Raw genomic sequence first — 232,100 nt, 5'->3', positions numbered from 1 at the left:
TGTATTCATATACATATTAACAATATTTGGGCCTTAACATGAACATGGTAGTGATCTACAATGTGATGGCCAGTCGTAACAGACGTGCGCTGTTTGCTGCAATATTTCTCTTCTGGTGCTGTCTTTGAAGCTTTGTATGCTTAAAAATCTCATTTGTAATTTGCGCAATGCAGAAATTGCAGCGCGGGTCACCTCCGCCGAAATAATCGTTGAAAAATCCCTTTAACATATATCGAGTGCATTAGGAATAGTGGATAGTTTGTAGTTACAAGCAACGACAGTTATTTCCAGAGTATGAGACTAGACCGTTTAATATGCAAGATTTAAGCAAGTAAAAACATATCATGCAGATGTGGGTTCACCCATTTCTTTTTTAAAGGAAGGGATCATACTCCGTAGCGTTTCAAGTAAATGCCGGCATCCGGTTTCCTCCTTCTGCAGAATTCGTATGATTTAGTTTTCATTATAATTTAAACGTTTAGTAAGGTCAAACGTTTTGCATGTAAACGCTCTAGCTAGTGCTTCATAACTATCATAAAATAACAATTTAACGAATGAAATTATCACAAAGAGTAAAAAATTGACACGTAATCAAAGCACTGAAGGTAACTATGAAATAAGTTGGAATGGAAGATATGTTCGCACATATAACGCAATTCCAATGTAAACACAGCCTATGAAAGAAGACAGACGTAAGAGCAAACAATATATATATATATATTACATGAAAGAAAAAAATACATTAAAATATAAAACAGCATAGTAATTTCTTAAATAAGAAAAGTATAGTTCCAAGTTATAGCAAACTTCACGACAAGTAAATTTAAACGTATATTCAACAAAAACAATAACAACCTCGTTATATAATGTACGAGGGCTGTCCCAAAATAATGTACAATTTATTTTAGGTTGTTGTTTTTTCAAACAGACGAAACCAAAACAATGAAACATTTCTTATATTAACATTCATCACGAGTCTTTTTCTTTTTTCCAGTCCCAGTCGCCTCCTTTCTGATGTTCAAGGTGATAGGGGGAGCTGTGCTTGTTAAAATCTATAGGTCATCTTGCATCGGGGAAACGCTTGATCTCTTTGGGCTTCCTGTCATTGGATCTGTCTGAAAACTTCCATTTTTATTTCCCTTAGTTGATAATTCAGTGTCTTCCATTGCTTTGTTAGTATGACCATTTGATAAGCTCGCTTTTGATGCATTTGCTTCTGTAAGTCTCCCTGGCCCTAGCCATGATTAAATCACCGGAAGTAGTAATAGGGCATGCGCGATACCAAAGAGGAGGACAAAAGACATTACAGCTGCAAATGTTTTGAATATGTAGGACTTGGCACCGAAAAGTACAACAACACCTATTAGCGACGACATTACACCATGAAATATGGGCGCACCTGTGTGGTCAAAAGCTAGCTTAACCCTTTCGTCCATGCATGCTCCCGTTGATATCATATACCCGTGACAAATGTGTGGTGTGAAATCTATGGAGAAACCTATACTCATGATTAAATGAATCATAGTTATGGCGCTTAACGCAACGTCAGTGTATAGCATATAGCCAAAGACGCCAACCATAATCATTGTAACGGCAAGAGTAACAAACACTATCAATACAGGGCGTGGCATAAAGATACATGTTACAACAAAAACAGCGGCGAGGGCAATCCCAACTGATTGCAACGTTTGTCCTAGAATGCGCATATACTGCTCAAATGCGATAAAACCTGGCGACGACGCCATGCATTGTAATTGAGCGTCGTCAATATATATATATATATATATATATATATATATATATATATATATATATATATATATATATATTACATGAAAGAAAAAAATACATTAAAATATAAAACAGCAAAGTAATTTCTTAATTAAGAAAAGTAAAGTACAAGTTAAAGCAAACTTCACAACAAGTAAATGAAAACGTATATTTAACAAAACCAATAACAACCTCGTTATATAATGTACGAGGGCTGTCCCAAAATAGTGTACAATTTATTTTAGGTTGTTGTTTTTTTTCAAACAGACGAAACCAAAACAATGAAACATTTCTTATATTAACATTCATCACGAGTCTTTTTCTTTCTTCCAGTCCCAGTCGCCTCCTTTCTGATGTTCAAGGTGATAGGGGGAGCTGTGCTTGTTAAAATCTAGTAGGTCATCTTGCATCGGGGAAACGCTTGATCTCTTTGGGCTTCCTGTCATTGGATCTGTCTGAAAACTTCCATTTTTATTTCCCTTAGTTGATAATTCAGTGTCTTCCATTGCTTTGTTAGTATGACCATTTGATAAGCTCGCTTTTGATGCATTTGCTTCTGTAAGTCTCCCTGGCCCTAGCCATGATAAAATCACCGGAAGTAGTAATAGGGCATGCGCGATACCAAAGAGGAGGACAAAAGACATTACAGCTGCAAATGTTTTGAATATGTAGGACTTGGCACCGAAAAGTACAACAACACCTATTAGCGACGACATTGCACCATGAAATATGGGCGCACCTGTGTGGTCAAAAGCCAGCTTAACCCTTTCGTCCCTGCTTGCTCCCGTTGATATCATATACCCGTGGCAAATGTGGGCTGTGAAATCTATGGAGAAACCTATACTCATGATTAAATGAATCATAGTTATGGCGCTTAACGCAACGTCAATGTATAGCATATAGCCAAAGACGCCAACCATAATCATTGTAACGGCAAGAGTAACAAACACTATCAATACAGGGTGTGGCATAAAGATACACGTTACAACAAAAACAGCGGCGAGGGCAATCCCAACTGATTGCAACGTTTGTCCTAGAATGCGCACATACTGCTCAAATGCGACAAAACCTGGCGACGACGCAATGCATTGAAATTGAGCGTTGTCTGCAATTTCGCGAGCCTTGAGCATCATTTTGCCCTCCTCTTGGCTGTCTGACAAGTCACTACTTAACACATAGAACTTGGACGCTGTAATTTTCGTCTCGCTAGAATCAATCACCACATCGTTTTCAAATCTAGCATAACTGCTGTTACTTATGAAACTTTTGAAGCCAACAATGAAGTTTGATTCACTAGATCCATCGTAGTATGTACTTGCCATGTAGGTATTCAGCCAGTTATGTTCAAAAGTGTCGTCAAAATACTCGTTGTCTTGAGCTGTCTTTATAACATCATCGATTTGGTTCTTCGTCTTTTGATCACTGTAAGTATAGTCATTGGTCGTAGCAAAAGCTACTGGAGATTGTCTACTGAAATGTGTTTCAAACCAAATTGAATACTTGTAAAAATAGGAGTCGTCTTGAACCAATTGGGATAGATCAAGTCCTTGTTTCAAATAAACACAACCGTAAATACCAGCTGCCAAATAGCCAAGAAATAATACGATTATAATTATTTTGAATGGGAGCTTAAGAACTATTTTTGGAAACAACCAACGGGGAAATTTGTCTAAAATACTTTCTGCATCTTTCCTATTTTTAGGAGGGGTACCGCCACAACAGAAGGCGAAGAACTTGGATTTTCCTTCTATTTTTAGAACTTCTTTTGGTTTCACGCGCCTGCACGTGATGAAATGTCTGTTCTGTTCCACTCGATGTTCATTGATTGTCAAGCAGGCAGCAAAGAGAGTGATGTTGTTAATGTAGCAGAATACTACGGCAACACCTGTAGGTAGACACATGTATTGTTAAGTAATAAGCAAGACCCTGATTTTACTTCTCATTGTAGAAGAAATGATAAAATGATTAACCGACTTATATATAAAACGATATTGTTTTCATCAAGTAAAATTTTGATGTGTACCCAAAGAGGCGACGATAGGCACACATGGGCTACGACAATTTTCATATTTATCAACCATATTCGGGTATAAGGTATTATGTAACCACTAAACAACAATGATACGAATAGGTCATACTTAAGTTCTCTTCAGTTAAAACGTAGAATATCATTATTAAAACGTGTTTAACAAAGGAAAGATTATACATGTTTATATTTTTTACAACTATTCATTAATTGTTACCGAATAAAATTTACTGAGAGAATTGTATTATTTAACTAAATTGTCTTCAAACCTGTATATATACAGAAGTTTCTGACAGCTATGAAGTTGGATCCGGCCCCGGCCATGAAGGCTAAAAGGTCAGTGATTGATGTAATTGTGATCCCAACCCCCGAGGACCTCAGGGTTTCCGCTATCTTGTTCTCAACAGTGTTCTCCCCCTGTGCACCCGAAAGTCCAGAGAGCAGGATGAACATGTCGTCTATACCGATCCCTGGGATAGCAATATTTTGTAATGATTTTAAAAGTAGTAAACATTATAACTGTATTTTAAGCTACATTTCTTCATTGTTTACTTGTTAATCCTATGAAACTTAAAACTTGAACTTTATTATCTAAGTGAATCCTATGAAATTTAAAAAAAATATTATTATTATTATTATTATTATTATTATTATTATGTTTATTATTATTATTATTATTATCAATCAATGAGTGTTACTTCGTTTTTGTTTGGTATGAATATATTTCTGAAGTTCATTGATATATTGATATATTTTTACAGATATATTTTGTATTCAAATTCACCAAGTTTGCAGCTTATGTGATTATAATTTGATATTGTTTACGAATGAACTATCGAATATGAAATTAATTCACATATGTGTACACCATTAAAAACAGAAAGAAAATGTCATTTGTGTAATGAGCTCGAAGATGAGTATCATTTGTATCTAGTTATCTCCCCTTAACCTGTTATCTTTCTATGATGGGTTTTTGTCCATGTCTAAGAATGTACTTGATGGATTCAAATAAAACTTGATATATAATAGAAGGCATTGACAGGAAGTGTTGTACCAAAAAATAACTATCCTAACTTGAATGTAAACTCTATACAAGTATAGGTATTTTTATAAACAACCAAATTTGATTAAATTTGTAAAAAAAAAATACCCCTCAAAATATTTATGCAAATTGAAAACTAGCGATGTATGTATTTAAGGCTATAGACTTAAGAAAAACATATTAAAATTATTTAGAATAAATTCGAGTAATTAAACTATAGTTATAATCTCCTCATGCTTATTTCGATATATGTTATTGTATTTTTACTTAAACAATTTAAAATGTGTATAAGTACAATTTGATAATTATATAATCTGACGGATATTTAAACCTTTATTGAATAAATTGGTAGAACCACGTTGTAATCACGCAAAACGTTTTGAGAGCAAATAAATTTAAACAATTTGTTTAATCTTGAATGACGCGGTAGAAGAGATATTCGTTACCAAAACGCACTTACCAATAACAAGAAAAGGTACAACGCCAACAATACTGACGAAGTCCACTCCGATGGCAGAGCAGAGTCCAAAACTTGCGATAATAGCAAGTCCAGCAGCTAGAATGCCGGCAAATCCTAGCATTGATCGCTGGCTAACGGAGTCTCTTTTGGAAGAAAAACATATAGAATAATTGTTTGTTTCAGTGTAAGCTATATTTCACGAGTGGGGAAGCCACGAGTGAAATATGTACCTTGGGTGTTCACGAGGACAATCTTACACTGAAACCAACATTTTTTATGATATGCCTTAAAGTACATAAAATGATCAGTTGTTGTATTTTTTTCAGACAAGAGCGCCAAATAGTATCCAAACGCAACGTCATTAAGGAAATTTGAGACCAGCCATGAGTGCGCTGACGTTTAATTATGAATTGAAAGATGGCTAAAATTTCAAAATAGCGAAAACTGTCAAAATGTCCTTCACTGTTTCAAACAGCGAATATCATTTTTACTTCACTGTTAAAATTTTAATGCACGACCATAGTTGTTATCAAATAATTGAAAACTCGACAGTAGGTTCGTATGAAAAAGACTCTTTTACTTGTAAAAACATGGCAAATACCTAAGGAATATTGCGTTTCAATAATAATGATAATGATCTGAACAGTATTTTGATTTCGAGAGAACACTACCGACATTGAAAAACAATTGTTATTTCCATAAGTTAACATGGTTCTGAAGAAAGATCGATTCAGAAAATGTAGTTTACATAATGTGTTACAGATAGTTAAACACATGCGATGCACTATTACCTGAATGAAAACGTAGCAATACATGCATAAGTGATCATGAAAGTGATTGTTAACGAAAAGAGGGCAATGTCTCCGTTGACGGCTTTGTCCAGTTCCTCGTCTAAGGACAAAAAATGACCGTATGCAATCTCAAGCTTGTCGTTGCTAAAACTAGACAACTTTCTTGCAAATGCATCCATCTGAAATAAGAGAGAATTTCAACTGAATTGTGCGTACTTTAAACTCCAGCAATGTGCTTGTCTAAATTAGTACTGTAAATGTATATTGTAGATTACATATCCAATACATTCGACATTTGTACCGATTCGCTCAATAAATATCGAAATAAAGTTTAATAAACATTATCTTGAAATCTGTAAAGGTTTGGTTTGTTTGATAGTTAAAACTTAAGCATTACAATATTAAAGGCTTAGCAGTATACTAGCAAATATATCATGTGTTTTATCTTAAGCATCTTCATCGGATTTGAACATTATAAGTTTATTGAACTAAATAACTTTTAGGAAAGGAATTTATATTTTAGTAACTTGTTTTCCAATGCTTATTCTTTGTTTTGTTGTTAAAACTGTGTGTAAATGATAATTTAAAATAAAGAATGTTTAAACTGAAAATAAAGGCTTACCCATTTCTTAACAATTTCTTTTTGCCCCGTGTCTGTTCGAAATGCATAGTTCAGGCGAATGTATTCCATCTTTGTGAGGTGTCCGCTCGAATCAAAGGACGTCGCCCCTAGTAAAACATATATACCGTTTGAACAGTATGCATTATATCCTCTTTCAAATACATGACTGAAAGGGAAATGGTCGATGCGATTCATAGCATAATAAATACCTACTCCGAAGTAATTTAAAGCAAACAATACCAACAATAATTAAGTGCATTCAGGTGTAACAAAACACATGAATAAACCAGAAAGGGTTAAACATATGTAACATGTATATCTTTTTTATTAGATGCAGATTTTCTATTTTTAATGCAAACCCATGTTCTTGCTTACCACCGATTTGCGAAGCATAATTAATAGAGCCAACAGTTGCGGATGTAAAAGCTGGGTATGATACTGTTCCAGCATCAACTGCCGACAAGAATTCTGCATCCCAAAATATTGACCCATCAACTGCGCATGCGCCGTATGCTCTTGCACATAGATCTGAAAACTAAACAAAAACGGGAAAATCATTTCTAAATACTATGTTTGAGGAGAATATTTAATTTAAAACAGTTGAGTTGACTAAACCTAACTATCATATCCCTATTTCGAATCTTGATCTTTTTCGCTATTTCTAAATATGTTTAAAACCAAAGCCAATACATTTCAACAAAAATAAAATTGAAACTATGTGACATGCCAATACAATGTTATCAGTGATAATGATAGAATCAAATAGAAACAAATAACCGCTACATGGATGATTTGTGTCAATGAAAACCTTAATATCTGAAAGCAGCTGCCAGAGTGTTTTTGTCCCTAACATACATATTTCAGGCATAACATAAACATTTCAAAATGATTATGAGTATCATGGGATGCCCATTACTGTTGCTAATGAGGCTTTATATCAAAGCCAAAACTAACCGTGAAAATATTTCCATCGCCATCCGTAACGGAGACAGCTTGTACCAGTGTGTTTAGGCCGCTAACCTCCTCCAACGATGTCCGGGACAACAGGTTACCGGTAGTGCCTCTAACTATGACTCGAGCCCAGTATTGATCGAGCAAAGGAAAAAAGTCTTGGAGACTGTGGTAGTTTCGGCCACCCAGATCGGGAAATGTATCTTCCATCACTGCCTGGTCTTCACGAGACCGCGTGCCTGCACACAGTTAACGATTTTGTCCTCATTTTATTATAGTTAATAACCTATAGTAACTTGCAGATTTATCCCAATATAGTTTGACACTTGTTCGGCTGTTTGGATAGAGCATTTTACCCTCGTTCCATTGCAATGGCGAATCCTGGACGTAAGATGGGGATTATGTTGGGGGCATAATTACGGACGCGTTCCCCTCCCCAAGGAATCGAAAAATAGGGTATAAATGAGGTATTTGGAGTTTGGAAAACTCCTCCATTAATGTTTGATCATTTGTATTCTAAAATGGTGCATTCTGGTGTATTATATATATATATATATATATATATATATATATATATATATATATATATATATATATATATATATATATATATATATATATATATAGACATTTTAAGCATTGATATCGGACTTTCCTGAGACAAAACGAATGGCCAAGTGTTTAACTAAACGCAAATATAGGACGCGATGGCATTACCTTGTGGTTGATTAGCTTTTAGCTTTGATACCGGAATGGCAAGGTGTTTAATTAGGCGCCAATATATGACTCAATGACATTACCTTGTGAAATATAGACATTTTGAGCATTAATAAACGAATGGCTAAGTGTTTAACTAAACGCCAATATAGGACGCGATGACATTACCTTGTGGTAGATAGACATTTTGTGCGTTGATATCCGACTGCAACTTGAGCATCCCAATTCCAAGACCACCGTTCACAAGAAGGGTTACAATGATTACTTGCCAGGGATAGCGAGCGACAAATCGACCATAGCGGGCAAACACTGATCCAATCTTCCGTTCCACATACTCATACAGACGATTCAGGCGTGACATCCTTGGATGAATGGATATGGTCGTCCACTCGTGTTTCAGCCTTATCCGTTTTTTAAAATAACCTTTTTTTCTTAGGAAGGATACTTATGAAATTCGTTTTATCTTTCCCTTAATTCACGTCAACGCTGAAAATGGAGAATTAATTTTATAAAGACGAGTTTCTAATGGTTAGTTTTCAGTATAATTACAGTTGATCAAGACGTCTTTAGTAGTAGTAGTAGTAGTAGTAGTAGTAGTAGTAGTAGTAGTAGTAGTCGTCGTCGTCGTCGTCGTCGTCGTAGTCGTAGTAGTAGTAGTAGTAGTAGTAGTAGTAGTAGTAGTAGTAGTAGTAGTAGTAGTAGTAGTAGTAGTAGTAGTAGTAGTAGTAGTAATGTAGTAATGAAGTAGTAGTAGTAGTAGTAGTAGTAGTAGTAGTAGTAGTAGTAGTAGTAGTAGTAGTAGTAGTAGTAGTAGTAGTAGTAGTAGTAGTAGTAGTAGTAGTAGTAGTAGTAGTAGTAGTAGTAGTAGTAGTAGTAGTAGTAGTAGTAGTCGTCGTCGTCGTCGTCGTCGTCGTCGTCGTCGTAGTAGTAGTAGTAGTAGTAGTAGTAGTAGTAGTAGTAGTAGTAGTAGTAGTAGTAGTAGTAGTAGTAGTAGTAGTAGTAGTAGTAGTAGTAGTAGTAGTAGTAGTAGTAGTAGTAGTAGTAGTAGTAGTAGTATAGGATAATACATATGTATTATGTATGTTTCTATCTAAAAAATCATCCCTGACCCTGCCACATGGTAATATTTACACCTCAACTTCCACTCCTTAAATGAACTGCCTTTAGGCAATATTGCGTTCTTCAATCGATGAACGCAACATCTTCTGATATGTTCGGATCGTAATTCATAGCATAACAATATACATGTATTCCGAAATGTTCACAGTGTTTTATGATAGTGTTACTGATACTGAACATACATGTACATGAAAGCTATTGATCTTGTTATTGGTTGTATTGTGCCAGCAGGTCCCGTAAAATATAGATCAACATTTTAGAAAGTGTTACTTTATTATATTTTAAATAAATTGGTGCCAGAAGTGTTTTTACTTCTTAAAGTGATTTCAAGTGGTTGATCTTTTCCCGCGTTATTGTGACGTCATTTGAAAAAAATGTTTCCGGTTATAGTCGGGTCGTTCTATTTACAGAATGGGAAAGAACGAATTACTGAAAGGTTTTCTTAAATGAAATGAAGTAGATTTTTAACAATTCTTGAATGAAATAATGACTTATTGGTGTAAATATAAGGAATGAATTGCGGGGTTGATGTCATTATCGGGGATATGAACGCAATTGGGTTGGTCAAAGTACGCGTGGAGTCCTTCGGACTCCACACACATTGACCAACCCAATTGCGTTCATACCCCGATAATGACATCAACCCCGCAATTCATTCCTTAGATGGTTACAGGACAGAACAGAAGAGAACACTCTTTATATATTAAGTAAGTAGACATAATGTGAGAATATAAATTAACATGTTTAGTAGTTAAACAATTCCTTTCAATCTTACTATGATAAATATTTAAGTTGATTTTTGATATAGCTAGTAACAAAATTATTGTATTGTATCTTTTACACAGTTACACTATGTAAAAACAAAGTATACAATTGTTACATATATTTATGTTTTTATTAAGTACACAGTTTATAAAGTTGTTATAGTTTATGTACTTTTATAAAAAAACACACACACACACAAATTATGAACTTATATCAAATCGCTACAATATTACGATCTTAAACATATATTAACTTAGTATCATTTTTGCAGTTCAGTGATTCAAATAATATGAGGATGGTTATGAACATCATAAATGATTTTATTTACCTTACTCGTAGCTCCTATTTTGAAGTATAAAGTCACAATTTCTGACACATAGTCTACTCTATAATTTGTATTTTTGCATTCATATGAGTAATGGATAATCGAAAATATATTAATTGAGATAGATGATTAAGTTAATATTCGATGGCGATGTTGGTTAAGCAAATATACATGTGAGATAGATGATTAAGTTAATATTCGATGGCGATGTTGGTTAAGCAAATATACATGTGAGATAGATGATTAAGTTAATATTCGATGGCGATGTTGGTTAAGCAAATATACATGTGAGATAGATGATTAAGTTAATATTCGATGGCGATGTTGGTTAAGCAAATATACATGTGAGATAGATGATTAAGTTAATATTCGATGGCGATGTTGGTTAAGCAAATATACATGTGAGATAGATGATTAAGTTAATATTCGATGGCGATGTTGGTTAAGCAAATATACATGTGCCACGACCCGTTTCGATTTCAAAACGTCCCATTATATTCACTTCTAGTTCGGTTATATTACATTATTACAGAAACATCTAAAGTTTTAATTGTATCTTTACCACTGGTAGATGTTAAGTGTATATTATGTCATTAAAATATGGAAACTCGAGATTTTAAATATGAAAACACAATTTCTGACATTGGCCCTTTATATGTTAATGTAGTCATGTATGTACAAAAATGTATGACATGAATGAAAATAAAGATGTTATATTGTATTATATTGTATGTTGGGTGCTTCTATTGACCACAATTAAAATCGAAATTGTAAAATAAATAAAATAAAATAAAACGTTTCACATACCTTTAGCAAGTATAATATCCACATCATGTCTCCGATTAATGATGATTGAGCAGTTGTAATGTGCATTATTTGTTTATGTTAAATGGTGTTATTTTAACGTGCACTTCATTTACTCAATCATTCTTACACCACACGAGAAGATCGATACCAGCTCAGGTAAACGATTGTTGTTACTATTTCCGAGTGTTTAAGTCACGCCATTTCCTTTTCAATATTGAGAATCACTTATATAATGATAAATTGAAATCTTCATACGCAATGTATTCCAAAAACATTTTCACCACAAAGAAATAGAACAGGATATATATTTGAAATGTATTCGCTTCATTAAATTTTATGCGTTCTTTTTTTCTTGATAAAACACTGTGCCTCCTTTCTATCACCGACCCTATCCTAATAAACACACTATTTATACCATCTATTATTTCAGAACATGCGATGTCAGAGTTCCATTACATAAAGTGTAAATGTTCTTAAAATGTTAAGTTATATACGGAGCGGAAGTTATGTAAATGAAGTGTAGAATTACACACTATAAAACAATGCGCAAAATAGTCTCGCGGTATTGATATCAATGTTTTCATAGTATTGATTTGCAATAGGACCAATAATTGCTGTTCCATTATGTCTTAATACTCATTACATTATGTGAAGCAGACTACAACTATTCTTGTATATATCAGCCGGCAAGGTCTGAGCAGGCAGTTCTTTCTTGATAGTTGCACAACATAGCTAGTATGCCTATATTAAATATAGAACCTCATATTTATGTTGTTATCTGATAGTCACTTGACTATATGACTTCGCAGTCATCATTACAATTGCTGTAGCATGCATGGTCCATATGAAAGGCAGTATATAATTAAAACTAGTCTTACGTGATCTATAGAACGTGTCCTGCCATACGTTTAGTAAAAGTTATTGCGACTTACGTTTTGTGATTTGGTTCCCTGATTGTAATATACGCTTCCATGAAACAGGTATACAAAAATGCTTACGGAATTTAACGTGATCAACTGTCAGCCTTAACCGAACTTGGGTTATAAGATTTCCGGAAGGGAAAACGAGTAGGGAGAGCAACAAGTGGGTGTATACCACGTGATAAATTGCTACGTCGGAAGTCAACATTTTGCTTCGAATGAAGACTTTAATCAAAGATAACTTCACTATTTCTTCAATATTTTAAATGAAACATAGTCAGACAGTCTACGCCGCTAACGGAGCCCCGCCTTCGGTCTTATACCAAAGTTTGATTGAGAGTTTAGTTTCTTAAAACTCCTCGACAAACCTTTTCACCAAATGGCCGTCTGACGGAGCACTGTCAAAACTTTATTTTGGAAACAGGTTTGTCGAAGTGTTTGATGAAGCTTATCATCATTTAAACAAACTACGGTCATAAATCGAAATTAAGCGACATAGACTGCCCTTTGATTCTTTTAAAATGTAGTAGTAAAAGAAAAAAAATAATTATGGATAAAAACCTAGCAATTAATTTATAGTCGCATTAGAAGAGAGGTTGCAAACTGAAATAAAGCATGAGCAACAGTTAAATTCATATTGCACAAGAAGTTAAGTACTGGCTATGTCTAAAATTGAAATATCTACATTAAGTTCAGAAATTAGGTACGAGGCCTGCAACATTGACTTTAGTTTAGCGGATGGAATAAGAGTTCTACCACCTACGCCATCCAAGAAGTTTTGTTTCTTGGAACATATTCATGATTTATGATTCGAAACATGCCTTGATAACAGGCTGATTGCAGACGTTTCGTGAAAAGACGGACGGACAATGACATCTTAGAGTAGAAGATGCCTCGAGGCTATCTATTATTTTTCGAATCAATCATAGGAAATTACGCAGTGAAACTGAATGTATGTCACCGCATCGGAATGATTCTTTGTGAAATATAAGAAATCGTTCAGTTACGAGTTAAAATATTGATTACATATGAGAGAAGAAGGTTAAAGAAAAAAGAGTTTACTCTTAACCCGAAAATTTACGTCCGAGTGCACAATATTGAAAAATCAACAACACAATGCTGCTTGGAAATATTTTGCGTTGGCTTGGAAATTCCAATCACCAATACTGCGTAAATTCCAGTGAAAGGTTATGTTATACTAAACTATTTTAAAGGAATAAATGCGCCACAGAGTTCAGCCTTGAAAATATTGAAATACTTAAGTGCTTATTTAATATAAAAAATATATAATTCCTTCGTCTAATGAATAGTGTTTTTCTCTTCTAATTGTTTTTCCTTTTCACTGGTCAATTGTTTTATAAATTAACAGCTCTATCTTTTGAAAAAGGTTATATACACATCCGATAGAAACATGCTGTAGAATATGATGTCTAAAATCTGTTACTGATCACTGAATAGTAAGCAGCATAGCTGCATAAGGGCTAGCTGCCAGCAGCAAAAGCTGCTAGCTGTTACACTGCTGGCTGATATCTTCCTGAATGTGTGCAATAACCTAATATTATAATGAGGATAATTGTAATCAGTGTAAGATCGTTATATATTTCACCTCGTTAGCACCAAGAGCTATTTTTCACGAGTGGCAATGAAATATGTTTGGTGTTCACGAGGTGTTTTTTTAGATCTTTCACTAGAACAATGAATTTGCTTTTTTATTATAATATGCTTAAAAGGATATAATGGCATAGCTGTAGTTTTTTTTTAGAAAACGCGCCAAAACGATTCAAACAGAAATTAAAATTTTTACTTCATTGATAAATCTCTATTAATCACCGGAAAGCAAACAAAACAATACTATAAGCAAGTTTTGTTTAGTAACATGAATGTCTTGGGGGAGTGGGAATGGTTACAGTTTTGAAATTTATCAAAATGGCAGGCACACAGAGAATATAGACGCTTGGCCATCTTCGTTGACTTCGTTATCGTACTGTCGCGTTTTCATCATCGTACTGTCGCGTTTTCACCATCGTAGTTTCGTGATTTCGCGTTTTCACCAGCGTTCTATAGAGTATCGCGTTTCAGATCAACACATTCATAGGCGATGGCCCTAACGGCATTCCGTAATTTTCCTTGCGGGAGTATCAACAAATGTCGTCTGCTCACATCCCACTTGATAAATACATGCTTACATTGATTGGCATTTTATGTGCATACCAGTCCATGCATATTTATAAAGGCACATTGAAAGAATTGAAATATTATACTCCGTCACTGTAAGCATTGGTATGCATATATATAGTAATGAATGGATACTGCACGGTTACTGAACATTCAACATTTAAAGTATTGGATAACTTCATTACGAGGATACGTGCATTTGCTTTCTTGTTTACTCAAAGGGGAAAACAGGAAGTACCTGTATCGGGTATGTGTCTGTTACTTTGCTCTATTAGTATACGTTAAATGGAAAACAATAATGTAATATAAACAGGTAGGTTAGGCGGTAAAATACGCATTAAAGAAGATAATTTCCTTGATATTAACATATTCCTTTATAAGCTTGTCTTGTGGATTCGTGTAAACACATATAAAGGATATATCTCAAAAGGTAAGTGTTTTCGTTCTATTATTTCTACAATTTGTGAACATGAAACGCGATGAAAAGCAGTCAAAAAAGAAAAAGTGATCTACGTACATGTATATAGTTGCATGGACACGTTGTTTCAGAATATTTCCATCATGATACATATTAATAAGCTGACATATAAAATATACTCGAGTGGATATAATTTCAATAAACACACAGTCAAATCTTCGTTGGTGCATATATTAAATAGTATGAATGTATTAGGACTATCTTATGTGAAAAGAAAAACAGTTTATTTATTTATAAAACGAAATCTAAAAAAATGTTCCTGACTGACAATAAAATATCTTGTTTATTTCTATTTTCTAAAATTCAATATTGGTAATAAATTGCTCATTTTCAGAAAATGTCATTAGTTTTCCTGTTGCTTCATTCTAACGCAAACTATGATTTGTATGAACAACATACCTAATTAAATGCTATACAAATGTTTTACAGGGTGGGCGAATAAATTGGTAAGGGCGAAAACGTACGGAATTCCGTTAGGACCATCGCCTGTGATTTTGTTGTTCTGAAACGCGATACTCGATAGTACAATGATGAAAACGCGAAATCACGAAACTACAGTAACGAAATCGCGACGTTACGATGATAATAACGCGACAGTACGATAACGAAAACGCGATAATACGACAGTACGATGATGATAATGCGGTATACTGTCGGGTTTTCGCCATCGTACTGTCGCGTTATCATCATCGTAGTACATGTCATGTGTATGTTATTCAACGATTCGAGAAAAAAATATAAGCAAGTTCAATTTTACTTTAAATAACAATCAAAGCCCATAACTAAAGACGAATTAGAATTTGTAAACGAGCATTGCCAAAAACACATGGCACTTGTTTTCTATAAATTATCATTGATTTAATTAACAAGATTTCTGTATGTTTACGACATTGCTCCTAATGAATAGGCAATTATTTTAAGATAAACATGCATGCTAGTTTATCTCTATTATCATAAATTGATTACAGTTTGTAAGGAAATAATTGTTTCATTTACATATCACTTGAATAGTACATTTTCCTGCGCAACAAATATGTTCATATATATTGATGACGTGTTTAAAACATGTTATATATATATATATATATATTGTTGTTATTATTGTTTGTGCAACTCATTGATATATATATAATAGCGTGCATTCAATGGTGATTAGATATGATCACTAACATTTCTTCTATTATTTTACATAATGATCTTCACAGAGATGAAATTGATTTTGTACAGAGCAGCGATTTGCTCCGTTTCTATGGTTGCCTTCTAAAGAAGAAAGGGCGTGGTTCTACAAGACGTATCTAGATGGTTCACTCTTTAATCAGGTTAGTTGGACATGTTTTTAGATTCTTAAGCAATATTTAATTATGTATTGAATGAAGATTAATTATAATCTAGCGGGACTTTTATTTTATGCTTCAAAATATTTGTTATGTAGAGAAACATAATATTATTCATATAACCAGAGTTTAAGGCGTGGTCATAATACTTAGAATTTAATTTTGGGCAGATGAGTTTTACCTGTTTCATTTTCATAAATGTGCAATACATTTAAAGAAAACAAATAATGATTAAGACGGAGTATATTTCAGCAACACCCCCCACATCAAAAAGAGCATGGATGAAATTTATTCGGAATTTCCATTTGTATTTTGTACTTTTAATGGCGGAATTTTCTTTGTGTAATGGCATGCAAATTACAAATAACTTCCACGTGAATTCAGTTTCAAAAGATCATATTTGAGTTTTATTACGAAAGTTTAAAGTTTCCTATTTGCATGTGAATTCAGTTTAGAAACGATTAAATGAATGCTGTTTAAAGAAACAATATAGTTTGTGTGTTAATGCATTAGCTTGCGCACCATTGATTATTACAATAATTTATACAGAAATGTTAACATGATTTTCAAAGACCAGTCAGTATAACGTACGAAAACACCTGCGTTCATTACTTCATCTACATTTTAGGTGTGATGTTATCTATTTGAATGTGAAGGATCAGTCTTTATATATTCCAATAAAAAACAGATACAGTTATAAAAAACAGATACAGTTAAGGTCAAACGTTGCCTTACGAGCTATTGTTAACATGCTAAAGCTAAACATTAAATTGTACTCAACTAGATGGAAAGTTACTGATAACTTATAAAACAACGTATTTCTGTTCCATGTTTGGCATCTAACCTAAACTAATTGTATCAATTTTAGGTCCCCAATAAGATGAGACGTTGGCTTCGTTAAGGACATATTCGAAATGCGCAAATCAGGAGGAGTTTTTGCAGCGACGACGTTTTCAAATGTTAAAAGTTATCAAACCAAAAGATGCCACAAGTAAACTTCCTATACGAGTTTGTTGAGAAAAAGATCGGCTCGGTGTTTGCCCGGTATGGCCGTTTTGTTGCCGGCCACCCTTGGAAAGTCCTTATTATTGCTGTTGCGGTAAACCTCGCGCTTGGAATAGGCATGGTCAGATTTCAAATCGACATCGACGCAGAACATGTCTATCTACCCCAAGGTAACGCAAACCTTTGCTTTATGGTGTTGTTTCATCTAACCTGATTATGCTCCTGCCGAGCTATCGTGATCGTCTGTTGTCTGCCTTCCGTCTTCTATAAGTGCTTTAAACGACTTTTCCAGTTTTTAATTACATTTGCATGCTAGATCAATATATAAAAACTGATTTCGAAGCTTTCTGGCCTGAAATCACAAGACCTTGGCCTTTTGTATCATCTTGACGCAACATTTTGGCTCGCGGGTCTTTACCGACTTTGTCCAAATCATGACCAAGCCCCGATTTCTGTAAAAGAAAAACAAACTTGAGCGTACAGGATTCTAATGTCAGACCATTGTACAGTTGTAAAGATTGTTGTTTTATCGGTCATTTGCATAGAAAACCGTGGGAAGTAGTCAAAGGGTCTAAACCTGCTTTTGGTATGAATCCTTCTTACATAAACAAACCGTTTTTCATGATTCACAATTAAGATGGCTCTTTCGATCTTTTTCAATGAATATATGATTACCATAGAAAAGATACTTTTGATTGAACATTTGCATTAGTAATTTAAGTAACTTTTACTTAATAAATCATACTGAAGGTGGTGTGTAGTTTTACAAACTAGTGTCGGCTCAAGCTATCTGTGGAAATAAAACAGAGGAAAATGTAAATAATACTCGATCTCCGTTATTCCACTTACTCTAAATGCACACCCTGTACAAGGAAATAAATGTAAGAATGATTTTTTTTTCAATAAACCATTCAGATTCTCAGTCAAAGAAGGACCAGATTTTAATTGAGAACACATTTCCCGATCTAACTGGGAGCAACTACCACCCACTATATGACGTGCATTTCGACAACCGCTGGGCTCGCGTAATTGTTCGGGCAAAATCGGGGAACCTTCTTACTAGAACGTCTCTTGAAGCAGTCAAAGACTTTAACACCTTTTTGCAAACAATGACTGCTACAGCCGACGATGGAACCATTGTCACGGTATTTGTATTATTCCTTTTTTAACATTTGTAAGCGTGTTAGCACTAAAGTATGGTGGACATCTTAGCAAAACACATACAATACGACAATTTTTCATATTAGTTTTTCTGAGTAGTTACAATATCTGTTTTGAAACTAGGAGCTTTATTGGTCAGTTTGCGCAAAGTTGATTTTATTTTGATTTTATATTGAAATTGATTGTGACACTTACTAACTATTGCTACTCGCTAGCTGTTGACACTCGTTAACTATTGGCACTTGCTAAATACTTAACTGAAAATTAGATAATTGATCGTAAGCTTATTGATAATATTATTGTATCCATTTAATATTTTAAAGCTATATCTTTCCAATATACTGATGAAAGTTCATTAATCGCAATGCATTAACAGCAAATTACGTAAGATACTGTGCATTAATATATTTTGAGGGAAGACACATTTCATCATAATATGGTTGGAACTCATCATCGGAGCTGGAACAAAGAAAACATGGTAGTATTTTTTCACATAAAAAGCGAGAATTTTCCATATATATTGTTTGTTTTCTTTCAAAGGTTCAAATACGACTTATTTCAGTGTATTGTTCTTTTCAGTACAATGACATATGTGCCCGTGCGTATGGTATCTGTGCCGTGGATGGCTCCATTTTCTGGAATAACGAATTCCTCGCTGCCGTCGATGCTGGCAATGTGACATTTCCGGTCTTTGTTTCATCCATAGTCGGAAACGTGTATTACAATTTGAATGTAGACAGTAAGTCTTCATATACGTTATCACGTTGCGACGTTATAATGGCATGCTCTTGAATGACAGTTTCATCATGATAACCATTTTTTTTATATTATACTTATGATTTACATCGTTTTTTTTTCAGAGTCTGCAACCACGGATGCCAATGGATTCTTGACGCAAATGGAGTACATACATCTTAACTATGAGCTTCGTAAAGATGCCTCTGACGATAACGTTATGAAATGGGTAAGTATAAGATCTGTGAACATTGAACAAGTTCTCCATTCACCTGAAATGTTAAAAAATAGAATGTCTTAGCAATTGTAATAGTTTTGCACACGAGTAAGTTTAGGAGAAAGGTCCTTCGATTCTCAAAATGCATTTCGAGGGTTGAATGCGAAAAGGTTCTAAGTGACATTAAATAAAGAAGAAGATGGAACCTTTTCGCTTTCACCCCTCGATTTGAGGTAATGGAATAATAGTTTCGGTTTTATTAAGACTTTAATGGTGCATTCCATCACTCATTAGCACATGTGAAAGCCACTAAAGATGGCAGTAAATTGTCGAAGAATTTTTAATGCCACATTTAAGGTTTTATACCAGTGTATTGTTTCATATTTTCCTGCGCTTGAAAATTATAATAGCTTTGGATTGGATAGAATCCTGTCTGATTTTTACAAAATATACTAGTTCCGATATAGGACAATAATTGTAAGTCTTCAAAGTTTGATTGTGTTCCGGACTTTTGAGGACAAAGTATAAAGTGTTATGTTTACAAATCTGGACCTACTATTGAACCAGGAAATTACCGAGGGATATATATAAATACTATTCGAGTTTAATTCATAAAAATACTTTATAGTTGGGCTGACGACTGCAAATCGCTTAATGTCAAGCTTGAATTCGTTGTAGCAAATCGACATTCGGTTACTACTAGTATATGGTTTGTCTACAAGCCATGGTACAGAAATATCTTTTCATAAAGAGGGCAACTTTTTACCGTGTATACGTAGATTTTGGTTAGGCTTTTGACAAATTTAACCAAAGTTGAATTTTTAATCAAAATCATGTGTTAAGACACCAGATGGTGTAACTTATACATTAACTATAGGTGCAAGACAGGGGATAAGTCAAGATACACAAATGGTGTTCCCTTTATTAAACAGTAATCTTTCCGTTTAAGGACGAACTGTGCGTATGTGATCTTCATAAACAATGCAATACCATATGTTCGATGTTTGCAGATGTAATACCTTATATTGCAGAAACAGCTTTATTTATAGTAGAGAACTTCTGATTAAATAGAGGTATGGAGGTCAACCATCATAATACCGAAATAATTGTATATAGAAACGGTGAACCGTCTGTTTATAAAGACATGTGGCTTCTGTTTAGTCCACGAATGTCGTTGACACAAGATAAAGATTACTTGGCAGCTCAAGCTCAATAAGTGTTTTACCATTAAACATTATCAAAAACCTTTTGTTCCTCCAACAATAGAATTGTTCAAAATATTTGACACTAAAATTAAACGAATATTTTGTTATGAGTCCTAGATCTTGGGTTATGAATTTAGTCCTAATATTAAATATATACAAAAATATTTTTGTAGAACGCATCTTTTTGTAAGTAAAGCTACTTTTACATGTATAGGTTTTGGAGACTGTGAAAGATTGCAATTATCTCTTTTTTTCTTATTGTATGCGATAGTTTTGCAAACTGTTACGACTCCCCAATACTAGGTTTCCTTACTTTTAATAATGCTTAAGGCTTAAGATGAAGTCGGACAAAATACTTGGGTTATAAATATTAGGAAAATACTTTTTAAACAAATTTATTAACAATTCAAGTCGATGTTTTCTTTACAGACATGTCTAACTTTCTTAAATGTTGATCGTAATCGTCTACTATAAACACTTTTTAAACGTAAGATAGCATGTTGTTAATGTTCATGTTCATATAATAAATAAGCTGATTTGAAAATAATAATAATACCACGAAATAAAACCATTCCGAAACATTTAACAAATTAATTCATTACGCAAACCATCTTTCTTCTGAACATATATATATATATATAGTTAAAGGGACGTAATTTACTTAATACATATATATGATATGCTTGTATGAATGCATTCCCCTAACCCAACTTCTCATATCTGTATGGTGTATGCTATGTATTCTGGGCCGCTGGTCTTTATAACCTACTTCACAATTGATTTAACGTTAATAACTCAGCATCCTCAAGGTCATTGTTAATTGATTTTAGATTCCGAAATTTAAGGACAAATTTCAAAATGGAGGCCTGCGTTCAATATGCAACCTCAAACAATATTATGCCATCATTGACTTCATTCAATGTATATGTCCGTAAATTATATCGAGCAATCCGATAAGCTACAAAGATTCATTTGTCCGAAAGTATAAAAAGGTATTATTTTTACAAAGATTGAATTCCATTCAACATTCTTTTAAAACATCACACATCTTCAGATGGATGCTTTTGTTGATCGCATGGAGGCGTACAACTCCGATAAGCTGGACATTGCCTACGGTCACCACACGTCAATTGATGAAGAATTACACAAAAATGTTCTTGGTGATATCAAATGGTTTGCTATCACCATCCTTCGTATGGTCATCTATGCCTGTCTGGCAACGTTATCTATAAGGTACACATTTATATTATATACTTCATGGGTCCAAGAGCCATGCTTACGAACAGTCTAAAACTGAGACGCATGTGGCAAAACAGCAAATCTTCATATACTTCATTGTTACATTCCTTCTAGTTGAAAATTGATAATAAAATATTCTATTTAATATTGTACATATTTTGTGAAAGGAATGGAAAAAGTATATTTGTTTAAATTGTATAAAGATTATTTTCTGAGTCTGATTCTATACTCCCATTTGAGACTGATCGTAATAATGGGTCCAGAAGTCTTGAATTTCATTCAAGCCATGCTGAAGGCATTTTTACACGGATATTCGGAACATTCAATTACCCTGTTTACTTGGATGTCAATAAGTATTTTCTAATGAATTATTGTTAATGTAGTAATAGTATGCAAACTACTAAACACCCATTATTAAAGGGTGATTGTAAACTTATTCGAAAGGAGCTTCAGAAGCAGCCACCTTTTGAGTTTTCTTCCCTTCCAAAAATATGTTTACTGTGTGATAACAGACCCATAATCATACATCTAAGATGTTGATATTTAATTAAGGAATGAATTGCGCGCTTGATGTCATTATCGAGATATGACGCAATTGCGCTGGTCAAAGTGTGTGGAGTCCGAAGTTCATTCAAGAACACAATATAATCGGAGACAAAATACTTCAGACTTTGATAATCTATAACATTTAGTTATTGTATTTATATTTAAGGGACGTAGTGAGTCAACGAGCTATGCTGGGGTTGGCTGGTATATCCGCAGCGGCTCTTGCTATTCTTGCCAGTTTTGGACTCTGTTCGGCCATCGGATTGGAGTTTGTCAGTATTGTCGGGACAGTCCCTTTTCTTATTATCGGTGAGAATTATAATAAATAATGCATTTTAAACTAGAGGAATAAGCTAATCTGCTGTTATCTTATTTAATGCCAGTCTCTCTATAATTGAGACTGTTTATTGAAATTAAAAGGTGCAATAACAGTCCCACGCCCCCATGCATATCGAGGGTCGTAACGAAAAAAACTCTTAGTGGCATTACATACATAAGCATAAAGAACCCCTTAGTTTACATTCCTCAGTATGAAACTGCTTAAGCGGTATTTTTTTTTTCACAGAATATAACATATGCATTGGCGTAGCTGAACGTAGGTATAATAGGCCCTGGCCTGAACATGCTTTCAAAAATGGTATTTTTTAAGTCCAAAAATGACTTTTCACATTCCATGTTTCCTCTTTTTATTTTCACCAAAGATATAGTGCGGAAAGAACACTGACCTAAGCGCATCTTGCAATAACACAGTCGCTACGGAGCATGTTCTCTCATCAATTCTGGTGCTACTCCCATGCTTTGAAATTCGCTACTTAATTGTTTTACTGCTGGACTCGATCCTGTAGTTTCCAGTGTTTCCATTGTACTATGTAGTTTATAACATTCTGCAACTTTGCTTCTAGGCATTGGTATTGACGACATGTTTTTGTTGTTATCGGCTCTGGCGGGAGCGGAAGGGAAAGACACTGTTGAAGACAAAATGGCGGCAACACTGCAGACCTCGTGTGTCAGCATCACAATTTCATCCCTCACTGACCTTATTGCCTTTATGTCTGGTGTAGGGTCTAGCTTTATAGCTGTCAGGAATTTCTGTGCCTATACTGGTACGTTATACATGGGAAATACATTTGAAAATCGGTTGATCTGTAGTGTTTGTATTACTTCGAGTTGATTGTGGAAAGTCCATACAGCCCGAAACTGCAGGTCGGGTGCGATGTTTATGCAAGGAAAGAGAAGTGATACAATTCAACAGCTGTTAAACAGGAATCATATCTCTAAAGTGTATTTTTAAATAACTATATTTTAATTATTGAAACAAAGCCGCATTAGTTCGTTTTCTGTTAATTAGTAGATATGCCGTTTGCACTATCATAGCAATACGCTTCATTGACGAACTAATTTTTCACAACTTCATAAGTTGACTTCCTTCACGAATGTTGTCATAGTTTCCCTTGGTATTTCCAGGCGTCGCGGTTGTATTCTGCTACTTAAACAACATCACCATTGTCGCCGCGGCTCTTTCACTCAATGAACGACGCGTGGCAGCAAGCCGGCATTTCTTGACGTGTAGGCGCGTTGAAACAAAACCGAGATTAGAGGGCAAAGGAAAATCAAGGCCCTACATCATTTGCTGTAGTGGTTCCCCACCCAGTAATAGAGAAGAGGCAGAAAGTCTTCTTGACAAATTTCCGAGGTGGTTGTTTCCAAAGATTGTGCTAAAGTTACCGTTTAAAATCTTAATAATTTTGCTATTTCTTGGATATCTGGCAGCAGGAATTTACGGATGTGTCTATCTAAAACAGGGACTGGAATTTACCCAATTGGTTCAGGAGGATTCATATTTCTTTAAATATTCGGATTTACTCCAAACAAAGTTTAAACGTCAATATCCAATATCGTTTTTGACAACTCAAACTTATACATACACTGATCCGAATACAAAGGCATTAATAGATGATGTTTTAAGCACAGCCAAAGCGAATGACTATTTTGACGACTCCTTTGAATCCAACTGGCTTACAGTTTACATGGCAAGTGCGTATTATGATGGAACAAGCGAAACAAACTTTATAAACGGTTTCAGAAGCTTTATTACTGACCCTAAGTTTGTTCGGTACGAAAACGACGTTGTTATTGATTCAAGTGGAACGAAAATAACTGCGTCAAGATATTTCGTTTTATCAAGGGTTCTTGTGGACAGCCAAGAAGAAGGCAAAATGATGCTTAAAGCGCGAGAAATAGCCAAAAATGCTGAGATAAACTGTCTAGCATTCTCACCATACTTTGATGTTTTTGAACAGTATGTAAGTGTTCTTGGCCAGACCCTACAGTCCGTGGGTATAGCATTAGCTGCAGTGTTTATTGTGACATGTTTACTTATGCCTCATCCAGTTCTGATTATATTTGTAACCGTTGCTGTAACAATGATAATGGTTGGGGTGTTTGGCTATATGCTTTATGTTGATATAGCACTTAGTGCCATCACTATGGTACAACTAATCATGTGTATTGGTTTCTCTATAGACTTCACAGCACATATATGTCACGGTTATATAGTAGCTCCAGGAGTTGACAAAAATCTTAGAGTGGAACAAGCTATAGACGAAGTCGGTGCTCCAATATTCCATGGGGCGGTTTCATCATTATGTGGAGTAGTTATACTTTTTGCCGCCACATCCTATATATTTAAAACGTTTGCAACAATCATGTGTTTCGTTCTCCTTTTTGGAATCGCGCATGCTCTTTTATTACTTCCGGTAGTATTAACTTGGGTGGGGCCTGGTCATCTAAAGATGAAACGTGAGTTAACGCCGCAAAATTCTCACCGGAACTTGGGAACGTCTGGGCACAGTGTTGTAAGCAACGGAGACGCTTTCATGAATAACCAAGCATCGCATAACGAGGCATTAAGAAGCCCAAAGAAGTCAAGCGTCGCACCAATGAATGAAGACGTGATGGGATTTAAAGAGCACAGTGCGAACTATGATCTGGATTGTAAGGCAGATGGAGAATGCAGCTGGAAAAAGTCAAAAGCATCTTGACGAAACTCTTGTTTGCTTATATGTTGGGCTTTCATGCATTGTTTGAATACTGTGAGGGTTACAAGTGTAAACGTACAAAGTTGGACATTTGACAAGTATGTGCGAATAGTGTTTTGCATTGCATTATTGTTAGAAGTGCGAACACTATGACGTGTTTTGCGCACGCACAAATTGTATTGTTTCGATGAAATATGTGCATCCCCTTTCTGTATCACAATAAGTCCTTGTATGTATATAATACTTGTAAGTACAATGTGTATTCCTATAGAGGGCTGTTTCAAGTTGAGAGTTGTTTTTCAACGAACTCGTTCGCGTTTTATAGGGTTAAACTAAAACAAACCATGTGCTATGTATGATAAATTCATGTTACCATGATAATATCGGCAACAGTTAAAAACAGAGCTCTTTTATAAACATTTATCAAAAAATGAGACTGAAAATGTTAGTTAGGCTATAGAACATTGAAATATTTTAAGCTAATTGGATTTAAAAAAAAAACTCTTCTAATGAGTATCAGCCAGTTCTAGATTTGTATGTGTTCATAAAAGTATAAAAAGCACACTTATATTTAACAAAGTAAAATCAAGACAATGAACGCGGTGATTGCGAAGGGGTTTTCAAACTTATATAGACTGTCAAGCCACTACAAGTCCTTCCTGCTGCACCCTTCTTTTTAACCTGGCTTAAAGTGACAGGTGGTGTACATTTAATTGAAAACTTGAAGTGAAACAAGCACAGAAGCCAAAAGTTTAAACATAAACACCGTTTAATGGCACAGGATAAACGCCAAGGACATAGAACACAAAAACAAAATATCAAAAACAAGAAACTTGGAAGAACAACACAAAACTCCACAAACAAGACAAGGCATATATACTATATAAACAACTATGTATGTTCGTTTTGATAGGGGTCAGTGTTGCTCCAATAGTTTCTTTCTGTGAAAGCCAAAAATAATCTGCTTTTTGTTTAAGCTATTTTCAATAATTTCGTAAAACTGTATTATCGAAACTTTTTTCTTCGAACCCTTTACAAAGCGGATATGATTTCGGGAACGACATGTACACACTGTTTTAGTGTTTAGTTCACGATAACCCACCGTCTTTAAGGGCTTCATCAGGACTAATTGAGCGGGGAATAGGGGAAAAGCAAGGCTCATAACTCGACAACTAAAGACGTTTAATGTCTGAGATTGTGCATGAGTTATAAACCTATACATTGTGTATGTCACTACATGTTTATTCAAATATGTAACATCAAATTAATTAGAAATTAATATGTGCTACAATTTATTTCCAATTTTACAAATATCATTACGGTATGTGTCTGACACGAAGGCATGATATATACGATTTTCTTAACAATTGATGTACATCAGAGAACAGACCGTCTTTGGTGAAATGGCTTTCCGTATTAACAAGCAATGTTTGTACATCAGAGCATTGAACGGCGAGCAATCTATTTTAATGCCCAATATTAAATATAATAAAATACAAAGTGATACACATCTGGTACTGTACAGTTGATAACTAAACGTGTGCCAAAGTTAAAAGAAAATAACAAAATAAAGCGACAAATAAAACACATTTTGAATAATTACTCAATATATATTTAGAATAAAAATACTATATTAACCCTAGTACCAAAACCTCCTGTATGTGCGCTATGACCCACAACAAGAGCAAAACACTTACTGAATCTATAATCAACATTTTCACACGGTAATTACTGTCTTACATCGTCGTATGATTGTCCCTATTCGGAGGTACGGCAGGTCCATAAGAAATCATTTTGGAAATATTTCACTGCGACTCTCTCAAAAAAAAAATTGAATTCAAGTGTATTTATTTATAATGGCATTTAATGGTACGTATCGACGATAGCCCAATGCTAATATCAGGGACCATCTTTCTAAATTTTCTTATTTATTTACACTGTGAAAAACAAAACATAATGTCTGTGAGTAGGAAGAAGTCCCAAAGACTACAGGCGTCTCCACGAGCTGAAATACATTAATTTTCAATTGCGTTAATAACGCTTTCCAATTAAAAAAGATATTTTCCTGAGAACTTGATCTCTAGTATAAAAAAATATAATCGGTAACAATCACTGCACACAGAAATTGTTACTAATAAGACTACTAGACAAATAGTCTTTTTTAATATCAGTGTGAATAACTGTGCGAATTAACACAGTCTAATTAGCCAGCTTTAACGAAACATTATATAGAAATTATTGCCAGAACAAAGTAAAATGTCTTTATGAATTGTAAAAAATGTTTTACGGTGCCGGGAATCGAACCCTGGCCGTTTGGGTGAAAACCAGAAATCCTAACCACTGGACCACACCAGAGACACTGACAGGCATATAGAACCATTTTAGATGCTGTAGTCCCACGTACGTCTTTTATCAACCTTTTTCACGCGGTATCAACGGTCCTGCATCAACTTATGATGGCTACGGAACTATGTAAACTCCATAATAGAAATCGTTTTTGACATATTTTACTGCGACTCTCTCAAACAATCCTATTGAATTTGCGATTGAGAACTTGATTTTAACGTAAAGTTATAATAGGTCACAATTATTGTATACACAATTTGAGACTTAAAAGACTCCCATACAAAATTTGCATTTTAGATATCAATATAAATTACTGTGCGGACTCAACACAGCCTAAGTAGCCGATTGGAACCAAATACAGTATGGAAAGAATTGTCAGAACATAGTAAAATGTTTAAATAAGTTGATGATAATAAGTTCCGGTGCCGTGAACCGAATACGGGCCGTCTGGGTGAAAACCAGATATCCTACCCACTAGGCCACACAGGAGACACTATAAAAGTATAGAACCATGATAGATATTGCACGTACGACTTTCATCAACCTTTTCGAGCGATATTAACGGTCCTACATCGCCCTTTGATTGTCGCCGTTAAGAAGGTCAGCAGGTGCATAATAGAAAGCGGTTTGGAAATATTTTGCTACGACTTTTCCAAACAATTCTATTGAAGTGTATTAATTTATAATGGCATTTTATTGTATTTAACGCGAAAGAGCAATTTTAATATCTGGGACCATATAGTGAACACCCGTTTCCAAGAGCCGCAAAATTTATATTTAAATTGCGTTATTAACGCTTTCCATTAAAATGGGGCATTTCCTGCCACATGTTCATTTACGAACGAGAACATGATCTTTACTGTAAAATTGTAATAGGTAACAATTACTGTACACAAAATTTGGGACTAAATAGACCCCGAGATAAAATCAACATTTTGAATATCAATGTGAAATACTATGCGGGCTAAACACTGTCTAAGTAGCAAACTTGAACAAAAAAAAAATAGGAAAGAATTGCCAGAACAAAGTAAATTGTTCTCAATGTAAGGAAAAATTATTCCGGTGCCGGGAATCGAACTCGGGCCGTCTGGGTGAAAACCAAAAATCCTAACCACTAGACCACACCGGAGACACTGAAATGATTAAAGAACCATTACAGATATTGGATTAACACGTACGACTTTTATCAACATTTTCGCGCGGTATTAACGGTCCTACATCGTCTTATGGTGGTCACTTATTCGGAGCTACGGCAGGTCCTTAATAGAAAGCATTTTGGAAATATTTTACTGCGACTCTCCCAAACAATTCTATTGAATGCATGTGTACTGATTTATAATGGCATTCTATTGTATTTAACACGAATGAGCAATATCAGTATCAGGGACCATCTTTCTATTTCGTGCTCATTTTACGATCGAGGACATGATCTTAAATGATAAGTTATAATAGGTAACAATTACTGAACACAAAATTTGGGACTAAAAAACCACCGAGACAAAATTAACATTTTGAATATCAGTGTGAATTACTATTCGGACTGAACACTGCTGAATTTGACTATTGGAATGAAATAAAATAAAGAAAGTATTGCCAGAACGAAGTTAAAGAACTTAAAATGAATTCAGAACAAAAATGTTCCGGTGCCGGGAATCGAACCCGGGCCGTCTGGGTGAAAACCAGAAATCCTAACCACTAGACCACACCGGAGACATTGAAAAGTGTATAGAACCATTATCGATATTGTAGTAACACGTACGACGTTTATCAACCTGTCCACATGGTATTTACTGGCCTGCATTGTATTATGATGGTCCCTGTTCGGAACTACGGCAGATCCAAAATAAAAATCGTTTTGGACATATTTTACTGCGACTCTCTAAAGCAACTCTATTAAATGCAAGTGTATTAATTTATACTGGCACTTATGTTATGTAACACGAACATGCAATGTTATCATCTGGGACCATATTTCTAAACGTTTTAAAGATAACATACAATGAGGGAAAAAGTTAAAATGTCTGAGGAAAAAGTCTCGGATACTGAACGCGCGTTTTCAAGAGCCGCAAAATTCTATTTTTCAATTGCGTTATTAACGCTTTCCATTTAAATAAGACATTTTCCTTTCACCTATTTATTTACGAACAGAACATGATCTTAAATGAGAAGTTATAATAGGTAACAACCACTGTACACAAAATTTGCGACTATAAAAAAACCGGAGACAAAACTAACATTTTGAACATCAGTGGGAATTACTGTTCAGACTAAACACAGCTGAATAAGCCTATTGGAATGAAATATAATAAAGTAAGTATTGCCAGGACGAAGTTAAAGAGCGTAATGAATTCAGAACAAAAAAAGTTCCGGTGCCGGGAATCGAACCCGGGCCGTCTGGGTGAAAACCAGAAATCCTAACCACTAGACCACACCGGAGACATTGAAAAATGCATAGAACCATTATCGATATTGTAGTAACACGTACGACTTTATCTGAACCTTTTCAAGCGGTATTAACGGTCCTACTCATTCGGAGTTACAGCAGACTCATTATAGAAAGCATTTGGAAATATTTTACTGCGACTCTTTAAAGCAACTCTATTAAATGCACGTGTATTATTTTAAAATGGCATTTTATGCTATGTTACACGAAAGAGCAATGCTTATTTATATATGTCCCATCTTTCTAACCTTTCATAGTTTCTTTACAATGAGGAAAAATGAACAATATATCTGGGAGAAGGAAAAAGTCCCAGTTTCTGTGCGATCATTGTCACAAGCAATGTTTTAATTTTTACTTGTGTTATTAACACTTTTAAGCAAAATGAGGCATTTTCCTATCATCAGGCACCAATTTCTCGAAACTTCTTAAGTCCCTTATAACAGGATTAAGCTAATCTCTCTTTTTTATTGTCTTATAAAATGATGTTTTATTTACTTCTTCAAGAATTTTTAGAAATTATGTAGGAATAATCTGTATGATTATCAGAATAAACCACATTTCATTTATCAAAATCCATTTTCAGTATGTATTTTGGCTAATTGAAATAAGCGAGTTCAGCCTGTTAAGCTTAAGAAGTTTCGAGAAATTGGGGCCTGTTCATTATGTACGAACGAGAACTTGATATCTAATTGTAAGTTCTAATAAGTTAACGATTACTGTACACACAATGTGGTACTTATAAGATTGCAGACAAAATTAACATTTTGAATATCAGTGTTAAATGCTGAGCGGTCTAAACACAGTCAAAGTGATTGAAACGAAATATGATATCGAAATTATTGCCAGAACTAAGTTAAATGTAGTAATGAATTCGGAAAGAAAAAAGTTCCGGTGCCGGGAATCGAACCCGGGCCGTCTGGGTGAAAACCAGAAATCCTAACCACTAGACCACACCGGAGACATTGAAATGATTGTAGAACCATTATACATATTGTACGATTTTTATCAACCTTTTCATGCGGTATGAACGGTCCTACATCGTCTTAAAATGGTCCCTGTTCGGAGCTACGCCAGATCCATAATAGCAATCATTTTGGACATATTTTACTGCGACTCTCTCAAGCTATTCAATTTAAGTGTATTGATTTATAATAACACTTATGTAACACGAATATGCAATGTTATCATCATGGACCATATTTCTAAACTTTTTAAAGTTAACTGAAAATGTGGATTTTTTTTTCCATTTCTGTGTGAAGGAAAACGTCCCGGATTCTGAACGCGTGTTTCCAAGAGCCGCAAAATTCTAATTTTTAATTGCGTTATTAACTCTTTCCATTAAAATGACGCATTTTTCTTTTACATATTTATTTACGAACAGAACATGATTTAAGATGCAATGTTATAATAGGTAACACTTACTGTACACACAATTTGCGACTATAAAACACAAGACAATATTAACATTTTGAATATCAGTGGGAATTATTATTTGGACTAAATACAGCTGAATTAACCTATTAGAATAAAATATAATAAAGAAAGTATTATCAGAACGAAGTTAAAGAACTTAATGAATTCAGAACAAAAATGTTCCGGTGCCGGGAATCGAACCCGGGCCGTCTGGGTGAAAACCAGAAATCCTAACCACTAGACCACACCGGAGACATTGAAATGTGCATAGAACCATTATAGATATTGTAGTAACACGTACGACGTTTATCAACCTGTCCACATGGTATTTACTGGCCTGCATTGTCTTATGATGGTCCCTGTTCGGAACTACGGCAGATCCAAAATAAAAATCGTTTTGGACATATTTTACTGCGACTCTCTAAAGCAACTCTATTAAATGCAAGTGTATTAATTTATACTGGCACTTATGTTATGTAACACGAACATGCAATGTTATCATCTGGGACCATATTTCTAAACGTTTTAAAGATAACATACAATGAGGAAAAAAGTTAAAATGTCTGAGGAAAAAGTCTCGGATACTGAACGCGCGTTTTCAAGAGCCGCAAAATTCTATTTTTCAATTGCGTTATTAACGCTTTCCATTTAAATAAGACATTTTCCTTTCACCTATTTATTTACGAACAGAACATGATCTTAAATGAGAAGTTATAATAGGTAACAACCACTGTACACAAAATTTACGACTATAAAAAAACCGGAGACAAAATTAACATTTTGAACATCAGTGGGAATTACTGTTCAGACTAAACACAGCTGAATAAGCCTATTGGAATGAAATATAATAAAGTAAGTATTGCCAGGACGAAGTTAAAGAGCGTAATGAATTCAGAACAAAAAAGTTCCGGTGCCGGGAATCGAACCCGGGCCGTCTGGGTGAAAACCAGAAATCCTAACCACTAGACCACACCGGAGACATTGAAAAATGCATAGAACCATTATCGATATTGTAGTAACACGTACGACTCTATCTGAACCTTTTCAAGCGGTATTAACGGTCCTACTCATTCGGAGTTACAGCAGACTCATTATAGAAAGCATTTGGAAATATTTTACTGCGACTCTTTAAAGCAACTCTATTAAATGCACGTGTATTATTTTAAAATGGCATTTTATGCTATGTTACACGAAAGAGCAATGCTTATTTATATATGTCCCATCTTTCTAACCTTTCATAGTTTCTTTACAATGAGGAAAAATGAACAATATATCTGGGAGAAGGAAAAGGTCCCAGTTTCTGTGCGATCATTGTCACAAGCAATGTTTTAATTTTTACTTGTGTTATTAACACTTTTAAGCAAAATGAGGCACTTTCCTATTATCAGGCACCAATTTCTCGAAACTTCTTAAGTCCCTTATAACAGGATTAAGCTAATCTCTCTTTTTTATTGTCCTATAAAATTATGTTATATTTTTTTCTTCAAGAATTTTTAGAAATTATGTAGGAATAATCTGTATGATTATCAGAATAAACCACATTTCATTTATCAAAATCCATTTTCAGTATGTATTTTGGCTAATTGAAATATGCGACTTCAGCCTGTTAAGCTTAAGAAGTTTCGAGAAATTGGGGCCTGTTCATTATGTACGAACGAGAACTTGATATCTAATTGTAAGTTCTAATAAGTTAACGATTACTGTACACACAATGTGGTACTTATAAGATTGCAGACAAAATTAACATTTTGAATATCAGTGTTAAATGCTGAGCGGTCTAAACACAGTCAAAGTGATTGAAACGAAACATGATATCGAAATCATTGCCAGAATTAAGTTAAATGTAGTAATGAATTCGGAAAGAAAAAAGTTCCGGTGCCGGGAATCGAACCCGGGCCGTCTGGGTGAAAACCAGAAATCCTAACCACTAGACCACACCGGAGACATTGAAATGATTGTAGAACCATTATACATATTGTACGATTTTTATCAACCTTTTCATGCGGTATGAACGGTCCTACATCGTCTTATAATGGTCCCTGTTCGGAGCTACGCCAGATCCATAATAGCAATCATTTTGGACATATTTTACTGCGACTCTCAAGCTATTCAATTTAAGTGTATTAATTTATAATAACACTTATGTAACACGAATATGCAATGTTATCATCATGGACCATATTTCTAAACTTGTTAAAGTTAACTGAAAATGTGGATTTTTTTTCCATTTCTGTGTGAAGGAAAACGTCCCGGATTCTGAACGCGTGTTTTCAAGAGCCGCAAAATTCTAATTTTTAATTGCGTTATTAACTCTTTTCATTAAAATGACGCATTTTTCTTTTACATATTTATTTACGAACAGAACATGATTTAAGATGCAATGTTATAATAGGGAACACTTACTGTACACAAAATTTGCGACTATAAAACACAAGACAATATTAACATTTTGAATATCAGTGGGAATTATTATTTGGACTAAACACAGCTGAATTAGCCTATTAGAATAAAATATAATAAAGAAAGTATTGTCAGAACGAAGTTAAAGAACTTAATGAATTCAGAACAAAAAAGTTCCGGTGCCGGGAATAGAACCCGGGCCGTCTGGGTGAAAACCAGAAATCCTAACCACTAGACCACACCGGAGACATTGAAAAGTGCATAGAACCATTATAGATATTGTAGTAACACGTACGACTTTATCTGAACCTTTTCGTGCGGTATTAACGGTCCTACTCATTCGGAGTTACAGCAGACTCATTATAGAAAGCATTTGGAAATATTTTACTGCGACTCTTTAAAGCAACTCTATTAAATACAAGTGTATTATTTTAAAATGGCATTTTATGCTATGTTACACGAAAGAGCAATGCTTATTTATATATGTCCCATCTTTCTAACCTTTCATAGTTTCTTTACAATGAGGAAAAATGAACAATATATCTGGGAGAAGGAAAAGGTCCCAGTTTCTGTGCGATCATTGTCACAAGCAATGTTTTAATTTTTACTTGTGTTATTAACACTTTTAAGCAAAATGAGGCACTTTCCTATTATCAGGCACCAATTTCTCGAAACTTCTTAAGTCCCTTATAACAGGATTAAGCTAATCTCTCTTTTTTATTGTCCTATAAAATTATGTTATATTTTTTTCTTCAAGAATTTTTAGAAATTATGTAGGAATAATCTGTATGATTATCAGAATAAACCACATTTCATTTATCAAAATCCATTTTCAGTATGTATTTTGGCTAATTGAAATATGCGACTTCAGCCTGTTAAGCTTAAGAAGTTTCGAGAAATTGGGGCCTGTTCATTATGTACGAACGAGAACTTGATATCTAATTGTAAGTTCTAATAAGTTAATGATTACTGTACACACAATGTGGTACTTATAAGATTGCAGACAAAATTAACATTTTGAATATCAGTGTGAAATACTGAGCGGTCTAAACACAGTCAAAGTGATTGAAACGAAATATGATATCGATTTTTTTGCCAGAACTAAGTTAAATGTAGTAATGAATTCGGAAAGAAAAAAAGTTCCGGTGCCGGGAATCGAACCCGGGCCGTCTGGGTGAAAACCAGAAATCCTAACCACTAGACCACACCGGAGACATTGAAATGATTGTAGAACCATTATACATATTGTACGATTTTTATCAACCTTTTCATGCGGTATGAACGGTCCTACATCGTCTTATAATGGTCCCTGTTCGGAGCTACGCCAGATCCATAATAGCAATCATTTTGGACATATTTTACTGCGACTCTCTCAAGCTATTCAATTTAAGTGTATTAATTTATAATAACACTTATGTAACACGAATATGCAATGTTATCATCATGGACCATATTTCTAAACTTTTTAAAGTTAACTGAAAATGTGGATTTTTTTTTCCATTTCTGTGTGAAGGAAAACGTCCCGGATTCTGAACGCGTGTTTTCAAGAGCCGCAAAATTCTAATTTTTAATTGCGTTATTAACTCTTTCCATTAAAATGACGCATTTTTCTTTTACATATTTATTTACGAACAGAACATGATTTAAGATGCAATGTTATAATAGGTAACACTTACTGTACACACAATTTGCGACTATAAAACACAAGACAATATTAACATTTTGAATATCAGTGGGAATTATTATTTGGACTAAACACAGCTGAATTAACCTATTAGAATAAAATATAATAAAGAAAGTATTATCAGAACGAAGTTAAAGAACTTAAAATGAATTCAGAACAAAAATGTTCCGGTGCCGGGAATCGAACCCGGGCCGTCTGGGTGAAAACCAGAAATCCTAACCACTAGACCACACCGGAGACATTGAAAAGCGCAGAGAACCATTATACATGTTGTAGTACAGGTACGACTTTATCTGAACTTTTTCAAGCGGTATTAACCATTATTAACATTATAGTATAAACACGTACGACTTTTTATCACCCTTTTCGGCACGCGGCATTTCACCGTGACAGTTCCGAATCCAAACCTTGCTCTTATTGAAAGCAAATGTATTGTTTTATAATGGCATTTGATGTTATGTAACACGCAAGATCAATGTTTATACATGAGACCATCTTTCTTTATTGTTAATAGTTTACAATAGTTGAACAAAAAACAGTACTGTATGTCTGTGAGAAGGCAAAGATCCCAGATACTCATGATTATATATATATATATATATATATATATATATATATATATATATATATATAATCATGAGTATCTGGGATCTTTGCCTTCTCACAGACATACAGTACTGTTTTTTGTTCAACTATTGTAAACTATTAACAATAAAGAAAGATGGTCTATATATATATACACTGTAAGCGTTTTCAAGAGCCGCTTTCCATTTGAATGAGGCATTTTCCTTTCATCTATTCCTTTACGAACAGAACATGATTTTAGATGCAAAGTTATAATACTTAACAATTACTGTACACAAAATTTGGGACTATACAAACCCCGAGACAAAACAAACATTTTGAATTTTGAATTACTGTTCGGACGAAACACAGCTTAAATTGCCTGTTAGAACGAAATATTATAAAGAAAGTATTGCCATAACCTGGGACCAATGAAAAGGGTAATCCTTCTCATAGACAGAACAAAGTAATGTGTTTATATTAATTTAAAAAAAAAGGTGTTCCGGCGCCGGGAATCGAACCCGGGCCGTCTGGGTGAAAACCAGAAATCCTAACCACTAGACCACGCCGGAGACACATTTGTATTGCTGAAAAGAAATGCCTTATTATTAAGAATATTGTCATTGATAAACGAATTACGTTGCGCATGCGCAGTATATACACGCTAGCTTAAAGAAAGGCTCTGAATAACAGGTATTTGTCGATTTTTCTTTATTTAGGCTAAAAATCTTGTGAAAAAGTAAGAACTATACACATACAAGTACACTATTTTATTAGTTATGGAGTATTTTGCAATTTCATTTAAGCTGAATACGATTTGATAATGTAAATGTTTGAAACGCGTTCCCCACCCACTTCTAGCCCATAACCAATATAGTCCAAATAATTGTACGTTGACGGATTTTTTTTAGATTTTTGATATGGCAAATCCTTCACGTACAAATTGTTTAGTATCAAAAGTGGGTAGTTGTTCCGATCAGGATTCCGGGTTAAAGCATATAGCGTCTATAAAATATCATAAAAACAAGAAATATTACCAGATAATGTTATTTTATATTAGTTCCGTACGCACACAAAAACATATCCAACTTATAATTATGAGTTTGACGGCTTTTCTTCATTTCATTCTGTCAAAACATAACGATATATACATGAAGGGCACCTGCAAGGCTTCAGGGCACAGTTTTAAATCGCTCGGAACATTTCGGACATGGCCGAGTTGTTACGAGTGTATAACAAGGTCTATCTCGAAGCTTTGTCGGAGGAGGCCGAGTTATTACGATTGTATCGAGTTGTTCCCCTTCGCATAATTGTTATTTGTGTCAGTCAACTTTCGTTTTATTGGAAAGGTAAACAACTTGTTTTAATGCATTAAATGCTTGTTTAGTGCAAAATAACATTTCACTTACATGGTAAAATATGAATTTAACTCTTTATGTTCAATTTCAACCATAAAATACTTCACTTAAAACAATTTCAATATTTTTAAAACACCCCCGTTTTTTGCACATTCCCGTTTAGACGTTAGGGATTGGAAGAATCCCGTATAACACGTCTATTATTTTAGACTAATAACCAATAATGAGCGTTTTATTATTTTAACATCTGTTGTGTTTTCCTGTCTGCCTGAACGAGTCTGCTATGTACAAAAATCTTAAGACTCTATCACGTGGAATTCAACATCTTCATGTATATTATGCAAGACATATTTAGGGCTTCCATTTATTTAAAGCACAGGCATCTGGATCATTGTTTGTCACTTAAATGTTGTTTAAAACAATTTTGGGTATATACAATGAGATAAACAACACATCTGAAGATATTCAGTGTCTTTGATTAGTCCACCTAAATGGCCGCCAACGAGTCTTTTGATGATTTTTTTAATATGGCCAGCAAAAAGTAGCAAGTGGTCCTTGCGCAGAGAATCCTCGCGGCCACAATTTTGAAAAATATCTCCGTTATAAATTCAAATTTCTACGAAAATATTATTGCCTACTATTAAACACATATTAAGTTATGTCAGTATGCCCAAAAAACATGTTAAGTTATCATTAAACACTTACAAGTGTCGATTGTTTATCAAGTATCCCGATATCGGTAAATCTGGGACAAATCTGACTGATGGTGTACATGCTTAATGGTATTCGTGACCCATAATATATTAATGTGAAAATAACAACTCTAATGACAAATTAAATCCAGTTCAGATCACTGTCGGATAAAAATTTAACAACTTTGTCATTATTATTCAACATCAATGCATATTATTTCAGTATATCATTTCGCCCGTTGTTAAATGGTAGAGAGTTGTAGCATTACAGGGATACATAAGAAATGTCAAAATAATAATAAAAGTATCCCTGATTGCTCATTATTGTAGCTATGTCTTTGATATACAAAAAAGAAACAAGGTATGTAACTCAAACTTACCCGATTTCATGGTAGAGTCCAGTTTTATGCAAATTTCTCAACCAACATAAAAACTAATTTATCATTAAATTATGTGTAACTCTTTCATTCTAGATACATGATGCCACTGGAAGACAGACCTGGGAAGATTTTTGTGGGTGGCTTGGACTTTGATATTGATGAAGATGAGTTCGAAAAAATGTTTGGGAAATTTGGAAAAATAACAGAAGGTAAATTTATATTAAGTTTTAATAGAAATGTAAATAATGAACACGAAATGATTAAAGGAGATCAGGATTATTATTTGAGTTAAATACTTGCAACAAGCAACACCAGGTAGCTGATCCTATACCTGTATGAAATTAAAACAAACCGCTCAAAAATGTGAACTCTGAAGTAATACAACAAGTGGAGTAGATGACATTGGGTCAATAATGAATTGTTCCGAACTTTGTTTAAGTTACCAACATGGTAAACGTCATGGTTGTTAATTTTTAAAACTGTTCTGGAATTAAAAGGAAGCACTGATGATCTGCTGTATTTCTAATAAGATTTCAGACAACTGTTTCAGCTGTACTTGTTAATTTTTAAGTATGTGAACACTTCATGAAAAATTTTATGTTTAAAAGTTAACAAAGATGTTGTTAATCACTTTATTAACTTGATCAAAGTCACATGCAAACTTAAAATATCTTCTATACTTGTTATGGACTTGATATGTTCAATACGTTCAATACTCAATACATAAATCTTCTTTCAGTGCTGTTAAAGAGAGACCAGCAGACAAACAAATCGAGGGGGTTTGGTTTTATCACATACGAGAACCCATCAGATGCTGATGAAGCAGTGAAAGTGCTTGACAAAAAGGTATGCAAAACATTGAAATGTTTAAATACATCCTTATGAACACTGGTGCATGTACTTTTATACCTGGACCAGTATTCATAAAACATCTCAAGTCATTTCCTATCTAATGTCATTTTTTTAAGTTCTGTATCTCACTAATCATATGATATAATAACTAAATAATATCTGAATTACTTTATAGTCATTAATTTTATTGAATAAACATAATTTTTATTTTTTTTTAAACTCTTAAATACTTTCTTTTAATTTGACTATGTAAAGAAATGACTTAAGAAGTTTTATGAATACCGCCCCAGATCAAACAAGAAGTTTATGAATACCGCCCCAGATCAGTTTGTGTTTTACTCAATAATAGAAGAGAGAATGCAACCACTCCTGATTTAATGGAAAGTTTTGCGGGCAAACCTGGATTTTGGATGCAAACAAATACTACTTATTCTCACGCAATATTGAGAATAAATGTATCATTGCGCCATATAAATATAGAGAGTCAAAGTCATATTTAACTACAGCCGATTTACTAAATGTTGATAAGTTGATCTTTTGGTAAGTTTTCACATTAAAATGCTAACTTTGACCAAATTAAAAAATACCAGTTTCTTAAAATTGGCTCTGCTGCAGGATTCTAGTTGAAGTGTCTTGCAGAAGAATTATCTTGACATTTTTTTTCATCATATGTCGGTTAGTATTTCATAAACAAGAAAATCTGGAAAAGTGGGTGCAAAATTGATAGAAAGACCACTCTGTAAAGCCTAGTAATTAAACAGTATTGGTGTTTCTATCCAGTGTAAGTAGCCACAAAAAGTTACACTGGCTATTGACTTAGCCTGAAAACTTATAATTTATGTGAGTCGAAGGCCTATAACTCTAGATCCCCCTCTTCTGTCTATTTTAACAGATAATTTTCGAGATTCTTATTTTAGTTGTACCATATTCAAACATGATTACATGTATTTTCATTGGGTAAGCAAACAGTATCTTTGTTTCATCAGCCATGTATTTGTAATGAACAAATAATATTTTAGCAGGACATCAAAGGAAAGACAATTCATGTTGACCATGCTGTGAAACCCGGGGGCATAGGAGGACCCATGGACAGGGGAGGGCGTGGGGGATTCAGGGGCCGAGGCGGATGTAAGTATTTAGCTGAAGTTGTAGATGAAATGAATTAAAATCTTAATGATGATGAATGGGTCGAGTGAGCGTAGTGAAGCAGCCAAAGTAATTTTTTTAGGGATAACTGATATTTTGTTGAAAAGAAAATTAATAGCATTATAATTAAATATCAAACTCTTCAAAGAGTTTTAACTAAAGAGTAATGGAAGGGTGCTGCACCTGTTTCATTTTATTAGCAGCCTTCTGTCTTCATGGAGTCCAGCATGTGCACCCTTCTGCTTTCATATAATTAAATGCTTCAGATAATCGAATATTTCTTATGTTTTGATAACAAATATAGTGTGTTTATAAAAACATAGAAATAAAACATATTTGGTAGTTGAAATTTTATGTTACTTTATTTAAAAATATACTTTGTTCAAATCAATATTCTCAAAAAAAATTAATAGCCCGATTTCATGTGCGCTTTCCTCCTGTATCATTTTCACTTTTCTGCAGCAGCCCTGCCCTTTGTTAAAACCATGTTAAAACCATATCTATGAACAAAATGCTTCTAGAATCTAAATGCTTGTCCAAAGTGCTTAATATCTAATCTTCCAGTCCGTGGTGGAAGAGGAAGTTACCGTGATGACCATGGAGGGTATAGCAGTCGTGGAGGAGGGTTCAGGGGTCGAGGAAGTGATCGTGGGAGCCGTGGATTCAGCAGGGGCCGGGGGGACAGAGGGAGCCGAGGATTCAGTAGGGGCAGCAGCAGCTACAGCCGCGGAGGATTTGATGACAGGTAGCTTTAACCTAAATATTCTTGAAGTTTATAGCATTGGGAGGTGGTCTTTGACAATTCAAAAGGGGACTTTTTCTTTCATTTTTTTTTTTGTGAAAATTGTTCTTAAACATGTAAAGGAAATATAATTCCTAAGGTAATTTTTAACATTGTTTTGAAAACTGTTATAGTCTGTGTTACACTATGACAGAACAACTGTATTGACCAGTGAACAAGATTTAGCTTTAATAGCTTATATAAAATAGGTCATCCGTTCAATTTATGCTAGTTCCATTCTGAACAGGAAGAAACACTTTATTTATAATTAACTTTTATCTGTTATTGGATATGTATGCATCAATACTATTTTTATTCAGACGAGCTCCTATAAGGAAAAGTTCATTTGACAGAAGTTACAGTGACAGACCTATGAGACGAGGTAAGTTCTTAACATGAGTTGAATAATAAATAAATGTAATAGTGATTTATCAGGCAATTGCAATTTTCTCAAATCTTAAGTTCATATCATCGTCATGAATATAAATAAAAAGGCCATTTTGTTTTAATACAATTAGAATTGAGTTATGTATTGTTGTACTTAAAATTGTTCAGACTTTGAAAATGTTATTATCATGGCGTAAGCATACATTTTTGAAGTTTATCATATGATGTGAAACAAAGGATTCCTAATGCATTCCTTTATGTAACTAACTAAAAATTCATAATTTCTGACAATAAGAGAAAATAAGAAGTAACCTGCTGTTTGAGAGTTTGGATTTTTATTCGGTCAAAATATGTAACTGTCTGGATGCTGAGAAAAAACCCTCTGAAGTGATTACATTACTTCTTTCAGAGGAGGATCGTGACCGTTATGGTGGGGGACTTGATCGTGACAGGTACAGCAGTATGTCTGACCGACGTCTTCGGGACCTTTCCCCACCACCCAGAGGACTCGATAGAGCACTCGACAGGTAGCATACTTTTTTGTGATTTATTGTTTCCTGCTCATCTGTTTTTGAAAGCTGTACTCTCACAGACTGCATGTTTCAACAAGTTTTTGTATTTTTTGCCCTTTAATTAGCCAACTTTTGAGTAATTTGTCCAGAAAGCAGTGATATAAGCTGTTTTTCGTCAGTTTTAGAAACAAACGAGATCTGTTCTATTGTGAGTTATCTCAAAGGACTTAATTGAAGGCATTGATGCCAAAATCAGCTGATTCTGAAACAAAAACTTCAAAAAAAAAATGTCAAAACTGTCGATCTCTGAGAAGGCAGCTTTAAAGATTTTAGAATCTGAATGTAATTGTTGTGTTTACAACAAGAAATAACAACAGTTTTACGGTAGTACTAGAGAAAAATCATTGAAAACAAAACTACTGTCAGAGTATGTAGTAGAACAGAGGTGTGGCTTATCAGCAAGAGGTGTTACTATTGGCTTAACTTGATTACACAACAGTAATTATTGCCATAGTGTTAATGTTATTTTCTGTTTCTGTCAGAGAAGTAATTAAAATCAATTCATTAATAACTTTTATGCCTGAAGTATTCTGTTTTACAATAAGATTGTAAGTAATTGCCAGAGAGCTGTTAACTTTTCTTCCTTTGTGGCTTATCAGTATACAGAAAACTATATTGAATGAATGGATGCATTAGTTAAATTACATGTTTCATGTTTTGTAGGGATTTGGGCTCGTACCGTGACTATCTGACCCGTGACCTCTCACCTCCGCCCAGGGATTACCTGACCTCCAGAGAGAGACTGTCATCCAGGTAAATATTTAGTCTCCCATATAATATTAATAAGAATGATGATAATCATGAAATTTATGGGTTTTTTCATGTAAAAGGTTTTTTTTATTTACGAAATGCTGCTGAAATTAAAGATTTTTTAAATGCTAAACAATTTCATTTATACATTTATGTTAAAATCTGAGACTTAAAATTTCACAATTTTAGGCATTTTGTTGCTTTTTTCACAGTTCTTGGGGCCATGGTCCCATTTACAAAATTTGGGAAAAACCAATGACTATGAAATCAACTGTGTCCAAATAGCAATTTGTTACTTTGGAATCATCATACTCTATAGGAAAACAATGTGAAATAACTTTTTCATACATAGAGAATTTTTTTAAAGGTTATGTTTCTTGTTTTACACTGATTACCTAAAAAAGGAAAGAAACTAACTCAATTTCAACATGCTTAAAAAATGGCCAAAATTACACAAAATCTGGGATTTACCCGTTAACGCAATTAATTTTTATTCTTCAGAGACCTGGGTCTATCATCGCGCAGTTTTGATCTGGGTCGAGACCCTTTGTCATCCAGAGAATACCGCAGTAGCCGGGACGACTTCATGCCATCATCATCCAGAGATTTTCTCACCAGAGACTCGCCACCTAGGTTTAGGTAAGGGGGGGGGGGGGCATTTGGATCTTTTTTAGTGTCAATAGGGATAGTGTGTTTTGGCTTGCATGTCAATAGAAAAATGAATCTATTTCTGTTGTCAAAGCTGGTATTGGTCACTGCAGGTATCAAAAAACAAAAATAAAAAGAAACTGCTGTCTCTAGATGGAGCAAATCAAGTTATAAGCTTTAAATATGTATCTAATAATATACTGTTACTGTATGGTTGATAGTGACTAGTTTTTACTGGAAAACTTTTAGAAGCGAGTAGTAAATATCTTCCTATTCTATAGAAAGTGATCTTACACCTTACACTTAACAGTCATTGAAATAAGCACAAGCAATCACACCTGAAGCATGCCCAGGCTTGCAATAAATCTGACTTTTGTCATCTGTTTATATATTTGGACTTGTGGATTATAATAATCTTGTTATTATAGGAGTTGATAGTATTAAGTCTTATTCAATAGTCATAATTTCGATGACTGCACAACCGTGTCCATGATTTAGGAATTCATCATACATTTGAAATGTAAACATCTACCACTCGGCATTGTTTGTATCGTGACATTATATCCAAACATCAAATTAGCATTGTTTGTATTGTGACATTATATCCAAACATCAAATTAGCATTGTTTGTATTGTGACATTATATCCAAACATCAAATTAGCATTGTTTGTATTGTGACATTATATCCAAACATCAAATTAGCATTGTTTGTATTGTGACATTATATCCAAACATCAAATTAGCATTGTTTGTATTGTGACATTATATCCAAACATCAAATTCACCATGTTTGTGTTATGTGTTACAGGGACAGTGGACGGAGTCTGAGCCGGGACTATGACCGAATCACCCGTGACCTTGACCTTCACAGAGGTGAGTACATGCACATACTCGAAATTGTGTTAACCCTTGCATGAAATTATGCACTTACTATTGTCACGCCCCAAGAATTACAAGGCCTTGTGCGAATAATTGAATCTGTTGAATGATAGTCTTTATGACATTGTTTGACAGTCTTTCTGTTTTATTCATAGTTATAAAGAGGAGAATATTTTGTATAGGTTCCTTGGCTCTGTTTTGATAAGATATCTTAGTCATTGTTAACCTTTCACTGCTTTATTGGTACACCAAAAAAGTATGGGCAGAATATATGCCATAAATGTCTGTACAATGTTTTTATTGAAAGAAAATTTATGACCGGGTATCCATGATCAGGGAAAAGAAAGGGAAATTTAGAACCTGAGATGAAGGGCCACGGAACCAATTTGTGAAATAAGGAAATAATTTTGAAATTAAAACAAAAACAAAAACGATGTGTTAAAAAGTATATATATATATATATATATATAAGAAGAGACAGTTAGGCTTGGATAGGGAGAGGCCAACATTATTAATAATGCTAATAGATAACCAATTAATCTCCTATAACACCAATAGTTTGCTTTAATAGGGAAAATTGGGATTTGTCAGGGAATTTTACTTTCTTTGATGTGTGAGAACCCTGTACAATCTTAAGCGTTATGAAATCTGTTGAAACAAGATTGAGTTGTACAAGTGTGAGTGTTCTAATGTAAAAATCTTGTGTAACATGTGATTGCATGGTTGTTCACACTGGTACATCTTATGTTACAGATCGATTGACATCAGGGCTTACCCGTGGTTACGGAGGTAAGTGTGTGTGAGAGTTGTTTTTTCAGGGAAGAGAATGGTGTCAGTGAAGAAGAAAGCTTGAAATTGAAAGGCAGTTTGCTCCTCATCAGTTGATTAGAAAAACATGGTTATTGGAGACCTACGTAACAGATAAAGATAACATAGAATCAAAACTTGAAATTGATTATATTGCATAAGCAATGCAGTATAAAATATTGTATGTCCAGATGAAAAAAATGTTGAAAAATGTCAACAGTTAAGTTTGGATAGTGATAGAGTTTACAATCGAACATTTAAGATTATTCTGAACTTGCAAAGAATTCAATTGATTTTTGAAAGCTGACTTCAAAATCTGTTAAGAATGCTCAAGAAAATATGACATTGGTAGTGAAAATGCTTTTGTTTGCATACTTCTGTTTTCTGCTGCTCATTTTTATGATAGCGGACTGAAGTAGCCTCCTGCTAGTGTCATTCTGACATTTCAATTGCCAATACATGTACCATCAAATGTTGAGATCGAAACCATCATTATATGGAACTGTCGGTGTGAAGCAATACAGCTAATGTAGGGGTTAATTTGAGAATAATTCTGATTTTTGGAGAGAAAAACAACTGCATGCGTTTGATGTAATTAATTATAGAAATGTATACATGCAAACATCGACAGGATTATTGCAGAATTAGGCAATGTACATTTTATATTTGATAGACAAAAAAATGAAGGGAATTTGAGATAATGCAATGAAACGAAAAAACTACAACATGAAATTTAAATGATAATTCCTTAGATGCAAACCATATTGCCTCCATGTAATAAAATATATTTTAATATTTGAACGATATGAAAGGAAAAGTCAATAAATTTAGGCATAGATATTTTATATGGGAAGTGGGGAGATGAATTATAAAACGGTATGTTAGAGGGGATTGTTCAAGAATATTCAAATTAAATTTTAAAAAATACACTGGAAAATATCTAAACATAAAAGGAAGGCAATTCTCCTAAAAGGGAAAAAGAATGTATGTACATAGTATATAAAAAGCAATGCATTTCTAGAAAGGCCCTAGAGAAATTGGATTACTAAAAGAAAAGTTAAAAAAATGGCGATATATGATAATTTTAAAGAGAATAAGAGTGAAATAGAATAATATTTAGGAGGGAGGCAAAAAACATCACATTCTCCACATGTTTAAGCTGACTAATAGTATTAAGGAAATTGAAGCTTGTGAGGAAAGATGTCAAAATACTATGAAAAAAATCACAAAAATAGATACCTTACAAGAAATTGCTGGGGTGGCCATCTTTTTTGAAAAGATGGTCAGAAAAGTGCCTTGTTGGTTACAAACTTCCATAAGATGAAAATCCAAGATGTATAGAGGCCTGTGGTTAAGTATTACATATGTATTTGTTATAAACATGAACACCATTTCTAGACAACAAGTTGCCTTGTAGGTGCATCCCCGCCCCCTCGTAGCAGATCTCCTCTCAGGTCTACATACAGCCCCCCTCGTGGGGCCCCCCTAGATCGAGAAAGGATCAGAGACTACAGCCCTGGATCAAGAAGACCAAACCCTTATGAAACGTCCCGTGGGGCGCCCCCAATAAAAAGGTCACGACCTGATGATGGCCCCATTGGCAGGGGACCACCTCGTGAAGGGCCCCCGAGAGGGATTGTGAGAGATGGGCCTCCTAGGGACTCAGTGAGAGGCCCCCCAAGGGAAAGTGGAAGAGGAGGACCTTTCAGGCGTTGAAAATGCTATAAATAGAAAATGAGAGTGTTGGATATAAATAGAAAATGAGAGTGTTGGATATTAATAGAAAATGACAGTGTTGGATGTAAATAGAAAATGACATCATTGGAAAACCACCAATTTGAAATGTTGTAATTGTGAACCTCAGTGCATTTCTGAAAGGAATTAACAACATGCTAAGAAAGAAAAACTGTTTAGTTTAGAAATGGGAGAACTTTACAGAAAATTGTCATTGAATGGAAATAAGAAGAAAGTTGATACCTGGTCTCACATTATTTTGATATTATACTATGAGTGTCTCCATTCACTATTATGAATTGGCATTAAAACATACCAGTAAAATCATGGTAAACTTGAAAAAGTGGAAACTTGAATGTTACGATTTTGTTGTTTTCATGTCTTTTAAAGTAACTGTTTTACATTACGATTGTAAAAAAAGATATAATTGCTACACATTTGAACATCATGAGTGATTTTGCTTATCAAATAATGATGGTATCACGAAATTTCACTGAAGGACAAGTTGAAATTAAGTGTATGTTTTAATACTGTTGCAGGAAAAGTGTTCATTTTGAAACAAACATTTTAACAATTATGACTACATTGCAATTTACCGCTCCTTTATTATTTTTTGCCCTTTCATTTTGTGCTTTCATTTGTACATGTACATAACATCATGTTTTTAACTGCCATAGGAAATAAACAAGAGAACCTTTGTAAAATGTCTTAGGAAATTGGTATTCATATTGAAATTGATTACAGCTTGGATTGTGGCGTATCAAAATACCCTTTGCGTACAGTTTGCTACATTGCATGAGACTAAGAACTAGATCTGCAAAACATGAAGCTGTAGCTTAAGATGTAAACAGTTATTTCTACAAAGACTTGATATATAGTTAGGGAATACTATTATATTATATTCTGTGAAAAGGTATACTTTTTTGTTAAAGCTGCACTCTCACAATTGATTGTTTAAAAAAAAAAATGTTTTAGAATGAGCCAATTTTTGCGCATATGTCTGGAAGCCAGTGATATTAGACAGCTGACAAAATATCAGATTGGAGTCTTCATAATTATGTTCGAAAATTGATGTTTCATGGCTAAGAGTGTTACATATGCTTTAAGGAAGATGAAATTTTGGCAGTTTACCAAACAATTCAGATTTTTTGGATTGTGAGTTATCTTAAATGACTGAATTGAAGTCATTGGTGCCAATATTAGCTGCTTTAAGACTTGTTAAAAATTCTAGGACTTATAAATGTTGTAAGTGTTTCCAAGTATTGATTAAACATGTATGCAATATTATGATTACATACAGGAAGAACAAAGAAAGAATAACAAATGGAAAAGAAATATTAAATTTAATCTGGGGCTGAAACCATGCGGTGATGTAATTAATAAACCCATTTGCTATTTAAAAATGGAGCATTGGAAGACGCAACAAAGCACCATATTTGAAAATCAAAAGCTATTGGTTTTATTAGGTAGGTATATCAGAGTAATTTAAGCTAAACAATAACTTCTTTTCATACTTGAATAAAACAGGTTGTGTTATTATTACACCAAAGATGCAGATTATGTGATTTTGAGGAATATGCTTGAATACATCTTCGACAGCTGTCGGTATTCTGAAAAGTCTGCACAGGAACAGACAGAAGGATATGGATCAGTGAAGGTATAATCAGCCACTTCAGCGTCCAGACAAAATTGAAGGTAAATCGGGCAAAACAATTTTGAAAATATTGCTTAGGTATACTTGGAAATGAATGGCAGTTTGTAAATACATGCTAAATCATTTTGAATTCATCGTCTTGATGGCAGGAGTTGACTTAGAATGGTAGATGTAAGGTGGACTACGGATGCTGAGGAAATAATAGCATTAGCTATGGTCTGGCTTTGTGTAAGACATCTTTTTCTTGGGTTTCATTCATCAGCATTGAAAGGACTAGGAAATGATAAGTTCATTGGGGAATTATTCTGGACAATTGTTGTTCTTAAAATTCTCAATTCAAGTGTCTGACAAAACAAAGATGGAATAAAAAAAATTATAAGCTCAAAACAATTTTCTACAAATGAGATGCTAAATGGAACAGCCAATCAGAAAAATTAAATGGAACAGCCAATCAGAAAAATTAAATGAAACAGCATATCAGAATTCATCAAATATTTATCTTAATTGGAAGTAAAACATGTTAAAAGCAATGCTGGTGAATAATTGGCTATTTATGAATAAAATAAATCAATTTAGCATTAATTAAGGTATTGGTAGTTAATAAAAGTACCATATAAAAAGCAATGTGATAGTTGCCCCATAATGACTGAAATTTAACATGGACAAATGTTAAACAGTTGGTAATACCCAAAGGAACAATCGGCAGATCTGCAAACAAATTGTACACAGAAATTAAAGAAAAAAAGAAATGTTAAATGCAAGAATTGTAATACTATGCAAGCTGCTATCTCTAGGAAGGAAATTCTACTGAAAGAAAGTCCCAAGATATCTGCAAAGAGATTTAATTTTTTGAATTATTGATAGCAGAAAAACATCTTTACATCTGGATGGTACAAATTTAGATAGTTTTTGCATATTATTACTTGTATTTTTGTTAGAAAGCTTTATTATAGCTCAGTTAGAGAGCAGACAAGTCTTCAATGAAATGTCGGAAACATGGCTACACTCGATGGAAAAATGAGACGGGAAAATCCATACTGTGTCTCTAGGTACAATAAGCAAGAAATGAAGAATGGTTCAAGGTAAAGATGAATGTATATATGAGTGTAATGAGCATGTATGAATGTGAAATGTTGATGGCAGCATTGAAAGTAACAACATCTACATGTGTAAAGATGTCTGTTGGAATGGAAATGCTAGGAAACTTCTTCAAAACCATTTCCAAAAAATTTCTCATGGGTGAAAAAATCATTCTCTTTAATGTTCTGAATCTGAACAGCGTTATTTTGAAAGGATTGTTATTTCAGCTAAGATGTTGAAATATTTGGAAGATAAACATTTAAAGGATTAATATCATTTTTTTTTTTTAATTTAATGATCATAAAGCATACTTATGCATCGATACTAGATGCTTTGACTTCATGTATTACAGGTTGATATATGGTCATGATGTGTCCAGATGACTAGGCTACTATCTAGATGAAAGACAACATGTGCTGTGACGTTTATCCAAAGCGACCATACAGCTATCAGAGGCTATGAGAGATTAATGGTACCAATCTTTTTATATCTTTCTTTCATATTTCATCCACTGCGTTCAGGCTGACAGCGTCCAGTATGTTGTCCGATGAATATCTTTAGAAGGATTTGTACAATCATTAACAAATTTGGTCAGAATGTTTATGGCCATATATTGGATAAGTTTGATAACAAGCTATATCACTCCAGTCATAGAGTATCACCCTTTAATTATAGAAATTCCTAAAATCTGTTTAGTCCAATCAAAAGCTTTGTCAAATCACCAAATACGGTCAGAATGGGCCAAGGCATAGTATCTGGGACATGTTCGATAACCACTGGTTAACCAGCCATATCTCTCGAGTTGATCAAGAAAAGATAAGAATAATGTTATTGTATTTTTTGGAAAATAGGTGAGGTAAATTAGTTAAAGAAACGTTGGTCTGTTGTGACCGAAGTGAAACACAACTTTGTGATCATGCATTACACATTTTGAAACAATTAATATTGCAGTTAGCCGGTTTCCGTTCGCTGATACTGGTTCCCAGTCCAAAGCGGAGTGGTATACTTTCCGTCAACTCTCTTGATGATGGTTTTGGTCAGGAGCAGGGTGCCATATTTACAGAATCAATGGAGTGGAGGCAAGAGGTAACATGCTATGCTGTTATATTATACCTTACATGAATGTGTCCCTCCTTTGTGTATATAAAGTTGATCGGTCCGTATATCAATGTATTTTAATAAAAATCCAGTTTTTATGACGTCACGATCCATATCATGTTTTTGGCCGGTCCGGACCTAGTCAAAAATATAATATGGACCGCTGACGTCATATAATATGGACCGCTGACGTCATAAAACTGGTTAGTGCTGCTTGCAATTTTCACAACGACATTTTTTCCCAAGTAATTATTATTAGATTGTTTAATAAAACACATCAAAGACGCTTTAAAATTATTAAGTGGTAAAAAAGCGTTCGGTATATTATAAGAAATATAACACACCACTTCGGGCCATATGGCATTATAAGGACCGGCCAGTCTGTCCCCGAAGGAGAATGGACCTTGGCTAACGCCTCTGTCCGCCTCTGTCCATATACACCTTCGGGGGCTGCCTGGCCGGTCCTTATAATGTCATATGACTCTCAGTGGTATGCAATATTTGTTAAATGTTGTAAATTGAGTTAATATACTGAAATTACTTGTGTATCTTGTGATTTTTGGACAAGGATGTCTTTGCTTTAATATTTTTTCATATCCAACTGAATATTTTAATAATTAAGTGCACAAAACCATTGATGATTGATTGATTGAATCTTTTTATGACTGAATCTTTCATTGTTTGAGTTTAAACTTGGTTTTAAGCTCTTTTCAAATGTTTTTGTTTTGTAAAAATAAGAACTGTAATACCTGTTGTTGGTCTGTGCTGTTAACAATTTGTCTCGAAATTTTGGCATTTTTTTAACTTAACTTTACCTCAGATTAATAAGCAGACATTTTCAAATGATTTATTATGAAATACTATGCATGTATTCTGTACTGTACCTTAAGTAACAATGAATTAATCCAACAAATTAAAACAGATTTGGCGTTCTTATTGCCAGACTGATCCATTGTTATAGAATCTATTTAATGTGCCAGGTATTCATGTCTATTTCAGACTAGAGGGAGCCATTGCACTTTTCCTTGATCACATTAGCAGATCAGCTGTCAAGTTGAATGGAATAAAGGAATGACAAATAAAATTTATCAACTCTAAAGCGTCAAACTGTTGTGCAAAAAACAAGGACCTCTTGTTATGTTAAACTAGTAGGAATAGTAACTGTTCCAAATCCTGCATTCTGTATTTCCAAGTTTCATGAATTGGCTTTTGAATTGCCCTATTTAAAGTAATAATAGTTAGCCATGACTGCAAAATTCCAACAACACCTTCCAAAGTCTCTGCCCATGTTGAACAATGGAGTCTAGAAAAGTTGCGTGCCATTTAGTTTGCTTGTATTTATGAATATGATGCAAAAGAATGTTGGCACGCTGCTAAGAGCTGCACTAAATCACTCAGTAGAAACCAGTTATAGGACAGCAATTTTAAAGGCCTTGAGTTTTATTTCTGTTCTCTGGTTCAACACCATTTCGAGAGGCCTTGATATTTATAGTCCAAACTCTTGACTAGTTCAACAAGTCTAGTGTCTGTTTTCATCAAGCAACTTCAAGCTTTTTTTTACCAATGGTTGTACAATGTTCATTAAAAATATTAAATAAAGTAAAATGCGTACGGGTAATTTTTATAAATGAAGAAGTTGATAAAAATATTAGCAAGAAAAATACAAAATCTTAGTTGTTTAATGAATACAGCTAAAGATCACTAAACCAGCATGGTAATAAAAACTCTATTGGCTGATTTTGCCATTTCGTATTTTTTACCCTAAATGGTGGGAAGAAAATATGCAGTGGCAGTAATTATTCATTGTATTTTGCCCCAGCTACATTGCTTTACTAATGGATGCTTTATCATTTGCCTATGCCTACTGGAAGGTGAAAATACGCCAATTGGCGAAGGAAAATGTTACAATACCAAATGGCAGAAATCGGCCACCATAGTAATCAGCAAGATGGTTGAACATTTGAAAATTACTACAAATCCTTCCTTCTGTTAAAAAGTTGAGTGTACACATCGGGAGTTTGAAAACAAACAAAACAACAACTACTTGTGTATGCCTTTTTAAGAGCATAAAAAAATGGTGGAGCCATCTTGATCTCTGTTGATCAGGAGCGGTATTCATAAAGCTCCGTAGTGAAAAAAATCAACTTTGTGGAAATTTCCTACTTTTCAACAATAATTATATTAAATACCCTGTACTATTGATCAAATTTTAATATATGAATTTATTATTTAAAATGTTTACATTCTTATTTTCATAATTTGGCTGCCAAAAAATATTAGTTCTCTTTAAATCCAGTTTAAAAAAATGCATCTTTCCACTAAGTTGATTTGTTACCAAGATGTTTTATCAAATGCACCCCGATATTATCCACTACAAGAAATTGCCTGAGACACTCAAATGAAGCAGGATGGGCAGAAATTCTAAAAACCTAACTGTTCATAGATTAACTAGAAGACCTGTTTCTGCTCATCTCCGTGACAACTTTACCAGCTGCTAATGAATATGAGGTGACGGGACAAGAAAAGTACATAGTTGTCAGAAATTTACTGGTTTATTTACAATCACATATTTATCTATTATATACACTTCAAAAATAAAATCTCAATAAACTTAAGAATTATGAGCATAATTGAGACAAATTTTCATCTTTCAAAAACAACAGAATGGAAATTGATCTTTGGTGAAAATGATCATGCTTTTGACACTTTTATCTTTCAAAAATAATCAGTAATACAACAAATCAACAGTATATTTTAAATGTATATTTTATATATCAGAAACTTTTTAATTAACCTACAACCTTAAAGGATAAAAAGATTGCACAAACCGGTAATGTCCTTATTACCACATATAATAATATAACAACTTGTCCAGCTCGATTTCTTCTCATTTATATTTGCAAAATATGTAAAATGCAAAAATCATCAGAAAACAAACAGCAAAAACAAACAAACAGCAATTAAACGTGTTAAATCAATCGTTTTCAATTTGTCATTATCACTTTTCAAAATAAATACAAATATCTCTCAATTCTTTTTACAAATTTTGTTCATGAACGTTTTTAATTTGATTTAAATATCACAAGAAAAAAGTACCACAAATTATACAGTGTTCCCTTGAAACCCAACAACAAATATAATGTCAACAATTTATTATATGCTTTCTGGTGGTTTATAGAGATTTATCAGTGATATCAATTTGATATTTTTCACTGTTTGAAATTTAAGCCCCTTTTCACGTCCAGATAAAACATCACATGCACACAGGGCTGGGACAAAATTCAAATGACATTCATTTTCCATAGCAATCAGCACATTTTTCTGAAAAACTACAATAAAATGTCAATTTATATCCCTTTAAGCATATTATACTAAAAAGAAAAATTGTTTCAGTGTATGATTGAAATATATTTCATCGTGTGAACACCAAAGTAAATATTCCCTCGTTGAACTTGTGAAATAAAAAGCTTTGGTGTACACTCTGTGGAATATATTGCGATCGCACACTGTAACAAAGAATTATCGTATGTACATTTTATACATATTTATAAAAAAAAATCGAGCTGCAATGAATACACTGTACTGTTCATAAAAGTACATGTGAAAAGCATTTAACGTCAAACTTCATACAGATATTTTAATTGCATTGTAAACTATAATGCGACAGAATAACACTAAATGAGAACCAGTTAAAAACTCTAATAAATATTTTGGTATAAAGTTTTTAAACAATCAATTTTTAGGATCAGAAGAAATTGCATTGACATTTATATGGTATGAAATGTGTTATTGATTATTCAAAATAATTAAAGTTGATGGGCAATTATTTTTGGATCAAAATGAATTACATTGTCATGTTATTTTAACAAGCAAGAGTGAACAACAACGCTCATCTTTTTTTTCCTAAAAAGGGGGCATAACTCTTACTCAATATTGTTTTAAACATTGTGTGTATGCACACCGCCAACCAACAACACCACAGCTATGTCAATATCTCTAAACATTTTCTTCTGAAAAACATACGAGCTAATACTGGAATAATCATGCATTGTACAGGTCTAAATAATCATTCAACTACAATCATATAAACAAGGTTCAGAGAAGCATGTTATTTATTTTGTTAATTCTTCACATGAATCAAAATGTTAAAACCATGTGTGATTGCCCCTTACAATTTCAAAAATTGATTGTCCTATGTTACATTGCGAGTGGTGAAAGCGAAAAGGTTCTATCTGCTTCTTTATTTTATGTCACTTATAACCTTTTCGCATTCAGCCCTCGATTGATTTCAAACAAACAAACAAATCTTGCCGCAGCATCTTCAGCCACAAAGATATCCTTGTTTACATGTTTTGTCATCATCTGAAAAGAATCCGAAGTAATAAACTACTTTTCTCACTAATATCTGAAAACTAATTTACACAAGTATGTACACAGCAAAATATGACTTGGAATCTAAACAAAAGGGCTGCAAAGCAAATGACTCTTGTCTGTTATTTTCTCAGCCTAAAAAGGGCATAACTCAACAATGATTAAGGCCAGAGTTATGGTCCTTAGTTAATACTAGTTTCTTTTCAAGCTCAAATGTGAGGAATGAATATAGAATCACTCTCGTATCTGTTTCCTGGGTAGACACCAGTACTGGTGTCCATTTTGAGAGGCAGCCAGAAAGTACCCCTGGTGGGGACACCTCTACCACTCTCCCCTGTCACCCGTAGTGGTCCTTGCTATGCATGTGCTCCTTGTCTCTGGCAACATGTGTACCAAGTTTCATTTGAATATCTTAAACAGCTTGTGAGTTGTGGCCAAGGTTAAAAAATTGGCACAAAGTCATAGGCGACAAACAATTACAACACCAAGGTTATGTCAATAATTAAAAAATAATAATTCTGAAAAATAGAGGAGGCAACAATTTCAAGTGAGAAAACAGACAAATGTTTGATACAGGTCAACAAACTCTGGTTTAACATAGTAAAAAATGTCATGAATTCAATACGTCCGGGTTTTCAAACTGATTATGGTTGATCAAAGACATTTAAACATTACACAATTGTATGAATGAAGATATCTAAGATTAGAAAATAAACAAGTATTTCGATAGAATATCTCTGAAAAAAATTTAATACATGCATAAAAACATCAGTGACACTTTCTGATATCATAATTATAAGTTAATCTCTAATCAGATGCAACCTAAACAATTCCATAAAATGCTAACTTTGCTCCCATAACCAACACGTTTCCAGAAGTCCATTGGTGTGAAAACGTGTTAACTGTGATCATATGGCGCAAATAACCCATCTTTCATCTAACAGAGTAAAAACACAAAAGTCATGCTAACAACTGGTTAGAATCTGGTGCAAGAATGAATAATCTGTCACTGTCGGTGCAAGAACTTTCTATCTGCCATCTGTTGCTGTAAGAAGGTGCTAACTCCTGGTGGTTTGTTGGTAAAGATAGGTCAGTTTTTTGGTGCATAGGTTTAAGGTTACAGTAGTGCAAAAACTCGCTATCTGACGATTACACTGACTTCAGGTGGTTGACTGGTTGAGCTAGGAGGGTTTTCGTGAGTAGGTCTAAGGTAAGTGCAAGACGGCGCTACACAGCTGTGCTTGGGTGCTATACAGTGGTGACAAAGTTGTTGCTGAAATATAGACACAAAAGATAATTATTCAAAGGCATGAAATTATTTTCCATAACACAAAGATAATTCAGCTGAGGTTTATTTATCAACAACTATTTAATTATGTAATGTTTACTACAAATCCATACTTGGGTCTCAGCACTGCTCTCTTAATTGAAATGGAAATACTTCCTTACAGCACTCTCACAGATCAACCATTTTGACAACTTTATTATTCGTCTTGGAATGAGCCAATTTTAGCATAAATGTCCGGGAACCAGGTATAAAAGACTGCTGACAAAAGATGAGACCACAGGTTTTCATATTTGAAAACTCATATTTCTTAAAGCGTTAGTAACGCTTTTAGAAATAAAACATTAAATTTTGAACATACATGAAAACTGTGATTTGATCTTTTGTCGGCAGCCTTAAATCACTGGTTTCCAGACAATTATGCAAATGGCTGATTAAAAGACAAAAATAAGCAAGTTGTCAAAACAGTTGATCTGTGAGAGGGCAGCTTTAACACTCAACATTAGAATCTTGGACATCAACCCAGCACAAGAAAGTCTTATGAATAAGCAAAATACTCTAGTCTACGATTATTTATCGTAAGTTAATTCTTAGTTTTACCGTTTTAATGCATTTTCAAATGATACCTTTGCAGTAATTTTAATAAGTTTCACAAATATTATAGGATTAAGAGAAATATCTGGCTATTCGGGAGGAAAGTAAAAGGTTTCATGGCATCTAGATGGAATTAAGCAAACTGACTACATGTTTGGTAATATGACATGTGCATGTTTAAAGCACAGACACTGGGTGTCCGCTACGACGGAAAAGATGCCCTGTTTGTATTGAAGGCTAGAAAACAAACTTTACACTTTACAGTCACAATGGATGACAAAAGAGAGGAAATCGATAATATAAAAACATTCTTCTAAAATACGAGAGACAAAAACAATAATATATAGGTTGAAATTAGAAAAAAACAAACTATATAGGCTTTAGAGATTTAGTGAACTGAAAACCAAATAAAAATGTGTTGGAAAATAAAACAAGACTGCTATGTCGTTATTCAGTCAAGAAGAGGAATAACTCTACAAGTATTATAGCCAATGTTATGGGCCTTGCTGATCATTTGCATATTGCCTCTGGTAACATGTGTACCAAGTTCCATTTGAATATCTTGACTGATTATTAGGTTGTGGTCAAAGTTAAAGAATGTGCATGCTGCCATCTACGCCATCACCACAGACAAGGCCATAGCTAATACAATACCTGAAACTGTTTCCTCGAAAAACATACCAACTAATCAATACATCTAGAATCAGTGCGTGTATACCACGTGACAAATTACGTCATATATACTACGTCAGAAGGCTTAAATCAAAAATAACTTTTCTTTTACTAGACAATTTTAAATCAAACAAAAGGCACTGAGAATATTGAAAGCACATCTATAAAGAAGTTATATCTAAAAGCAAGAAACTTTTTTTTAAGTGCAGATAAATACAACACCAAGGGACAATAAGTGTACTACAGTAAGTTGAAACCAGGCTCAAATTTCTTGAAAATTATTGAGAGTAGCTTGTTTTATTAAGTATCTTAAAGCTGCACTCCCACAGATTGACAGTTTTAACCTTTTCAAACAAAATGTCTCTAAGTCTGCTGATTTTAGCATCAATGTGAAACCTTCAATTCAGTCATAAAAGATAACTCACGATAGAACAGATCTCAATTGTTTGCAAAGCTGCTGTAAAAAAATAATTTCTTAAAGCTTTATTTATGCTTTTAGCCATAAAATTACAAATTTTTAGAACGTAACTTTGAAAACTGCGATCCGTTCTATTGTCAGTAGTCTTGTATATCACTGGTTTTCAGACACTGACGCAAAAATTGGCTCATTCTAAGACCAAAAAATAAAAGAGTTGTCAATCAATCTGAGAGCCTGCACCTTAAAGCCTTAATTACTTATACCGGTACTTGATTTTTTACAAAAAATCTAACTTCTTTGTAATCATCAAAAATATAACCAAAGGAGAAAATACATAAATTATACTGAAACAAAAAAAAAGTGGTGAGCTTTATTCCGTTATAAGGGACTTATTTTATTTTCAAGAAATCTGTGCCTGGTGACAAAGCATGTTCCCACACTCCAGAGAAGTTATACCTCGCTCCATTCTATATATCAGTTTCTGGGGAATGGGATAAGCCATTGGGAGTGACGCTAAAATATGGAAATATAGGACTGGTGTTATTGTGAGTTATCAGAATATATTAAGTGTATCTGACAATGCAATGCAGTTATTGTGAGTTAAAAGAATATATAAACTGTATCTAAAAGATGCAGAATATTATAGGCTGCTTGACTGAATGATTCAGAATAAAAAAAAACAATTAAAAAGTCCAAATTATCTTTTGTATTTCATGATGATGTCTTTACTTATAGAAAACCTGGGGTCTGGGTTCCATTTCAATAAAAGATTTCAGTCATAACTTCAATAATCTTAAATCTGTATTAACATCACAAATGACAACACAATAAAAAAAATCTCAACTTTGTGTTTATTCTAATACTTATAGGGTTTAATTCATTAAAATATGTCGCTGCTTGATGATTAATATGTCACTAAGGTCATTTCAATTTATCACTAAAAACTTTACCAGAACAGGCCCATGTTCCATTTAATGTAATCCATTTTAACAATTAAAGCTTTCCAAAAAAGACTTCATTTTATATCATTATATGTCCCCTTGATGATGAAAGGGAATTTATGATACTGCATTATCATTCTTACAGGTAATGGATGGAGTATTCCAGCTGTGTATTTGTACCCTGGCCTATTAAATTAACTTATCGGTCCAATCTTTAACTCATAACCAGTAATATGTATGCACTATGTCTTAAAGTTAAACCTAAAAGTTTTAGTGTCACAATATATTCCAAGATTCCTTACACCAGCTGTAGGATACCATAATTCTGACAGGTTTGTTATTAAACAAGAACACATACTTAAGACCAAATCAAACTTATGGTGTGGTTACTGCTACACCGCCGACCCTATTTGAAAAGGTACAAGGTCTAAGGTAAAATAGTTATAATATAAGTGTTTTCAGATGCATTCACTTGAAAAATATAATCAGGTAAAAAAAATATGAGAAAGTCCATTTAAGTCCTGATCCTAATAATGTTTTCCTCATCTACCTAGCCTGCGGTTTTTCAGCATGTAGGAGAAACATATTTTTTTTAACTGGCCTAACTACCAAGTTATATAGAATACTTACACCACAATTTTTTCCTCATCCACTAATGTAATTCTGACTGGTTCATCACCGTCATCCAGAAGAGGGGCTTTCTTGGGGCCACATGTCTGGTCAGCTGATGGAATGGGCCCACACCGCTTAAACTTGAACAGCAGCAGGATGACATTGCTCCATATTAGGGAAGCTCCTATGTAAAAAAAAGTAAGTTTACTATAGGCTGATATAAAACATATCTTTAATTTTGATGCATTATTTTAACTAATTTGCAAGAATACTTTTTTCAACAATTTTGATACCAACTCACACCAATATCATTCTCTTAAACTTTCAAAAACAAATCAATACTAAATCTATTTCAGCATCATCGGTTTCAAGAAATCTTAAATGTTTACAGTTATACAACAGCAAATTTTAGTAGGAAATGTTATGCTTGTATGAATCAAATCAATCAAATCAATCATAGCACTAGCTTAAGCACTACTTTTTTAAGGTAAGTACGACATATTCCAAGGACAAAATTTAAAATGAATTCAAAATGAAACAAGAGGCCCAAAAGGGCCTATGCTCTACTGGCATGGCTTTTGTGGTCATATCAATCCAGAGCATGTATGTATGGGCAAAAGGCAACAGACATATACTTTATGTTTTGTGTTTGGGTTACCAGAAAACGTAGCACGTTCAACATCTGAGCCCAGAAAGTATTGTAAGCAGATTAGTTGCATGAACTATTTTAATATGTGCCAAGTAAAAGTCATCTGACAAAAAAAAAATGCTTTCAAAACTGTACTCATAGTAAAAATTTCTGTAGTTTTAGAAGTTAAAAAAGGTGGTCAAAAGGTCAAAGTCAAGGGCATCCTAGGACAACATTGATCAATTTGAACAAACATTCACAATCAATTGTGCTGAGATGGATGCACGAACACACAAAAAGATTTTCAAACCTTTCCAGATTTATGTTTACCAAACCTGTGAACCCTGGGTGTGGCCAGTAATAACACCAGGTGCATAACTTAAACATTCACAACCAATTTTGTTAAGATGAATGTGCAAACTACAGAACTTAAAGCTAAAAAATGGCCTTTGGGCTTTCAACAAGAACAAGGCAGAGTAATTCACAAAATCAGCTGCAGAAGCAAAAAGCAAATTGTCTCTCAAAATCCTAGACTTGCAAATTGTCTCCCTTAACTCTAGACTTGAATTTACATGTACATGTAAACTTGGCTAAAAATAGAATTCGCTCATGCAGACCTGGCTAAAAATAGAAAGCATTTCTTTAAAACTTTCATGGCCTATAATCTAGGCATTTATGGACGGATCTGGCTGGTTTTCGAAAGGAACCGAGCTCTAATGGATATCTATATACTGTACAAGTTTCATCGAGATACTGTATCGTGTTCACAAGCAATTGTTTACAGACGCACGGACGCACGACCGCACTGACGCACGGATGCACATACTACGTACACATTACCATCGCATAAGCTCTTCTGGCCTTTGGCCAGTAGAGCTAAAAACAACAAACCTGCCATGTAGAATGCATTCTTGAAGCCACTCTCCATCTGGATCAGAATAGCTGGAAAAGGGAATAGAAATGATAGTGGAGAACTTGTAAGACATGGGGCTTTTGTAATTTTAAGTATCATATTAAGTACAAGAGGGCCAAATGGCCCTGAATCGCTCACCTGTCATATATTGCACATTCTTCCATTATATACAAATATTGAAAACCTAAGCCTATGAACACGGGGCGTGGCCAATTTTGACCCCAGGGCTAAAGTTTGAACAATCTTAATAGTGGTCCGATAAACGATGCTTCATACCAAATATCTAAGGCCTTCGCCTTTTGGTTTCGGAGAAGAAGATTACTTAAGTTTTCATCATATACATATATAAGGAAACCCATGACCGCCCGGGTGGGGCCATTTTTTGACCCCAGAGCCAAAGATTGAACAATATTGGTACAAGTCAACTAGATGGTATATCATGCCAAATATCTAAGCTCTTGTCACTACTTGATTTTACGTGTGTATCTATATATGTATATTTGTAATTAATTGTTGTATGTGGCCCATATTGAAAATTGGTATGTGTACTAAATATGTTATCCAGTTTAAATTAAGACGTTATTTGTCTTTGTGAGTTCGGAGAAAATTTTTTAAGTTTTCACTATAACCCATATAGAGAAAAACCATCAGCCCCGGGGTGTGGCCAATGTTGACCCCAGGGCCATAATTTGAACAAACTTTGTAGAGGTCCACTAGACGATGAATCATGCCAAATATCTAAGCTCTAAGCCACATAAGTTCAGAGGAGATGATTTTTGAAGTTTTCACTATAAACATATAGAGAAAACCCATGACCCCCCAAGGGGGCGGGGCCAATTTTGACCCCAAGGCCATAATTTGAACAATCTTTGTAGAGGTCCACTAGATGATGAATCATGCCAAATATCTAAGCTCTAGTCCAAGTAAGTTCAGAGGAGAAGATTTTTGAAGTTTTAACTATAAACATATAGAGAAAACCCATGACCCCCCGGGGCGGGGCCAATTTTGAACAATCTTTGTAGAGGTCCACTAGACGATGAATCATGCCAAATATCTAAGCTCTAAGCAACGTAAGTTCAGAAGAGATTTTTGATTTTATTTACTATAAACATATAGAGAAAACCCATGACCCCCCGGGGCGGGGCCAATTTTGACCCAAAGGCCATAATTTGAACAATCTTTGTAGAGGTCCACTAGACGATGAATCATGCCAAATATCTAAGCTCTAGTCCAAGTAAGTTAAGAGGAGAAGATTTTTGAAGTTTTAACTATAAACATATCAAGTATACCCATGACCCCCCAGGGCGGGGTCAATTTTGACCCCAAGGCCATAATTTGAACAATCTTTGTAGAGGTCAACTAGACGATGAACCATGCCAAATATCTAAGCTCTAGTCCAAGTAAGTTCAAAGGAGAAGATTTTTGAAGTTTTCACTATAAACATATAGAGAAAACCCATTACCCCCGGGGCGGGGCCAATTTTGAATCCAAGGCCATAATTTGAACAATCTTTGTAAAGGTCCACTAGACGATGAACCATGCCAAATATCTAAGCTCTAGTCCAAGTAAGTTCAGAGGAGAAGATTTTTTAAGTTTTAACTATAAACATATAGAAAATACCCATGACCCCCCGGGGCGGGGCCAATTTTGACCCCAGGGCCATAATTTGAACAAACTTTGTAGAGGTCCACTAGACGATGAATCATGCCAAATATCTAAGCTCTAGGCCAAGTAAGTTCAGAGGAGAAGATTTTTTAAGTTTTCACTATAAACATATAGAGAAAATCCATGACCCCCGGGGCGGGGCCAATTTTGACCCAAGGGCCATAATTTGAACAAACTTTGTAGAGGTCCACTAGACGATGAACCATGCCAAATATCTAAGCTCTAGGCCAAGTATGTTCAGAGGAGAAGATTTTTTAAGGTTTTCACTATAAACATATAGAGAAAACCCATGACCCCTCGGGGCAGCGCCAATTTTGACCCAAAGGCCAAAATTTGAACAAACTTTGTAGAGGTCCACTAGACGATGAATCATGCCAAATATCTAAGCTCTAGTCCAAGTAAGTTAAGAGGAGAAGATTTTTGAAGTTTTAACTATAAACATATCAAGTATACCCATGACCCCCGGGGCGGGGCCAATTTTGACCCCAAGGCCATAATTTGAACAATCTTTGTAAAGGTCCACTAGACAATGAATCATGCCAAATATCTAAGCTCTAGTCCAAGTAAGTTCAGAGGAGAAGATTTTTGAAGTTTTAACTATAAACTTATAGAGAATACCCATGACCCCCCGGGGCGGGGCCAATTTTGACCCCAGGGCCATAATTTGAACAAACTTTGTAGAGGTCCACTAGACGATGAATCATGCCAAATATCTAAGCTCTAGGCCAAGTAAGTTCAGAGGAGAAGATTTTTGAAGTTTTCACTATAAACATATAGAGAAAACCCATGACCCCCCGGGACGGGGCCAACTTTGACCCCAGGGCCATAATTTGAACAAACTTTGTAGAGGTCCACTAGACGATGAACCATGCCAAATATCTAAGCTCTAGGCCAAGTAAGTTCAGAGGAGAAGATTTTTTAAGGTTTTCACTATAAACATATAGTGAAAACCCATGACCCCCCGGGTCGGGGCCAATTTTGACCCCAGGGCCATAATTTGAACAAACTTTGTAGAGGTCCACTAGACGATGAACCATGCCAAATATCTAAGCTCTAGGCCAAGTAAGTTCAGAGGAGAAGATTTTATAAGTTTTCACTATAAACATATAGAGAAAACCCATGACCCCCCGGGGCGGGGCCAATTTTGACCCCAGGGCCATAATTTGAACAAACTTTGTAGAGGTCCACCAGACGATGAATCATGCCAAATATCTAAGCTCTAGGCCAAGTAAGTTCAGAGGAGAAGATTTTTTAAGTTTTCACTATAAACATATAGAGAAAACCCATGACCCCCGGGACGTGGCCAATTTTGACCCCAGGGCCATAATTTGAACAATCTTGGTAGAGGACCATTTGGTGATCCTACCTACCATATATCAACGGCCTAAGCCTTGTGGTTTGGGAGAAGAAGATTTTTAAAGTTTTTCCTTTTGGTTGCCATGGCAACCAGAGTTCTGTATGGAATTGAATTCTTTGAACAACTTTGATAGAAGACAACCCAAGGAACCTATGAAGTTTTATTAATATTGGCCTAGCGGTTAAGGAGGAGATGTCTTTTAAGTAAATTGTTGACGGACGACGCACACCGCACGACGGACAAAAGGCGATCACAAAAGCTCACCATGTCACAAAGTGACAGGTGAGCTAAAAAGGCAATTTCATAAAAAAAAATCTAAAAAGATATTATTATAAATTGGAAATAAAATTTAGTAGAATTACGTATGGTTATGTAAATCAATAATATATCTAAAAAATATTTATATAATGTGATTGTAAGTCTTAATAAGAACAATTAATATCTGCCATAAATAGAATGATACAAGAAAATCCAAATAGACATTATTTAAGAGTCGGTAGTTGCACTTGCAAAATGATAATCATATTTATCAGATATATGAAACAGCTGAAAGTTCTCAAACATAGACATTTATGTTCAAATATCACCGGTAAATAAAAATAATTGACCTAGTGACCTAGTTTTTGACCTGGGTTGACCCAATATGGAACTCGGTAAATAAAAATAATTGACCTAGTGACCTAGTTTTTGACCTGGGTTGACCCAATATGGAACTTGACCTAGCTTATGTTAAGATGATCATTCTGACCAAGTTTCATTAAGATAAGGCTAAAATTGTGACCCCTATTTTGTTCACAAGGTTTTTCTAATAATTGACCTAGTGACCTAGTTATTGACTGCGTATGACCCAATATCGAACTTGACCCAGATTTTATAGAGATGATCATTCTGACCAAGTTGCATTAAGATTAGCCTAAAATTGTGACCTCTATTGTGTTCACAAGGTTTTTGTACTAATTGACCTAGTGACCTAGTTATTGACCGCAGATGACCCAATATCGAACTTGACCTAGATTTTATAGAGATGATCATTCTGACCAAGTTGCATTGAGATTAGGCTAAAATTGTGACCTCTATTGTGTTCACAAGGTTTTTCTACTAATTGACCTAGTGACCTAGTTATTGACCGTGAATGACCCAATATCAAACTTGACCTACATTTTATAGCGATGATCATTCTGACCAAGTTGCATTGAGATTAGGCTAAAATTGTGACCTCTATTGTGTTCACAAGGTTTTTCTACTAATTGACCTAGTGACCTAGTTATTGACCGCGGATGACCCAATATCGAACTTGACCTAAATTTTATAGAGATGATCATTCTGACCAAGTTGCATTGAGATTAGGCTAAAATTGTGACCTCTAATGTGTTCACAAGGTATTTCTACTAATTGACCTACTGACCTAGTTTTTGACCCCAGATGACCCAATATCGAACTTGACCTAGATTTCATAAAGATGATCAGTCCGACCAAGTTTCATAAAGATTAGGTCAAAATTGTGACCTCTGTTGTGTTCACAAGGTTTTTCTAATAATTGACCTAGTGACCTAGTTATTGACTGCGGATGACCCAATATCGAACTTGGTCTAGATTTTATAGAGATGATTATTCTGACCAACTTGCATTGAGATTAGGCTAAAATTGTGACCTCTATTGTGTTCACAAGGTTTTTGTACTAATTGACCTAGTGACCTAGTTGTTGACCGCGGATGACCCAATATCGAACTTGACCTACATTTTATAGAGATGATCATTCTGACCAAGTTGCATTGAGATTAGGCTTAAATTGTGACCTCTATTGTGTTCACAAGGTTTTTCTACTAATTGACCTAGTGACCTAGTTTTTGACCTGGGTTGACCCAATATGGAACTTGACCTAGCTTATGTTAAGATGATCATTCTGACCAAGTTGCATTGAGATTAGGCTAAAATTGTGACCCCTATTTTGTTCACAAGGTTTTTCTAATAATTGACCTAGTGACCTAGTTATTGACTGCGTATGACCCAATATCGAACTTGACCCAGATTTTATAGAGATGATCATTCTGACCAAGTTGCATTAAGATTAACCTAAAATTGTGACCTCTATTGTGTTCACAAGGTTTTTGTACTAATTGACCTAGTGACCTAGTTATTGACCGCGGATGACCCAATATCAAACTTGACCTAGATTTTATAGAGATGATCATTCTGACCAAGTTGCATTGAGATTAGGCTAAAATTGTGACCTCTATTGTGTTCACAAGGTTTTTGTACTAATTGACCTAGTGACCTAGTTATTGACCGTGAATGACCCAATATCAAACTTGACCTACATTTTACAGCGATGATCATTCTGACCAATTTGCATTGAGATTAGGCTAAAATTGTGACCTCTATTGTGTTCACAAGGTTTTTGTACTAATTGACCTAGTGACCTAGTTATTGACCGTGAATGACCCAATATCAAACTTGACCTACATTTTACAGCGATGATCATTCTGACCAATTTGCATTGAGATTAGGCTAAAATTGTGACCTCTATTGTGTTCACAAGGTTTTTCTACTAATTGACCTAGTGACCTAGTTATTGACCGCGGATGACCCAATATCGAACTTGACCTAGATTTTATAGAGATGATCATTCTGACCAAGTTGCATTGAGATTAGGCTAAAATTGTGACCTCTAATGTGTTCACAAGGTATTTCTACTAATTGACCTACTGACCTAGTTTTTGACCCCAGATGACCCAATATCGAACTTGACCTAGATTTCATAGAGATGATCAGTCTGACCAAGTTTCATAAAGATTAGGTCAAAATTGTGACCTCTGTTGTGTTCACAAGGTTTTTCTAATAATTGACCTAGTGACCTAGTTATTGACTGCGGATGACCCAATATCGAACTTGACCTAGATTTTATAGAGATGATTATTCTGACCAACTTGCATTGAGATTAGGCTAAAATTGTGACCTCTATTGTGTTCACAAGGTTTTTGTACTAATTGACCTAGTGACCTAGTTATTGACCGCAGATGACCCAATATCGAACTTGACCTACATTTTATAGAGATGATCATTCTGACCAAGTTGCATTGAGATTAGGCTAAAATTGTGACCTCTATTGTGTTCACAAGGTTTTTCTACTAATTGACCTAGTGACCTAGTTTTTGACCTGGGTTGACCCAATATGGAACTTGACCTAGCTTATGTTAAGATGATCATTCTGACCAAGTTGCATTGATATTAGGCTAAAATTGTGACCCCTATTTTGTTCACAAGGTTTTTCTAATAATTGACCTAGTGACCTAGTTATTGACTGCGTATGACCCAATATCGAACTTGACCCAGATTTTATAGAGATGATCATTCTGACCAAGTTGCATTAAGATTAGCCTAAAATTGTGACCTCTATTGTGTTCACAAGGTTTTTGTACTAATTGACCTAGTGACCTAGTTATTGACCGCGGATGACCCAATATCAAACTTGACCTAGATTTTATAGAGATGATCATTCTGACCAAGTTGCATTGAGATTAGGCTAAAATTGTGACCTCTATTGTGTTCACAAGGTTTTTGTACTAATTGACCTAGTGACCTAGTTATTGACCGTGAATGAACCAATATCAAACTTGACCTACATTTTACAGCGATGATCATTCTGACCAATTTGCATTGAGATTAGGCTAAAATTGTGACCTCTATTGTGTTCACAAGGTTTTTCTACTAATTGACCTAGTGACCTAGTTATTGACCGCGGATGACCCAATATCGAACTTGACCTAGATTTTATAGAGATGATCATTCTGACCAAGTTGCATTGAGATTAGGCTAAAATTGTGACCTCTAATGTGTTCACAAGGTATTTCTACTAATTGACCTACTGACCTAGTTTTTGACCCCAGATGACCCAATATCGAACTTGACCTAGATTTCATAGAGATGATCAGTCTGACCAAGTTTCATAAAGATTAGGTCAAAATTGTGACCTCTGTTGTGTTCACAAGGTTTTTCTAATAATTGACCTAGTGACCTAGTTATTGACTGCGGATGACCCAATATCGAACTTGACCTAGATTTTATAGAGATGATTATTCTGACCAAGTTGCATTGAGATTAGGCTAAAATTGTGACCTCTATTGTGTTCACAAGGTTTTTGTACTAATTGACCTAGTGACCTAGTTATTGACCGCAGATGACCCAATATCGAACTTGACGTACATTTTATAGAGATGATCATTCTGACCAAGTTGCATTGAGATTAGGCTAAAATTGTGACCTCTATTGTGTTCACAAGGTTTTTCTACTAATTGACCTAGTGACCTAATTATTGACCGCGGATGACCCAATATCGAACTTGACCTAGATTTTATAGAGATGACCATTCTGACCAAGTTGCATTGAGATTAGGCTAAAATTGTGACCTCTATTGTGTTCACAAGGTTTTTCTACTAATTGACCTAGTGACCTAGTTTTTGACCCCAGATGACCCAATATCGAACTTGACCTAGATTTTATAAAGATGATCAGTCTGACCAAGTTTCATAAAGATTAGGTCAAAATTGTGACCTCTATTGTGTTCACAAGCAATTGTGAACGGACGGACGGACGGACGGACGGACGGACGACGGACGAAGAGTGATCACAAAAGCTCACCTTGTCACTACGTGACAGGTGAGCTAAAAATATGGGGTTTTAGCTACACAGTAATTGTAGGGTGCTGCATTCCTTTTCAGTAGCACCCTTCTGGCCTCATGGAGACCAGCATGGGCACCCTTCTGCCCTCATACAATAAGCTAAAGATAATGCTAAAGGCTGTCAATTTTTTCCTTAAATTTTTAGTAAAGTTTACAATTTGACATAAATACATACAAACTTAACATATTTGGCAGTATAAAACAAGCTGGGAAAAATAATCAGAAGTTATCTTCCCTACCTGCACAGGGCCCGGCCAGTAGACCTCCAAGGGCGATCATGAAACTGAGGTAACCGTTGCCCATGGCGATGTATTCAGGCCCCAGGAGCTCCCGTGAGGCCTGGGAGAGGAATGTTGTCCAGTATCCACCATAGAAACCGTATATCAATGTAAACCCAATCTGCCCTGCATAGTTCTTGAATAATAATTTTGATATACCCATCAATACTACTCCTAGTGTCACTGAGCACAGCACAGCTGTCACATCATCAAGAGCGCTCTTACGGCCCATGAAAGCAAAGATTGTCCTCGATGTGAAGCTCGCAACTCCGATATATGCCACAAGCTGAAACGCACTCACTAAGTTTGTTTTCATGTGGATGGCGTAGGCTGGAACATACATGTACACCATGGTGGAGCCGAAACTCCAGAAGAAGTTGCTAATACACATCCCGAGGAATATCGGGTTGCGTAACGGTTCACATGAGAGCAAGGGTAGAAGTCTTAGCTTCTTGGATTTCTGTGGCGGAAACATCAAGACTCCACATACACACAGGTTAAATGCAAACCCTGACAGAACAAGGAATGTCCCGCGCCAGGCGTAATACTCTAGCAGGTGCTTGATGATGAACGGGAAGGTGATTATTCCAATGCCGATGCCGCCCACAGCCATGCTGATAGCCTGGAAACGGTCCTTGTGGAAATGTTGCTCTATGATCATGATGGAGGGCGTGCAAGCCAGGCCAAATCCAACACCTACAAGATATGATAAACGTATTATAACAAATTGTCTTTGCTGAACTTACAGTTAAAACCCATTGGCTGGATATCACTTTGCTTGATTTCTTCATGGGTCAAACTGGATGTTAAGCACCGATTTGTTCTACTCTTTGTTAGCATTTACCTCTTGGCTCGATATCTACGAGGCTCATAGAATTAAGGTTGGTCCCTGGGATATCGAACAGGTTCCAACTGTATTATTAAATTATTCTCAATGGCGACTTCATTTACTGTTGATTCCAATTTTTCTCTGAGCCCTGATTTGTAAGTGCACTTGTGATGCAGAAAAAAATGTTTTCCCAAAGACTTAAGAACAGATGAACCGCAAGAAGCATAACTAGGTCTTAAATATAAATTTTTACATCATAAGAAAATTTGACATCATCAGGAAATTTGACATAATTGGGAAATATGACGTCATTGGGAAATATGACGTCCTTTTTATAGTGACTTAAAATAGAATGGCTACGCCCATGTCGCGAAAAATGTTGAATGTACATGTACATGGAATATTTAAGGTTGTTGGCCCTTTTTTTGAGGTTTTACAAAATGTATAATCTCTTGCTATGACTATGAGATTACCTGGGATTGAACAACATGAATACTACTGAGCTATTACACTTGAATCTGTTACTGTTAATCTGTAACAGTTACCGGTACACTTCCAAACATGGGGCCACAGCCTTCAGATGGGAAAATTTCCAGTCAATCTTGGTAACAGTGAACTTTAAACTAAATTCAATTTATTGTGCTTATTCGCATTCATAAACAGTAAATGTATCAATTTCTCTAATCATTGGTTGAACATTGCTTGTGAGCTCTTTTTTGGGTTCTTATCCAAGGAGTGGAGTGTACTTTGACTATCACTAAGGATCCAAGGAGTGGAGTGTACTTTGACTATCACTAAGGATCCAAGGAGTGGAGTGTACTTTGACTATCACTAAGGATCCAAGGAGTGGAGTGTACTTTGACTATCACTAAGGATCCAAGGAGTGGAGTGTACTTTGACTATCACTAAGGATCCAAGGAGTGGAGTGTACTTTGACTATCACTAAGGATCCAAGGAGTGGAGTGTACTTTGACTATCACTAAGGATTTGATGGGTGAATATACAGCCAGCTTTTATTTTGTGGGATTGTTCAAAATTTTACATTTGACAATGCTTCTTTCAACTTTCAATGCCAATCAGTAATGTCATAATTGCGGTTTAAAGTAGAACTGAATCATATTCGGCACCTAACAATGTAAAAGGATTTATAATTAACAAGTTTAATACAAGATATTATAAAGTATAAATCATGTTCATAGGCTGCCACATAGAAACGAAATTTGTGCTTTGTATATAAATAATACAACTTGAAAGCATTTAGTAGAAAAAAGGATAAATTAAGAACTAGAAATTATGCTTCAGTTCTCCTTTAATTTAATGTTATCAGTTAAGTTCTTACAACTGAGTTCATGTACATTTTGTTATTAATGATAATTATTATGCAGTCATTATCTTTGATTTTTGGACTTCATCAAAATACGTTGTATATATCATGTACGTCATCCTAACATTTTATAATATGTTCAAAGATAACTTTTAACTTTTTCCCCAATGCATTGCAACTTAATAGCCTACTTATATACAACAATAATTTCAACACTCAGCTCTTGAAGATAATCATTCATAAAAGCTGGCCAAGAGTCAAGAATGAATACAAACAGAACTGATACAAGAGATTTAACACTTCATACATATCAGGATATCTACATGGTATCAGTTTTGCTGAAATCATATCATGAGATATCCTCATAATTATACAGTATTTGTCCTAATAAACGTATGTGTCATTTTTCACCTAAAATTTGGTCCATTTTTTAAAATTTACTTGGTGATGTGTAACCTAAGAGGGGTTCATTAGGGAACTAGGTCGGTAGTCATAAAACATCTTAGGTCATTTTTAAACTTCAATTTCTTAACCTTTTTTCTGAACAGTCCATATTTTGAAATATCCTGAAAATATCTGAAATGCTTTCGTTTCATTTATTCTATTTAATATGCAAACTTTAAGCTCAAAAACACACACTTTTTTCATATGGCTTCAAAATTCTTTGAAATTGACTTCAGTTAAGATTTTTTTTTAATACAGCCCCAGGTTTAAAGTTATGGTGTCAGCAGGTGCGCTGTTAACAAAGGCTAAAGATACATTGTTTGCTAAAGATACATTGTTTACAGTGAAAAAGTTCTATTTTTTATCCTTTGAATAAGGGTAAGCCTTATTTAAGTTTAGTATCTGTGAAGATACTCAGGAATAGACCCCTTGGCAGGGCTTCCATTAAGAATTTGAATCTGGAAGTATGAACTTCCTGTCCTTCAAATTTGGCAGTTTTTCACTGAAATGTGGAAGTTTAGGTCTCCTGAATAAGATATCTTTTTCCACTATTTTTCAATTAGTATTAAAAATCAAATAATTTGCAACTTTAACTTGCCAAATTCATACTATGAATACTATAATGATTCATCTTTCTTAAAGATGATTTTCTTGATTGAAATTGTGACCTTAAAATTAATATTGACACCAGGTTTTGATATTTTGAACTTCCAAGCTTTCAACTGTGGAAGTTTGCTTAAAAATTATGGAAGTTTTTGTACTTCCAAGGAATCAATTTTGGAAGTTTTAACCCATTTCTAGGGAGTAATTTACTTCCAAACTTCCTTTAACGGAAGCCCTGCCCTTGGAGGCTTTTATAACAACCAATACGGTGTTTACATAAAAAATTACACTCCCTTCACAACACCTAAATGGAGTATGTACCACAACAGACAATATTCAATTTTTTTATGATAACAGGGCAGTATCTTATCAAGTTATTTTACTTTCAATCAAGTTAAGATAAAGCAATGATGATATGTAAGGCACATGAAATACTGGGTAATCAACTGCATACTTAGCTTACAAATTTCAATTTATAATCGGTATCTTTGTAAAACCTTTACACTTGCAGAAACAATAATTGCAAATGAAGAGATCTAATAAATAATTGAGCAATCAGACTGTAGAATTTTGTCCATAAGAAGGGCTTTAGCTATAGTTATGGAAGGGTGCTGCACCCTGGCCATTTTTGGGTAGCACACTTCTGCCCTCATAAAGACCAGCATGAGCTCAAAATAATCAACAATTTCTTTGAGTTTGATTAAAACTTAAACTTATATTATAAATACATACAAACTTAAAAAAAATCCATTAAACACAGTTCCACATTTAATATCAAATTCATAATTATTGTATCTAAATTCTACTCAGCCTGAAACAACTGACCTTTTCTTTCTTAGCACCCTGTACATCTTTTGAAACACGGTCCTTTTTAAAACCAATCTAACACCCTAAAATGCTTCCAATAACTATTCATTATATACACTTTACTCTGTATAAAATGGGATCTCACGTGAAGTAACATACCAATTATAATCAAATTATATAAAGCTTTTGAAAGAGCAAAGGCTTGCTCTCATTTTAAATCAATAAAAGGGTGAAAGACATGCATTTTGGCAAATGTGTGACGATTGTTTAGAATGTTGTTAAAGTTAGCAACATTGTTTAAGGGTCATCATTGTTAATTTTAAAAGGTAAAATATTTAGAAAAGATTTTAAAGATTAACAATGATCATGTTCACAACGCGTTCACTTCAACAAAATTCTGAACAATGGGCCCTCAGTATAAAATAGCTGGCTTATTACACTGCAAAACAATATTAATTTAGCATTGAACGTTACCTGTCATGAGACCAAAGGTGAGGTAGAGTTGGTAGAGATCGTTCACAAACACAGAGAGGGCAAGGCCACCAGCTGCAATCAACCCACCCAACATGACACAAAACCGGCTGCCAAACCTTGACATCACACATCGGAACACAACACCTGCAGGATAACATTGTGGGTAAGGGTTTCTGGTCAAGGGCTAGTTCAGAAACTTATTTCTACTCGATTGATTGTGACAAAGGCTGAAAGCTTACAGAATCATGATCAAGTATGTAAACTGGGTAGAAACCAGGGCTAATATTCACTAATGTCTTGAGTCTGGGTTTCAGATTTAGACTCGGAAATATTACAAAGTATCTTTAATCATTTTTACAAAATATGTAATTTTAAACATATGCAGCAAATTTTATAATTAATGCTCTTCATATATAAATTTTACCATTGAAATAAGGATTTGTTTAGCATACATTTTCAAATGAATTGCTTTCTTTTCTAACCTTGTTTAAAGTTTCAGACTTGTTCCAACTTTAGTCTAGCAACATATGCAATAAATACCGTATGTTCCACCATTTTTATTTGTTAACTTTTACTCACTTGTAAGTGCTGTGGTGTAGAGCAGTATGGATCCCACCCAGGAAGTGTCAAAGTGGTCTTTACCAAACACATCCTGAAACACTATCTGGAAGATCCCGATACTGTAAGTGATGCCGCAGACAATAAACTGGACAAAGAAAGAGCCGAGGACGACAATCCAGCGTCCTGCAGCATCTTCCCCGGACATTTCTCCCACACCACAAGTGCTTGCCACGTGGTCATACATCAAGACCCTGGAAATATGGCAGAATTTGTAAAATATTAAACTTTAACACTTGTACAGGAGTAGAGGGGTCTTTTAAATATTTGCCAGCTAACCTGTTGTATACCTTAGACATAAAAAAATACTTTGTTTTACGGTTCATGCACAAAAACAACAGGGTAGGTAGGTCGGAAAATATTTATTTTTTCATTTAATTTTTTATTAACTACTGTAACCAAAAACTATCAATTAAATGCTTAAGAACACCTATACCGCCAGTATAAACATCACTGGTATTGTTAAAAGCCAACACACATTACTTTAAGTTTTAAAAGAAAAAAATCAAACAAATGATAAGAAGTGTTTAAAGGCAAAAAAAAAGGTTTATGGTCAGGGCAAAAAAATAGTGAAGGCCTGTTGGGAAACCAGAATCTAACAAAAAAATATTCACACCTTATGCTGGTGTTTTTTTCCCAACTATCATTCCTGAGTAGGAAACATTAGTGTTTCGAGAAGTGCATTTTCATTACAGTTACCCCTACAATTTGGTAAAATTTAAAAATAACAAATGAGTTAACCTTATTACTGTTTAAATTTCAGGGACCATGTACATTCTACCTTTACGGGTTGGTAAACAAATAATTATTCAAATCAGGATATATTTTAGGGTGATACAAAATATACACTAGATTGCTTTGAGAAGGAGGACAATATTCAGCCCCTTCAAAAGTGAAAAAACAGCCACTTCAAACACTTCAGGATTATAAGGAACTCTCGGCCGGACTGTTTCTCTGTTTCTCTTACAGGAGATATAGCTTTAGTCTTATAACATTTATTTCAAATTAAAAATATGTGAAATATACACTTGTTTCACACCATTTTGCGCTTAAAGCACCATTGTTGTCATGTTTACTCAGCACATACTAAGCATCTGTGAAACCCTCTTCCTATGTAATACTTCCTATGTAATGTTTATGTGGTATGAATTCACTTAGTTCTGGCTTCCATAACTTTAATGTTGATATTTATTTTTTTGATGTTTACAACACATTAAAGTTATGGCGTAACCCCCATAGTAAAGTCAACCAGAATCAATTGAGTGTGATGATGCAATGCAATCACATGACCATGATGACGTCGATGGATTCTATTTATAGCATCGGATTCACATTGTTCATTTAGTTGAATCCAATTGCAGTAAGGCTGTAAATACCTTTTGATAAGTAAAAACAATTTATTTATTCCAAATGTGTTATTAGTTATTTATTAATTATTCGAAATAGAAAAAATAACAGCAAAATAAACACAAGGTCACATGGGTATTTTCTGAAAATCTTGGTGTCACGTGATTAAATTTGAACACAACTATGACCTAGATAAGGAATGCTTGTAATAGGATTTATTAAAATGCTAAATCAACTATCTTTAAAGCGTTTTTTGGTTTTGAAAATGAGTTTGTCAACTACATTTTACTTCATTTACCTAAGGATACAACTATTTTGTCTGTACAATGCATGCAAGTGAAATAACAGCGTGACATAAAAATATCACGAATTCTGGTAGGGTTTGGATATGGCATTCTCTTCAGCGAACACATCCAAAAAGGTAATATATAACGTGTTCGCTGAAGTTCTTTAGCTAGAATTCACTGAGAATGATACAATATTCAATATATATTGTAGTGCTCTGAAGTCTCCAACATCAAATTGTGTCAGATTAAATAATTCTTGCTCCAATGTGAAATCAGTGTATCAAATCAATATTACTAAAACGTTGCGTTATTCATGCATTTAAGTTTGTTAAGTGTAAGTTTTTTTAATGAGAAATGAACTTGTCCGAAATATTTATCCGAATACATGTAGTGATCCTTCCTCGTCAAATAATAATTCAGATGCATTTATAGCACGGCTCATTGTTGTTAATAGTTTCTTTACACAACCAATTACACTAAAACAACACACAGTACCTTACATAAGTAAGATAGGCAAACAAAATCACGGTTATTATGTTCTACGTAGTTGTCCTTTCAGCGGTGCTTTTATTTTTTTACCTTCGACTAATTATCCCCTTTTGGCTACATACAACTATTTCTTTCTGTAAAAAATAAAAATGGGTTTGATTCTCACTTTAAATACCTGGTGGTGACCCTAACCAGGTGAACGCCTTCCGTAAACTTTTGAGCACTAAGCCGACCCGGCGGACCGTTGTGTCTTAAGAAAATTATACGCACAGATTGCACACTCACATGAGTTCAGATGAAGTGTTGAAGACTTCGATTAACGTTTTTTTTTCTTTATTTTTTCATTAATTTATAAAGTAAATCAAGTTTGAAACAGACAATGATTTCGGTGCCTCATGAGCTACATGTCCAAATAACACCAAACCTTGATCCACCAGGAACCCCTGACTTGCACATGTTACAAATAAAGTATGAAGTAATATTAATTGGCAAATTAAGTGTCGCTTTTAAAAGTTAACAGTATTAAATAGTAAATATAAAAGCAATTTCATTATGTCAAAAGAAATTAACGTTTCTAATGACAAACGGCGTTGATTTTAAACACTGTACCTTGCCCATATTTACAAATCCACAGACACAACACTTTGTTATTTTGAATGACCTAGTTTAGGTTGCCGTAAATTTTAAGCTTATCATACAGTTTTTTTAATTCTTTTCTCCAATTATGCAGGATACTCCGGTCATGTGCGAAGCATTAAATTGCACTTTTATCTGTTGTATATGTCCGTTATCAGCTAACTACGAAGTCCATTAACTGGAGCATCTGTATTTATCAACGTTTGTTCATGGGTTATATACATGTTCAGTGGTACGACATGTATAACGACATATATAGTTCAAACATGTGTGTCAGTAGATCAGCTGATGTTTATGCACAAGATGTGCGGACGAGGCTAAAAATAGTAATTTATTATTTACTTCTCGTTGATCCGCTTTCTGCACACGACGTTCACCGAACGTAATAAAACTACTATCCATACACGTCGATCCCTAAACGGATGGGAAATGTATTTATTAAATATATGAATGCACAGTCGCAAAGAAACACATAATTCAACAGTTTTATATTTAATTTGTTTGAAGCGACCTTGGATGCCGACAGACATAACATTGTTAAATAAATATATTATAAACGCAATGTTAGTAGTTCGTTCAACTTAAAAAACATCCCGAACTATTTACAATTTATTTTATGGAAATAAATCCATTAACACCATTATGACCAAAAATAGGTCCATTCACGTTTCAAAAATGTAATTTGGCGCTGATGTAGGTATTGGGAAATCATTATATTGATAAAAAAGTAAAATTATCGTCGGCCATAACCTGTCCAAGCGCTGAATGACCACGCGGTAGAGGAACCCGAAAATCCCGTGCGAAAATATCGCCACCTACGAATCCATTGGAAATAGAAAGGGGGCGGGGGTAATTTTATTCTAATTTCTGCGTTCAAACGCAGAAAATTATATAAACCTCGTTAAAATTTTAATGTAATTGTCTTTAAAACATGCGCTGCAGCGGAAGGAGCGTTTCCGGTTGATGACTGCTATTCCCTTTCCCATTCATAGCATACTTATTAAATACCATTCGATGGGTGGTTCCGTAGCTATACTGATGTTGTTAATAACAGTTGCCCAACCCTTTTGCAAAATTATATTTTTAGCAAGATCCGGAATTTACAATCCATAATTATTTTTCGGTGTAAATTAGGGATGCCCACGAATAGCAAATCTGTTATATAATGCTTATCGTGATCTATATAAGTGTTCAAGCGTTTAAACACAATAAAAGTATCATTCGAATTAAAAATAATCATGTGTTTGTCTGTTGTTGTCGATACTTTACTGTTGTCCTGTGTTTGTATGTATCTGACATATAGTTCACGCAATAATTTCTGTTCTGCACATAATTAAATCGTCCTTAACCATAGTGGCGCTCGTGCAGCGCGTGGTCATTTTGCTGTTGCGATTCCTAGTAGTATCAACAGTAGCGAAAGGCCGGTATTCCATTTGCTCACTGGCTGTGCCCCTCGCCTGCATCTGTCGTCTGCGTCTGCATTTTTTAACGGAGACCGCAGTCCATATGTCCACAAAATAATATAGGAAATCGTATTTCCAATTAAAAAATATTATCTGATAATTAAACAGTTATTTCATTTCAATAGTTGCAATTGTTTTTCACATTTACGGATATAAAATGTTCGTTGGATGCAATACTAAAAATGGCTTTTTATTAAAATGTTTCATTTTCATATAGAAAAACGTTCAAATTAAACAAAGATAATTTTGTGCATTTTTCCTATGGTTAAAGTATGCTCTATGGCAGTGCTGTTATAACTGTGGCCCAAATACTGTAGCCTGTATGTTTTAGAGGTGCAAACGAATGGCAGAATTGCATGCGGTATGGAAATCGAGACACTAACGTAGTTGTTTTCTAAGTGTTTTTTTAACATTATGGACCGATTGTTCAGAACTTTGTTAAAGTTAACAACGTCATTAATGACGGCATCAATATCGGTTTTACAGGGGGGTGCACCCGGCGCGCCCCCCTCAAAAATCTTCCAAATTTAACTTTTGTTTTAATATGGGAGTTAAAAAGTAATAATATACGCTTAAAATGCACCATTTCTGAATGCAAATTGTTAAAATTTGCTTCAGGGAGTAACCCTCAACCCCTTTGTAAACAGTTTATGTCACATTCATTCAGTTCTGAGGGAGAGGCGCATGTCAAAGGGTAGCAACCATCCCCACCCCCCGAGTAACGCCCCGTCTTACGCCAATTCCTGGTTTATCCAACCCGACGCATTGCTTAAATCCGTATCCATTACACTTCCAGCATTCGGAACTCCTCGGCCATTTTTTCAAAAACAACCTCGGGTGTATGCCGGTACATCTGTTGAAGTAGTCCGTATTTTTTGAATAAAATCATCAATTAAATGTAGTGTTTAAGAGTTGTATTCATTGCTCTCAGTTTAAATTGATTGCCAGTGAAGTGTATTATTGCAAAAATAATTACGATTCCCAAGAATTAAGTCATAAATTTTAACTACTAAATAAGATTACTACGCGATCTATTTGCAGCGGACTTAAACGTACCACTTTTTAAGTGTGTAAACCGTCCATATACATCCGAGGTTGTTTTTGAAAAAATGGCCGAGGAGTTCCGAATGCACTTCCAGACCAGTAACAATATAAAAGTTAACAACGTTGACATTAACAGTTATGAACAATCGGCGAGAATAAAATCCCCCAAAGAAAACGATCCGGCAATGGCATGAAATACCATTTATTCTTCTTATTCAACTAAGGGGGCTGTTTTTGAAAGCTCGAAGACTTCTTTAAATAACGAGTAAAGTGACGAAACTTCATTTATCACAACAGTTTGGGCACTAGGTAAACTTTATAACTACCAGCGGTTGTGATAAAAAGGATATTTCATTGGTTATGGTTTTCTACTATTTGGGAGATTAATGTCTATCGCATTTGTGAGCCAGTTGCTTTGATGATAATTTGCAAAACGAGTAATTTTGAGCATGAATTGGTCATTTGTTCACAATCTGCATTATTCAAAGTTTCATCACTTGACACATATCCCAGTTTCAGGTAATTTTGGACTCAATCAAACTAAATGTTTTGTTAAATGCTATACATATCTGTATCTAATTAAAGATTCAGAGTATATATGTCTTAAGGTTTTCCCAAGAGTACCATTTAGGCCCTAAATCGCCCACCTGTCCTCAAACCACTGTGTTATTAACTATATTGAAGTATTTATACATGTAAGATAGTGACACAAATGTGTGTTGTTGTTTTTTCAGCTAACGTATGCGAAATTCTAAAATCAGAAGAATCTTTTGAAGGGAATGCAATCATTTGAAGCCATGTAATGACACGGCGGCGCACACCATGTGCAATTAGCATTATACGTACATAATAATTGTATACAAGGTACATGTATATGGATTATTTTTTGTCTTTAATATTTTGTGGCCTTTTATCCAGTTATTAAATGTCAAAAGAATATTAAAAATAACCAAAGCTTAAGATATGGTTTGATGGTGGGAGACAAATGACGTCAAAATAAAATGAAAAAAAAAATATGTTATACGAATCTTCATATCCATTTATTGAATAATTTATCAATTTGTAGTGGTACAATAAATAGGTACAGCTGAGCGGAAAACGAAAACATATATTGGCATTACGACATAGAACGTTCAAAATAGTAATGGTTTCAAGGCTATATTTATTCATAGTTGTGTTGTGTAAGTTTCAATTAAGCAATAGCCAATGATTTATTTAAAAAATAGAACCTTAACTAGTATTATTCAGATCTTAAAGTAGAATTTACGTGTTTGTTATACATATCTTTATCTGATTTAAGTTCTATAATATAATGGAAATAAGTTGGATAACTTCAATAGGTTATCCTGTATATATCTCACATAGTTGAGCTCTAAAGTAAGGTATTAAGTATAAAAGCAATTTTGTTGTTTTTGTAATTTAGTATAGATATTATCCCTTATTCTTTGTTAAATATTCTGTGATATATCTAGATATGATATTTTGAATGTAACTATGACATATATATGCACGAATAAATATATTTACTTTGGTGGAATTAACATCATCTGTCCTCATTTGGGATGCCTCGCCTAATTTCACCTCTTGTTATTGAACAACTAATTGTTTTATGTAAGTCAATGTACCAAAGTTACATGCTACGTATTCAGAGCAGAGACTATGGCAGCTGCAATGCTATAAGATTGTGTTTACACATTTCTCTAAATGACACAGTTTTGTAAACAGCCTATGAACTTCCTGAACAGCTCTGGAATATAAAAATCACGATCAGATCTACTTTATTTGAAGAGAGCATTTTTATTAGAATTTATTGGTTATATTTTTAAATATATACATATAACATGATATATAATTGTAAAGAAACTAAAACTTCGCCATGTGCGCCAGGGGATGTAACCTCTGCATGGAGTTTGTACCAGTATGCTGTACCGGCAGCCGGAATTTTGACTGGCATTTAATTTTGCAATTATCACGCTGAATTATTTTTTGTCTGCACGTGTTTCAAAATGGATGGTGAGCGCACTTGTATTATGAATTTCTTATTAATTTAACAAGTATTTCAGTACTTTTTAGCTTCTGTCTGTTGCATCTAAAGTCGTTTATATATAATATACTTCGCCGAATAACTGTCATTTGTATATGCGGTTTGTTTTCCTTGCATTTCTATGCGACGCAGTGTAACTTAACCACGTGGGTCCGCGACCGCATGGCTTTGCATTTGTTTTCCATTTTCTTCTTCTTACAGGTCATAAAAAGAAGAAGAATAAAGAAGTTGATGTTGCAGTAAGTCGTTTTATAATAAGCGCCCGTTGTGCTCTCTTCACTGTAAAAGTGTTAATTCATAAATAACAGTTGTTCACTTCTCCATTATTTGTTCAAATAATGAAGATAGGGATGTGTTTTTTTCGCGATATTCAGTGCATCAGGTGGCTCTGGGGACAATAGAATATAAATTAATTAATATAATTATTAAGCTGCCAGGTCAATCACATCCCTCACGTACTGTTACCGCTCTTTGTCCATGTTTTGCCCTTCACACCCTAACCCCTATCTTGTCTTTTATTTAACTTGATCAAATTTGAACTTTTACTATTTGTAGAATTATCAAAATATTTTTTAAACAACAAAAAAACTGCAAATGGTTGATTGCAAAGACATTCCAAGTGCAAATATAAAAAAGGAAGAAAAAGGTATCAATCTTTCTCCACTGTTATAGAAAATTAATGTCCTTACTTTTCTTTCAGGAGACACAGCACAATGCTGACTTTCTCATCAAACCCTCCTCAGAAGTCCAGAAACTAGAAACATCAGAATGGCCCCTGCTTCTTAAAGTAAGTTCTTATTATCATAAGATTAATCATTGAATAGTCATTTAATATTAAGATTGAATTGATAAATTCTTCATTATTATGCACTAAAGACAAATCAAAATTCTGCAATAAAGACAATTTTAAACAAAACAGTTCAAGTTAAAACAGTTTAACAAGTTTAAAGACTTACTTCAAATGATAAATGGAGTATGCAAGATCATATATTTGATCTTCAAAAAACATGTCAAAGATTTTATATCAGCTTTTATTTCTTTCCAGAATTTTGACAAGTTGAACATAAAGACAGGAAAATACACACCTATCCCATCTGGTTGTTCACCTCTGAAAAGACCGATACTAGAATATGTCAAGTAAGTCTAATCAAGTTTGACAACTTATGATCGGGAGAGGGAGTGAAACATGATGACTGACTTGTGCTTAATTGGAAGACAAAACAAAATCCCAAAGTGCAATGTGCACACGATTCAAATGAATTAATTATAAATGTTTTGTTTTATTTGTAAATTTGTTCAGAAGTTATTAGATATTTATTATAGCCGAAAATGTGAAAATGTTTGTAAAACTGAATAAAATACTTTTGAACATTTTCGTTATAGGTAATGACAATATCCACTGACTTAGAATTTCTAGCCCAAACCTGTCAAATAGATTATTTTTTTCTAGCCCAAACCTGTCAAATAGATTTTTTTAGTATTTATAAATAAAGAAGTGTCAAGATACGTTAAACTAAAATTGTGCTTGTTTGAAGTTTGAAATGATTCTATCTCAGGAGTGGTTTTATAAACCTGGACAAAGCTGCCAACCCATCCTCGCACGAAGTTGTCGCCTGGGTGAAGCGAATCCTACGAGTGGAGAAAACTGGGCACAGCGGTACTCTCGACCCAAAGGTATCTGATGTCACTGTATCAAATTACCGCAAGGGTTTTACGAAGGACTAAATAATTCATTTTAACTAATTTATGTTACCTGTTACTTTGGTAACTTCAATAATCCCCACTCTTAAGCTCTGTCAATGATTTACCACCAAGGAGTGGAAATTGTTTTTTGTGCACATGTATGTAGCAGATATCAAATAAGTGTGTTTTGCCGACCTTCAATGTTATTCATTGCAATAAAAATAAAAACAACCTTTACCTAGTCCTAAATAAGTGTGCTCTTTTCAGGTCACAGGATGTCTGATAGTGTGTATCGAGAGGGCGACAAGGCTCGTCAAGTCACAACAGGGAGCAGGGAAAGAGTATGTGTGTATTTTCCGACTGCACAGCATTGTGGAAGATGAAAAGAAAGTTCTTCAAGTGAGTTTGTATTTGTAGTAGGAAATTTGTGATGAAATTGTAACTTAAGATTCCTAGATCTTTTACGAAGAAAAATGTCTGTAAATGATATGTAACATTAAAGCTTTATAGGGTTTGGATTAATTTTAAATGGGTTTATACAACAAAATGGTAATAGTTTTTATTGTAAAGATTTAAAGGCTGATTAGACAATATCAATTCAAAGAGTCCTTGTGGTATAGTAAAGGTATAGTTGTTAACCCTAGGTACTGGACTTGTCTTTTAAGTCATATTAGCTCATCCCATCACTTTGCCTTATAGTTCTGTGAACTATTTAGGTCATTCAACTGGGAAATAGTAATTGTAACTTCTCCATGTTGTCTCTAATCTCCATGATACAGACAATTTCCAGGAAGTCGAACAGCAATTATAAAATGGTCTGATTTCTGAAGAAAAAGGTTTGTAGGGTATTGTCGTAGCCTTGTGCAATGGTTTAGTTGTCAGGGTCATTGATATCATTTGAAAAACTTGAATGTTGTTGTTCTTGTGGGTTTGTTGGGGAATGTTTGGTAAGATAGGCTTACATTAATATGTACAAAACTTTATTGTTTAATTGTATAAAGACATCCCATCACTTTGCCTCATAGTTCTGCTGTGAGCTATTTAGGTCATTCAACTGGGAAACAGTAATCGTAACTTCTCCATGTTGTCTCCAATCTCCATTATAGAAACAATTTCCAGGAAGTTAGACAGAATTTCTTCGAGTACAATTAGTCCTTGGGCCTGTTTTAGTGAGTGATTTTAGGTGTACAATGTAACTCCAAATAACCCTAGTTTGTAAAATATGTACAGTGTTTTTTCAGCCCTTTTTGTGGCCAATATTAGGTCAAATTCTCCTGTAAAAGTAAGTTTTTTTTCCCTGCTTGGGTAAAAAATCTCTTAAAAGTACAAATCAACTTTATAGGACCATGTTTGTAAAAAAAAACACTGATATAACTAATGACAGTTCAGTTTTATTTGATATTCCCAATTAATATTGTTTTTGTTAGTCCTCTACCGGTTTCACCGGAGGGGACTTAAAGTTTACCCTCCGTCCGTCCACAAAAATCTCGGTCCTGCAATAACTCAAAAAGTATCAAAGCTAGTTAGACTATTTACACTTGATGAATCTTATTGATAAACAATTTCCCCCCAAAATACATTTGAAACCAAGATAAATATAAGTTGCTACTAAGATATGTAGATATCAGCATCAGATGATGGCAATGGGGTTTCTCTAGAGACTTGATTAGACATAATATTAGGTCGGATTAGATTACCCTTCCATACTGGTTTAGTCATTAACTCCCATCACTTTGCCATATAGTTCTGCTGTGAACTATTCAGGTCATTCAACTGGGAAATAGTAATAGTAACTTCTCCATGTTGTCTCTTATCTACTCGATAGAGACAATTTCCAGGAAGCTAGACATCAAATGTTTGCAAATCTAATGTTAAAATATTTTGTCCTCCATAGTTCATTCATCATTAGAGTTTAGGATGAACAAGCGTCAATTCTTTCAATGTGCTTGGCACCAAAAATCAGCATACCTTCTTTAATAAAATTCAGAATATGAGCAAGCCATTATTTTCGAGCACCGATATAAAGGAGTTTTATGTATGGACCCTGTTATTAAGTAGAATCAGATGTTTCCCAAAACTTTGCCCTTGTGCTAATTAGCATTGTGGGTTATACATTGGGATATATTTATGTAGATATCACCCGAAGTTTCCATCGTTTTTATGGATGGAAATTTCCAATAGATATCGAACACTTTTAACCTAATGAGTAATTTATTATGAAACCAAAAGTAATGTTTCCCAAAACTTTGCCCTTATGCTAATTAGCATTGTGGGTTATACATTGGGACATATTAATGTAGATTTTACCCGAAGTTTTCATTGTTTTCATGGATGAAAATTTCCAATAGATATCGTACATTATGAGAATAAATTATTGTTAATCCAAAAATGATGTTTCCCAAAACTTTGCCCTTATGCTAATTAGCATTGTGGGTTATACATTGGGACATATTAACATAGATATCACCCGAAGTTTTCATTGTTTCCATAGATGGAAGTTTCCAATAGATATCGAACATTGCCTAAAGTTTTTAAATCATATATAGTATATTTAAATTTGAAATTAAACACTACACTGTATGTATTTTTTACCTAAACTATTATGCATAGATAATTAAGACCTGCTATTTATCACACACATGTACTTATTTTGCCGTTTTATCGTACAGAAACTGGAGATGCTTCAAGGTGCTCTGTTCCAAAGACCTCCCCTCATATCGGCCGTCAAACGTCAGCTTAGAATACGTACGGTGTATGAGACAAAAATGCTTGAGTATGATAAGAACGAAGCGATGGGTGAGATTCATGTTCATTTGTTTATTAGTTCTTCCTGTCAGTGATATATACTGATGACTTTTATCATGAATGATAAAAATATGTTTTAAAATTTTGACTTCAAATAGTTGTAAAAATTATTCATTTATCTTTTGTTCTTCTGTGATTGGCAGATGTAGAGGTTGTGATATAGCTGGGTGCTCATCAATTCATTTCTGGTTATTGATTCATCGTTTAAATGCATTACATTTCATAAGTAGATCTGTTTTGTGACAATAATCAATCAGTAATTGATAAAAAAATATCAGCTATTTAAATCTGCACGCATCTCAGCATTTTTTTTCGCTGCATTCGGTCACCCCATTTTCTCTTGCCTCACAAAGGGCCGATTGTTCAGAACGTTGTTTACATCATCGTTAACTTTCAAATCTCAACTACTCTGAAAGTTTAATGGATTCAGTTGTGATTAGTAATATTTTAAGAAGATTTGAGATAACTGTTGAAGCTGTTCTTTTTTTTTATCATGTATCAGCACTTCATAAAATAGTTATTTTAAATTTAAAGTAAACAACATTATCAATAATCATGTAAACTTAAACAAAGTTCTGAACAAGTGGCCCAATAACTGAAATCACCCCTGCTGACTGCTGTCAGCTATATTAATCCTCGATTGCCCTGGTGACGCATGTCTCATCCCCACACAGGTGTGTTCTGGGTGAGCTGCGAGGCAGGCACATACATTCGGACAATGTGCGTCCACCTGGGTCTACTTCTTGGGGTCGGAGGACAGATGCAGGAGCTTCGACGGGTTCGCTCCGGTATACAGAATGAAAAGGTTTGTGTGTGTTTTGTATAATTGTGTGTGAGCAGTCATTGAAATTAAACTTTCTGATAAACAAGCTTGAATAAACAAGATTATGGCATCAATTTTTTAACAAGCCCTGCTTTAGAAAATCTAGAATTTGAGCAGGCCTAGGTTAGCATTTTACCAGTGCAGCTCTTGCCGGCTTGGGCTAGTTTTGACTACTGAGCAAATGGAATTCCCAGTGGTCGAAATAAGCACAAGCCAACAAGACATGCTCTGGTTAAATATTTGTACAGCTTATTGAAAATCAAGTTTACATAGGAGTGCTTCATAAGTTGTTCAATCCAAGTATTAATGTAAGAATTTGGGACTTCTGAATCAAACGTTTTTATTTAGATGAAGGCTCCAGCATATAATATTTACACAATAATAGTAATATGGAATTCTATGGCCACCTTTAACCCTTTCCCTCATGTCAAATCAGCCATATTAGGCCTGCCATTGCATGGCTTATCAGTACATTGATAACCAGTAGCCAATAGATAATAAGCCCCTATAAGTACCCCTACTGCATAGGAGAATATTGGAAAATTGACCCATATGCATTTCAAACTTATTTTTCTAGTATTTCTTTTGGTTTTATCAATTACTGATCAATACAAAGTTGTTAGCTAATTAAATTTCCAATCCAGTGGTATAATTTTTATTCTCTTGTCTAATTTATTTTGATTAAAAAATAAGCAACAGATATATTAATAAATGACCGTAAAAAAGCATGGCGCAATCATGCGGGAACAATAGAGGAGCATTTTGGAGCAATCATGCGGTAATCGATAAAGGGGCAATTTAGAGCAATCATGCGGTAATCGATAAAGGGGCAATTTAGAGCAATCATGCGGTAATTGATAAAGGGGCAATTTAGAGCAATCATGCGGGAATAGATAAAGGGGCAATTTGGCGTAATCATGCGGGAAAGGGTTAAAAAAACAATTAGTGCTATCACCCTAATAAACTTACCACTAAATATGGTCCACTTTCTTTTGTCCTATGGGTAGAAAATTTAATAAATGCTTTTGTTGTTGAATGTTGCTCCTCTATCTGTGATAAATTAAGTCTTGAGTTGGCACACTACAAATACACAGATTGGTTCATAATTGTCCTTTATTCCTACTAGTAAATCCTCAAAAGGTGAACTATATGATAACATAGGGAATTGGTTACATTTTGTAAGAAAAAAAGCTGGAATGCTGAAAGTAGGCAGGGATTTGGTGGACCTTCCATATCAGGTTTCAGAGGGACAAAAATTAGACCGTTGGGTCAAGACTAATTGCCTTTTTTTGCCGGCTACCATCTCAATTTGAAAGCTATTCCTGATCTGTCCACTTAAAAATTTGTGTATGGTCAGTTAAAGTCCCCATGCACTGTCTATTCAACAGTGTTCAGTTAATGGACACATGTTTGGGAAAACAGTGCTATAGAACCGCCCCAACACCGGATATCTGTCTTTCCACAACCTTGTGTTAGGCAGTCAACTGTGTTGGGGGACATTACTGTGTAAAACAAGGCATATGTGTGAAATTAGAATCTCTAGTATAAAGGATCTTTTTTGGTCATGAGCATTCATTTAATTGGGAAATTGTTTACTCCAACAGTTTGTCGTTTATGATAAAATCTAGATTTCAACTGAGTTAAAAGAGATTCCCATGTAAAGCACGTACTGTATGGACAAGAACCTTAGCTTTAGTGTAAAGGATCCTGTTTGGACGTGGAGCATTCCTTTAATTGGGAAATTGTTAACACTAAATAGGAGTTGTCAATGTTTCAATGATAATACTTAGATTTAGACATTTGTAATGTTATTCAATTTGAACAGCCAATGCACTGTCTATTCAACAGTGTTCAGTTAATGGACACATGTTTGGGAAAACAGTGCTATAGAACCGCCCCAACACCGGATATCTGTCTTTCCACAACCTTGTGTTAGGCAGTCAACTGTGTTGGGGGACATTACTATGTAAAACAAGGCAAGTGGTGAAATTAGAACCTCTATAGCATAAAGGATCATCTTTGGGCATGATCATTCATTTTACTGGGAAATTAACTCTTTCAACAGCTGTCAATGTTTTAGTGGTAAAACTGAGATTTCAACTGAGTTGAAAGAGATTCCAATGTAAAACAAGTACTGTATGGACAAGAACCTTAGCTTTAGTGTAAAGGATCCTTTTTGAACATGGAGCATTCCTTTAATTGGGTAAATTGTTAACACTAAATAGGAGTTGTCAATGTTTCAATGATAATACTTAGATTTAGACATTTGTAATGTCATTAAATTTGAACAGCCAATGCACTGTCTATTCAACAGTGTTCAGTTAATGGACACATGTTTGGGAAAACAGTGCTATAGAACCGCCCCAACACCGGATATCTGTCTTTCCACAACCTTGTGTTAGGCAGTCAACTGTGTTGGGGGACATTCCTGTGTAAAACAAGGCATGTGTGAAATTAGAATCTCTAGTATAAAGGATCTTTTTTGGTCATAAGCATTCATTTTATTGGGAAATTATTAACTCTTTCAGTGATTTTTTTTCGTGAAATTAACCGCCGAATAACGGCTGTTTCCCCTCGCCGAAAATCGTCCAATTTTCCCAAAAAAATAGTCATATTTTCCCCCAAAAAAGGTAATCAATTCCCCCCGGAAATGAATAAAAAATACAAATATGAATTGTACCTTTTTGTTTTTATTTCGTAAAACAATGCATTTTAAACACGATGCAAACGTGCAACAATAGCAGGAACCGGTTCGATCCGGGATAAGGCCCATGAAATACACCGTTTCTGATCATCATCACCGAGACGCAAGTAATTCATCTAATGACACTGATCAATTTGTTTACAATTTACGACGTTTTGACTTCAACTTTCCGGCAAATAATAACATATAATAAGTGATAGCATTACCTTATAGCAAAATGTAACATTCAACTTAAAAGTTTAATCATAAATATGTCACATAATAGCAAATACTACGTTAAAAGACTCAACAAAAGTGTTTTTTTTGTTACTTATGTATGATTTCAGTGTAACTTTGTTTATTGTGTTTTTTTAAGATCTTGCATTTAATTAACATATCACAAGACCAGAAAGCTGAAATTGCAATTTGTTTGGTGAGAAAGTGATAATGCTTAATAGGGATCATTTAGCACAACAATAATGTTTTACATGTTTTGATGATAGTAACTGTCATTAAAGAGAGTTGAAACAGTTTTAATAGGTGTCTTTGTTACTGCATGGTTATTTTAAATGACCATTTTAATGTTCATTGTATTTTCCCAATTTTGGGAATTAACGCGCTTATTTTCCCAATTGTAAAGCCACAGGTGGTTTTGAAAATTTAAATGAAAATCACTGTCTTTCAACAGTTTGTCTTTTTAATGATAAACCTAGATTTGAACTGAGTTGAGGGACATTCCCATGTAAAGCACGTACTGTATGTACAAGAACCTCAGCTTTGGTGTAAAGGATCCTTTTTGGACATGGAGGATTCATTTAATTGAGAAATTAACACTTATAACAGTTGTCAATGTTTCAATGATAATTCCTATATTTAGACATTTGTAATGTCAGTAAAAGTGAACATCCCATGCACTGTCTATTCAACAGTGTTCAGTTAATGGACACATGTTTGGGAAAACAGTGCTATAGAACCGCCCCAACACCGGATATCTGTCTTTCCACAACCTTGTGTTAGGCAGTCAACTGAGTTGGGGGACATTCCTGTGTAAAACAAGGCATAGGTTTGTGTAAGAACCTCGAGTGTAGTGTTGACGGTCGCTGTTTTAATTTAATTAGGAAATTTAAATCAATTGTCATTAGTAATGATGAGAACAAGGGTGAAGTAGAGGATGCTGAAATGGTGGTGGTGGTGATGGTGATGATGGTGGTAGTGAAGATGGTGGTGGTGGTGATGGTGATGATGATACACTGACTGTCCAGAATGCGTCACCTTTGACACACATGTTTGGAAAACCAGTGCTATATAAATACCCGAGTCCGGATAACTGTGGCGAGACTTGGGCTCTTGGGGAATCTTGTTGGGCCAAAGAATTTGTTTTTGTATATTTGTAGCCCTTTTTAAGAAAAATGGGTGTCTATGTTACAGTTTTTGTGCTGTTGTTTTTCTCACTCATTTTCGACAACTTCTGTATATAAACTAGGGATGCAAACGAATATTCGAATATTCGATCAAACGTTTGGTATTCGAATGTCAAAATCATTATTCGATTATTCGAAGAAAAAAAATCAATAAAGAGAATAAAACACAATTTGCTTTCATCACTGATGTTGTTTATAAAGTTTGTTTATCTTGTTTTTACAACGATTGGCCTCTAATGCCAGAGGTGTGAATATGCTGACTAGGCACGCGTCATGTGTCATTTAGGGACATATTGTCGGGTAATATAAAATGTCCCCCTACTTTTACAATAACTGGCTAGGAATCGGCTTAACACTAATGTGTTGTCTTGGCTGCAAATTATGCTGTGCAACATAACGCAAATCGAGGTGATGATGGGAATGCAGCAATAATGTAATATTGTGCCACAATAATGTTGTTGCATATATATATGTGCTTTAAACTGTTTCCATCTTTCGATACAATTTTCTCGCTTTAAAATGGATTTAAGGATATTTTTCCTCTATCGTTGTACAATAGATGAGTCCAATCCACTTATGTTTTCGTTTTACTGTTTAACTAGTTCCCGAGTTGGTTTGGGTTTTCCATAGTTATATTTAGTCAATTTAGAGGTCAATCTCAGAACGAGGCTGATCATCCTACGGAAAGACCCTCCATTGGCGCAAAACACTGTTTGACTAGGAATCCATCTGATTTCACATTGTACACAAAAGGCAGCAGAATTGAATTATTCGATTTTGTTATTTGTCTGTTTATAATGTATTGCTGTTTTCTTCCTGAAAATGGAGAATTTCAAAGGCTCATTTGGGGAAAATCAGGGTCCGCCGTGGCTACGACAAAATAGGGTTAAAATGCCCCGGCTATTTCTTTAGCGAATAATAATAGCAGTTTACTACATATTCTAAAATATGTATTTCGGTAATCAAATATTCGAATATTCGTTCGAAAGAATTACCGAATATTCGAATATCTATTTTGCCATTCGTTTGCATCCCTAATATAAACAAATGCATTTCTGTCGAACATCTTCGATTAAATTTGAAAAGAAATCTACACGTGTCCAATTAGAATACTATCAGTGCCTTAAAGAATGTATTAATGTGCTTCAAATATATACATATATATATATATATAAAAATGCTCCAAATGAATAGTCATAATTTTTTTATGATGATAAATGGATTTGCATTAGTGACAGTATTCAATATAATTCTTATGCTTTACATTAGTTATGCCTTAGTATTCCATTCAGTATATAAAAAAAACTAGCTTTGAGTTCAAATTTATTGATCATTCTTTTCAGAATCAAACACTTCAATAGTGCACTGACTGTTCAGCATGGCGTCATCTTTGACCCGCATGTTTGGAAAACCAGTGCTATATAAATACCCGAGTCCGGATAACTGTGGCGAGACTTGGGCTCGTCACAGCACTGTTTCTGGGGGATATGTGTAAACATAGATAGTGGTTAATTCAACTCTTAAAATAGTGCACTGACTGTTCAGCATGGCGTCATCTTTGACCCGCATGTTTGGAAAACCAGTGCTATATAAATACCCGAGTCCGGATAACTGTGGCGAGACTTGGGCTCGTCACAGCACTGTTTCTGGGGGATATGTGTAAACATAGATAGTGGTTAATTCAACTCTTAAAATAGTGCACTGACTGTTCAGCATGGCGTCATCTTTGACCCGCATGTTTGGAAAACCAGTGCTATATAAATACCCGAGTCCGGATAACTGTGGCGAGACTTGGGCTCGTCACAGCACTGTTTCTGGGGGATATGTGTAAACATAGATAGTGGTTAATTCAACTCTTAAAATAGTGCACTGACTGTTCAGCATGGAGTCAACTTTGACCTGCATGTTTGGAAAACCAGTGCTATATAAATACCCGAGTCCGGATAACTGTGGCGAGACTTGGGCTCGTCACAGCACTGTTTCTGGGGGATATGTGTAAACATAGATAGTGGTTAATTCAACTCTTAAAATAGTGCACTGACTGTTCAGCATGGAGTCAACTTTGACCTGCATGTTTGGAAAACCAGTGCTATATAAATACCCGAGTCCGGATAACTGTGGCGAGACTTGGGCTCGTCACAGCACTGGTTCTGGGGGATATGTGTAAACATAGATATTGGTCTAAATTAACACAAGCTTGCAAGTCCTTAATGTTTTCAGAGCTTGTTGAAAATCTCAAATCCATACAGCAGCACTTTTTACAATATGCATTCCAAGTATCATTTACAATTGTTAGATTTCGGGCTTGTTGATCTAAAGGAATAATTTTGATGACTGCATTAGTGGGAGTTTAGTTTGTAGGTATAATGTTTTAGATTCTTTGACCCTGAACATCCTGTATGTTGTATGTTTAATTTGTTTTAATTGCAGTTTTTAAGTTTTACTCAAAAGTATAAATTTATCAATAACATTTTCAGGAGGGTATGGTAACTCTACACGATGTTATGGATGCTCAATGGGTTTATGATAACCAGCGTGACGAGTCTTACCTCCGACGTGTGATCAAACCCCTGGAGGCCCTGCTGACTGGACACAAACGGGTCGTCATCAAGGACTCTGCTGTAAGTTCTTGTTTTAAGTGTATGTAAGTAAATCATATAAATGATTATCCATCCTGCTGTTTTTTATTAAACTCTTGAAATCGCTTGAAGCCTTGATAACGAGATGGAAAAAAGTGGTTGACAGTGTTGTCAACAAGAACCTAATGCCGGGTAAATGGTCAATATGATTGGGGGGAAATCGAATATTTTAATTTCAAACCTCAGAGGATGGATTGTGCTCAACAGATTATGAGCAATTGTTATGGTCAATCTTAGTTTACACTAAAACTACACTACTAAGCTCTACAAACAGATTAATGACTCATCATTGGTTGTTGATTTGGTAGCTGGTGCGAGAGTAACCTCCCTTTAACGTTCCGTCAGCCGTCTGGCTGGATGTAACATGTCGGGGGAGAACAGTTGATACAATATAAATAAGTGGTCGTGCTTTCAAAGAAGCGGGAGAGTAATCAAACTAGTCATTGCCTTGGTGATAGTTGTTGTGTCAGCGATGGCAATAACTGGAAGGGAATATATCTTGAGTAATGCCATGAGGGCTCACAACAAAAACAAAAAGTGTTTAATGTATTTCTTGATTAAGCACTACAAACAGATTAATGACTCATCATTGGTTGTTGATTTGGTAGCTGGTGCGAGAGTAACCTCCCTTTAACGTTTCGTCGGCCATCTGGCTGTTTGTAACATGTCGGGGGAGAACAGTTGATACTATATTTTTAGCTGGAGCCTTATTGATAAAGCATCTTCGTGAAAACTTCGTGAACACATTGTAATTTTTCACAAGATTATTTTAAAAACACTCTACTTTTCAAAGCACTCTACTTTTCATCACATTTATTCATATGCATATATTGTTTATTCCATAAATTTTCTCGCCTATTTTCATATTTTTGGTGTACAAACATTGTTAGCTTTCTTAAAATTCAACTTAAAAAAGGCAGTTGAAAACTGTCACTAAGATACTCTAGGCCCCTGGTCTTATTTCAAAGAAAAGTGTTAAGGGAATCTAACTAGGCATGACCTTAGTAATTATGTCAGCGATGGCACTAACTAGTAGTTTTTGATGTAACTTTGGAAACGTTTCTTATGCATGAAAGTGCACACCTGCCAGAACTTGACTCACAAATAAAAGCAACTCCTTAATTTTTTGCTGAAATATTTATGCCTAAAGATCTACCAAGTAAGGTATAATGAGTGTTTTGTGGTGCCCTTCCTTTGACGAATGTTTTGAAAAATAGAGCAGCGATGAAATAAATACCTTTATAAGCTCTACAAACAGATTCACGACCTGTCTTTGGTTGTGGATTTGGTAGCTGGTGCGAGAGTAACCTCCCTTTAATGTTCTGTCAGGATTATATCCTGATGGAATTTGTCGGGGGAGAACAGTTGATTTCACTTTTGCAATGGTGTTACGTTGAACTTGTCGTTTTGAAAAAATATTTTCTCCTGGCCTTGGTGATGTATTTTAGGTTTGAGTAAGGTTTTAGGTTTAGTTTTTATCGATGGTAAGAAATTTACCAGGGATGAAATACATTCCTTTTTAAGCACTACAAACAGATTAATAGCCTGTCGTTGGCTGTTGATTTGGTAGCTGGTGCGAGAGTAACCTCCCTTTAACATTCTGTCGGGATAATGCCCTGATGGAATTTGTCGGGGGAGAACAATTGAATCAACAGGCTATTTTGATGCATCAAATTGAAATGTGCTAGATTTTTCAACCCAAAATTATGATGCCTAGAATAATGGCCCAGGCCAGTGGCCAGTATTCAATATAATTCTTATCTACATATCTTTTGACATGCCTCAGTGATTCCATTTAGTCGATTGGCCGAGTAATATAGTATATTCCAATCAAAAGACTTGCGACTACATTCTTTAAGTTCATTGAAATCTAAGTTTTTCAATGTGGCCCCTGATGAGTGTTTGTGCCTGTAAACAAATTCAATAATATTGTAGTTTAGATGAAAATGTTAACATTTCCAGGTGAATGCAGTGTGTTACGGTGCTAAGATCATGTTGCCTGGGGTGTTGAGGTATGAGAATGGCATTGAGATCAACGAGGAGATTGTCATTATAACCACCAAGGGCGAGGCTGTGGCTTTGGGTAGGTTGGAAATATTTGAATTGAAAAGATAGCTTGACGGTATAATTTAATTATAAAAATCTTAAATGAAGACATACTTCCATTCTTAAATTGAGTTGGTAGTTTATGTTGTAAATATATTTCTCTATTATATATTGCAGCGATAGCCCAGATGACGTCAGCAGTTATGGCGACTACAGATCACAACATTGTAGCCAAGATTAAGCGTGTAATTATGGAGAGGGATGTTTATCCAAGAAAGTGGGGACTTGGTCCAAGGGTAGGTTATTTCTGCAACAATGAAAACATTTAAATTTGGGCCAGTATTTAAAGACTGAAGAAGTATATGATGTTTTTAAATGGCTTAATTCTTCATATGTATTTGCATCTAATTAACATGACATTTATTTTGAATATACTTTTATGCTGATCAGAAATATTTCTATAGATATTTATTACCTCAAAACATGAAAGTTCAAAAGATTTTGTCATATTACAGGCCATGATTAAAAAGCAGATGGTCAAGGATGGCAAACTGGACAAATATGGCAAACCTAATGAGAAGACCCCCGGTCAGTGGATGGACATGTATGTATCTTGTTTATCCAGTCTTTGAAAACCATTTTAGACTGTTTGATAAGAAAACCTTTATGGAATGGGAAAAATCCATTGGGAAAAAGGCATTGAATTTAATTAAGTTCAACAGTTGGTAGAAAGTTGGTCGAGTGTTCAGAAATTTGTTGAAGTTAACATGATAAACAATGAACGACATTGTTGTTAACTGAACATGAAATAGTTGATGGTGTTCTCATATATTTAAATATAGCAAGTATTGCTGAAACAGCTGTCTCAAAGCTTGTTACAAATACTGCAGATTACAATTTAATCAATTAGACTTTCAGGACAATCAAAGGCGTGAACAACTTTCTTAACTTGAACAAAAATCTGAACAATCTGCCCACTTTATTAGAATGAAAAAATCTGTATGAGGATTGTTTATAAAGTGCTTCTTAGTCTCTATGTGACTTTCAACTTGATTGTCTGATTAACCAATTTCCACCGTGTAGGTTGCGGAAGGCGGGAGACCTGAATGGTGATGTGAAGCCGAACATCGGTGAAATGGCCACTCCAGGAAAGGTGAGCAGATTCTTCCATAAAACTTGCGGCAATCAAACACTTCAACACACATTACACCCCAGAGACCATATTCCATATAATTTGTATCCTTTACCTTTACCACACATGCTTATTTATAGTCTATTGGCCAATTGATACTACTGTCCAGTAAAAACACATAAGATTAAGTTGGTTATTTAATATTGTTCCTCAAAGGGGTTTTCAAATACAAGGCCTCTCTCACACAAAGATAGTTGACATGGCTCTTCCTTCTGAATTAGAAAATAGTTGACCCCTTGTTAAAATGTTCCAATATTAAAACATTAATTTTATTTTTCAAAAACACCAGCTGATTTTGGATTTTGTGAGGAAGAGTTGATGTATTAAAAAAGGTGGCATTCAGGCACATAAAAAGACCTACTGCAAAGTATTGTCCATTAGTGAAAGTCTATCTCCTTTTTCAGAGAAAGCATGAGGGCAGCAGTGGCTCGGAGGCAGACACGTCGATGATGTCACCGACCACTCCGGGATCTGAGGGTGACGCCAGTGGGGAGAAGAAGAAGAAAAAGAAGAAGAAGGTTAAGGAAGAGCCTACAAGTGAAGGGGACACTTCCATGGTACGTGTAGGAGAAGTCACATTTTCCAATAGCCCAGATTCTCGATAACGCTCTACTTCATGTCTTGCGGAACAATTGACTAGCCAATTCTTGATTTTTCCACAAGCAAAATCATGGTTTAGGGGATTTGGCTATATATATTTTAGCAGACTTTTCATGAGAAGTATTGTAGTCCTCAATATTTTAGTTGACAACACTTCTGACTGCAAAGTGCACAGCTTGTTTCGTCATTGGTTAAAATCTCAGCCAAACCTTAAACTTTCGTTGATTCAATTTCTTAACTTAAAAAAATCATTAAACTGAATCAATCATTAAACTGAATCTTGTCAATTATCCCCAAGTACTTGTGTAGAGTTAAAGGAATTCACACTTTGTGGATGTTGATGATGAGGAGGCTCTAAAGGGTTATATTTGACATAGAATAAATATGTTGTATGATAACCTTATTAATTTTATGAAGTTAAGCAATGTGTAAATCATTAAAAATATATTTAAGATACAGGCCATGTATAAAGATAAAATCAGTACTTTTATAGATAGGTTTAACTTGTATAAATGATTACCGGTAGTAATTATTTTGTCACACGAGAAGTCGGCATCAGTACTGAAAAAATGAATTCAGTATATATCTATAGCAGATTTAAACACCTGTTTGCTTTTGAACCTGTTAAGTTGATGCAAGAACTTGATCTGTTAAAAGTTGGAAGAAAACACTTTATAGATGTCTTTATTTACAGGTTCAGCAGACTGAGGAGGGTAATGGCTCACCAGACAAGAAGAAGAAAAAGAAGAAGAAGCATAAGAAAGAGACAGCCGATTCTGACTGAGTGGGTGGGGAATGTGTAAATAGGGGTTTAAAGTGACATTGAGGGGCATTAGCTCTGCACTCTGGAGATACTGTGTATTCTCACTGTAGGACTCCAGATAGATTGTTAACACCTGTAGGAATCGTTCTGTGGACTGTTTACACACAGGGGCTTAAATGTGTGGACCACTGTTTAAGACTTTAGAAAACGGTGTAGGAAAACAGTACAGATCTATTGGACATTGTTGGCACATTTTACTAGTGTTTGAATGTGCATATACTTACAGCTTAAGCGTTCAAGCATCGTTTGTGTATTATATCCATTATCATCTCTATGTAGAATTGATATTAACAATCTAGAATGAGGTGGTACAGTTTTGTATTACTTGAAAAAAATCATATGGTAGTTCGGTGTCAGTATATTTTTTATGCTTCAGGTTTCATACAAATGTGTATATTATGGATGTGGAGTCAATTAAATCAACTTTTTATATGGCATGCTAATTAATTTGTTTACCAAAGCCACTTGAAACTCCACTTCAATAAGTCATTTGAGTAATAATAAACTGTAAAATCTCATTTTGGTTGATTAGCTACAATTCTTAATATTTTCATTAATGTGCAAATTCTTTATTGACATTAATGAAATACATGTTACAGTGTTGATGTGTTCATTTTATTCTTTTTTATCAATTTTATGAATTGTTTTTTGTTCATCAGATACACTATTGACATTGATACTATATAAATATGTGCAAAAGTGTATATTGTACTTCATATGAAATGCTGTTGCACATGTACCTTGAAATTTACTGATGATAAAAAATAAATGGTTCTGAGTAAGAATCGTATAAAACATCTTGAAATTAACCTATTCCTTGAATAAATCTTTATTAAAGGACACCAGATGATTATTTGAGATTGAAGTTGGAGGTCTTGCTTATGCTTGGAGAGTTGCATGTTGGGCTTGATTTTACATAGCACAGTTGATCACATCTAAAATAAAACAATTTGAATATTAAACAATTTGTACCTTACAAAGTTAATGTATTTATCTTGATCCTGTTGTTAGGGGTTTGATATCCTGGCACGGCCCTGTTGCTGTCAATAAAGAATTTCAGTTGTAGCGACAAAAACCTTATGTCTTTAGGAAGGTCAGTTTGCTACTAGTTAGTAGTTGATCCTACAGTACCAAAGTTGTTTCCCCACTTCGATGCTGGCTAATGTTCAGTTTGATTAACAAAATGATGCAAAGATGATTTCAATAAACAAGAATGATTGTAATTGAAACGAGAGGTAAGAGCTACTTTGAGGTTGAACTTGTTAACTGCATACAGCATAGCGGTGTTCACATTGTCTGTAAAAAGTTGCCAACAGAAAGCAGGTCTGGAGCACAATAATGGAGAGTAACACTGCCCGACAAAATACAGTACTGTACCACACTAATTCACATGGAGAGTAACACTGCCAGACAAAATACAGTACTGTACCACACTAATTCACATGGAGAGTAACACTGCCAGACAAAATACAGTACTGTACCACACTAATTCACATGGAGAGTAACACTGCCAGACAAAATACAGTACTGTACCACACTAATTCACAGAGTAACACTGCCAGACAAAATACAGTACTGTACCACACTAATTCACATGGAGAGTAACACTGCCAGACCAAATACAGTACTGTACCACACTAATTCACATGGAGAGTAACACTGCCAGACCAAATACACTACTGTACCACAATAAATCACATAGGGAGTTAAACTGCCTGACGGAATACAGTACTGTACCACACTAAATCACATAGGGAGTTAAACTGCCTGACGGAATACAGTACTGTACCACACTAAATCACATAGAGAGTTGAACTGCCTGACGGAATACAGTACTGTACCACACTAAATCACATAGGGAGTTGAACTGCCTGACGGAATACAGTACTGTACCACACTAAATCACATAGAGAGTTGAACTGCCTGACGGAATACAGTACTGTACCACAAGTATTCACATATAGAGAGTTAAACTGCCTGACGGAATACAGTACTGTACCACAATAATTCACATTGAGAGTTACAACTGCCTGACAGAATACAGTACTGCACCGCAATACTTCACATAGAGAGTTACAACTGCCTGACAGAATACAGTTCAATACCGCAATAATTCACATAGGGAGTTAAACTGCCTGACGGAATACAGTACTGTACCGCTATAATTCACATAGAGAGTTGAACTGCCTGACAGAATACAGTACTGTACCACACTAAATCACATAGAGAGTTGAACTGCCTGACGGAATACAGTACTGTACCACACTAATTCACATGGAGAGTTAAACTGCCTGACAGAATACAGTACTGAACCACAATAATTCCCATAGTTAACTTGCCTGACGGAATACAGTACTGTACCACAATAATTCACATAGAGAGTTGAACTGCCTGACGGAATACAGTACTGTACCGCAAAAATTCACATAGAGAGTTGAACTGCCTGACGGAATACAGTACTGTACCACAATAATTCACATAGAGAGTTGAACTGCCTGACGGAATACAGTACTGTACCACAATAATTCACATAGAGAGTTGAACTGCCTGACGGAATACAGTACTGTACCACAAGTATTCACATAGAGAGTTACAACTGCCTGACAGAATACAGTACTGTTCCACAATAATTCACATAGAGAGTTACAACTGCCTGACAGAATACAGTACTGTACCACAATAATTCACATAGAGAGTTAAACTGCATATGTAAGAAACGCTAGCTCCGATGCCAACATGCAATATACCCCGTGTTCAGAATATAACTGGCATTTTGAAATGAATGCCTAACTTCACCACACTAAGAAGAGGTCCCATATCCGAATATAATCTTAACTAATTGCAACATCGAACACAATCGCTCGTTCAAAGTAAATGTCACACTTGGAGGTCACCATGAAGCATGTTTGGTATAGGTACTGTCGAGTGGAAGTATTTTTCCCATTTATGTAGGTTTAAACTGTTGACTCAAAGTCAATATAATACAACAGTAACATGGTCTACTCCTGCAGTTGAGAGCACCTGCTATAATGAGTGGGCTTTATAGTTTGGTTAAACGACCAAATATAATTGCTAGATTTTCATTCCCGCCGCCCCCTCTTTTTTTACCTCCGCCCCTTAAATTGTATTGAAAAAAAATGAAAATATATAACTCTTGTCTGTATTTGCGTATCGGTCCGGTGTTGTTCGGAAATGGCAATTATTCATACCAGTCAGTCGATTTCAGTCACATGTGAAAAGGGAGAATTGTTACGGCCATGTTCGTGTTATCTAGAAACACATGTATATGGTCCCTTATGTAATATTTAAGAAAGAGCATGGACACACAATCATCTGAGAAAAAGTAATGTTAATACCGCCCCCATTAATTTTGTTTAAGTGGATGAAAATCTAGCAATTGATTTTATTGGCCTTACGAGCCCCGTTTCAATCATATATCTTTGACATAAACGCTACGTCCGCGCTGCTTTAGGGAGCTTGGGTAAAGTTACGGGCAGAAGGTATGCAATAAATGTCCTGGTGATTTGTTTTTATTTAAAAAAATCTTCACACCAAAAAGGGGGTCATGCCAAAAAAATAAGATCTCCAGTGTAACTAAATAATGGTTGTTTCCAGTTTTATGCTAACCCCCCTCTTCCCTGGAAAATAAGGTAGGTAGGTATTTTTTATAAGGTAAATTGTTTATAGAGATTTTTAGAAGCCGAACAGACTTCATTGGTAACTTTTAAAATAAAAATAATCAAGTGTTTCTCAGGGCAATTGGAAAGGTCTACGGTCGGGGTAAAAAGGGTAGGTCGGGAAACCGGATTTTTTAGGATTTTTTACGCCTTATGATCTTGATTGGAAGGGATCAAGACAAATCGGCCCCTTACCAAATCGGCCTACTACCAAATCGGCCCCTAAGACGTTTCGGCCCTGCCATTTCGTCCCCTTAATTAAAATGACTCGAGACGTTTCGGCCCCTTAGTGATTTTTAACAGAGACATTTCGGCCCCTTAATTTTATTTTATTTTTTATCTTGAGTATAAAGTAAAACATTGTAGGTCGTCTTATAAATGTAAATGAGATCTGTAAATAAGTTGTAAATAACATATTTAAATTTACAAATAGACAAATATGCATGAAAAACAATGATATGACTGATATAAAAAATATAATTAAAAACTAAATAACGATTTTTAATGATTTTTAATATAAAATTATAGAAAATCTAAGGAAGTTTATTTGTTATAATTGTTAATTATTAATTGATCATTAAAGACATCAAAGAACAATTGTCTTTGAACCATGCGTTCTTTGCAAGGCAAACTGTAAGTGTTGTGGGTGTGAAAAAGACATTCAAAAACGTGTGAATGAATAATTGTCTTTAATTTGTTAATGTTATTAAAGAAGATTTGAGTAATATAAACAACGTAAGTATATATATTAAATTGTTTCTAAAAGTGGGTACCATTTGTTTTAAACGTGTTGCTGTGTTACTGTTAAATTTTCGTGCATTGGATATTATAAACGCGTTGTTGTGCTACTTTTACTTTATTGTGTAATGAAATGGATTTTTATTGAAAATTATAATGTCTGATTCTGTTTTGTGTATTGAGTGTGATAAGGTTGTGAGGCCACTGCAACATGCCATCACCTGCGATGTATGTGACCGTTGGCAGCATCGAGTCTGCGATACAGGTAGGTGCAAGTAATATGTTTTAAAGACACAAAAAATGTATAGAAATGTATAACACTTTCCCATAACTCATGTAATTTAGATTAAAATGCACGTACCGCCAAAGGTATATCAAAGCTGTTGTCATTGACACTGGTCTGACTTGTGATTCCCTAGTATAAAAGTTTTGCTATGTTTCTTTGTTATGTTAATTGTATCATTAACGGTAGTGTTTAAACATAATTCTGTATATCCATAGGACATACGCGATGTACATACTCTTGTTCCTTTTGTGTTGTATGTACCACGCATCATGAACCTTGCGGTATATAACACTGATATCATTACCTTTTCATATTATACCTGAATAATGGATATGAATTGCAAACAAGTGACAACTTGATAGTTCTACATATATTATACAACAAATATGCATTTTAAAAAGAGTAAAACAATATATCCGTAATAAGAGTGAAATAATATTCTGTTTGAGGTGCGAAGAGATAATCGGTATTATTCGGTAAGTGTGAGAATTAGCGGTTGGGAAAGTCGGAACAAACCTTGTAGACGCTTGTAAACACAAAGTGTCACAATTCCAACGCCTGATACCTCTGTGGAATGTGACAATTCGCCATAATACCGTCTGTCTAAAAACACCTATTAAGCCAGTATGGTTTTGCATACGTATTCAGTATAAGATTAATAATAGTTTTTTCATCCTTACCTAATTTGAATATAAATTACTGAATTTCATAAAAAATAAAATGTAACTTTCTTTCCATGTGCCTGTTTATTTATTATTAAATTGTAGTTATAAGAAGATGTATTGTATACTAGTTCTTATAAAATATCTGTTCTCTTCTGTTCGTAAATCATTATCCATCAATATCCATCTTAAAAGGCTTTATACCATGGAACGTTTTTGACGTACATTTCAATAATACAATTTAATAATGATGTTTGATAACTGCAGGTGTTGCAGAAACTGATAGAAATAATGGAAGAGGCGCCGAAAGTCGAAGGTTTTGTGATGGATTTTGAAGCAGGTAAGGATATAGCAAAATGAAAAAAATAACAATTCATCATGGTAAAATTGAATATCACATATATATTATATATATATATATATCATACAATGTTTCCTTTCAGGTCTATGGCAGGCCCTCCGCTCCGTTTTCCCGGGTACCCAGCTGAAGGGATGCGCATTTCATTGGTGCCAGGCTGTTCTGCGCCACGTCCAGCACCTGGGGCTAAAGGCAACTTATGAGCGGAGAGAGGGAGCCCACCAGCTCATCAGGAAGCTGTTAGTCCTTCCATTTCTTCCGGGACAACACATAGAGCGCGCCTTCATTAAGCTTAAAGACCGGGCAGAGGGGAGTTCGGACCAGATGAAGGAACTCTTCACGTACGTTGAAGATCAGTGGATGGAGAGCTCCCTCTGGAGCACCACTGAGTGGTCTGTGTACCGACAGACGATACGAACCAACAATTACACCGAAGGTAAATACAACTGTTTTTATATTTATTTATTATATTCCCCGTATCATTTCCGGTAATAGCATTCACTAAAAATAGAAAATCATGTATGTTTTAATTTTAATTGTGTTATGACTGTAATTTCAGGATGGCATCGCCGGTTGAACTTTTCTGCCGGTCGGTCAACCCTGCAGTTTTACGTTTTGCTGAGTTTGCTGCTGAGGGAATCCAAAATGGTGAATGTAACACATCAACTGGTGTCGGAGGCAGCCCTTGGCCGTCAGCGTCGAGAGCGCTACAGAGACATCGACGCCAGGATCATGGATGAGTGGGACTCATACGATTCCCATGAGGTCACCTGCGAAGAGTTCCTCAAAAATGTTGGTGCCATCTACGGCGGCCGATAGGTGTCAAGACTGATGTTAGACAATGGACATGTCATATTATTAGCAACATAGTTGTGTATAATATTTAAAGAATATTTTTAAAAAAAGGTTTAAACATTCCTTCTTCAATTCTATTTCGTTTTATAAAAATATCTCGTGAATAAATCTTTACATGTTTTCAAGTGTACAGATATTTTCTTTAAATCTATTTTTATCTATACCTTTGTATGCATGTATACATTATATTTAGTCAATTAAAATAAAAAAATAAAAATAACATGTTGTTTACTTATATTTAGAAATAAAAAAATAAAATAAAATTAAGGGCCGAAACGTCTCGGTAATCAGGGGCCGAAACGTCTACGTGCTGGGGACGATTTGGTAAGGGGCCGAAAAGGTAACCGTTTGAGCTAGGGGCCGATTTGGTAAGGGGCCGATTTGTCTGGTAGCCATTGAAACGGGGCCCAGAGATAATATGAAACAAGAAAGCAGTTGCTGCCCTGCCTGTGCAAAACCCAGAAAACGAACGTCAAAACTTGAAAGTGTATGTTTTACATCTATGGGACAACTTGACCAACAAGATAATTGGCCAATAAAGCATAAAACTCTGGTTTCCCAGGTTTTGTATGCAATTTTTTTAGACGATATACCATCGATGCCATGGTCTCCCTTGCCTGGTGTTTAGCATTTATGTGGTTCTGAATTAATAAATGTTAAGAACATATTTGGTCAAGAAATGACAGAAGAGTGACGAACCTATGTGTCATCTCTTCCTTTGCTCTGTCCTTTGGGTTAACAAACAGATCAATATACTGATATTTACCATTGTACTTTCATTTTTTATGATACAGACTAGATGACTAGGTGAAGAAGATTTGACTACGAGGATAATAATGACATTTATTAATATTGCAAACAAAACATGTCCGGTAAAATATCAAATGTTGGCATTTTAATAATATGAATATCATTTTTCAATAGAAGGCTTCTTGTTAATAACATATTATTTTTGTTACCGGTTTTATAAAACAAATAGTTCGGGAAACAGGCTTTTGGCTTACAAATTGCCAAATCTACAAAACAAGTATCTTCCATACACCGTTTTATAAAAAGTAGCTTCCGGTCAAAAATTGTGTGCATAATTTTCTATATTTCCGACGATTGGAGGCGTATTTGGACAGGGAATACTATTTGAATCCCGTTTTATTGTGCGAAATATCATATAAAAGGTAAAGAGAGTCAGAAAAATAGCTGGTGTTGTTAGGCTGGTTGACCCATAAAATTGAAATTTCCATATTTCATTTTGAAGCCAGTTTTGTTTTCATTAAAACGCTGCAAATGTTGTCATTTATCAAATTACATTATACAATATGACATGATTGTTCAGGGAAAAAAACGTTTTCCCTTCATCAAAGGCCATGCTACAGTTTGTCAATGAATCCAGTAGGGTGCTCTTCTTAGATCCATGATCAGTCAGTCCTTTTGTTAACAAGGTCTAGACGACATAATTGCCTGGCCCTGTTGTATACCCTATGTAAATGAAAGATGAAATTTGCAGCTGAAAGAAAGCAATATACTACTTAAGAGGAGTCTGCCATTAAGATGTTATTTCAAAGCAAAATGCCGGTAAATCTGTGATAGATGACATGTTGATGGTTTCCCAGCGCTGACATTTGGTGGAGAGAGAGGTGCCCGCTTTACAGCCACCAGTCCTCTCTGTTAGCTGCCCACAAACAGTTTGTAAATTATCCAGGGATTTCTGTGCTCTCTCTTCATGACACACCGACGTACGGAGAAGTGATGTTGACCCCACAAAGCTTCATTTTATACATGGTTTTAACATTGTATGCTGTTGCCTTTTTGTTGGCCGAGGAGAAAAAGTTTGACAACTGGTGTCCTCTTGCAGGGACACTAACTTGTACTGTTACTACATAGTTAATGTAACAATCAAGAGAGCAGCATGTTGGATTGCTACAACATTCGCTGTAATCTGCAGTGGTCAAATTAGCACAAGCCTCTCTTTTTGTCATTCATATCTGTCAATGACAGCACACCCATTTATTAGTTTGGATAATTTTAATTTTAGCATTCTAGAAGTGAATATTTCATAATAGTTTATGCCCCATATTCAACTAGTGCAAGCTTCTAACACTCCCCTTACAATGCTCCCACAGAGTCTTAAGACATGTCAATATCAAAATTCAACAACCTAATAGCTGAAATTGAGCCATGCTTGTATTATTAAACATTAGAATTATTACTTTATAAAAAAAATCTTCACTGTGTTATACCAAGGCTTTATTTGCTAAAATGATATGTTTAAATAACTGTCAAAATAATATTTACGCCAAAGTTTTCAAATGGTTTCAACTAGGTGCATGTATTAAAATCTGCCGTATTGTATTAATTTTAAGTTTTCATAGGACAATAACCCATGACCAGGCATAGCCCGCCAAATATCAAATCATCAAAAGACTACGACATAGTCATGGAGCCATCACTATCATTCAAACTCTTTGATGAGCAAGCTCTTATTTATACACTGCCATGCTATATCATATGGAATCCTGAATTTGAGCATGAATTGAAAGCATTTGAGTAGTTTAGGGCTTGCGGGTTTTTGCTCATTTTGACCACTGGGCACATGATACTATTACTGCCATTGCTGATGCTTTATATGTACGCCAAATTTTAACTTGCACTTGATTAATTCAGGGCTTGTGTAAGAGTATATATTGCAACCATTCAATGCTTCAAAACCTTGAAATGCTCGATATAATTGCAAACAATAGAAAGTACTTCTTTCATTGGAATTTTATTATTATGAAATTATGGTTTTTTTTATCGACTTGGGATTTTTTCATTACTTTCATGAGTTTCATCAAGGATTTGAAAGTTTTTCTATCAAAAAGGATAAATAGCATTAATGTTCAATATATATGTGTATTTTTCTAAGTATTTCAATCAAACTTTCAAAACCAAAATAACAACATTACTGCTTTTGTGGAGGGAAATTACACTGTCATGATTGATTGCAAATGGCATGCTTAATTTCACTTTGAAATAAATACATGTACATGTATGAGTGTGAGTATAATTAATTCAACACTGTATTTAGAGGGACTAGTGTAACTGTTAATTAAGCAAGTGAATGAATACATTTTTTTATTAAAAAAAGGCAAAATAAAAAATGCTAGCATTATTGTTTGATTTAAGTGATTTTGTTTAAATTGATTTGTAGATCATTCTAGATGGCCTTATTGAAATTAAAATGACCACAATATCTGTATCAAATTTGTTTGTGCAGACAAAATATGAAGTAAAACCGCATAAAATCTTCAGATCATGTTCAAGTGGTGCGACTCAGTAGGAGACATTCAAGTTAGATGTAGTCTGTTTTTGAGAGAGAATAAGTCGAACTATTGTCATAGCCATGATATAGTTGTAAAATCTTTAACCTTGGTGTTCAAGACAAAGTTATACAAATGAAACCACTAAACATGTTGCCAAAGACAATACTTATATGTACAGCAAGGCACATAACTCTTGCTTAAATTAATGCTGAGTTATGCCCCTATTTGCTTAAAAATCAGACAAGTGTGGCTTTTACTCTGCAGCACTTTTGTAAAAGATGCAAACTTTATTTAATCGATGTAAATTTCCTGAAAATTTCGAAAAATAAATCAAAGTAATAAGTGAAACATGAACTTTTTAAGAAAATGAAATGTCAAAAAGGTAAATAAGAGAATTAAACTAAAATATCTTCGGCAGCATAATTGAACCATGGTACGCTTGGTCTGCAATTGGGCACCATTATCCTTTGCACCAATTGACATACACATATACCCTGTGAATGTTTTACATGATAAATAACATAAAATGAAAATCGTCCACATTAAAACATTTGAATGTGTATTGTTGTTTTTGAAAACCGCCATGGGGTGTAACAAAGTTTGGGGGAACTCTTACAAGCATTGTGGTGGATATGTGGACTAGTGGTAGCTTGACTGTCAATCCAGGGGTCACAGGGTCGATTCCCCACCTCATCACTAAAATAAATATTAATCAGCAACATTGAGGGACGTTAAATGGGAGTCCCATGTGACAGTGCTATACACTGGTGCACCTTAAAGAACCAGGGTAGCTCTAACCAGGGTAACATTCTGTCTTTGCACTTTGCTCCACTAAACCTAATATGACTAGCATTCTTATCATAGTACTCACCGAATGGGCATTGCCCAATTAAGAGTATAAATCAACTTGCACACCATTGTACAGGCATTTGAAATGCCTATCTTTGGATCTATTCAGACACATAATATATGATTGTTTGGTACATTTTATTATGTTTTTCATTGAACTTAATAAATATGTTTAAACTAAAGATTAAGGTAATAATTTTTGTTGGCATCAGTGACCTTTTGCTATAAGATAGCTGGGTACGGAGAAGCTTTCAAGAGGCCTATTTATTATATATAAGTAAGTTTTTTATTCCTAAATATAAACAAATGAACTCTCCAAAGTTGAGAATGCCTCTTAAATCTAAGATATGGATTATCTTCTCAAAATGTCCAGAATGGAATGCTGAATTAAAATTATAATTACAAACTGAATTTTAACTATAGCTGAGGCAGATCCAGGATTTGACGTAAGGGTAGGCTAGCAGTGGTCGAAATTAGCACAAGCCCTGCACTGGTAAAATGTCTTCTGGGCTTGCTCAAATTCTGAATTTTATATAGCAGGGCTTGTTCAAAAATATGACTCCATGCAATAGTATAAGAATTCGGGCTTGTTCATCCGAAAGTCTAATTTCAATGACTGGGCTAGTGTTAGGGTTTAAGTAACCTTTTGACTTGCGCCCCTCTGTCAGTAATGGAATTTATTTGGTTTGAAGTGTTTGTAGGGGGATCTGAGGGTACTCCCTCCTAGAAAATATTAACAATTTCTAGTCTGAAATGGTGCATTTAGGGCATAAATATTACTTCCCCCCTCCCCTTCCCCCTCTCCAGCCACCCCTCCCCCTCAGATCCACTAGTGTACATCGAACATGAAGAAAATAATATGTAAAAAATCACAAAACATATTGTTCAAAACAAATAAATTAATATTTTTTACTGGATACATAGTTTATCTGCCAGACAAAGTTTAATTACTAAAGCACCTGCCAGAAGTAATGTTGTATGGGTGTATCGTAAAAACACACATGGCCTCTTCAACACTAGGTCGCTGGGTTAACTGCACCTGACATCTAATTATTATCCCCTATGTGTTACTACATGTATATACTGTTTGTTTTTATGAGGTTAAAACAGTTACTTAGAAGTTAGAGTGTTTATCCACCTTGCCATTTTGCTAGTAGTTCTTGTGGCTATGGCTATGTGGCTGAGTTATTGGTGAAGTGATTTTGTTCTCTTCCTCTCTCAGACCCTAAAGAACCAATTCTTTGCTTTTTAAAGTGATACTCGTATTTAAAATCAATACATGTATATACACATATATAACAAACAAAAGTTTTGAGTGATAAACATTTAACTGCTTACTACAATATATAATGCTTTTATGGAAAATATTAATTACTGATAACAAGATTGTAACAGTGTATTTTATAGTAGCTGAAAATGCACAAATATTAAATGACTGGTGGGTGACCTAAAAGGTTTACAAAGTGATTAACTATCGGCTCATAAGGCAGAAATACCAGTATGGTGTGTTCTGCACCTTATATTTCAAATTAAACACATCTTTTTCAGTAAATCTAAACAATTGAATTAATTGTGGTACTACTAATTTGGGAGTAAGAGTATATCTTCATATTTAAAAAAAAATCAAACTAGATGAAAGAATTGTCATTCCTTTGTGGTCTAAACGCTGCAAATTATGCAGTCTGATAACGATATTTTTCAGGGTTTTGAGATTTATAGAACAAGACATTAATTTAACAAAATCAAATTTCAAAGCGATGACTGGTTTCCCATTGATGATAACATATGGAAAAAACTTTCATTTTAATCTTGATCAAAAAGTTTTCCCCTGAACGACCATTTTGTTTGCTTAATTTTAATGCAGCAGAACTAAGAAGGATTGATTGACCTGCGTTACTGTAATGTACACTTTCTTACATATTATTTCCAAAAAAATAAATTGATCTAGACTTCCAAGTAATGTAGCATTAAAATAGACATTTTAAGTGTGGCTATATTTAGTTATTACCAAATGAAAAAAAACAGACGCTTTTGTGACTATTAATAAATCAGTTTAATTTCGTTAGATATAGCTCCCAAGGTCAGTCATATAGTCTTTGATCATAAAAGCTAGCCTTTGAGACTCTGACAGGTTAACTTAATATTAACAGCCTCTGCCTTCTGTTGCAAATGATTCTGTACCATGCTCCTCAATGCACTTCGTAATTAGATAGATTTATATCATTGCTGGGTCTACATTACGGCAGGTTATTTAATAGCACAGTTTAAGTATTGACTAAAAGTTGTTTTGTGTTAATTAGTATGTTAGTCTTGCAACAAAATATGTAAACATGTATCGTACACGTAGGAACAGTAGTAATAATACTTCTTAAGTTATTGCTTATCTTAAGTTTATTTCATAACATATTCATGGTCATATATAAAGATAGTGTTATTTAACATATATAAGTATAAATATTACATGAAGTTAATGAAAATAAAGTTTTTTTTATACATTATCAAGTTATCATATCATATGAACAGTGAGGTACTCAAGAAAATTACTTCAGTAAGGAAATGACTTTAGCTATTTTATGAATACTGTCCCAAAGGATTTTCACTGACGCAGGAAAACCTGAGTCCTTCAGGCAATTTCCTGGCCAGGGTTCCCCATTTCCAACCTTCTCTGAATACCGGGGATTCTGAAAATAAACTTTTTCATAGAGAACAAATAGTTATATTGGGACCAACACAATTACCAGGGAAATATTAGGGTTTCAGGTAATAAACTGGGGCTTGAATAATGGACAAAGCATTCTGTTTTGACAGATGCACGGTAGACTTAATTAATTTTGACAACAGTGACTGACAAGGGGTTTGTTTTGTTTTTAGAGGCAAATTACTTCAATTGCAACAGTTATATTGGGACCCTATAAAATTACCAGGGAACCATGAGGCCCCCCCCCCCCCCTTGTTCTGTACACATGATGTAAACGACAATGTACTGGTTTCTAAATTGGTTCCAAAAATTCCCTAAATTGGAGTATAATAATTTTTATCTTGTCCAAATGGGAGAGGAATTATGAATAAATTACACCAAAATGTATCATTTTGGAATATTAATAGCCAGCTTTTATGGGAGAGGACTCCTACCCACCCCCACACCCTCTTTGATATGTTTAGAGCCTATTTTGGGGGTGTCCTGGGATAAAGGGACGCAGGTGCCTTAAATTGTGCCCTCTAACATAAAATCCTATATCTGACCTATTTAACCAATATTGTCTGTATCACTTTGCCAGATGGAAGGAAAAGATTTGCTGTTGACCTATTTGTTATTTCAAGCTAGAGATGTGTTTGCATTTAAAGGGAGTCGCTCATGGTTTGTAAGAATATTTTTTTAATGAAAAAGAAATTGCATTAAAAAATAAAGCGTGGCAAATCATAAGGAGTGCAAATACTAAGATAAGATACTGACAGCTGTAACCCTTCAACCCTGACATTATCTTGTAATGTTATCAATGTATTCCTAAAAGGTCTAAATATCCATATACTTATGTATTTGTCATTGTGGACTAGTGGTTAAAGCGTCGTTTTTTGTTGTATATTTTTATACTTTCATTGGAGTTTTTTCTGCAATTTGGTATTTCATGTAAAATAATGATAAAATAAGTGTTTTTTCAGATGCACTACTGTGGAAAAAAAGTTTTTGTCCAAAAACATGAGCGAGTCCCTTAAAATGAAAACAAGTTAAACCCACTTGACTCTTGGACTTCATTTAAATGCCAAAACACATCCGTGCAAATAGAAGTGTTATGGTCTTAATTTTCATCCTGATACTTAAAACAATACTGGAGTTTTTCCAAATCAGATTTCGGTTAGGGTTTTGGGTATAATGTGTGTGGATATGTTTGTACACTGTCTTTATATTATCTTTCCAGGATTTTTTTTTTATGAAGGGCACAAAGGCGCTGAACTTGACCATTCCAATTTCACAAAATGGTACTTTAAGATTTATTGAAAAACTGACAATTGATGTAACATTGACACCAGAATTTGGTATTTTGAACTTCTGAGCCTTCATCTTTGGAGCTTTTCTTTAAAATAAGTTATTACTTCCAAGGACTCAATTTTTTTAGCCCATTGTTAGGGAGTGATATTATACTTCTAAACTTCTTTTACAGAAGCCATTACAACGCAGATTGCACAAGGTACTGTAGTAGCATCGTCAGATACCCCCGATACACACTACGCTATGCTTTGTTGTGTACTGTGGGCAATTTGGCTAGGAAAATCTCGTAATCATGAATAATTAATGAGGCAGTTTCATTGGTTCTGCCAAGTACCAGATGCTTTATGGTTGAAAAATGTTCTGGCGATTGCCGGAGTTGAACCGGGTCCGCCTTCTCAGTACAATAATATTTGGCAGTAGTCAAGACCACACGGCCACGGAGGTTACTGACACTGTAAAGTTATTGAACAATATTTGAGTGTAACATGTGATTCATTTATAGGAAGAAGAGTTGTCACTCCTGCCTCATGCATATTCATTAAAATCAGATTTTGTCATTCCAGGCAGTGAAAGCTGACCTACTCTGAGTGTGCCATTGAGGAGATTTCCGGGTGACCTTGACCTTCATCATCATCATCCCAAACTGACCTTCACGAACAGTCCTAACAAGTGTTACATTCAGTAAGTAAAAAGACATTCTTTAGCAATGGTGATCGATTATAATTGAAAATTGATTGGTTGGGTCTGAAACCAGCGACAATCAATTTTATTTGGTCATAAAATAATTATTTTAGAAAACGTACATTTGTATTTTACAAACAATTATTTTTTATCTCTTGTCTTGTCAGTTTCTTTACAAAATGGTCATTGTGATGTTTTAACTTTGGTTTGTAATAAAACCTGGACTTAAATCGTGGACGAAGTGTCTGTTCTGACAGATGCAGGATAGACTAATTAATTTTGACAACACCAGTTTTGACAACTCTAGCTAACAACGGGCTTGTCAAGGCTTTGTGTAAATTCCCTTAAAAGGCAAACCTTCTTTTGACCATTTTATGAACAATATTATTTACTGTTTCATTTCTAAATCATATCCAAGTCTTTATAAAATAACACTTTGAGAATAGGATATAAATTTAAATATGTATGATGGTTTTAAAACACAAGTGTACCTATAATTAAACATAAAAACATTCTGTGGTTACTATTCTTTTGTGAACTGTAAATAATTAAAGATGCACTCTTACTCCCAAATTAGATACACCACTATAATACAATTGTTTAAAATTTACCAAACAGGACGAATAAATATCGAAAACAGTGGTTCTTATGAAGGATAGCGTGTTTAATTTGAAAGAAAGGTGCAGAAAACACAGTATTTTTACCTCATGAGACGATAGTTGATCACTATAAATCTTTTAGCATAATCACAAGTCATTAATATTTGTGTGTATTCAGCTATTAAATACTCTGTCACAATCTTGTTATCAGTAATTAATATTTTCCATAAATGCATTATTTAGTGAGTAGTTTAAAGGGGCTGTTTCACGTTTGATAAAATAGCTAAAAAAAGAAAATTGTTGAAAACTGACATAAACTTGGCATCGATGTGTACAATGCATTGAAACTTACTAATTGAAGTACCACATAGTTTATAATTTATTTAAGTTTAGCAGTTATTTCGTATTTTTCCATTCGAAAAGATTACTTGGTATGTCTACCAGGTAGAATTCATTCCTTATGCGTGATTGGCTAGTCGGTGTTATCACGTGACATTACCGAGGTAAATGTATAGCTTAATAATGTCACCCGAGTAAGCCTTTGTAGCTCAGTGAGTACGACGCTGAACTGCAATTTTGGCGACAAGGGTTCGAACCCGGTCTCCGACACAATTTTTTTTTTACATTTTGGTACTTTTTTTTACAATTATGATATCAAAGCGTAACACATTCTATTAGATAATTGTCCTGAGATTCGTTACAGAAAAAACTTTTTTTGGTGCCAATACGTGAAACAGCCCCTTTATCACTCAAAATTGATGTTTGTTATTAATGTGTGTATTGATTTCAAATGCGAGTGTCACTTTAAAATAATATTTTAATTTTAATATATGTATGACGGTTTTAAAACAGGAGTGTACCTATAATCTATAAGGTACATAAACAAAATCTGTGGTTAGCTATTTCTTTGTAAACTGTAGGATTTTAGCGAATTTGAGCCATGTCATTACATAATTACATTTTTGTAGCTTAAAACTTGAAAAACCACTGCCTACACAAACAGTTGCAATGTTCTTACAATATTAAACTGCACACCTACAAAAAAATTACTCACCGTGATCAAATCTTGAGCATTTTAATTGGAACATTATCTGTCATTAAATTGTGGTTTGCTACATCTTTGCTGTGAAAACAATTTTCTGAACATTAAATAGATCCGAATGCAGCGTTGTAACGTCGCATTCTTATTTTAATTCATCCCTTTCCAGTGAAAGTTTTTTATAAAATAATTATTATTATTTGTTCATGTTTATTGAATTGTACATACTCTTTTATAAAGCATTGTTTTTGCTGGAAAATAGTTACATTTCTTTTGTGTCAAAACTTTCTCCTATTTATATGACAACATTGCCAATAGCATATTCTTAGCTGTTCATCCGAATTTCAAATGAAATGTCTGCGACTATGCCCTACGGGGACTTGTCTCTGTTGCTCAAATAAGCGTGATGTAATCGCTATGGAAATGGAAAAAATGTTGCTGAGAGACTTTCTTCAACCAACGAGGAGACATCAATTCTGACAACGACTTCGTGGGGAGAAGATATTGTGAATAATTTTGCCATTTTCGATGACCTTTTTTTTTGGCCATGCCTACGAGATGGTTGATAGCTAAGCTTCAAGTGACTCGGATCAATAGATTCTAGAGGCTTGCAATACTTCTGAGTGATTTGAATTAAGACACACTGCTCTTTTGATACTTGGGAAAATGGAATGATATACATGCATGCACGTGTCATGTGGATTTAAAAACGGTATTATTTATAGTGTTGCAAGATTTATGTGAAACAGTGATCTGATTTATATGTGATTTCTGCAGACTTACAAGTAAAACTGTGATCTGATTTATATATGGGATTTCTGTACAGTGTATTTTTTGATAATTTAATTGCTAGAACTTTATCGTAACCTCATAATTCATATTATAAACAGCACATCAAGGGGGTGTGGAAGCAGAAAGGTCATTTTATCTTGTTTAAATTATGTCATTTTAAATTAAAACCTTTGCACTCTCTGCCCATGATAAAGGTTTATATACTATTATGTGACTGGATTTTTTTATGGAATTTCATACTGTACGAAGTAAGAAATATATGGTATATGATTTTGATTTTTTTTTTATTGGTAATGGCATGTAACTTGTGCAGTAAGGTTCAGATCAATTTTGTGATTTTTACAAATTTTAATGTCTCAATATTTTTTACCGTTCCACAGCTGTTGCCTTAAATCAATGTTATGAAAAGAGATGGAGATGGACTAGCTACTTAATAATTTACTGATTATACCAGAGCCGCTTAATGACAATATTATTTTTCCTGGAAAATAGGTCTTCATGTGAAACTGTCTTTTATTTTGATTAAAATTCCAGAAAAGAAATAGGCTTCTATGAGAAACTTAGTGATTGAAAACCGTATTTGTCCCAAGGGGCACATAGGGTGCATGTCAAATTTAACTTCCTTTGCGTTATTTATGTACCAAATATTTGTTGCACATCAATAAGCCAGTCTATAATGACAAATGTTGTTATGATAAAAAAAATTAACCCATAGGGATCACTTTGATGCATTCTTCATAATGTTTTGTTGACTTTTATATGGGTTTTCATTCGATAACCATATTTTGAATGTAAACAAGAAGAACTGAAAACGATGATAATATCAGACTGAAAATACAGTTTTAATTTTTAATGAATAAGTCGTAACCGGATGACTCAGAATATCTGTGAGATGTGGAGCGAAATACAGTTATGAATATGGAATCAATTTTCTGAATAAGTTAGTTCTCGGAGATAAATGTGTTTCGGAGAAAGTGAAATTCACATTAGTGTGAGGATATGAGTGTGTGGCTTTGATGGATATCTCGATCCTTTATCGGTTATAATGGAAAAGAAGGTAAAATATTTGCTTTGAACAATATAAAAGATGTTATGTAGAAATTGTTACATGTTGATGGAAAATATATTCATATATAGATTTTGGCACCTATTTCTCAAAACTTTGTAAGTTCCTTATATCAGGACTATCATTATTTTTATAAGGTATAATTTGTGCAATATTCACATTCATAACAGTTTTTGGACTTCAAAAGGAAATTTTCTTCATGCTAACCTCCATAAGCTATAATTTATTTAGTACAATCATTGACTAAGTATGAAATTTGACTTAATGAAATAAGCTACTAAAGTTTGTTAGGCTAAAGGAGTTTCAAGGAATTGGGGCCAGGGTTTTGGCTAAACAGTGAAGGGTGCTACACATTGTCTGTTTTTACAACACCCCTCGGCCCTTATGGAGACCAGGATGGACACCTCTATGCTTTCAAAGAATAACATTCATAAGATAATCAAATATCGGGGCCATTTTACCCTTATTGCTGTAATAAGCCAGACCCTTTATTTTCCCCAAAAATAGCCTCCTAAATTCCCCCATCTTTAAAAAAAATATAATAAGAATCTCATGATCAACTAAATGATGTTTCTGTGTGATATTTTAAATTGGCTTGAACCCGGATTATTTTAACAGACATACTTTTTTATTTAGATTTCTTTAATTGAATTGAAAATGTGGTTAAATGTTTAATTATATAAAGCAAAAGCTTTGTGTTTTTATTTTTTTTGAAAAGCCACATGTTTTATTACTGAAATCTGTTGATATTAGTTTCAATCTATCTTCATACTCCTTTAAAAGAAGCTACAATGCATATTTACATATATAAGTACCATATTTGTTCTTTAAAAGACTTATACTTGCCATATTTTTCTTGACTTTTTCACAGATTCTAATTCAATTCTAATTCAGAAGTTTTAATCATGAGCGATTCAGCTTCAAAACCTTAGTCTATAATACAGAAAGAAAGTTACCAATGTCTGATAGGGTATAACTTATACGGTAATGCTTTGATTCACAGTCATGTGTTAATGAAAAGAAAAAGCACATGTAACACTCAGTAGGCATTTTCAAGTTGGTGTAATTTGCCTTCAATACTGATTAGGCCTAAAAAACAACAACATTTGGTTCAGGTTACCCGACCCTACCTACGGAATAGGCGCCGACCCTACCGATTTAATAGTCAGTTTGAAAAAAAATGAATAACTTAAAAAAATAATTGCTTTTCACTTTGTAGTTGAAAACCTTAAATGCTTATACAGAAGATAACTTAAACACCATTATCCAATGATGAAAATGACTCTTATATGAAGCCTAATACAACAACAACAACAACAACAAAAGCCTACCTTCCCTACCTATTTTTGAAAAAGATGTACCCTAACCAAACAATTTTTTTAGGCCTTATTTTAAATTTACGATGCCATCTATAAGCCTGTTCTCTTAGTATCCTTCTTGAAGGTTACACACCACCAGTTTTTACTGACAAATTTTGGGAGAGTTTTTTTTGTTGAAGAGGATCTGAAAAATGACACGCGCAGACAATGCGAATGTCCGTCGGACAGTCGGACATGTCCGGTATATTTCAATTTTGACCGACGAAACTTTTGTTTTGGTCGGTCACAATGTCCGGTGAAAAATTAAAGTCTGCACCGTTTAATTTTCGGAAAATTTACTTTCAGTTTCTAAATAAATGTTATTTTTATATCATAATTATTCAGCGTGTTAATCCGTGTTTCACTATTTGTCAACCCCGTTTCGACATGTTTCCGTAAAAGCCGATAAAACGCGTAAGGTTCCGATTTCAGCTGGTACTCTAATACTTTTATTTTACGGAAATGTTCGGAAATTACAAAATTCCGTATGTAGTGGTTCCCGGCAATCGTGTTAATTTAAATATGATGATTAATATACCGAGCTGACTTTCTTTCTGCTCTGTTTAACATTGCCAATAACAAGAACTCTACTTTCGTTTTTGCATAAATGTTGTGCTTGAGTTTGACTTGTAGTACAATTCGTTACATTTTATAACCCTATTGTATCTTTAATTTAAAGATGAATTAAAAGAGTAAGATCTAGCTGTTTCATGGGTAGACGAACCAGATATGAGTTTTTTTTTGGGAGGCAAGGGAAGAAAAATATTATGACATTTATAAGATCCGAATATTGATTTTTTTACATTATGTTTGGCTTTTTTTTTTGTAATTTATTATAGTACTGTAGGACAAATCTAACCAAAAAGATCTAAACCTGTAATAATGGGGAATTACAAAACTTATTTAAAAAAGAGGCTTAAAATCAAGGTTTAGGCTGATGTTACTGAATACTGTTTGTAACATTGCGACAGGTAAAAATTTGGTGCGACAGGTAAACTTTCAGTGTTTACCTGTCGCAATGTCCTGTGAAGAAGGAAAAGTTTTCGCGTTGTCTGCACGCGTAGGGGTTGGGGCGCCTGTTAGGAAAAATATGGTAATCATGTTTTTTGTTTAAATTTTCAGATGTCTGTTTAACATTTACCTTAATTACTCCCATGTATCTTTTTGCTCACAAAGGCTCTCTGTGATCAGAATCTGCATGAGATCCTCTAGATACCCTTTGTGATATGATGTCTGCATGCTAAGGCCATACATAGTGGATTCTATGTTAAGTTTATCTGGCTCACAGTCAGGTTTTGTGTTTTAAGACCAAAAAATGATAGCTTCCAAGAACCAAAATTTAACATTTTCTGGAGTGTCATGTCATAGAAAGTTTCTCGCTGGGATATATTTAGTTTTTCACATATTTACTCAACTTTTTGTATTATTCATGACTTTGCTGTTAGCCACAATGTGTTGTTCATGTTATATGGCTTTAATATGAATGTGGTAACATTTAATGTTGAATAAACTATATCAATTATGTTAATGTTTTTAAAGATAACTGCATTAAAAAGGTGAAAATACTAATGTATTAAGTTAAGAAGATTTAGTATTTAACAGTTAATTTACTATAAACAATTTAATTATTTATGAGCCTCTGAATAGTTTTTTTGTTGTTGTTTTTTTCTGTGCTAGATAGCTTTTCTGGGCTACTGTTGAACTTTACTCAAAAAGTTGATTTAAGGATGACAATTAAATGCTTGTGTTTTTTTTCCTGACTTGTAGGTATAGTTTTAGAAATGAAACCTGCCGCTAAATGCAGAATCAATTTGGAGTGGCCTAATGATTTTACCAGGTTTGATGCCATACAATCTTAACTTTGGTAAAAAGCGTCCCCTCAAGGACTTCAAAGGAAACATTGATTAAACGGTTTGGTTTCTCTGGAAAATAAACAATTCTGAGCAAAGTGATTAGTTCCTTATTTAGTTCTCTAACAAATACAGGGTTGAGGGAAGAAACTTTATGTTCCATGCTGATAATTCTTGTGGCGGAGGTCGGGAGGTCGTAATAAAAATAATTGGTAAATTATCGTTCCAAGCTACTTGTTTCTTTTGTTTACCCTGAGGGATAATCAGCGAGTTTTCAACAGGTTGTTTTATTGGTTGTATAACTTATGTTTTCCTGTTTTAAGCTTGTCTGTTTTTCAAAGAAAAAAAGCTTTTTTGGCACCAACATCGTCAGCGCTGTTGTTAAAAAGCTCTTAAAACACTTCAAAGATGTTGAAATTAAACTTGGTACACAGTTTACAATATACACGTGTATAGCTTAAAGCTGCACTCCCACAGATTATCCGATTTGGAAACTCAGAATCAATTTTGGCATCAATGCTTTCAATTCAGTCATAAAAGATAACTCACAATAGAACAACTCCCAATTGTTTGGAAAACTGCCGAAAAGTTCATTTTTCTTAAAGTTTTAGTAACGCTTTCTAAGTCATAAAACATTAACTTCCAAACCTAATGTTAAAAAATGCGAACTTATCTTTTTATCAGCAGTCTTATACCACCAGTTTTTAGACATTTATTAAAAATTTGGCTCATTGTAAGACAAAAATAAATCAAAAGTAGTCAAAATGGTCAGTCGTTAAGTGTGCAGCTCTAAGGACAAGAACTTGGTCTTGAATAATTGTCAATCTATGCCCCTTTTTTAATGGAAAAGATAACAGATGAGTGTTTGCATTCGCTCCGCAATGCTCTAGTTCGGTTTGTTATTACCTTTTTAATCAGACATCTATTTAACCACCAATTTAACTACATCCTTGTGGAATTTTATTTGAGGATCGAAGCAGCATAAAATGCCGTTGGGGAAATCTGTTCTAATCAAAAACAATTACATGTGATTCTTCGATAAAAATGCTGGGAAATTCATACTGATAATGATTCAAAGTCTGATTTAAAAAAAAATAATTCTTCACAAAATCCTCGCCTTGAAATTAGATTCTTAACACCTAGCCTTCATGTTGTTTCTACTATCTTTGCAAAATCTTATGATTCACACAAATGATATCTATTCAATGACAATTAAAATGACACCCTTATTCAAAATCAATGCATACACATGTATAACGAACATAAATTTTGAGTGATGAACCTTTGACTACTTAATCAATAATGCATTAATGAAAAATATTAATTACTGATAACAAGATTGTAACCATGCATTTAATAGCAGAAAGCTCAAACATATTAAATGATGGGTGAGTGCTAAAAGATTTACTGTGGTTTACTATCCTCTCATAAAGTGGAAATACCGTGTTTTGTGCTCATTTTTTTCAAATTAAACTTGGTATCCTTCATAAGAAACATTGTTTTCGATATTTATTCATCTTTTTCAGTTAATCAAAACAATTAAGTAAGAGTGCATCTTTTTAAAAAAAAATCAACCTAGATGTAAGAATTGTCATTTTTTTGTGGTCGCAAAAGCTGCAAATTATGCAGTCTGATAACGATATTTTTCAGGATTTTGAGATTTATAGAAAGTCTTATTTGGGAGTAAGAGTGCATCTTAAAATGAAATCTATGCACATTTCATCATCCTATGAAATTTTATACCAAAAAGGACAGAAATAAAATCAATTGTGTCACCAGTTTCAGCGATGTCTGATCTGTCTACCACTTAGACGTCTGAGAGAGGCAGACATGGTTATTTTAGAATCAGCCTTTCTTTGAAACCTATTTGCCATATAGTAGTTCCATTGCCGACATTCTTAACAAGACAAAAGCACCGCAGTGCTTTTGTGCACAAATAGATTGATTCTGAATAATTACCAGCCAGAAAATAAGTTGAGGTATTGTCTAGCCTTGGTGTCATTTTCGGCGGCGTCTTGTTGCATGAGACAATGATCACAAGTGAAGCATGGTCCATCATTTTGGTTTAATTGTGTCCACAAGCATTGGTATTCATTCTGTGACTCTTAGTAGTGAGGTTTAGTTGGGGTGTTGCATGGTGGGGTCGCAGTGGTTTGCAACATCTTTATGTTGAATTATGGTCAAACTAAATAATACACAAGTGAAATATATGTCTCCCCCATTCATGCGCTTCTATTTAGGAGTTTTATACATGGTATGCATGTTAGTCGCATGACCAGTAGATGACCCGTATTGAATTTGAGGTCAGTAAGTCAAAGGTCAAGGCTGTGGTGAGGTAAAAAAAACTGTTTCTGCTCAATTACTATAGATCCTTTGGGTCCAGGAACTTCATACTTGCTTTGAGAGTTGGTCACGACTAGAAGATGATCCTTATTGATTTTAAGATCAGTAGGTCAAAGGTCAAGGTCGTGGTGACCTTAAGCTTAAAAATGGTTTCCACTCAATAACTAAAGATTGCCTGCACCCAGAGACTACATACCTGGCATGCCAGTTGGTCATGACCAGTAGACAACTACTTATGATTTTGGGATTGGCCAAACTAAATGGTAGCCCTTATAAATCCATCTATCACAGTAATTCTCAATATTTGTAGGATGACTGATGTTTTCATTTGAATATGGGTGAATAGGCCAAACTTCAAGGTCACTGTATGATCGTCTCTAGTCCAAAATTACAAAATGCATGTCCATCAGTGTTTTTTTCTGAGCTACAATCACGCAATGGGGAGACAAGCACATTTTATTAAAAAAACAATCTCTAGTTACTTTTGGTGTTAACAAGGTGAAATAATTGCAACTTTACATAAAAAGAATAACATGCCAACGTTAGGATATAAATGACTTTTAATTGTTGCTTATCAGAAAAGCGCATTAATTTATATGTGAAAGTAACTTCATTTCTGGAAAATGCAATATTGGTATTTAAATCCAACCCAATCCCAAGGTTCAGCAATTCAAATTGATTTGTTTGCGACGCGTAATTTAAAGCTACAATTTAATTACTCGGTTAGAGTGAAATTAATGCAAACTGTACATGTTTGGATTTTTTGTGAGGGAGTTAATAATAATGAGCTAGCATTTTTCGGAGTTAGTGCTTGGTGATGCATTAAAATATATGCCAAATTGCTGATGAATGCAGTTCGTTTTTCTGATGTGGGAAGTTGATCATCAGGCTTATAGATGTTGCACCTGATTTGAAATTCATTGACTGGTTTTCTACTGACTTAGAACCACAATCATTCAATGCATGCATTAAAGACTTGAAATTCCAATTTCATTTAAGTAACATATATGTAATACATGGGGCGAAAAATAGTTAGAAAAAGTCAGGTGAAATCTGTTAGAGGGACTGTACACCAGATTGGCACCAAAAAAGTTTTTTCTGTAACGAATCTCAGGACAATTATTTAATAAAATGTTTAAGTCTTTGATATCATTATTGTAAAAAAAATTACAAAATGCAAAAAAAAATCGAGTCGGAGACCGGGTTCGAACCGGTGTCGCCAAAATTGCAGTCCAGTGTTGTATCCACTGTGCTACGAAGGCTTACCCTAAACAGTTGGAATATTTAAGCTGTATACCTAACTTGGTAATATCGCATGATAACATTGACTAGCCAATCACACATAAGGAATAAATTCTACTAGGTTGACATACCCAGTAAAACAAATTAATGGAAAAATACGAAAACAATGCGAAAAATAAATGAATTGTATACTATGTGGTACTTCAGTTAGTAAGTTTCAATGCATTGTACACATCGATACCAAGTTTATGGCAGTTTTCAACAATTTTCTTTTTTTTCGCTATTTCATCATACGGAGTACAGCCCCTTTAATATATGTGAAGTTATAACTCAGGGAAAACCATAAAAACAGACAACATTTGCTTCAAGTCCATATTTGATCTATATATATATATATATATATATATATATATATATATATATATATATATATATAGTACACAATTTGAATAGTATACCAGAGAGGATAAATATTGACTATGTTAAATGTGAAATTTGATTCTTGTCAAAATATTAAATGAATTTTTTTCTAGATTTAAAGTTAGCTACATTTTATTTTCCTATTCCAATGAAATTTCATGTAAATTTAATGAGGCTCTGAGGCTTTTAACAATTAATAATTTAATTTTCCAGACAGATTAATTCCAATTCCTGATTTGGTTTCAAATTTTAATCGATGTTAACCATTTGTATTGTGCTGGTAAACAATTTTTATTAATCATATAAAACAGCGTTTATTTGTTCTTTTAGAGTGCATCTCCATTAAATTAAAAGCGGTTTCGATGCTATAGACTAGGGCTCATTTGAATCAATACCATTAACGCTTTTGTTTTCAATGAAGCATGAAAATACATGGGAAAGCGTTAAGCAATGTATTATTCAGTGCAGCATTTAGTTAACCGACCCCTCAGACACTTCAGAGACTGTCCCAATGAATTAATCCATTATTTTTCTGGAGGCTGTGAATCAGCTCCATAGGGCAAAGAATATGGTTTGGTTAGGGTTAAATCCTTTTCAAAACTAAAATATGTGTTTTCTAATGTAACCCAACAGTCTCATTTTGGAATAATTATATGGTGTTTGTTTAGTAAAAGAAATAGACACCTTCAATCACTATTTAAGCAGACACTCAATCTTGTGGCTTAAACAAGAAGGAGACTGTTCTTACTCCAAACTTGATGCAATTTTCTTGGAAACTCTTTCTTTTGTGACGTGTCAGTTTCTATATCTGCAAGTTCTTCTATTTTTGTGGCGTATCAGTTTCCATATCTGCGATTTCTTCTACTTTTGGCGTTTTCAGTTTCCATATCTGCAATTTTTTTCTATTTTTGTGGCGTTTCAGTTTCCATATCTGCAAGTGTTTCAATTTTGGTGGCGGTTCCGTTTCCATATCTGCGGGTCATTCAGTAAAAGGCAACTGTTAATTGGTGGTCATCCCTCGGGAAGACTTAATTACTGATTGGAAACTGAATGTGCGAAACTTGCATACAGTTTTGCATGTAGGAGAAAACTGGATCCATTTATTGGGTTGTATTTCCCATTATATATTAGCAGAACAAGTCATTAGTATTTTGTACTGTGATGTCCTAATTGCAGTAGCCTAGCCTATTCATTGTGCATCACATTTGTTGTATCAATTTGTTTGACCAATTCATCAGTCGCTGATGCCAGTCTTTTTTTACTAAGCCATATTTTGGATTTATCTTCATACAGCTAAATGGAGTTTCGATTCTAAGTGTACCATATTGAGTTTTAAATATTGATGGGGGTAAGGAAGAGTTATATATAGATAATTTTCAGCTTGTATTTTTTAGAAGAAAAATATAAATGGTACTGTAGTTGTGTTTCTTTTTGTAGTGGTGGTGGCAGAGGACATATTATTGCGCAAAAATTGTAACATCACTAATGATAATATTAAAACATTGTGCACCTCTCACCCAAGAGGTTGTTGGTCTAATCCCCACCAGGGAAATTGTCTCATAGCCACTCAAAGTTTACACAAGCACGAGCTCCTAACAAGGAAATGGACTCAAGGGTGATTCTTTAAGCCAGCGTCTTTTGTCACAATCAAGCTTAATGGCAATAGTATAAATTGCAATATTTAATAATGATGTTCCAAACATCTTTTCCAGGTATTGATATGAAGTGACGTTGAGCTTAAGCAATTGTGGCCAGCGAGCCAAGCGGTGACGATGGAACGAAAAGGCAAGCATGTGAGCATACGCGTCATCTTTCTTGATGACCAGGTCCACGCTTTCCAGATACATGTGAGTATGAGATGGGATATTCTGCCATTAACTGCGAAAAGTTTGTCTAACTCATCATCAGCCCTCTTTTGACTTAATTCCGCTTTTAAGACAATGGGTTTAACAGTGTGTGTATACTACGTGATAAATGACGTCATACATGCTACGTCGGAAGGCAAAAATTTGCTTAAAATGAAGATTTAAATCAAAGATAACTTTTCATTTACAACACTATTTTAAATGAAACAAAGGGCAGTCTATGCCGCTTAAAGAGGCACGCATTTGTTTTATCACCAAAATTTGATGAGGTCATTAGTTTCATCAAACACTTCGACAAACCTGTTTCGAAAATAATGTTTTGACAGTGCTCCGTCAGACAGCTGTATTGTGAAAAGGTTTGTCGAAGTGTCTTAAGAAACTAAACTCTCGATCAAATAGTGAAGTTATCTTTGTTTAAAGTTTTTTTTCAAATCAAAATATTGCCTTCCGACGTAGCATTTATGCCGCAATTTATCACGTTGTATACACACACTGTTTAAGACAGGGTTTTTCGCTGAAGCTTAAGGTTATTTAAGGATGTTGCACTCTGTCCTTTTTATACCCCTCCGAATCAAAGGTTTCGGGAGGGGGATTTTGATTTTGCGTCTGTCCTTTCGTCCAGAACCATATCTTGGTATGCATTGATCAGAAAATGTCCTAACTTGGTCAGAATGTTCCCCTTGATCATATCTCGTTTATATTTATTTTGTTTTGATTAAAACATGTAATGTGATAATGAATACAACAAACAAAAGCACTATTTCTAACAGTATATGACATTGAAGTAACTTCCTGTTTATATTGTTTGTTTATATCTACTGATGAAAGCGTTACGCCGAAACGTTTAAGATAATAAACTTTACGTGTTTGTGTGGTTTATTTTATTCATATAGCATTTTCTTTGAAATTTATAATGCTTTAATTATACAATGTCTGATACAATGTGCCTTTTTGTCCCTGAGACAGCACCCTGTCCCTTAACTTCGGTGCCCTGTCCTTTTTAAAACTTGGCTTAAACCCTACATACGCTGGCGGAAACATAATTCTACACAATTATGTTGCAGTACTTCTTGCGTATGTATACACAGCAATTAGAAAAACTGACTATATTTGTCGAATCTGAAAGCTGGCCAACAATCATATGTGACGTGAAATTTCAGAGGGATTTGGCAGTTGCTGTGTATAGCAAAATTAGTTGCTCTGAATTTGATAAAAATTGCCACATTCATGTCAATTCTTTCGATACTGGTCCGCAGTTCACGTCAAGCTTGGTATAGATTTCTGAAGAGTCAACATCCAGGAATAAATGAATTGTTTGAATAAGGACAAGAATCTTATTTGCCGACCGAAACTTGAGAAGATTATGGCTGTCACTGTGATGCAAGAGAAGGAGCTCATTTCGTGCAATTGTAACAATTGGATCACTTCCTATATTTGCCGAAAGAGGAAAAATAAGCCTAACTAGGTTATCTGCGTTGTTTTAACATACATATGTTTAAGTAATTGAGAAATGCAGCATTGTAGGGTTTAAGCTTGGTTTTTAAAAAGACAGGGTGCTGCAGAAAAGGGACAGGGTGCGCCTAAGGGAGGAAAGGGCACAATCTATCCGGCTGTGAAGAACTTAAACATTATGCATTTCACAGAAAATGTAAGGAATTGTGCTTAGTTGAAGTAATATGTTAGGTATCAACTGCCAAATATGTGAAGTTTGTATGAATTTATGATCATATTTTAATAAAGTTTAAATAAAAACAAAAGAAATATTTGAATAGTTTAATTATATTTAATTCTACAAAGGCAAGAGGGTGCCCATGCTGTATGAGGACAGAAGGGTGCTACTAAAAATGGACAGGCTGCAGCACCCTACAATTACACTTCAGCTAAAACCGTAGCATTGCTTTATGTTTAATTGAAAGTAGACTCAGATTCATTAAAGGAGCCTGGGTCCAGTTAGGACATGACTTATACAGTTTTATGATTGATGTGATTTGTCTACAGCTTTACGCAGTTCCAGGATCCAAAAAAAAAAGAAGAAAAAAAAAAGAAATTTAAAAAAAGATATAAAAAATATTTTTAACTGGTATCTTTTCGTTGTTACTATATTAATATTTTGTTTTTTGAAGTCCGGAGGGACCTGAAAAGGGCTTTTAAAAAGCCATTCTTGCTTCTGCCACAGGGTGCTTCACTCCCTTTGACCCCAATTTTGGACCTTAGGTACCCCCAAGAACCCATCACTGACATGGTTTCAGCCCTTCAGCTGCCACGTGGATCACATCCCTTTTCACGAACAGAGGCTCTAATATCTAAATTAGGAAAATGACTTAAGTTAGAAATTGACTCAAGATGTTTTTTGTATACCGGCCCAGATCTTGGAAAAAATCAAAGCGCTGAAAGCGCTGCAAGACTGTCGGTGACGTAACTGAAGAAGGCAAACACTACCCCAAAGTTCTTTCAAATGAAATGTGATCAAATGATTTCATACAACTGATGAACACTCTTTAAGGTAGATGAAGAAGGATAAATGTGATTATAATAAGCACAAATATATTGGCCCTACTTAATCATGTATCCAATGACCTACCAGATTCTTAATTCAAATTTCCTAATTTTGAACCGCTTTAAAGTAGTTAAATGCATATTCATTATGTTAAAATTGCTTCAATTTATGATGTCGCTTATAACAGTTTCAGTAAGCAATTACATTCCTTCATTTCATTAGGGTCTGTAGAAGCCAATGTCTTTAAAATGCAAATACAATACAAGCTATACCCAAGATTCAAGGGACATAATAAAAATATAACTTTAAAATGATGCTCTTTCAAGCCTAAAAATGCCTCCCAGAACTTCTATCAACAGAGTCCACATATCTACAAAATTTGTGCTCGAGTTACTTTCTTTGATATAAAAGTGAAAACAAATCTGCATGGTGCTGTGGCATCATACCATGAAAAAAACTAATATCTTTAAAATTTGTTTTCTAGTTTGTTTTTATTATAAAAGTGTTAATAAATCTGCATGGTGCTGAAAAAAAAACAACTAATGTATTAAATTTCAAACCTGCAGCATTAATTAGCGCCATGTTGTCAAGAATATCTGGACAATTGAATGAAATATGCATGGACCGAAGTGACAGCTGGTTTTTCATTGACAAAAGATGCCTTTGAGGCAGTTTTAAGATTATGCTATTCAAAGTATGAGGGTAGTTGGTACAGTTTTAATTCATATTCAGATGATGGCTGATAATTGTTAATAAACATGTATCCACTTAGCAGCAGGGAATAAGTAAATGACATAGTTTTAATGACCAATATTGGAGATGTGACCTTGACCTCCAAATCCAAAGGGGTCATCTGCTGGTCACCCCAAACATAAATTTCAAGTTTGAAGGCCATGGGTGCAGACTTTGTCGAGTTGTCACACAGGCAAGCTTTTTGCATTCAATGGTCTGTGACAAATCAATAGGGCTCACCTACTGGTCAGGCCCAACCCCAAAGTCAAGTTGTTCAAGGGCCATGGGTGCAGGCTTTGTCCAGTCATTATTAGTACAACCTTTTAGCATTCAAGGTCACTGTGATCTTGACATTTGACCCAATGACCCCTTAAATCAATAGGATCTTCTAATAGTCAGACTTAGCCTCCATGTTGAGTTTGAGGGCCAAAGGTGCAGGCATTGTCAACTTATCAGTCAGAAGTATGGTTTGACACCTTTCTGTTCAAGGTCACTGTGACCTTTGACCATATTACCCCTAAAATCAAAAGGGGTCCTTTACTGGTTAAACCAAACTTTCATGTCAAGTTTGACAATAGGTCTAGGAATTGTAGAGTTATCACCCGGAAAAGCTTTGGTCTACTGTCAGACAGACGGACGTAGCGGCCAACATGTCCAAAGCAATATACTCCTCTTCTTTGAAAGGGGCATAATAAATTGAAATTGATTAAATATTTTTGTTTATTATGTTAATTAACTTACATTACATACAACAAGTACCATTTTGATATTTTCGAATGCTCATTTGGGCATGTACATGGGTTTTGATCTGACTATGAACATGAAACTACATAGTGATGTTCCCTCCTATCAATTCTAAATTTAAATAACCATGAGAAAAAAGAATGTTTTCACTGCACCATGAATAAATATGTCAAACAAAATAAATGTCAAGTTATTAAAGATTAATTTAACACTGTTCTTTTGATGATTTCCGTGCATTCCTGACTGCAGGTTTTGCCCATTTTCCCACACAGTTATTTCATATTGGCCTTACAAGGTCAGATCTTGAGTTGGGTCTTCATTGCTGGACACTATCTCTTTATCTCTACAGAAAACACACTGGTGCCAGTTTCACTGCAACAACTGCAAAAAAAGTTATATTCTAACTGAACTCTGCATCAATATTCAATTATTTTTTATTGGATTTAGGAAATGTCTTTGTTTTAAAGGGTTCATATAAATTAATGCATTTTTTTCAATTTAATGCATTATCATGCTGGACTATTTGACATTGATGGTTAAAACAAAGAAGGCATATGATTTGTGTACAGATTAAACATTATTAATTATAAATGTGTTCTTTAATTAATAGACAAGTGGCAACAATTTCCCCAGTTAAAAAAGCTTACATTTGTATATCTGCAGATTAATCATTTGCATTTCTTTTGCTTTGATCATTTAAGTCAAATGAGTTAGACATGATAATGCATTAAAATAAGAAATATATTTTTGGCATCAAATTATAGTGTGTGCCTTCAATCTAGAAATAAATTTCTTCTCAACAGATGCTAAATTATAAAAAAAAATATATAAACCAAGATTTTGATTATGACATACCTGCATAGTTAGTGGTCTCCATAACTGCTCAGAAATGCTCCCTATGACAAACTAAGTGCTGGTGTATGGCTGGGTAATAGTGTTGCTCCAACCAATAGCGCAATTCTTCCTACAGGTGGACCAGCTCCTCAATATGGTTTCTGTCATGGCAGTGATAACAGTATGTAATAACATGCCCTTTTCTACTTTCCAGAGAATGAATCTTCCAATCTAAATTACAAATTTAAGAACAAATATATACATATGCACATGTAATGTTGTTAAAAACAAACCATTTAGATGCCACAAAACTGTAAGATTTTAGGTGAAAATTAAGCCAAATAAAAACATTTAGTCATTTAAAGCTGCACTCTCACAGATTTACTGTTTTTACAACTTTTGTATTTTTGTCTTGGAATGACCTATTTTTTAGCTAAAATATCTGCAAACCAGTGATATAAGACTACTGACAAAATATTAGATTGCAGACTTCCATATTTCAGGTCGAAAACAAAGGTTTTATGGCTTAAAGCGTTACTAACGGTTTAAGAAAAATGCATAAAACATTTTGAACTTAAATATAAACATTTTCTGACAAATTTATTGTCAGCAATCTAATATGAATGGTTAACATGCATTATCACATAAATTGGCCCGTTCCAAGACAAAAAATAAATAAAGTAGTCAAAACGTTCAATCTGTAAGAGTGCTACACTCTCAGTCACAGATTGAAGGTTTTGACAACTTCGTTTACTTTTTGGCTTGGAATAAGCTAATGAAAAGCAGTATGAAAACTGATGAAATAAGACTGCTGACAAAAGATAAGATCATGTTTTTTATATTTACATTTGGAACTATTGGTTTTATGGTTAAAAGCTAACGCTTTACTAAAAATGAGATTTTTGGCACAGAACATCATCTTTTGACCGTATTAAAATAAGAAAACAGCGTTCCAATATTTTCAGTTGTCTTTTTTGACTGAATTAATATAAGAAAGCAGCGATCCCCTTTTTCCAGTTGTCTGTTATGTCCAGTGTTCAGAAATTCGCATAAAATAATTCATTACAAGACCAAGAAATAAAAAAAGAGTTGGTAAAACAGACAATCTGTGAGAGTGCAGCTTAAACATATGATATGCATTATCAGCCAAGTGCAGACCTACTCACATCCTGGCTACACAACCAGTACATTCATCAGCTTTTCTGATTCGAACCAGGCACATTTATATTGGTAGACTAGCATTTTACCATTCTGTGCTGGCCAGTAAAGTTCTCATTTGAATTAGAATTCAAAATGTATATACCTTTGTTCATTTTATTTGCCAACTCTGTTTCAACTGAACTTCCTAAATGAAGAGAAGTTTCAAAAAATAATTACAATATCTCAGTAAATACCTGCATTTATGTGTTTCTTGTGCAATCTGTCAGCTTTGGTAGGCTCAGGTTTCATTTTGTCCACCTCAATACTTGTAATCTTCTAGTCTGATGTACTGCCATCCAATTTTTAAGTCAGGTCAGGCAGCCATTTCAGCTTTGTTCCAGTTGATTGTATCAGATGATGTTAACAATACTAGCCTTGTATCCAGGCACTTCTCAATCTGAAAGTTTACAAAAGAACATGGCCTGTAATATTTAATAAAAAAATCATAATTGTTTACTCATGGATGATGGGTTCTAAAGTAAACCTTTGAGAAAAGATGCTACTGGTATGGTGCTTGAACCCACGACCATGTGAACACTTGCATGGAGATCTGTCAAACTGAGCTAACTGGGTAACTGATTTTTAGGCAGCTCCCAGCTTGGCTCTACAATTGACAGGTGCATTATACATTATAGAGACAATAAATCAAACACTTGAAGCACTAGTCCAAATAATAGTAACTTAACTGATCTTTTTACAAATTTTGAAATGGCATATCCTTCACATACAATTTTTTTGTACCAAAAGTGGGTAGCTATTCCGATTGGGATTCCGGGTCAGATAATTAAATATATCTAATATATGAGTTATGTACACAAAAAATAAAAGCTGACGAATTATTATGAGTTTGATGAGTGTTTTTCTTCATTTCATACTGTCAAAACATAATGATATAAACTGTTATACATGAAGATCACCTGCAAGGCTGCAGTGCATAGATTTACATAGATGTAAAATGGTTGTGTTTAAATGCATTAAATGCTTGTTTTGTGAAAAAAATCTTTGCACTTACATGGTAATAAGTAAAATACGAAAATAAACCTTTAATATCTATTTCAAACATATAATACTTATCTAACTACGATTTCAATATTTTTCAACCCCCACCCTGTTTTGCAACCCGATTAGACGTAAGGGATTGGAAGAATCCCATATAACACGTCTATTTTTTTAGACTATTGAAGCATATATGTTCTTTTTTGATGGTTGAGACGTTTCAGGTTAAACAACAATTAAAAATGCGAAATAATTTTAGTAAATAATCAACTCTGAATTAAAAGTAACATGAAGATGTTGTAGTGAAGGATTTGCCATATATATATATATATATCTATATTTTTTTTTTAATCGTAAAAAGAGTCCGTCAACGTACAAATATTTAGACTAAGAGATGTAGATCAGCTAGATGTACCTTCTTGTCCAAAAAATTGTACGTTGACAGATTTTTTTACGATTTTTGATACAGCAAATCCTTCACGTACAAATTGTTTTGTACGAAAAGTGGGTAGTTATTCCGATCGGGATTCCGGGTTAAGGCATATTGCATCTATAACATATCATAAAAACAAGAAATATTACCAGATAATGTTATTTTATATAAATTCCGTAACCAAAAAGTAATATCAAGCAAATAATTATGAGTTTGATGGTTTTTTCTTCATTTCATTCTGTCAAAACATAACAATATATACATGAAGGGCACCTGCAAGGCTGCAGTTCACAATTTTACAACAATTGGAACATTTCGGCCATCAATTGTAACAACTCGCCATCTTCGGTAAGCTTCGAGATAGTCAATCCCTGTTGGATACTGGCTGAGGTGTTCAGATTGTTCGGCCAAGGCCGAGTTGTTACAATGTATTATCTCGAAGCTTGTCGGAGGTGGCCAAATTATTACGATTGGGTCAAAATAGCTTTGCACTTCCATGGTAAAATATGAATATAAATCTTTACTTTATTATCCATTTTAACCATAAAATACTTCACTTAATACAATTCCAATATTTTTCAAACACCCCCACTTTTTGCACAAAACCGTTTAGACTGTAGGGATTGGAAGAATCCCGTATAACACGTCTATTATGTACATGTACTGTACCTTCGTGTCCGAAATCGATCACTTCCTTGGAGCTCATTTCTGGATTGTCTCCATCTAAATTTAACATTTTTAGACGCATACATTGATGCCATTTTTGCTTCGATTGATGTTAAAGCAATAGCACTAAATACAGGTGGGTTATTTTGTAGAAGAACGTGTTCGAAGTAACATTCAATTTCATTTCCGCATAATCGCCGCCATATTGTGTATGACTTAAAAACTACACCCTATAGTCCAAAATAACAATAGACATAACGTTGACACACTGTGATAGGTATAATCCAAATAATTTACTCAAACAAACGCAATAGTTCGATTGCTGCTGAAAAAAATCATTTGAAACATAAAAGCTATTTCACAAAATATTACATGACATGAACTCTTTAACCGCGTATGATTTATTTCTTAATAGCTTTCATTCATAAAATAAGTTCTTTGCCGGGGTTTGCCGGGTCAGTCTTGAATGCTGGGATATGTGTGACGTCACACGGGGTGCAAACATGTGGTGTAGCTTACTATTGGATGTAGGGTAAAATGACTTCGTATGTAAATGCTATACTTTCAATATTTTTCATTATATTGTTCAATAAAACTCAACAAATTGTAACGGTACAACTATACTAAGAGTAACACGCAATATTTGTCATAAAAAAGGCAATAACGCGTTAAATACACATAAGCAGGTACTTGACGCCCCACATTCACGTAAGTAGTTCTGTTGCTACGCAGGTGGTGTGTATTAATATATTCATGTTCAATATGTCGTGTCAGGCGACTAGTCGCGTTTCTGAAATACCGCTCTCTAAAGACTGTCGGCTTGCAGCCGACAGTCTAAAAACAGTGCTTTGTTTTAGTTAGAGCAATTGATGGCAGTCCATCTATCTGAGGAAAGGCAGAATTATTAGTCATATATCTGGTCTCAGTATGGCAGTCCCACTGGTACCCTGCTATGTGCCAAATAAAACACTTCCCAGAATAGGGTTAATTGATGGGTGGATTGGCTGGTAATTAATTGGTAATTGTCTTTTGACAACATGGTTGAAGTCATCAAGTTCAAGATGGTGTCATTCCAAGTATAAATAAAGAACTTGCCTACTGGCACTGTTTTTTTTCAAGATTGGGGCCAGTATACATAATACATCTTGAGTCAATTTTTAACTTAAGTCATCGTCATATTCCTTATTTAGGTATCTCTCTGTTCAAATGATTTACAGTTTATTGAATATTTCTGAAAGACTTAAAATATTTCATTGACTTTATTTAATTTACTCACAATCTCACTGAAATTAAAATTCTCAATATTTCACATATGGGAGCAATTCTCATTGAAAATCTGACATAGAATTTACCCTGTTGTTGTTGAGAATGGCATCTTTAGATCCTGAATGTCGAAAGAAGTGCTGTGATATTGACAATCCGGAAGAGTGCAGTTCATAATCAGACAGTCAAGAAACTTTCGAAGTTCAGGAGCTAATGACACGCTTTGAGATATTAATTTAAAGGGTTTGATAATGCGCCTTTCCAAGAACAGGATATTTGTTATAATAATAAAGGAGTATCTTTTAAAATACACATTTTACTCCATTTTGAACCCACATGCTCATTTATATTCGTGAATACAGCGGCTTGATTCTCCACTGTGGATAAGGCCAATACAAATTAATTGCTAGATTTTCATCCAAATGTGGGCGGGGGATGACATTTTATTATTTTGAACTTATCTTAGATGACTGTTTCACTGTTGAATACGTATGTGTTCATGTTCTTTCTCATTGCATAATAAAGGGACCTTATACATGTGTTTCAAGAGGAACCACGAATATGATTGCTCCTTTTTTACATGTGAATGTTATACATTGACACCGTAGATATGAATTAAAGCCTTTTCCGGACAGTACCGAACCAATACACAAAAACAGACCCTAGTGCAACAGTTTTATTTGAGTCATATAAAAAAATAGGGGCTATGAAACAAAGAGGAGGCGGGCGGGCGGGAATGAAAATATAGCAATTAATTTATAGTCGCCTAATACCTTTAAGGTTAGCAGAGTCCTTGTATTGTTTGACACTAAAGACAAAAATAGCATCTTCCCTGTTGAATAAGCTTGATTTAGTGCTGCACTCTTTGGTGGAAAAACTCCTGCTGACAAAAATGAAATGATTTCCCAGAAGTGTGTGTTGTTCTGTGATTTCCAAGGAATCGTTTCCATGGGGAAGAGCTACAAGTATTGATTGGATCTTTTATTTGAAGACTGGCAGGTCTTCCACATATAGGTCATGCACTGTCCAACATCACTGACAAATGATACTGACCAGTGCACACCGCTTTTAAGGCTTAAAAAAGCAAACATTTGGTTTGGGTTACATGACCATAACTACGAAATAGGCACCGATCCTACCATTTTTCAGTGTGTGTTCCAAATTATAGTTTAACACCTTTTAAGCTTTATACAGAATATCACTTGACCACAATTCTCCAATGATGACAATAATGTTCTTACATAGCCTTATTAAAAAAAAGAAGTCCTACCTAACCTTCTTGTTTTTAAAAAGGATGTAAACTTAACCAAAGAAAATGTTACAGGGTAAAACTGGAACTGGAGTATTTATGTCCTTTGTTAATTAGTTGGTGTGGGTTTTTTATGTACACATGTACGTACAGTATTTTTTTTGCTTGTCCTTTAGGGGACTAAATTCACCCCCATTCCCTTCTTTAACCCTTAGGCTGCTGATGGCGATTTTAAAGGCTTTGCAAACAGCTTGGAACCAGACCAGACACCGAGTAACTCGGCGCCTGGTCAGGTTCCAAGCTGTTTGCCACTCAGTCAATATATCCCCAAAGTTTTAAGTAAATTGAAAGAAATTTAGAACAAACCAGATGACATTTTTGAGCAGACGACAATTTACCCAGCATGCAAAGGGTTAAAAAATAATACATTGTAAAATAAATTCCTTTTGGCCTTTTTTTATTCTATGTTTTACAATACCCACTGCTGAAAAAAACAACTCATTTTTGAAATAAAAATAAAATTGTGATTTTGTTTTTGTTTTATTTTTTGCCGATAAAACTAATATCGCGGCATATAAATAAAAGTAGCGGACATTGCAATAGCTGTGAAAATGTACATGACAATATCTCTGATAAACTTTAAACCAATGAAAACCTTCATCAGATTTGCATCGTCATTGAGAAAATGGCTGCCCCCATTTGTTCTTGGTGGAAAAAAAAAAATGTATCCCAAGTTACGTATTACCGGTGGTTAACGATTACCTGTGTAATCGTTATATCTAGTTCTTGTAGAGTATTTCTGGTATCCTTTGTTTACAATATTTCTTGGCTTTTGTCAATGTGAAACTTTCAATAGATATGGTGTTCCTAAGGTTAAATATTAAATTATTAAATATTACAATTATAACATCAGAATTCATCAGAAATATATTTTTTAAACTTTTTCTAATCATTTCTGTTACAATCAATGAATAAATCTTGAAACAAATTTTGATAGTAGGCGTCATATCATGATGATTACATCACCTATGCCCATGCCCTTTTAAGCAACAACGCTATGCAACTACACTTCTGACTTGTCACTGTTTAAAAGACACCAATTTTGAATTGCAGTGTTTTTTCCACTTTTAAGAAGAGAATGGTTGTAGGGCCCTTTGATAGCGAAAAAAATAGTGTCGTTTTGGTAAAAAGAGAAAAATATAATCATGATTCATATGATTCTTATTTTCAATCTTTTTATCAACAAACATCTTCTGTTCAATAAGGAAATACATTTAAGAAAGTAAGTATTATAACATGCATTTACAAAGTTTAAAGAGGAAATAATGAAAATATGAAGTGAACTTGTCAGATCAAACAAATATGAATGTGCACACACTTACATATTGACTTGACATTCAAAAAACAAAATCATAAAGGATACTTAATAGTTTTTGCTTAAATGTGATATTTTTGAAGACCAAAAAATAAAATTCTAGAAATGTAACTTTATTCCATTTTAATTTCCTCAACCTCAGACACTTTTTGTCTCTGACTGTTCTTAAAACATATAATTAAAAAAAAAAGGCCTTAAAAGTTTTGTTTTTTTAGGAGCATTGATCTCTACACAAGAAATTGTAGCTATAAAGTGCCATTAACGAATATGTCCATATGTTTGTTGAAAAAAAGGTTTGGAAACAAGTTGAACATTATATGAATAATGTTAGTATTATTCCCTTTTAGCCTACAAAGGGCCCAACCACCGTACGTGGACGAAAACACTGATATAGCTTAAATGGATTGCTCGATCTATGGCGCTCTTGTTAACCCATATTTTTTCGATTTCTCTTTCAGGTAAAGGCTTTAGGTCAGGCGTTATGGGATGCGGTGGCGCGCTATCTTAACCTTCTGGAGGCGGACTACTTTGACCTGGAGTACCTGGATCTCCGCAGCATTTTGGTATGTGTAACAAGAAAGGGTCATAAACTAGTTTTGGGGTTGGTCAAATTTTACCAAACTGTTTATTGATTGGTCAATATTAATGCAATCATTTATATTAATCCAATGAAATTACTGAAGTGTGCATTCTAGCCAATGGATGGCCTGTATACTTTGTTGGCAACCATGGTACTTTCTTTCAATACTCATCAAAAGTACCACGGAAAATTGACTGACAAAATCATGTTTATATAAATGCACATGAGAAGAGGAGACCACTCTTCTTCCATTGAAATCGCACGTTACAATTAAATACTCTTCAATAACCCTGTAATGTCAGTTGTCTCGGTAGCCAGTGGTCTAAGGTGCCGTTTTTTTAAATTTGTATAATCTGTTGAACTGAGCTTAAATGAAGCTTTTGCTAGAACATTTCTTCAGGAAAACATTTGTTTGAGAATATCGGCATAGTTTTTTGCATTGCCTACTTGTGGTACCTTTTAAACTGCCTTATTAATCATTCATGATATGATATGATCGTAGCCAATTCACCCTTGGTGCACAATGAAGCATGGCCTTTTAGTGTATCAAGGGGATCCGACAATGACTACTTCTCAAGATTTTATACAAGTTCCTGCAGATGTATTTCCTAAAAATGGACAAATTAGCATTGTAGGCTATTTTCAGAGTCAAATATGGAATGTGGCATTTAAATGTCTGCTTTTAAATGCGTAGATGCAGATAATAGAAGAAGTCCTTTTCAAGGTTATGTTTCTTGTTTGCGTCTTTCATCCAGAGTAGCCATAAAAATGTTGATGTTTCGACAGTATGCAAGGGGTGACGTATGCCTTCTTTGATGAAAATTGATGTTTATCCTCCATTGTTTAAATTTTTGAAACTAAACTTCATGACAAAAAGTTAATGTGCATTGGTATGTTAAAGGGGCTGTACACTGTATGATAAAATAGCGGGAAAAAAGAAAATTGTCGAAAACAGACATATACTTTGTATCAATGTATACAACGCATTGAAACTTACTAACTGAAGTATAAAATAGTTCACAATTAATTTAGTTTTCGCAGTTTTTATGTATTTTTCCAAGATTTCTAGGTATGTCTACCTAGTGGAATTCATTCCTTATTGGAGATTGGCTAGTCGATGTTATCATGTAATAATACCGAGTTAGGTATATAGCTTAAATATTCCAGCCATCTAGGGTAAGCCTTCGTAGCACAGTTGATAAAACACTGGACTGCAATTTTGGCAACACTGGTTCGAACCCGGTCTCCGACTCAATTTTTTTTTTTTTTTAAATTACAATATCAAAGAGTATTATTGTCCTTAGATTTGTTACAGAATTTTTTTTTGGTGCCAATCTGGTGTACAGTCCCTTTAAAGGTATTGTTTGACTTACAGACGTGGTTGGACCGAGAGAAGCAGGTCCTAAAGCAGCTACCATCAGCAGACACCCCGCTATATTTCCTTGTCAAGTTTTACACTCCTGACCCTGCACTTTTGGAAGATGAACTCACAAGGTAACAGATTAGTTATGGTATTGTTCAGGATTGTTTTTGTTAACAGAATCATTTGATTCAGTTTTTTTCCACTTTTAAGGGATTGGTGGCAGAGCCCTTTGGTAGGGGAAAAGAATGGGGCCGGAAACTCGACCCTTAGTAGGGCCTAAAAAACACACTGTAATTGAATATGATTTTGTTGAACTCGAAAGGTTACAAATTAGACAAGTTTTGTATGAAAAAATTGGTGTATTCTTGAAAACATTAACTTGATCCTGTTCTATAATTTTTCCTGTCTATTGTTTTAAAGCTTTTTTGATCATTTCTAGTAAAAAATGGAATTCCAAACTTTTGTCAAAACGATGCATTTTTCCCCCATCAGAAAGGCCCCGGCGTCGGTCCCTAAATGGTGAAAAAAAACCCACTGAATTAGATTCTTTGAAAGGTTTACAAATTGAATGAAGTAGGTAATTTACCAATTATAGGCTAATCGACAAAAACATGACAGAAAGTTCTGTGTATCGCATTGAATGAATAAAAAGATACAGTACTATAAAAGGTTTGCAAAATTGAATGAAATGGGAAATTTATCAATTACAAGCAAGCTAGTTGACCAAAATCATGACAGAAAGTTCCATGTATCGCATTGCATGATTAATAATATACAGTACTAAAAACATTAGCAAAATTGAATAAAATGTAAAATTCACTAATTTTAGGCCGGTCAACCAAAAAAATGTCTGAATGTTCCGTGTTTTGCATTAAATGAATAAAATGATTCAATACCTTAAAAGGTTTGCAAAATTGATTGAAATGGGTAATTTACTATTTATAGTCCAATATTCAGCCAAAAACATGACCACAAAGTTCTGTATATGGCTTTATGCGTAAAGATAAAAGATGTTGGTACATTGAAGACCGGCCTGGAACAATTCCCTTGTTATATTCAGTTGAAGTAACAGTATTTGATATTTTTCTAGACACCATTATTCTTCTACGGCTTTTTAGGAGATAAAGTTACGTTTTCCATTTCTCATCTGTTCATTTATGCTAGAAGCTTGATGAGATTTATGTTCACAATTACTTATTCCTGGATTGTGTCTGGCTTTTACATTAGTCCACTGTTCTTAGACTTTTATTCATGCGTAACGACAAAGGCTCTTTGCGATTCTAGGCTGATTATATGCTACTCTTTTTAGAGTTTGACCTACATTTCAACCCAATCAAAATGCATATCAACCTTAACTGTTTACCATGCTCAATTGTTAATATTTTAGAACTTAACATATATGATGTCATAATTTTCTTCCCTGTCTTGTGAAAACAGTTTACGATTAAAGACATTTAGAACATATTAGGTAAAATCTTTATGATGAAGAAGGGCTCGCATGCCTTCCTTGCTCCGGCCTTCTTAATCATAAAGATTTACCTTATATGTTGTTCTAATGTACTAAGCTAAATACAATCCTGTCCTAATATTGGACATGCTGATATTTCAGTTTGCGGTATATTTTGCATTAAAAGCACCTTTACTGAAATAATAGATATTTACTGGAGACATGTTGTGCTAAAGACTTTTCATTAATGTAAAATTTAACACCTGGGGGAGGTTTCATGCAATATTATAGCCGTCATATTTTCATTTCTTTGCTAAATACTTTTGTGAATCAAACTTGAGCCAGTAGTATTTAAGTTTTAAACAAAGTTGAGGAAATAAAAAAAAATCATTATGTCATTGAAATATATATGTTAAAAAAAAAATGAAATTATGACTTAAATGTTTTGATGAAACCGGGCTTCTGTTTTAAAAGAGACTTTTTACACACTGCAACTCTTTATAACTGTTGCACGTGTAGGTTATTATGATGGATTACAGCATATGGTCTTTGCTAAACAGTTATGGATAGATGCAGCACCCGTTTGCCCTTATGAAATCAAGCATGGGTACTCTCTGCCTTCATAGAATTAAATGCTGAAAACCTCAAATAAATCTTTTGATTATAAATGCATACAAATTTTTACACATTTAACAGTTAAAACCGAATATTAAAGTCTTCCTGAAATTGTACAATTTCTGCCTGTCCAGCAGACATGCAAGTTTGAAGTTTTAGCTTGTCCGAAAAAACATTTGCCTGTTAGAGCATTTTGACACCATATCCGTAGCAATTGAGTGTTGACAATTTTGATTTGGTCTTGTTGCAAACCAACAAACAATCAAGACAGTTGTAATAAAATGATGTCATGGATCGACAAACTACCGCAAAGGAAAAAAAAAAAACAACGAAAAGTTTTCACATACATGCAGTTGACCCACTGGACCCAAGCTGCCCTGCTTAACTTGACCTTCTCAACCCCCAGTGTAAAGTTCATAAAATTTTATTTTCAGCCATTCTCACCAATTAAATATTTCTTCTGCTAGTCAATTCCAGACATTGAATTAAACCCTGGGAAAATGAAATCCCCGAGAACAAAAATAATAATGGCCATATGAGTTTCCCTTCAAGGGTCATTAATTGTAAAAAAAAATAATCTCATAATTGATTAACAGAAAAGAGAAAAATAAATCAAATATGAGCATATTTATGACCAAGTATTCTTGATCATTTTATTGAGAAGGGAAAATTATCAAAGTTGATTAACTGAAAAGAGAAAAATAAATAAAAGTAGGAGCATATTTATGGCCAAGAATACTTGATCTATTGAACATGCTGCTAACTCTGCTCAGCTTTCTGATAAGGTAAAGTTGGAGCATTGAGTGAAATATGACAACTGGAGGGGCTATATGATTTCATTACTGGCCGCAGAGCTATTTTCATAACAAAGTGTGTTTGCTGTCCTGTCTAGAATGTTTGCTTGGTGATTCAGCAGACAGCACGATCATTTGTAGCACTTCACACTTGGAAAATGTGTCCAGATTTCTTGATTACTTTGATTTTCAAGACAGAAATATTGGAATATTTTATTATTGTTTAAAAGCAATCTTTGGTTGATCATTGTGAATTAGATTTTTTGATGTGGGATTTCTTAGTCTAGACCATTTTACTTGATTTTTAACTGTTGTCCCAGTCACTTTAGAGTTATGGCCCTTGAAATGCTTAAATTACAGAAATTTGATTTTGGCCAAGCGTTAACTTGAGAAACCCCCAAACTTGGACAATATGTTTATAGGCAGAAAGTCTCATCAAGGTTTGATAAGCAACCATGTCATCCTAGTCACTATTTTATTACTGTTTTCCCAGTCACTTTAGAGTTATGGCCCTTGAATTGCTTAAATTACACAAATTTTATTCATGCTCTAACTCAAGAAGCTCTGGTCTGATCACCACCAAACTTGACAATATCTGTAGGGCAGAATATATTGTCTTAAATTACAAAAAAATTATAATCTGTGCTTGAAAATGAGAAATATTTGTCCCAACGTTACCGAAAATGGACAATATATTTATGGGTAGAATATCTCATCCAATTTTTTTAATCAGCCATGCCAGTTTCCTTAGAGTTATGGCCCTTTGAGTTTCTTAACTTACTCAAATTTCAAAAATAAATCAAGGCGTATCTTATGACAGTTTAACACTCTTGTTGTGTAAAGATTATGAACGAAAAAGAATATAATTATAGCTGTTGAAATCCAATCTTAGTGCTTAAAAACTGGTTCTGCAGAGCCCTCCATGTGCCCTTGTTGAAAGTTTCCCATATGGGTGGAAAATCTTGCCGTTGGGTTATGTTTCTCTTTTTGGGCATCACAAACTCCTGATAGGTTATGACCTGTAGTCTTTTAAATGGAGCTGAATAAACTACAGTAGAATTGCAAAGACATTTTTCACGGTTAATGTCCCAAAGGCTAAAATTTGGCACATCAAACATTGTCAATTTTTGCTATGTTTTAAATTCGCGATCTGATAGCATGCAAAACATTGTGAAAAAAATATGTCTTGGAATTAAAACAATTTTCAGCCACCTTTATTCCATGACACAGTTCTATCAAAACCTCCGATGAGGAAGAATGCAATTTGTCTTAGAAAATAGATTAATGGCCTAAAGAGAAAAAAATGACCCGACCACATGCAAAACAAGGATCATAATTGCTGTGTTGCCTCCTGTTGTTTTTTACTTTATTGTTGCTTCTCACGCAGGCAGTAACAATAGATTGGTCTGCTTTATGAAATCTCTAATAAGTGTTTTGTGATCAGATTTTTTGGCCTGTCTGTATTTGTGATAGACTTGGTATTGTTTTCTGTGGGTTAAAAACATAAATCTTGGCTCTTAAACTTTAAATGTTCAAGATATTCATATGAAACTTGGTACACATGTTGTCAGAGACTATACGCACATGTATTGCAGTGCTCATAATTCTGACTGTTATAATTGTTGAGTTATGCCCCTTATTCAATTTGGAATAAAACATTAGACGAGTGTTGGAGTTTGCTCCGAGGACTTTTGCTTCTCTCGGAGTTTGCTGGTATTGAAATAAAGTTGATTGGGGAAAAAAAACTGATGTTGTTATGTTTGTTATACTTTTTTTTATTATTATTAAATATTCCACATTACACAATACAAATGATCATATACATACGTAATGTATAACATATGGTGTTTATTATGTAATGCTTATTTAAGAAGCGAGGGTGGTGTCGATACAGAAAAGAATAGACATTTTTATATTGTTAAACAAACTGATAAAAAAAAAGAAAATAAAGGACAAAAAAGCAGAGATCAATTTTAAAATAGAAAAAAAAAAAAATATGTTTGTTATACTTGGTATTCTATAATAAGGGGTTGTTATTGGTTCAGGAATAATCCTGAAAAAAGCTTTAGACCAGTGTGCACTTGTAACGATTGTTTATTTGTGTTTACATTTACATCAAAAACAGTTAGAAGTACCTTGAAATGAGGACAATTTCAAGAGGGATTGCAAACTCTTTTACCCTGCTTTTGGCAAGAATACCTCTACTTGTTTTTATTTCAAGATTGACAATTATCAGCTGTTGGAACCCAAGTCTTATATTTTGACAGGAAGAATGAAAATGAAGTGTTTTTTCCACTTATACTTTTACAGGAGGCGAATGGGGCAAAAATTTCAGCCCCAAAAGGGACTGAAAAATACTGAAATGTATAATGTGCATTCATGTATGAAATATCATGCCCTTATGGAAAATCTTCGTTGACACATAATCTTAGTTATATAACATTGACATTTATTATAATTTAGAGGTAAGACTGTTGCCCGATTCCAAAGACTTGCTTGGTTCAATCATTTATCCAAGGCGAGATTTTGTTCGTAGGAAAGTTATTCAAAAGTGCCGTACATAATTCTGTTGACAGTCTATCGTAGGAACTAAATCGATCCTAAGGGTTCTTAATAAAACAGCATTCTGTTTTATAAATAAAAGCAACATTATCTAGGATGATATCAGAATTGCCCACAAATGGTCAGTTGAAGAATAATAACGATACATAAGGGGATTTTAAGACCTGGGTAATTATAGACAATATAGCTACAACTGTAGGAAGATTTTCCCCCAGCCTGATTACAATGTGAAGTGATAGCAGGCTTTTTAGACCTGTCTCCTTGTACGAGATTGATGGAACTCTGTTCCGCAATTTGTCTAGAATTGTTTAAAGACATTTGCTGCGTTGTTTAAGGACATTTGTTGCTGTAATTTGTATTGGAAATGTTCTCATGGTTTTATTCCAGTGGCTGTTAAGGGAAATGGAAAGGCTGGCCTAATTTTTTAGACCTTGTGGAACGAAAAATCTATTGGCAGTAGGGGAATTCCATCTGAAAGTTTAAGACATTTTTCTCCGTTAAATATATTGCATTAAAAGGGATATTGTAAAAAATTTGGAGGACTGATATTTTTAGGTCAGGCCACACCAAATTGGTTCAATGTTTGGTGCCAGGGGCGGTATTCAATAAGCAACTTAGATTGAACTTAAATATGGCACCGCGCACCCCAGTTTAGTCGTGCAGCGTCGCCAACGGGCCAGTATATACACTCCGGTATAGTAGGGGTGGTCACCGAGCCCGAGCCACACTGTCTAAGGGGCACGTGCAGTTGGCCATTAATTTGGGGAATTAGCTGGCACAACTGCGAGTTACCGTTTAAGTTCAGATCACGTTTAATGGTTCACTTTGATTAACAACTCAAGTCCAATTAAGATGTTTAAAAGTTGGTTCTTTATTAATTCCACATTTAAGTTGAATAATTAACAAAGATATATCCAAAGACTTAATTATTTAACAAGAAACATTCAATAGTCCATGTGATATATTAAGTTATGAAAGTAAGTGAATTAATTATATAGTCACAAAAAAAGTAGTTCAAAGATATTTCCTTAGTAAAAGAAGAAGTACAAAGTTCCTAGTCTATATGTTTCTCTAATGTATATATTTCTCCTCCCTAAATGAAAAATGTACATACTTATATACTAACTTAAAGAGTAGATTAGTTACCAATCAGAATTAAGTGATAAAAATAAAATTTACAATTAGATTAAGTCTGAGATAATTGAGAAGTGTCAAAGTCTCAAAGAGTAAGGTTTATGATTATGATCTGAGATAATTAACTGATAATAATTAAGAAGAGGAAGCAGTAAAATCTTATCAGAAATGTCAAAACACTCAATTGCAATTAGAATGACTGACAAAAGTCTCTAGGAAATTATGAAAGTAAATATCATAGAAAAATAAGATGTAACCAAAAAAAGAACAATAAATTTTCTAACAGAATTTGAAAGAGAAAGTCACACGGTGACAAATATATGATTAGAAACTAAGTGTTTTGATTGGCCTGTATATTTAGCCGGCCAATAGGCAGAATGGAATCACTGAGGCATGTTTAAGGATAAGATAAATATTGAATACAATCCCAGGTTGCGATTTTAAAACGTACCTACGAGGCAGGAAAAAAATAAACAAAGTTAATGTTTAGAAAGAACACTCCCTTTGACAATACCTTGACAGTTTTCCTTCTCGATAGCATTCTCTCTTGACATTAAGATTGCTTGTTTTATTCAGCCTAGTAGGTATGTTTTGAAATTGAAACCTGACACTTAAACATTGATCTTATTTGCTATTTTCAACTTCCTGGAGTATGTACAAAACAGGCGCTTGGAAAGCTATTAAGACATGAATAACTTTAAGAAAATGGTACCGTAAATGTCCTATTAAACGAGCATGCCGTCTTTCTATGGGTCTTCTGATTCTGCCACATGAACAAAACTAAAACAATAATCTTAAACTCCTAAAAGTGTGAAAACCCCTGAAGAAAAGCATTCTTATGGCCGCCATTTAAGAATTGATGGCTAGCAATGAACGTTGGTGTTTAGGTAGCTATATGTGGAGAGCTAGGTTGGGATTGCTTTTGAGCGGGATGGGATCGAAGTTTAGGTCACTGTTACTAAAAATAGAATAAAAGTTTCCTTTCAAGAGCTTTAGTTAGCATTGATGGAAACTAAAACATACGGTAAGTAACTCGAGTAATTGTCAGTTGGTCTCTTATTGATAAACGTAAAGATAAAGGCTGCTGCTTTCTTCTAGCACGTACAGAAAATTAATTGGAATAATTTCTGTTTGCTCATATTAAAAACATGGTTTCGCCGCATTTCTGCATTTTTATTTTTGTTTTGTTTTTAGATACTTCGTTTTTTGGTTGGCCAGATGACGTTATACATAGACACATTTTGGAATGGCCTCATTATGAAAGAAAAAATACTTTTTCGAAGAGAATATCCATGTTATTCAAATTATTTTGCCTATCTCTTAAGGATTTATCGCATTTGTTCGCAGTTTCATGCTGAATAAATGGAAGAGGGAATGCAAGTTAATTCCATGCAAACGCTAGCACACTTCTTGGAAATTTGCAAACATGCCCTCCTGTGTTTATACAGCATGAATACGATGTGATCAATCCTCATATTTATATTTTAAATACTTTTTCATCATGATTAAAAATAAGCATAATCTTCTGCAGCTGCGTATTTATAATACCCCTGCAAACAAAAATTGTACTCTGGGGATTATATTGGAGTCACCATATGGTCGGTTGTTTTGTTGTTTAAACGGTTAATCGATCAGCAAAAGTTTGTGAAGCAAAAAACTCCTGCAGTTTGAGTGGTATCACTCTGATTAATAGTACACAGATTGCAACGACAATGGGTATTAATGCATGACGGTTTTTTGTGGCATACAGCTATTTCATCCTAAAGAGAGTCATGTGCTCTTCTGTATGATTTTACAAATTCAGTTACGGGGGGTATATTGGGGTTTGTGGAGCAAACTTAGCCCACTGTTTGAGGGGTATCACTCTGATTATCGGTACACAGATTACATCGCTTGGCGTATTTCATGAACAATGGTTTTTCTTCTTCAAGAGTTATGTGCCTTTGTATATGAATTTAGGACTTTCAGTTATATTTGGGGTTGTAGGGTGAACTTTGCCCACAGTTTTGTGACAAACAGCTATTTTGTCTGATAGAGGTATTTGCCCTCCAATAAGATTTTACACTTTTAATTATATTGGGGTTTGTGGAGCGTTTTGCGCCCACAGTTAAGAGGTATGACTCTAATGATCAGTACACAGGTAACAATGACAATGGGTATAAGTGCTTGGCATTTTTTTTACGTGACAAACAGCTATACCTGTGCCAAAAAAGGTTCGCTAAAGCACAGCTAAACTAAAAGCTTAGCTTATACATCTTATAGAGTTATGTGCTCTTGAATATGATTTTGCACTTTCAGTTATATTAGGGTTTGTGGAGCGAACTACGCCCACAGTTTAAGAAGTATTATTATGATTATCAGTACATAAATTACAACAACAATGGGTGTTAGTGCTTTGCATATATTCGGTGACAAATGGCTATTTCGTCTTATAGAGTTATGTGCTCTTGAATATGATTTTACACTTTTAGTTATATTTGGGTTTGAAGAGCCAACTATGCCCACAGTTTAAGCTGTATCACTTTGATTATCTGTACACAGATTACAACAACAATGGATATTAGTGCTTGGCATATTTTCATGAACAAATGGCTATTTCTTCTTAAAGATTTATGGGACTTTGAATGTGAATTTAACAAAATTATATTGGTACAGGATTATATAGACAATGGGTATTAGTTTTTGGTGTATTTTTTGTGTGAAAAAACTGCTATTTCGTCTTATAGAGTAATGTGCCCTTGAATATGATTTTACACTTTCAGTTATATATGGGTTTTTTGAGCAAATAGTTTACTGTTTGCCCACAGTTTCATAGATTTCACTATTGCTTGATGCGCATGACTACCATGGTGTTTGCATATTGTTTCTATTATTGCCATTTAAATTTAGAGTTATGTGTTTTAGTCGTTAAATAAAGACTATTGACAATAAAGAATAGCAGGTAGTTGTCAAATCATATCTCATTAGTTAAATGATGTCACACAAATCCAATTAGAGCGTACTATCCAAAATGACATCATAACCAGAATATGAACGTCAAATTTTTCATTGTTAGAATGATGTTGCGCTAATCCAATGGAAGCGCACCCATATTGAAATAAACAATAACCCATATTGAAATAAACAATAACGTCATAATCCCTTGTGGGTTAATCAATTTGAACTTCCAAGTTTTATCTATACAAAGAACTAGACAAATGTGGATGTTGTTATATATCTATTTTCATCTACCAGACGTTCCCCATGGAATAAAACATTATTAAAAACTTGTTTTAAAATATTAAATGTCAAGTTATATTGACAATGAGAATATTTCTCTTTCCGAAGTTTGTACTTCTAAGAAAACAATTGTTTAAAACAGGGTGACAGACTTTAACCTTTCCTTTAAAGTCAAAGTTGAACTTTTATGAAAATTTATGAATGTATATATGGCATTCTTAAACAAATGTGAACTTCAGGATGTATGTCGGCATTTTATTTTTTTTCATCAAATCAATGTGCAAGGAAAGTCATACATGGAAGGATTCTATTTTTACTCTGCATACTTTGATATAATTATATGCACTCTGGTTTACTGACTTGATATTTAATTAGTATTAAAATTACTTTAGAGCTTTTAAAATAGTTTCTAACAAGCTGTTTCATGTACTTATTCTGTTTTAAGCTACCTGTACTTAAGCATCCATTGTAAATTCAAAAGAAGTTTTAAGGAAGTTTGAAGGATCCCCCCCCTTCAAGGAAGTTTTTCTCTCTTCTCTAGGTACCTTTATGCCTTGCAGTTAAAAGGGACCTTGCCTATGGTGTTCTAACATGCAGCGACAATACAGTGGCACTGCTGGCTTCTGTTGTACTTCCAAGGAGGTTTTTAAGAAGTTTCTAGGATTTTTTTACCTGTATTTTTGGTTCCTATATCCCAGTGAAAAAGGACCTGGCCACAGTTGTTTTAACATGCAACTACAATACCATGGCACTGCTTACTTTCAATTATCTTCAAAGGAAGTTTTGTTCTTCTATTTCAGATGTATACCTCTTTGCCCTGCAGGTACAAAAGAACGTGGTGAGAGGTGTCCTAACATTCAGTGACAATACCATGGCACTGCTGTCTTTCATTGTACTTCTAAGGAAGTTTTAAGGAAGTTTCTAGGTATTTTTTCTCTTTTAGATACATATATGCCCTGCAGGTGACAAAGGACCTGGTTGCAGGTGTTTTAACATGCAGCTACAACACCATGTCACTGCTATCATCAAATATATCAGTTTTATTCTTCTATTTCAGATATCTATATGCCCTGCAGGTGAAAAAAGATCTGGCGAAAGGTGTTCTTACATGTAGTGACAATACCATGGCATTGCTGGCCTCTTACATTGCTCAAGGTTAGCACATTAATAACAGGGATTTCTAAGACATATTTCTTTGCTGTAATCGGAGAACTAATGAAATTTAATAAGTTATTGAACTACAAGTTCTGAGGTGACTAACCTATTGTAACATGAAGTAAAAATGAAATTTAAGACACTAATGGTTGAATATTCTTCAAGATGGAGAAACCCCTGGAAAACATGATAACATTTCTTGAAAGTTATTTTTCAAATATAGTTGTAAACAGTAATGTATTGCATTTTAAACCTTATCTACCAGAACAAATGTTTATTAAACTTTGTCATCATCGGGAGACATATAGTTTTCGCTCTGTCTGTCAGTCCGTCCTTTTGTACATCACACTTCGTTTCTGCTCAATAACTATAGACCGCTTGGACCCGTAAACTTAATACTTGGTATTCAGGTTGGGTATGACCAGTAGATGACCTCTAGAAGGTCAAAGGCCAAGGTCAAGGTGACGTTGAGAAGATCCTTTGGGTCCAGGAACTTCATTTGGTCATGGTCACTGTTAGTTTTTCACCAGTCCAGAAGTACGAAGTTCATGTCCATTATTAATTATTTTTCAGCGACGACTACACAATTGTGGAGACGAGCACATTTACAATAAAAACGATCTCTACTTTTATGTATTGTTTCTCTTTAGCTGAGGTTGGCGATTTCCCAATAGAAGAATATGTGGACCACACATATCTCCGTGATAACGAACTACATTACCTGCCTAGACAGACTGAAGAACTTGAACGTAAAATCATGGAGTACCACAAACAACATGTGTATGTACAGTGGTTTACTTTAAGGCTAGGGAGTAGTTAGCCTGTTAAACTGTCTAGGTAGTGTCATAGGTAGTATTCTATGGATTAGTTACCGCAGGGCTTCTAATCTGACTATTTGTTGGTTTTGACCTATTTTGAACACACCGGACCGATTTCATCAACAGAAAATGGCTAAGTAATTGGTTCAAATTTTTCGTTCAAATTTTTTTTTTGGTTAAAAATGGCTTAGTCAGTAGAGAGTGTAATACACAAACCATGTTTGTCCATTACACATTGTTACATACCCCATTAAACATGTCAAGATAACGAAAAAACCCGACTGAACCAGTGCTAATCTGTTACGATGATCAATGATCAATTTATGATAATAACTTCCAGGAAAAATGTTAAGTTTGACATTAATCGATTCAGCATCAATCAATTAAGTTTACTTCCCTGGATCGCATTTCTTAGTTCTATAAATTAAGTTACAATTCAATTTTATTACATACACTTTACAATAATACTGAATTGTCTTCACAGAGGTGAGACCCCATCAGAGGCTGATATAAACCTGCTGGACACAGCCAGGAAAGTCGAGCTTTACGGAATCCGCATGGTCCCAGCTAAAGTAAGTGCGATAAAAACGATATTAGTCGATTTAATAATTAATTATAATTTCCATGGTAATGTGTTTCAGAAATGAATAAATAAGGGCTCCAATGTCTCTTCTTTTTTTTATATATTTTTATGTCTTGCCCCTGTAGTATTGATTGATTTAATTTTTGGCTATTACTTGAAAATTAGGTCACTATCACAATACACATGGTAAACAAATCCGATATTTCTCTTAACCTTGAACTGACAAAAGAATGGTTTTATATGTTATGTCATGCCCCAAATGCCATTATTTCCACACTCATACTGACTTCTACCTGCAAAATAGACTCAAAAGAGAGTTTCTTATCAGCCTTTGATAGCTGTTTTTACAACCAAAATATAATTTATAAGTATATGCTCAGTGGAATATTTTCACACTTCTCCTCTTCTCTGTTTTCACATCCCCCCTTCTATATTTTCACATTTCTCCCCTTCTATATTTCAAAACCCCTTCCCCTTCCATATTTTCACTCACCTCCCCTTCTATATTTTGAAACAGTCCTTCTATATTATCACACTCCAACCCTTTTCACACAACTCTCCTTCTAAATTTTCAAACTGCCTCTAATTCTATATTTTTTAAACCCTTCCCTTCTATATTTCCACACTCCTCTCATTTCTATATTTCCACACTCCTCTCATTTCTATATTTCCACACTCCTCTCATTTCTATATTTCCACACTCCTCTCATTTCTATATTTCCACACTCCTCTCATTTCTATATTTCCACACTCCTCTCATTTCTATATTTCCACACTCCTCTCATTTCTATATTTCCACACTCCTCTCATTTCTATATTTCCACACTCCTCTCATTTTTATATTTCCACATTTCTATATTTCCACACTCCTCTCATTTCTATATTTCCACACTCCTCTCATTTCTATATTTCCACACTCCTCTCATTTCTATATTTCCACACTCCTCTCATTTCTATATTTCCACACTCCTCTCATTTCTATATTTTCAGACCTTTCCCTTCTGTATTTTCACACTCCTCCCCTTTCTATATTTTCACTCTTCTCCCCTTTCTTCATTTTCACACTCATCCCCTTCTTTCATTTCACACACACCCTTCTTTATTTGGACACTCCTTTCCCTTTCTTATTTGCACAATCCTCCCTTTCTTTATTTTTCTCACTCCTCCCTTTCTTTATTTTCACACTCCTTTCTGTTATATATTTTCACACACCTGCCTCTTCTATATTTTAGGACCATGAAAACGTATCTCTGAACCTCGCCATTTCTCATTGCGGCATTCTCGTGTTCCAAGGAATGACCAAAATCAACACATTCTCGTGGGCGAAGGTGCGCAAACTAAGCTTCAAGAGAAAAAGATTCCTCGTCAAGCTACACCCAGATCATAATGTAAGTACAAAATTAATGTTCAAGTGATCATTAACTTTAATAGCATATCTTATCACATAGAGAATGGCAAACTAACATGCAATCCAATCAATCCTGTAATTCCTCAAAATCTTTCAACATGTTCAAATGAAACTTGGTACACACTCATGTTGCAAGAGACAATACACACATGGTAAGCAAGGACAGTAACTCTGGCTCTAATAATTGTTGAGTTATGGCCCTTGTTTGACTGTGTAAAAGAAACTCATGTTGTCTGCTCTTTGTCATGTTTTTTATAGTATGATTAATTAATAAAATTATGCTATATATTATAGGACTTTTTTTTCGTTTTTTTTACTTACAAAACTGTAATGTTGAAGCTAACACAAATGTCACATAACTTAAATAAAAGTAAAATCACACCAATTCTATTTCCATGGTTTAACTATTACATGGTTTTGCAGAGAAAAATAAATAAACTTATAACAATGCTATAGACACTCCTCTAAGCTTGACATAGTTGAGGGTTTCCCTGCTAATAAGATCGTCCTTGATTTGAGGAAATAAAAGTTTCATTACATTATGAATGCACAAAGGATCTGGGCTAGGCAACTCATTGTATGGCATATGTTTTATTACATTAAAGGTGCATATAGTTTTCTGCGTTTATATATTTTTCATAATTTTTCTAAGTATAAAGAACTTTCGCCAGTGCTTGAAGACCTGAATTGATTAATTAATCAACAAGAAACAAAGTTCAGCGATGTGATTTGTCCACATATTCATGGATATCAGCAGATCTTATGGCTTTTTTTTAACTGATAAGATAATCTTAACTGGTTGCTTTTGTTTATTACTTTATTTGTTGTTAGTATTGACACTCCGATTTTGCTTCAGCGGCAGGACGCTTCACCCACTTTAACCCTCATGTCAATCTCAGTCCTGAGGGTGATTTTATGGCTTGAATTTATTCCCAATTATTCATCCAATCCACAATTTTTCAGGGCTACTACAAGGATCTTGTTGAGTTTTTCTTTGATTCCCGAGACGAGTGTAAGACATTCTGGAAGAAGTGTATTGAGCATCACGGGTTTTTCCGGTGTCAACGGGTGAAAAAACTTCCCCGCAACAAAACTCGTGTCGTCAGTCGAGGGTCTTCATTCAGGTAGGTGGGGGTGTTCTCAAACAGGGCATCATAGATTTAGAAAATTAAAAAGTAAAAATGCCTATTAGCAAACATTAACCGGTTTAGTGTTTGAAATTATATTTTGTGTACTGATCCAGTCTGAACCAGCCTCTGTTTAAATCAAACAATATACATGGTTAAATTCAATATAGGCTTAAGAAAATGATAGCTTTATTATACCCCCGACAAACAAAGTTTGAAGGGGGTATATTGGAGTCACCCTGTGGTCGGTCGGTCGGTTTGTCGGTCGGTTCGTTGCAATTTACCTTGTCCGGAGCATAAATTAAAAACTACTGGATGGAATTGGATTAAACTTCATACAATGATAGAGCATAATGAGAGGAAGTGCAGTGTACAATAACCATAACTCAATTCTTGCTTATTACTGAGTTACTGCCCTTTGTTACTTTTTTTTGTCCAGAGCATAACTTGAAAAGTACTGGATGGAATTCATTGGAACTTCATACAATGGTAAAGCACAATGAGAGGAAGTGCAGTGTTTAAGAACCATAACTCTACTTTAGCTAATTACTGAGTAATTGCCCTTTATTTGTTGTTTTTTTGCTGTCAAATATTTTTCCGGACAATAACTTGCAAACTATTACATGGAATTTATTAAAACTTGACACAATGATAAAGCACAATGAGAGAAAGTGCAGTGCACAAGAACCATAACTCTATTTCAGCTAATTACAAAGTTACTGCCCTTTGTTACTTTTTTCTTGTCCGGAGCATAACTTGAAAACTATTGGATGGAATTTAATAAAACCTCATACAGTGATAGATCATAATGAGAGGAAGTGCAGTGTACAATAACCATAACTCTGTTCTTGCTTATTACTGAGTTACTGCCCTTTGTTACTTTTTCTTGTCCGGAGCATAACTTGAAAACTATTGGATGGAATTTAATAAAACTTGATACAGTGATAGATCATAATGAGAGGGAGTGCAGTGTACAGGATCGCAATTCTATTTCAGGTAATTACAGAGTTACTGCCCTTGGTTACTTTTTCTTGTCCGGAGCATAACTTGAAAACTATTGGATGGAATTTAATAAAACTTCATACAGTGATAGATCATAATGAGAGGGAGTGCAGTGTACAGGAACTGCAATTCTATTTCAGCTAATTACAGAGTTACTGCCCGTTGTTACTTTTTCTTGTCCGGAGCTTAACTTGAAAACTATTGGATGGAATTTAATAAAACTTCATACAGTGATAGATCATCATGAAAGGGAGTGCAGTGTACAGGAACTGCAATTCTATTTCAGCTAATTACAGAGTAACTGCCCTTTGTTACTTTTTCTTGTCCGGAGCATAACTTGAAAACTATTGGATGGAATTTAATAAAACTTCATACAGTGATAGATCATAATGAGAGGGAGTGCAGTGTACAGGAACCACAATTCTATTTCAGCCAATTACAGAGTTACTACCCTTTGTTACTTTTTCTTGTCCGGAGCATAACTTGAAAACTATTGGATGGAATTTAATAAAACTTCATACAGTGATAGATCATAATGAGAGAAAGTGCAGTGTACAAGAACCGCAATTTTATTTTAGCCGATTACAGAGTTATTGCCCTTTGTTACTTTTTTCTTGTTTGGAGCATAACTTAAAAAATACCAGATAGAATGTAATAAAACTTTATACAATGGTACAGCACAATGAGAAGGAGTTCAGTGCACATGAATCATTACACTAATTTAGCAAATTACAGCGTTATTGCCTTTTTCTGTGTTTTTTTTTATCAAACTTTTGTCCGGACAGTAACTTGAAAATTACTAGATGGAATTTCATAAAACCTCATACAATGATAAATCATAATGAGAGGCGGCGTTCGGGGGTATTAATCACCTTCAGTGATAGCTCTAGTCTGACCTATTTGAAGATTACTACCATCTCATTGGACAAAATATAATTTCAAACACTAAGAATAGAGAGTTCACTAGTAAAATAATCATTCAAGAAAATCGCCATTCATCGTATACTATCTATATATTCAACAAACTGTACAGAATAATTTATTATAGTGCATTTATAATCTTGCGGCACTTGATGTCATTTGATTTTATGCTTTTGATTCTTAGCACAAGATTATTCATTATAGTGAATACATAAAAAATGTTCCATTTCTGTAAATCTACAGGTACAGTGGTCGAACCCAAAGGCAGCTATCGGAGTATGTGAGGGAAAGCTTTACAGGCAAAAGACCGCAGTTTGAAAGGTCAGTCCCCCATTTCAGGTCTCGAAATGATATCTAACATATCAATATAACTTGAACAAAATGACATAATTTTAATTTGGGAAACATTCTGTTCAGATTCTTAACTTACCCAGCCTTTGGAAATACATATTTTAATTTCTATAACTTGCAAAGAAAGTATTATTTTTGAAAATAGAATTATATGTTTAATAAAATTAAGACCTTTGGAATGATATAAGATATTTAATTATGGACATTATCCATTATGTTGAAATGTAAAATGATTCAGTAATGTTTTTATGTTTCTTAATCTTTACTAATGCAGGAATTAAAAAAAATACACGTATTTCTGTTAATAAAACAAAACATGTATATCATTCTATGTTGCTGGTTTAACATTTTTTTTAAATGAAATATCATATTCTGAACAATGTTGTTGTAAAAGGTAAAAAGTCTTGCACAATCGTTTAAAAATCCATTTCTACGTTATAAGATCAATAATCATTTCATTGTCTTTTTTCCTGTACAAAGAGAGTAAGTGTAAATCGTTACATGTTTATAACCAGTTGGCTAGTGTAGATATTTTTACCAACATGTTTTTTCCCCTCTAATAAGCTTATTTTTCCAAGAAAATACCAGTACTTTGTATAAGTTACATTGGGCCAGTTGTTCCAAACTTTAAAATCATTACTGTTCTGGAAGTTTAATGGAAACACGTTTGAACTGCTGTATTTCTTACAAGAACTGTTTCATCTTTACTTCTTTATATTTAGATATGCTAACACATAATCAGATATAGTTAACGTTTAATAGTTAACAACAATTTTGTTAATCATGTGGTTAACTTTAACAAAGCGATGAACAATCAGCCCCTTGTCTTATATAGACTGTTCCAAGCCGCATTGTTTTCAACAACTTATACCTAATCATTGTTTTTTCCCTGACCAACTTAGGGTCGCAGATCAGCATCATTTCCAATGCTAAAACACGTCCTTTTTTCCCTTAAATGAGCAAGAAAATTCCCAAATTCCGTTCCAAAAATCTTATCGCCTTGGTCAATAGTGATTTTCGGTCAATATGACAGCATATTTTCTAGCTAAAAAGTAAATAATTGTATATTGGTTAACCTTAATTATGTTAAAAATATATAATAATGTATGGTGTATTTCTTGCCCAAAAGAAAGGATATACATATCAGACGTTTTTACTTAAACTGAAATGAAATATAGCCCGATCTATATATAGACACATTAATATGACAATGAGTGATTAAACCATCACATTTTAGTCTTCATGCTCTCAGACTGCAGACATTTCAGACATTCCAGTAATAAAACAAATTGTTTCTTCTGAAAGAATATCAATGTCATTGATGAAGGCTATCTTCGTTTTCCATTCTTTTGCAGAGCTTTTAAGCATTCGTAATAAAACGATATTCAATATGTGATGTATATTCTTTTATGAGTGTAGTTACTCGCAAGCATGCAAATTGGTTAACGTAAAAGAAAATTTGAAGGCTCTCGTATTCCGCATGGCGGGTCAGAATTGTTTCCACTCGTTGCACAAACGTAGAGATTGATTGGGATCATGGATTAAGTGTCATGGTGTCGTTGCCATGGTAACAGTCTCAATGTCCGAATTTCGTTTTTCATTTCCATGGCTATGCGCCTCGGTTTCTGAAGGAAATTTTTGTTCCTGCAGTTTTTTTCTAATAAGATATGGCATTCAGAAAACTTCTTAGGCTGGCTTTTGTGGAATCCTCAAATCACAAAAAAATGTGATATATTTGGAGATGAAGCTCATTTTCAGAAGACTCAAGCCTGACTAAATTGTTTCATTTCTTTATTTAATAGAAATACTTGGAAATGTCAATATTGATCAAAGTAATATCTTCTGTTCTCAAAAAGAGCTTGCTTTTGTTACTTCATTATTAATTTTTGCTATTGATTCTGAATGAAGGAAATAATATTTGAAAACAAAACAATACATAATCTTTTAGAATACAACCTACATTTTCAGCCAATAGAACTGCAGAAAGGTAATCATTAATTACTAGTCTTAATCATTAAGAATTTCAACTTTCGTGGGTGTTTAAAGTTCCCTCTACTGCCACTCATCTGATACACACTCCTTGCGTCAGATTTTGTGTTGATAATGTGTCAGCCAATCAGGTAGTATTATAAGACAGTAAGATGACCTGAAGTTATATTTAAATAACTAATTTACTTCACTCATTCCGCCCATTTTTAATCATTGAAATGTTACTTAATGTCCTCAAATGAATTAGTGCGTAACTTAAAAGAAATGTAACATGAAATTACTTGTGACGTGTATTCTAAAGGGGTTATTGGTACTGCATGTTGATCTGGGAGGTCAATTTAATTGTACTTGACTCTCACTGATTCTTGTGGATATTGTGGTCACTTCATTGGTGCTTTGTGAAATTCGAATGGAAAAAAAATTGCCTCTTCAATCAAATTTGACCGTCTGGATTAAAATGTGGTACCAATAACGTTATCATTCATTTTGTTTGGTTTTAAACTGAATGAAGAAAATTACATAAAGTAAATATTATGTTTCTAAGTTTGAGAAATTTTGAGAAATAACTACATTTTTGTAGCCATGTTAACCTACAAAATATATATGTTTCTTCAGCACCATCATTGTTCTGAGTTCTTTAATAGAAAATACAAGCCAATCATTTATTTCTGTGGTGTTCAGACTTTCAATTTTCGCCATTCTCCAGAGAGATAAAAATGGCCGAATTTCCTGGAGTTTATTAGATTAAATAAGACCAAACTTTGTAACTTGATATATTGGGGAACTTTCTCGCTCTTTCTTTGCGTGAAAGTTAAAGTAACACATGAGCTGTTTTTGTGTTGTATTGAATTAAGGAACATTTAATAAACAGTTTGAGAAAATGTAATTTTCTGTTTTCGAAATGTCTTTAAAGTGATACTCTCACTGATTTCGTGTTGGCAACATTTTTTCATATGGCAATATTTTCATATTTTTTTCGAATTGAGATATTTTAATGACTTTCATGAACAATCATCAAATCTTTGTCCGGTAAGTGCAGTGGTTAGGTAAGTGGTAAGCACACCCGCTTCTCTCCAATCCGATCAAGCTTAGATTCCCAGCCAGTGTCATCAAGCCAGAAAAGTGACTTTACTCCTGGTACTTTCGTCACAATCGTTGTAAAATAGTTAATGTTCAAACTAAAAACCAATCAGCTACATATAGGTACTTATTTTACAGAATTCTATTTACTAAAATATTTTACATAACCCAATTTGAACTTATTTTTGAAACAATTGTCTCCAACAAGAAATTTAGCAGTGTTTGGTTTTTCTGTAAGATCGAGCCAAGCACAATCCTATTTAGTGATCAACATTATCTTTTGTCCAATGAAAGTTTTGAATAAATTTATTACAGTAAATCAACAGTTAGTCATTGTTGATTTAAAACATGTGAAGTGATAGATATAAACAGTGGCTGGCCCATTTTGTTGGTAGTTTACACAAAAAAATGTGAACCACTAAAAAGTAGGAAAAATTGTAAGGGTGTACTGACAAAAAATAAATGTTTACATGACTGCATTGCATCAAACCATTTATTTTTGTGAGTACATATTAACAAACCTTTACAATTACTTAAGGGAAATATGTTTGCCAAATGATTAAGGAAAATTAAAATCCTGCTGTGAAGAATTGTTGAAGATTCTCTGTGTTATATTCAGAGTTAGTAATAGTCTATTTGACATCAAACTGATTAAATATTGGAAAAAGAAATTATAAAATGGAAAATAATCGATCAAATTTACAATAATGTTATTGTTTTAGTTTTGATGCTTAATAAATTGGTCAACAACTTCACTGTGAGTGACATATTTCTTGAAAAAAAAGGTTCTGTTAGGAAAGAAATGTTTTTATACATTTTAATAGCAACATAAACCAGAGATATAAGCTATTGAGGATAGCTGGTTGTATCAGACAAATTTATAGGCCAACTGTTAAGAACTTTGTAAAGGTTGTAAATCGTTGTTAACATGGTTGTTAACTTCGGGGATGTGTTTGTCTGTGGATTTGCAGATTTCCAATTGATCTAAAATGGCTGAAGTAACCAACATCAGTTGTTCCTTTATTTCTTGTTACTAATGACACTCCAGTTTGCTTCAAATTTGCCCTCAAAAGGGCAACTTTAAAAGCCTGTTTACAACGGGCCAAATTTGAAAGTCAACAATGATGACATTGAAACGTCTTTAACTTTAACAAAGTTCTGAACATTTCAGCAAATGTTTTATTATGTGTTACACCAATTACATTTAAACATCAAAATTTGTCTCATTTAATATGATTTTTCAATGTTTAAGTGATGGCATATATAGTTGACAAGGGAAACTGAGTGTAACATAAACTACATGAAGATACAAATTAAACATAATAGCCCAAAATAATATGTTTAAAGCTAACAAACTAACATACAAAGTACTATTATAAAGAAAAAGAATTGCAACCGCATTTATCTGGTCAATAACATACTATCAAAATTTTTACATAACATACTATCAAATCATTAATATACTATTCCATCATTAACATAATAACCAACGTTTACCATTCTGTTCAATTTAACATATTGACCGATCTTTTCAGGACGGTAAGTGGGCGCATCTCTAGTCGAAGTTCAAGCGTCACCCCTAAGATTTCTGCCAAGATGTCGTCGCACAATTCCGCTGATCTCCACAACACGTCAGCATCCAGTGGTTCGCACGTTCTTGACCAATCACTGGCCAGCAACCAGCACGTGGTTAGCGAAAAGGGTGATCACACAGACGGACGAAGTGAAAGTTCAGGCAGTCACTCTCTGCACTCTCCCAAGCTGGACAGAGCTGACCGAACACTCAGTGAGGAGATGGTGCCTGTTGCCGGGGGTGCCATGTTGGTTGGCAACACAGTCGCAGTGGTAACAGTAGAGGATAACAAAGACATGGATCAAGGTGCCTGTAATTTCGAACAGTTTACTAACATGTACAATATCAATACTAACCTTGATGACGTTGAAGTTAATGATAGCTACTTAAATGTTGTAGGTACTCCTAATAGTCTGTCAGCCAATCAAAATGCATTTGACATTGACAAGAATGAACTCAGCCAATCACAGGCTTCGAACAAAAGTGAGAGTTGTGAAGTGGATATAGAGCCCACAACTTCCATATCTTTACCCAGTGATCTCAAGGACTTTGCGAGCAGTGACCAATTAGAATCAGGTTCATTTCCCAGTGAGGTTAAAGGTCAGACTATAAGCATTGACCAATCAGATCTGTCCTTACATTCAGACATTTCAGCCGAAGAAATGGCAGACATAGAACCATATTTACACACCATTTCCAATGCAGGATATGCAGACTTAGAGAGTATTGTAGAAAATGTTGTTGAACCACTACTTAGTGTAGCTAAGTCCTCTCTACTATCTTGTAGTAATAATTTAGATAAAAGTTTTATTTCTCATGAAGTTAATATTTCAGAAGGGTCAGAGGTGAAGGACATTGTTGAAGTCAGTGATAAGGTTACTGACCTTGATGGTGGCAATAAGGGTCAGGGGTCAAAGGTCAAACAGGAAGTGGTGAATGGAGGGGTTATAAGGGAACAGGTTGAGGTTACAGTGCATCCCGAGCCTGTAGTTGATAATAGTTCTAAAAATAGATCAAGAAAACACTCGCGGAAACATTCACACAGTGTTAGTCCTGATGTTACAAAAAACTTGCCACATAACAACGTAAACAATATTGAGCCTAGCTCATGTATTCTTGCTGCTGTTGAATCAAAACTTTCAAATACAGATAGCGATTTAACTTCAGGTGTAAGTGATGAAAGTGTTTCTAAGAACAGTTCAGAAGAAAAAGACTTGTTTGATGATTTTCCATACTATCTACATCGAAGGCACATTATGGGAGATATGGAGAGGAAAAAGGAAACGGAACTTTATACAGCCCTGATGAATGCCTTGAACCCAACAGCCACTAAAAGTGAAAGGTCAAGAAGGTCACGCAGCATGAAAAGGGCCCCCAATATGCAAATAGAGGCATTGAAGGCTGATGAGGTGCCTTACCAGCCAAGGTCACTGTCTCTGCCAGCGAAAAGGAAATCTTCCCAGTCCCCGGGTCCAAGATCACCTAGTTGTCAGGAATTCTCCAACAAAAATGGTCAAGGTCAGGGCCAGACAGGGAGTACAGAGAGCATACGAGGCAGGGCAGCCACCTCAAGGTCGACTAGAGCTTCAAGGTCACCATCTGGGAGCAGAATGATCGAGGTGGTCAATTATCATAACCTTCCTCGACGGGATAACTACTCAAGCGTAGATGACACTGCTAGCCCTACAGAAGAAATTGACATTCTTTCCCAATACTTCTGGCATAGGAGTCGGTCACCTTGTGTAAGGGACGACAGCCATGATTCCTTCTCAGAAAGCTATGAAAAGGGTAATGACAGCTTTGTCCAACCCTCTCCTGCCACTGATTTGTCCTTGGATGACAGTATAGGAATGCATCAGACTCCTAGTGAGTCTGATTCCCTCGCAGGAATAAGTGAGGGGAGTTATTCGCTCACTCAAAGTTCTGCATCTTTAAATGTGAGTGAAACATCACAAGGAAGCTACTCGCTGTCAGATTTGAATCTTTCAAGGGATGACATTGTAAATGAGATGAAGAGAATGGAGAGTATTGAAAGTGTAGTTAATGAGATGAAAAGGATGGAAAGTATTGAAAGTGTGGGTCTGTCAGCTGATAAGATTAAGATTGAGGACCTTGATCTTCCATTTATGGATGATTTTGGTGAGAATGACATTTCTGAGAATCAGCTGGCAAATTTACAAATGTGTAACGCTATGCCGATGACAAAGGACTTGAAGGAAAGGGTTGAATCTGGGGAGAGTGATCTGGTTAATTCAGTAAGTGAAGAAAATATGAACACCGATGTTAGTGAAGAAATCAGTCTAGACTTGCCAGTTGATGAGATGGACAATGACATCAGTGAAAGATCTGATGTCAATGAGAAGCTTGCTGGGTATATGTACAATGAAAATACTGCTCATATCAAAACTGTAGTGCCAAAACCAAATAATGGGAGACCTGTGCTGAAACCTTTGGAAATTCCTCAAAAACCATTTGTACCAAAGTCGTCCAAATCTCAGGCAGATGATGAATGGGAATTGTTACTTCAACAGCTGAAGGATGATGAAAACAACAGTCCTGATGACCTTAACCCTGCTGATCTGCTAAGGTCATTCAAGGAGGAAAGGTCAAGGGCAAATTTACCAGAGCACAAGGTCAAGAGGCCACTCAGTGTTGAAGAATCAGAGATTGAAGAACTGGACAGATTGCTTCTTGAGACAACAAAATTTAACAGTGCTAAGCAGGGCGGATTTGGATATATGCATCAGTCAAATCAAGGAGACATACAGTTTTCCACATTCAAACCTACATGCAGTCCCAGACCTGGGAGGTCATCATTGGGTCAAGGTCGACTAATTAAAGGTCACAGGGATGGAGTAATGACCGTGTCTTTGTCACATGATGTGGAGGATATCCATTTAGAAGACAAACCAATTGGTCTGTGCATGCTTGAGAGGGAGAGAGAACAGTCTGCTTCCAATAACTCCTTATCTTCACCGAGGCACGCCATGATCAGAAGAAGCCCAAGTCCAAGAAGACTTCAGGAGTATTCAACCAGGGGTCATAGAGAGTTCAAGGTTGGTGGGAATGACAGTGACACTGACTCTGAGTGTAACTTTGAGAAAAGACACAGTTACCATGGTGAGACTTCTGATAGTGTTGATATTGAAACTAAGAGAAAGCGGATGGAACCAAAGCGAGTCAGTTTCCATGAGACAGTAGAAGAAATTACCACAGAGGCTTACCAGACATCAAGTTCATCAAGTGATGATAAGAGTGGTGGTGGTGACAAGGACTCAGATATTGGATCTCCAGATACATTCACATCTACCAATACTTCTGACCTGTGTTATGATGCGGGGGATTCCAGTCCTGGTGGGAGTCAGAATGTTGCCTTTAGCAGCGAATCTGATGTGAATAATGTTGAATCTGATGCGGAAAGCAGTGAGGAAGACGAAGAAGACCATAATGAAGATGAAGACTTTCTGAAATTTGCCCAAAGTTTGTCAGAGTGTGGCAGGGATGGTGCTGCAGACTCAGGTGTTGGGGAGTCTATGACAAATACAACACAAGTGTCACCTGCTGAACCACAGGAGCATGGAGGCAAACAGTTCAGGAAGGAGGCAAATCAGGACAACTGTGTGGATGAAATAGATGAAGAGGAAGATTGTATTTACAGTGGGGATAATGAGGATGATGATGAGAAAATCACATACTCCTCCTCTGTGGTGAATGGCCAGCCTGATTTTGTGGTAGAAAAAATTGAAACTGGGTCAGTTGAGAGATTTGAAGAGGGGTCAAGTTCCAGCGATTCCGATCTAGGGCCAACCAAGAAGGATGAGGTCAAGAGACCAAGTGTGGATCCATTAGAGTCCCTGGAACAGCTACATGACAGTTATATGTCCTCCAGTGATGATAGCGTTGAAGGGGAGGTAACTGGCTGCCAGTCTGAGTGAAAGTATTCAAGGGAAATAATTTAATTCCTGCTGAGATTGCGTTGAGTATGTTCAGGATTACTTGTTCACTGAGGAATGTTTTGAAGGGGAGATATCTAACTCCCTGCTAGTGAGAGTATTCAGGGCAGATAATTTAACCGTATTGAGTGAAGGGCAAGTTAATGACTTCTTCAGCTGCAACTGGCTGCCAGTCAAAGTGATATTATCCAGTGGTCCTTATAACTGGTCATAATGGGAATGTTCAGGACAAGAAAATTCCATCCCAAGTGAGAAGTCAGGTTGAAGGTAACTAGCGTCAAGTCTCAGTGGGTTTATTCAAGGAAGGTAATCTTACCTCCAGTAAGGAGAGCTGTAAAAGAGATTATTGAGACTATGAGATTATCATAAGGGAGGTAGATATATCCAGAAAGAAGTTGAGGAAAATGAAATGAATGCTGGAGTCAGAATGTTTAAGTGTTGCAAATGTGAAAATGAAAAAAGAGTGTTGTTCATAGGCAGATCAATATATGAACTTTCAAAACTGCTTGGTTTTGACATTAAGTGTCCCTGTGTCAAAAAAATTGTCTTTTTATTTTATTTTTTATTGGAAACCAAACAATTTACTATCAATCTCTTTAGACAATATGAATAATTATACACCAAGGCACAATCTCCAAGGATTAAAGATTGAATATTTATTCTGTATGGGATATATGGGTTTATGTGCTAATTTGTATTTTAGAAAGAATTTCCGAGAAGATTTTGAAAAAAAGTGACATGAACTACTGTGGTTTAGAGTTTAGTTGTGATTGGTACATCTTTAAAAAAAAAAGTTTAGTATTACACTCATAGCCCTGGTGTTGTTATTGTTGTTGTTGTTAATGTTGTTGCTGTCATAATGCATTACTAAAGAATCGATTAAGACTTTCAAATGAAACTTGGTACCATATACATGATATCGAATGTCAAGCAAGGCAGGTAACTCTGACTTCAATATTTGTTATGTTATGCCCTATATTCAACTAAAAACAAGGGTGAGAGTGGTATAGATTGCTTCTCATCCAAGAGGTTGTGGGTTTGATCCCCACCAGGGGTACCCTCTCATAACCTCTCAACTTGGACACCAATACTGGTTTTTGCCCAGGAAACGGACTCGATCATGACTCTAGAAGCTGTCTTACAATCAGACTAAAAGAAATTAGTATAAACTAACGGAAAAACAACAGAGGAGTGTTTGCGTTTGCTCTGCGGCGCTCTTGTTTATTTCTCAGTTCTGTAGCTAAATAATTATTGAACTGCTGGCATAGGTTTAGACTAGGTATTTCTTTCTTTTTCCTTATTTTTTTGTTACGCTTTACGTACTGATGTCATTTAAGATTGCATTCCAATAGAAAATAGGTATTATGTGAGGAGGATGGAAATCATTATGTTTTTTCATGATACAGATTTCTTTTATATTTTTGTATTGCAATATTCATCTCTCTTTGTAATAAAAAAATATTGTCTGTTAAAACTGAAATAGTTTCCATGGTTACTGCTGAGAAAAGAGTCCTATTGAATTGCTCTCCAAATCGTGGTTTATTTTGTTCAGAAATTATTTCCCTAGAAAAGAATATTTTTAACCTGATCCTTATAATCTGTAGATCCAAATCCTCATTATACAAAAATGTGCTCAAAATGTTAAATGTCTTCCTATAATGGTTTTCAAAACTGCCAATATTATAGGCTCAAATTAATTGTTTGCAATTATTATCAGACTATTGACTTCAAATTTTATTTTTGACTCAAACTATTTATTTCCATTTTTAGCTGTAGTATTTGTTGCATATTTAAAATGAATAGCAAAAATTATTGGCACGGATGTCTCTAGATTTGACCAGTGGATGTTTCTAGAATTGACCACTGGATGCCCCAGTTGTTCATCAAACAATCAGTTTGAGGGTCAGAGTGGTCAAGTGGTATAGTTGTGGGCCTGTCAAGCCCCGCTAGGGTTTGCTTCTCATGACCTCTTAAAGCTGCACTCTCACAGATTGAACTTTTGACAACTTTTTTATTTTTTGACTTGGAACGTGCCAATTTTTGCGATAATCCATGGAAACCAGTTATATAAGACTGCTGACAAAAAACTAAATCGCAGATTTGTATATTTAAGTTCAAAAATTGATGTTTCATGCATTTTTCTTAAACCGTTAGTAACAGTTTAAGCCATAAAACATTCATTTTCGAATGGAAATATGAAAATCTACAATCTGAGTCAGTAGTATTATATCATTGATTTGCAGATATTTACGCAAAAATTTGCCCTTTCCAAGACAAAAAATAAAGAAGTTGTAAAAAATGGTAAATCTGTGAGAGTGCAGCTTTAAAATTGACACACACCAATACTGATTTCTGCTCTGGAAACTCAAGCGTGATTCAACAAGCTGTCTACTTTTTTGGGGGTGGCATTGGGGGGTGGGGGGCAGGGGGCCTGGACCAATTATGATTTTAAAATTTTAGCAGCCCTGGTTAATAAGAAGAGACATGAGTCCAAACACACGATTGGGTATGATGTTTTAGAGCGTTATTTTTGTGTGCGTGCCATACAGTAATTTACAAGAAAATTATACCAGTATTTTTAGAAAAAAGTTGTTTCAAGCATTTCCTTGTGTTTTCTCACAAAAGAAATGCCAGATTGTTGGTATATATATTGTTCATGCAAAATGTTAAGTTAGTATTTATTTCTTTTATCTGTACTTTTTCAGATGAGTAAACTATATTGATATTAAATAGTTGTCTATGTTGAGAAGTTAAGGAGATTTATAACAGGGTCATTATAGATTTTCATGTGCTAATTATGAGATATGATTTTTGTACTTAGTACGATCTAGAGATTTTTGTTGTATTTATGCAGCTGACGATGAAATAAACAATGTTACAAATGTTTTTGTTTGTAATATAATTGTTTGAACTATTTTTAGTGAGGTCCTGTAACATGCTGGTTTTTGCCTGAAAGTTCTCGCTGTTTTTTAGTTGAATAACCAAGACGTAATGCATGATGATTTGAGTTTCGACAAGCGAAAAAAGGTCTTGTAGTAAATATGACATCATCGGGAAATATGACGTCATAGTTTCCTGTGACTAAAAATAGAATTGTGGCGCCATGATTACAAACAGTCTCAAGTGGCAAAACTGCAAATCTTTATTTCATTGTAACTTTTCTTCAAGTTTTTTTATGATGGAATTTGCTGAATTGTGTTACTATTTGAATTTGTACAATTATTTACATGTATATTATATAATATGAATGTAATATAGATAATTCTTTGTAATTAAATAAAAGTCCTTTTCTGAGTCTAGACTTGAGTGGAGACTGTTTGTAATCGTCTGCCCAGGTCATGAGTCTAGACTTGAGTGGAGACTGTTTGTAATCGTCTGCCCAGGTCATGAGTCTAGACTTGAGTGGAGACTGTTTGTAATCGTCTGCCCAGGTCATGAGTCTAGACTTTAGTGGAGACTGTTTGTAATCGTCTGCCCAGGTCATGAGTCTAGACTTGAGTGGAGACTGTTTGTAATCGTCTGCCCAGGTCATGAGTCTAGACTTGAGTGGAGACTGTTTGTAATCGTCTGCCCAGGTCATGAGTCTAGACTTGAGTGGAGACTGTTTGTAATCGTCTGCCCAGATTATGTTATTTTTAAGGTTGGTTGTTAATGCTCCTTGTTGATGAATAATATGTTTGATATGATGACGCTCAAGGACTGATTATTAATATTTTGCTATAAGACCTGTTTTTGCTCACCAATATAATAGAGCAGGTGTGTTCAACATTGTTGAAGCAAAATGTGTATTTTTAAAAGATATTCTTTAATCATCTTAACAAATATGCTGTGCATTGAAGGCGCATTATCAAATCCTTAAAATCAGTGTATTTTTTGTTAGACACCTTTTTCAACTTTCAGGACCTAAAAAGACCATTCTTAGCGACAAAAAAGGTACCAATTAAATTGTTAAATTACCGCACATTTCATGCACATCATTGTTTTTAATAAAAAAGTGATCTTTTTTAAAATGCACTTAATGCTTCCTTGAAATAAAGTACACCTGCTTCATTATATTTGTGAAAACAATGGCTCGATTCTCCATCATGAATATATTCTAGCCACAAAGCAAATAATTTAAGATTTTACTTTCATGGTTATATACGTGGTAAGCACGTTTGTACTGAATGTCCAAGTATTTTCACAAAGTTTATATGACTGCATTTTATTTACGGTTGGTCACATACTATGCTATACATTTAGCACTTTTTAATTTAGCATTGTTATTAAGATACATAATCTGGAAAAACAAAATCTCTGGCAACGAACCTTTGATGTATATCTGCACTTATGTATTTTTCGTATGTTTTTATTTATTATTGCTGGCGAATGGTTATCAATCAATTAAACTTGAGGGATTTGCTCAATTCTGATGTGACGCCATCTATTTCTATATTTAGTTCCAACCATCTTGTATTAAGTCCGCGAAACATACTTAGTAGCTACAAATGTTTAAATGGTTTGATAGAGGAAGTTTTAGCTTTTCTCAGGATTAAAATGAAGGTGAGACTTGAGTGTGTGTTTGCTAAGTCTGGGGACTTTGGTATGGCATACATGTTCCAATAATAAAACACAAAAACACTTCAATTTGGGTACGAAAAAGTCTGCAAAGCTCATAGATTATTTAATTTTTATTTTTTTTATAAATCTAAGCAGATTTGAAAAATCTGAAACAAAGTGAATCCAGTGAGCAAAAAGTGAAAATAAAAATGTTACCATATCGCATGTTTTTTTGTGTAAATCATGTATGCCGTACTACTAAAGTTTACAGAAATCCACTTTTTTCTTCACTAATTATTGTTTTTAAAGCTGCACTCCCACAGACTGATAGTTTCGACAACTTTTTTTTCTTTTAGTCTTGAAATAAGCCAATTTTTGCGTAAATGTCTGGAAACCAGTCATATAAGATTGTCGACAAAAGAGCAAATCACAGTTCATATTTACTTTTGAAAATTGATGTTTTATGGCGAAAAGCATAACAAACGCTTTAAGAAAAGTGAAAATTCCAGCATTTTACCATACAATTGAGATCTGTTTATTGTTTGATATCTTATATGACTGAATTGTAGGCACTGATGCCAAAATGCGCAGATTCTGAGACAAAAAAATAAAAAAAGGTCAAAACTGTCAATTTGTGAGAGTGCAGTTTTAAATGCTAGTCGATTGCCTGACAACTTTTTATGATGTACTGTCACCCTCCTAGCCTCATCAAAACATATTTCATTGTATGTTTCTTAGATCATTGGGGAATGATTGTTGTTGTGCGGACAATATTGTTGCATGCCCTTCACCTTTATTATTTTTGTTTAAATGTAATAGAGATTGTGATTGGAGTATTTGATTTCTCATAGATGTAAACCAAGATTTCATTGGTTAATGTGGGCGATTTTATGTTTGGTAGATGTTAAACCATATTTCATTGGTTAACTTTCCTTTCAGATATTGTGATCAGAACATTTTGATTGGCTGACAACATGCTTTCAGTATTGTGATCTTAGTATGAATGTTAGTCAGAAGTGAAGCACTGTGTTAAATCATTTGAGATTCATATTAATTGTGAAAAATGTGAAAACACATATTTATTTGTACATGTATTTTAGAATGAAATGTGCATACAATTTTCTTTTTCAATTTAATTTAGTTTTAGAGTTGTATTGAAAAAGTATTGTTCTTAATTTTTTTTAGAATTTTCATGAAAATTTAGTTTATATATTTTTTATTCATTTCTCGTCCTGTTGTTTAGATTTGGAATGACTGACTTTGCTGCCCAAGTTTTTAAGTTTTTGAGAATTTTATTTATTTTCAAGTTACAGTAATTTTTCCAAAAAATAAAGCTTTTAACTAATGAACTATTTTTGTGTTTATATTTTTAAAAAAAAGACAGAATAGAACCAAACTGCTTCCATATTTAAGTGACTCTTTCTTTATGAAAAATATGTTTATTTATTTCAGTCACGCAAAATTGTTTTAGAGCTACATGTACTTTTAATAAATTTAACTTCTTAAATGATATCATGTATGTTTAAAAATTACAATATCAGTATTATTATTTTTTTTTTTTTTCATATACCAACATTAACATAAACTTGTACACATGACTGTTCTATAACAAAATTAGCAATAAAATCTTATTTTCAGATGCCAATAAACTTTCTCCAAGGCAAGCAAATCTTGGATCGCGTAAAACGTCGGCGCCTGTTCTTGGTGATCACCATGGTGACCACCGTGGGGAGATGGCATCTCGGAAACTTTCCCGAACAGAGGAGTTGGAGAACATTCCGGACACTGTTGTCCAAGATGATGAGGATAATGACGACGGTCAACTCTCGATGCACACACAGGAACATCAGAATGCTGGGTGAGGGTTTTGATTGGATTGGATTGTTTGATGTTAAATTTCAAGAAATAAGAAAAAAAAATCAATTAACTTGCTTTAGGTATTTCTTAAAATCCAAATGTGTTTGACCTAGAGCTCTATATAGTTTTGAAAAGAATATGTTTCTAAAAGAATTCTAAACCATACACACAAAATGCCAAAACATCCTTTCGGTACACTGCTGAACTATTAAAATCAAATCTATTGCATCTTTTGGTTGTCTGGTTAGCGCAGTTGTTAGCGCACTCGCTACTCGCCAAGGCTACCCAGCGTTGATTTCCGGCCTCTGAGTTTGGTTGGTGGTCGAAGAGCTGAAAAGCTGGTTTCCTGGGTTCTCTGGTTTTCCCACAAGACCACACTCTGACTTTCTTCACAGTCATTGTAAAATTAATTAAGTTTAAACTAAATTTATTGAAGGTGACCCTTCAGATACAAATAGGGCCAGAGTGCTTTTTCCACTCATTTTTGTTTCACCTCTTACATTACATGCAGCTTCTAACTTTTATATTCTCTCCGTCAGCTTAATGAATGGTCATCATTCGAAAACGACACCGATTATAACAACGGACATCGATGCCGAGGAAGACGAGGTCTATAGCCATGAGGTGCTAGACGTTGAAAATGTTGACATCAAAAATGAAACAAACAGTAATCAAGGTGAGAATTTGTGTAGATAAAACAAACAGAGTGGCTGACATATACAGTCAAAACTTTTTGGCTCGATATCGTAAGGACTGGCCAAAATACTTTGAGCCTCTCGAATATCGTGCCAAGCCTGAATGTTTTCAAAGAGTAAAACAAATTCGGTGCTTTACATCCAGTTTGAGCCAACAATGGAATCAAACCAAGTGATATTGAGCCAATGGGTTTGGACTGTACTATATATATGTGTAGTTTTGTGCCTTTTGAGCCTGTCTGTGTTTTGAATAGAAAAAGATATGAGTCCTTGTGATAGCCTTGTCATTGTTATCGTCAATGATGCAGCAAAATTTGTTGTTGAAAAACTTGATCGTTTTCCAATAAATCGAAAAAACTATTCAAGATATTCGAACGAAACTTGGTAAACCTGTTGCTGTGACACTACACGCATGCATTACATGACCAATAACTGCGGTTTTAATAAATGCCCAGTTATGCCTCTTATTTAACTAATAAATTAACAGACAATCGTTAGCTTTCGCTGAACATCACTCTTACCGTAAATGACTGGGTATAAGACGATAGGGGGTATTAGACGCAGGGAAAAAAATATGTGGAAAGTCCGAGAAAAAGCTTTTAATCTATGTTTTTGGTTAAAAGACGCATAGAAAAAATGTCAAAATCGTACGGCATTTTCAGCCACCATGTTTGTTGACAGTGACAAAAAAATTTTTTTTCGTGAAAATGGCGAAGGTTATCTTTAAAACCATACAACCATACTGTCGAGAATGAAGTTATGTTATGCAAAAAAAATATTTTGACAGTGCCCAACTTTGCTTTTTTATATGTAAGTTTGATTATTGTTTAATTCAATTTATTATTCAAAATAATATTGAATACCGTAATTCACAAGAGTTCGGACACCATAAATTAATTATTTTTTTCGCTCTCCGAATACATAGAAAATTATCATTTTTACATTTTATTTACATGTTTGTTTAACCTGCCTTATTTCTTCATGGTTGCTTTTTACCACTTATTAATTTATCCGTAGTAATCAATGGTCATAAACTTATTTATTACGCCTATAAGTGTAAATCCTTCATCAAGTTAATTAAAACACCATTTTATACATGCACTGAACTGAATAAACACATTCTATTGGCTTCAGATCAAAGAGTCACACTGTGTGACGTCACATAACTTACAGTTATACCCACGAGGATCTCGTGGAGAGCATGGACATTGCTATGCAGGATTAATGTATAACTGTACAATTATTGCTTCATAAGTATGGTACAAGTTTGAACTTTTATTGGCAGGTTGTTTTACAAACATGCCGATGTTTTCTTAATCCCTTGATTGCCCTTGTTGTTTGTTAAATCCTCAAATAAATATATCACACTTCCTTTTAAACAGGCAATAAATCGTTTAGGATGGGTAGTTACTAATTAAATTGTCACAGTGGTGTATACGGTTAGGTAATCTAGCCAGGCATTGAAAAGATAAAAATCAATAATCTTCGTCTGTGAAACTTGGTAACTATGAAAGTTATGATTGATGTCCTTTGGGTGTCCGAAAATTAGGTACGCAAAATAAATTATTTTGGGAAATAATTATGGGTGTCCAAATATTTAGAGTGTCCAAACTCTTAGGTGAATTACGGTAACTTTAATCGAAAAATATTTTTGTTGAAATTATAAACGTCTTACGATATACCGTATCCCGATCTTCAACTGCCGTTTTAACCCGTATATACTCGATCAATATGACGCAAGTAACATCCCTTTCTACATAAATCTAAACAAACTCTCGGCTTGAAATTGACCTCAGAAAAAAAGTTCAAAAAATTGTTACTGGGTATTATACGCAGGCATTTTTTTGCATCAAAATCTGAGGGGAAAAAGTGCGTCTAATACCCAGTCATTTACGGTAGTTTGTGACATAAAAATCAAAAGAACCCCCAATGAGATGTACAACTTTTCAATACACAAGATAATGTACAGTTTAATTGTAAAATTGTAAAATGAAATATTATTAGCATTACAATAAACATGTATTTCATATCACGACTTTTTGTTTTCTTGTTTCTCTTTCCAACTTTAGATGAAGATAGACACCAACGTGTGATATTCTGTAAGCCCATGTTTGTGGTTCATGTGTTAAATATTCAGCCTTACCCATAAGTAATGTTGCCCATATTTCAAGTTCATGAATTATTGCTTGGTTATACTTATTACTATACAAATTTAGTTAGGGGAAAATTATTTTAAACTTTTCCAGTTTTATTAAAAAAATGAGCTACCCAACAATATAGAATTTTCAAAATTTTGCATGAAAATAAATTGTGTAATTGTATGATCTTCTTTACTTGAACTCTTTTTTAAGCTTGTCATTTTGTCGAGTTGTTGTCATAGCTTTGTTGTCGGTGTCGTTGTCATCATTGTGTAAAAACCTTTACCTTGACAAGAACTAAAAAAAAATGTTTACATAAAACTTTGTACTCATATTTACCATGTGATAAATTATGTCATATGCCACGTCAGAATGCAATATTTTGCTTCAAATAAAGACTAACAAACTAAATATAACTTTACTATTTATTCACTATTTTAAGATTAAACAAAACACAGTATATGCCATTTATATAGCCCCCCCCCCCCCTTCAGTCTTTTACTAGAATTTGATTGAGAGTTAAGTTTCTTAAAACACTTTGACATACCTTTTAACAAAACTGCCGCCTAATGGACCACTGTCAAAACAATATTTCGGAAACATGTTTGTCAAAGTATTCGAGGAAACTAATCACCTAATCAAACTTTGGTACTAAAACGAGGCGGGGCCATTTGAGGGGTATAGACTTCCCTTTGTTTCATTAAAAATGGTAAAGAATAAGTCAAGTTATCTTTGATTTAGGTAATAATTTGAAGCAAAATGTTGCCTTCTGACGCAGCATTTATGAAGTAATTTATCACGTGGTGTACCTACACTGTGTATAACAAGGCAAATAAGTCTGGCTTTAATAATTGTGTAGTTATTATACTTAATTGACCGACATAAATGGACGAGTGTTGGCATTTGCATCGTGGAACTCTTGTTTGACTTAACGATATATATACATGTATTTTCTCTCCAAAATCTACATAATGTAATGTGTAAATACAAGTAGTTTTGTTAATGGAAAAAAATGAGAATTTCTTTGTGAAAACTTTATTCAATCAACTCTTCAATTGCTCACTAACCAAAACATTCTTTTAAAATTATATATATTATATGATCTAAAAATAAACTTCTTTTGATTGGTTCAGATTGGTTCTATTTGTATCAAACTTATGAACTATAGTATTATTATATAAAAGTTGAGTTTTATTATATAGTGTAGATTAGTGCCTGTTTGTTATTTGTATTTGTTATGGTATTGATTATAGGCAAGATTGTATACCCTTGTAACTACATTATCTAGAAAAAAATATTCAATAAAATATGTGATTTTTTTTATGTTACTGGTATTCAGATATTATGTAGCTTAGTGGTTGAGAATGGATCCGGTCTCCCTTTGTTTCAACTAGTGATATAATTTTAGGGCTTCCAAAGTCCTGAAATCAGGATAGACAGCTATAAACTTCAGAAGCCAAATTCATACATGCCATATTTTCTGGAGACCATTCAGGGGGATTTGTTCAAAAGGCTGAAAATTCAGGGGGATTTTGGTTGTATTCAGGGGTATTTTTTTAGCAGGTCTAAGTTGGCGAAATTTTAAAGTATTTTTAGCCGCAAGTATGAAAAAATGTATTCACATATAGTTTGCTTTGAAAACCTCTTAACTTTTTCATTATACAGAATTATTTTATGTCATGATTTATCATATTTTTATGATACACTGTCATGTCATACTGTAATGCACTTGCAGAACAAAATACGTCATTAGAAAAATATGTTTTCGAGACAATTAAATTAAATTTACCTTCCTCCAAAGTCTTTAAAAAAAATGTGCTTAATTCTATCAGCTTTGATGACTTTCAGACAATAAGAGAAGAGAATAAATATTATTAATTTCTTTCTTCCAAAAGAGTAATATTTCTTTGCCTTTGATAATTACTACAAATTAATTGATCACTTGTAGTAAAAGTTTCTTTTTGAAGAGTTTCACTCACATACTGTGGTTTCTCTTTGTCATTATTGCCTGATGTAAAATTATTTATTTATCTTATTTTTGTTTATTTGTTATTGCAAATTTGATAAAAGTTGGTTAAGTTGTCCACATGTTCTCCTTTGATTAGTTTGCACATTTAAATGATTTGATTAAGTTGGTTTCTATTAATTTCCCTATACATTTTTATGTCAACAGGCTACAGGCAACATTTCAGATTGGAAAATAATACCATTTCTAGCATTTAACGTGTATGACAACCATGCATTTCCTTAAAATTAAGTTCAAAACCAATTGATTTAAACATCAAAAATGATTTGTTGTTCACTTTGAAGTTAGTTTAAAGTGTTAATTTTTCACGGAATCCATGTTGCATCAGACCAGAAGTAAGCAAAGCTCTAGTCCAGCAGAAAATATTTAATCACTGAGAGATTCATGTTTTTTTTTCGTTTTTCTTTCTGATTGCAGGTATTACGAATAACAACTATATTTTATGTGCATTACTCAGATTTAAAGAAAATATCAGTCTGAAGTAGCATTCTTAATCTTATATATACATGTAGAGAGTGCATCCTGGACCACATACGTGACTTGACATTTAGCTATAAAGTACAGTTATCTTCCTTTGCACATGTATTTATGGTAACATTTTACCGAAGGCCACAGGAACATGCATTCTCTGTGCTTTAATTATGCCCAAAACTGAAAGTTAACAATATCCATGCATGTATCTTTCTAGTGCATTAGATGTTTAATCACAATAACATAATTAAGTAGAAAGGTTCACAAATGTTTCACTCCATATATACCTGTTATTATTAGGGATGGAAACCGGATACCAAATCGGTATCCGGATATTCGTATCAAGTATTCGAATACTATCCGGATACTCGTATCAAATTGTTTTCATAATAAGTAAATTTCCTATTATATGTCACCAACCTTCTGTTATTTGACATAATTGTCCACTTATAATTCGTCATATGGCAATTTCACTTTTTCATTCATTCTTTCTCAGTCTTAATAATGTTAACAGCTCATTTTACGTCATAAAACTCATGATGAACTCCACATAAACACCTCGCGAATTTGATAGTCACTTCGGCCGAGGTGGTTGCTTGGGTACTGCCACGTGCTTTCGAGTTTGTTATTTATCAGCAGGTTTCATGACGCTTTGATTATTTGATAGTCGATTGTAATTTTATTTCATTACATTGTTTGATTTAATGCAATACCTACAATTTCTGTGGTGTTTTGTAATGAAGGATATAATTGCGGGAAAGATAAGAAGACGAAAAGACGATCTGATTTTTATTTATTTACATGCGTGTACTTTTTTTATTTACCAATAAACTAAACATGTTTACATATCGTATGAAAAATAAAATACACTACACAAATAAAACGTCTGCCTCATGGTGGACTTTGAAGGCGTAGTCGGTGGATTGCATACGGGTTGTTTTTCATGTGATTTCTAAGATTTGAAGTTCCACCACAATATACCAGTTCAACCTTACACAGTTGACACACGACACTTTTACCATCCTCGGATTTTGTGAAATACTTCCAAACACTTGAAGTCAATGTTGGAGGCATATTTCCGTAGTCGTGATACAGGATTAACGATTAATAATTCAAAACACAATTACAAGATGCAAAATGATGGAAATTTGATTGAAAAGTGAAAAGATAAACAAATTTGTTTTTGTATTTATTGTTCAGATAGCAATAAATACTTCATGCATATTCATCAAAAATACGATTGGTCATTCATAGCTCTGATTGCACGACCCTTATCTTGTGATTGGACGATCTATTCCTACGGATTAAGGTTACACACCACCATTGTTATTCCCTATGCAAGAATAGATACTTAAGGTATAAAAGTTTCAGGAATAATGATAGTTTTGATTGACAGTGTATTGAGCATGTGAAAACATGTCTATCAATCATAAGAACATTTTTTTTATTGAGAATTTTCCACACAACGGAAGTACATATGACGTAATGGTGACATCATTCCTTAATGATTAATCCGTTTAATATCGACTAGTGCAAATTAGTGTCAATTAAGCACATCTGAGATCATAAAACAACACTTGTCATTGTAAACAAGGTCATAGAACTTCACAGGGTGCTGCACAAGGACACAATATCACGCCTTGTGCAAACACCCAGTTAGCAGACGATTTGTGACACATACCCACTTCGCGACAGACACTGTTGATCACCTGAAATATTTCATCTGAAAAGTTCTATAACAATTGGTTTGTCTCTGCTAAGCTATTTCACTGAAATTTTAATTCTTAACGAATATTCGAATACCCATTTTGGTATCCGAATACTTGCGTGATATCCGGATACTCGGATATTCGCTTCCATCCCTAGTTATTATATATTATATTATACTATTTACCAGTTCCAAATTGTAAAATCACATCATTTTCCCATAATTCAACAGTTCCCACAGGTACCCACAATGCAAGAAAATCTCATCATGCCAAAAGCATCCATTTTTAAGTAAATTTCCATACTTCCAATGATACAAAAACTCAACAAAAAATCAATAATATCCAACTTTTACAAATGGATCAACAATTTCCCAAAAGGATTGACAATTCAACACATGCAATTTCCCATAGTTTGAAAGTTCTTCCCAATTCAACAATTTCCTACTAACCACTCAATAATATACACAATCGTAATTTTCCCATAATTATAAATATACCACAATCTCAGTTACCCATAATTCAATACTTTTCCATAATTTCTACAGATACTTCAGCTCCAGTTACCCAGAATGCCCCAGTGCCACAGAGGGCTGAGCTAGTCGAGGTGAAGGAGTCTACCATCGAGATGTCAGGGGACTACTATCCTCCACCACCCCCTCCCCTACCCCTGGAGCACGACACGAGTCTGGAGCTTTCGCTTATGGACAACGGCTCTGGGTCAGCTCATTCTACCCCTCAGATCGACATGAGGTGAGGAGTTTGTCCTAAATAATTTTTATATGATTCTGTGTTGCCTTGATGAGGGAGTTTCATTGAATATCAAGGGCACTTTCCAGCCAAGTCCTATGCAACAGTACATAACAAAAGATTCCTCTTGAGTTCCCAGTGGCGAGAGTATTTTGCTGACCTTCACTATTAAAACCACAATTTACTTCTTGAGCTCTTTTTTATTGGGTAGCTATTTCTGTTTTATTGAAAGGGCATTTTGAAACTTTGGTTTTTGCTTAGGGAAGTATTGCTCTTCTGCCATCCTCCCTATAAGCATTCTACTTACATAACATTCCCCAAGATTTTTGTGCTTAAAAGCCTAGTTTAAGCCTTTGATAAGAAAACATATTTAAACAGGATGTTGTTTATTTCGCAGGTCAAATGTGAGTGGTATCACCAGCAACATAAGCACGCTATCAGAGACGCGATCAGATGACTCCGGTGGCGATAAACGCAAGAGCAAGGTGGGTAACCAAATACAACAGATAAGAAAAAAAACACTCACTCAACTTAGCTTCTGTCGAGTTAAATTAGACTTACTTTGAAAAAATAACATGACTTTTAAATTCCTCTCAAAAAATGATTGGTGTAATAAAGCCATGAGTTATGAAATTTCATATAATACAGTTAGTTTAAAGCTTTCTCAAGTAAACATAGAGCTTGCACATGAATGAGTTATTTTTTGCTCAAAAAAGATTCAACATAAAGCTTACTCAATTAAGAGAAAATACAAAGTTTGCATTAAAGAGTAAACATAAAGCATACTCAAGTAAGAGTACATGTGAAGCTTTACTTAAGTAAGAGTTTGTATGAAGCTTGCTCAAGTAAGATTAAACATAAGGTTGCTCAGTAAGAGTTAACATAAAGTTTGCTCAACTTAGAGTTAATATGAAGCTTGCTCAAGTAAGGGTCAACATGAAGCTTGCTGAGGTAAGAGTACACATGAGGCTTGCTCAAGTAAGAGAACGCATGAAGCTTGCTCAAGAAAGATTAAACATTAAGCTTGCTCAAGTAAGAGTTAACATGAAGCTTGCTCAAGAAAGATTTAAAATGAAGCATTTTTAAGTCTATATAATGCTTGCTCAATAAGAGTAAATATGAGTTTTTATTCTTTCTTTAAAAGGAAATATTCAATCTTTCAGAAGTACCCAGTGGACAAAGCCTATTACATTGCCAAGGAATTGCTGATGACAGAACGCACGTACAAGAAGGATCTTGAAGTCATCATTGTGGTGAGATATTTAAGATTCATTCTGTTCTTGTTTAAAAAAGAATGAATTCCAATAAATGATATTGCTTTGATGATAAGAAATGCAATTCATCAGCAAAGGAGTGTTTTCAATAATGGTGATTGTGAACGACATGGATGAAATTGAGTGGGAATTGAGTGGGAATAAATTGACGCTCGTTATTTAAGATAAAAGTCTCTAAGAAACTTGTATAGTTTAATTTTGTGTATTATTGGCATTTTTATACAACAAAAAAAAATGATATTGTATTGTATTATCAACATGTGGAGAAATCATGCCTTACCAGAATATGTTAAATTTAAAATCTTATTAAATTAAATGGTACATTTTTGCAGTAGTTAAAGACTGCTGTCAGGGAAATGCTTGGCAGCCATTTCTTAGTTACCAAATTTCCTCATGTAATGCCACTATTTCTTAGTTACCCAATTTATGTAATGCCACCATTTCTTAGTTTCTTAATTTATCTTATGCCACCATTTCTTAGTTTCCCAATTTCCCGATGTAATGGCACTATTTCTTAGTTTCCAAATTTCCCTATGTAATGCCACCATTTCTTAGTTTCCCATTTTCCCTATGTTATGCCACCATTTCTTAGTTTCCCAATTTCCCTTTGTAATGCCACCATTTCTTAGTTTCCCAATTTCCCTATGTTATGCCACCATTTCTTAGTTTCCCAATTTCCCTTTGTAATGCCACCATTTCTTAGTTTCCCAATTTCCCTATGTTATGCCACCATTTCTTAGTTTCCCAATTTCCCTATGTAATGCCACTATTTCTTAGTTACCCAAATTCCCGATGTAATGCCACCATTTCTTAGTTTCCAAATTTCCCTATGTAATGCCACCATTTCTTAGTTTCCCATTTTCCCTATGTTATGCCACCATTTCTTAGTTTCCCAATTTCCCTTTGTAATGCCACCATTTCTTAGTTTCCCAATTTCCCTATGTTATGCCACCATTTCTTAGTTTCCCAATTTCCCTATGTAATGCCACCATTTCTTAGTTTACCAATTTCCCTATGTTATGCCACCATTTCTTAGTTTACCAATTTCCCTATGTTATGCCACCATTTCTTAGTTTACCAATTTCCCTATGTTATGCCACCATTTCTTAGTTTCCCAATGTCCTTATGTAATGCCACTATTTCTTAGTTACCCAAATTCCCGATGTAATGACACCATTTCTTAGTTTCCAAATTTCCCTATGTTATACCACCATTTCATTGTTTTCCATTTTTCCTATGTTATACCACCCTTCAAGTGGTGCTTAAGACACCAAATTTCCCTATGTTATGCCAACATTTCTTTGTTACCCATTTTCCCTATGTTATGCCAACATTTCTTTGTACCCATTTTCCCTATGTTATGCCAACATTTCTTAGTTAACCATTTTCCCTATGTTATGCCAACATTTCTTAGTTACCCATTTTCCCTATGTTATGCCAACATTTCTTAGTTACCCATTTTTCCTATTGATCCTTTCAAATGCTGAACATGAAATGTTATATAAAATTCACACAATCGTGTGACCTCAGCCGCCATTTTTGAAAAACCTACATGAAACAATCCTCAATATCATATGCTTTCAATGGTTTTAAAATTGAGATGAACCTACAATTGCATATTAAGCTAATAAAAATTATCTGCATTACAGTGGTTTAAAAATGCTGTAAAGGGTGATGATGTGCCACCGTTTCTCAACGACCTATTTTCCCTGCTGGAACCGATCTACAATTTCCACTTGGGATTTCTCCGCGAGGTTGAACAAAGGCTCACAATGTGGGAGGGGAAATCTAATGCCCATCTTAACGGTGACTACCAGCGTATTGGGGACATCATGGTCAACTCTTTCCTGACTTCACTTGGGGTAGGTTCACTCTATAAAAAATAATCTTTCGTAAATTTCTTTTGACTGAGTGATTGTTTAGATATCAATGGGCCAATTGTTCAGAAATTTGTTAAAGTGATTAATAACAGTGATGTGAAATATTTTATGACGTATTCAAATAAAACAAGAATGCTTGAAACAAATCGTCTTAAATATTCTTAAGAAAACTGCAGATTACAGGTGTATCCATTTAACTTCCAGAGCAGTAACCATTTGAAAGTTAACAACGCTGTCGTAAATGATGTTGTTAACTTTAACAAAGTTCTGAATTATCGGCCCAGTATTTCTCATTCTTACTGAATAATTTTTTATATAATTATTGACTGCCTTGAGGTTAACAGTACATTTGGTCAACCGGAGTTCATTTCTGTCAACCAAGACCAATATTTTATTATACCGAACAAGAACTTTCTTGACATCAGAGGGTAACAGAACAGCAGAGCAGTATTTGAGAATAGTCAAACATATTGCCCTGGTGTTTTTACTATATGTTTAATAGAAGTGAGGTATAATAATGCAATTTATGACCTGCTTTCAACTTGGCTGTATGCAAACCACTTGCATGTCTCAGTAGCCACTAAGCAGTGTAGCTATGAATAAAAACTTGATTAATGTAAGTATTACCTTTGGTCTGGTACATTGTATCCATTTGTTTTTAGCCCTACATGAACTACCTAGAACATCAGGATGATATTTTGATGGAGCTGGATAAAGCCATGCGCACCAATCGAGACTTTGACTTTGTCTACAAGGAGTTTGAGTCACAGAAAGTGTGTTATCTGCCCCTGAATACTTTCCTTCTGAAACCAGGACAGAGGCTTCTACATTACAAACTCCTGCTTGAGCGTAAGTAGAACATCTGTAGCCCTGATGGTGCATATGTAAATATTACCACAGAGACTTGAATGTATGATGCAGATCCCAACAGCTGCCCCTGGCTTACTTTTAATAGTTGCGTGTGGCCTCAGTCTTGACACTGAAAATAAAAAAATACAACATTTTATGGGCTGCTTAACACGTCATGTAACACAATTTAACTATTAAACATGATTAATCGACGATTTTGCAACTTTCTATAAAATAAAAACATCCACTGGTGTTATATAATTGACAAGAGAAGAAACTCTTCAAAACACAATTCGTCATGAAAACGGTACACGTCCAGTTCAGACATGAATTTTATGGCAAATATACCAATCCTAAGCATATCACAGCGTTCTGCGCAAAGATTAATCATTTTTACATCGAAATGACACAACAATCTTACCAGTTATTCCAAATTGAAGCAGAAATCCGATTAAAAATATACACACTATCGCCAAAATTTCGCCATACACAGGTCTTTTCGACTAATTCTACTGCCTTTATGAGCGCCTGAGTGATCCCGATGGTATCATCGTATCGTTGTGATCTTTTCAGCCCTGATGTTGCATATGTAAAATCCTGATGTTGCATATGTAAAATTTATTAGGGCATGTCTGCATTTCATACTCAAGCTTGACCAAAAGTAAAACTGTAGAAGCCCTGATGTTGCAAATGTAAAATAAATAAGGGCATGTCTGTATTACATATTCCTGCTTGATCAAATGTGAAACTGCAGTAGCCCTGATATTGCATTTGTAAAATATATTAAGGGAATGTCTGCATAATACATACTCCTGCTTAATCAAAGTAAAACTCTAGTAGCTCTGTAAATGGTAGAGTATGTCTACATTACAAAGTCCTGCTTTAGCATAAAGAATAACTGATGTCGCCCTGATGGTGCAAATGTGAATACATTTCAAATTTTTGAATAAGCTAAGGTAAAACTGCAGTAACCCTGATGTCGCATATAATTCTATATTTGTGCAGAGAATGGATCTGCCTTCCTTTATTTACGGCTTATGTGGAAGACTATTGTTTCTTCAATGATGAAAAAGAAAGCACTATTAGAAAGTGATTTATATATACCTGACTTGTGGAGTAATTCTTTTTGTATACTTGTTTGAATCATTTCAGACAAATCCATTTATCTCATTTGCCTTCATAGGCAATTAAAATAGAAATCTGAGATTTAAAAAAGATTTTTTGTTTTTTGTATATTATTTCAATGGAACAAAACTTAAAGAAATATTTTGTTTTGTTCCTCTTGTTTAACTGTCATTGATTTGTATGTACTTTATTTACGCCCTTATACTTCCACTCCCCAGGTCTTACGCGGCACTATTCCAAGGCTCACCCAGACTACATGGATTGCCATGGTAACGCTCATTTGTATTTAAATTAAGTGTAATAAAGCTCACAATGGGAAGATCTTATTATAGTACAAGTGTTTTGTCTGGTAAAAAGGACAATTTTCCTTAAATGATAGTTTTGTCCTTGGAAATTGTTGGAAGAGGACATTATAAACTGAAGGGGATGAAATTGTAGTTTTCTTAAGCAAAAATGGAGTTCAACAAAATATATGGTATTAAAAAAATTCAGTACATTTAGGCGTAATTGGAGAAAATTGTTGACAAAGGGCTCTTATTTCTGACATGTATTAGTCTCAGTTGGGAAAATGTAGCAACTTCTCAAATTCTGGTGTTAAATTTATCAGACATTGTTTTTGTCTGGTTAAAGGATTTCCAAGGAGTGTGCATGTATTTAAAAACAGATTGTTTTTCTGTAAATAATTCCAAATCTCATTAGTCAGCATTGTGAACGTTGTGAGATTTTTCAAATTTGTACAGAAGTCATTATTCCCCAATATTTTGTGCCATAGGAGAAAGTATTGTGTGGCATTGTATAATTTAAAAAAAAAAATCAATTTAAAAAAGAAACTTCATTTAATGTTTAACTCAGTTTTTTTATTTGCTTAAAATGTTTGAAGTTTGTTCATAAAAATACCATTTTTGAAGTCTGTTGGTAAAAAAAAGTTTGTTTTTTAATATGTAGTTAAAAACCTTTAAAGCTTTATACAGAAGATTACTTTAACACCATTCCCCAATGATGACAACGTTCTTACATATAGCCTAATAAAAAAAATGTGTGTGTTTTCAGCTACCCTTACCAAGTTGGTTGAGCTTGCTCAAACTTACCGCTCTCAGAGAAAAGGCATGGTAAGTGCATGGGAATCTTTATAGTCAGCAACTACAGTACCTTGTTTCGTTACACTTCATACATACCGTGGGAAAATTGACTAGCATAATTTCGTTTATATGCTTGAGGCAGGGAGACAACTCATCTTCCAATGAAACCGCATGTTGAAATTAAACACTCTTCAATAACCCAGTGTTGTCAGTTGTCCCTGTAGGCGAATGGTCTAAGTGTTTTTGTTTTTTTTAAATTGTAGTGGTCTGGTGGACCAAGTTTTAATCGAGTTTTAGCCAGAGTACTTTTTCTACAAAAAACATGTTTGTGGAGCCAACAAAAATGCCTCATTATTCATGATAAAGAAATTTTCTTAGCCAAATCACCCACTACACGCAACGAAGCATAGAAAGGTTTGAGGGGAATCCGACAATGGGAAATCTTTATCAAAAAGCATACCACAAAATATCATAAGATCTCGAATTGTAATTGAAAACTAAATGGTTGCCAGAAATCGAATTAAAGTTTTATCTTGCAATCTTAATAAGACTGGAGAAATCTTTGCAGCCAAACTATTCGTTTTAAGTATATCTAATTAAAATCAAAAATAAAAGAATTAAAACAAATGATCGTACAAATTTAAATGTTCTACATTTTTTTCTCATGTACATTGCAGGAGAACCTTCAGAAACTAATGGAGCTCCAGCGTGATCTGGTCGGCCTTGAAAACCTTGTCCATCCTGACAGGGTATGTATGCCTAGAATAATTTGCGTCTCAAATTGAGAACAACAGTAGTTGATAGTTGAACGTTTATTTCCATATTTTAGCAATGAGATATAGCATTTATATACTGATGTTTGAAAAACTGACATTAACATCAGTGACATCATCCACCTTGATGCAGAAATCCTTGGCATTCCGGCACAACGTTGGATCATAATAAATTGCTTATACTTTACAATTGTACCTGCAATGTTAAAATGGCATCTTTTTTTCTCAACTGTTTTTCGAGCAAAAAAGGTTTGTTTTTTTATAGCCTTAGTAACATGAGTAGGGGTTGTTTTAAAAGCAATATGGTAACAATATGGGATATTAAGAACATTTACATCTAATCAAATATGCATGTTGAAATTGATACCACTTGACAGTAATAACTCTTAGGAAAAGGTTCATAACTCTTGCCAAAAAATGAAGGAGTTATGAAAATTTATTGTTTTTGCTAGTTCAAAAAATACACGAAAATTGGCGAGTACTAACATAAATTTTTATTTACTAGACAAACATGATTCACATGTCATGTTAATCTGCCTAAACACTTAATAACTATACCATTACATATATGTATGTATTTCAGGAGTTTATCCGAGAAGGGTGTCTACAGAAGTTTTCCAGGAAAGGCTACCAGCAGAGAATGTTCTTCCTGGTAAGTTAATGTTGACATCAGTTGAGTAATTAACATGTAGCCATGCTTTTGACATTTGAATTTATACCATTTAACATAGTACATTTTTACCTCAGAGTTTGTCCCTGTTTCAATGCAGTATAGAGATGTATGATACATTTCAGTTCACGGATATGCTGGTGTACACTAGTAGGACAGCCACACAACACATGCAGTTCAAGGTTCATGGACAGGTTCCTCTGCGTGGAATGATTGTGAGTATATCTTGAAATATTTGTTTTGATTTTCTTTGATTTATGTGAATTATTTTGATGGTTATAGGATATGGACAAAAAACATAAAAGAGTGCTGAAAAGCTTTAAAAGCATTAGCAGAAATGGTTGATCTATTTACAATTTGGTGGGGTGGAGTAGAAGATTTGTTTTGCTTTAAATTACTTGTTTCTTAGTGCTGGCATTAGCTCTCAAACATATGAAATGATTAACCAAAATTTGGCACAAATGTTCACCACAACAAAACTATGACCTAAATCTACAGGTCCAAGGTCAAAGTAGCTTCTTGATCTAAAATTGGATAAATTAATAAGCGGAAAACATGCTTGTATTTCTTTATGGAGAATTTCAGATCTTGACTTGCGAGCATTAAAACTGTTTTGTGAGGTAGCAAGATGAATTCTTTTCACATATACAGGTGCATCATTTAAAGTGTGTGTGATATTTGTTTTTGAGTAAAAGTTATGTACATTTTCTGAAAAAACAGAGAGTGAAAATGTTATAAGTAATGATAGAAAAAATAGATATAAATTTTTTGCTTTAATTCCTTAAAATGAATGTTCATGTATGTATTTCCCAGATTGAGGAGTCAGACCACGCCAAGATGGCTGATGCCAACAGTTTTGCCATATATGGGGGAAACAAGTGCATTCTGGTAGCTGCCAGGTAAGATATTGATACACTTGTTGTACATACTCAATTATGTATACAAAATAATATATAAAAATCACACAAACATGTAGTTTTAAAAAAAAAATCATATCTAAATGTTTTGGCATTACTCCTTCTTTTCGAGATAAAAAAAGGAAAGGAAGTGATGTCAACATCATACAATTACATCTTAAAATTTCCAGCTCCCAGGAGGAAAAAGACAAGTGGGTAGAGGACCTGAATGAGTCAATAGCCGGGGCCAAGTCCCGCCAGGAGGAGAGAATGTCATACCCCAGCCTCAAGTCTTCAACTAGTAAGTGGCTTTATATTTCACAAGGTTTTATGATATTACAACCTGAATGAGTTGAAAGCCGGGGCCAAGTCCCGCCAGGAGGAGAGAATGTCATACCCCAGCATGTTGTTAGTATTGACACTCGGAGTTGCTTTTGGGAGCCTAAAGCACACCACAAAAACAGATCGCCGAAGTGGTTTCATTTCTTCAGCAGCCATTAATCACAAGTCTGAGTAACAAATCTGTAGGGTTTAGTGGATGATGATGGGACCCCTCCATCTCTGGAAAAGCAGATTCAGCAGAGTTAATGATGTGCTTACTCTGCGTTTAAATTTCATTTATCTATTAGAATTGGACAGAAAATTTGTCGGATACCTGGTTTCAGTGCATAATGGTGAAGAGTCCCCATCTCTGGAGAAAGTGCTTCAGCTTATCGCCTACACTACGATTCACATATTTAAATTGCCAGTTATCATATACTATGTTATGTATTAACTACTTTCAACAAAGTGCCTTTACAGGTTCAGATAGATGATGGTGAATAATCTCAAGCTCAAGAGAAACAGATTCATCACAGAGCCTACAACGCCAATTTGTTATCTGTATCATCAATTATTCTAGAACTAATTTCAACCATTTGCTGACTTAGGTTCGGTAGATGATGGGGAAGCACCCCCATCTCTGGAGAAGCAGATTCAGCACCGTGCCAATACCACAATGCATGTCTGCTGGCACCGTAACACGTCTGTCAGCAGACGAGACCATGAGAAGGCTGTCAAGGTTAGTTTATACTGATTTATATTTTTATGTTAACTATTATTCCTGCATTATGAACAGAAACAGAACATTTATTTAGATACAAGCATAAGCATCAAAATTATCCCCATAGCATGTACAACCGCATAGATAAATAAACATGATTACAAACAAGTTATAACAAGAGAGCAATAATATCCAGTTTACGTTAGACTGTAATGTTCACTATATAGTCTCATATCTGACTTGCTTTTATAGTAAATATAGCCACTTTGTGTAACAATGACTTCTTTTTAAAGTTAAGTAAAATATTTTAACATACTGGGACGGTAACGATGATGATTAGGTATATAATGATCTCTTAATTGTTTATATCTATCACATATTAATACAAAATGATATGTGGGTAAAATAAAGACATTGCAAGGTCACATTACATCATGCCAAAGTTAAGGCATACAAATCATGATCTATTACAGAATCAGTTGAGTGGATACCTGCTGCGTAAGTTCAACAATAGCAACGGCTGGCAAAAACTGTGGGTCGTCTTCACGAACTTCTGCCTTTACTTCTATAAAACATATCAGGTATGGTTGACAATCAAGCAATAAGTTGACCAATAAAGTGATTATATTTCTTAGTTAGTATAAATATTAAACATTATAAGTTTTATAAGTTATAACGATTGTGAAGAAAGTTATGAAAACTTATACTAAGTCACTCTCATTGGCACGATTTTGCACGAGAGTGTTGTCTTGTGTTGTGGTGGAAACCGGAATACATGGAAAATTACATTTGTCTGGTTGGACTGACCAAACTCACATGCTAGGAATTGAACCAGGCTTATAATTTGCTATACAATAAGATTTAAGACATGTATAGAGAATTTATGTACTATTAGGTTTAAAAAACAATTTTCACCATTTGCTTCATGGTATATTATAAGGAAAATTGTTTATTTTGCAGGACGATTTCCCACTGGCCAGTCTGCCATTGCTAGGTTATGCTGTCAGCCAATCAGAAGATGAGGATGCCATTCACAAAGACAATGTGTTTAAACTCCAGTTTAAAAACCATGTGTACTTCTTCCGCGCAGAGAGCCAGTACACTTTTGAAAGGTAAGTAAAAGTGGTGTTGTTTATTTGCTCTAATACTAATACAAATATGAAGTTTTTAGTATTTCTATATGGATAATCTTGTGTGATAGGCAGAGACAATATTGACTGAAAAGTTAGGATATGAAGCCATAATTATCAGCAACAACTTTCAATGTCTTTCATACTAATCTACTACTAGGCTTTAGTTATTTACATATGTTTTCTTGAGCACTGGATAGGCAGAAAATTGGTGTAGTTTCAAAAACTTCCATGTATGATTGTTTAGTATTAAAGAAAATTGTTTAGTATTAAAGAAAAGAAAGTGAGGAAATATATGGTATTTTCAGGTGGATGGAGGTGATCAATAGTGCTACAAGCTCGGCCAGGCGGACAAGACTCTTCAGCAGAATGGACAGTACTCAGCCTTGATTGGTTAATAAAAAGGGACTATTTATAGTAACAGAAATAACCCAACAATGATTGGATGCTACCATGGATTATTTATAGTAACAGGATCTATCCAGGTCTTATTCGATGCTAACATGTATTATTTATAGTAACATAAATTGCCCAACACTGATTGGACGCTACCATGGATTATTTATAGTAACAGGATCTACCCAGGTCTGATTGGACCATTTGTCATATTAAGAATAGAATATCCCAGATTTCAGAGGATAATAAATTTGCATATCTGCTAATTGGGGCAAGTTGCAGTGCCAAAATTGGAAACATGGTGTGAATTTATTTGTAGGAATTGTAATTTTATCATCAAACCAGAAATACCAAGTGTGTTTGATGACCTTTTTTTTGAACTCTCATTAGATAAACATTGTGCAACTTAAAGTTACAGTATTCAAAATGTTAACAGGGAATCTCCTTTTAATGTTTATAACAGTATACATGTACATATGTACTGAATACATTATATAACATTGCCTAATTGAAGATGATTTATAGAAATATGAGTAATGATTTCAAAGTGGCGATTCCCTTAAGGTGTAATAGAAACGGGAGCTCATACATTTTGAAAGGGGGTGGATATTGTGATAACTAGATTAGATGATGAAACTTCTGCTTCTGGTGTATACAAGCATTGTTCAATGTATTGTGTCCATAAGTATACATGCATGAGTGATTTGATCAAATATGTGTACATGTATCTTGAAAGCGATTTCAGCGGTTGTATTTCTGGTTGACATTAAGATTGTGTGATCTATTTGACACAAAAACTTTTCCATACATGTATATCTGTCGTAAATGAATTTCAGGAAGATTTTACATGTATAGACCCTAAATATGCAATATTTTAAACATATTTAACTATTGTATTATGAGATATACTTGTAACAATATTTTAAATTATTTATCAGTGTATTTGATAAGGGCATTACAAATTGTTTTGTTTGAAGTTTCTGGAGTTGCCCTAAAAAGAATTGCCAACAGAGAAACAAATTATTGCCCTATTTTATTAGTAGTGAGACCAGAAACAAACAATATTTTTTTATGGCCTAAGTAGAAAATAAAATTTGTTAACATCCCTTTGAATATACAAAATGATTTAAGCTAATTATTTGATATACAACTTAATGTACATAGTTTGCAAGGTATTATGAAATATTAGTCAGACTTTTTATTACGGATTTTTACATGATCTCAAATGTTTGGCATATGTTTGAGATTGAGCATTGCCTGCAAGAATGAACTAACTACTCATTACAGTCAGGTAGTTACTTCAGTTTTGCATGTAAACCTTGAGATACAGCTTTTCTGCTTTAAGTGTTCCATGTTTTTACATTTTCTGATTTCATTTAACGCCTTTGTGTGAAATAAGACTTTGGTCCGATTGTTCAGAACTTTGTTAAAGTTGACAACGTGATTAACGACATTGTTGTTAACTTTTAAACATGAAATGTTTGATGATACGCTCACATATTTTAATATATTTACACCTCAACTTCCATTCCTTAAATGAACTGCCTTTCAGCAATTGCGTTCATCAATCGATGAACGCAACATCTTCGGATATGTTTGGATCGCAATTCATCGCATAACAATATACTTGAAAACTATTGATCTTGTTATTGTTTGTATCGTGTCAGCAGGTCCCGTAAAATATCAATCAACATTTTAGAAAGTGTTAATTTATTATATTTTAAATGTATTGTTGCCATAAGTGTTTAAATTTTACGTTTAAAAGTGATTTCAAGTGGTTGATCTTTTCCCGCGTTATTGTGAAGTCATTTGAAAAAAAATGTTTCCGGTTACAGTCAGGTCGTTCTATTTACAGAATGGGAAAGAAAGGATTAATGAAAGGTTTTCTTCAATGAAATGAAGTATTTTTTAACAATTCTTGAATGAAATAAGGAAATATTGGTGTAAATATAAGAAATGAATTGCGGGATTGATGTCATTATCGGGGATATGAACGCAGTTGGGCTGGTCAAAGTATGCGTGGAGTCCACACACTTTGACCAGCCCAATTGCGTTCATACCTCGATAATGACATCAACGGACTCCACACACTTTGACCAGCCCAATTGCGTTCATGCCCCGATAATGACATCAACCCCGCAATTCATTCCTTAAATGAACAAGCACAGCTAAAACAGTTATCTCAAACCATGTTAGAAACACAGGCCACAAATTCTCGAAAGTCACTTATAACAGGATCAAGCTCAGCTTGCTATTTTTGATTTGGTATAAATTGTGTAATATTCTCTTTTTAAAGTATTTTGAGACTTTTAAAGGAAATTCAAATCAAGATAAACTACTTGCTGTTTCATTAAAGCATATTCATGTGAGTAATATTGCTAAATAAAATAAAATACTTAAGTGAGTTACGCTATAGAATTTTCAAGTAATTGGGGCGAGATCTCCAGTGTATCCATTAAACTTCCAGAGCAGTAACTATTCGGAAATATACAATGGTGAAGTTAACAATGTTGATAATTTTAATGAAGTTCTGAAAAATCAGCCCTTTATTGCTAGCCATATCAGTGTGTGTATACCACGTGATAAATTACGTCATATATGCTACGTCGGAAGGCAAAAAATTGCTTAAAATGAAGACTTAAATCAAAGATAACTTTTCATTTACAAAAGCATTTTAAATGAAACAAAGGGCAGTCTATGCCACTTAAAGAGCCCCGCATTTGTTTTATTTTCGAAATTTTATAAGGTCATTTGTCTCATCAAACACTTCGACAAACATGTTTCCAAAATAATGTTTTGACAGTGCTCCGTCAGACGGCCGTATTGTGAAAAGGTTTGTCGAAGTGTTTTAAGAAACTAAACTCGCAATCAAATTCTGGTAAAAGACAGAAGGTAGGGCTCCGTAAGCGGCGTAGACTGCGCTATGTTTCATGTAAAATGGTGAAGAAATCATGAAGTTATCTTAGTTTAAAGTCTTTTATCAAATCAAAATATTGCCTTCCGACGTAGCATTTATGACGCAATTTATCACGTGGTATACACACACTGCATATGTGTTGTTTTGGTTTTAATTAACACAAAGTGCTTTGTTTTTAGTATCGATAAAATAATTGTTCATCTGCAAAACAGTACTTATGACCTAATTAATAAATAAGGCATTGATATTCACTTTATTTTGAAAATAGGTTTTAAAGAAATACCATGTAATTGTTGGTTACAAAATAGCTGTTTATATCACTGGTTTTATAAAATAATAAATATATCACTTGATGTATGACAATATCACCTGTTTAATGAATTGGCTTTGACGCCACATGGTAGCTAACAGCAGCAACATTTGAAATTTGTAAATACCTATACATTGACCCATATTGACTTAAACGAAAACTACACACGGCTGGTACTCACTTACTTCACAAGGCAGAATTTGAGACTTATTACTCATAAACTTGAATTTTTAACATAATATCCTTGACAAAAGGAGAGTATATAAAACTAAAGGAAGTATTAAATAATGTTTACAGCAATTTTTTAACATCAACTGTTTTCTTATCATTATTTTACTTAAATGGAAAATCAAGATTAGCAGTTTTGAGTCTTAAGTCTGAAACTCAGACTCAAGGCGCTAGTGAATACCAACTGTGATTCTATTTCCGTGTTTATTTTAGTCTATATCATATTTTATATAAAGTTTTACGGTACTCTTCCATTCCAGCTGTAGATATAAAAAATAATTATATTGCTATGTATATAACTTAAGTATTTTATATTGCTTCACTTTTTTGACTGTCCTTTATACAGTATAAACATTTAAGTTATCACTAGACATTTAGTAGTAAAAAATTGTGTACATGTACATGTCTTTTTGGTATTTGCTGCAAGGCATATACGCACATACATTTATATCTTACTTTTTCATTTATATCTTACTTTTTCTTAATTTAATGTTTTAAAGCTGCACTTTCACAGATTGACTGTTTTGACAAGATTATTTTTTTGTCTGGGAACGAGTCATTTTTTGCGTTAATGTTGAATACTAGTGATATAAGACTGTTGACAAAAGATCAGATCGTAGTTTTTCATATTTATGTTCAAAAATTGATGTTTTATGTCTAAAAGTGTTACTAACGCTTAAGAAAAATGAGTTTTTCGGCAGTTTTCCACACAATTGAGATCTGTTCTTTAGTGAGTTATCTTATATGACTGAATTGAACGCATTGATGACAAAATCAGCTGATTCTGAGACAAAAAAATAATAAAAAATGTAAAAACAGTCAATATGTGAGAGTGCAGCTTTAATACTTATATATGGGCGCGATTGCATAGGTGGTTTGCTCTTTACCGTTCGGTACTTAACTTCTATTCAATGGTATAATGTTATATAATTTCCCATGGCGATAAATTAGTTATGTCACGAAAAGAGCTTTTGCGTACAAAATTTCCATAAAAAATAATGGTTAAAAGCATATAGACTTTTTGTAGGCATGGTTAAACTTACTTTAATTCTATTGGTTGTTATTTCTTTTCTTACCGGAAAGCACTTTTGGAAAGAGGCTCATTGCTTAAGCTTATCTGTAGTTCTTCTTAATAGCACTCTGCTTTTGCAGCAACTTGGCCTAGATTTTAAGCTCAAAACTGGTTACATTATTTACATTGCATTAACCACCCATCTTTCCTTATTTTCAAGCCATTGGTGATTGATACGCGCTCAAAAACTCATAGTTGGAGCCATTTTAGGAAATGCAGTAAATATTTTAGCTTATACAATTTTGATCGCCAAAAAAGTGTACAGTTTATAATTGCTATTTCTATGATAAAAAAAAAGATAAAAAAATGTTTCATCATGTTAACCATACCGGTAGTTGCACATCAAATTTGTCTTCTTATAAATGGATATTATCGATATTTTAAAGAACTCACCATATGTGATATTCAAGTGGCAAATCTAAGAAAATCGTAGTAGTCAAGAAACATAAGCATTTCTTGTACCATATTTGAGTGTTTTCCTTGTTTTTATCTAAACATGAACTCCCATATCAGAATGGTAACAAGTAGGCGGAGCTTAACCGTTCAATAACTCTTATGCAGATAAATGACCATATTCACTTATACCGCACACTAGTTATTAACAATATATTTGACAACATGGTATAAAACACCCGCAACCCTTGCGATTGAAAACTTAACAATTGCGTTGAAACGCTAATATTTAATTTCATTAACTTGTAGGTGCAGTAACTATTACAGTATTTACATAGAAGAAAAGACTAACGTATAAACTATTGCAGAAAACATGGAGTATTGCCAAGCTTGGTGCCTGTGTGTTAATTACAAATTTTATATTGCAGAATGTCCTTGTGTAAGAACATTGTATTTCTTCGTTTAATTATCAAATTTTGGGCCGATTGTTCAGAACTTTCTTTAAGTTGACGTCGTTGTTAACTTCATTGTTGTTAACTTTCGAATTCTTAACTGCTCTGGAAGATCACACTTGTGATCTGCAGGTATTTCTTATCAGATTTGAGCAAATTGTTTGAGCTGTAATATATGGACACATCATCAAACATTTCAACTTTAACCCTTAGGCTGCTGATGGCCATTTTAAAGGCTTTGCAAACAGCTTGGAACCAGACCAGACACCGAGTAACTCGGCACCTGGTCAGGTTCCAAGCTGTTTGCCACTTAGTCAATATATACCCAAAGTTTTAAGTAAAATGAAAGAAATTTGGAATAAACCAGACGACATTTTTGAGCAGACGACAATTTACCCAGCATGCAAAGGGTTAAAAAGGAAACAACGATGATATTAACGTTGTTAACTTTAACAAAGTTGTGAACAATCAGCCCATAGTACTATGCATCTATTATTTAGATATGTTTTAGACAAATGTAAAGGCATTTTAAACTTTCTTTTCAAATGTATGTGATTTAAAGTGAATTGTAGACTTGTGCTCAAACTTAGTTCGCTAGAAAAAGTGCTTCTTATAATTATATTATGTGTTGAGATAGTCGAAAAAAAGATTGGCCGTTTTATACTATATATATTAGAAATATGTTTCAGTTAATGATACTGCACTGAACACGAGTAAAATATGAAAATAAAATTTATGTATGAAATATTTTGTGTGTACTGGTATGTCTTAATGAATATTAAAATTATGTCTGCAATATAATTACGTTTTTACATTATTAGAAAGTTCAATGCAAAACTGTTGTAAGTCCTTATTTAAGGCCATTCCAACAGTATTGCGTTGTGCCTTACTATATTAGTTATGCCTTTTGTTGTCAATTTCGCTTATAGGTTGTTTAGGTCAAGCAATTCATACATAAAGCAAAATTTAAAATTTTCAGTTTTTGACATATATTGAAAAATGTTTTGCTAAATTTGTAATTTGTGGTCTAATTAATTTGAGGGTGTTTTTTTATTTATTTATTAAACCCACAGTCTGAATACAGTCTGAACAATTTATGTATGTAGACAATTAGTTTGTTTCCAAAGCAATTTATTTCCGTTTACACTTACACACTTGCCAAAACTGCAGTCAGACTGTAAAACCAACATATACTTAACTAAAAATGGAGCGGTGTTGAGCATATAAGCTTGTCCGTTTTACGATGATTTGTTATATAGGTTTCCTTCTGTTGGAACTCTTAAATAAGCTGCATTTAAGATGTACTGAATTTGAAAATTAATCACCTAGTCAATGATTATGAAATAAATTTGATGTTCCGTTATCCTTTGTTTTTTCAACAACAAATTAAATGCAAACTTAATCGAAAGCCTAGCACGAGGCAGACCTTTGGTCATAATCAAGCTAAAATAATTACTAGTAGTATAAACAAACTAACTTAAAAAATACTTTCAAGATATTCAAATGAAACTTGGTACACATGCTGCAAGAAACAATACACTCATGTACAACAATTCCCAAAAACCTCAGACTTTAATAATTGTCGAGTTGTGTCTATATTTCATCTTGAAAGAAAATGATACTTGCAGTGGCGTTCACTCCGCGAGGCTCTTATTAAATAGAGTTATGCATCTTTCTCAGGCTGAGTCCTCAAGAGTCCCTTGAACCATAAGTAGTGCACCAATCATCCTATTTCATAATGTTTAACATGTTTATGTGTTCTAGCTTCTGTTCTGTTGTTTAAATTTGTTGTGCCTTTCGCTTTGGTTTTATTGTTCGCATGCTCCATGTTATTTTTGTTAACAGTATATATTTGCAGTGAAGGATTTGACATAACATTTTATGAGTTTAAACATTGCAGTTTGAATTCAAATATATTTTCTGTCCTTATCGGAAATGAAACATACCATGTAAATTTTTAAAATTATCTTAATGCTAAGTTCAAAACAAACTAGATCAGCTTTTAAATTTTAGCCTGAAATTTACATTTAATTTCATGAATTTATCGTTATTTTGACGAATTAATTAAAGTCACTACTTAAAATTCAGATTATTCTGTTCAGCAAGAATTGGCAGTGGTCAAGTCTTTTGTTTGTTTTTAACTTAGCATTATTGTCACCTTCCATTTGTTCCATTTACATAAAGTTGTAGTCATTCAGCGTTTATCTGAACATATTTGTGCTATTAAACACAATATATACATGCAAGTTTCAATTATGGCCTGGAATTAAATCTAAAAAAAATAATTCATGTCCAAATATTTTTTACAAATCTTTGCAGCAACCTTTTTCTATCACACAGTTATCATTCATTACAACAATGGTGCTCTTCCACTTGGTAAAATATTATTTCAAATTTATGACCTACAGAAATTCGAATGCCATGTATTTCTGCTGAAAACAAAATTTACAATCAATAATTATTGATCTGCTGTTTTCTAAAATCACAGTCCTGGCACTTGTATTGATAAAGGTTTTTGCGTTGCACTTCAATTACCCTTTTTTGCGTCTTTTTAACTAAGAGATAACCTAGTATATACAAGTAAACAAAATGCCATCAAAAAATGTAATTTATTAATTTATACATGTATTTTATATGTTAAAGGTTTTATATACATGAAACATGCTTGTAAGTGTGTACTCTGTACTTGTTAGCATATACTTTGAAATGACCATTCTATCAATACAAAGGAATAAAATGTATAAAATATAATACTGTTGTTGCTTTTTCTCCTCCAGCTTAAAGCTGCACTCTCACAGATTTGAGCACTTTTTTTATTTTTTTGTCTTGAAAAGAACCAATTTAAGCGTTAATGTCTGGAAACCAGTGATGTAAGATTGCTGACAAAAGATCCAATCGCAGTTTTTCATATTTACATTCGAAAATTGATGTTTTATGGCTAAAAGCGTTACTAACGCATTAAGAAAACTTTTTTCGGCAGTTAACCAAACAATTGAGATGTGTTCTGTAGTGAGTTATCTTATATGACTGAATTGAATGCATTGAAGCCGAACTCAGCTGATTCTGAGACAAAAATTAAATAAAAGTCAATACAGTCAATCTGTGAGAGTGCAGCTTTAAGGCATGTCCCTTAGTTTGCCCAGATGGAACATGCATTCACTCGGGTTGTTGGACAAAATCCCACACTGACTACTTGGTCGGACAAGACGGATTTTAGGTTATATCTACAATTAAAGGGTGATAACTTGTTCGACTCAAACTTGTCCAAGATATTATGCCCATAAAACATTCAGACCATGTGTGGTGATGATATGACAAATACATAATGTACTTGAAAGTTATTTATCAGACAATATGCTGTTCGCTACAGCTACACGGCAGGTGAAATTTTAATACCGTAGGTCCTATTCTATGAATTGGTTTAATTAAAATGAGATATTATACAACTCGCACGATAGCTCCATCAGAGTGAATCGACCGTATGCCAGAAATAAACTGCCAGACATAAACCTAATGAGGAGTAAGATGAACTTTTCATTCTTTAAAGGGACTCGCATATGTGTTTGTAAAATGCCTTTTTTTGTATGACGATTTGACAGGAATATATCAGGGGGCTTTATATCTAGTTCAAATTGTTGTGTCACATCAATGCTATAGTAAACATTCCTCACATCAATGCAAAATTTGATTATTGCTAGGCAAATAATTAAAATAAGTTTTATTCAAAACAAACTTGTACTGGTATTATTTTGAAAATATTTTAAGTGTAAAATATGACATAAAAATAATCATAGCAAGCAGAACATATAATAAATCATGTTATTATTTCATTTAATTTATTCCGGTAATATTTATGTCACATATGATATAAATATTGATTAAGAATGAATAAATCACAAATGTATGTTCACAATATATAAAGCAAATAAATCATTCAATAAGCCTGATTTTTATTTCGTGTAAACTATTCAATCAAACATGTGACATTTACTTGCATAGAATCTAAAATTAAACTACCTGTATAACATTGTTCCTGAGTAAGTTCAACACTTAAATACATAAGTTTTCTTCTTACTTCATTCCTGGTATTCTACATCAGGCCATGCCAAATTGTTTCTATGTTTAACGTCACCAGGGAGATATATAGGGCATCCATCTTTCAGATTGAAATATTTTGTTTACTAAGCTTAACATATATTCACTGTGGTATGGTCGTTTAAGCAATTAAATAAATGTAATATATTATTTTTTATATCATAGAAATATTTTGCAAATTAACTGATAACAAAAGCTTAAATTAAAATCTAGATAATACCTTGAAAGAAATTATAAAAACTAAATTTCAAAATGTAAAAATATAATTGAATACCATGCGATATACTATAATCAGATAATTGTTACTTAGGTCATAAAAATACATAACATGATATCCAAATTAAAATTTTAACATGTAAACATTATAATAACATACCATTCAAAAACAAATCAAATAGTTACAGATTCTGCTTAAATTACATCAACATGTAAATGACGAATAAATTAAGGAAAAAATCAAATGAAACTAATGAGAGCACTGTTGATCGGTTCCCTGTCAACTGGGTTAGAGCCGGGAAACCAAACACGAGGGTCTGGGTAACCCATAGTAATGTCGAGAACCAGGCTAGCTTTATACGTCTGTAAAATATGTAATATCTTTATACGTCTGTAAAATATGCAATATCTTTATACATCTGTAAAATATGTAATATCTTTATAAGTCTGTAAAATATGTAATTAGTAAAATCAAATTTAAAAATCAACCTTCAAAATAGAGTTATAAAAAATATAGCATTATGGAACAACTTGGATGATAATTATCATTTTAATGATTTACTAGTAGAGCGCTCTCAATTTACAACGCTTCTCATTTATTTCACTATTTAAATATAATGTTAATAATGCGTTTCAATAGCTAACGAAGCTAAAGAAAAGTAGAGATAAGATAAATTGCTAACAATGATACAAAATTTGAGTATACCGGTTATAAGAGTTGCTTCAAAATTAATGCATTTTATTCCCCTGTGAAACCCTAGGGAATCTGGCTATTGAATTTATCGCAAATACTGTTTTTGTCCGCCTATGCACAAAATTCGATACAAAGACTATCTATTTCTGGATAATTCAAAGTGCCATTTCATTGGTTTGAACGGGATTTAACTATTCCGGCAAAAATAGATAGTTTTAATACCGCAAAGGGCAACATTAGTGAAAGGATTTATCTGATTTTTAAAGATGCACAATATAGGTTGATGAAATTTTTATTTTTTTATTTTAATGCATTATTTAGTATATCTCATTTGACTAATGATAAAAAGAATAAAAAGCATAGGTACAGAAAAAAAGATATGACTTTATAAAAAAAAAATCAATTAATGGCTACATGGTCACTTATTCCCAGGTTAAAAAAGCACCAAAATATCAACCGACTGACCATCCGCCCGACAACCCGACCACAGGGTGCTTCCAATATTATGACCCCCTTCAAAATTTGTTTGTCGGCGGTCTAAAAAATAATTTTGCATCAACCTATATTGTGCTCCTTTGAGAGTTCCTAAGTAGACATCGTTGGAAACACACAGACTATCAATTTCCGATACTCTTAATTCATTTGACTTTAATGTAAAAAGTCTAATGGAATGTCACGAATGTGTGTCCGACAATGCTGATGAAGTTTAAGCTGTAATACCAGTGACATACGCATGCTCAGGACTGCTTAATGTTCTTGATGGATTTAAAAGCCCGCAGGGAAGGGAAGCCGAATATAAATGTCTGTACAGTCCATAGGCAGGTCGGGAGTGGGTTCAAGCCCTTCCTCCTGAAATAAACCATTATTCTATTTGTGTCTCCAAGCATTGATGATTTCATTGCCGGCAACCACAGTTCTTAATTCCATACTACTTCATAAATACCAAGGGAAAATTGACTGACAAAATCTTGTTTTTTATGAATATGCATTAGACAGGGGAGCCAACTCTTCTTCCAATTAAATCACATATTACAATTTAATACTCTTCAATAACTCTGAAGTGTCCGTAGACAATGGCCAAGTGGTTTTTACTGCTGTTTGAAATTATTGTGATGAAAAAACATTCCCGGTTTCGCTGGGATATTTTTCTACAGAAAAGTATCTGGTACATTGCCAAACCAATGAAACAACCTAATTTATTACTGGTATTCATAATTATGAGATATTCCTAGCAGATTTAAATCCCCCACGGTACACAACAAAGCATAGCATAGTAGTGTATCTGGAGTTTTCGTGGACATGATTTAATGAGGGGTTCTAGACTATGGGGCAATTGTTCAAAGCTTTGTTAAAATCAATAACATGATTAACAATTCCTTATTAACTTTTAAACGTGAAATATCTGAATATGAGCTCATATATTTAATTCAAACAAGTATGTGACAGTAACCACAACATTATTTATTTAGCCTAAGGTATATAGTGAATATTGGTTACCAAGAACTTTCACTTGACTCTGAGTTTATTTCAGGAGATTCTTTTTCGCAATAAATGTGAAAATTACTACATTCACCTGCACAAAATGAAGGAGTATACTGCTTCTGCTATGTGGATCACAACAGTTGCATACAGGCTGAAATAAAATGAAAGCACATAAACCTTAGCATACTAGCTTATTAAAATGTTCAACATTACAAAAAAATGGAAAACAAGCAAATGGCTAAAAACACATGTAAGAAAGGTTAAAAAAGTGGATCACTTTATACTCATATTCACTATTATTCATATTACCGGTAATGTTCAAAGCAATGAAATGGCGCTTAGAACTATGTTCATATTAATGTACAATGAGTGGTTAACGAGTATATATTGATTATTCACTTTACATGAGATTTAACAAGAGTATTATAAGACATTTTTTAATTAGATTCTGAAAGAAATCTTTATTACAGTCAGTGTTCTCTTTTATTTCATCTTTTTGCACTTGTTTTTTTATTGCAAGTTTGTATTGTATAATTTTAACTCATATGCTCAATTGTAAGGCTTGAGAATAAATTCAATTATAAAACAAAGTCATGTAGCTTCTTTTCATACATCTCATCTTACTTATGTTTATTAGAAATATATATATATGACTCTTAATAAAGACTCTTGTATCTTGTAATATTTTATCTTAAACACACTAAATACTTTTCTTAAATCATACTTTTTAAACTTTATATGTTACTATTAATATATAACAACTTGTATTTGAAGAACATGTTCACTATAAGTGAATTTGATCTCATAGGTAATTAATTTTCTTACATGTTATAGCAGAGTGACAGTTTCTCCTTGTTCATGTATCTCATGAATGTCCCGACAGGTCCCAGATAGTCGACAATGATGCTGTCTGGGTGGAATAGTGTAAGCTACAATAAAAAAATCGAACAGTGTTAGGGATTGAAAATTTGGCTAAAATCATAATCAATGATCAGAAATTATTGGTCAATAAATTTTTTGATTATATGCAATTGAAATAAAAAGTTTGCAAAATGTTTGAAATAAGTGAACTAAAACAATGAATGAACATGCAGGCAAATTCTGATACATGTTTTTTTTTTTCAATGATAAGATTTAGTTTTTTAGCTGAATACAAAATGATGTACCATATGTTGTTTTTTACCATACATATATATATTTTTAGAGAATAGTCATATATCGATAAATTTCTTCCGAGAATATGCAATCGATTATCAGTGACTTGAATCATGAACGATCAATTTCCAACAATACTTGTTCATCATGTTATCCCTATAGATTAAACAGTGTGTTTTATGATGGTTCAACATTAGTCCATATTAACATCCGCGTCAGAGTCTTTGACCATTATTGCTTTTGCAACTCTATATTAAAGGGAACTTAATGAATTTCCAAAAGTTAAAAAAAGTTCCCTTAATGCACCAGTCAATTGTTATCACTGCCCCTCCCCCCCCCCAGGTCCGGGGAATAGCGGGGACGTTTGGTCCAGCCAAGCCCGAGTAAAATCCCCACCTAGCGGGGACAAACTAATGGTAAAATCCCTGTCAAATGCCCCCTCACCCCAGGGTCCCTAGGTAAGGCCCATTCCCCGCCAGCGGGAAGGTAAAAACATGCCCATTTTCCCCGGCTATCCCGGGATACCCCTGGACCTTGCGGGGCCTTGGTTACAATCGACTGGTGCATAACAACCATTTTTTGTGGCTAGGTTCTACATATTGATACATACATTTTTTTATCATATACAAAACATATGCAGTGTGAAAGTGATATTCATGGAAAAACACATGTCTTGCTTAATTAATGATCATATTTTGATTTTAAGCTTTTATCAGATGTGAAAAAAGGTGCATGTAGTGTTTGAGTGATTAGAATCACAAGTTTACAAATTACACACCCACCCTGCCAAACTATGTTTAAACCTTGAAAAGGTGAATCATAAATGTTGACAACTGTGTTCCACCACGCAGTTTACTTACATAAAACACAAACATAAGAGCAGACACCAAAGCCCATTCTGGGTTTCTTGGAAGACGGTAAAAGCTTGGATCAATCTTTGTACCCTTCATTTTGGTGATTTGTTTGCATAGAAGGAGCAGTCAATACTTGTGATTTAAAAACTGTTGTGCGCTGCTTTCCTTTTTTACTTAGTCGCGCACGCGCATTCGCTATGTTTTGATTCGACAATGGCTCTCTTCTGCGATCCTATTCCAGACGGTATTTTTGTTTTCATTTATATATGTTACATTCCATGTCAATTAAACAAACGTATATTTACAAACAACCTTGTAAAGAACATTTTTGCCTCTACAGACGTCATAGAAATTCAAAATCAAGCCAGTTTTTGACACCTGTCACTGATCAGTGAGCTGTCAACTATGACAGATTTATTTTTAACTTTCAAAAGAAAAGAAAAAGAATGACAATGATTGTTAGGACTTTGAGGATACGTTTTTCTTTAGTGAATTGAGTTCAAATCTATTTTATCCTTTTTTCTAAATAAGTATATCACTCTGTCACATGACAGAGGTCATCAATTTTCGGACAAACATTATTTCGGACTTTGATACATATGTACTCCGAAATGAATGATTGATATGCTTTTATATTTCTTCACAAAATATGTTGACCTTCTTTTATTTCTTGGATTGCAAAGAGTGTTATTTTTGTTTGAAATGGGAGAAGAAGTGCATGATCATCACTAATTATGCTGACATAATCATTGAGTGAAAAAATTAGCATGTTTTTATCCTTGGTTTACCTCTGTACTTGAGACCCTCCCTCACTTGTGTATAAAGTTAAACAGAGTGATGATGTCAGGTTCATGGCTTTGTATCAACGCTGGAAGAAGAAGGAAGAAAAAGAGTAAACTGAGTTTCAAATTTTAATCAAATCAAATTTCAGTTATATGAACCCTGTCACTATCCAATGCAGAATTATGATTTACACTATTTATTATAGATTTTGTTAAACTGCTGGTTGAGTAGCCAACAATGATGTTCCTTGTAACTGATTGTATTGTTTGTCTAATTCATTTACTATTTGCTAATATATAAACAGGTTTTTTTTCAGTGACCCTCACCTATGAGTGTGGTCCGATTGGCTATGACGACTTTCCTAAAACAGAGGATCCAGTTTTTTTGTTGGGTGAACAATACAGCGCATTATATGGTAGGTTTATTAATTGTCTCTTTTATCGCCTCTTTATTTATACTAGTATTTTAGAAGTGTTAAAAACTTTACTTTATCATGACTCTTTCTTTTCGATCTACAATTATATCTTTTAATGCACCAGTTTATTGTAACCATGGCCCCCAAGTCCGGGGTTATGCCGGGGAAATGGGCCGTGTTTTTACCTTTCAGGTGGCCCCGCAGTGCAGTGTGAATGTGGTGATTTTGTCTTAGCGCAAAATATAGTGGGGAATGGGCCTTACCTAGGGTCTCTGGGGTGCAGGGGCATTTGGCGGGGATTTTAGCATCTGTTCGTCCCTGCAGGACGGGGATTTTACACTGGGTTGGCTGGACAGAAAGTCAAAGTCCCGCTTTCCCCAGACCGAGGGGGGCGGGCGTGGTTACAATTGACTGGTGCAAAAATAGTATGTACATTTATATCCAGAAAATGTTTTGTTTGTCAGTGCATGTGGGAATTTCTTGTTGTTTTAATACCATCTTTTTACCCATTTTTACTTATTTTTTATTTACAAGTCAAAGGTTTTGTTCACAGTCTCCTTCAGAGGGTTTTATATTTGATACAAATGACTGCCTTGTGTTTCAGATTTGGAAGAGATTCGTGATGATGTGAAGTCTAGACTTTGGTTAACATATCGCAAGGGGTTTCCAAGCATAGGTATGAATATATTTGTGAATGTTTTGGATAGTTTATTGGCAGTCATTTTTACATGTTGAAAAACATTGTATAAAAAGATTTTTTTCCTTTTAATTAAAAATGAAATTTTACACCCATAAAATATAATTACAATTTTTATGCCCCCCTTCAAAGAAGAGGGGTATATTGCTTTGCACAGGCATGTCGGTCGGTCGGTCCGTCCGTCGGTAGACCAAAGCTTGTCCGAGTGATAACTCAACAATTCCTGGACTTATGGTCATCAAACTTTACATGAAGGTTGGGCCTGACCAGTAGATGACCCCTATTGATTTTGGGGGTCATCGGGTCAAAGGTCAAGGTCACAGTGACCTTTAATGGTAAAATAATTTTAAAGCTTGTCCGAGTGATAACTCAACAATGCCTGCACCAATGGCCCTCAAACTTGACATGGAGGTTGGGCCTGACCAGTAGATGACCCCTATTGTTTTGGGGGGTCATCAGGCCAAAGGTCAAGGTCACAGTGACCTTGAATGGTAAAAGGTCGTCCGAGTGATAACTTGACAATGCCTGCACCCATGGCCCTCAAACTTGCCTTGGAGGTTGGGCCTGACCAGTAGCTGACCCCTATTGTTTTTGGGGCTCATCGGGTCAAAGGTCAAGTTCACAGTGACCTTGAATGGTAAAAGGTTGTCCGAGTGATAACTCAACAATGCCGGCACCCATGGCCCTCATAATTGAATTGGAGGTTGGGCCTGACCAGGAGATGACCCCTATTGTTTTTGGGGGTCATCGGGCCAAAGGTCAAGGTCACAGTGACCTTGAATGGTAAAAGGTTGTCCGAGTGATAATTCGACAATGCCTGCACCCATGGCCCTCATAATTGAATTGGAGGTTGGGCCTGACCAGTAGAAGACCCCTATTGTTTTTGGGGTGTCATCGGGCCAAAGGTCAAGGTCACAGTCACCTTGAATGGTTAAAGGTTTTCCTTGTGATAACTTGACAATGCCTGCACCCATGGCCCTCAAACTTGACTTGGAATTGGGCCTGACCAGTACATGACCCCTTTTGTTTTTGGGGGTCATCTGGCCAAAGGTCAAGGTCACAGTCACCTTGAATGGTAAAAGGTTGTCCGAGTGATAACTCGACAATGCCTGCACCCATGGCCCTCAAACTTGACTTGGAAAATTGGCCTGACCAGAAAATGACCCCTATGGTTTTTGGGGGTCATCTGGCCAAAGGTCAAGGTCACAGTGACCTGGAATGGTAAAAGGTTGTCCGAGTGATAACTCGACAATGCCTGCACCCATGGCCCTCAAACTTGACTTTGAGGTTGGGCCTGGCCAGAAGATGGTCCCTATTGATTTTAGGGGTCATTGGGCTAAAGGTGAAGGTCACAGTGACCTGGAATGGTAAAAGGTTATCCGAGTGATAACTCGACAATGCCTGCACCCATGGCCCTCAAGGTTGACTTGGAGGTTGGGCCTGGCCAGAAGATGGTCCCTATTGATTTTAGGGGTCATTGGGCCAAAGGTCAAGGTCACAGTGACCTTGAATGATAAAAGGTTGTCCGAGTGATAACTCAACAATGCCTGCACCCATGGCCTTCAAACTTGACATTGAGGTTGGGCCTGACCAGTAGATGACCCTATTGATTTTAGGGGTCAAAGGTCAAGGTCACAGTGACCTTGAAAGCGACCTCGACAATTCCTGGACCTATGGTCATCAAACTTGACATGAAGGTTGGGCCTGCCCAGTAGATGACCCCTATCAACTTTGGGGGTCATCAGGCTAAGGTCAATGTCACAGTAACCTTTAACGCAAAAAAGTTAACAAATCTTCTCCCTCTGATATCTCAACAATGCCTGAACCTATGATCATTTAACTTGACATGGATGTTAAGCCTGACCAGTAGATCACCCTTATTGATTTTAGGATTCAAAGAGCCAAAGGTCAAGGTCACAGTGATCTTGAATGGTAAAAGGTTGTCAGAGTGATAACTCAACAATGCCTGAACCCATGGCCTTCAAACTTGACTTGGAGTTGCATCTGACTTGTAGATGACCCCTTATGATTTAAGGGGTCATTGGGTCAAAGGTCAAGGTCACAGTGACCTTGAACGAAAAAAACTTGTCTGTGTGATAACTTGACAATGCCTGCACCCATGGCCCTCGAACTTGACATTTAGATTTCTGGTGACCAGCTGATGACTCTGGATTTTGAGTTCATAGAGTCAAAGGTAATGGTCATAACACACTCTATCCTCACACTTTAATTGTCATAATCTGAAAACTGCCTTAATGGCAACAAATCAGCTGTCATTTCGGTCCATGCATATTTCATTCAATTGTCCATATAATCCTGACAACATGGCGCTCAGGGGGGGCATAATGTTTGACAAACATCTCTTGTTTTTATGAAGGAGATAAATGTGGATATATACTTTGCTGCTTGAGAAAAAAAGATGATAATAAGATAATATTAGTCTAAGATTAGAAGCTTAAAGTGACACTCTTATTCAAAATCAATATATACACATGCATGACAAATATCAATTTTGACTGATAAACCTCTAACTACTTACTAAATAATGCATTTATGGAAAATATTAATGACTGATAACAAGATTGTAACCGTGTATTTAATAGCAAAAAGCGCAAAAATATTAAAATTAATGATTGGTGAATGCTAAAAGATTTACTGTTGTCTACTATAGTCACATAAGGTAGAAACACCTTGTTTTATGCTCGTTTCTTTCAAATTTCACTTGGTATTCTTTTATAAGAACCATTGTTTTCAACATTTATTAATTATTTTTGAAATATTAAAACAATAGTATTAATTGTGGTAAATCGTATTTAGGAGTAAGAGTGCATCTTTAAACATTGAATCACTGTTTATGATGTATATTGTGAATAAGGGTGTTTGATGTACCTCAATGACCTGAAATAATTAAAAAAACACCTTGTTTTAAATTAGTTAAATGGATAAGGTGATTCCCCAAATAATAACAATTTTAAATTATGCAAATTGTTTAGAGTTGAAGTCTCCAAACATGTGTTATTTTCTGTAAAGGGAGGCAACTGCTGAAATAAGCCTAAAGGAATCTGAATTGAATCGTAAAATAAACTTTTGTCTTAGAAATACTATTATTGCTTATACAGCCTGCTGTGGAGCAATTTTGTCAAAGTCATCTCTTTTGCATTATAACACAACACATTTGATTATCTATCTGATTAATTGTTCATTACTGTATTGCGATATCATCTTCTTTGCAAAGCTCAGTCCTGCTAATTGTCTTCATGTGTAATTACTGTGTACAAAATGTGATTGTTTCTTTCGGTTATTTTCCAGGTGGTACGGGTCCAACAAGCGACCAGGGTTGGGGATGTATGTTACGGTGTGGACAGATGATGTTAGCACAGACTCTTCTGGTGCGACATCTTGGAAGAGGTGTGGAATGAATTTTTAAAAAAATTTCAATCAGATTTATACTTTCTTGAAAATGACACTATAGGGAGGTTTCCAGTTAACTAAATATCTACAAAAGTCAAGCTTAACTGCACCTAGACTACTGTTCCATAGCAAACAGTGGCTGTCTTTCCAGAGATGTTTTTGCCAAATTTATCAATGTAAAAACGTATGGTCTCCCCCAAAAATCCCTTCAATACAGTCCTTTTTTATGAAGGTGTTGATTTGTTTCTTCTGCAATATGCTGTGCAGTAACGGTCCTCATGACACAAATATATTTTTATTGATATTGTAATAGAAGAACTAATGCTGCTTTTATCCAATGGTCCCTTTTGCCAGCAGAATTCCCCTTTCCAAACAATATTATGTTAAATTTGTATGTATTTATCATAGTTTTTAAGGTTTTAATCGAAACAAAAATATATATCAGACAGACTTAAGAATTTAATTCAATGGAGGCAGAAGGGTGCCCTTGCTGTTTTCCATGAGGGCAGAAGGTGCTTCAAAAACATGTATAATGTACTGTTCAGATTTCAGTACAGATGTTAACTGTATAAATAATTTATATCTAGGTTGGCGTTGGCATATATCGAGCATCAAGGATGAAAAATATCGACGTATACTGGATATGTTTATGGATAAGAAAAACTCCTACTACTCTATACACCAGATAGGTACTGTTTACTTCTAGTTTATCACTCAGGGACTAATATTTTGTGAAGAGATTTTGGTTATTGGCATCCATGAATATGTCAATTAATATGTTTAGTCATAACATCACACTTAATGATCACTTACCTAAGATCATTTATGGGCTGGTTATAGTACATGTGTACGCTGTCCCTGCATTGGAATGAATTTGCTTAATTTCTTATACAGTCTAAACCTGTTGTCTCAATATCGCTTGGCTCGTTTTCCTTGTCGGCTTGAACTGGGTGTCAAGAATTGATTTTGTTTTACTCTGTGTAAGCATTCCCGCATTGCTTGATATTTGCTAGGCTCAAAGTATTTTGGCTGGTCCCCTGGATATCGAGCCAAGGGGTTTTGACTGTACATGTACTATAATCTGTACTTATCACTGTTCAATGTAGCATTGATAACCTTGATGAAACATGTTTGTACCAAATAGGCATATTGAAAGCAACTGTAATAAAACCTTTTATTCTAGAATTTTTTTAATAATAATATAATATAGATCATTTTTTCTTGTTTGTCAGCCTTCACAATGAGACACTTCTTATGGCCCTTGAATGGTTTAAAAAACAACGACAAAATCACATTTTCAACAATTGCAATCACTCTAGTATTGCTCTTGCAAGTTAAAGAAGTCAATTTCCTGCTTATTTAAAGAATAGATCAAGCCTCCCTTTGTTGCAGTTCAAAGATAATTCATTTTTCTTATGATGTCTTTTCCAGCATCAATGGGTGTGTCCGAGGGGAAGTCGGTAGGGCAGTGGTTCGGACCAAACACGGTCGCACAAGTACTCAAGTGGGTTTAAGGGTTATATCTTAATGTTTCATATGTTCATAATTGTGCACATTGTGATGTAAAATAAATGATTAAGTGATTTTATATCATAAACTTCTACCATGAAATAATGTCATTATATATTTCTGATACATAAGTAGTGTAATAATTCTTGATGCGATTTAATAGATGAATAATGTTGTGATGTGTACACATTATCATACAGCTCAGTTTAATTTATTTAATGCTACAAATCATTGAAATAATTCGTTATTTGGATAAATAGAACATGATATAAGTGGTCATATAAAACAAAATTCAATAAAGTATTAACCAAGGCTCATTTTTAGCTCGACTATTCGAAGAATATGGAGAGCTGTACTACTCAGCCAAGCGTCGGCGTCACCCCTTGGTTAAGGTTTTGCGTGCAAGCACACATAGGTTAATATCTCAGCAACTACTTGGGGTATTGCATTGAGACTTTATACACTGGTACTCAACCATCCAACCTACTTAATTAACCAAGTTTGGTAACTCTACTTTGCATTTAATGCCAAAAATAGGCCTTTAATATTTGACTTAGAAATTCTGGTTAAGATTTTGCGTGCAAGCACACATAGGTTAATATCTCAGCAACTACTTGAGGTATTGCATTGAGATTTGATACAATGGTACTCAACCATCCAACCTACTTAATTAACCAAGTTTGATAACTCTACTTTACATTTAATGCCGATAATAGGCCTTTAATATTTGACTTAGAAATTCTGGTTAAGGTTTTGCGTGCAAGCACACATAGGCTAATATCTCAGCAACTACTTGAGGTATTGCATTGAGACTTGATACAATGGTACTCAATCATCCAACTTACTCAATTAACCAAGTGAGATAACTCTAGTTTGCATTTAATGCAAATAATAGGCCTTTATTATTTGACTTAGAAATTCTGGTTAAGGTTTTGCGTGCAAGCACACATAGGTTAATATCTCAGCAACTACTTGATGTATTGCATTGAGACTTGATACAATGGTACTCAACCATCCAACCTACTCAATTAACCAAGTTAGATAACTCTAGTTTGCATTTAATGCAAATAATAGGCCTTTATTATTTGACTTAGAAATTCTGGTTAAGGTTTTGCATGTAAGCACACATAGGTTAATATCTCAGCAACTACTGGATGAATTGCATTGAGACTTTATACAAACACCCAACCTAATTGAATAATCAAGTTAGATAACTGTGTTTTGCAAATAATGGCCCTTTATTATTACACTTAAAAATTCTGGTTAAAATTTTGCATGTAACCACATTTATGTTAATATCTCCGCACATCATGTATTGCATTGAAAACTAATCTAACAGTGATCCATGCATGTTTCGCCAAAACTTTTTTATCCTTACACTGAAAAGCTGCGGAATAGTCAAGTGCGCTGTCTCTGTGACAGCTCTTGTTTTCTATTTTTTAAGATACTGGTTTGATAAATTTTGTAAAATTTTGTATTATTTTGTAAATGATCATCATTTAATATCGTGTACTGGTTAGCGACCTATTATTCGCCTGTACCACTTTTTCGCCCACCCAGTTAAAACCAGTCAAGATGAAATATTTTACACAAATCAGTCCTGCGTTTCATTGAGGAATCTTTTTTGACAGATATCAGCTGTTTTCTGCGTTGAAATGTAATCAGTATGTGGAATTAGACCCATATAAACATTGTTAACACTTCTGACCTTGTAAGTTGCACGCGGGGATGACGTCATCACGCGCGCGCTCATTTGCATGAGGCCCTGTAAGGATTTTTAAATGTTCCTTATACCTTGGACTATCAGACGACATAATTTCTTTGTCATTATAAAGTATAAAACCGGTGTTAAATTATACAAATACCCTAAATTGCTGTATTTTAAGTTCAATTTTTGAAAAAGCAAATGGTAAAACCTGAAAATGGTTAAGTAATCGCCGATTTTTTTCGTCAAAGGGAAGCAACTCAAATTTGAATTAATTGCATTCTTGTATGGACATGCATTGTTCCTCTTCGGAAGTCTATAAATTATATGCATACATTGTAGGTTTCAAGAAGGAAATCCCAGTATTTTTTTTAATTTTCTGCAAAGAGAAGGCTTACCGAGTAAGTGTTGTATCATTTTAAACATACATAAACAGTATGTAAGAGTTAGCATATTATATTTATTGATCAATTGTCGTTTTAAACAGTCGCTAGTCTGGTCAAATAAAATAAAAATGTTTGAAGTTTAGAGAGAAATATATGAAAAACATCGTAAGAACAGCGAATTTATGGGGTGGGCGATTAATTGGTACAGTAGGGTGCTTATTTCAGCGAAATTATAGGGGTACTTTGCACGTGGGAATATTCGGAATCCCTAGCTATTTTTAAAAACAAATTACGCAGTTTTTGTCGGAAGAGCCAACCTGTCTGAGTGTAAAGTTTTATTGTAATAGCTATCTTGTGTCAAAAGTAACGTAGGAAAAACCTCCATTTCCGGCCGAAAAGGGGTCGCTAACCAGTATGTATTATATCTGTTGTATTTGAATCTCTTAGGTTAAAGGAAATATATAAATGCAAATATCAATATTAACATAAAATAAGCTTTTACGTGAGTTTATCAAGTATCTGTCCATCCATTTGCCATATATTGATAATATGTTTATAGAGTGAGGTTCAAACCTACTGTAGGAAAAATAAACTAAACTGCCTCAAAAAATCATCTTATAGTTTGTTCAACAAACAAAACTAAGCAGATTTTACATGGAAACAGAAAGAAATATGACAAACCATGCTTCGGCTTCTGGTGGGGATCTTACCTATAACCCTTTGCTCTACAGGCAGACTGTCTACTGCAACTTATTTTGTGCATCATTTTTAGGAAGCTTGTGATCTATGATGACTGGAGTCAGCTGGCCGTACATGTTGCCATGGACAACTCTGTGATACAGGATGATATCAGTATGTACATATCTAGCGTATTTGTATTATATGTGTATGCTTGTGTGGGTATGGGCCGAAGGCCTTTTGTACAATAAACTATGCACTTGAACTTGAATTCACAACCAGGTGGTAATTTCAAAGTAAGAGCGATTTTTAATTTAAATTGATTAAAACTTGGAACATTGATAGCTGGCAATGTTGAGTTGTGCACCTTTCAAAAATTATAACCCTGTGGCCATTTGTTGTAAATTTTTCTCACCTTATTCATTTTTAAAAAACAACAACTTTGTACAAGACATTAGTCAAAAACTATTAAATGGAAATAATTTTAACTTTGAACATTTATTGTTGACAATGTGAACTTGTTTATAATGCAAGAATTATGACTCTCGTTTTACTATAAGGTTCCAAATCTCAAAAATAAGCTCAATTACAATTTCAACATAGACAGGTTGTCAGGTTAGTAAAATAGTTAGCGCACTTGCTTCTCACTGAAGCGACCCAGGTTGATTCCCAGCTTGGGTGCATGTGAGTTTGGTTTATGGTTACCAAGCCGGCCAAGTAGGTTTCCTCCGGGTACTCCTGTTTCCCCAACAACACATGACCACACTCTCGCGTAACATCGTGCCAACGAGAGTGATTAATATAATGTTGTAATTACTTGTTTCACAATCATTGTAAAATAAATAAGTTTAAATTAAATTCATTACAACAGTCATCGAAATTCCTAATTTTGGATGAACAAGCCTGACTTCTATTACTATTTCTTGGCATCAAATTTTTCAAACAAGCCCTGTTATATAAAAATCATAATTTGATCAAGCCCGGAAGACATTTTACCAGTGAAAGGCTCGCTGGCTTGTGTTTATTTCGACCATTGTACAATATCAACAATTATGCCTTCTGTATCATAGAGTGTTTGTGCAAGTGCCATCATGGTGATGACCTTGGCAAGTGTTCTGTGCGCCGCTCACGCAAGTCCAGCCTTCAGCGGGAATCTGAATACATTCAACACACAGACAAAGTCTCTACCCCTGCATCACCGGCGCGGGGTGGGGCGGAGGTCAACCCAAAAATCTGGAAGCCCCTCCTCCTTATTATACCCCTGAGGCTGGGACTCACTGATACTAATGTGGTCTATGTGGAAAGTTTAAAGGTGAGATTGAATTTTTATGAATATAAGTTAAAATGTTTTTACTTTTAAGCATTAGGTTTTACCATATTGAAGTTGACAGTTGTTAATACAGTCGAAACTTGCTATGTTATCTCGAATTCTGTCAAACTGTTGTCGATTTATTTTGATTTAGTTATGCACTTGTTGCATTTCAGTTATTTTGCATGCTCATTATCTTGAAGTATTTCCAAAGGTCCCAATTACTTTGACATCACAAGTTCAGGGATAATTCTATGTAAGATTTTCAATGAAAAAATTGCTCCCATTTGTCCAAAATTGGTGAGAGAATTTTAATTTCAGTGAGATTTTTATAATACATGGATAACGCAGTGAAAAATTAATGCATAACAGTAACTTTATTCATAAATATCAATACAGTATATTTACAAATTTACAATATATAGATATATAGATTTGTTTGACTAGAAGAAAACACTTGTTAACAGTTCCGACATCATGAACATTCATACTCATCATACTTGAGCAAAAAATAGGATTTAGCCATTTTTGTTTTCATCTGAAGCTGGTATTTTATTTTGGTCCAGAGACTTTTTCAAGGAATGCAAACAATGTTTTCTGATTTGACATTTTGACGCTTCCGATATTGTAGACGCCTTTAAAATGCAGTGGTAACTCGTGTAAACAAAATTATTCCGGGTCGCAAAAACGCTTGAAAACAAGTGCGTGGACGATATCGATTAAAACATTCGATAACACAAATGCGTTCAATGAAGGGGAGGCAATTCGTCCGTAATTCAATTAATATAAACAAAAAGCGATTACAATGCTTTATTTTGTAAAACAACAGAAGGGAAAAGACACAAAATACACAAACTGCGATCAAGCGCGAGAATATCTCGCATTTATATGATTTGGATGCGATTTGAGTGATTTTTATGCGAGAAATTGCGGAAATCGCTTACTAGAATTATCCCTGCAACTTTTTACTGTATATATATATATATTTAAATACTTTGCTATTTTAATGAAATGGCCTTGATATCATGTTAACAAAGCCAAAAGTTAAAAGACTGTTGTTTAAAAAATTGAACCATGAGTTGTGGCAAATGAATGCTAATTATAAATTACAGAAATGTCTAAACCTGAAACAGAGTGTTGGAATGATTGGAGGGAAACCAAACCACGCCCACTGGTTCGTAGGATATGTTGGTAAGGCCAAAACATTTAAATTGTTTCCAATTTAAGCAGCTTTAAAGCAGTTATGGAGTTATTGCACTAGGGTAGACATGTGTAATACCATTGCATATTATGTCATAATGTCAATTTTAGCTTGTTCATTTTAAGGGGAGAAAAGTTTCATGTTCTTGTATTGTTATAGCCTTGTTGTCGTCCTGTTCAAGGTATGCATATAAAACTTGGTACACATGTTGCCATTCACAACATTCATATGTATAACAAGGCCTATAACTCTAGCTTTAATGACTGTTTAGTAATGCCCTTTTTTTGACTGGAAAAACAGACCATCATTCATGATTGGCATTGGTTTCACTGAGCACTTGTTGACATCATATTCTGATTTCTAAAAAAACTGTATATTAAATAAGGGTGTAAATTATGTAAATTATGAAACTTCTATCAACACTGTCGTCCACTCACCCAGGTGAAGAGTTGGTATACCTTGACCCGCACACGACCCAGCCTGTAGTGGACGTGACTGAACCAGGGTCAACAGACGAGTCCTACCACTGTCAGTACGCATCTCGTATGAAGATTCTGGAGCTGGACCCGTCCATAGCACTTGTAAGTCTCCATCTCCCTTTTCTAATAGCCATAACCTTTTTAGGACAATGCAAACATGATACATTAGGTTTCAATATTTGATTTAATATGTTTATTTAATCTCAATAGTAATGGTATAAGTATGTTCATTAGGTCTCAATAGTATTGGAAATAAAGTGTTCATTAGGTCTCAATAGCACTGGTATGGTTCATGTCTCAATAGTGTTGACATTAAAGTGTTCATTAGGTCTCAATAGCACTGGTATGGTTCATGTCTCAATAGTGTTGACATTAAAGTGTTCATTAGGTCTCAATAGCACTGGTATGGTTCATGTCTCAATAGTGTTGACATTAAAGTGTTCATTAGGTCTCAATAGCACTGGTATGGTTCATGTCTCAATAGTGTTGACATTAAAGTGTTAATTAGGTCTCAAAAGCACTGCTATGGTTCATGTCTCAATAGTGTTGACATTAAAGAGTTCATTAGGTCTCAATAGCACTGGTATGGTTCATGTCTCAATAGCATTGGTATTAAAGTGTTAATTAGGTCTCAAAAGCACTGCTATGTTTCATGTCTCAATAGTATTGACATTAAAGTGTTCATTAGGTCTCAATAGCACTGGTATGGTTCATGTCTCAATAGCATTGGTATTAAAGTGTTAATTAGGTCTCAAAAGCACTGGTATGGTTCATGTCTCAATAGTGTTGACATTAAAGTGTTCATTAGGTCTCAATAGCATTGTTATTAATGTGTTCATTTAGTCAAAATAGTATTGGTATTTAATTAATAAGTTGTGACATTTTAAGCTCACAGTTTATAAAACCTTGACCCATCAACAACTCTTTTCCTTTTGAACATCAAGTTTCATGATATTATTTTAGTAACCCACAAAGCTGTATTTCTTAAATCTTAAAATACAAGGACTTCATGTGTATTATTATTGAGCTATTTTGAAATTACACTCTATAAATATCATTGACAACACTATTACAGGGGTTTTACTGTGGTACTGAGGCGGATTTTGATGACCTGTGTTCAAGCCTGCAGAAGTTTGTGACGTGTCGGCGCACTTCAGCCATGTTTGAGCTTCACAAAGAGAGGCCCCTACACTGGCCTCCATATGAACCCTATACAACGGGGCCTCCACCAAATACACGAGGTAAGGGGGCTTGGTTTGTGCAGTACTGGGTTATTGTCATAAAACTTTTAAAATCTGCTATAAATGGTTAGCAACTTTTCCATTTCAAACAGTCAGGATTTCATGTTAAAAGACATATAAATTCATTGAATACTTTTTTATGTTTGGACTTATGTTAAATCTGTTAAATGTCATTTTGTTGCCCATACTTTATTTTTCACTGCCTTTCTGCCTGTTGGCCTGTCTGTTAGTTAGTCAGTGTGTCTCGCCAGAAGTCGGAGTGTGTGGTGTGTGTGTGTGTGTGTGTGTGCCTGTCTTTGTTTGAATGATAAGTATTTGAAATGTATACTGTTATGTGTAATTAAAAAATTATAATGATAAAATACACCTTCTTCTTTGTGTTTTTCAGAGTATGATCTTGTAGAAAAGTCTGCCTGTGATAGTGACGATGGTTTTGAACTTGTGGGATGACCTGTGCAATAACCAGCAAATAATAGCCATTATATAGACATCATTTAACTGACCATGGCTGTGACCAATGTCTTTGGACACTGGTCATCACAAAATTGGGTAGCCATGAATTGGATATCCTACCACAGACTATTGCATTTGCCAGTGTTTATGGACAATGGTCTCCTATTTATTTGGATCAGTGCGTGGGTTGACAATTCTTTTATAATTCAATCGAATGATTGGGAAAAAGGACACCAGTACCGTTTTCTACTCTTCTACCAAGGAAGCGGGACTTGAGACAGATTCATATTACAAATCAGCTTACAGATGTCATCACAATCCAGCTTAAATGAGTATAAACTTACTGCTTTGAGACAGTGCTTGATTAACTGATCCTTTGTGATGCTCACCAGAAACAGTGGAATGTTGTTCTAATGATGTTAACATACATTGAGGTCAGCTTTCGTGTATACCGGACTTACCGGTAGTTATATTATTTAACAAAGTGTATTCTGCTGCTTTAAGGTATGTACATATGCCGACGGAGATACATTAATTGCTTTCTATATTTCATTTAGATTGAACAGAACTGTGTGAAGATTATTTGATTGAAAGGAATGGTTTAAATTCAATTGAGGCAAAATATGGATAAAACAATGTTTGTCATAGACAAGATTCTGACATGGTAAATTTTAAACCATGCAAATTTGGCACGGTAAAGAATCGCAACAATAACTGAAGTAAACATTTTAAGACATTAAACTACATTTTTTAAAGTTTTAATGCCTTTGTATTATTTTTTAACAACACAATTTTTTAACTTGTGTAGGTGTCCGTCTTTCACCTAAGAGGTTTTGGATTCAAGCCCCACCAGGTTGTACTTTCTCTTGGCCTTTCAAAAGCGCCACCAGTACTGGTTTCTGCCAAATGTTGTTCTAAAAGCTGTCCCCTTGTTTAACAACCAAGCTAATAGAAATCAGTAGAAACTAAATCTAAGATGAGCTAATTCTCTCAATGTGTTTTTATTTGCATATTTTATTATTTGATAGTATATAAATCTTTTAAGGGACTAGACACCAGATGAAACAATTTCAAGAAATAAAGAAAATTGTCAAAAATTTATATAAAATTGATATCGTTGTGTACAACGGATTGAATCTTACTTAATGATCTTACTGACTGATGTATGTCACATGTATATCTTTTCACAGTTTTTGTGTATTATTCAAATTCGAAATTAACTGGGCTGCTCTATGTAAAATAAAATCTCAGTTAATTTAAAAATACCGACTTGATATGTATCTGTATGAATCACATGCTAAATGCACACTATAAACTGGGAAACCATTATGTGCTATTTTTAAACAGATAAACTCAGCTGAGACAGCGAAAAATGTTATTTAAATCATATAAATTGATGTATTATGTGCTACATACTAGCTTGTATTGACAATTCTAGGCTTGTTTTGTGGAAATAATGTATTTGCTGATTTTGGGACCATCTGGTGTCTAGCCCCTTTAACGCGGGTATGTACTAACTGTCTTGGAAGGTGCTTTTCATACAGCATTGTTGTTAATATGTAAATATGAACTTCTTTTTAAATGTTTGCAAAGTTTTGTTGTTATGTAGTCCCCTGTTCACATTTGTTTGTGCTTTAACCGGGTACGATTTTAAGCCTAGAATCTGAATATTATAGATATCACATATTTATGCCCCCGAAGGTGGGCATATTAAAATCACACCGTCCGTCTGCCCGTCTGTCTGTCTGTCCATGTGTCCGGCTCAATAACTCATGTCCAGGCTGTAACTTTCTCTTGTATGGACAGATTTTAAAATAACTTGCCACATGTGTATGACATACCAAGACGACGTGTCGCGTGCAAGACCAGTGTCCTTACCTCTAAGGTCAAGGTCACACTTAGTGTTTTTTCACAATGGAATGCTGCATATAAGTACATCGAGTATAGGTTGTCTTGTTCGGGCTGTAACTTTCCCTTGTATGGACATATTTTAAAATAACTTGCTACATGTGTACGACATTCCAAGACGACGTGTCGCGTGCAAGACCCATGTCCCTACCTCTAAGGTCAAGGTCACACTTAGGTGTTTATTCACAATGGAATGCTGCATATAAGGACATAGAGTATAGGTTGTCGTGTCCGGGCTGTAACTTTCCCTTGTATGGACATATTTTAAAATAACTTGCCACATGTGTTCGACATACCAAGATGACGTGTTGCATGCCAGACCCGTGTCCCAACTCTAAGGTCAAGGTCACACTTAGTGTTTATTCACAATGGAATGCTGCATATAAGTACATAGAGTATAGGTTGGCTTGTCCGGGCTGTAACTTTCCCTTGTATGGACAGATTTTAAAACTTGTTTAATGTTGAGTCCTTCCACAGATAACTCCTGTTGCCATACTAGGGCATAGTTTCACCTTGACAAAACAATAAAATCGCAACTCAAAATATCCATTTACAGTTGTTCTTTGTAGTGTTTTTTGTCTAGTATCATTTTTCAGTATCTGTGAAAAGGTCTATAATGGTCTTTATTGTTAAGGCTGCATTAGAGAACAAAAAAGTAGTAACAGTACTATAATGATATGCACTTGATGTGAAGCTTAACCTCGGATTATGGTCACCCTGTATAATTAACTACTACTGTTTAAAAAGTCCATGTGCATTTTCCACACATGGTCATATTAATAGAGCTGCTTATATCACTGAAAAATGATAATGGAGAAACTCATTGCTGCTTATGTAATTGAAAAAAATGAATATTTTGAAAAATTTCAAATGTCTCCAAGAAAATGGCCAGTATTTAAAATATGCCGCCGCTTACAATTTGCAGCAATGGCGATTGCCAGTGGGAATGCTAAGGGTTATAACATTACCGGTGAATCTTTCATTTCATTGGACCTACAGTTATGATAATTTATATTATGGTGGTTCCTTTGTCATAACAAACACTAGTTATCTCCACACTATTAACAATTTATGTCTTGAATTTATTGCATTCTTGCACACCAGGGTGATGATGCTATGCGTACATTTATGCGTACAATCCTCTGATGAGTGAGAATGCATTTTCTCTTATTCATGTATGTTTATGGGTGAGGAATGAATGAAAGAGAAATATTCACATCACATGGTCAATGTTGTTGTTTAATCTCTTATTGTAAGCATATAGTACAAGTTAACACATACATGGTAGTATTTAATTAATGCACAATAACAAGTCTATGATTTTTCTATCAAAGGGGTTTGAAAAAAAGATGTTTTCTATGTACTATGTTTTCTGTTGTGTTTTTTTGTGTAAGATGATATTTTTATTTAAAAATCCTATATTCTAACAATATGCAAGACAATGGGACATCACCTACATATGAATCCTTTTTCTTTATTGCAAAACCATTTAATCTTGTTTTAAATAAAGTGGAATATTTTCCTTTAAATGGATCAAAATTATATTTTTTTATTTTTAAAAGTTTCAAAAAAAAAATTTTCTATAAAAGCATTTAAAAAAAATTCATTTTTTTCGAATGGTTCAAAATCATTCATTTTTAAAGGGTACAAAATCATTCATTTTTTTTCATTCAAAACGTGCAAAATAATTTTTTTTATGTTTAAAGTGTTCAAACAAGTAAAATAGTGAATTAGGGATCTTGATGATTTTTTTATTTAAGGAAAGGTAAAAACATCTTATTTTATTGCAGTATTTTTTTCATGCATTATTTAATGCCATCCATCGCTATAAATTAAGAACGTTGCTTACTGGAGATTCACTTGATTTATTCAGCTGAATGTGATAATTTTGTTATTTTCAAGCAATTGAAAACTTAATAAAATAGAAATATGCTCCCTCATGTGTTTGCTTGTTACTCAAGTCCAAATTCACAAAACGTAAAATGCAATGGCAAATGCTTTATTCAGATAGTCAAGACCTGTATTTGGCCATGTATTCAAAGTAAACGCAACTATTTTTTTGAAGTATAGAGGTTTTTTATCATGACACGTTCCATGCGCAAACAGCAAAGACTATTCAATGAAACTATTAATAAAATTGCTACAGTATATAACAAAATTAGACTGCTTGGGCTGCTAACTTCACGCGGCAAATTTTCTACGCCACCAGGTCGCTAACTTCATGCCGCTTGGTCTCTACACTACCAAGCCGCTGACACCACAGAGGCTTGGCTGACACCACGCCGCTTGGTCTCTACGCCGTCCGTTCGCTAACTCAACGCCGCTTGGTTTCTATTTACGCAGGCTGCTAGCTCCATGTCTCTCTGGACGCCACCATGCCGCTAACTCCACGCCGCTATGTCGCTCTTTACGCTGCCAGGCCGCTAACCCCACGCCGCCAGGCCGCTAACTCCACGAGGCTAGATGTCGCCTTATGCCGCCAGGCCGCTAACTCCAACCCGCTTGGTACCCTATACGCCGCCTGGCCCTTTACTCTACGCCGCTATGTCTCTCTTAACGCCACCATACCGCTCACTTCACGCCGCTTGGTTTCTTTTAACGCCGCCATGCCGCTAACTTCACGCCGCTTGGTCTCTCTGTACGCCGCCATGCCGCTAACTTCACGCGGCCAGGCCTCTGTTCACACCGCCAGGTCGCTAACTCCACGCAGCCATGTCTCTCTATATGCCATCATGCCGCTAACTCCACGCCGCTAGTTGTCGCTTTACGCCGCCAGATCGCTAACTCAACGCCGCCAGGCAGCTAACTCAACGCCGCCTGGCCCTTAACTCTACGCCTTTAGGTCTCTCTTTACGCCGCCAGGCCGCTAACTTCTCGCCAAAAGTTCTATTTTAGCGCCATCAGGCGGCTAACTCCACACCGACAGCCCTCTTGCGTTACGGGGCTATGCTACCACGCAGCTTAATTCACGTGCATACATGTACAAATAAATACCCTTTCACGTAAAGTATTCTGTTCAGGCGATGCTCAACTTCCTTGTAATCACTTTCTTTCTTTAAAGCTTTGTTTGATAACAAATATACATGTCTGTCCGAAACCAGGAATATTTTGACAGCAATAGGGAAAGTAAGAGACTTCCAGGCAGTTGGCAGATAAAACGAGCGGCACATAGAAACATTTGGAAAACTGTTTTATTGAAACTTAACAATTTGTTTTGGGATTGTATTCAAATAAGTTCCATTGCTTAAGGAAATAAAATAAATCCACAAAATTCGGCAAATGTCGAGGATATGAGCTATTTACACATGGGGGATTATCGAATAAGGAGTGCTGAAAATAAAGAATTTGACGTAATTCAACCGGCAACGTCAACATTAAGCGTACATTGTGACGGGACCATGATGTCAAACGGAACGTATGGATTAGACGGTAACGCTTCACCGGCAAAAAACGTACCAATGCCAGCAGCCAATGAAACGGATTCGCGAGAGTATGATGTAATATCGACCACCGGGGACCAGCATTACCTTGAACCTAGTCACCCAAGCCCAAAATACACCCGTTATATTAGACCTTGCCTTGACGATGGCATTGAAACGTCAAAACCTGACAAGAATGACGTCATAACGAAGGAAGAAGTAGAATTACCTACACGTTCAACGGTTCGTCGGAATGGAAAAACATTTAAGTGCCACAAAAACTCGGTACTTTGCTTCAGCATACTGGTAGGATTTATTTTTGGCTTTGCTGTTTGTAGTGTTATGTGGCTTACAATAGATAAACTTAAACAGGATACAGTTGTGTGTGAATTAGGTGACAACAGCGGCGATAAAGACGACGTTGTCACTTCACCTCTAGTCCAGTCGTCAACAAGACAAGTCATTGTTTTACCAGAATCAACGAACTCTCCAATACTGTCCAGCTCGTTCTCACAAGGTATTTCTAAGTCAACAACTACTAATAAAATAACGCCTTCTTCGTTACTGTCAACAACTACAACAACAGCTTCGTTACTTTCAACAACTACAACAACAGCTACAACAACGACACCTCTAGTCCCGTCGTCAACAAGGCAGGTCAGTGTTTCATCAGAAACTACGAGCTCTCCAATACCGTCAACCTTGTCCTCACAAAGCACCTCTTCTAAGTCAACAACTACCACTGAATGATGGCATTCTCTATCACTGTCGACAACTACAACAACAACAACAACAACAGCTACAACATCATCTCTGTTGAACATTCCTTTCTGGGATCGATCCAACTGAATAGTGAAAGAACGGCTTCTTTGTCACTGTCAACAACAACATCATCACCACCATTCGCAACATCAGAAATATCATCGGAAAAACTCAACATTCATTGTACATAGCGGTTAGCCCATAAAGTTAAACAGTATTGTCAATACTTTTTTCTACATTTATAGAAATAAACGATATTCACTCCCAACTCTGCGAGCTTACTGTGTGTTAAAGAAAATAAGGATTCAGTTACGAATTATTACAATTTGTTAAAGTGTCACTCTTAAGCAAAATCAATACATATACACATGTATAACAAACATAGGTTTTTAGTGATAAACCTTTAACTACTTACAAAAATGCATTTATGAAAAATATTGATTTAATACTGATAACATGATTGTAGCTGTGTATTTAAAAGGCAAAACCCCAAAAATATTAAATGATTGGGGTATGCTAAAAGATTTACAGTGTTCTACTATCGTCTCATAAGGTAGAGATACCGCGTTTTATGCACCTTTCTTTCAAATTAAACTCGGAATCTTTCATAAGAACCATTGTTTTCAACATTTATTCATCCGTTCTGGTATATCTAAACAATTGTATAAATTTTGGTAAATCTTATTTGGGAGTAAGAGCGCATCTTTAAAAATATTTGCAAAAACGAGGGTTTTAAACAAGGCGAAACACTTGTATACCGATGTTTGTCTTTAATAAATGATGCTGTCGCGAATTTTAAACCACGCTAAATTTGGCACAACAACCATTTGGCAAAAATCCCGCATGAGGAAAAATAAACAGTACTTATATACATGTAAGGCGGCATTATCAAAGAAAACATATAGTTGCGTAATTAAGGAATGAATTGCGGGGTTGATGTCATTATCGGGGTATGAACGCAATTGGGTGGGCCAATGTATGTGGAGTCCGAAGGACTCCACGCGTACTTTGACCAATCCAATTGCGTTCATATCCCCGATAATGACATCAACCCCGCAATTCATTCCTTATATTTACACCAATAGTTCATTCAATAATTGTTAAAAAAATACTTCATCTCATTTAAGAAAACCTTTCAGTAATCCGTTCTTACACATTCTGTTAATAGAACGACCCGACTGTAACCGGAAACTTTTTTTTTCAAATGACGACACAATAACGCGGGAAAAGATCAACCACTTGAAGTCACTTTAAAACGTAATATTGAAACACTTCTGGCAACAATATAATTAAAATATAATAAAGTAACACTTTAAAAATGTTGATTTATATTTTACGGGACCTGCTGACACAATACAAACAATAAGAAGATCAATAGTTTTGATGTATAATTGTTATGCAATGAATTACGATCCGAACATAGCCGAAGATGTTGATTGATGAACGCAATTGCCGAAAGGCAGTTCATTTAAGGAATGGAAGTTGAGGTGTAAATATTGTATAGTGGCAGTCCGGCATAAAGGAGCTAAACATTATGATACATATATCATGAAGATTTTTCAGTTGTGAATACTAATAATGAATACTAGTTCCCCCCACAATAACAATTTACGTTTTAGTTCGGAATTATAAGATTTTTTTATTTTGATTTTTTTATTGAGTTTGAAAATCCAGTGCCAGTGGATAACACGAACCGTCGAAACCGCCCCCGGAGCTGGTTTCGATAGTTTCAAAAACCAGTTTCGGTTTTAGGACAACAAACAATAAAACTGTTTTTCATTGTATTTGAAACTGTCCCAACAAATACACAGTTCGTGAAACCAATAAACCAATCAAACTAGTTTTTTTATACAAAACACACTTTTTGGATCAGTCTCCGCTAGTTTTTTTTAATTTTATTTTCGAAGTGAACTAGTTTTCGGACGGAACGAACCAATGAAACCGCCTCTGGCGGGGGTTTCGATAGTTTCCAAAACCAGTTTCGGTTTCGATAAAACAACCGATAAATCTGGTTTTCATTTAATTCGAAAACGTCACAACAAATACTCAGTTCGTGAACTCGAAAAAAAATGCCCTTGGTTGAGTTTACGTAAATAATCATTGAAACAATAAGGAAGTTTAAAATATTATTGTACTTGATTGAACATTCCATACCCAAAAAAGTCTCATTAAAGCAATCTAACTATTTATTTTGTTCAAAACTATTGTGTTTCGTAGCGCTCCCGATATAAATGTTCCTTTGATTAAACACCTGTATAGCAGAATGTACATAAACTACAATCAACAAGTTTGAATTTAAAGTAATTTAATTGTTGGTATAATTCTCAAAAGGAGCATGTAATAAAAACTACGTAAGGTGTTGTCTGTTGTTGATTTATATCTATTACATGTTTGCATTCGATTTTTCTTTTGCGTTGGCTAAGGCTTTTGTCCAGTGTAATTGTGTTAGTTTTGTTTGTTGTTGTAATGTTAAGTATTTGATATATTGTTTGTTTTAAAGTGACACTCTTATTCAAAATCAATACATACACATGTATAACATGTATATCAAACATCAATTTTGACTGATAAACCTCTAACTACTTACTTAATAATGCATTTATGGAAAATATTATTTACTGATAACACGATTGTAACCGTGTACTTAAAAACAGAACGAGAAAACATATTTAATGATTGGTGAATACTTAAAGATTTACTGTGGTCCACTATAGTCTCTTTAGGTAGAAATACTGTGTTTTATGCTATTTCTTTCAAATTAACCTCGGTATCCTCCCTTGTTTTCGACATTTATTCAACCTTTTTGGAACATTAAAACAACATAATTAATTGTGGTAAAACTTATTTGGGAGTAAGAGTGCATCTTTAGTTATACAACTTTTTCTTGAAATGGTGTATTGTCTATGTGGTTAGTTCCGTCTTTAATAAGCTGCAACTTTGTTTCTTTGATTGATTTAAACCTTACGCTGTTACATGTATGTATTGAATGCCTAATATGGCTTATCAGTGCTGAATAAATAACTAAGAGTTCTGAGCATTATGATGTGAATGTTAATGCATACATAGCTATAACTGATATACCAGAGGTACAGGGCCAATTGTTCAGAACTTTGTTAAAGTTAACAACGTGATTCACAACACCGTTGTTAACTTTTAATTATAAACGATTTGATGATATGCTCACATGTTTCAATATAAACAAGTTCAGCTGACGTAGTTGTATCAAATCTTGTTAAAAATAAAGCAGATCATAAGTACATCCATTAAACGTCCAGAGCAGTAACCATTCCAAAGTTTACAACGATGACTTTTACAACGCTGTTAATTTTAACAATGTTCTGAACAATTGGCTCACAATCATACCATTTATATGTGTTTGTATAATCGGTATTTGCTCTTTTAAACGACGATATTTTAAACGACATACTTAATCATTTTGTTGTTGTGTGAGTATTAAAGTGATGTAGTTGTATCAAAGAAAAAGTGCATGTAAGTTCAGTTTAAGCTAATTCCAGTTTTGCATGTAAAATCAGTCCGGGGTTTAGTGGTAGACAGATATATTTTTTTTTTTTTTTTTTTTTTTGTGTAAGATGATATTTTATGTGAAAATCCCATATTCTAACATCATGCAAGACAATGAGACAATACATTTTGAGCCTTTACGTTCATTGTGAAACCATTTTATCTTGTAGTTATTTAATCAAAATCAATTTTCTTCTTTAAAAATGCTCAACATTCATTTCCTTTTTTAAACAGGTTTAAAATTAATCATTTCTCTTTTTAAAAGGGCTCAAAATCATTCATTTCTCTCTTTAAAAAGGTCCAAGATTATTCATTTCTCTTTATAAAAAGGTTTAAAATCATTCATTTTGGAACTTGGAAGAGAGGTTGGTCAAGACCAGCAGATAGCCCCTATATATTTTGAGGTCGGTATGTCAAACGTCTAGGTCGTGATGACATGTGAGTCTGTCCGATTGATATCTAGAGAGTGATTGGTCCTATGGTCCTCAAACTTGGCAGGAAGTTTGATCATGACTAGAAATGACATTTTTGATTTTGAAAATAATAGGTCAAAGGTCAAGGTTGTTGTGAACTTGGGCACAAAAAGCTTGTCCGATTGATACCTATAGTATGCTTGGTACCATGGTCTTCAATTTTGGAAATTGTGTTGGTCATGAACAGCAAATGACCCATATTTATTTTGAGGACAGTAGATTCTCAGTCGTGGTAATCGTGAACTCAAAAAGGTTATCCAATTGATGACTGGAGTATGCTTGATCAATATGGTCCTCAAACTTAGCAGGGAGGTTGGTAACGATCTCCATATGACCCTTATTTAATTTGAGGTCAGCAGGTCAAAACGTATTGTGCTCTAAGAATAGCTCTCTGCCCGATAAGGCCTGTTCAGTCATATTTTTCATATAGCTGTGACAGCTCTTGTTTTGAACTTTATTCAATGAAAAAAAATATTGTATTTATCAAGTGCTACACTCAAGCCACAAGGTCTCTTTTCACGCCGCCCCAAAATCGCTTAGTCATGGGCATACAAACTAAACGAAGCCTTTAATTCCCTTTTTCAGAAATTTATTTGTATAGGAGTTACTCAGACTTCCAAATAATTATGTTTTTGTATAGTTTTTTTTTCAACACAAATAACCATGTCCCGAAACCGGGAATATTTTCACAGCAATGAGGAAAATAAGACTTCTCCACGGCAGTGAGAGATCAATAGAGACATTTGAAAAAACATTGAAATTTATAAATTGGTTTGATAATCATATTAAAATATAATCCATTGCTTAAGGAAATAAATTCACCAAATTCGGCATGAATATGTCTACGATATGAGATATTTACATAATGGTGATTATAAAATATGGAGTGCTAAAAATGAAGAATTTGACGTAATTCAATCGGCAACGTCAACATTTAGCTCACATTGAAGCGGCATAGTGACGTCAAACGTATCGCGTCGGTTAGATGGTAACGCTTCGACGGCGAGAAACATACCAACGTCAGAAGTCAATGACACGGATATGCGTGTGTATGATAGAATGTCGACCACCGGGGATCAGTACAACCTTGGTTCTAATTACACGAGCCCAAAATACACCAGCAATATTAGACCTTGCCTTGACGTTGAAACGTCAAAACCTGACAAAATGACGTCATAACGAAGGAAGAAAAATAATTCATACACACTCAACGGTTTTTCGAAGTAGGAAGACATTCGAATGCCACAAAATTTGGTTCTATACTGTAGCATACTGGTAGGAATTATGCTCGGCTTTGCTGTTTGTTCTGGTACGTGGCTTACAATAGATAAACTCCAACAGGATACGATTGTGTGGTAATTAGGTGACAACAGCGGCGATAAAGACGACGTTGTCACTTCACCTCTGGTTCAGTTGTCAACAGGACAAGTCAGTGTTTCACCAGAACCCATGAACTCTCCAAAACTGTCCAGCTCGTCCTCACAAGGTACTTCTAAGTCCACAACTACTACTAAAATAACGCCTTCTCCATCACTGTCAACAACTACTACAACAAAAACAACAACAACAACAACAACAACAGCTACAACAACAACACCGCTGATCCAGTCGTCAACAAGACAAGTCAGTGTTTTATCAGAAACCACGAGCTCTCCAATACTGTCCACCTTGTCCTCACAAAGCACTTCTTTTGAGTCAGCATCTTCTACTGAAAGAACGCATTCTTCGTCACTGCCACAACAACAGCATCACCATCATCATCAGCAACAACATAAATATCATCAGAATAAACAACATATCAAGCTGTTGGACCCCCCCCCAGCCTTAAACAGCATTGTCAATACTTTTAACTACGGTCAAAATAAGTTAAAAATTAACAATATTAACCCACTACTCTGCGAGTTTACTGTGAGTGAACGAAAATAAGCATTCAGTTACGAATTATTGCAAAACGTTTTAAAAATATTGGTAAAAATGACTGTCCTGTTTGAAATTCACTCGTTTAACAAAAAACAACAGAAACGAGAGTTTAGAACAAGGCAAAGTATACTAGTATACCGATGTTTGTCATTAATAAATGATGCTATCGCGAATTTTAAACCACCCCAAATTTGGCACACATTTGGCGAAAAATTTTTTTATGAGGAATAATAAACAGTTAAACGTTATATCATTTTTACAGAAACATATATTGTTGCATCATATATAATGACAGCGGCAAAAGGGAGCTAAACAGTATAACATATTTAATAAAGATTGGTCAGTTGTGAATAATAATGATGAATACTAGTTTTCGCCACAATG

The 232,100-nt window shown here is 34.5% G+C and overlaps 9 protein-coding genes, 1 long non-coding RNA gene and 11 other non-coding genes across 38 annotated transcripts; 6 read left to right on the top strand and 15 right to left on the bottom strand.

The window, feature by feature from the left end:
• Nucleotides 1-1,856: 1,856 nt before the first annotated feature.
• LOC128218802 (patched domain-containing protein 3-like) lies at nt 1,857-11,846 on the bottom strand. Its single transcript, XM_052926499.1, has 9 exons — nt 11,396-11,846; nt 8,548-8,865; nt 7,666-7,901; nt 7,087-7,246; nt 6,712-6,818; nt 6,090-6,268; nt 5,299-5,441; nt 4,066-4,266; nt 1,857-3,655 (listed from the first exon to the last, which is right to left on the bottom strand). Exons 2-9 carry the CDS (start codon nt 8,738-8,740, stop codon nt 2,079-2,081), a joined length of 2,796 nt encoding a protein of 931 aa, XP_052782459.1. The 5' UTR covers nt 8,741-8,865; nt 11,396-11,846; the 3' UTR covers nt 1,857-2,078.
• A 2,681-nt stretch (nt 11,847-14,527) lies between these two features.
• On the top strand, nt 14,528-26,453 carry LOC128218803 (patched domain-containing protein 3-like). 7 transcript variants are annotated; one of them, XM_052926504.1, is made up of 10 exons: nt 14,528-14,737; nt 16,196-16,287; nt 17,171-17,477; nt 18,223-18,452; nt 19,048-19,207; nt 19,329-19,432; nt 21,680-21,858; nt 22,577-22,719; nt 23,313-23,513; nt 23,875-26,453. In XM_052926504.1, exons 3-10 carry the CDS (start codon nt 17,285-17,287, stop codon nt 25,449-25,451), a joined length of 2,787 nt encoding a protein of 928 aa, XP_052782464.1. In that variant the 5' UTR covers nt 14,528-14,737; nt 16,196-16,287; nt 17,171-17,284; the 3' UTR covers nt 25,452-26,453. The 7 variants fall into 7 exon arrangements, with proteins under 7 accessions (XP_052782464.1, XP_052782462.1, XP_052782461.1 ...); XM_052926502.1 differs by having other exon boundaries at nt 16,174-16,287; XM_052926501.1 differs by lacking the exon at nt 14,528-14,737 and adding an exon at nt 14,744-14,920.
• Nucleotides 26,454-28,851: 2,398 nt separating this feature from the next.
• Trnae-uuc (transfer RNA glutamic acid (anticodon UUC)) lies at nt 28,852-28,923 on the bottom strand. Its single transcript has one exon. It is a non-coding gene; the product is annotated as a tRNA-Glu (tRNA).
• A 509-nt stretch (nt 28,924-29,432) lies between these two features.
• On the bottom strand, nt 29,433-29,504 carry Trnae-uuc (transfer RNA glutamic acid (anticodon UUC)). The gene has a single exon. It is a non-coding gene; the product is annotated as a tRNA-Glu (tRNA).
• Nucleotides 29,505-30,158: 654 nt separating this feature from the next.
• On the bottom strand, nt 30,159-30,230 carry Trnae-uuc (transfer RNA glutamic acid (anticodon UUC)). Its single transcript has one exon. It is a non-coding gene; the product is annotated as a tRNA-Glu (tRNA).
• Nucleotides 30,231-31,123: 893 nt separating this feature from the next.
• Trnae-uuc (transfer RNA glutamic acid (anticodon UUC)) lies at nt 31,124-31,195 on the bottom strand. Its single transcript has one exon. It is a non-coding gene; the product is annotated as a tRNA-Glu (tRNA).
• A 635-nt stretch (nt 31,196-31,830) lies between these two features.
• On the bottom strand, nt 31,831-31,902 carry Trnae-uuc (transfer RNA glutamic acid (anticodon UUC)). Its single transcript has one exon. It is a non-coding gene; the product is annotated as a tRNA-Glu (tRNA).
• Nucleotides 31,903-32,555: 653 nt separating this feature from the next.
• On the bottom strand, nt 32,556-32,627 carry Trnae-uuc (transfer RNA glutamic acid (anticodon UUC)). Its single transcript has one exon. It is a non-coding gene; the product is annotated as a tRNA-Glu (tRNA).
• Nucleotides 32,628-33,520: 893 nt separating this feature from the next.
• Nucleotides 33,521-33,592, bottom strand: Trnae-uuc (transfer RNA glutamic acid (anticodon UUC)). The gene has a single exon. It is a non-coding gene; the product is annotated as a tRNA-Glu (tRNA).
• A 632-nt stretch (nt 33,593-34,224) lies between these two features.
• Nucleotides 34,225-34,296, bottom strand: Trnae-uuc (transfer RNA glutamic acid (anticodon UUC)). Its single transcript has one exon. It is a non-coding gene; the product is annotated as a tRNA-Glu (tRNA).
• Nucleotides 34,297-35,190: 894 nt separating this feature from the next.
• Trnae-uuc (transfer RNA glutamic acid (anticodon UUC)) lies at nt 35,191-35,262 on the bottom strand. The gene has a single exon. It is a non-coding gene; the product is annotated as a tRNA-Glu (tRNA).
• A 637-nt stretch (nt 35,263-35,899) lies between these two features.
• Trnae-uuc (transfer RNA glutamic acid (anticodon UUC)) lies at nt 35,900-35,971 on the bottom strand. Its single transcript has one exon. It is a non-coding gene; the product is annotated as a tRNA-Glu (tRNA).
• Nucleotides 35,972-36,798: 827 nt separating this feature from the next.
• Nucleotides 36,799-36,870, bottom strand: Trnae-uuc (transfer RNA glutamic acid (anticodon UUC)). The gene has a single exon. It is a non-coding gene; the product is annotated as a tRNA-Glu (tRNA).
• A 71-nt stretch (nt 36,871-36,941) lies between these two features.
• On the top strand, nt 36,942-47,993 carry LOC128218808 (RNA-binding motif protein, X chromosome-like). Of its 2 annotated transcripts, none has more exons than XM_052926520.1 (12): nt 36,942-36,991; nt 38,822-38,937; nt 39,468-39,574; nt 40,603-40,708; nt 41,291-41,471; nt 41,828-41,889; nt 42,304-42,421; nt 43,130-43,219; nt 43,718-43,855; nt 44,674-44,738; nt 45,498-45,533; nt 46,969-47,993. In XM_052926520.1, the coding sequence occupies exons 2-12, from the start codon at nt 38,826-38,828 to the stop codon at nt 47,265-47,267; spliced, it is 1,314 nt and encodes a 437-aa protein (XP_052782480.1). In that variant the 5' UTR covers nt 36,942-36,991; nt 38,822-38,825; the 3' UTR covers nt 47,268-47,993. The 2 variants fall into 2 exon arrangements, with proteins under 2 accessions (XP_052782480.1, XP_052782479.1); XM_052926519.1 differs by having other exon boundaries at nt 40,600-40,708.
• Nucleotides 47,994-53,656: 5,663 nt separating this feature from the next.
• On the bottom strand, nt 53,657-76,855 carry LOC128218807 (monocarboxylate transporter 12-like). 5 transcript variants are annotated; one of them, XM_052926515.1, is made up of 8 exons: nt 76,759-76,855; nt 74,591-74,823; nt 74,012-74,155; nt 69,492-70,226; nt 61,530-61,580; nt 60,029-60,194; nt 58,914-58,970; nt 53,657-56,761 (listed from the first exon to the last, which is right to left on the bottom strand). In XM_052926515.1, the coding sequence occupies exons 2-7, from the start codon at nt 74,814-74,816 to the stop codon at nt 58,925-58,927; spliced, it is 1,368 nt and encodes a 455-aa protein (XP_052782475.1). In that variant the 5' UTR covers nt 74,817-74,823; nt 76,759-76,855; the 3' UTR covers nt 53,657-56,761; nt 58,914-58,924. The 5 variants fall into 5 exon arrangements, with proteins under 5 accessions (XP_052782475.1, XP_052782473.1, XP_052782474.1 ...); XM_052926513.1 differs by having other exon boundaries at nt 76,764-76,849; XM_052926514.1 differs by having other exon boundaries at nt 53,657-55,479; nt 76,764-76,849.
• Nucleotides 76,856-81,825: 4,970 nt separating this feature from the next.
• On the top strand, nt 81,826-99,451 carry LOC128220455 (H/ACA ribonucleoprotein complex subunit DKC1-like). The gene is made up of 15 exons (XM_052928862.1): nt 81,826-81,908; nt 82,141-82,178; nt 82,640-82,726; nt 82,985-83,076; nt 83,496-83,613; nt 83,890-84,021; nt 86,292-86,418; nt 87,102-87,232; nt 93,832-93,975; nt 95,956-96,076; nt 96,217-96,335; nt 96,555-96,643; nt 97,123-97,192; nt 97,636-97,788; nt 98,526-99,451. The coding sequence occupies exons 1-15, from the start codon at nt 81,902-81,904 to the stop codon at nt 98,613-98,615; spliced, it is 1,518 nt and encodes a 505-aa protein (XP_052784822.1). The 5' UTR covers nt 81,826-81,901; the 3' UTR covers nt 98,616-99,451.
• Nucleotides 99,452-102,973: 3,522 nt separating this feature from the next.
• LOC128218818 (uncharacterized) lies at nt 102,974-105,426 on the top strand. Of its 2 annotated transcripts, XM_052926533.1 has the most exons (5): nt 102,974-103,066; nt 103,253-103,334; nt 104,285-104,357; nt 104,461-104,811; nt 104,935-105,426. In XM_052926533.1, the coding sequence occupies exons 2-5, from the start codon at nt 103,281-103,283 to the stop codon at nt 105,192-105,194; spliced, it is 738 nt and encodes a 245-aa protein (XP_052782493.1). In that variant the 5' UTR covers nt 102,974-103,066; nt 103,253-103,280; the 3' UTR covers nt 105,195-105,426. The 2 variants fall into 2 exon arrangements, with proteins under 2 accessions (XP_052782493.1, XP_052782494.1); XM_052926534.1 differs by lacking the exons at nt 102,974-103,066; nt 103,253-103,334 and adding an exon at nt 103,694-103,831.
• Nucleotides 105,427-106,266: 840 nt separating this feature from the next.
• On the top strand, nt 106,267-199,700 carry LOC128218748 (FERM, ARHGEF and pleckstrin domain-containing protein 2-like). Of its 4 annotated transcripts, none has more exons than XM_052926434.1 (31): nt 106,267-106,402; nt 113,927-114,044; nt 126,466-126,600; nt 139,066-139,170; nt 140,563-140,681; nt 151,379-151,476; nt 152,127-152,256; nt 152,779-152,866; nt 154,110-154,265; nt 155,249-155,409; nt 157,579-157,656; nt 162,291-162,634; nt 172,459-172,678; nt 173,217-173,353; nt 175,442-175,471; nt 180,262-180,466; nt 180,861-180,948; nt 181,627-181,716; nt 183,387-183,599; nt 184,280-184,466; nt 185,810-185,860; nt 186,642-186,700; nt 187,348-187,419; nt 188,027-188,095; nt 188,239-188,328; nt 188,927-189,012; nt 189,201-189,310; nt 189,939-190,069; nt 190,525-190,632; nt 191,012-191,163; nt 191,490-199,700. In XM_052926434.1, the coding sequence occupies exons 3-31, from the start codon at nt 126,526-126,528 to the stop codon at nt 191,569-191,571; spliced, it is 3,534 nt and encodes a 1,177-aa protein (XP_052782394.1). In that variant the 5' UTR covers nt 106,267-106,402; nt 113,927-114,044; nt 126,466-126,525; the 3' UTR covers nt 191,572-199,700. The 4 variants fall into 4 exon arrangements, with proteins under 4 accessions (XP_052782394.1, XP_052782393.1, XP_052782396.1 ...); XM_052926433.1 differs by having other exon boundaries at nt 106,279-106,402; nt 113,912-114,044; XM_052926436.1 differs by lacking the exon at nt 175,442-175,471 and having other exon boundaries at nt 106,279-106,402; nt 113,912-114,044.
• LOC128218749 (uncharacterized) lies at nt 130,554-134,914 on the bottom strand. Its single transcript, XR_008258443.1, has 4 exons — nt 134,724-134,914; nt 132,820-133,022; nt 131,447-131,586; nt 130,554-130,972 (listed from the first exon to the last, which is right to left on the bottom strand). It is a non-coding gene; the product is annotated as an uncharacterized LOC128218749 (long non-coding RNA).
• A 1,077-nt stretch (nt 199,701-200,777) lies between the features above and the next one.
• On the bottom strand, nt 200,778-205,581 carry LOC128220268 (transmembrane protein 254-like). 2 transcript variants are annotated; one of them, XM_052928598.1, is made up of 5 exons: nt 205,452-205,581; nt 204,262-204,365; nt 203,528-203,587; nt 202,686-202,803; nt 200,778-201,623 (listed from the first exon to the last, which is right to left on the bottom strand). In XM_052928598.1, exons 1-4 carry the CDS (start codon nt 205,539-205,541, stop codon nt 202,692-202,694), a joined length of 366 nt encoding a protein of 121 aa, XP_052784558.1. In that variant the 5' UTR covers nt 205,542-205,581; the 3' UTR covers nt 200,778-201,623; nt 202,686-202,691. The 2 variants fall into 2 exon arrangements, with proteins under 2 accessions (XP_052784558.1, XP_052784559.1); XM_052928599.1 differs by having other exon boundaries at nt 202,675-202,803; nt 205,452-205,550.
• A 43-nt stretch (nt 205,582-205,624) lies between these two features.
• LOC128220012 (cysteine protease ATG4B-like) lies at nt 205,625-223,558 on the top strand. 2 transcript variants are annotated; one of them, XM_052928243.1, is made up of 12 exons: nt 205,625-205,689; nt 206,545-206,643; nt 207,248-207,319; nt 210,650-210,748; nt 211,339-211,440; nt 212,183-212,255; nt 215,124-215,203; nt 216,100-216,341; nt 217,451-217,529; nt 217,981-218,120; nt 219,094-219,259; nt 219,648-223,558. In XM_052928243.1, exons 1-12 carry the CDS (start codon nt 205,659-205,661, stop codon nt 219,707-219,709), a joined length of 1,245 nt encoding a protein of 414 aa, XP_052784203.1. In that variant the 5' UTR covers nt 205,625-205,658; the 3' UTR covers nt 219,710-223,558. The 2 variants fall into 2 exon arrangements, with proteins under 2 accessions (XP_052784203.1, XP_052784202.1); XM_052928242.1 differs by having other exon boundaries at nt 205,637-205,689; nt 206,533-206,643.
• Nucleotides 223,559-232,100: the final 8,542 nt, after the last annotated feature.

Source organism: Mya arenaria, chromosome 15 (assembly GCF_026914265.1).
Source record: "Mya arenaria isolate MELC-2E11 chromosome 15, ASM2691426v1".
In the NCBI taxonomy this organism is placed as follows: Eukaryota; Metazoa; Mollusca; class Bivalvia; order Myida; family Myidae; genus Mya; species Mya arenaria.
This window is presented reverse-complemented; position numbering and strand designations above follow the sequence as displayed.

Coding starts and splice junctions, on each gene's coding strand:
- LOC128220455 (XM_052928862.1), top strand. Junction 83,614..83,889: donor GCGGTACTCTCGACCCAAAG/GTATCTGATGTC, acceptor TGCTCTTTTCAG/GTCACAGGATGTCTGATAGT. Junction 93,976..95,955: donor TCGTCATCAAGGACTCTGCT/GTAAGTTCTTGT, acceptor TAACATTTCCAG/GTGAATGCAGTGTGTTACGG.
- LOC128218802 (XM_052926499.1), bottom strand. CDS start 8,740: ATGTCACGCCTGAATCGTCTGTATGAGTATGTGGAACGGAAGATTGGA. Junction 6,269..6,711: donor AAGAAATTGTTAAGAAATGG/GTAAGCCTTTAT, acceptor CTCTTATTTCAG/ATGGATGCATTTGCAAGAAA. Junction 3,656..4,065: donor AAACTTCTGTATATATACAG/GTTTGAAGACAA, acceptor GTCTACCTACAG/GTGTTGCCGTAGTATTCTGC.
- LOC128218807 (XM_052926513.1), bottom strand. Junction 70,227..74,011: donor CACCTTTGGTCTCATGACAG/GTAACGTTCAAT, acceptor CATATCTTGTAG/GTGTTGGATTTGGCCTGGCT. Junction 61,581..69,491: donor ACTGGCCGGGCCCTGTGCAG/GTAGGGAAGATA, acceptor TCCCTTTTCCAG/CTATTCTGATCCAGATGGAG.
- LOC128218808 (XM_052926519.1), top strand. CDS start 38,826: ATGATGCCACTGGAAGACAGACCTGGGAAGATTTTTGTGGGTGGCTTG. Junction 40,709..41,290: donor ATTCAGGGGCCGAGGCGGAT/GTAAGTATTTAG, acceptor CTAATCTTCCAG/TCCGTGGTGGAAGAGGAAGT. Junction 43,220..43,717: donor AGAGAGAGACTGTCATCCAG/GTAAATATTTAG, acceptor TTTATTCTTCAG/AGACCTGGGTCTATCATCGC.
- LOC128220268 (XM_052928598.1), bottom strand. CDS start 205,541: ATGAAGGGTACAAAGATTGATCCAAGCTTTTACCGTCTTCCAAGAAAC. Junction 204,366..205,451: donor CTCTTATGTTTGTGTTTTAT/GTAAGTAAACTG, acceptor TTTTTATTGTAG/CTTACACTATTCCACCCAGA. Junction 203,588..204,261: donor CTGTCACTCTGCTATAACAT/GTAAGAAAATTA, acceptor ATTTTATTTCAG/CCTGTATGCAACTGTTGTGA.
- LOC128220012 (XM_052928242.1), top strand. CDS start 205,659: ATGGCTCTCTTCTGCGATCCTATTCCAGACG. Junction 206,644..207,247: donor ACAATACAGCGCATTATATG/GTAGGTTTATTA, acceptor CTTGTGTTTCAG/ATTTGGAAGAGATTCGTGAT. Junction 211,441..212,182: donor CTACTCTATACACCAGATAG/GTACTGTTTACT, acceptor TGTCTTTTCCAG/CATCAATGGGTGTGTCCGAG.
- LOC128218803 (XM_052926504.1), top strand. CDS start 17,285: ATGCCACAAGTAAACTTCCTATACGAGTTTGTTGAGAAAAAGATCGGC. Junction 17,478..18,222: donor ACATGTCTATCTACCCCAAG/GTAACGCAAACC, acceptor TAAACCATTCAG/ATTCTCAGTCAAAGAAGGAC. Junction 19,433..21,679: donor ACGATAACGTTATGAAATGG/GTAAGTATAAGA, acceptor ACACATCTTCAG/ATGGATGCTTTTGTTGATCG.
- LOC128218748 (XM_052926434.1), top strand. CDS start 126,526: ATGGAACGAAAAGGCAAGCATGTGAGCATACGCGTCATCTTTCTTGAT. Junction 162,635..172,458: donor TAACAAAGACATGGATCAAG/GTGCCTGTAATT, acceptor TCTTATTTTCAG/ATGCCAATAAACTTTCTCCA. Junction 187,420..188,026: donor ACCTTGTCCATCCTGACAGG/GTATGTATGCCT, acceptor TATGTATTTCAG/GAGTTTATCCGAGAAGGGTG.
- LOC128218818 (XM_052926533.1), top strand. CDS start 103,281: ATGCCATCACCTGCGATGTATGTGACCGTTGGCAGCATCGAGTCTGCG. Junction 103,335..104,284: donor GCATCGAGTCTGCGATACAG/GTAGGTGCAAGT, acceptor TGATAACTGCAG/GTGTTGCAGAAACTGATAGA. Junction 104,358..104,460: donor TGTGATGGATTTTGAAGCAG/GTAAGGATATAG, acceptor GTTTCCTTTCAG/GTCTATGGCAGGCCCTCCGC.